Below are 219,750 nucleotides of genomic sequence, written 5' to 3'. Positions count from 1 at the left end.
ACACTACTCACAAGTAGAAATGTTTAAAGCTGCAGTAGGTAACTTTTACAAATATGTTTTTTAATTAAGTTTCAAGTTCAAGTTTATTTCTACAGCATATTTCAACAAGAAGGCAGTTCAAAGTGTCTTACATCATAAAAACAAAGTCGTAGAACACACAGTCAGCAATTGAAGCATTACATTTTGTCAAATGCCGTCGTTACTCATCAGAATAAATGTATGTATTTGACAGAATAAAATGAGACAAATAATCAGTGAAAAAATCCAATTCCTCTTCTTTCTCCATGTAGTCCTACTGCCATCTGCAGAAATACACAGCTTGGTCAGAAACAACCAATCAGAGCCAGGAGGAGGCGGGTCTTGGTACTGTCAGTCATGGCATGGATGCTCAGGCTAGTTAGCATAGTTATCGATGATGGTGGATAAACAGTTTTTATGTAACGGTAAGTTGTTTCCATGCTATTTGGACATTGAGTAGCGCATACCGGAGAAGATTGACAGCACTAAGAACTTCCTCCTGACTCTGATTGGTTATTTTTAACCAGGAGTGATGTATTTCTGCAGATGGCAGTAGGACCACAAGGAGCTTGATTTTTTTTCACAGCAAATTCACCCCCAGATCAGAGTGTGAAATGTTGAAGTTCATATCAGGACAATTAGAAAAAAGACTCAAAAAGTGTGGCTGTTTAGAACAAGAGGGAATATGGTTACGTATGGTTATGTTTTAGGTGTTTGGGCCTACATCTGAATGAAGTTGGTTCATGATGCACTGCACCACATTAGCAAAAAGCAAGCACAGCAGAACAGCACAAACTGCTCACACCAACTTTCAGGCATGGTGGGGGGAGGTGCTGTGCAACCACAAGACCTGGGCACCTCGCAGCCACAGAGGGGACCAGGAACTCCTAGCATACTGAACTGCTGTAAAGACAAATGTGAAAAAATCTGACTAACAGCTACAAGACGGGCCAAACTGGGTCACCAAAGCAAAGAAGCAGCGCTGCAGGTAGCAGAGTGGAGGGAAACTCCAAGTCTGACCGGCATGAACGATTAATTCAAATGACTTGCTACTGAATTATGGGGTGTACTTAGTTTTCACATACATACAGTTTACTTTCTAGTTTGGTTTCATCTTTGTGTAAATATGGGCAGTGTGAAATGTGTTGTGTGTTTTTGCAGCCTTGAGATTAGATTGGAGCAATCTTATAATCCACTAAAGAACAGAGATAAATAAAACCTTAACAGGTGAGTGAACTTTTCTTTTATCACTTCTAGTGGAAGAGATCAATATCCAATAAAATATCATCTATAATAGAATAAACCCACCTTTAGGCAACAGTTAGTTGAGCAAGTCATCAGGAAATGTTAAAATTCAAGAAACTATACATTTTAACAGTATAGCAGATCATTAAGTTACAAGTTTTAATGTATAAAGCGAACCACAGGTTGTTTGAAGGACATGTACTTAGAAACACGAGGCTAGCATAAAGTTTGTTTCGATTTTCTGTTAGATGTGAACTCCCTCAGCAGACTGTGGTTTCTGTTATAGAAGCAACACAATACACAAGCACACACGCACAGAGCGAGAGAGAGGCAGACAAGACATAGTGATGTGACGCAAGACTTTGTGGGAAAGTGTAAGAACTAGAAGATTGCCTCAAACTGCGTGAGGTGGGACCCACTGACTGGCAACGAGAAACGGAGGAAGCTGAAACCGAATTCTGCAACACAATACATGTGAAATATGCGCTGACAGCAGTTTCTTCTTTCACTTCACTCTGTTCAGGCCTGAAGACTGCTCCACAAAATCATTCTTAGACAGTAACATTTTAGTCTGCTCAGTTCTGCCTATTTTGAGCTCCTTTCAGATTGACCTATTTTAGGCCCTTGTCACTTTAAATCCAAATGAGCTGCTGCTGGCCACGCCCCAACACAAAGTTTACACTCGCATATGAAAATGGCTGCAAACAAATGCACAATTATACAACTGTCCATCTTTGAAAAGCATTATTAGAGCCTCCTGCACAACCAACAAAGATGCAGCAAGTGGTTTCTGCATGGTAAGTCAACAACAAAACAACTTGTTTTTTCCAGAAGCCATTGTACAGCACAGTGAATTTGCATAATAGGTTCCCTTTGAGCCTCAATTTTGTTTCACAAAAGCAGTAGCACATACGCTCCAATGGCGATGTAGCCTGTGTAGCTAGCCTACTTCAACAGGCTAACAGCTAGGTCGAGCTAGCCTTACCTGGTCAGTCAACAGTTACAGCTATTAGAAAAGTGTTTTATCAGTAAGTCAGTTTTATATTCTGTCTGTTTTATAAGCCTATACATTAAAATACAACTGATTAATCTTGGCATTCAGACAGGTACAATTATTATTTTAACATAATGATGTTAAATCTTAATTGTTAGTGTTCTGATGTTGTTCTAAGAGTGACTGAAAAGATGCTTGCATGAGTTGAGGGGATTAGAAAACTAACAGACATTTATAAATCCGGTTGGATCTGATCTGAACAGATAATCAAGTGCAGATATTAAAGACAGTTTTCTGTAAGAAACCTGCATTTTCTTTGTTTGACATGAAAGACTCGTCTGACTGAGATTAAGATTTTAATGAACAAATTGTCACATAACACAAAATATTCCATTTTATAATAATGTCAGACTTTGTCAGTGAGGGTAAATGAATCCACCAAACAAAGCGAAAAAGCAGTGGGTTTTTTCTAAGAAAAATTGCTCAGATATTTATCAACACCTACTTGTTCTTTTCTGAGGAAGAGCTCAGAGGCTTTGTGACTATGAAAAACACAGAGTGTAGGGAGAGGACTGACTGAAGGTGTCAGGATGTAATTTACACTCTTCAGTCTGTAGCTTTCAAATACAAACAAGAAGAGAAGGAAAATCACAGGGAGCAAAAGAGGAAGGAAGGGATCGAGACAGATCAAGACAAAAGCAAAAACTTAATTACTTAACCAACAAATCAGAGGAAACTAAACAGAAACAGCCGATGCCAAACCAAATTTATGTTTTTCAAGAGCATTGAATAGGAATCAGCTTACAACCAAACCATGTTGAGGTCTGCCAGCGCTGACAGGAAAGGCTTGTATTTAACCCTCCCATTCATAGTGGTCACTACAGTGGACAGCTTTCTAAAAGCCATTTTCTTGTGCTTCTTGTGGATTTTTATGTTATAAATGCACACAGACCACTGAAGTGGACACTAATGAGTCATAAAATACACTATTAACTACTGGCCATCAGCTGCAAATGCAAGAAATTATTTTTGTTAAATCCAATATGGCCGACAGACAACAAAGCATGCCAGCCGACTCTGTCCCTCCTTCTACTGTAGACAGTAAAAAAAATATTGTGACATCAGATAACCCCTAAAGAAAAATACTTCTGATGTATTTTTCAAATAACCACTTTGTATTTGGAGAAAATTACAATTGATCACATAAAAAAAAAAAATACAAAAAAAAATAATTTTCACAAAAAAAATTTTCCTACCTTTTTTGCCTTAAGAAATGTTTTAAAAATTGCAAAAAAACCCCAAACCTGACACAAAGGATCATAATTCATGCATGAAAGGGTTAAATTTCTGCAATATCAACATAACCTGGAACACCAGAATACAGCACAAAGCAATTCTTTTTCTTTCTTGGCCAGCGTTTCTGTAATATCAGCAGAAAAATCAAGAAAAATTGGTTTGATTGAGCTGTTGATAAAACCACTGAACTGCTCTGTTTGTTCCAGTTTTTATCCACAGCCCATCTCTGCATGTTGTTGTAAAATGAGAGTGCTTCAGCTACATACCAACGCAAATAAACCCATGAAGGAAAGGTGCCTGGTGCCTTTCTTATTGGGTATGGTTCACCCTGGACAGGTCACCAGTCCATTAGGACAAACAACCAGGTATGCACACCTGAGGAGAAACCAGTCATTAGTTATGTGTTTAGACTGAGAAGATGCTGGATATTCTATTCCTGCACAAGGAGAACACAAAGAGCAGAAAACTTTCTTGCTGCAAGGCAACAAGTGCTCCTTTGCTGCTGCTGTGCAGTTTAACAGATGAACAGATTAATGAAATTTGCACACAGCTTTAAAGTCAGGCTGCACACTGCAAAACTAGTTTTGTCTGGTTTGTGGTGAAAATACCTTAGTACACTTGAAATAAGATAAAACTAATTATAAGTAACTTTTTAGTAAGATATAAAAGCTTGTTTTAATAATTCTTTAATATTTATGAAAAAGTAATAGTTGTACTGGCAGATTATTTCACTTTGTATTGTATTGTTGAAAGTAAAATAATCTACCAGAGGAGCTAGTACTTTTTCATTAATATTAGGGAATTATTGACTTAAAACAAGTTCTTGTATCTTGCTGAAGACTTAAAAAAAAGTTACTTTGGCTTATTTCAAGTTAGATTTTTACTGTAGAAACAAAACAAGAAATTCTTGGTAAGATTTTGTGTTTTTGCGCTTGCATAAAGGTACAGTTGCAAGAAATTGTTCTCAGGTAAGAGTAGACGTACATCAAGATAGCATTAAAGTACAAGTTATTGGTATGGTGCAGTAAAACTACTCCTAAATACAAGTAAAGGTAACTAGTTAGTGCCCACACCTGCAAACACTGCTGCTGCAAAAGTGACCAATAGAAAGCGGACAAATAACTATTAACAGAAAACTACTTTTCAGATGTTTATGAGCATCTAAGTGGCTCAAAGAGGCACATTTTACAAGTTGTTTAGCTAAATGGAGGGTATCAGAGTGTAAAATAGAAATGGTACAATTAATTGTTTTAACTTTGACCTATAGGAGTTTGAATTACAGGCATCAGCTTGGGGTTCCTGTTCCTGCATTTTTAAATGTTTAATATCAGGAGTTTTTATTATATCAGGGACATGCATCCATGTTTTGTGAGGCCAGTTTTCAAATTACAATCTGTTTTTCATGTCTGGCTTGCAAAACCGTATTGTACTTTGCGTACATTTGGTTGATGTTTAATCTTAAAATCTCAGTTCTACTGCTTTACAACAATGCTCAAGTCTGAAAGATGCTGCAGTGGCTGCTTGTCTCCCTGAATCATCTGACCTGGTTTGCTTGCTGTACTCTGATATCCTCCAGATCTCAAGGCTGCTGCACAGAGCTCTGCATGCAGCTGTAACATCAGGCATTCATTTTGACTTCCAGAGCAAAACGCTCAGTTTCTAAAGCAAGAGAGCAACTTTTTTTGAGAGTTTGTTCTCTGTAAACTAGACTGGAACCAAACAGAAACATGTTCCTGGTCAAATGATCAATAAGTCTGATCAGAAAAGAGAGCGCTAACAATAACTCAGCAAAATGCAGTGAAATGAGAGTTTATTTAAGACGGTAGAGGAATGTTTAGAAAGAAATGGTAAAGCTGTGCATGTTTTCAGTGGCACACTGCCAGAATATTACCACCGCCCCATCCAAAATATTCAGTGTTGGAAATTTGATCTGTTTCTCATGAGAAGGAAAGTGTAAGTGGCAGCAGGCTTTTTATGGAGCTTAGAAAAGATCAGAGGACCTTAGTTATAATGAATACTTTACATTCCATTTATTCAACTGAATTGGATAGAGCATGAATATGAATGTTATTAATCCAGGGTTAAGAAGGCCAACAAAATATCAAGGGCAGACTAAAATGGGTTTCCCCAAAGAAAACAGCCATCAATCAAAGTATCCTCCAAAACAGCAGCCATTTCTTTTTCTGAGAATCAAGGGACAATTTAGTGATGATCTGTGGATTTTACAACATGATGGAGCAACATGCCACAAGGTCAAAGCAACAACATTGGAAAACACAAAATCTTACCGTTTTTGATCTAACTTCAAGTGCAAACATCTTAGTACAAAAATTAAAATATAGGCGCTTGTCTTTATTTTAAGTGTACAAAGATATTTGCACTAGAAACTAGGTAAAAAAAAATATTTAGTAAAAGTTTGTGTTTTTGAAAGGAACTGAGCGACAGAAATTTCAGAAGATTGAAACTTTGGACTTTTTATCTGGAAACTTCTCAGGTCTGAACCTGAAGTCAGTTCTAGAAAAGCTTGTGAGGATGAAGAACTAGAATCAACTTTAACCTGTAAAACAATTTTAACCTTATGAAAGAAATATGTAAAAAGTAAAATAAGATACATAAAACATATTTTGATTTCATGGAACACATTTGTCACCATCACTAACAAAACAAATTTCTGTCCATTTTTGCAGACATTAAAAGCTGACCTAAGCTTTCCTCCCTTTCAGGCACACAGAAGAAGATAAAATCCATTAAATTAAAAGGTTCAGATGTGATTCCAGTCAGATCCATAAATTCAGTCCTTTTGGAGATTCATTTAGTCTGTTTTTATACTCCCACATCTTAAATAATCATTCTGGCTGATGCTATCACCTAGAGGGAGCTGAATGTTTTTCTTTTTTAAATTATTGTCAGTATTTGTGTAAATTTATATTAATAACTCAATTATCTAACTGGAACGTTGTAATTTAGGATGTTTCTCTAAACATTGAAAAATTATGTTTCATGGATCAGTAATGCAACAAAAAGTGATTACGTTTACAAAACATAAATTGAACTTTTGTCTTATTAAATATTATTTTATCAGTCAAATCAAATCTGTTTTTACTTGTATAGGACCAAACTACACAAATGTGAAAAGATGTTAAAAAAATGTAGAAGTACTATTTAAACATAGAGAAAGTTATAATATGTCTCAGCTTAAGCAGCGAAACAGAAACCAGTTTGACTCTCCTGTTTAACAACATAATATTTTATCTGTTGGAGAACTGATTCTTTTTATTTTATTTCATTTTGGGTGTTTTTAAACCCTGGTCCCAATCTGTGATGTCTCCAAACTGTTGTGCTTCAGACAACATTTCTCTTCACTTCCTCTTTGTCATCAATCACAGTTAGAAATCTTGACTATATGGACGCCTGTGACATCATCGCTCAGGCTGCCTTGTGTGCAGTTGTTTCTTTAATGCTTTATTTTTATTTTGATCCTTTTGTGATGGACAGCTGTCCTTCAGGTTTCCTCGACAACCAGTCATACACCTTCAACAGCAATTAATGAGGAAGAGCATCTTGAACTCTTCCTCTTGTTTATGAAGACTTCAGAATTCATTTCATGTGTTGTTTCTGCTGCTTATTTATTTTGGATATTTAAAGTTTCTTCCAGTTCCAGTGTTAAATGTGTCTCTGCATTATTATACCATTACTGATGCATTACTTGAAAATTGTCTCAAAACAACAATATTATTTATTGCAATAACTTCTGGGACAATTTATTGCGACAGGCCTATGCTTTACGTGAATGTGTGAAAAGAATTGAGTGTCTTTTATTATTTATAAATGACTAACAGGTTGATTTTCACCATTACCTTTTAAAGTTTCTGTTAATCATAAAATATTCTGTCAAAATGTTTTCATTTGAATTGTTTTTTTCCTTTATTAATTCAAATAAATCTTATTTATATAAATAACTCAGCTGAAAGTTCCTTTAAATCTAGACTAAAACCCACTTGTTGCCTTTGAACCACAATGAATGGAACGCTGATCAATATATTTGGTGTGTATTGATGTGTATTGATGATTTTAACAATGGCACCTGACAAAATGAAATATCTGTTACTGGTTTTCACAATTGTTGACTGCATGACGTGTTTATGATGTTTTTATGTTTTCATGCCTTGTTACTGAAATGTACTCCACTCTTGATTGATAGATTGATTGATTGATTGAGGCTAACTGAAGATATATGATGTTCTTATTGCCTCAACCACTGAAACCAGAGAAACTTTTCCTCCTCTACTCGAACATAAATGCTTCCATGTCAGAAAAGCTGTTTTCTGCCAGTAAACAATCAAAGCAAGCTCCGAAGCTCTGACTAATTTGGGGCCAGTGAACTGTGTGGGCCTCCAAACACAAACAGAACACCTACTCCTGCTTCCTGAGTGCTGCCTGGACGTACCGGCGAGCTGCCAGGATATTAGCAACATTTCTTTAAATGTCAGCGCATCAGGTTTTAGCTCTGATGTTTTTATCTGCCGTGCAAACAGCTGTCGTCCCAGTTACTTTGACAATAGTACGCAATAGAGAAATATAGTATTATGCATCTGTATAAGCACTGATCCATCCATCTATCAAAACACACAAACTTAGACTAATCGATTAAGCTAACAGTCAAGTTCCTGTGGGAGGAAACTGGAGTATCTGGAGATGAACCCGTGCATCCACATGGAGAAAGACTCCAGGCTGGGATTCCAACTCAGAAACCTCTCACTGCACTTATTTATGCATTTGTTTATAGTAGTATTCAATTTGTTTGTTTTGCTTATAAAAAGATCTCGTACATTTAGACATTCATAGACAAAAGAAGTTTCCATTTCTAGCCTTAGTTTGGCTTTACACTGATAAAAACATAAATAATACCTAAAAGATGCATAGTGGACCTGCTGGTATTTGCAGTGATTAGGGACAACAAATCCTGTGAATACTTAGAACTCCCTCTAAAGATACTTATAACTGCCTATTTTAATAGTTAAAACAAAAATATATACCTTAATATGCACTAATACACACAAGGAAAACTTTCCTGGTATTTAATGATGCTGAAAGATGCAGTATTATGTACTTTGCAGGCACATAATTCCGCTTTATAGCACAGCAAAGTAACTATGTTAACTTCAATTGTTATAAAAATTTGATAAATATCAAATATCGCTTAAAAGGAATTTTACTTCATGATTTAATATCCATGTCTCTTTAAAACCTCTTGCTCTTTCTGAAACAACACCTGCAGGAAATCCCCACAACATGACTCCTCCATGAAGTAGCTCCTATAATGAGCTCAGCAGGTGCACAGTTCCACCAGGTATTTGCTAATTGCTGCTGGCTAGTCTGAAGGAGCAGAGTGGAGACGGCTGCTCTGAGAGGCGGAAGCTTGGAAACTGGAGCTCCAAAGAGGGACTTTGTCTAGGAGGCGGGGCTAAGTCTAATGAGGCACTTTACACAACTAAATGGTTGCCATGGAGATTAAAGGATTTCTCAAACATGCATGAAATAGCTTGAGAACTATTTCATGCAGGTAGTAGTGTTGCCTACTACCTGTAGTAGATAAAGGAATAATATTGAAACATACTGTATTATTGACATAATACTGCCTCTTTAAACACTCACCTTAAACATCAGCAGATTGTTTGTAGCGTTAGCAGTAAATTATCCTAAATAAATACTTTCTGGGTGTTTGCACAGAAATCATTTAAATGCTTCTCAACACACATGTAGCGTCTTTCCAGGTTCTCCATCTTCCTCCCAGAATCAGAAAACATGACTGTTAGGTGAACTGGAGTGTATGGGGTTTATAATTATATTATAATTTAGTTGTAGAATAACCCACCAAATAATCTTCTTGCAAATAAGAAGCTGGCTCATAAAGATAAAGGTTTTGTAGTGTAAGGAGTAATTTTTAATAACCATGGCTGATTCAGTGACTTGATTTGTGCAGCTCTTCTCTTGGATCTTTACATATCCTGCACAGCTATAAAAAGATATTTTGATGAAATATGCAACAAACCTACAGCGCTCATGCCTCAGTTATCTCCACATCTGCAGTAACAGCGACTAAATCAGCCTCGTTATTCAGAAGAAGTTTATGTTTCAGGCAGCGTTTCTGCAGGACATGATTGATTCAGTGAAGTACAGAATTATTTTTTCCTCAAGAGGCTCTGCTGCAAACAGAACATATTAAAGGGGAAAAAAAATCTTTAGGTATTTTTCAAGACACAATTGACTTTTCATGTAGCCGATATTTGTTTCTCCATTTAGTCTTTGCTGTTGGAGTAAAAGCACCAAAGATTTTTAAAAACTTGTCCACCTCTATTACTGCCACGCTGTGTTAGATAAAGTTCTGGTAGGAGTTCTGACTCCTTGTGTCTGTTTGGACATTCAGTTTGTGATCAATTTTGCAGGAATGTTGTTTCTCCATCTCCTTTATTTCTGCAGCTCTGAGTCCTGTCTGCGATGTAAGTCTGAGTTTGATGCTTTTGAAATGCTTCACCCTGGAGCTCCAGTTCGTCATAAATAAGCCATCTTGATCCGTTGTAGTCTGGTTCTGCTTTGCCTGCAGAGACTAAGTGACACTGCTTAGGTCCGCTTGATGTTTGGGGAAAAAGGACAAAGACATTACTTGTGAGTGCATATTCTCATAGTTTCTCCAGTTTGTGGAATTATTTCTGAGTAAATGTTTTTGCATTAGTGGGATTTTCAGTGATTCAACCGGATACTAATGTTGCATTTTTGCAGCTCTGCTTCATGTGTGAAGGAGTTAGATGTGAAAGTGCCGCTCCAAGCAGTGAGATGAAAACAGAGGAACTCAGGGACAACACAAGCTATTCCAAATAGCACTCATCCTAAATAATGCAGCAATGTGTAGGGGAGGGGCGAGGCGGGCAGGAGAAGAGGAGGAGAGAAAAACAAAGGGAAGAGTTTGAAAAATACTGGCAGTGACAGAAAAAGATACATGTTAATGTAAAAATATTTAGGGCTGCACCTAATGATTAATGTAGTTATAGATTAATTTGATTATTTTAATGATTAATCCGTAACTTGGATAAAAAAATAGGCACATTCTGCAGATTTTTTATCTAAGCCTTTTTTATACAAAATTAGAAATGCATTAAAAGATGCAAGAAAGTAAACATTTTACTGATTAAAATGCAATAACAGCCTTCTCTTGGTGAACGCTTGAACACCTGCAGCTAAAAATAATTTCTAACAATTACTAAATTATTTGATGGTTATTTTAATAATAAACTCACCAAGACTAATAATTTCAGCCCTAAAACTGTCTTGTACAGAAAACTGTTTTGAGAAGAGTATTGGTAGGAAAACCATGCATTTTCAAAATGAAATATGAGCAAAGCAACATTTTCTGACATCACTATAGTAAGAAATTTGGACCAACAACTCTCTCAGGTTGATGGCTGCTTTGAAAGGCAGAAAATCTCATTAGATGGATTCACAAATCGAATATGTGCAACATGATAACTAGAGGAGTGCAGCTTAAAGACAGTGAAAGAGAGAAGCAGAGAAACCAGTGAGCTCAGATGATGGATCATAAATCTATAAATATGAATGCATACATTTTGGCTTCCATACATCTGCTCTGGGCCACTCAAACTATCCCATCACTATTCTCCATTTTCTGCAAAAAAACCCCAATCTATTTAAGATGCAATGACACAGTTTGTGGTTTATCTTAGCTATGTGGTCACAGATGAATATTACAGGAACAAATAATCAAATGCTGGGTTAAATTTTGAAATTTTTATGTTAAATTGCCAAATATGTTCTCACAAACAATTCAAGTACTATTAAAAACAGGTGATTAAGCAGATTGCTTTTAATAGCTTTTATTGAAGTTTACCATTGTTCATATGCAGGTGGAATACATGTTCAGGATTTGTAACAATACACTTTAGTCTTTGCAAAAAGAAGAAGAAAAAAAATCCCTTTAAATTTGTCATATTTTAAGCAAGTTGTGGCCCACTTTCAAAAGCATCTAAGCACTGAGATCATCCTTGTCTTCCACTGACAGTGCGTGTTTGCTTTCTATTATCTTCTGCTAACGCAGCAAGTGCTGTGAATTTGTATGTAGATTTATTCATGAGCGTTCACAGTGCAGAGGTGCTTTTGGGATGCCAGGCTTTGTTAACAGCAGATGTCTTTTCAGTCACCAAAACAAAAATACGTCCTTATCCGTCTGCAGTCCCGACAAGCAGAAATGCCATTTGAACACACATCCATTCTCTGCCAGTGCAAATGATTAAAATTTAAAACAGAATAAATTAGGAACAACAGCAACTCATCATGAATGTACAATTCATCACCCCTTGAAAAATCCATTTACACTCATATGATGAGGAACAAAAACACCTGCTAAGTCTAAGGATATCATTTTTTTTAGTGCAATTTCACTTATTTTACACCACAGGTCACTTTTTCTTTCATTTACTCTAAAGCATTCACAGAGAAGGAGGCTCAACCACAAGCAAAGTTTCCTTGCAGGTCACATTTAGATTTTTATTAGCGAGTTCAGAAAAATGTTTAGGCAAATTAGCCAAATCTCGGCTCAGTTTTTATCTCTGTAAGCTGTTTCTTTTGAGTTTATTTTACTTTACATTGCCCTCAAGTTGCAGCTGTAATTATACCAACAAGTTGCATTAAGTCAAAGATTCAGCAAAGATTTTTTGTGCAACAGAGGAAACTTGAGGAAGAACAGCAACACAAAGTTAAAAGCTAAAGCTAATATGTGCCTTATTTGACTCCTTGCTTGCAGCAAGCTTTTCAGTCAAACTCAGGGCAAAACCTGCTGATATTATGGCCTGAATGGTTTTGGGTTAGGCGGTTATGGAAGCCTGCAGCTTGTGGCCGAGCTGCAGGATGTGATGTCACTCCACCCAAACGTAACAACTGGTCAAAGCTTCTGTGCAGCTCAGCTTTTAGACTCACAGGCCAACTCTCTCCTTCAGCAGTGCATCTCAGTGTAGTCTGCTCAAGTTTACAACTCACATCTACATGTTCATGTCCTACATTCCAATGGTCATCTGTGCATTGCAGTATTCTCACTGTTCTGTACAATATTGCACAATTCATCTTATCTGCAGCTATTTTCTCCTAATCACATAATCACACATAATTGTTGCCTGCAACCAATGCTGAGCACAAACTAAAATTACACAAAAAAAGGAAAAAACTTTTGGAAAATGTTCTCAATCTTATACCGTTTTCAAGCCGGTATGCAAAGTTCTGTTACAGATTAAATTCTAAGATACAATCCCATTCAGCAATATAAACTCCAACATTTTTAAATCATGTATTGGATGATCTCTCAGCGGAAAAACACCTGGATTTATCTGGTTTGTTCCATCTGTCTTTTAAAAGGACTGGATTATGGATTTTTCAGGCATCTAGTGCCATTTTATAGCATAATCAAGTAGCTGTCAACATCAGCTGTTATTAAAAAAAAAACTGTATATGCCAAATATGATTTGATTTTGTAATTTACCACCTTGAAATTGTCTCTTTAAGAAGCTTCTGTTTTTTCTGAAACTCCGCCTTCAGGAAGTCATCACAACATGGCTCCTCTATCAACCCTTCAGCAACATTTTTCCCAGCGTTCACTGAGAAGTAGCTCATATACTGAGCTGACTAGGTGTTTGCTAATTGCAGCTGGCTAGTCTGAAGGATCTGAGTGAGGGAGAACTGCTCTGTGAGGTGGAAGCTTGGAATCTGCAGCCCTGAGGAGGAGCTTTGTCCTTGAAGGCGGAGCTACATCCAACCATTCAGCTGTTTTGCACAGTGGAATGGTTGCCATGGAGATTCAAGGATTCCTTAAACATTCATGAAAGACTCAAGGCAACACTCCAGGTATGTATTTGATGAGGGAATAACATTACGAATATGATGTAAAGTAAAAAAAAAAGAAGTAAATTTTACATAATACTGCTCCACTGATGAACATTGCATCTCAAATAGTTTCCATTTCCTGCAGCGACTCTCACTGAGCTCCAAGTGTCTGCCTTCTAAAAACAGAAAATTAATGGCCTAATCTCAATGTTCTCCCCACGTTGGGATGCAAATTGTGCAAAATGCAGAACTGGTTATGCTTTTTCATTGTTTCACAAGTAAAAACAAAAAAAATATAACTTTTTGGCTACATGTTAAATAATTGCAAGGACATATGAAATAGGTTGGTTAAACTCCCCGGTGTGACGCACTTCAGTCCATCCATCATCATCTGGTTGTCTGGGTTTGGGTTCTGGTTGGAGTGTTGGCAGGATGTAGATGGACAAACACATTTGGGCTTTGTCTGCGTTAAAGTGGGAGCTGTTTGTGTTGGTTTCTCTTTTACCCTCAATAAAACACTAACTCAATATTAATGAGTTAGTTTGGTTTAAATTTACACTTTCGCTTGAAGTATCAACAAGGCTAACACTACAAAAAAAAAAATCTTACCAAGTATTTTTGGTCTACTTTCTATCCAAATATCTTGATACACTTAAAAAATACAATACTGACTTGTAAGATATAAGAAGATGTTTTAAGTCAATAATTCCTTAATGTTAATGAAAATTATTAGCTTCACTGACAGATTTTTTCACTGATAAGACTTTTTACAAGACTTGTTGCAAGTGAAATAATCTCCTCGTTACTTTTTCCCTAATATTAAGACATTATTCAACCAAAACAAGGGCCTATATATTGCTCAAAAGTTACTTGTCAGCTCGTTTGGTCTTATTTCAAGAGCACTAACATATTTGCACTAGAAATTAGAACAAAATATTTTGTAAGATTTTGTGTTTTTGCAGTGAACACTTCTTTAGGAGGAAGAGTTGAGGAGCCTCTAAGCAGACTAAGAAAACTTGCTTGTGAAATATTCTACACTAACCCCCATGATTCTCATGTTAAATAATAGAAAACATTTTTATAGATTATTTATAGGAAGAAAAAAAATTCACATCTACAACCTAGAACTCACACAAAGACTAAAGTGCAGAAGCCAAGAATGCATCCTTCTGGCTGTAAATGAGTCAAATTGAATTTTTACAACATTATTTTGTTTCCTTAACTGCAGATGTGGACATCAAATCCATGGCAGCCAGCTAACCAGGAAGTAGTTAGGAAATTGTCCCATTGTCCCTTTCCTTGCAGATGTCCTTCTGTGAACAGATTGGAAATAAAGCAGCGTGGAAACAGCCTGGCAGGGCCGTGAGTTCAAACTCCTGTGGAGTGGAATAATGAGCGGAACAGCAGCTTCTGTGGCCTGAGGAGAGAAACGAGCCAAGATGTCAGAGTGTTTCCTCAGGAAGAATTCACCTGAGGCCGGGAAGAGTTAGTCTCCGGCTGAGGCTAAACCACAGACATTATAGCAATTCAAATCCTAAGAACACAATCATTCCTTAACAAAGATTAAAACATATATATTTAAGGATACAATTATGTTTGGATTATATTTTCCTGATAAATTCGGGCAGATCTCAAAGCATGTTGGTGAAAGCTTTAATTCTAGTTATTTGATGGAAAACCAGGGTGTTCTCCAGGGTTCAATCCTTTATTTTATTTATAACACTCTTCACATCAGCATTCTTAATGTTCACTTTTATGCAGATGACATAATGATATACATGTTCCCGCAAATGTTAGTACATTTACAGGAACTTTTCTATAAAGTTTGAAATCTGTGTAGCTTACCGTTTGTAATTTAAGTTGATCTGTAGGCTGAAAGAAAACTCACCTGTTACAAAGTGATAAATGAAATGAATTGCAGCGATGTAGAACTTCAGAAAAGTCTCAGGAAGTATTTTTATTTTCTTCTAGTATTTTCCTACGTTTATCTTTTATCATTTCTGTCCCTTGGTCCAGGCTGGCCAGACCACATTCTTCCCATGTTTTCTGTCTTTTCTTTGGTTTTTGTGATGCTGTTTGTTCTCTAATGTTCTTCAACAAAGTTCTGAGGCCACAGCTGCATTAAATTACACACAGCTGAACTCTATTTAATAATTAGGGGACTTTTGATTTAATTTCACTGGATTTTATTTAGGGACATCTGAGTTTACTAAAAAAAACTTTTAAAAATGCATAAACTATTTTGTGTTGATCTTTCATAGAAAACTAAAATAACACGCATTGATGTTTGCAGCTGTAGTGTAACAACATATGAAGCAGTTGAAGGGGTATGAGTATTTTTGCATTTGTTAACTATTATGTCACAAATTCTTACCGTTCAGATAAAATGCAACAGTCCGCGGCTCAGACTCACTAATCCTCACAGCTTGCTGCAGGAAAAGCCTCGGCTTCCTGATTCTGGAACATATACTGAGGAAAAACATGCATTTAGTCAAAGACTTTCTACACACATGGATACAGGAATGACAAAATCTGACATTTTTATTTTATTTAATCATAAGTGATTATGCTGCGACAGACTGGCGACCTGTCCAGGGTGAACCCCGCCTCGCGCCCAGAATGTTAGCTGGAGAGGCACCAGCACCTCCTGACCCCACTAGGGTCAAAGGTGTTAGAAAATGGATGGATGGATATACAGTAAGTGATTATGGTTTAAGAAATGTTTTAATTTTTTGCTTTTGCTAAAATGTCCCTGATGATGCTTTAGTTTCAGTCCTGAGACAAATTAATATGAATTTCACTTTGAAATGACTGAGTTAATGTTTTGCCTCAAGTTGTATTTGATTTTTTATTCCCATTTCTTTTGCTGAGATGTGTTAAAGATAACACACATTCCTGTTTGTGTGTGTTAAAGCCACCTTGCAGTGTCTTTCATCTTCACTGGCTGCTCCATCCTGTAAAGCAGTTACTCAGCGATATAACCAACCTTTCTATGCCCATGCTGTTTGCACTTACCCTCCTGAAAATGGAGCAACATGAATAACACGATGCAAGGTAATTTACTCAAACATGGAGCAGGCAGCCTGGCTGTAAGTGGGGAAACGTTCAGTGCTCTCTAATTACCAGGAGCCATTTGATGACTTTCATCTCCACAAACAAAACCAAACAGATTTGAAGAATGAATCAGCTCTCTTTCAGCGCAGAGTCAGAAAAATCTGCTTTTCACAGGAGGAAAATGGCTCAGGAAGACGGCTGATGACGACTTTCAAAGGTTTCCAAGAGCTGTTGATGTTCGAGGATTAAGGGCTGATTAAGGGCTGTTGGAAATAATGTCAAGCCTTTGACTGTCCTAACCACATGTGTCTCAGGGGTTTGCCAAAGAAAACTATACTAAAATATTCTTTGTCTAGTTTCTAGTGCAAATATCTTAATATGCTAGAAATAAGACAAAATGAAAAGTTGCTTTTCATTTTGCTGAAAAGCAACTTTTCAGCAAAATGAAGGAGCTTTTATTAGCTCAATAATTCCTTAATATTTATTAAAAAGTGGCAGATTTTTTCACTTATAACAAGATATTTTACATGTTACAAGTGAAAATATTTGCCAGTGGAACTATCATTATTTTAAATCAATATGAAGGAATTATTGACCAAAACAAGCTTCTATATCTTGCTGAAGAGGTTTTTTTAAGTTAGGTTTATCTTATTTCAAGTGTCTTTGTGTTTTTGTGGTGCAGCATCTATAAGCACTGGATTTTATCCTAAAAACAATTTGTTTACTTGATGTTAGCTGTGAAAAATCCTTTCTCAGTGCAGTGAAAGCCAGTTTGACCTCAGAGCTGCAGCATCCTGTCTGTGCTCTCCTGGCTGGTGAGAAAAACTGGACCTCAGAGACGTTATTGATTACTCAGTGAGCTCAGGCTTTTAGTGTTTGTGTCTCTGAAGCTGGAAATGAACCAAGCCTCTAAAGGACCTCCTGTTTTAGAGCGCTGAATGATAATAGAAGGATCATACTGTTCAGTCTCATCAGCTTCCTAACTGAGGCTTTCACTATTACAAAACCTTACGAGACACTTTAATGTTTATTACAGAACTTATTGAGTTTAATGATTTAACTTCCTCTCTCCATCCATTACAGTATTGATGAATTTGTGGGATCAGAGCTTAGGTGTGGCTTTCCACTCATAAATTCCTCCCTGACTGCTTTAAGAAAGTAGTTGGTACCTACTTCTATTCCTTTTTGAAAAGTTATTGATTTTTCTTCAAATCTGTTTGCAAAAAGTTCTGTCAAGATAACAAATTTTGCTGGATGATAAATTGTCCCAGAAGGTATTGCAATAAAGGATAATATTGCTGTTTTGAGGCCATTTCAAAGTAATATAATGCTAGAGACATAATTATTCAATAAATTATTATTTAAAAAATCATTGATGAACATTTTACACTGGAATACAAAATGAATAAACAAAACAACAGAAACAACAAATAAGATGAATCATAAAATAAATCTGTTCTTCAAGAAAAAGGTTAGTTGAGACCAAAGCACCAGACTGACGAATTTTAGTTTTTGAGTTTTTGGTAGAAAAAGCGAAAATAGAAAAACAATAAATCATGCAAATGGAAATTATTGAGCTCAGGTTAAATGATCATGCAGTTAATTGATTTATTGTTTCTTGCGACAGGCCTATTTGTAAACTCAAGATCCTCTCCATATTTCAGAGGTTTCATAAAAGACCTCCATTAACCAGAACACATAATTCAAATCACAATCGGGACGTTTCTGTGAAGACATTTTCTTCAAATCTCGTTTTTAGATCAATAGTGATTTTCAACAGCTTTTTAGAATCTGTTGTTCTAATCAGAAGTATTATTTTATGTGAAATGAAGAATAAAATTCACTTTAACAGAAAGATATTGGCATCACAAGTCAAAAATTCTACGTATGATTTCATTTCTCATTTCTACACCTGTTGTTTTCCGCTCATACATTTAGAAAATGTTTCTTATTCATTCATTATATCGCTTTTTATTGTTAAAGATGGTTTGTTCCAGACACAAAATACCATTATTCCCTTCTCATGTTTCTTACCGTGTTCTGTTTCTCTGTTAATTATTTAAAACTCAGTTATTTAGTTTGGTTTGTTTTGCGTTTTCTCCACAGAACCAAGGAAGGTTTCACACCACTCACAGATTTCAGGTTGGATTCCATCTCTGTGAAGTTCCACTCAGTCAGAGGAAGGCTTAAACTGAAAGGCTGTAGAAACACATGAAGAAGAAAAACTTAATGATTCACATCTTCAATATGCAAAAATAACAAGCAGATGCATCTTAATTGAAACCACGGTAACCAGTTCACTGACTTTTAGTTTGTGGTTTAACTGTCAAAGAAAAAAAGGAGAACGTTTTCATAATTGAGAAGTTGAATACCAATCAATATTTAATTAAATGCATTCATTAATTGATTACAATCAATGTGAAAATGTCTGCATTAATGGTTTTCACAGTTTACACTGCAGCATGTACAATGCAGTGGTGAACATATTAGCTTTAAATAGCAGCTTTTACTGCTCATCATTCCTTAATGTTTTGAAGCTAGTTATTCTACAGAGATAAAGATTTTTATCATCTAAGCAGCTTCACTCCAAGCTAACACTGGATTTTCCATCTTAAATGCCAACAATTAGCATGTTAAATGTTAAAATTTGTGACAAGACAAGCAGAAAAAGATCAAACAAACATAACTGGTTTGGAAGTGTGAAGGAAAATAAAATTTTTTTAAAAGATTCATGTTTGGAGAAATTTAAAGACAAGCAACCGTCATACATGGTACTGGAAGGACAATGAGTTAGGATTGTTTTGGACCCACAGGAATTTGCACTTGTTGATTAAAACTAATTTTAATTTAATAAAACAATTTTATTAATAACTGCATCCTTACATCCATTACGGCGCCGGCTCCAGCTTCCATGGCGCTCTGCTGGTGGCTCCTGAGCAGCAGCTGCTGCAGCTCCTCCAGACTCATGTCTATGTTCTCCACCGACTCTGGAAGCTCAGCTCTGCACACACACACACCAATATTCAACACACACATGGGTTTCTGTGAGGACGTCCAGCCGGGATAACGTACCGGTCCAGGGCGGGTCTCCTGTTCCTCCTCTCCACCATGGAGGCTACGGAGCCCCTCCCCTCCAGGACAGACTGCACCATGGCGACCGGGAGGACTGGAGGCTCAGAGGAGCAGACCTGACAGGTGGAGGTCATGGCCGCCGCCTCTCCTCCGTCAGCGGCGTCTCCCTTCCCTCCACCGCGGACTCCTGGGCTCACAGGCTCCTCTTTGATGAGCATCATGCTTTTCTGCCTTAGCGTGGAAGCAGAGACAGTTTCTAACACTAAGGCTGTTTTCACACCAGTAGACTCGGTTAAAGCTGGTTAAATATTTAGGTAACACTTTATTTGATAGGTTGTGAATACGACTGTCATGACAAAGTCATAAACATGACATAACACCTGTCATGAACATGAGTAAGTCTTCATGAACATTTATGACTGTTGTCATGAAGTGTCATTCGGTAAATTATGACAATTTTAAGACAAAGTTGACATTATTCAAAATATCTTCGTTATGACAACTTGATATTAACCAAGAAATCATGATCTGACATAACTTTGTTATAAAAGTATTACTGATTGAACTTTAAAAAGTATGTAGCTTTATGTTATTAAAGCTAAAGTGTAAAGGGTTTGGTTGGTTTGACTCATTGTTGTGTGAAAGCAAACCGCAGCAGCTGAAAATGAACCTTTAACCTTTTGAGACCCTGAAGTTGTCTGGGAGAAGACAGTGGTTCTGGTAAATCAGTGTTTACGGTTCTGACTCACCTGTTGTCAGCAGACTGCATCTGAATGGCCATGCTGGCCTGAGTCATGTCAGTAACATCTGAAATGATCGGTCCTCCTGTCAGTCCATCCGTTGAACAAGATGCAGTATCGCTGGATGGCTGAGAAGGGACAAAACCAACAAAATGGCATTTTGTTTTATAAAACTGAAACTTTTTTTTTCAAAGCTGAGATCTCAGACCCAGTTTTAATGTTGCTGCCTCTTTTTCTGCCCCTCCTTAAGAAGAATCATATTTACCTGTCTATGTGCAGTCAGAAACACCACACCTAAATAGTTGGCCATTGCACTCTGCTTCCCTCTAGTGTTCAGTTAAACTGCTCAAAAAGATTTCTCACCAGATTTCTTTTCTCTGCATGTGAAGGATCAACTATCACGATTTAAGACATTTTGATTAAAATTTTATGACAGCATATTAGGTCTTTGTAGATAGAAAAAGCAAGAATAAAATTCTGCCGAAAAACTCAGAATTTTTTTTTTTTTTTACCCCTTCAGGGGGTCTTTTGTGGGCTCTAGTGTCCCTTATATGATAGTAGGCTGACAGGAAACGGGGAAGGAGAGGGGGGAAGACATGCGGCAAATGTCTTCGGGTCCGGGAGTCGAACCCGCGACGGCCGCGTCGAGGACTCAAGGCCTCCAAATACAGGTCGCGCTAACCGCTGCGCCACCACGGCACGCCCAAAACTCAGAAATTTTGAGATTAATCTCAGAACTTTCTAGAAAAATAAAGGTAATTTTTCAGTTTGAAAAGTCGTACATTTTCTAGAAAAAAACAGGAAAACTTCTGAGTTTTTCTGAGTTTATGAAGTAAAATATTTTGGGCTTTTGGAACTCATAAATTTCCTTGTTTTTTCTAGAAAATGTCTGAGATTTATCTAGGAAAGTTTTGACTTTTCAAACTCTGAAATCTCTGTATTTCTAGAAAATTCTATTTTTTTATATGGAAATTTCCCCTTTTTTTCTATAATGATCATAAAACACTGTTGTAAAATTTGCAACAATGCTGCACAGGATGCCATAAATAAAGCTGCGTCCCTGCATGCATAACCAGTCAGAAACCCCCGGCTGTAACTTGGAAGCTGCAGCTGAGGTTCAGTTCATGTGGCTGTTAGCAACATTTGTTCTGAACATGGAAGGTCATTATTTTAGTGGTTTCATAATTTTAGATCCCAACAGAATAGATCACTGAAAAACATCAGTATAGCATTAATAACTCTAGAGAGACATTCTAGCAAATCTAATACAGCTTATTGACTTTTGGGTTATGTTTCTTCATTACATTTTACTATAACTGGCTGGTTTACTTACTGAGTGGATGTAGTAGGATTCATGCACCGGCTCTATGGGATGGCTGTGGCTGAACTTGGGTGAAGGAGGGCTGGGAGAGCCGTCATCCAACATCAGAGGCCTGATGGGATACAAAAACGTTTCGGTCAGGAGGATTCTCACTTGAAAGAGGAATTAAAAATGTTTTCCTGGTGTGTTGAAGTGACGTATTTTAGTTAAAGCTCGATACTTACTGTTTGAAAAGTCATTTATGTAATTTTTGAACTCAGATGTTTGGCTTCATCAAGCCAAACATCTGTTTTCCGGCATCAAAATCAGACAATGCATGAGTAATTCAATTCAAAAAGGTGTTGTTACTCTTTAAGGGAAATACTTCTTCTGAAAACCTGTATGTTTCTACCAAACAGACCTGGATATCCATAGTTTTTACTTCTTTTTTTTTTGTCACTTTTGTATTTGGCGTGCCTCTCCGTTCTCATCCTGGCCTTGTTCACGCTCAGCAACAACGCTGAACCAGCATTTCACCCACATTGACTACAACAAGGTCACACACCGTGCGGCGCTGCCTTCACTGACTGACTGATTCAGCACTTGTCTCCATTCACAGCGAGCGTTGAGTTAGATGCTTTGGTTTGTCAGCCCTCCCCTCCACCCCTCTGTTTGTCCTGTTTTTGTTGACGGTTGCTCTGTGTGTAGGGGGGGGGGGTGTTCACTCACAGTTTTCTCTTCAGGCCCACAGCGCTGGGTGTGCTGGACTGCATCTGGCTGAACAGAAACCGGATCAGCTGGGGAAGAGGGAGAATGAATCAGCATCCTGGCTTGTCAAAGCTCCACAAGCGTAAAATCTTGCCCTCCATTTAATCTTATTTTCATATTTATTAATACTCTAATGGAACCAGCAGAATGGAAATAGTATAAATAACAATGACAGTTTTTAAGCTTTTCAAACATTTTTAACTGAAGTTTATAGTTTAATCAATAATAGATATTAAGAGCAGGTTTTTACTTATTTATTCTGTGGAATAATTTTGTTGAATTTTCACAACAGAACAACACAAAGTATCCATAATATTTTTTAAATCATTGTTTTTTTATTTGGGTTTTAGTTTTTCACAAATATCGACATCGCAACAGAAAATGTTTCTTCTTTTAGTAAAGGTTTAAGTAAAATAGTGTTTTTTTAAGTAAGCCAACAAATTTTCTATAATATTTATCAGAAATTATACATGATCTTTTTTTTTTGAAAAGCTCATGGCTGCACCTCTGATCCAAGTGTTGAAATAATTTCTGATCTGAAACTAAGGAATAGGATTTTCTCCCTGGACCATGAATTCGTTTTATTTGTTCCCGTTTGAATCACTTTTTGTTTTCAGAAGTGAACTCACCTTGTTCATGATCTTCTGTTGCTGTGTGTGGTTCTGTCTCAGTGAAACCACTTCTCTCCACAGAACCTCATTCTGCCTGCAAGCAGGAGCAAAACCAAAAGCCTGATTAGAAGGTTAAAAGTTTGATCTGGAGTTTAAATGTATTTTCAGCCATTTTCCTGTTGCTGTCAGGACCAAGGCTGCACAACAAACTGAGTCACAATCATCAGTTGTGACTTCGGAGGGTGCAAAATCAATATGATCAATATTGCAAATCAAAACGCTAAAGCAACTGGTGAATCATGGTTATCTTGTTAGTTAGTTTTGTCTTATTTTAAGTGTAGTAAGATATTTGCCCAAGAAGCTAGATGGAAACTGCTCAGTCTCTGATAAAAAATTATTGTGTTCTTGTTAAATTATAGATTGGATTATTTATGTTTCTTCAGATCGTATAAACTTCAACAAAATAAAAATATATTTTTTAAAATGATTAATTCGCCGCCGGAAGGTAGAAACAAATGAGAACGGCTACATTTTAGCTCATCACACAACAAAAACTTGGTTTATGCATTATCATTTAGATGTTTTATAAATCAGGATTTTGAATAAATGGAGGCCGTGTGTGTGTGTGTGTGTGGGCGTGTGGGGTGGATGTGTGTGTGTCAGTCAGGTGATGAGGTGAACATTCTCTCCTCACATCAGTGAACAATGCTGAGCATAAAGCCGCTCCTTCACACAATAGAACCAGAGCAGCTATTTTCAGCAGCTGTGGCCTCCGGAGAAAATGTCAGTTCATCCGCTCACTGATCGGTTCCAACAGGAAGAATAAAATGACAGATCAGAAGCTGCTCTGACACCACAAAGATTCACAGCAGTGGATCCAAAAACCTTTTTATTGAAATCAACTAATTCTGCACAGACACATCAATAAACTACAGATTTGTGTGTAAAATGTTATAAAATGTAACGTTTCCTTTTGCGTTACATGTGTTTTGTAGATTTGTAGAAAAACTGTGGACAAATGCAGGAAAAATGACCCAACTTCAACTACTTACTTATAAAACCTTAGAAGAAATTATAGATCAATTAAGCTCAAGTTCCTGCTGTCTGGATGTCCTACTCACACATTTCTTTAAGAAAGTCCTGCCTGTCATCACAAATGATCTGATCCAAATAGTAAACTCATCATTTTCATCAGACGTTTTCCCTCAGGCTTTAAATACAGCAGTGATCAAACCACTGATAAAAAGAACAACCTGGACAAATCACTACTGCAGAACTACAGGCCGACCTCTGACCTCCCATTCATCAGCAAAATTATTGAAAAAGTTTCAACTGTTAAAAAGCTTCCTAACTATAACCAACCGCTTTGACTCCTTCCAGTCTGGTTTTCGTGCTCACCACAGAGACCGCCCTCGTAAAAGTGTTCAATGACATCCACATAAACATATCATGACATTTTACTGAACCGACTGGAGAGTTGGGTCGGACTCTCCGGTCCAGTACTCTGCTGGCATAAAGAACAGGGATTCCTTTGTTTCAATAGGAAACGTCTCATCAAAGCGGACAGAAGTCACATGTGGGGTTCCCCAAAGCTCAATCCTAGGACCCCTTTTATTCAATATTTATATGCTCCCACTAGCTCAGGTTATAACTACCATAACTATGATACACAGCTCTACATTACAATGTCACCATGTGACTTTTGAATCCATTCAATCACTGATCAGATGCTTAGAACAGATAAATGTGTGGATGAGCCAAAACTTTCTCCAGCTGAACAGAAACAAAACTGAAGTTATTATCTTTGGACCTAAAGAGAAACGATCTAGAGTCAACGCACAGCTTCAGTTATTACAGCTGGAAACCAGAGATCAGGATGACCTCTGACCTGAACCTTCAGAGTCACATAAAGGCAATTACAAAGTCGGCCTTATATCACCTGAAGAACATTTTCAGGGTTAGAGGAATAATGTCTCAGCGAGATCTAGAAACTCATAGATGTGTTTATCTTTAGTTGCATTGATTACTGCAACAGAGTCTTCACAGGTCTGCCTGACAAAATCCTCCAGCTGCAGCTGATCCAGAACGCTGCTGCTGGAGTTCTGACTAAAACCAGGAAGTTAGAGCACATCACCCAGTTCTAAAGTCCCTACACTGGCTCCCTGTAGCTCAGAGAATAGACTTTAAAATACTGCTGTTAGTTTTTAAAGAACTGAACGGCTTAGCACCACAACACATTAAAGATCTGCTGTTGTATCAACCTTCCAGACCTCTCAGGTCTTCTGGTTCTGCTCTGCATCCCCAGAACCAGAACCAAACATGGAGAAGCAGCATTCAGCTTCTATGCACCACAAATCTGGAAAAAACTTCCAGAAAACTGCAAAACAGCTGAAACACTGAGTTCCTTTAAACCAGACTAAAAACCCACCTGCTTAGACTTGCTTTTGAATCATAATCATGAAACATTAATCAATAATCTGATGTGTAAAATGTAATGTTGCTGACTGTGTTTCTATGACTTTGTATTTTTGTGTTTTTATGATGTAAAGCACTTTGAAATGCCTTGGTGCTGAAAGGTGCTATACAAATAAAATTTGATTGATTGATTGATTCACTTTTAAGCAATAAATATAAGCTTGTTTCAAGTCAATAACTAATTAATATTGATTAAAAAAACGTACTGGCGGATTATATGCGGCTGCAAAAAATAGTTGAGGCTGCAAAAAAAGAGCGTGGCAGCAGCCGCTACGACTCAGACCTAAACTGCAAGACTTCCATCTCCTCTGACTGAAAACCACAATAAAAGTTAGATCTAGTTTGATCACAGACATAAAAAAGCTAGGATTCTGTTTTGAGTCAAAACTGAAACTTGCTGATTCTAGAAATGTGTCTGAAAAAAGAAAAACGAAGCATAGAAGAACACAATGCCTACAGTAAGGCATGGTAGTGGCTCCGTGGTGCTCTGATGCTGTTTTGGTTCCTCTGCTATTGAGGAATTGACATGTTTTGATTAGGCCGATTTATTTTCAAAATGTCAAATTGCTCAATTATGTGATCAATGGAAATGCAGATATAGTCTGAATGATTTTGAAAATCTCTGGTGGGATTTGAAAAAGATGGCTGCCATACATAAAAACAAAAATATAAATGAGGAGAGCAGGTTGAAGTTATGCCTGGCTGTAAATCATGTTACCAGCAGGTTAAAACAGGAAGAGAAAGCTCTGCTAAGATCTGAACATGCTAGTCATGATGAGGTGGAATAATTAACAAGAGCTAAGCAAAAATGTAATTTTATATTTAGTTTCAAGAAAAAATTAAACATCAGTTGTATTTAACTTAGTTTATCACCGACCGCAGCTAGTTTGTGTATTTTTCAATAAATCTAATTTGTAGTGAGGTGTTGGATAATGTCAGGTGTAACTGTATTTAAAAAGCAGAGTGAGTTCACTCACTGCTTCATGTCCTGCATCTGACACTCCATGTTGTCCTGCTGCGTCCTCAGAAGCTGAACTTCGTACAGCAGCTTGCTGAGGTCCTCCTGCCGGACTTTAGTCTCCTCGCTTTTCACGATGGACACCTACAAACAAAAACATCAAAAATTTTAAAAGGTAATCTTGATATTTGAAAAGATTTACATGGTGGCTAAAACAAATATACAATAATTTGTTGAGCTCCGATTTTATCTAATCATATTTATATTCCAAACTCCATTATTTGTGAAATTTGGTGTTATATAATAGCATTATGGAGTAAATTCTCAATAATATTTTTGAAAGTATCAAGGTTATGAACAAAGATTAGACTTTCACAAAAAACACTCGATAAAAATCAGTTTTTTAATGTGGATATTTTCTGGCTCTTTAACTGACCACATTAATTTGTTGCAAAAAAGATAGAATATGTAAAAAAAAGAAAAACATTACGCCACACACTTTAGACACTTACAAAAAAAAACTTGGTGACATGTTTAACTAGAGATTCAAATTTAGTTTTTTTAATCTGAAACTGTCTGGCATCAAATTACTTTTCAGAACTTCTTTAACCTTTGACCTCAGACTATTCTTAGAAACTCAGCAAGATTTCTTCACTGACGTAAAAAATGTAAAAAATATTGACAAATTAACTAAGGCGTCAGTTTAAACTGATTTAAATCAAAATCTCACCATTTACACAGAATTGAAGAAGTTTGAACTGAGCTGTTTTGTATATTTTAATAATTTGTAAATTTTGTCACTCATGTTGATTGCTTTTATTATTGACTTGTGCAACATTAAGTTTTTCTAAATGGAGTTTTATTTGGAACATTATACTTATTAGGTTTTCTGTGTGGATTTAAACTTTTTGTTTTAACATGAGGGAGGGACTATGTCTCTCGGCTGGCCTGGGAACGCCTCGGGATTCCCCCGGAAGAGCTGGAAGAAGTGGCCGGGGAGAGGGAAGTCTGGGCCTCCCTTCTGAAGCTGCTACCCCCGCAACCCGACCCCGGATAAGCGGAAGAAGATGGATGGATGGATGGATGGATGGGTTTTAACATGAATTATTTTACCACTATTTATGCCTAAAACCTGTAACCATTTTGTGAGTAAATTTGACTGAACCTAAAACACTTTTCCATCAACTCATCACTCAAAGATCTTCACACTGGAGTCACACTCACAAACACAAAATCTTACCAAGTATTTTCAGTCTAGTTTCTTGTGCTACCAACTTAGTGCACTTTAAATAAGACACAACTAACTTAAAAGTAACTTTTTAGCAATAAACAGAAGCTTGTTTTAGGTAAATTATTTCTTAATATTGATTAAGATGTATTTGTTCCACTGGTAGATTCCATGTTGGAAATGAAATAATCTACCAGTGGAATTGGTAATTTTTCAAGAATATTAAGGAATCACTCACCCAAAACAAGTTGCTATATCTTGCTACAAAGTTACCTGTAACCCAGTTTCATCTTAAGTCAAGTGTACTAAGATATTTGCACAAGAAACTAGACAAAAATACTAATAAACATTTACATTTTTGCAGCATGCAGAGATCAGCTGGCAATTTAGAGCTAAGTGCCCAGACTTGGATCTGACAGGAGGAAGCTGGAATCAAACCTAGAATTTTCCAATTGCAAGAAAACTCCTGACCCCTCTGTGGCTCAGTGGGTAAATGAGAACATAAACTCATTTATCCAACGACTCTAATGAAGTGATGGTGTATTAACAAAGTTTACTGTTTGTTTCCACCAAAAGCTTCTCGTTTCAGAGCAACTAAACAACATTAATTTGTAAGTTTGCATAGTTTAATAATTATTTAAAGTTGCTTTAAAGTACATTTTGCATCAGTTCCTTATAGTTTAAGCCAGGGGTGTCCAACATGTGGCCCTAGGGCCATTTGTGGCCCCTGAATGATACAACTTTGCCCCACTGGAGATGGAGACGTTTCGACCCACAAATTAAAATCGTCTGACAGATATGTCAGGTACTACACAAAGTATTCATCTTTTAATAACAAAGGTTTTTCTTTCCTTTTAGTTTCTTTCCATGGAATTGAAGACCAAAGCAGACCTCGATGAACCCAAACTGGTTTTTATTACATTATTACATTTTTTGTATTTTTGTTGAGGATTTTGGTACATGTTGCAAACAGTTCGGACAAACCTTTTGTAAGCCATTTCCATCAAAGAAAAGACTTTCTCCTGAAGATCAGTTTTCATGTTTGATAGTTTAGTTCCAGATAGAGTTTTATTTGTGTGTGTGTGTATGCATACACACCTTCCTCTTGATGTGCTCCAGCATGTGCTCGTGTCCCTGCAGGAAGTAGAGGTGCTGGAACTCCGTATCGTCTCTTTCAGGCTTCACCAGGCCGCTTTGCTCGATGTTCACCACTTTACGGAAACCGTCTTGATAAAACCCGGCAGAGCGGAGGAGTAAACACACCGACGACATGAAATAAAACAAACAAGAGGGCTATACTCACACATGTTGAGCTGTCGAACGAAGCTCGCCATGTTGTTGTGTTTAAAGTATTTCGGCAGAACCTCTTTGGCAAAGCGGCCCTGGTCAAACACGTGGAAACTCGTTCCTGTCTGTACAACAAAGAAAGTTGTCAGGGCTGAAGTGTTTGTTGAATTATTTAACCATTTCAGGAATTAAAAGCAGAAGTACTGCATAAATCTTCTTAGTCTTTATGTTTCAGAGCCGTCACTGTCTGACCTAAAACATATAAACATACAACTCATCTGGTTAATATTTAATTTATAGAAGGGTTACCTAATCCTAACCTGTCTGCATTCAGAAATACGTTTTTGTAATTCATTGGTTTAAAAATACTGAGCATTTCTAGTTATCAGAACTAAGCAACAGGTTTGCTAAAAACTAAACATTTAAGAAAGCAGGAAGTTTGTGTTTGCCATAATGTGAGAAAATGTATAATGAGATGACAAAACCTCTGTATAAGAAACATTAGCACCATTTTAAGCTTTATTGTAGATTATTGCTTAAACAAGCCTGTGACTGTGGAACTGCAAGCAGCTGCTTGGATTTAATGGCATCGGTATGATTAGTGAGTTACAAATGATGCTAATGATAGCAGGTGTTACACACATTAGCTTAGGATTGGTGAAGCAGCTGGTGTTGACATGTTGCATGTGTCAAACACAAGGCCCGGGGGCCAAATCCGGCCCACCATAGATTTTTATGTGGCCCTCTAGACTCCAGAGGTAACCATAAACAGGACCTTCAAAATAACAGTTGTGTGCTTAAATATTGTTTTATTAATCAAATCAAATAGGTTTGTATCTGTTTATTGCCAAATTATATCAGTCAATTCTTCCAGTTTTACTGCGATTGCGGAAATGAACTCAAATTGAGTTATTTTTTGTGCTAATGCATAATTGTGAGTTTATTGAAAATTTTCCAGAAATATTGTCAAAAACATAATTAACTACTACACTTCTGCCTCAGCCTTACATGATGTCAAGTTATAGTCTGTGATTGATTATTTGCCCGTAATAAAAAGTCACATTTACCGTCATACAGAAGTGCAAATGCAGAGGCAGTTCTAACCGTTTATCGGGTTTGTTGATACATTCTAGCACAACCGGCCCTTTAAGAATATTCATGATCTAAATGTGGCCGGAAATGAAAACGAGTTTGACGCCCCTGACATGTTGGCATTGGGGGCCCCAAATGAAAACATGCACCGGGTCCCAAAAATGCTCGGGCCGGCTCTGGTTGAGCAGAACTCACAGCGCTCCAGCAGATGAGGTGGTTGGTGTCAGGATCCTCCACCAGCGTCCACAGTTTGGTGAGAAACGCCGGCACGTTGCTGCCGTAGCTGCCGTCCACACCGGCAACACCTGGAGACTCCTGCATGTTCAGCCCTCCTGGTCCACTTCACGGCAGGAAAACCAAATGTAAGGAAACGTGTGCCGCTTCCCAGATTAGTCCATGTTAGAGAGTGATCCGTCTCCGATAATCCCAGGTCTCTTTGGTTCCATCTCAGTTAGACTTTCTCTGTTTGTTTTGGTCTTTTTGGGCAGATTATCGTTTTTCACTGTTCTCCCCCTGTCATCATCCAACTGAATGCGCTCACAGAAGGTCCATGTCAGCACACAGAATACAAGCCCACCCACCCACGGCCTCCCAATGACAATCCCAAGAGTCTAACAATACACTGATCACACAAAACGGTTCAACAATGCACCCTGATAGAGCTGCTGGGTGACCCAAACACCACTGAGCTCAGGGTTAAAGTCCTGACAGGCTTCATGACGGGAATGAACTGAAAATTATCAATTGGATTCTATTTTTTCCCTGACTCATTTGTTAATAACTTTTAAGAAATTGCCCAGATAGACGGGGATTAAGCAATGAATCATGATGAATCGATTATTGAAATAATCATCAATTATTTAAGAAATCAATTAATAGTTAACTGGAGTTTACAGACTCAAAAAAGGTCATTTGTAAGAAGAACAAGACAGTCAGAGCAGTAAATAAGCTAAAGCTGTGCAGAAATGTATACATTTTCCATTTAAGATGAAAAAAACATTCTTTGTCTGGAAATATGTTCTATCCAGACCTTCTGCAGTTTTAGTTTCAAATTCTGTAAATAGAGCCTTTTGCTACCCAATTATTAATCGGCTAAACCAAAAGTATCATCAGATTATTGATGTTAGATCAGGCAGAAAAGTTTTTCATATTTCTGAAATTGTTTTTAGCTGCAGGGGCATCTTTGCTACAAATGATCAAGTGTTCACTAAAGGAATGATATAGCACTTTAGGCATTACATGTTTATTACCTAAAAAAAGAACTGAATTATTTGTTTATTGCATCTTTCATATATTTCTAATATTGTATAAATAAAGGCTTTTATTAAGGATCTGAAATCTGAATTTATCCTGGACTGACTTTCTGTAGGGGGTTTTATATTTTTTACTATTTCTGACCACTAGATGGTGCCATTGTGTTTAGAAACTTTCAGTCCCATTTAGCAGTGCAAGTTCGCAATTGATAAGTTTGTTGATTGATCTCATCAATTGACTAACCATTAACTTGTAAGTGGCCATTTTCTTACAAAAAAATGTTGGGCCTCTTTCAACAAGAACGTGGATCGTTTCTCCATAACATAAAGGGCAACATTTTTTAATGAAGGATTATTAAATTTTAACATAATTTTAAGTCAGCTGTACTAAATACTGAGTAAACAAACAGAAAAAAGTTAAAACTTTACTCCGTTAATGGCGTCGTGTTTTCTTGATCATGTTGTAATTTTTTTTATTTGTACATTACCTCCTCGGTTTTTCTCGGTCATCAAATCCACGCCTTCGTAGCAAATCAGTAATTTTTGTTTGAAAAGTTGATGCTGCTCTGTCATGCAACACGGCTGAATGAGCGATATTAAGGAGATTGGTGAGTGTTTATATATAAAAACAGAAGCACATAAAATGCGTACCAGACTCTATGGCTGCGTTCACAAGTGACCCAATTCCGATTTTTTGTGAAATCGGATTTATATCTGATAGATAGATAGATAGATAGATAGATAGATAGATAGATAGATAGATAGATAGATAGATATACTGTATATGCGACCTGTAAGTGTTCTGCAGTGTGAACGGGCAAACCACCTGACGCAGTAGTTCAGCGTTCTCAGTGTCTCCCAAAGGCCATAAAAAAGAAGAAGTGCTCAATATTTGCGGAAGTAAACATGGATGCTAACAGTGGCGCATAGCTTACATATTTGAAGTTGTTGTCCGGTCGGAGCAGCATATTAACAGCTTAATCCTCATTAAGATGTTAATGAGGATTAAGATGGTTGTTGTTTTTCTTCCCACCTGCGCGTTTCAGGACGCAGAATAGTGAGATTTGATGAGTATCAATGATGTTCATATCCGATGCCATCCAATTCAAATGCGACCTGGACTTTAGGTCGCATTTGAATTGGATAGCATCGGATATGGGTCGCATTCGAAAGGAAACCTACCTGTGCTTGTCAGGCTGTTATGAAAATATCAGATACAGGTCGCATTATGTCCAAAAGAAATCGGAATTGGGTCACTTCAGGCTGCAGTGTGAACGCCGTTTCTTTTTCCTTTTCTGTATCAATTGGCTCCGCTTAAGGACGACCAGCGGCGCACTCTACTGGATGGAGGTCAAACTACAACATTTTTAAAAAGTGCAGTCCATTGGAACTAATTTTAATTTAATAACCCATTAATCGACTGTTAATCCTAAATCAATTAATTGTTTGCATTCATAGTCCCATTCAAATAATAGGATTCTTAAATAAAATATACAGACTCTGACACAATTTCTTGTTGTAATAATAACCAAGAGTTCAACCAGAATCTGTTTACTGACTTGCCTGATGATCAGTTTTGTTTGAAGGAAGTCAAACATTGCAATTCACACCAGCAGATTATGCAACATCTTGTCAGGTAGCAATTAAAATAAACAGTGTGGGACTTTGAAGATATTGTTGTTGCATTACTGAATGAGCAAAAAAAATGATGTTTTATCATCAAGTTCTTTCTTCAGTTTATTCAGAAAACCTCATTGATTTTCTCTCAGCTGGATCGTCATAAAATAAGGTTTGGGAGTCAAAGTTGCTCCAAAGACTGGTGTGAAGTCAGGTTCTCCTGCATCCTCCGGCCAGACGAACTTAAACTTCCTCAGCAGAGTCACCGTGATGAGGAAGAGCTCCATGCGGGCCAGACTCTCTCCAAGACAAACTCGAGAACCTGGTTCACAAAACAACCATGTTCAGTTATTTTAACATACCTCAGTGTGTCTGCATGCTTTTTTCTAGTCTCATAGACATTGAATCTACCTGCAGAGAAAGGCATGAAGGCCTCAGGTTTGACAAACTCTCCCTGTTCATTCAGGAAGTTTTCAGGGTTGAACTCATGAATCCAGCTGTTAGCGATAGAATAAAAACGGCATAAACCCGTAAAAGGTGCAAAAAATCTTCCCTGACTGTGAGGCTGGACGCTCAGATCCAGATGAAAAGCAGATGTTAAACATATTTTCTATTGACCCCATATTTTTGTATTAAAAAATCCAAATAAAATATCATAGAATATGTTTTTTTATTGGTCTGATGGAATTTTCAAATCCCAAATGTTACCATCATCTGCAATCGGTGCACCGCTACTTGAAAATACAAGTGTGTATGTAATTAATCAACGCAATGTGTTTTAGAGCATATTATTAAAAATATATTTCAGTAACTATCACAAATTTAAGAAAAATGTCTTTATAACAAGAAGCGTCCCACCTGCATGTAAGGCATGTCGTTCCTGTCCTCAAAAGTGGCATTATTAAAATAATGATAGAAAACAAATACGTTACCTTTGCTATCGGCGATGTCAGTAATTAACATGTTTTGGGGTCGACCAGCGAAATCAGTAGCTTTGATCACCATTGCCTCCTTCATGGCCTCAAACCCATTGATGACCACAGCTGGTCTCTGACCCAAGAACAGACTGTAGACGTTTCCATACGACTGACTCAGCTGGAAAAAAGATTTATTTTTTTTTATTTACTATGTCCTAAATTTGGAGTATATTTAAAATAAAAAAAAACATGGAGAGAAATTTTTTTTAAAAAGTTGATTGTGCTATTTAGCAAATGTTTTTGTTCTTTAAGGAAATTACAGAATATTTTTAAGATTTTAGTGTTTAGTTGTTCTTCGTGGTTGATATGCATTTTTTTTCTTCCATGTAAGCATAATGTAATAACCCACAAAAAAGTGAGCTTGATGCCAAACTATGGAGAAAATACCATATAAATCTGTTGAGGTGAATCAGAAATATGGGTGCTATAAAAGAAAACATTACTTCTGACTTCATAGTCTTTAATGTCATACATTCACCAAACACCTGCAAACATTTACTGAACATTCACGGTGTGTTTTCTGGCTGTTCCTGGTTTTGCTGTGGCCAATCACATTTAGTTTAATATGTTACACTAAGTATTTCTTCCTTGTTTTCTATTTTAATTTCTTCAGCCTTTATTTCCTAATATCCTTGCATCCATTTTTAAAAATGTGAAGGAACTCTGGTGTTAGAAAACCAAAGATTTATGAAAAGGTGGTGCTGTAATCTCACTTTCCCCATCCTGGAATCACCCAACATATTTCCCTATTACATGTGTCACCCTAAAAATGACACTAAATATTAGTGTCATTATACAGTAACCACATGTACTTCTCAACATAGCATATGTTTTATTTCACACTGCTTAGTTTATTTGAGCAAAATGAGAAATAATCTCATGTAGGCTGACTTTAGAAATTCTTTCACATTCACTGAAACATGTCTAGGTTCATTCAGACAGGTTCATCCTGTCTGAACCAGTTGCCATTGAACTGGAGGACCTGGATAAATCACAGCAGACTTCATTGGGAAATGTCTTACATAATCAGCAGCAACCTTTGGATGGCTCGCAAACAATGACTTTGCTAAATGTGTGGAACACTGCAAGACTGAATCTAAATTTAAGAAATTTGGAGGCAGATAAATGTAATAAAAAATAATAGCAAATATCTCCAACTTCACCCCTGTAGAGAAACTTTATTGCAGCTTTTTGATGCTTTCCTGCTCAAACACATTGGAATCAAATGAACCAGACCTTTCCTAATTTTTAATAACATGCTGTTTTGACTAGAATTTTTTAAATTAATTGCAATTTCTGCCAAACCTTCACTGTGTTTCATAGGAGACCATGACTGAGCACGACGTAACTTTGGACCTGTGGGTAATACACCATTTCTGCTCACTGGATCCTGAAAGACACGATCTAAAAGATCAAGTTTCCTAAGTGTTGGTTTAGAAGACCCTATTTAATTTGGTAAATTCAAAAAGTGTTGCTTATAGATGGCAAATATTGTATAATATTCTACAATAATTAAAATATTTGATGACATACATGTCAAATTGTTCTGATTTATGCTTCTTATTTCTCTGGTTGTTTCATATATGCAATTGTAAAGGCTGCCCTTGTCATTTTAATTTCTAGTATAAATAGTTTAGAAAAGTAGCCATCACTGATTCTGGGGAAGTTCAGTTTAATAAAATTAGCATTTCTAAGGGTTTACAGGTCAGTGTTGTTGTGAATGGACTGATAACCAGGAGTTTTTGAAGGTAAAGTTACAGTCAACAAATTCAAAGTAATTCACCTGTTAAGGAACTAAATTCAAAGAGACCAAAAATAACTGCAGACGTCTGTAGCCAGATTGTAAATGAGATTAAAATAGGATTTTACTTTCTTTTTTTTTTTTTTGCAGGACTGTAATCCACCATTTCACATAAATGTGGAAATGAGCTTTTCCTCAATATCAACTGGAGTTTAGGTGTTCTCTTTAACTTAACATTACAGTGTGAACTGTATGTTTTGAATGTTTCAATATAAATTTAGTGCTGTGGGAAACGGAGCCAAAATGTCACAATCCAAATATTTACAAGCCAGGCGGGCTTATGAGTGGACATGATACATTTTACAAATCATACCACGAAATCCTGACTTTTCAAAAAAAAATAATTTCCTCCCCTCCAGGGGGTTTTTGTGGGCTCCAGTGTCCCTTATATGAAAGTATTCTGACAGGAAAGGGGGAAGACAGGGTGCAAATATCGCCAGGTCCGGGAATCGAACCCGCAACGGCTGCGTCGAGGACTCAAGGCCTCCCAATGTGGGTCACGCTATCCCCTACGCCACCACAGCACGCCCAGACTTTTTCAAGCTTTTATTGAAAAATAAATAAAATAAGCATCAGGAATAATCTCTAAAATGTTGAATCTCTTACATAATTTCCTGAATCATGCTGGAGACTACATAAGTTCAGGTAATGTTTGACTTTGCTGCATACAAATGTACAATACAAAATGTTCTAAAACTATCGCCAAATAAGTATTAGCTTATCAACAGCAGAGGTTACAGTTTACTCCTTACCTGCAATTCTGAATAAGTAATGATGAAGTTTGCAAGTTCTGAATTATTTTCTAGCAACATATACAAATTAATATCATATATAAATGGTGATAACATTAAATGTAAAAAGAAAGAAAATAAATAGTAGTATTTATCATAGCTTTTCTTACCCTATCAAAGTCTTTTAAGGGGTTCTTCATGTTCAGGTTCCAGAGGTTCCCCAGTACAGGCAGACTGGGGGGTCCGGGTGGGAAGTTCTTGGGTCTCTGAGGTTTGAGTTGAAAAAGAAGGACGACAACACAGAGCACCAGCAGAAATACTGAAATCATGTTGGCTTGTATTGGATCAAACCGAAGAGATGACCTGCTTAGCTTATTATGAAAGTCTGTATCTCAGCGCTGACTGCTCTGGTTGTGCCCTTTGATTCTTTGTATTTAAAGTGAGAAGCAACATCAGGCATAAATAAGTGATCATAAAAGATGACAGGAAATGACATGTAAGAGGTAGTTCTTTAGTTTTCTTCATGAACTTCAGTTCAACTTGTTATTTTTAACCAGTTTATTTTATAACTATGCTGTTATTAGTGAAAGGACCTACACTACATCTATGAAACTGCTTGGAAATCATTGTCAAGTCTAAATTTGTTAAATATCATGACTTAATAGACTTTAGCTATTAAATAAAAAATAAATGAATAATAGCTCTTTTTACCCTTTCAAAGTCTTCTAAGGGATTCTTTATGTTGAAGTTCCAAAGGTTTCAGGCAGGCTGAAGGATCCTGGGGGGAAATTTTTGGGTCTCTAAGGTTTGAGTTGAAAAAGAAGGAAACAAACAGAGTCCCAGCAGAAATACTGAGACCAACATGTTGGTTTGGATCAGATCGAACTTAAGAGATGATCTGCTTAACCTGAGAGAGAACATGAGGTGGTCAAAAGAAGGACAGGAAGTGATGTGCCAACAAGTTAGAGGGGGTGGATCTTCTTTCTTCTTTCCTTTATCTTCTTGCAAATGAGGTAAGAGCAAAACTACTTAGAGATTTAGATTACAGTTGATGGTTTGTCCTATAGTCAACTACAAATTTGTGAAATATCATAACTTAATACAATTCACCATATATATTTTTATAAGCATAAAATCATTCATTATATGAATGATTACATATGAATGAGTACGTAGAGTACGTACAATATTTTTACAGGAAAAACAAAGGACCAGAGATTAAAAAAAGAACAATAACAAAAACCCCACAGAAAAACATGACAAATAGTCATATAAAACAAGAAAGAAAAAAAACGTTTAAAATTCTTTTTTTATTTAAAGTAACTTTAAAAATCTTAATTGTGTTGTTATTTTTAACATTCAAATTATAATTGGGATTTTTTTTGTTCTGATCAAAAATCACATAAATTAAAGCTATTTATAAATGAATGCACAACTTAATGAGAGTCGCTTCCTTTCTTTTGGAAAACAGCAGTGTACTTGTGATTTTTTAACGTACACGTCGCTCTTCAAACCTGCATATAGAAACTTTCAGAGCTGAAATCTGAATTTATTCTGCAAATGAAAAAGACGTGGTTTCATATCTGTTACCATTTCTGACCACCAGATGGTGCCATCGTACGTCAAAGGTTTATTTGAAAAAATACAATCCCATTCACACAATAAAATGAAATATACATAATTTAATAAAATTACTTATATCTTTTATTTGTAGGAATGTAATTAATGACTGATGTGTTTTACTCGGTTATAGAAACTATACAGTTTTAATAATAAGGAAGAGTTTAATTTAAATTTATTTATTGATTTGCTCAATGAACAATTTTCAAACCAGTTGATTATGGAACAACTGTCAAGCAGAAGTTAAACAGTCTGAATGCACAAACAAAACTGGTATTGATTTATCATTCAGTCCTTTGAAAACCTCATTGATTTTCTCTCAGCTGGATCTTCATAAAATAAGGTTTGGGAGTCAAAGTTGCTCCAAAGACTGGTGTGAAGTCCGGTTCTCCTGCATCCTCCGGCCAGACGAACTTAAACTTCCTCAGCAGAGTCACCGTGATGAGGAAGAGCTCCATGCGGGCCAGACTCTCTCCAAGACAAACTCGAGAACCTGGTTCACAAAACAACAGCTTAAAAATAACATTCAGTTATTTTAATATACTTCAGTGTGCGTGCATGATTTTTTCCAGTTTCAAAATTTCCCACTGCAGCCTGAATGAACTTAAATCTGATTTTTTTTATCTCTTCTGAATTCACTATGTGTTGCATCCTGTATCTGACCTTTTCTTGACAGTCTGAACAACACAGATCAGATTTTTTTTTAAATGCAACCCACTCTACTTGGATATGTGGTTCTAAATCTGATACGTTTCTGATCTTTCTGAGTCTGTACAGGCAGGTCACATTCAAACGACCTGAACATCATCAATCCTCGACAAACATCACCGTTCTGTGTCCTGATATGTGGAACTGGGAGGAAAATCAACAACCATGGTGGACGAAAATGTGGATTAAGTTGTTAATGTGATGGCATTAAAATCATCACAACTTTAAAATCGCAAGATTTTACTTCTGCAAACACCGAGTAACTATGTGTGCTGTTATTGTGTCTTCTACTGTGAATGAGGGACATTTTCATGTTGCTTTTAGTTCACACAGGAGATCACATACAGGTCGCATATATTTGGAAATGTGAACCAACAGGCAAAAGAAAAATAAATTGAATGTCGCAAAATATCAGAATTGCGCATTAAGGCAGGCAGTATGAATGAAGCCTTAGACATTGAATCTACCTGCAGAGAAAGGCATGAAGGCCTCAGGTTTGACAAACTCTCCCTGTTCATTCAGGAAGTTTTCAGGGTTGAACTCATGAGGGAATTTCCACTGTCCCTCTTCTCTCAACACTGAGGTCAGGTTCTGGATGATCATTGTACCCTGAAGGAAATCCAAAAGGGAGAGAAAAGCAGTCAAGTTGTTTATCTTATTTTCAGCAACACATAAAGCCTAATAAAGCAAGATGCTAACAACCTGAGGAATGGAGTATCCCATGAGCTCTGTGTCCTTAGTGGTGCAGTGGAAGACACTGAGAGGAACTGTGTTGGCAATCCGCTGGATTTCATGGATCACAGCCTGGAACAAAGCAGATTTCTTAAAATCTCTCCATCGTGATGTGCGATTACACTTATTGGTAGAGCAAAAACAAGAGCACAGAACCTGAAAAGTTACAGTTTACCAACCAGAAACAGGTCACCAAGCAGAAAAGATCTGACCTGACCGTAAAAACTGAAGTAATTTTCTTTGGACTTAAAGAGGAACAATCTAGAGTTAACACACAGCTACAGTTATTACAACTGGAAACTAGAGATCAGGCCTGAAATCTGGTGATGGACTCTGGCCTGAACCTTCAAAGCAACATAAAAACAGTTACGAAGTCGGCCTTCTATCACCTGAAGAACATCTCCAGGGTCAGAGGAATAATGTCTCAGCAAGAGCTAGAGAAACTCATTCATGAGGTTATCTTTAGTTGCATTGATTACTGCAACAGCGTCTTCACAAGTCTGCCTAAAAAAATCAATCCTCCATCTGCCGCTGATCCAGAACGCTGCTGCTGGTGTTCTGACTAAAACCAGGAAGGTAGAGCACATATTTCTAGTTCTAAAGTCCTTCACTGAGAGAATATAAGTTAAAATACTGTTGTTAGTTTATAAATCACTGAACGGTTTAGCACCACAATACATTAATGATCTCCTGCTGTTGTATCAACCCTCCAGTACTTTCAGGTCTTCTGATTCTGGTTCTGCTCTGCATCCCCAGAACCAGAACCAAACATGGAGAAGCAGCATTCAGCTTCTATGCTCCACAAATCTGGAGCAAACTTCCAGAAAACTGCAAACATGCTGAAACACTGAGTTCCTTTAAAACAGTAATGCACTTCTGTAACCTTCAAGACTCCAGATGGCCACATAAATAGAACTTAAGGATAATATCTTCTCCTGTATGTGGAAAATCATTACGATTCAAAGAAATAAAGGCGTGAAAACATCAGATTGTGTGTGATCAATAATAGAAAGTGCTTGAGCATTATTATTGAAAAACACTGTTTTCAGTAACTCCATCATTAATTTATTAACTATGTCTTTAGGGAGCATTTCACCTGCATGTAAGGCATGTTGTGCCTGTCCTCAAAAGAGACCCTATCATGTCCCTGCAGCACCCGGTCTATCTCCTGCTGACATTGCTCTGAGGGAGGGAAAAAAGGCAATTTACGGTTATCAGTTCAACTAAAATACATTTTCATTTAAAGAAGTTAGTGCTTTTCCATGTCAAAGTGTACCTTGAATGTGAGGGTAAGTCATGAGGTAAAGAAACCCGCTCAGCAGGGTGTTGGAGGTGGTGTCCGTCCCAGCGGCATAGAGGTCAAAAGTCATTCCTGTCAGTTGTTTCTCAGTAAAAGTGGCATCATCACCTCTCTGAACATTGGAAGACAAAGAGACATGAAATTCAAATCAAATAAACTTTGTAAGGAAACAGAGAAACATGAGAAAAACTTCACCAGTCAGATTCTTACTTTTGTAGTATTTAATTATGAATAATTTCAGTTTGTACACAACGTGTGTAAACGTCTTTATGTAGCACTCATTTTTTGTAAAGAAATTTACATCTGAATTTGTACTTTATTTGTATTCATGTTGAGTAGACTGGTTTTTATATGTTGTGCTGGTGATGCAAAATCATTTCTGTATTCTGGGATCAATAAAGTGCATTTTATCTTAATAAGGCAGTTATTTCATTTAGTTATGTTTGGCTATTACTCATTAATGTGGCTCATCTCTTTCTCAAAAAACACATGTATGACGCACCTTATCCAGCTCGTCCAGATAGCAGTCGACAAAATCTCGCGGCTCTCCAGGGACTCTGCTCTTCTTGTGTTCATTCACCAAACGTCGTGCAATGTTCAGAAAAATCTACAACACAGAAATTAGTTGTGCTCATAAGTTTACATTCTTTGGAAGAATTTGTCTATTTTTAGTGTCTCATTGCACATTATATCTTAAAGCCACAGACTGAATATGAAAAAAGCATGCATGTTTAAAGTTTGAGCTTCATGTTGGGGAATGTCATGTTATGTTGGGAAAGTCTATAAATGATTACAGGAATCCTTCTGCCACTGGATTAGATTCCTCCAGACAATCAGAGAAATTTCAATAACATTCCGTTTGATTTGATTATTCTAGCATTAAATATTTAACTTGTTCGTGAAAACTGACACATTTACTTTGCAAGTGAAAGAAATGTGTTGGTGTTTTTTATTCTATGAGTTAAATCTTTGTGTTTGAGCCCCAGCTTGTTCACAAATCTCTTAGGAAAGAGGAGCCAGCTATAGGCTCTTGCTTTTAAGCTAATTGAATGAATCATGGCTTCCTTCCTCCAAATTCCTCTAAATCTGTACTCAAATGTACTTGATGAGAAATCATGGCAGCCAACCTTTATCCATGAGTGACAGAAAAGCAAAAAATGCAAAAAGAAAAATTCAAATGTTGAGTGTGTAAACTTATCAAAATAAGTTTATGTCCTACATTACCTCCATGTTCTGAAAGGATTTGTTGTAGGGCAACCGGAGGGGACGGATCAAAGGAAATGAGTCATAGATCTGAGAAGAAAGAGAAATTTTTACCGTACATGGATTAAATTTAAAAAAAGAAAAACACAGATCCTGTTTGAATAAAACATTCCTCAGGAGGAACATATTCAGATTCATCTTAAGATATTCAACTTTTATTATGAGAGTCAAAATTTAAGAAATACTTTCACAATTTCATTTTTGATTTATTTGTTTAGTAAATAAGTTTTAACTGAGAAAAATAAATCTAGCAAAAAGGTGCTATAGTGTTTGAAAAGACTAATACCAGTGATTTGTTAAAACTTTACAAAGCACCAGCTTAAAGCAAGAATAATATCTGAAAATGTTCAGATTATGATCATTATAATCTGCTTTCTTTACCCACTTGATCCCATCTCGGTCTGATGCTGTGACTCACCATCGCCCATGGTCCATTGGCTATTTTGCTAATCTCAGTGAAGCACCTGACAATAATTTTGATCGTCTCATCTTCGTACTCGTAACGCGTTCCAAACAGAACCTTACAGATTATGTTGGAGGCGGCATTATGAAACAGGAACTGAGGACTCAAAGTTTTACCTGAAAAACATACAAGAGACTAAAATGTGACAGGCTCACATGCAAGTACAACAGAAACCGAATAATGCTTAAAATCACTGAAGACGCACCGATGTTGTCATCTAGAGGTTTAATTATGTGCTGAATCTCTTCATGGATTCTTTCCTCCATTGACTTCTTTCCCAAACCAAAATTCCTCAGAGTCATGAGAGCAAAGCGTCGATGGTCCCTCCACAGCGAGCCATAATCAACCAAAATCACACCTATAAAAGACAAAAAACTAACTTCCAAGGTGACATTTAGCTACGCAGTAACCTCAAGTACTTAGAAACTGTGTGAGTCTGTAAATTAAAAATTGCATTTTGTTTTATTCCAAAGTGTTTTCTTTCTTTGAACAAAAATGAGGAATAATCTTGTGTAGGTTGACCTTTAAAGTTATTTAAATTTGATCAAAGTTGTTTAAAAATGGAATGAACAAACAAGAACTTTACTCTGGAAACTGGAAATCATTTACAAATACCTGCATGAGCATATAGATGCTCATTTTGATGTAAAATAGTTTATCAATGTTATAAAAAAAAAAAAGAAACAAGTCCTGAAACTGTAGTTATAGTGTCTGGTTAATTAACTGAGTGTTTAGAATGATTGAATAATGGCAAAACAACAGAATGCTCATCTTCCAACAAAACAAAGTTAGCATTGTACATTTTATTGATAATTAGAACAGGAGTTTGAAAATTTTCATTTACTTTTATACCTGATTAGTCTTACTAGTGTCTTTTTGTGCATTATGTTACAAAACACATACTGTACATTACCTTTGTTATTGGTGAGGTTAGTAATTAAGATGTTTTGGGGTCGACCAGCAAAATCAGCAGCTTTGATCACCATTGCCTCCTTCATGGCCTTAAACTCACTGATGACCACAGCTGGTTTCAGACCCAAGAACAGACTGTAGACGTTTCCATACGACTGCCTCAGCTGGAAGAAAGAAGGTCTTTTTTCAGTTTTTTCCCCCCTGTTTTTATGTCTTCTACCCCTTTATCCATCCATCTTTAAACATGTGAAAGAAGTCTGGTGAAGAGTCAAAGCAGAAGACCAAAGATTTATGAATTGGAAATGGAGTGATGATGGTGGGGTAATAGAACAAACCTCTAATCCAGAATCCAGTTTTCCCCATCCTGGAATTACCCATCATTTTACCTACTGCAAGTATCAGCATTTCCATTGACTATATAATTGGCAAGGTTGGCATTTCAAAAATAATTATGTGTAGATGGAAACATGGCAATTTATCAAAAATTATCCTTATTTGATCAAAAGTTTTTCACTAGTGACATTGGTTCATTTCACAAAACTGCAAAGGAAACACTTTTTTTTGCATCACAAAAGACATTCATTGTCCTTGTGACAATGACAATAAAGATTCATCTTATTGTCATTGTCACAAATATCCTTTATCTTATCTTAAAAGTTAAAGAATAAACAACTGGGTGCAAACCATGAAGAAGAAGACAGGAAGTAGGTGGAGAATTATGGTGCGGCATGATTTTTAACAACTTATCTTGTGAACAAACTTAATCACAAGTGATTTTAATTGCTTTTTTATTTAATGGAAACAAAGCAATTGTGAAAATGTGTTTTTTGGACATTAGTAGAAGATTGGCAAAGTTTTGTGCACATTTGTAATGGAAATGCAGCTTCTGCCACCTTAAAAAATATTATTCTGATTGAGCTTACACCAGCTGTCATAAAACCACTTTGGTCTGGATGCCAGTGAGCTAAAGGGAACGTTCATGTCAGACATGTATGGAAAACATCTTAAAAAACAGCAGCAACTTATGGATGATTTTGCAAACCAAAGATTAAAACGTAAATGTCATAAAGATTGACTAATAATGACAACAATAATCTTTCTAGAGCAGGGGTCTCCAACTTCAGTCCTTAAGAGATACTGTCCTGTATCGCTGCTCAAACACACCTGAATCAAATAAATGTCTCATTACAGTCCTTTGACACATTTGATGGCATTTTTAATCCATCCCTGAAGCAAAGCATGACTCAAAAGTAAATTTGTCATTAATCATTAGGTCTGGCTTATCAGTTTTCCCAAGCGTGCAAACACCAAACTTTTACTGTTTCATAGGAGACTGTGACTAAGCAAAAGGTAACTTTGGACACAATTTTTGGAGTTTGGACACTAAAAACTGAGGCAGAAGATCAAATGGGCTGAGTCTTGGTTTCGAAGAGCATATTTAACTTGGTGAATTCAAGAGGTGTTGATCTTTGATGCTCAATATTGTATGAAATTCGACATTAATAAAATAATTGATGACATTTACCGGTCATAAAAGACTAAATGTTTCTCATTGTCTATATGCTATATCTTGTCATTTTAATTTCTAGTGTAAATTGTGTAGGACAGTAGCTCTAAATAGTTGAATAATTTTTGCATTTGAAAAGTTTTAGAAGTTTGTGTTATTATGACTGGATTGTTATGAGGGGATATTTAAAGGTACATGCATTAAAAGCATTTATGCATAGACACATAAACACATAGAAAGTGTTAATGCAGTAACTGCTTTCTAATGCAAAAAATTGTTTTCTGCATTAAAAAGCAGGGATACTTTAGGATAATTCATCTAGGAATCTTTTACAGTTTCCTGAATCATGCTGACATCATCACTACTTAAGTTTATGTAATGTTTGACTTTGCTGCAGAGTAACCTTTGCCTTACAAACATACAGTTCAAAGTTTTCTTTAATCCAAACTAATTATTCCACTAAATATTTGATTATCAATAATGGAGTTAAAGTTTGTGCTGTACCTGCAATTCTGAGCAAGTAAAACTGAAGTTCGCAAGCGTTAAATTAAATCCAAGCAAGATATGGAAATGAATCTTATATAAACTGTAAAAACAATAAATAAGAAAGAAAAAAATATTATTTATCATAGCTTTTCTTACCCTTTCAAAGTCTTTTAAGGGGTTCTTCATGTTCAGGTTCCAGAGGTTCCCCAGTAGAGGCAGACTGGGGGGTCCGGGTGGGAAGTTCTTGGGTCTCTGAGGTTTGAGTTGTAAAAGAAGGAAGACAACACAGAGCACCAGCAGAAATACTGAAATCATGTTGGCTTGTTTTGGATCAAACTGAAGAGATGACCTGCTTAGCTTATTATGAAAGTCTGTATCTCAGCGCTGACTGCTCTGGTTGTGCCCTTTGATTCTTTGTATTTAAAGTGAGAAGCAACATCAGGCATAAATAAGTGATCATGAAAGAGGACAGGAAATGAAGTAATAACATAGAGGGGTGGGTCATCAACTCTATTTATGGTCTTTAGTTTAAATTCTTTTTGTAACCAGTTAGGTTTATTTTAAAGCTATATGTATAATTATTAGGAAAAGGACCAAACTTAAATCTTGAAAACTACTTGGAGACATAGCAAATGGTTTATCCTATACTCCAAATTAGTGGAATAACATGATTTAATAGACCAGAAATAAAAGTAGAAAAACTACAGTCAGACTACAGTTCCAAAGCAGTGCAGAAAATAATAATAATAATCATTATTATTATTAAAAACTTCTTCTGTTCGCTGATCCAGATGTGTAATCTATGTGAAAAGTTATTTTCTTTTTCTCTCTCTGACCGACATTAAACAAAACTACATTTTTGTAATGTAATGTTTGATTTTGCTGCAGTTTGTTTCTTTGAATTCAGAAGTTTGCATATATTTCTGTAGCAAATGCAATTTGGGCCGAATGTATACATGCTTCCAGAAAATTTCCACAACAGTTTGCTGAAATTTTGGCCCATTCCTCACAACAGGTCTTTGCTCCTTTGTGAGCGAAAGATCTTGCTCACAAACATCTTTTCAGCTGTATGTGACTGAGATCATGACTCTGGAACATGGATTTTGCTGTTCTTAAATCCATATTTGATGGTTTAGGTCGCCATTGTCCAACACCCATTCAGCTATGTGGCTCATATCTTCAGATGTTGCTTCAATATTTCCATGTTTTTTCCACATGATAAACCAAAATGATCTTGCAAACCAACAGAAAGGTTGTTTTTTTTGTACTTTACTGAGATATTTAACCCACTCATTATTAGCTTATCAAGATTGAGTTGAAGTTTTTTATCTCTGTAATACTCTGTGTTTAGTCCAGGTTAACTAGGTGTGGGTTAGTGGATTTACACCAAACCTTTTCTTACCTTCTCAAAGTTCTATAAGAGGTTCTCTAAGTTCAAATGCAGCAGGTTCCCCAGTAGAGGCAGACTGGGGGGTCCTGGTAGGAAGTTCTTGGGTCTTTGAGGTTTGAGTTTCAGAATGAAGAAAACACAGAGCCCCAACAGAAATAGTGAAACAAACATTGTATTAAACTGAACTGCAAAGCTGCTTGAGTTTTTATGAAAGAGCAGCTCAGCTTTCAGTGCTTTGCTTATGTACTTTGATTATTTGCATTTAGAGCGAAGGAGGAAATCAAATATGAATGGAGAACTGTCTACAGCAACAGGAAGTGAGGTATATGGGCGGTGTTTTCTTTGGGCTAACACAGTCACATTAAAAAACCATTTTGAAAAAACCTTTTAGTATAAGTTATTTTTGATCTTAGTAAGTTAATCTGACATACTGAAAAAACTCCTTTATTTTATATAAACATTTAGCTGCAGCTCAAAGAGAAACAATTGCAGTTGTCTCAATAATTGCAATGCCTTGTGTATGTTTATTTATTTTAAGTTTTATTGTTTTGTTTTAAACATGTTTTTGAGCACAAGTGCCATATGACAATGCAAAAGAAAACCTATAGTGTTTTTGTTTTAAGAGTTTTAAACTGCTGCTTTTCTACATAGCAGTTTGCTGTGCTACAGTGCTAACACTAAGCTGTTCATAAAAGGGAACAAAATTTTTAGGGACAAATTCACAGCTATTTTCTGAATCCATACAAACTACAAATAACATTTTGCATTTTTTATCTCTTAAAACAAAACCAAATCCAAAATGCTGACATCTGCTGGGGCTGATGGGCAAGTTTGTCTCTGTGCAGTTTAGTGGAATCTGCTTTGTGAATCTGGTGCAGAAATGAAGCAAATAGATAAAAACAGTTCAAACAAATCCAAATAAATTCCCTCCAATAATGTCTGCAGACCAATTTTCATAATGACACTATATGTTTAAGGTGACTCTCTGTCAATGGATGCTTTCAATAAAATACCAACTTAAATGTAATTTGTCCCCCATTGTATCTCCAAATGTGTGCTGCAAGTTTTCATACAATAAAACATGTAACATGTAAACTCACAAAGAAACAATTGAATGGAAGAATGAAAACTCTTTGGTCTTGAAAAGATTTTTTTAGGTAAGCTTTTATTCATTAGCAGCAGTACTAAAATACATTAATTATTTTGAATTTTTTTATCCAGTCTTTTATTCCTCATCTGTAACTGCGTTTCCATTGACCTTAAAATTGTGCAAATTGGAATCAAAGATAAATTTGCTTAATGGAAACTCAACAATTTTGAAAAAACTAATTTTTTGTTAAAAGGTTTTAGTGCTAGCAAGAGGTGGTTTTACAGCTGTATAGAAATTTGTGTACTTTGTAAGACTGAAATGGAAACACTTTTTTTGTGATGTCTCGATGTCTTCATCTTTTCCGCCATTACTATAGGCGGAAAAGATGAAGATGACAGGAGGTAGTGGAAGGATGATGGTGTGGCATGCTCTGGAACGAACTTTTTCATCCATGATTTTAATGGCAACATCACAGTTGGAATTTTTTTTCCCCCAACATTAGCGGAAAACTGAAAGTTTTATGTACATTTTTAAAGGAAACACGGTTAGTTTCTGCTCCTCACTGTTTGGACCTCAGTTGGACCTTCATGTAGTAAGGTTTTGGCGTTAGAGTGACTCCATAGACTGGAGTGAAGTCTGGTTCTCCTGCATCCTCTGGCCAGATGAACTTAAACTTCCTTAGCAGAGTCACAGTGATGAGGAAGAGCTCCATGCGGGCCAGACCCTCTCCCATACACATCCGAGGACCTGGAAGAGAGAAACCACAAGATCCAACCCACACTTCAAGGTGGTTACCTCAACCGTGACACATCTCAGTTTACCTGCAGAGAAAGGCATGAAGGCCTCAGGTTTGACAAACTCTCCCTGTTCATTCAGGAAGTTTTCAGGCTTGAACTCATGAGGGAATTTCCACTGTCCCTCTTCTCTCAGGACTGAGGTCAGGTTCTGGATGATCATTGTACCCTGAAGAGAAGCATAAATATCAAATGCCGAAATCACATGGTCTTCGTTTTAGTGTCCCTCTTGCAAAAAAAAAACTTGAAGAAACTTTCCTCACCTACCTTGGGAATGGAGAATCCCATGAGCTCTGTGTCCTTAGTGGTGCAGTGGAAGACACTGAGAGGAACCGTGTTTGCAATCCTCTGGATCTCATGGATCACAGCCTGCATGAAGGAATATTTTTAACACATTTTCTGACTTGAAGCAATAAAATGTGTTTCTAAGTGTAATTGTTTGGCTATTATTGCATTTAATAAATTTGAATTCCATAGAGTAAATGAAGCAACAAGATCAAATAGGAAGTGGCTACAAGAGAAAGAAAAAACTATTTTACAGAGTTACTAAGTTATATTTTGTTGCTATAGTACCTGGACGTAAGGCATGCTGTTTCTGTCCTCAAAACAGACCCGGTCCTTTCCCTCCAGAACCTGGTCAATCTCTTGCTGACATCGTTCTGAGGGAGGAATAAAAATACAGAAGCATCAGTGGTTCCACATCCCACATGTTCCGTTTCTACACTTTTCTGCTCTGGTCCAGTTATTTAATCTGCAGCACCACCGTTATTTCTGTTACTGTTATCCCCAGGACTATCAATTGAAATTACTCCTCCTGGGACACTTGAACCCCTCAACTGTCTCCCTCAAAATGCTGGATCCGCACTGCAAAACCACAGAATCTTACCAAGTTTGGGAAAGTTTCTAGTGCAAATATGTTAGTACACCTGAAATAAGACAAAACAAACTAATATGTAACTTTTCAGCAAGAGCTTGTTGTCCCAGAAGTTCCTGAGATAAACAATAATATTGTTGTTTTGAGATCATTTTCATGCAATATAATGGCAATTAGGGGTGTAGCGATACCATAATCTCATGATACAATACGATATTCTGATCACGATACGATATGTATCACAGTAATTGTCAAACAATACAATTTGATGCACTTTTATGATTTTCTGAAAAATTTTAGAAGCACAGAGTGATTTTAGTGACATTCTGTGTTCCATAGACTTGGATTTTAATGAACTGAAAACTGATTAAAAGCACCAACTACACAATACCTGACTCTGATTGGACAGAGTCTAACAGTCTACAGCTGGACAAAATGAATCAAAGATGCAGTGAGAAAATTGCATCTTTGATTAACCAGACATGTTAAAAAGACGGTATAAGCCGATGGACCGCTATGGTTTAATGTATTGATACTCGCAGATGAAAAATTAATACCTTCCGAGGGTGGAAAAAATTGATAAATATCGTAGAATCGATATAATTATACAGCCCTAATGGTAATGACATAATAATGCAAGAGTACATTCTCAAAGATTAATAAACTTTAAATTCTAATGAACATTTAACACTGGAACTGGAAGACATTTTAAATATCCAAAATACATAAACAAAACAACCGAAACAACAAATGAAATGAGTTATTAAGTGTGTGTAAACAAAATTGACCTTCAAAAAAAAAAGGTTAGTTGAGACCAAATCACCAGACTGGAAATGTTTGTCCTCCAGTTTTTGGTAGAAAGAGAAAAAAAAGAGAAAAACAATAAATAATTAAATTGGAAATTATTTTGCTTCTTCTAAGTTATCATGTGATTAATTGAAAGATTGCTTATTGTGACAGGCCTAGTAAATAATTTCTTAATACTGATGAAAAATATTCATCAATATTTGATGAATAACATGGGTAAAGCATCTTGTAGGTGAAATAATGTGTCAGTGGAACTAACTATGATTTTCATTATAAAGGAAATAGTTGTTTAAAATAAGCTCCTATGTCTTACTAAAAGGTTACTGGTGAATTAGTTTTGTCTTATTTCAAGTGTACAAAGATATTTGAACTACAAACTAGACAAAAATACTTGATTAGATTTTGTGTCTTTCCAGTGACTGAACTTAATTAGTAATAAACAGAATGATGGAGCCTGAATTGAAGCATACCTTGGACATGCGGGTAGTTCATCAGGTAGAGAAATCCTGTCAGCAGGGTGTTGGACGTCGTGTCAGTCCCAGCGAAGTGAAGATCCAGGCTGTAAATCATGAGCTGAGCTTCTGAAAAGGAGGAACCGTCATCGCTTCTCTGAAAAGAGGACAGCTTGTGATTATTATAAACATTATACACTGGAGGTGATAAACTTAGTGAGTTTCTTATGCAGGTCTCACATGTTGGATGACTTACAAACCTTTTCCAGTTCATCCAGGTAACAGTCAACAAAGTGCCGAGGATCCCCAGGAACTCTGGTCTTCTTGTACTCAGTGACCAAGCAGTTAATATAGTTCTGGCAAATCTAAAGAAAATATTTTTTTGTTATGGAAATGGTATACATCATAAAGCTGTTGCTAAAGGTTTTCTCAGTCAGACAAATTTCATGTTTCACAGACTTTATATATTTACTTTCTGAGTTGCCAGTGATTAGAAACAAATTCGTTACAGTTCCTAAATGAAATTTTTTTTAAATTCACAACATGGATGGAAAAACTGAAGCAAAAATAGCTGGAAATGCAGAAATACTTGGTTATTTACTTGGTAGAAAAATATTGTTTTTACCTCTGCATTCTTAAAGGCCTTTCTGAATGGCAGCGGGAGGCTACGACAAATGGGGATAGAATCATATATCTATAAAGAAAAAGAAATTACATTATCTGAAGAGAAATATGGGTATTTATTTCCAACAGCTAAATATTTCACAGTTTCATTTACACACAAATCTACCACAGCATATTTGGGTCATTGTAGACAGAAAAAAAAAAGATAAAATAGAAACAAATAGAGAAATACATTTCCGCCAAAAGACTCAGAAATGTTGAGATTATTTTAGAAATTTTCTATAAAAAAAATACATGGACATTTAAATTTTTGGACGTTTTCAGAGTTTTTCATGGCAAATTTTCAACTTTTCAAATTTAAAAATGTCCATTTATTTTCTACAAAATTTCTGAGATTAATCTAAAAATTTCTCCTCTACGACGGCCCTAATACTGTCATATAAATCACCCAGCTAGTAGAAATTGTTTTAATAGCCAGATATAATGCATTTTATCAATAAGCAACATAACAGCCGGCTGTGACTCAGTGTGAAGAGTAATAGTTTTGCAATCGGAAAGTTGTGGGTTGTACTTCTAACATCTTGCCCCATGTTTATGTACATATTAGCATATTGCATCATAAATATGTCACTACGTTACATGCAAGACTTTGATAGCACTATGAATTAAATTTTCTACTTCAGGGGGAGAAGTGTACGGCCCCTTCTTTAACTCAGACACTCACCATGGCCCAGGGTCCATTGGCTATCTTGGCATTTTCAGTGAAGCACTGAACAATCGTTTTGATCATGTCATCGTCGTACTCGTAGCGCTTTCCGAACAGAACCTGGCAGATGATGTTGGAAGCGGCGTTATGGAACATGACCCGAGGACTCAGAGTTTTACCTGTATGAAAATCAAAACAGACATTTAGAACAGGCTACAGAACAGAGCACAGAGAGTTGCTGCATGGAGTAACCAATGACGTACCGATGCTGCCCTCCAGTGTTTTAATAGTGTGTTGAATCTCATCATGAATTCTGTCCTCCATTGATTTCTTTCCCAGACCGAAATTCCTCAAAGTCATCAGAGCGAAGCGTCGATGCTCCCGCCAGCTTGGGCCATAATCTGCCAGAATCACTCCAACACCACCTGCAGCAACACAGAAACACAAAAACACATTCACATTTATTATTTTAGCCTCTAAACCACAGGTGTCAAACTCCAGTCCTCAAGGGCCACTGACTGCAGTTTATAGATGAGCCACAGGTACAAAACACTGGAATGAAATGGCTTAATTACCTCCTCCTTGTGTAGATCAGTTCTCCAGAGCCTTAATGACCTACTTATTCTATTCAGGTGGTGCAGCAGAGGCACATCTAAAAGTTGCAGGACACTTGAGGACTGGAGTTTGACACCCTGCTCTACACCTTTCTATGACCAGGTTGCATCTGCTTTTATTTTTAGCTCTCTATACTCTTTCATATTTTCAGAATACACAAATCCCACCAGCCTGAACCGAAAGTGATCTGCACCATCTTTGTAGACAAGCGCATGTGCAATGCATAGCGGACCGATTGCTTCTAGACCAACAAAAAGAAAATATGTGGACACTCTTGACCAATGTGCGAGAAAATACATGAACAAAATGGATGCTGCCAGAGTCGACCCGTATGAGACACAGAGGGAAAATATGTCAGACAAGCTGCCTCCCATCTCCTACTAATTAAACTGCCAAGTGAACACAACATAACATAACTGCCTGCAAAGATGGCTGTCAGTTACAAAGTTCACAGAAACATTGCCTCCCATTGTTCTTGCTCTGTTTTTTGTGCATTTCCACTTGATTTTTGCAAAGTTTATGAGAACAATTCAAATCACAAGTCTAACTAAAGGTGGGAGACTTGTCAAATTTTGAAAAAAATATAAAATAGTGAAAGAGATCTTGTTTTGCAGGGACTATACTGAACACCACCGAATGCTGTCTTTTTGAGAACTTTGTGAGAAGATAAATCAAATATTTGAATCAAGTGTGATGAAACAGGGACCAATATAAACAGTAAAAAGCACAAAAATAAGCCCTCAAACATTGGTTATCTAATGTAATGTAATACCTACCATTCTTACAGGAAACATCGTTGACAAACAAGTCTTGGGGTCGTCCAGAAAAATCCGCACCCTTGATCACCATGGCTTCTTTCATGGCCTTCAGCCCGTTCAGAATCACAGCTGGTCTCGGACCGATGTAAATACTGTAGATCTTTCCATAAGATTTGCTCAGCTGGGAGGGAAAAATAAAAATGTCAGTGATTTTTAAACACCTGTCCATCCTTGGTATTATTCTGTAATTTAAGATTTGCATACAAGTGTATTATTCAAAGTTTCAAAATGTTAAAAAGTGAATTCATTTCATTGGTTTATTTCCATAACTGTAACTCTTGTAGATTAGGTACTTATGCTAGCTCTAAAATTGTTTATTTCTGTTCATTTCAGCTTCCAGGTGATAATCAAAATTTTGTTTCTCATAAAATTTGAGTATTTCACTTTTTTTTTTATTATATACTGTACATCATGTTATAATTATTAAAATTTTCTGCGTAACATTAAATTTCTTAATTTAAAAATTAAAACAAATTAGCTCTGATGTCATAATTTATTGAGATGCATATGTAGAGTAATATTCAATAAATGCAATTAATGTTCCGATCAGTCCTGTTAGTCAGATTTGAAAATAATATCGCTTACATTCAGCTCACATTTCTGCATGAAAAATTGTTTCAATTGTGATCTAATATTCTAATCTTGGATGTGATTTTTAGATTAATTTTAATGGAAAATCATCATAATTAGCCAATTAGAAAGAATAAGTCTTAGCATAGTTAATCTGTTTGACTTAGTGAATTGAGTTACTAAAATGAATAACCTTTCAATAATATTCTGATTTACTGAACAATTTGCAGTGAACTGTGTTGTGAACATTTAAGTATATTTGTGTGATTTATTTCATGCTATGATATAAACTTAGACTAGAATATAATAGACTAGAATAAACTAGAATGTGATTTATTGAATAAGAACTATGCACACACTGGCTTATCAAGTCCTCTGGTCATAAACTCTAACACTGGTTGGCATTATTCCAAGTGTGCAGACAGTTTTGCTGATATTATTCAATCACCTGTAGTTCGTAAAAGCAGTTTCCTACAGAGAGATCAACTATCAACACTTCTCAAATGTATTGATTTCACCATTCAGCTTTACTGGAACTCTTGCAATCCTAAATCAAACGTCGCTACTGTCATTTAAGACATTTAAACAACAAACTGCATTAATTTCATACCCTGTCAAAGTCCTTCAGTGGGTTGTCCAGGCTCAGGTTCAAAAGGTTCCCCAGGACAGGCAAGATGGGGGGTCCTGGTGGGAAGTTCTTTGGCCTCTGAGATTTGAACAGGATGATGACGAACCAAACAAAAAGCCATAGCAGAAATATTGATACAAACATGTTTCTATATGAAGAGGAAAAAAGACAGGTCTGACAGGTAGCAACAGAATTAAGCTGCTGCGGTTAGCCCTGCCCAGTTTGCTTAAGGACTTTGTTTCTCTGTATGAACTATTTGGCTCAGATGTAAAGTCCACTGATAAGCTAACGCCGTAGATAAAGAGCGCAGGAACCATCTGTTCTACCAGAGATAAACTTAGGTGACCTTTACTGGGACCAGTCTGGCTCACCTAAAATATCCCCAACATAAAGTGTTGTTGGTTTTTTCCACTACTTTCCACTTAATCCATTCTGAATACTGAGCATTATTGTGCTTTGGTTCATATAAACTCTGGTATTAAATACAATAGTGGCAGGGTGTGGTTTGAGCACAAGTACAAGGGAAAGTACAGCATGTCGGGACAGGGAAGGCTGTCCCGACCAAGCATGCCTCAGCATGCTGAGGCCAAGAACAGAACTCTGCATGCTGAGGCCAAGAACAGAACTCTGCATGCTTCCTGGTATCAGCCACTAAAACCCTCGAAGACAGAGCACATCACCCCGGTTCTGAAGTCCACTGGCTCAGAAAACATACTTTAAAATACTTTTGTTTATAAATCACCGTATTGAGTGGCTTAGCACCAGAATACATTAAAGATCTGTTGTTGTTGTATCAACCTTCAGACCACTCTGACCTTCTGGTTCTGGTCTGATCTGCATCCCCAGAACCAGAACTAAACATGAAGAACCACCATTCAGGTTTTATACTCCTCTAATCAGGGATAAGCATCCAGAAAAGTTTGTATTTGAAGAGGATTCAAATAAAATACATTGGCTGGCCTGATAAACATATTGCAGCTTCTACATTAAACAGATCATGTCTCTATTTGAGGTAAAACATAAAGGGGACATATTATGCAAACTTCACATTTTGTACCTTTTTTGTACTTCCTTGTTGGTTTCTACTACTCCTAAAAACAGTCCAAGTGCACCCCAAAAGTTTTTTGGCAATAAATTCATGTTCTTTGGTGTTTGGAAAATGAGCCGTTTCAAAAACCTCCAATATGTAAAGTCATAAATCAGCACCAGTACCAAGCAACCCAAGCTGAGCTCCAGCATATTTGGTCAGCTGGTTTCAACGCTGTACAATGGCTGCTGGAAAACACAGCAGCCATTGTTCAGATTTTCATTGAGAGGGCCCAAAAAAGAAAAGATCAGAAAGGAGTAAATCAGAAGCTCACTTAGGTTGAGTTTTTCTGATGGACTTAGAAAGGCAATGCTGAGATGTTTTTGATGTGTAAAGGAACAAAGAGGGAAGACAAAAGAAGGAAGACTTCAAAAACATTAATGTATTTAGTGAAACAGAATCTAAAGAGGAGAATGTGAAGGACAGGATGAGGTGGAAACTGATAATTATCCAACGGAAGAGAGGAAGATGAAAGTTAGCATATTATTCAAAATAAATAAATAAATGCTTTGTGGACATTTGTTAATGTATTCTGACCCGGATTGACAAGACATTGGTTAGTTGCCCCTTTCAAAATAATCTGATCACAAACAGATAAAGTGAGAAACTCTTTAATCTTTTTATTTAGTTTCAACAATCAAGGCCAAAATAAAAACTCCTGCATTAGTGCAAGTTTTGGTGCCATTCACTCATGCGAAATACAATGAGAGTTAGGTAAACAGTAGGTTTTTCCTTTCATTTCTAAAATGTTCCCTATATACATAACAAATATTTCTGGAAAGGTCTTTGTTCATTAAGGAAAATGTTGTAGTAACTCATCCATGCCTGTATGTGGAGATGTAGCAGTTACTGTAATACACCATAAAAATGCTCACTCAAATAAAAGTAAGCTTGTTAAACATTAAGAGTTGCTTAGTGGCAATTATTTAGTTTTCAGTTGTAAATTGCTCATTAAACTCAGAATTTCTCTGCCGTCCTCACACTGAAGATCTGAGCTGGACCTTCATGTAGTAAGGTTTTGGCGACTGAGTGACTCCATAGACCGGAGTAAAGTCAGGTTCGCCTGCATCCTCTGGCCAGATGAACTTAAACTTCTTCAGCAGAGTCACAATGAAGAGGAAGAGCTCCATTCGAGCCAGACCCTCTCCCAGACAAACCCGAGGACCTGGAAGACAGAAAAAAAGATTAATTTCACTGACTTATCAACTCAGATGTACAAAGATGTATTGGGGTCATTACCGCAATACATCTTTACAATACAATAGGATTAAATTTCCCATAAAGAATAATCTCAGAAATCTTCTAGGAAAAACAAGAATTTTTCTGAGCTTCAAGTAAAAAATTTGCATGAAAGAAACAGAAATTTTTAGATTAATCTCAGAACATTTCTAGAAAAAATCTTGGAAATTTCTGAACTCCAAAAGTTGAAAATTTGTAAGAAAAACTGAAAAATCCCAGAAGTTCTCTAAAAAAAAAACAACTTGACTTTTTAAACTCAGAATTTTTTTTCTAGAAAATTTCTGAAATTAATCTCAAAATTTCAGTTTATTGGCAGACATTTACTCCTTTTATTTTCTATCTACGACGGCCCTCATTTCATTTTACTTGCAGAGAAAGGCATGAAGGCCTCAGGTTTGACAAACTCTCCCTGTTCATTCAGGAAGTTTTCAGGGTTGAACTCATGAGGGAATTTCCACTGTCCCTCTTCTCTCAGGACTGAGGTCAGGTTCTGGATGATCATTGTACCCTGAAACCAAACAGACAGCATGATGGCATTACTGTTCCTCTTATGAAGTCATTAATGTTTAACTCACTTTGGGAATGGAGTATCCCATGAGCTCTGTGTCCTTAGTGGTGCAGTGGAAGACACTGAGTGGAACTGTGTTGGCAATCCGCTGGATTTCATGGATCACAGCCTGATTTAACACAAATTTTCTATCATTAAATTCAAGCACAGACAAATAAAACCAGAAAAACAAAAAGGCTTAGAGTTACAATTGGAAAACAGTTCAAGCATAAAACATTTTTAAGCTCCGAAAACTGTATTTCTTATGCAAATATTTGTTTAATTTATAAAGTTCTTCTGTTTGTCTCTTTGAGATCATACATCATAATCAGAGTTACAGGGGTAACCTCTGCAGGTGAGTGCAGCATCCCAAAATGTAGGACTGCTTTTAAAAAACTGCTTTCTCTTTTGTTGCTATGAATGATGCCTGACGTTCTGAATAGAAATCAGAAATAAATCATCTGATGTGCTCTACCTGCACATAAGGCATGCTGAGTCTGTCCTCAAAGCTGGCCCGATCCTTCCCCTGCAGCACCTGGTCGATCTCCTGCTGACATCGCTCTGAGGAATCCAGTGTTGCTGCACGTTACTGCACAACTTAAACCGTAATAAAATACACTTATCCCTGGCTCATGTAAGGAGAATACTGAATAGTCAGACGATTAAAGCAAAACTGAAGCAGCAGTGAAAAGAAACGGTCACAAAGATGACAGAAGGAACTGTTTTCTACTTTGATTTTTTTCTTTTTCTCTTTCCTAAGCTTTTCCAACTCTAAAATTTACACTTTGTGGTCAAATAAGACTCTCAGGTACACTAAATTTTTATGACTCAAAAACCAAGCGTCATAGTGCACCTCAGATCTAAATATTTAAATACTAGATCATCATCATCATCATCATCATCATCATCATCATCTACCATAACTCTTAATACAAGTTACAACATTTGATTTCCCTTTGGGATCAGGAAAGTATTTCTGAATTAGAACAAAAATGTTCTGCAGGAACATTTTCATTTTTATGTTATATATCATGCTTAAATTTTATTATTGCTCTTTTAATATATTTATAAGAGAAGTAAATTGCTTGCTCTTAAGCAAGTAAGCAAGTAAGTTAAAAGAAGTAAGTTTATTTACTTCTTTACATAACTTTGCATTACCTTGTATTTGAATTGGCTTCCACATCAAGTCATACTTGGGGAATTTATTAATATTAATGTTAATTGTGGTACCAATTCAGCCCCTTCCTTCCCTCTTGGATGGCAACATTTCTCACTGATTTTTGTGACCATTTGTGTTTGCAATAAACCACAAGAAGTGGAAAGAGAAAGCAGATGTTTATGTAGAAAACAATAAAAAGATTGCTACATTTAACCTGACACAAAAACATTGCATTTATGGGCATGTAAGCGTTGTTGAGGTTACCTTGTATGTGTGGGTAGCTCATCAGGTAAAGAAATCCTGTGAGCAGAGTGTTGGAGGTGGTGTCAGTCCCAGCAAAATGTAGATCCAGAATGTAGTTTATGAGCAGTTCCTCTGAAAATGAAGAACCGTCATCCTTCCTCTGCAGACGGCGACACAGAAAAATGTAAGGCAAACTAAATTAAGATAATTACCCTGACTTATACTTTAAGAAATGCACCAGGAGTACCAGAAAATTAAATCCTTCAGTCATTTCAAATTAAAGTCAACTTACGTTGGATACAATCCGCATGTATTTTTGCATTTCCGTCATGCATACATGTCGGATAACGTTTCTGCACCACTAGCACATTTAGCAGCTCTTACATAAACTGATTGACAGCACTAAGCTCTGATTGGTGCATTTCAGAAGCAGGACGTGGAGGAGATCTGTCTCATATTATACTGCCAGGACACAGTGACAATTTTAACAAATTTGGTAAAAAAAAAAATTAATAAAAGTTACCCCAGATTTTTTTTATCTGTATAAAAGGCTCGTCTCACATTTACCCAAAAATATTCTGATGATTCCAAAGAATTTTTCTAAAATACTCTGCAGACTGATGAGACAGAAGTGGAGTTTTCTGGACCATGTTGGTTCTGTTACATCTGATATAAATCTAATACCACACACCACTTTGGGAAAAGATGATCAATGATGGTCTGGTGGACTTTGAGTTTAGTTTTATGATGTTGTGAAGCCTGACTGAACACAGCTTCTATGTTTTAAATAGAGTTGACTTTTGTTACATACACACCTTATCTAATTCATCCAGGTAGCAGTCTAGGAAGTCCCGAGGCTCACCGGGCACTTTGGTTTTCTTGTGCTCCTTCAGCAGCTCCATTGCAATATCCTGACAAGTCTAAACAGAAAAGCCATTCAAAGCAAAGAAATTTAGAAAATTATGGAGATTTCTATCATGCATTTTTACATTAACACCCGAAGGCAAAAGGCAGGTGAGATCCAGGAAATGTTGTGTTTGTTTGTGTACTTTTTATTTAATGTCTACTGTCCAGCAGTGAATTGTTACCTGAAAGTGACAGATTTACTTTCACAAGTGAAGCATTACGGTTTTGCTATAATGCTCATCTCCCCACCACAAACGTGTATTTAGTTTAGCAGAAGCTTTGTTCCATTACCTTATAGTTTCTAAAGGCAGTTTTGAATGGAAGTGGCAAACTGCGAGTAATGGGAAGAGAATCGTAAAGCTGCAAAGAGAAACAAGACATTAAGTTATATTCCTCATAAATTCTGGTTTGTTTCACACCAACTGGTATGAACAGATTTATTTCATAAGTATGGCATCTGAATTCAAACAGGAGACAGATCTGACTTGACCTGAACTACAACAAGCAAATACTACAATTTTAAACTGAGATGAACACACAGAAAGGCCTTGTTTTAACAGATGAGGTCAAAAGATTTGTTATAATGAATATCTGACAGAAATACTTGAGTTATAACCAAGATTAGGCGCTTTCCATCGTCTCGGCAGGAAAAATGTAAATATATGATTTAGTTCTAGCAACTCAGAGATGGATTTTGACTCACCATTGCCCAGGGTCCGTTGGCAATCTTCGCATTCTCGGTGAAGCACTGAACGATAACTTTAATCAACTCATCATTGTATTCGTAGCGTTTACCAAACAGAACCTGGCAGATGATGTTGGAAGCTGCATTATGGAACATAACCTGTGGACTCAGTGTGCCTGCAAAAATGATCAAAACCAGAAAATAATTTGATTAAATAAAATAAATTATATTAAAATGAGAACATTTTAAGAAACAGATCATTTTTGATCATGTAAATGTTGCAGAAAGTAAAGTATACTCAAACTCAAAGATGAAATACCTGTGCTCTGTTCTAGAGTTTTGATTGTGTATTGAATCTCATCATGAATTCGGTCTTCCATTGACGTTTTGCCGAGACCAAAGTTTCTCAAGGTCATCAGAGCAAAGCGCCGATGCTCTCTCCATCTCAGACCATAGTCTGCCAGAATCACTCCTGAAACAAACGTGGGAACACAACAACAAAGATTTACAATCACAAAATATATTTTATACATATTTAAGTCAGAATAGAGCTGAAATAACTGAATGGAATGAATACAAAGGATTACAATGGCTTTCCATGCATTACTTAGTCACCTTTGGGTAAAAACTCTAAAATATTTAGGTTAATCTCAAATTTCTCAGTTTGAACAGTCAAAAACTCAAGAAATGCTTAGATAAATCTCAGACATTTTCTAGATAAACTTTGAAATTTCTGAGTTTCAAAACTCAAAAATCTTTAATGTTTGAAACTCAAAAATTTTCAAGTTTTTCCTTAAAGATTTCTCAGATTAATCTCAAAATTTCTGAGTTTTTCTTGCAAAAATGTTATGACTTTATTCTTAAATTATTTAGACTTTATTCTCGTAAAAAAACTTAAAAACTTTATTAATATGGCCCCAATACTTCTTGGTACTCTAAGACACTGGGTTTTGTATAAAAATGTGTTTTTCTTATTAAATCTTAAAATTTTAATTAATATTGTCCAAGAAGTTTAGCCTTGAAACAGCAATGGCTTGTTCCCATTTTTACGCCACCCGAAATGAGTTTGAAGTGTCTCATTTCTCTTTATCTCTCTGAAAAATAGGAATTATTGACCATATCTCAGATGTTGGTGGCAAACTCGTTTTCATTTTGGGCCACATGAAAATCACGAATGTTCTTAAAGGGCCGGTTGTGTCAGATTGCATCAATAAACTTGATAAATGAGCTGTTAGAAACGTCTCTGCACTTGATTCTTAAGTTCTTCTTAAAATGAAATAATATTGAACAGTTTCAAATTGATCAGTCCTTCCAGAATTTCATAATTTTTTCAGCGATTTTTTTCCCAAAACTTTTCTGATGCAAATTTAGAAATATTTACAAGAAATGTTGCAATATTTCCGCTTAAGTGTGATGATAAATGTGACTTTTTATTATTTGCAAATAATTGATCACAGACTAGAACTTGACAACAAGTAGGACTGAGGCAGAAGTGCAGAAGTAAAATATACTGCCACCTGCAGGTAGGAGTTTCCATCACTTCCAGCCAATGTTTTTGACCATTTTCCTGGAAATCTTTCAATAAACTCAGTTTGTTGAAAAAAACGTCACAATTTGTTGATTTTTTTTTTTTTTTACCCCTTCAGGGGGTCTTTTGTGGGCTCTAGTGTCCCTTATATGATAGTAGGCTGACAGGAAACAGGGAAGGAGAGGGGGGAAGACATGCGGCAAATGTCGTCGGGTCCGGGAGTCGAACCCGCGACGGCCGCGTCGAGGACTCCAAATACGAGTCGCGCTAACCACTATGCCACCACGGCACGCCCACAATTAGTTGATTTTGTGTGAATTTCCGCGATCGTAGTAAAAGTGGAAGCATTAACTAATGTAATTACTGATTAATAAAATCATATTTAAGCACAGAATTGTATGCATAAATAGGCCTTATTTATGGATACTTTTAGAGTCTAGAGGCCCACATAAAAAGCTATGGCTGGCCGGATTTGGCCCCCAGGCCTTATGTTTGACACATATGGCTCCCTCTTAATCATCTCTTAAATGCTTCGGGATGCTTCTGGGATGTAATACCTACCTCTATTCTGGGTGACATAATTTACAAACATGTCTTGTGGTCTTCCAGCAAAATCAGCACCTTTGGCCACTATGGCCTCCTTCATGGCCTTTCAGCCCGTTGAGGACCACAGCGGGTCTGGGACCCAGGAACAGACTGTATACGTTTCCATACGAGTTTCTGAGCTGTTAGGAAAACACAAAATGTCATTTTAACAGTCAACACCAATATTAGAAACATTATTAAACCAGTACTGTGTCACAGTTGAACCATTTTCAGTGAAAAATCCTAAACCACTGCATTAGAACAATCACATTTCATTGACTTCTATTATGTTATTATATTGTTCTGTTCAGCCATTTTCCTGTATGTGAATGAAAGTCAGAAAATCTGTTGTGCAGGGTCATTAGAAATTACAAAATAGTTTCAAATGTAGAAAAAACATTGTTTTATGAATAGGTTCTCTTAAAAGTCTGTCCAGATGATAGGATGTAAATTATCATCTCTTCACAGATTCACAGATAAAGGAGACAATAACTATTTTGTTCAGAATGCATTAATTTAATATTCAATGTAAAAAGAACAGCATTAACTGGTGCAGCACTTAGCTTACAACAAAAACAACCCTAAGTCTGAAAATATGATGTTCGAAGCTTACACACGTACTTTAAATGAATCAGTATTGAAAGCTGACAAGTGAAATGTCTCAACTTTGTTATCTTTCAGTAAGGTGTCATTAATCAGTCGGATTAGACCCACCCAGTAATTAGTTCACAAAGGATACAAATGACAAAACACTCCCTGATGGAAACATGCCAAATGTGTAAGAAGTCAGCTCTAACTGACTTCTGCACTGATATCATGTTTACACACAAGTAAAACTCCTTTTTCTGAGCAAACTGGACCTTAAAGGCTGGAAATACAGGAAAATGTTGAATTCATTTGAGTTTCATTCTGATTATACCAGTAAAAAGACTGAAGAAAAGCAAAATAGATCAGAAATAAGATAAGGATTTTTACAGTGCATTAAGAATAACGGGAGCTGGCTGCTTTCCAAGAATACAGAGGTTATGCAATAACCTCTGTATTCAGCAGAGGGAACGCTGCTTACATACAGTAGTGGAACATAAAGTGCTTGTATTTTGTTACTGTACTTAAGTATATTTTTCATGTATCTGTACTTTACTTAAGTAAATTTAATTGTGGGTACTGTCGACTTCTACTCCACTACATTTTACATCAAGTATCTGTACTTTCTACTTCACTGCATTTCTATAAAGCATTGCGTTACACATTACATCCAAGACAGATTGGGCTTTTTTGATTCGTTAGTTTGAAAGTAATCCACTGCAAAGTTGGTCCACTGCAAAGCAGGAAAGTACCGTCACCCTCCCTCAAGAAGAGCAAGGCGGGTCCAAAAGGACCTGCAGAATCACTAACACCCAAAATGGAGTCTAGTAAAGGCCGTTATCCAGAAGACCTGTGCCACCCAGGGTATTATTTAAAAGATTCATTCCAGTTAACCGGGTCAAAAAGTGACTCCTGGAGATTCCTGTACCTCCTTTGCCTCCAGTGAAAGCATGAACTTCTAGCATTCAAAAAAAATGTTAATATGGTGTTTTTACTTCTGCTACAGTACATTTTTGTCTGTTTATTTGTACTTTTATTTAAGTACATTGTTTGAATACTTTCTCTACCACTGCCTACATATGTGAAACTTTGGTACATTTCAGAATCATTTCTTTAAATTTGTTACAAAACTAAAGTGTTGTGCCAGCAAAAAAGTCTAATTTCAAAACATTTTACACTTGATTTCTAAGAGCAAAATTAAAAGTTAATTTATGTTTCTTACCCTCTCCAAGTCCTTCAGCGGGTTCTCCTGGCTGAGGTTGAAAAGGTTTCCCAGCAACGGCAGCGTGGGGGGTCCAGAGGGAAAGTTCTTGGGTCTCCGAGGTTTGAGCTGGAATAACAGGAATAAAATGCAGAGGCACAGGAGAAGCACAGAACCCAACATGATGGACGGGAAGCTCTGATGAACTGCAGTAGAAGTGGCTGGGTTCTGCTCTTAGTCCTGCCTCCTGTGGTTGTATTCTTTGTTCCTCTGTCCCAAAGGTGGGGCAAAGACAACCAGGTCACCCACTAGCAAAGGCTTATACTCAAAAAGTAGATGCCAGTCAGGAGGAGGGGCTTAGCGCTGTCAATCAATGTTGCTTAATGTGCCAACAACTTATTGTTACGTTTATTGGTAACACTTTATTTGACGAGTTGTGAATAAAACTGTCATGACAAAGTCATAAACATGACATAACACCTGTCATGAACATGAGTAAGTCTTCATGAATATTTATGACTGTTGTCATAAAGTGTCATTTGGTAAATCATTACACTTTTAATACAAAGTTGACATTATTAAAAATGTCTTCATTATGACAACTTGACATTAACCAAGAAATCATGATCCAAAGTATTACTGATTACACTTTAAAAAGTATGTAGCTTTATGTTATTAAAGCTAAAGTGTCAATGAATTCTGCTTCATGACATTTAGTGTGAACAGGACATTATCCTCAAGCTTTGCAGGCTGAAAAATTCATTAAAATGAACATTTAGCATAATAACACACAAGAGTCATATCAATGTAACGCACTTCCATCTCAAGATACTAAAACATGCTGCTAAGGACACTGCAAATAGTTTATACTCCTGGCTTTTTCTTCTTTCAGTTATTTTAAAGGCTAACTTTAAAACTCTAGTTTATTCAACTCTTGGAGGTTTGACAAAATTGATAAAAAGTTAACGACTTCCTACAGCAAGTTTATCTTTCACAAACTCACATTTCGATTCAAAATCAAAAACTCGCTAAATTTATTTGACTTAAAGAGCAGAAGACAGTAGACACTACTAAATGCGGCCCAAATGTTTTACAGTGTAAAAGATAAATACTGCAGCTTTAACCCGGGTCCAAACTTTTTGCACTGATGGCCAAAATGAAAGCACTCAGGGGCCACAAGTAATTGTTTTTCTTTTCTTTCAGCTAAAGTGCAAAATAGCTCTATGGTGAATTTTTTTTTCTTTCTACCTGCTCTGCTATAACTTTTATTTTAATTTAAAAAGCCAGAAAAGGGTTCTCAAAGTTGTACAGTTTACTAAGTCGTTAAGGTGCCTTTTTTTTGTTACCAGCAACAGAAATGAGAACTGTCTGTGAAAACCCTTAGCTGTATTCAGCCAATTTTATTCATTATTCATTTACAAACAGATTGTCCAGACATTTCAGTTTCTTTGATCACCATCAACTGTTGGCTAAAATGTTACATTAATGTTTCACGTTGTTTAAACTAATACCAAACTTGCAGCATATTTAGAACAGCATACTGTAAATCTAACATTACTTAAATGTTTAAAATTGAGTTAAACAAATTTAATGTAAAAAATACTTTACATGGAGCAGTGTTTCACTGGTAAATGTAGGAAACCATCGCCCTCTGCTGCCAATGGCGAGTATTACCCTGACTGTTAATTGGACTAAATGTAATTGCAGGGCTTTATAAATTCACAATGCACTTCATGACATTTTTCTAAATTGATTTAACGCACAGACACATAATTTATTGGGTTGTTTTGCTCCACAATAATACACAAGTGAACAAAATGGACAAAATGTCCCCTGTTTTCAAAAGAACTCCGATACATGAAACGCTGAAAATTAAACCATAACTCTTCCAGTGGAAGTATCACAACCCTCCATGAACATCTTTCCTTTTCTCTCTTTTTAGAAATAAAAGTTACACCAACTGTATGATCACTACTGCAGTGGAGCTCTGTTTATTTATTGTATTTTAGGTATTTTTATTTTTTAAAAATAGTTTCTAATTGCCGTCATTTTCTGTTGGAATGTTAAATGCTCTGTAAATGTTCTGGGAATGCAGCCAACGTTTTTATCAAGAAAGAATTGAAACCCCCTCTGCTACAGCACAGTGTGATCAGGAAGTTGGGGTCAGCTAAAGAACAGCTTTTCCCGAACATGACCACCACCGAATTCCACAGCTTTGCTTCACATTCACCCAGAACCAAACACATGCACTCCTCCCACACACACACACACACACACACACACACACACACACACACACACACACACACACACACACACACACACACACACACACACATTTACTCTGAAAAATGTCTGCTGTTCAAACACTCTTCAAACCTTCCTTTATCTACATCATTTTTTAGGTTGAGAAAATAATGTTCAGAATTAAGTACGACTTGTGATGCACTTAGATCATCTGCCTCTTCCAGCTGGCTATTGAAATATTTAAAAGTCTCCTTTCAGAATGAGCCATTTTAAATCTAAATAAGCTGCTGCTGGCCACAGCCCCCAACTCAATGTTTACACTCACATGTTAAAATGACAGCAAATTAAACAGTTATACTTCTGTGAAAAGCAGAAGTGGAGCCTTCTGGACAGCCGACAAGAATGCAGCAAGTGATTTCTGGAAGCTAAGTTGACAACAAACCGCTTGTTTTTTCCAGCAGCCGTTACGCAGCGCATACAGCTGAACCAAAGGTGCTGGAGCTTTGCTGGGGTTGCTAGGTAACAGGCAGCACATGCTGATTTGTGATTCTGGAGGTTTTTGAAACCGCTAATTTTCCAGACACCAAAAAATTTAAACTTATAGTGGGCTAGTGTTTTTTAAGTGCTTTTTCTGTTTCTAGAAGCAGTACAGACTCAAATAGAATTAAAAAAAAAAATTTTAATGCGAATTTTGAATAATAAGTCCTATTTAACTTTGGGAATGCAACGTTACAGATATTCACTTTTACAAACCACCGTAGGAGATCTGGACCACATGCAGAAACTTTTAAAGCATTCTGCTATGTTGGAAAGTGCTAATGAGTAGTTTGTTCAGAGTAGAACAAACAAGATGCAAACTGTAGGAAGTGTTGTTGAACTCTAATAACTTTGAAAAAGATGCCCAACTCTTTAAATATGTGATTATATTCTAGTAAAGAAATGCAACATCTATTCTTATGCAACACAGGAGCAACTTTCAGTCTAAGGAAACTGTGCCGGTCAACTCCTCGTCACTCCCACCAACATTACGCACCTCCCTCTAACTGTTCTTAACATGTTTCCAGTGTATGTACATCGTGTGTGTATTGCAAAGAACAAAGGTTGAACGATGTATTTTATTGTTTTAAGGCAGAGTTTATGAACTAAAGCAGCTGGAGAATGGGTTGGATAAGTCATAAGGTCCATGAAAGACTTGGAACTTGATTTCTTAGGATGTAAAAACAGGAATGAGTTTTCCAACTTAAATTAGTTTCCTACATTTGTTTCAACATTCCTTGGAGGAGTTTATCTCGCTGGTCTTAGGGAGGGTTTTTACTACTTTATCATATATGAAACAAGGGGGATGACATTGCAGCAACCAAAGCAACATCTGTGGAGCTCCGTCATGCAATTTAATACTTGTTTAACTCACCTGCAGGGAAAGTTGCTCACCTTTCATTCAAACAGTCGGAGCATTTTTGAAAATTTCAAATGGTGAAAAACAATCTGTTTTGATGACATTTTTTCTCACAGTTTGATTTTTCTTGGTAAAGTTCATTCTTTCTGTGCTGCAGCTGGAGATCTTTTATTCTTTACTGAAGTTCCAAAATGGTTAAGGGCACATTTAGCTTCTGTGTTTGCCAGACTGCCATTTATTTTAGAACAGGAACTGTACCACATTCAATAGTGTTGCAACCTCGAGAAGACGTGTTAATCAGCAGTTTTCTGCAGCAAAATGCTAAAAACAGCCTTCCTGTGGCACAAAAGGTACAAACCCAAACAGAAAAAGGAAACTATAGTATGTCTGGAAGCATCAGCATTTATCCTTCCATTATTTTTATTTTTTGTTTGCAGTCACCTGATATTATCCTGAAAAACTGATGGTAAAAATCAAACCACACTGTATAGTTTCTATTACTTTCTGCCTCTGGAAACAAATTTCAGACAGAGAAATTCATATTTTCAGTAAAATGCTATCCTGTCCTCCTAATGAATAGCTGCACAGAGCCAGAGCTCATAGACAATGAAAACCAAATGTTACTGAATGTAGAGCCTCTGCTTACCGTAACAGAGGACAGGCTGCATTTGCTCTTAACCCTTCAGCCACCTCTAAATTAACAAAACCTATTTTTAGGTCCCAAAATGGTACATCTTATAAAACTATAAGAAAAATTCCCTTCACCTTTATGGCTGTTCAATAGCCATAACGTTTTTCTAATTTTTTAAAACGTTCCTATTTTTAATGCATGTTTTGCCACAAAAATCTTAACTTTTTGAAAGAAACTGACCCAAAATATGCAAGATTTTCACCAAAAGACCAAAACAACAGCAACAACAGCAATGTTAGCTCAAAATTTAATAACATTATGTGTTATTATTTTGGAGCAATTACTGACACTCTTTTCCTAAGGAACCAAAAATATACACTTAATAAAGTGAAATAAATGTTTTTCTTTTTCCATTTTCACAATCTTTTCAAATGGACAAAAAATGAAAAGTGAAATAAATACTTGCCAAGTTTCATAAAATTAACTTTTAATCTGACAGAGATGTTGTATTTGTTGCTGCCACTTGGCAAGGACTCCCTTGGAAAAAAAAGGTTTTTATCCTGGCAAAATAAAGGTTAAAAAAACAAAATTAAATTAAATAACCAAAAGATTATGTTCCATTTTGGGTCACCAAGGTGCCTCAAAGGTTAAACACACTATTGCAACACATCAAAGAGCCGTGTGTGTGTCAGGGGAAGTGAAAGTGAGAAACCGCTGCACACACCCACAGAGGAGCTCAGCTTTTTGAGAAGTGATGTCAGAGGTCAAAGAGGTCAAAGAGGGAAGTGAGGGTGAGTCGATGAGTGCATATGTGTCAGGCAGGAGGGAGAAGGGAGGAGGGAGGGTCGACCCTCCGCTGTATAAATACTGAACCCAGCTGGACCCAGGAGGAGGAAGAGAGGAACAGAGGAGAATACACACGATGGCCGACCCCAGCAGTAAGTGACCACTTTGCTATTATTAATGCTTCTTTTACTGTGCATTAGGATAATTCAGGGGGAGATTGTATTGTGTGTGCAAACAAATGGTCTAATTTATGAGTCAATATGTCGTTGTGACCAAACCCATTCCTGCAATAAAGGCAAAAACAGCTTTTTATTCAGAGAGCAAAGATCTGACTGAGTAAGTTGACCTGAAGGTCACCACGTGTCCCTCAGAGCTACCCTGGCTGTAACTTTCTACTGTTTTTTTTAGATTTGATTTATTTCAAATGAGAAGAATTTGGGTGCAATAGGTACACTCAGAAAACAACATTTAAACACCCCAAAAAAATCCCAACACTACTTCTGCAGATTTCCGTAGATTAACACATAAACAACAGCAAGAACAAGCTCAGTGTTTCTTATAATTTAAAACATTCATAATAAAGCATCACTGGTTCAAAAATGCATTCGTGCCAAGCCTACTTATAATGCAGGTTTAAAAACAGCAGCTGACCAAAGTGTTTGAGAACTCAAGTACTGATAGAATAAGAGTTGATAGAGCACAGCGAGTCTCCTCTGCTCTGCTTTCTAGGCTTTTGGGTAGAAAACAGCTTTGGGTGGAAGAAAAGAACAGGAAGTATAAAAGCTACAATCATTTCCATCCCACAAAATCAAACAACTGATCCATTAGAATCTAGTCATTCCGACTCTAGACCAAACTTATAGTCATCCGACTTTCATCAGGTGTTAACAAGTGATTCTTCACTGCAAAAACACTAAATCTTACCAAGCATTTTGTCTAGATTGTAGTTCAAATATCTTAGAATGCTTGAAATAGGACAAAACTAATATATAAGTAACTTTTTCATCAAGAATTACGAGCTTGTTTTAAGTCAATAATTCCTCAATATTGATTAAAAACTATTTGTTCTGCTGGGAGATTATTCACTTATAACATAGAAAAAATTTAAAAGTGAAATAATCTGCCAGTGGAAAAAGTACATTATCATCAATATTAATGCATTATTTACTTTAAACAAGCTCCTACTTTTTGCTGAAAAGTAACTTTTCAGTTAATTTTGTCTTATTTCAAGTGCACTAATATATTTACACTACTTAAAGATCCTTGGTAAAAAGTTGTGTTTTTGCAGTTTTTATTTTGTCAAAGAAAAAATGCATCTAACTCATCTCTGCTGGTTCTGGTCAGCTTTCATTGTCGACGTGGACCTGAGAAGCCATGAAAACAACTTGGCTCACCGCACCAGGGAGATCGATCGGGAGCGCTTGATTGTCCGCAGAGGGCAGCCCTTCTCCATAACCGTGCAGTGCTCCGACTCTCTGCCCCCCAAACACCAGCTGGAGCTCGTCCTGCACCTGGGTGAGCTGACCAATCAAGAGAGATCTTCAGTCACTACACTGCAAAAACACAAAATCTTACCAAGTATTTTTCTCTAGTTTCTAGTAAAAACTAAAGTACAAGCAACTTTTCAGCAAGATATAGGAGCTCATTGTACGTAGAAAATTCTTGCATACTGATCAAGAATTTTGAACAGTAATTCTGAATTCAGTCACTTAGATTACTGGCGGATTGTTTTTCTCATTTTATATATATATATCCTATCTGTTGCTGAAAAGTTATTTCTACCATAGTTTTCTCTTATTTGTAACTGTACTAAGATATTTGCATTAGAAATTACTTGGCAAGATTTTGTGTTTTAACTGTATTTTAGATGTAGATGAAACGTTTGTCAGTTTGGGTTTGTCATGCTGTAAGACAGTGGAGCTGAATCTTAGAGGAAAACTGGAGATTTGAAGTCATAAAAAGACAAAAACAGAAGCTGTTTCTGTTTCATATGGAAGCTGTTGGATGTTTTCAGGCTGAGAAACAGCGAGGATACTCGCCCTTAAATTCCAGTGTCAGTAAAAAGATAAACATGGGAGGTTTCCCAGATGCCTTGTCTGTCTCTTGTCTTGCCTGAGCTGCATTTTATTTCCTGTGGAACAAGATTGGAAACCCAGCGCCGTTATTTCTGCAAATTTATTCAGACCACCTCAAAGACTGGCAACAAAGATGGAGTCATTTTTATCTGCGCTCACAGGCTCGGTTTGATCATCACGGCAGACCGGCTGACAGAGGGCTGATCAGTTGTTTGGTAGGAGTGAGAAAATGGTCATCTTGATCCAACAGACATCAATGTGTCCAAATTTCTTTTTTCTGCACACAATGTTTGTGGGATTCATTGGCTGTCAAACAAAAAAAAACACAAATTTTTCACAGATTGCCGAGGCCTCATATTTTCTTTAAAGGTGAGAAACTGTTGCATCTTGTTCCTCGATAATAAAAAAAAATCAACATGCACTGACTAAAAACTTTGTGTTTATACAGGTAAAAGAGACGAAGTGGTGGTTAAGGTTCAAAAGCAGCGGGGGGCCGGAGACAGCTGGTGGTTCAGCCAGCAGGAGGCTCAGGGGGAAATATTGCTGACGCTGCAGAGCCCAGCAGACGCCGTCATTGGACAGTACCGTCTGGTCGTGCTGCTGATGTCACCGGATGGACGCATCGTGGAGACAGTGGACGAAGTCAGCTTCCATGTGCTGTTTAACCCTTGGTGCAAAGGTAGAGGATGCTTCCTACAGAACTAATTTAAAAGAAACTATATTTTTGTTCGTCACACATGTTCATAATTAATAATTCTGTCATGTTATGTAGTTTGCTGGTGGGCACAAATGCAGCTGGCGGAGGAGCAGAGTCTATTTTGTGGTATTTAATGAACAAATGAAAAAAAATTACATAGAACACAGGGAGCCAGAGCAGATCAAACACAGAAATCCAAAAATGATGACAGGAAACAGATGGAAAAATAACAGAAGGAAACAGCAAAGAGTGAGAGGAGCAGACGTGTTAAGCACTCTGAGAGTGACTGTGGCACAATCGACAAAAATCTTACCAAGTATTTTTGTCTAGTTTCTAGTGCAAATATCTTGGTTCACTTGAAGCAAGACAAAACTAACTTACAAGTAACTTTTCACCAAGAGATATGAGCTTGTTTTAAGTCAATAACTTCTTAATATTGATGAAATGTACTACAGTGGTTACAAGTAAAATATTTTATACTCATTGACTTAAAACAAGCTCATATATTTTGCTGAAAATTAATTTTTAAGTTAGTACACTTGAAGAAAGACAAAACTAAGATATTTGCACAAGAAACTATACAAACAAATAATACTGTGTAAGATTTTGTGTTTTTATATAACAAAGTATACTTTGTGAAAAAGTATACGTTTTCTGATTTGCTGTTTCTGCAAACATTAGATGTTTAAACTCTTCTTTGTGCTGTATTAAGAACAGAAAACGTTGTGGCTAATTATGCATGTCTGTGTATCAGATGACGTTGTGTACCTGCCTGATGAGAGACTGCTCCAGGAATACATCATGAACGAAGACGGAGTCATATTCATGGACACCTGGGATTACATCAAAAGCATTCCCTGGAGTTACGGACAGGTACCACGCCCACACACAGCCACAGATATTTACTGTGTGGATGGGTTGAAGAAGTACTTGTGTCCGTCTGTCAGGACAGAGTTTGGCATGTGAGACTTTTCACAGCAGCGTGTCAGCGGCGACTCTGGGGTTTCGGCTGGATCACAAAACGTGTTTGTTGGACAGGAGAGACTTCTGGACAAGACGTGTTACAATGTGACCAGACAAACAGGATGACAAACGGACAGGACATGTCCTTTGTTTGCATAATCGGAAAATTGTAAAGCCAAGATGTTCTAAAAGATATATCTGTTTGGTAGGCATTTATTAAAACACCAGCAAGTGGTTTCTGGATGATAAGTCGACAACAAAACATTTGTCTTTTCCAGCAGCCATTGTACAGCATACAGTGGTAAACAGACTAGGCTGGCCTTCACTGGGGTTGCTAGGTGAGTGGAAGTGCCTGCTGATCTGTGACATTACAATCTGGAGGCTCATTTTATAGACACCAATAAACACTAACCTATTGCCAGAAACCACCCGGGTGTTTTTTTTTTTAGTGCTTGAACCGTTTTTAGAATCAGTAGAAACCCAAAAGGAAGTAATAAAACGTGAAAAATTAGAATTTTGTATAATATGTCTCCTTTAAGAAAAAAAAAAAAAAAAAAAACATAAAATGTCTTTGGCCTCATTTACATTGAACCAGAACAACATCTTCAACTGACCCTTTGCAACTAGATCACTTAATCATTCGAGGCGCCATGACGCAAGAAGGACGGGAGCAAATTGTTTTTCCAAGTTGTTTTTGTCCGTTTCTTCATGGCTTCTGCTCGTTGGAGTCGAGCTAATTTGTCTGTGAACGTAACACACCTGGTTGGGGCTCATAGACGGCGGTATTCACTAAAGTTTGAAATAGCTAGCTTAGAAACCGACCCATACGTCCTCCCTCCTGATGATCAAATTACCGACTTTGCCTGGATTCACATTGCATGATTTATATCACTATGACATAAATAGGGTTTCCTTTTACACCGGAGCAGCATCAAAAACCTACAAAAGACGAGATGCTAACCAGTTTTTTTTTTTACATACATGCTAGGCTACATGATGGTAGAGCATTTTCTCCATTATTACTAAGGGTTAGAGGCGAACCTTCTCCATATTTGATATCTTTCTAATAATACTTACTTATAAAGTATATGAACACTAATCTTCTTACCTTGTAAAAAGTGTTCGCTGCAAATCTGCTGCCAGTCATTATTATTGACGGCTGCTATCCATCGCTGCGGTGTCTCTCATTAAACCTTCTACAATAAAATGACAAGTTTGGTTAGATTTGCATCCATTTTTAAAGTGAAATCAACTCAACAAAAGCGACATTAGGCTACCAGAGTTTTTTTTTACAGCAGCGCAGAGGTTGTTTTGACGTCCGTCATGGCGGAGCGAGAAGAGTTCATAAATAGCGTGACGTCACGCGCAAAGGGTCAATAGAGAGGTCATGGTGGTGCATTGCCGATTCTTCCTGCACTGTGAAAAAACCTTTAAGTTAAATCCACTTATTTTATGAGCATCAAGCTAATAGTTTTCATCTCATTTTCCTTCCCTAATGACGTTTCTTGACAAGTTTGAGGACTTTGTGATGGACATTTGTTTTGAAGTCCTGGATAATTCCAAGGAGGCTCTGCACAACTCCAAGATGGACATTGAGAGCAGATCTGATCCGATCTACGTCAGCAGGATGGTCACCGCAATGGTGAGGAACTCTTCTTCTCTGAAAGACACATGATGGATTCATAAAGATTAATACTGCACTGCACACTGCAAAAACACTAAATCTTACCAAGTATTTTTGATCTAGAACACGTGAAATAAGACAAAACTGACTTAAAAAGTAACTTTTCAGTAATATATAGGAGGTTGTTATAAGTCAACAATTCCTTAAAATTGATTTTAAAAAATACAAATTATAAGTGAAATAAAATGCTAGTTGAAACAAGACATTTTGGAATATTAGTTCACTTATAATATGAGAGAAAATTATTTTGCAGACTTAAAGCAGTCTTTTCCACCTGTGCAGGTGAATGCCAATGGTGACAGGGGCGTGCTGATTGGGCGCTGGAGGGCACCGTACCTTGATGGAGTCGCACCAAATCGATGGACGGGCAGCGTGCCCATCCTCAGGCAGTGGAGCAAATCCGGCATCAGAGCAGTCAAATACGGCCAGTGTTGGGTGTTTGCAGGTGTCGCATGTACAGGTAACAGCTTTCACTGTAAATACAGCTGTTCTACTGAACAGGCCCACAGCAATCTACGACAAATACATTACTATTTAAGTTTTCTACATGTTACTTATAATGTAGTTTTCCAAAATCCCTTAGTGAAAAGTGAAAAGTGCCTAAATCCATAGGAAAAAACGACAGGAAGAAAGAGTGACAACAATGTTTCTTTATAGTTCTTCGCTGCCTGGGAATCCCAACGCGACTCATAACCAACTTCTGCTCAGCTCATGATGTGGATGGGAATCTGTCCTTGGACTTTGTGGTGGACTTTGAGAGCAGAGAGGAAAAGACAGACAGCAAATGGTAAGATCAAATCCAAACATTCATGCTACGCAGCCAACACTTTATAATTCCCATTGTTTTATTCATGGACATCAGAAGTTTTTAGAACCAAATTAGTAGCTATGTTTCCATCCACCATTTGTAATTTGACATTTTGAAAATAAATTTGCTTAATGGGGGAGAAGGGTGTTGTAAGTGGATGGATGGATGGATGGATGGATGGAATGAATGAATGAATGAATGAATGAATGAATGAATTTTCCCTGTCTTACAGCAGAGCTAAAGGGGAAAGTGGCTGATTTTCTGACCTTTGATGAGTTAGGTAGGGTCAGTGCTTATGTAAGCATCAACCGATCTCCCAAAATGAAGGATGTCAGGGGTAGTTTATCAGTGCACCGCTACACATAATGCAGTCAAGTTAAGTTTATTATTCCATGTGGTAAAAAGTTTTCTCCCAAGGAAGACCAGCTGATTCTACAGAGTCACTGACATTGCAGCAGAACTTCCTCCATCATCATTGCATGGTGCAGCAATCCCTCACACTAATCATGCATGTGGCATCAGTGCAAAGTCGGTTTCCAAACAATTTCTAGTCATCCAGAGAGAGAAATATCTTTCACAAGAGTATTATGTAAGATTGTTGTCAACCTTTCCATGAGTGGACTTCCAAGCAAATGTTGAAATTATTCATCTGATAGTTCAAGGTTTTTTTTCTCTTTCTTTTGGTTTTAGGAACTTCCACTGTTGGGTCGAGTCCTGGATGAGGAGAGACGATCTCCCTAAAGGAAATGATGGCTGGCAGGTTTTGGACCCCACACCTCAAGAACTGAGTGATGGTACATTTCTGATTTCTTCTCATTTTCCAAATATCCTTTCTTCAACTCATGTGATTTTGAAATGTTTGAATTGAATGGACTAAGTTGTCAATTCACACATTGTTGCAAACTGCAAAATCACAAAATCTTACCAAGTATTTTTGGCCTATTTTCTAGTACAAATAAATATCTTAGTACACTTGAAATAAGATAATACTAACTGGCAAGTAAGGAACTTGTTTTTAAATCAATAATTCTTTAATATTGATGAATAAACTAGTTTCACTGGCAGATTTTTTCACTTGTAACAAGACATTTTCCCAATGCTATAAGTGAACTAATCTGTCTTGTTTCAACTGGCATATTATCTCACTTATAATTATTATTTTTCATCAATTCTGAGACCATAAATACCTGGTAAGGATTTGTGTTTTTGCAGTGCAACAGCTACCTTAAATTAATTATGACCGTATTTTTTAGGGGAGTTTTGCTGCGGTCCGTGTCCGGTGGCAGCTATCAAGGAGGGAAATCTGGGAGTGAAGTACGATGCTCCATTTGTTTTCGCCGAGGTGAACGCTGACATCGTTTACTGGAATGTCCTACCAGACGGCCAGAGGCAACAGATCAGCACGGACCAGAGAAACGTGGGAAGGAACATCAGCACCAAAAGCGTTTATGGCGACTTCAGAGAAGACATCACTCTGCTCTACAAATACCCTGAGGGTCAGAGGCTGAGCAGAGAAAAAATTGTAGAATCTAAAACTGACACAATTATTACAGTTTATCTCAGAACCTCATATTTAGTTTCACAACGAGGCATCAGACTGTTGAGGCTTCTTCTTCCCACTGTGGCATATAATTGTTTTCACCGTAGGATTCTGAGTTTTACTGATACTTTTTGTTTGTTTGTTTTGCAGGCTCTGTGGAAGAGAGAGAGGTTTATAAGAAGGCAAAGCGCAGGGCCACCCTGCAGCCCAATGAGAGCGTAGAGCCGGCACAGCTCAGCCTGACCATCAGACATCCTAACCCCGTGTTTGGAACAGACTTTGACGTGATTGTTGAGGTACACAGTGACAGGATTCTGTTTGTTTTCTTCTTCTGCAGTGTTTTGGTTTGGCTCTCTAAGTCACATGTGTCAAATATGAGGCCTCTAAGATAACAGTTGTGTGGGTCAATATTATTTTATTGATAAAATCCAAGCAGTTTTTATCTGTGTACTGCCAAATTACATAAGCCAGCCCCTCCAGTTTTTCATGGAAATTCATGTAAAATCAACAGATCTCAGCATTTTTTGCAAGAAAAAAATGCAAGACTAATTTTCTGCGAAAATTGTCAAAAATATTGGGTTGAAGTGATGCTAACTTCCACCTGTGAGTGGCAGTATTGGTTTTTATTTCTACACTTCTGCCTCAGACTTACTTCATGTTAAGTTATAGTCTGTAATAGATTATGCGACTAACAAAAAGTCACATTTAACATCACACATAAGTGCAAGTATTGCAACATTTCTAGCAAATATTTATAAATTAGCACCAGAAAATCTTAGATTTTTATTGCAAAAAAAAAAAAAAGCGAAATTCTGGGGGGACTGATTGACATGAATTTTAAGAAGAACTTATCAAATGCAGAGGCAGCTGTTTTTTTTATTGGTTTTATCAATATATTCAGCCGCCCCTGTAAGAACATTCGTGCACAAAATGAAAACAAGTTTGATAACCCTCCTCTAAGTGATGAATGATGTCTGTTCTGGTCATAGGTGAAGAATGAAGGAGGAGATGATGCTAACGTTCATCTGTCGGTGCACGCTATGGCTGTCACTTACAACTCTCTCCACCAGGGGGAGTGCCAGAGGCAGATGAACAACGTGACTGTGTCGGCTCAGAACGGTCAGCAGAGCCCTGATGTAAAAATCAGTGATCTAACTGCAGAGTCTGATTGTTTTCTTCTCTCATGCTCTGTGCGTTTAGCTCATAAAGAAGTGCTGCGTTTCCGCTACGACGACTACGCCAAGTGTGTCTCTGACCATCACCTGATCAGGGTGAAAGCACTGGCTGAAGCTCAGGGGAACAGTTTGCCCATCATGGCTGTGGCGGACATCCCACTGAGCTTACCTGAGCTCCACATACAGGTGAGCAAACAATCTAAGGAACAACACAAAGGCCCAAACACAAGCATATATAATCCAAACATTTTTGGTATAAACAAAATAAAAGTAAAGACTTTCTGTGTTTTCTCCAAGGTTCTTGGGAAGGCTTTTGTTTGGGAACAGCTGACAGCTTCTATCTCCTTCACCAATCCTCTGCCAGTCCCTCTGACTGGTGGTGTGTTCACCCTGGAGGGGGCTGGCCTGCTGTCTGACACTCACATCTACGTCGAGTACGGAATAAATACAGATTAAAACGGAAGCAGAATTAACCCTCTCCTTGCTCACCCTGTTCTCTTTTTTGTTTCCTTTTTCAGCGGTGTTATTTCTCCAGGCCAGAAGGTGTCGGTGAAAATCGTCTTCACCCCGATGAGAACCGGGGTCAGGAAGCTGCTGGTGGACTTCGACTCTGACAGGCTGAAGGACGTCAAGGGAGTCGTCTCTGTGGTTGTTAGAAAGAAATACAGGAATACCTTGTCTGTTTTGAGTGGAAGGTTTTAGGAAATACGTCTAATATAGGGAGACCTATAAAGACTTTACCATCCAACATTTAATGCTTACACCTGGTTTGTATTTTGACTGTTTTTTCAGTTGAACCCAGGATATAAAAGTTATCTGTAATGGGCCATGAAATACATATTCTGACTTTGAAAATTCAATATGGCTGATGTGCTATTATTCACAAAAGGTGTTGCAGTAAAAACTGTTGTATGTACTTTACATGGTTTTTATCCCCTTATATCAGTCATGTGCCTAGAACTATATGATATGTACCTGTGAATGTATTCATTTAGTGTTTGGATACAATAAATGTAGAGAAATGTTTTGTTACTAGTTTGTGTTGCTGAAATGAGTTAGAAACCTTTAGGAAATCCAGCTGGGTTTATGTTTTTCTCTCACCATGCATCTCTTCCCAACCATGTTCCTGAGTTCCATCCATCTCCACTTCTTTTTCAGGCTCCTTATCTGGGTCAGGCAGTCTCTGTCACTCTGCTCCAGTGCTTTTCTTGGCTGCTCAGAAATGTGTCACTTTTTCCAGCCCACTGATGGAGAGATGTCACAGGCTTCACAGGTCTAAAGGACAGGTTTGACTGATGTTCAGCTCGCTTAAATAAATCCTGCTGCTTCATTAAGAGAAATTAAACTCAATTTGAAGTTGTTACAGCAGAATAAATATCTGAAAAGAAGGAGCCGTCATCTCTGCATCTACTTTAATAGCTGCACTTGTCGTTCAGTTATGCAACCACTGGGGGCAGCCCTCCACTTTCACTGGTTTCTTAACATTTTAGCTGCTAAGTAACATAATTTTGCTCACAAATGTTCACAAGTATATAAATTATGTCCAAGTGAGTATCATTAACAGAGAACAATCAAACCATGAGGATTTGGGGGTAATGTATCCCTGCTCTTTAGCATTTGCATAAAAAACTGATTTAAATTAGAAAATCAATTATATTTCACATGCTAAACATGTATGTTACAAAAACATGGTAACAAATGATAAAAAATGCTTTTAGTGTTAAAATAATCTTCTAAAGAATCAGTCAAAACAACAAGACATTTGTTTAGGCTCAAGTATCGTTCAGATACAACAATATTACTCATTGACCTTTGGTAATAGAAACCTTTAAACTGTAACGAAGAACATCAATGCAGCCTGAGGAAGTAGTTCACATTGTGTTGGAAGATCATGATTCAACGTAAATGCAACAATTATGTTATTTCAGTCTGTTATAGTGAAAAATCCCAAAGTGTGGCTTTTTCTAGTTACTCTGGATCCTTGTGTTCTGAAAAATGTTCCGTTGTGGTTTCATTATTATTGTGTTTCTTCTGTTCACCCACAGCCACTCAAAAATCCATCACCTATTCCACATCCATCAGTCAGTTCTCCCAACCCTCAGGTTACATTCAGTCGTGACTTGATTCTCCTACAATTCTGCTCTAATGTTGGGTAGATCAGAGTTGATTGCCATTTTTACTGATCTCAACCGAAGCGTCCCACAACAATAAGCATTAATGCAAGAATCAACAAAGAGCAAAAGACTATCAGACACTTTAAAAACACCTGGCCATTTTTTGGCAATAAGTTAAAGTTTTTTGATGTTTAGAAGATGAGCCGTTTCAAAAAACCTTAATAGTCAGTAAGTGACGACTGAGGAGTCATGTACTGTACCGTTACCAAGCAACCAGAGCTCCAGCATGTTTGGCCACTTGGTTTTACTGCTGTATGAACTGTACAATGGCTGCTGGAAAGACAAGTGTTTTGTTGTTTAGTTATCATCAAGAAACCACTTGTTGCATTTTTGTTGGCAACCAGAATACAACAAGTGGATGATCACATGCAGAAAATACATGTGATCATGTATTTCTGCTTTCCAAAGATGTGTGGTTGTATAGTTGTGCATCTGTTTGCAGCCACTTTCGTGTAAACATTGAGTTTGATTGGTCAAATGTGCAATGTCAGCAGAATTTTACAGCACACTCTGTGGGTAATAAACAATCTAGCAACCAGCATCGGTCTGTCGGTCGAATGGAACTGGGGTTTTTTTCTTAACATTTACAGAAATGAACGTTGAAAGACTGAAGAGATTGTTCTGTAATCACCTACATTCATAAAACAAGACATGTGTCATGGATTGCTCTTCAGCACTAACTCTGTAATCACAACTTTTCTCTCTGTGCTGCACAACAGCAAAGGGCAGAAAGAGCAAAACATAGGTATTAAAGTTAATTTGTGAAATTGGATTGGAAGAGAACTAATTTGTGTAACTGGATTGTGGGATGTGTATCCTGGCCTCATTAGACCTTGGCAGAAGAATCGTGCATCTGGAGTTGAGCTGCGTTGGCTGATTGGGATCGAATGCAGGTTGGCATTGAAGGTGAAGAGATGGTAAAAAACAACCACAACATTTCGGTGTTTGTGATTTATTAAAGTGGATAAAAGCTTGAAGTTGTTGTATTTGGAGATAATTTGATCTCTTGATGTTGAATTTGAAGCTGTTTGTTTTGTCTCATGTCAGCTCTCCGTTATAATGCAGGCAGCCACAGGTTTCTGGGTGTAACCAAGAGATGGAGCGAAAGATCATGTGTTGCTGAGAAGGGAGTTGCTATGACAACAAATAAAATGACGAACATGCACAAAGAATAATGTCAGTGGGGGATTCGGGTTTGGAGGCAAACTAAACAAAGCAGAGCATCTGTCACCAGCAGCCATGTTCTCTGATCTTGGCAGATTCTGCAGTAAAAGTCCAGGCTGGTTTGTGGCTCAAGCAGCAGGTTGCCCACCAGGCTCAAAGAAGACTTTCTTCATGCTCTCGCTGCTGAGATCCTGTCAGAATTATCTTTCTGTACAAATAAAACCTGCAGAAGGAAATCAGAAGGGAGTTGTGTGAATTTCAGGATAGATGTGATCAAAAGGTGAGTCTCACCAGCAGCACAGAATCTGCAAAGTCTCACCTTCTTCACTTAGCAGCAGGTGTGGAAACTTCTAACTGTGAGCAAAGTGGGCGCTCCTCTTTGTGCTTGATTTCCCTCTCTGAAGGTATATGTGTGTGTGTGTGTGTGTGTGTGTGTGTGAGTGTGTGTGTGTGTGTGTGTGTGTGTGTGGGTGTGTGTGTGTGTGTGTGTGTGTGGTAGGTACGAAGCCATCCTAGCACTCCCAATTCAATCTGTAAACAAAATATGTTGTTTAAGGCTTTATAAACATCTCTAAAATGAGTGGAGTAGTTTTTTGTGTGGGAGTTTTGTTAAATTTGTGTTGATTTAAAAGTTTTGTTTTGCATAATTTCTTTAGAGCCTTTGTTGGTTTTTTGAAAGCATTTGGATTGGAGGCTTTTCATTCAAAGTTCCACCAATTCTGCTTTTCCTAAAGTAGTAATTTATTACTTTCCATCTCTTGTTTTTCAAGTGTGTACACATCTTTTGCATTTCTTTCAAGATTAGTGAAGTTTCTTTTGGAGATTTCATTTTGCCCTTTGTTTATAATTATGTTTTGCAGTTTTACTTCTTTATATCATTTTGTGACATTTGCATTAAAGTCGGTTTCCATCCTGGTCCTTTTGCATTCACATTCACTCCTTTTTGAAAATGAGAGCAACACGTTTGCTACAGACTCACAGCGATACACATTGCGGTTTAATTGCACAAGTCAGCACTGCATAAAAATTACATTGAACATGGCAGAAACGTTGGTTCATAATTTCAGAAACAGCATCATAGAAATATACATTCGAAAAGTTCACACAAAAAGTTTCTCTGTACTTTCTGCTCGTTCAAATCTCATAGAATATTATTTCTTTGTCACTAAACGCTTTTCTAAACTTTCATTAAATATTTTCATCTGTTTAAATATTTATATAAAAAAAACATGCATTTGTGATCGTCAGCTTTTGTAAACAATAAGGAAATAGTGGCAACATGCAGGATGAACTCAGGCTATAATAAATACAGAAATTGTGCAAAAGCAAAGAAAATGTCTCCATGTTAAACAGCCTAATGAGTTCCCACATCTACTCTGTGACGTTGCTACAGCAGCCACTGTGGCCTCATTCTGCTCACATTTCATCCCTTCCAGGAATTAATCCTCACCGCTCAGATAAATGTTGATCTCAACTTCCAAATAAAAACCTCTGTTTGTCGTGGCTGAGGAGATTCTTCTCTGTTTGGACTCAGGCTGTGAGTCTGTTGCACATGAGCACAAAATCAAACGGCTTCCATTGCATCCGCTACCTCATATAAAACTTGGAGAGGATTCAAACTGCTAGGCTTCAAGAAAGGATTTAGCACAACGGAGATCCACGGATCACACGGTCCCTGTCACATGACACACTGACATGCAAAATAAATAAAATAAAAAACACATCCTGTTGTGTCAAGATCATTTTTACCTCCCATTTTTGGACACAAACAACATCACTTCTGTTGAACTCACACTTTAAACAGTCTTTAACCATAAAATGTGACGGCGTGGATGTTAGATTGTTTTTTATCTGACATACACACTTTAATTCTGCACTGTTTGCCTGCAACAAGAACATTTTTTAGGATCTGTCAAGCTAATGTACAGCGAGTGGACTCTGGACCTGGGGATGCCTCACTCCGGCGCTGGGTTGATGGGCGGTAGATTTCTCTGTTTGAAATACTGGGTGACCTGCTGAGGGAGCTCAGCCAGGACAGACTTGGCAAGTGTCTCCTTCGGAGCCTAAAAGGAAGAAAAAACGACAAAATAATGTTGCTAAACATTAGATTCAATGACCTCTACTGACTAAAGTCAAGACTGCAGACAAAACTACTTAAGTATTTTTGTCTATAGTTTCTAGAGTAAATATGTTAGTATGCTTGAAATAAGACAAAACTCATTTGAAAGTAGCTTTTCAGTAAGTTATAGAAGCTTGTTTTAAGTCAATATTTCCTTAATATTGATGAAGAAGCACTAGTTCTGCTGACAGACCTTTTCACTAGTAACATGGGAATAATTTCTTGTTATAAGTGAAATAATCTGCCAGTGGAACTAATACCTCATCATCAATATTAAAGAATTATTTACATAAAATAAGCTCCTTCATATTGGTGAAAAGTTACTTTTAAGATAGGTTTGTCTTGTTTTATGTGTACTAATGTATTTGCACTAGAAACTACACAAACATACTTGACAAGATGTTGTGTTTTTACAGTGAAGCTGTGCATTAAGATTAAGATAATTAATCTTTCATTAAGAGAAAGAAAGAGCTATATTTAAGAAAAACAGGGAGAACTTTAGTCCATTTATGTGCAAAACTGCTAGAGATGTTCCCCAAAATACAAGCTACTCTAATGCAACAAAAGGAGACTGTACTTAGTAATGACTCATGAGGGATGAATACAAATGCATGTCACATTTTTTACCTTTATATAAAAACCATGACTTATTTAAGTTGAGCAATCAAGATGGGTGCCTGCATATGCCAGGGAACATCAGCTCTCAAAAGTGGCATCTCACGACAGAATCCTAGTTGTGTTAATAATTTGATTGATTAAAGAAAGCTTCCAGCCAGCAGGGAAAACCCCAGAACTCAAAAAACAGCACAAGGTTGAATAAACTGCTGCACAAAAAGTACAAACAAGGCAAAAATCAAATTAAAAGCAGAATCCTAAACCCTAACAACAACTTTAAATATATATAAACATAATCAGAAATGTTGCTGTGTTTGTTAAAAATAGCAGAAGGCTTTAAATGAAACCATTATACATATTGATTTTAAAAAACATTAGAATATGAGCTCTTTTCTCAAATCTTCATTGTGGTAACATCATGTAAGTTTTCTTAAATCCATGGAAACTCAACATTATGTAAGGTATTCAACTCTGCATGTTCTGCGAATGATTAGTAGTAGGTGTGGGAGTAAAGGACCCTTCTTCAGATTTCTTCATTTCCTCTCCGTCTCAGATTAATTCCTGCCCCTTTCCTTTCACTTCATTTCTGTCTCTCGCTCTCCCACCAACAGCTGGAATGAAGCCAACAAACATCGTCTGTTCCTCCCACTACACTGGAAGTTAGTTTGCTCACCGACAACCCACACACACACACACACACACACCCAGAAACATATGCAGAAAAACTACAAAAAACCCCCACTAATGAGTCCTCCAGTGGACAGCCTGGCAGAGGACGCTCCAGTGTCTCTGCTCACCTGCAGCACACACGTACAAACCTTCATTAACATAAACGCAGCTCAGAAAGCCATCAGCATGGTGCACGCCTGCAGCTCCTCTGCCGAGGGCGAGATAACGGAGCAGGAACCCTCAAACAGCAAACTCTCTGAGCTCTGAGTGTGCTGTGTGTGTGATAAAATACAAAACAAGAAGCAACAGGCTGCTGTTTATACTGCTTCGTTTAGTGAAGAACAGCTAAAACCGAGGCAAAATGAAGCTGCAACACTGAAATATTAGTTGGTAAAAGGGTCATCAAACCCCACTGGAGGTTAGGTTTGAGTTTTAATCTAAATGTTTTTTCTAAAAGATCACGCATGCAAAAAACAATTACAACTTCTGGCCAGCTTAATGGACCAAGTGTTCCCCATTCATTTTGATAGAAGTTGTTCCTCAAACCACATCACATGCAGCAGAGGTTACACTGTAAAAACACAAACCTGTTAGAAAAAACAAAAGATCCAAGTATGGTTTCTTGAAAGCTCAGGTTTTATTAGCTGCTGACTTTTTGAAATAATGAGACTTTTTTAATTATCCACAAAAAATCGTCACAATTTTTCTCCAAACTTTCAACTTTTCAGGGCAGCAGAAACAAACTTTGGTGAGAACAATGTTGTTGTGAGTGGAAATTTGCATTAATGGCTGTTATTCTGAAAAGCTGCTGCTTTAAGATGTGATTCCTTCAGGGTTTTATTAGTTAAAAAGTCAATCAAAGCTCTGTTCCAGGTGAACACCTGAAGGCTGAGAAGAATCAGAAATTGCTATTAATCAATACTTACATTACAGAAATCCCTGAAGGGGACGAACTGCACAATGTCCCGGACCGCCTCCTCCCCCGTGTTGGACCTCAGAACGCTGGCGTCTCCATCCAAGAACTCCATGGCAGCGAAGTCGGCGTTACCGACACCGATGATGATGATGGACATTGGCAACTTGGAGGCCTGAACGATGGCGTCGCGCGTCTCATCCATGTCACTGATGACACCATCTGTTATGATGAGGAGAGTGAAGTACTGCTGCAGACGGAAAACAAGAAAGACGGAGAGGAGGGATGACAGATGGGAAAAGACAGACAACATGTAAGAAATATATTAATTTATTTGCAAAATCCTAAATTTGTACCTCAATCTTCATTCTGTGCAAAGACTGCAGAGCAAATTAGATTCTTGACAGGTTTGGTATGACAGACATGCTTACTTGTGTTCTTTTTGCAGATAAAACCTGAAATTAAAATCTTGCAGGGCTAACTAACATGCAGGCGATGGCGGAAATTCATGCAAACTCAACAGATCATTGCTTTTTTATGTGGCATAAATAAAACCTTCAAGATAACAGTTCTGAACTTAAATATTGTATTAATCAAATCACAGCTATGTATCTGTTTCCTTCCAAATTACCTCAGCCAGTCCCTTTAGTTTTTCGTGAAAATTTACGCAAAATCAAAAGATTACCGCATTTTTTGTGCTTGTGCATAATTGTGTGTTTAATGCAAATTTTCCACGCAAGTGGTCAAAAACAATTGGTTTAAGTGATGCTAACTCCGACCTGTAGGTGGCAGGATTTCTAACTTTTACTCCAGCGCTACCTCAGCCTTACTTGATGTCAAGTTTGATCGAGTAACAAAAGCATCACATTTAACGTTAAATGTAGACTCAAATATTGCAGAACACCTTGCAAATATTTCTAAATTGGTGCCAAAAATCTGTGATTTTGATTGCAAAAAAAAAAAATCACAAAAATAATCCTGGAGGGAATTATCGATATAAAAAGATCAAAGTTCTTGTATTTTTGTTGACTCTGACATAAATATAAACATAAACAGACATCAGCTGGACTTGAGTGGTGTCATGATAAGAACAGACAACGTGAAAACACAAGCTGTCTTAGAAAAAAGTCACTTCTGTGCAAAATACACACAAACGGAAACACACACACACTCTGAAGTCTGTCTCATTAACGTGCTAGCAGCAGCGCTCATTAGAGAATCATTATCACACAAATACACAGGGTCGCTCACACACCAGGACACGCAGAGACCGCATTGGCCCGCAGCCTGGGTGTGTGTGTGTGTGTGTGTGTCGGTAGTGGGAGCATCTCTGTGCGAGCTCACACTGTCTCCAGTCGCAGGTTCTGTCATTATCTGAGGAACAGAAAAGGCGAGGCTGAGCAGCAGAACATTTCTGCAGCCTAAAACCAACTCAACACACGTAGGTCCAAACACAAGCCCAGCAGGACATCCAAACACACACACACCCCGCAGCTGTCCTCACTCACTGTGTGTTACTCATTCTTATGTTTGAACTCACTGTAATATAAAACAAGAAAAGGGTCTCCAATCATTTCCTTACAGAGACAAAAGTGTTCTGGCACACATCACACAAGCAAGTACAATTCTCTCTGCGTCTCTGTTCCCCACAGGGTGACAGGGTGCAATTAGGGACAAAAAGCACCGTGGGAGCATAATGATACCCAGCCACTGCGCTTCTTTCAGATACATTCAGGAGACATGCTGCTTTATGTGTAACCAGAGGGGGGACTTTATGCCATTTGTTCAAAGCTTCTGAGAGAGTGGCATATCTGCAGGAACATCGGACTGATGTCACCGAATCCTGGTCCAGAAGAAAACAGTTAAAGATCTGTTACATGCTGAAAGTTTTGTAATCACCAGCCACTAAGCTGGTGATAACAAAATCACCAGCTTTAATGTCACCTTACTGACACCACCTGTCAGTAAGGTGACACAGGTGGTGACGCTGCTGAGATAAAGTCAGAGATTCATTTAGTCCAGGCGTCTGCAACCTTTACAAACCAAAGAGTCCAGCTAAATAAAACTCACTTAGAGCTCAAGAATCACCATTTTATTTCTGTTTTTCAGGTTTTAAAACAAAGAAAAAAGTAAAACGTTTACGTAAAGAGGGATGTTGATATTTGTGGAAATGGATGAAAACAAAAAAAGTTTTTAGTTTCCAATGATGTCTAATTAAAATATCACTGATAGTTGTGCTGTTCTGTTATGGAAATTCAATGCAAAATTTAATAACCTACTAAATGTGCTAATGGCAGATAAACAACTTTACTGTTACAGAAAAACGGTTTACCTGGCATCATCAGTGGGTATGCTAACTGATGATTAGCATCAGTTAGCTAACAGTTAGCTGTTACAAATGCCAATTAGCTTTGGCATTTGTAACAGACTTTGTAGTGGTGAACCAGCTGAATGGCAGATAACAAGGAGGAGAAACGAGAGTGATTGACAGCACTAAGACCCTCCTCCTGGTTCTGATTGGTTGATTCTGACTGAGTGGTTTATTTATGCATTTCCTACTGGGAGCTCTGGGAGAAGCTTGATTTTTTCACAGATTATTGTCACAAAATTGATAATTTTAACAAACATAAAAGAAACATATTTTTTGTTTATATAAAAGTTACATACTGCACCTTTAAGGACACCAGTCCTTGGAAACTGGACTCTGATCTGCAACATATTTAACCCACCAGCTTCCTGTGTCTCCACTCAGAGAACTGGGCTCAGATTATAAAACTAAATGTGTTCGAATCCATCCTGAGTTGAACCTGAGAGGACGAACCACACCATTAAGTCACATATGCGTTTTCTGATGTCATGGAGTCTTGAGCTGATTGAGACTGACAGATTTAATCATCCCTGGATCCAAGACAATGAATTTAAAGGAGAAAATGAGGCTTCCTAATCCTACTGTCGAGCTAAAAATATATGAAAAGAAAAGCCTAGTCAGAGTCTCAGCTGCAGAGCAGTGTAACAAAGAACAGGATGAGACTCAGTGCCAGCAGCCAGAGATAACAGATGCACTAACTTGTTTGTCCCCACAGCAAAAAGATTGAATAAATAAGGAGTAAAAGCTCCCTGGACAAAAGTGCACCACTGACAGCTTTTGTGTTGCTGGCTAGTAAACAAAACAGTGTCATGTTTGCTTTTCTTTGGTGTGATTTGCCCAGAGATATAACACTCTGGTTATTAAATCAAATAAAAGGAAAAGAGAACAAAGCAAGAAAATCATTGCAGAAGGAGAAAAACCGTAGATGCCTCTCATACGTCTATATTCGGTGGATTTGAGCAGGAAAAGATAATTTCATCTGACATATAAGAGCATGACTCAATGAAACCTGAAGGATGATTAGAAGGAACAAATACACTGTGAAAAGATCAGGAGTGTGTGAACTTCTAATCTTTTGACCACTGCAAAGAAGAGGCAAAAACTTAACGTTGCTTTAAGAAGAGAAACTCTGGTGTCTGTGATGATAAGGGTGCAAACAGTGGAAAAGTGTCTGCAGAGACGTAGAGAGGTTGACTCTTATTGTATATTAATATCTATATTTACATGCTAATTGTCACATGAACTTTCAGTGGACTTTTGAAATGTTGCAAAAAGGAAAAATGCTAATTAAGCGTGCTTAGAGAGAATCAACGAGACTACACAAAGCGTGATGTCATCAGATGTTGACACTACGCATGTAAACAGGAAGTAGGGCTGCAAACTAGCATGAGGCTCACATCTCACAAAGATGGAGAGAACCTTTCCCTCCCAGCTGGAGTTTCGTGCCTCAGAATCCAGAGATACACCCAAACTCAAATTATGATGTGTGACGTTGGCTACGTCATAATTTATTCCATCTCCTCTTTTGCACATGAACTGTTTGACAGAAAAGCCTCAAGCTAGAACATAAACCTTTTATCCGAAACTGAGAAAGTTTTTTCGGATTTCAACGTTTCCATCCGGCGTTCTTAAGTTCAAAATATGCATTAAAAACATTGAGGAAACACGGCTAATGTCAGTCTGTTAACGGTGGTCTGGGACAAACTTAAATTTTTATTAATAAATCTTAAATCTACTAAACACAACTAAACTACATTTAGCTGTGATCATTTCTTACTCTCCCCTCCCATGGGCCCACCACCCGTGGGAGGGGCCAAAGGGGTTGGGTGCACTGTGCGATGGGTGGCGGCCAAGGGAGGGGGCCCTGGCAGTCCGATCCTCGGTTGCAGAAACTGGCTCTTGGGACGTGGAATGTCACCTCTCTGGTGGGGAAGGAGCCGGAGCTAGTGCGTGAGGTCGAGAGGTTCCGGCTAGAAATAGTCGGTCTCACCTCGACGCGTGGCTCTGGTTCTGGAACCAGTCTCCTTGAGAGGGGCTGGACATACTTCCACTCTGGAGTTGCCCAGGGAGAGAGACGTCGGGCAGGAGTGGGCATACTTGTTGCTCCCCATCTCGGCGCCTGTACGTTGGGGTTTACCCCGGTGAACGAGAGGGTAGCATCCCTCCGCCTACGGGTGGGGGGACGGGTTCTGACTGTCGTTTGTGCTTACGGGCCGAACGACAGTTCAGATTACCCACCCTTTTTGGAGTCCTTAGAGGAGGTACTGGAGAGTGCTCCTCCTGGGGACTCCCTTGTTCTGCTGGGGGACTTCAACGCTCACGTGGGCAACGACAGTGAGACCTGGAGGGGCGTGGTTGGGAGGAACGGCCCGCCCGACCTGAACTCGAGCGGTGTTCTGTTGCTGGACTTCTGTGCTCGCCATGGATTGTCCATAACGAACACCATGTTCAAGCATAAGGGTGTCCATATGTGCACTTGGCACCAGGACACCCTAGGCCGCAGTTCGATGATCGACTTTGTCATCGTTTCATCGGATCTGCGGCCGTATGTCTTGGACACTCGGGTGAAGAGAGGTGCGGAGCTGTCCACTGACCACTACCTGGTGGTGAGTTGGCTCCGGTGGTGGGGGCGAAAGCCGGTCAGACCTGGCAGGCCCAAACGTGTTGTGAGGGTCTGCTGGGAACGTCTGGCGGAATCCCCTGTGAGACGGAGCTTTAACTCCCATCTCCGGCAAAACTTCGAACACGTCCCGGGGGAGGTGGGGGACATGGAGTCTGAGTGGACCGTGTTCCGTGCCTCCATTGTCGAGGCGGCCGATCGGAGCTGTGGCCGCAAGGTTGTCGGTGCCAGTCGCGGCGGCAACCCTCGAACCCGTTGGTGGACACCTTCGGTGAGGGATGCCGTCAGGCTGAAGAAGGAGTCCTATCAGGCCTTTTTGGCCTGTGGGACTCCGGAAGCAGCTGATGGGTACCGGCGGGCGAAGCGGCATGCGGCTCGGGCGGTTGCTGAGGCAAAAACTCGGGCGTGGGAGGAGTTTGGAGAGGCCATGGAGAAAGACTTCCGCACGGCTTCGAGGCGATTCTGGTCCACCATCCGGCGTCTCAGGGGGGGGAAGCGGTGCAGCACCAACACTGTTTATAGTGGGGATGGTGTGCTGCTGACCTCTACTCGGGACGTTGTGGGCCGGTGGGCAGAGTACTTCGAAGACCTCCTCAATCCCACCAACATGCCATCCACTGAGGAAGCGGAGCCTGGGGGCTCTGGGTTGGGCTCTCCAATCTCTGGGGGCGAGGTCGCCGAGGTGGTTAAAAAGCTCCTCGGTGGCAGGGCCCCGGGGGTGGATGAGATCCGCCCGGAGTTCCTTAAGGCTCTGGATGTTGTAGGGTTGTGTTGGTTGACGCGACTCTGTAATATCGCATGGACATCGGGGGCAGTTCCCCTGGATTGGCAGACTGGGGTGGTGGTCCCCCTGTTCAAAAAGGGGGACCGGAGGGTGTGCTCCAATTATAGAGGGGTCGCACTCTTAAGCCTCCCTGGCAAGGTCTATTCAGGGGTCCTGGAGAGGAGGGTCCGTCGGATAGTCGAACCTCGGATTCAGGAAGAGCAGTGTGGTTTTCGTCCTGGTCGTGGAACACTGGACCAGCTCTACACCCTCAGCAGGGTCCTGGAGGGTGCATGGGAGTTCGCCCAACCAGTCTACATGTGTTTTGTGGACTTGGAGAAGGCGTTCGACCGTGTCCCTCGGGGAGCCCTGTGGGGGGTTCTCCGGGAGTATGGGGTACCGGGCCCTTTGATACGGGCTGTCAGGTCCCTGTATGACCGGAGTCAGAGTCTGGTCCGCATTGCCGGCAGTAAGTCGGGCTCGTTTCCGGTGAGAGTTGGACTCCGCCAGGGCTGCCCTTTGTCACCGATTCTGTTCATCACTTTCATGGACAGAATTTCTAGGCGCAGCCAAGGTGTTGAGGGGATCCGATTTGGTGGCCTTAGGATCTCATCTCTGCTTTTCGCAGACGATGTGGTCCTTTTGGCTTCATCAGATCGTGATCTGCAGCTCTCGCTGGATCGGTTCGCAGCCGAGTGTGAAGCGGCCGGGATGGGGATCAGTGCCTCCAAATCCGAGGCCATGGTCTTGAGCCGGAAAAGGGTAGAGTGCCTTCTCCGGGTCACGGGGGGTGTCCTGCCCCAAGTGGAGGAGTTTAAGTATCTCGGGATCTTGTTCACGAATGGGGGAAGAAGGGAGCGGGAGGTCGATAGGCGGATTGGTGCAGTGTCTGCCGTTAAGCGGGCGTTGTACCGGTCCGTCGTGGTGAAGAGAGAGCTGAGCCAAAAAGCGAAGCTCTCGATTTACCGGTCGATCTACGTTCCCACCCTCATCTATGGTCATGAGCTTTGGGTCATGACCGAAAGAACGAGATCGCGGATACAAGCGGCCGAAATGGGTTTTCTCCGTAGGGTGGCTGGGCTCTCCCTTAGAGATAGGGTGAGAAGCTCAGTCATCTGGGAGGGACTCAGAGTAGAGCCGCTGCTCCTTCACATCGAGAGGAGCCAGTTGAGGTGGCTTGGGCATCTGGTCAGGATGCCTCCTGGACGCCTCCCTGGTGAGGTGTTCCGGGCACGTCCCACCGGGAGGAGGCCCCGGGGAAGACCCAGGACACGCTGGAGGGACTATGTCTCTCGGCTGGCCTGGGAACGCCTTGGGATTCCCCCGGAGGAGCTAGAAGAAGTGGCTGGGGAGAGGGAAGTCTGGGCCTCCCTTCTGAAGCTGCTACCCCCGCGACCCGACCTCGGATAAGCGGAAGAAGATGGATGGATGGATGGATTTCTTACTCTCTGTCCCATTTCACCACAAAAACCTGTGAAAACTGTTATTTACTCTCTGGCTCTGGTTACGTGGAACATGTAGCAAAAAGACTGGAAATTCATTTAACTTACTTTATTTAGCACTTTTAAGTCCAGAGATGAATTCATTAAATTGTGATTATTTTTAATAATTATTCGTATGGCATTTTAATTGTGTAATTATTTGTAATTGTTGTGTAATCTTTGCTGCCTCTTGGTCAAAACTCCCTCAATAAAGAGGTTCTTAATATCAGTGGGACTTTCCTGGTTAAATAAGGTTAAATAAAATGAAAATGAAAAATAGTTTGAAAGGAAAACAGGATATCATCTGCAAAAAAAAAGAACTTAGTGGAGTAGTGAGTTTCTCCACTAAGACATAAACATAGAAACATGTGTTTCTAAAACAGAAGTGGCTCCATTTATTAAAAATGGATCTAGTCTGAAACTGTTCCTTCCCAAATCATCCCAAAAGTTTTCAAAATAGTTTAGATCAGGATGGTCCAAAAGACGGATCATATTCTCCTAGAAGAAACTAAAACTGCTTTGGTTAAAAAAAAAAACATTGTATTTTCATAAGATCTTTAAAAGAATCTTCTGACAAACATAAAACGTGAATCTAACTTTAAAAATAAACAATCCAATTCTCGGTCAAATAATACAGAAGAAAGTTTGAGAATCACCTGTATGAGCAGAAAAAAATCTCCATTTATAGATAAAGATCCCACCTGGACAGTGGTGATGGAGAGGTGGGTTGACAGAGAAGCAAACTGTCACAGACTGAAGCGATGCCTGGCTGCATTTAGACATTTTTATGGTTCTGGTTTCAGCAGCTGTCTGGGAATACAGCGCTCAGCCAGAGGCAGAGAGCTGATCCCAAAATACAACCCGAGTATTTGTACATCTGTAAATATAAAACAATACAGCTGAGCTGCGGCTACGCACCGCTGCTTTCTCCTGCTGAAGCGCCTGAGCGGCGAAACGTGCGACGTGGCTGATGATCGGAGCAAAGTTTGTCGGCCCGTAGAAACGGATGTGAGGGAGGCAGGCAGAGTACGCCTGGGCGATGCCCTCCACACCTGAGCATGCAGACGGGAAAATTAAACTGTTAGAAATGTGGAAAATACACATAGATGTTAATAATAACTGTTTTCTGTCTCCTGCAGCCACAAGCGTCTACGATTCGGAGGTAAATTTAAAACTTGCACTGCACATTCAGATGTGCAGTGCAAGTTTATTTTTTCATACAGAATTTGATTTTTAAAATATATACAGATTTAACAATTAAGCAGATATTTGAATGCATTAAAATGTACATTTTTAATACAGTAGATTCATCTATTGCATGTTGCATGTGATATTTAAAGTTTAATATACCAGCTGTTGCAGCTTTTTGTGGTGATAATTCAGCAGACTGAACTAAATCCGGATCTGTCTAAAGAAATCTACTGACCCTTCAATCTTTGGAGGCCAAAGATTTTAGAAGCTGTGCAACGATTCTGAAGAAAACCCAAAATAATGCTCCAACATTTAAATATGGATTCATACATTTAAAAAGGACTAATCATCATTTAACCGGAGCATTCCAACTCAAAAAAAGCAATTTGCTGAAAGATCAACAGATAATATAAAAAAACTTCTGTAAATATTTTCTACCCAAAACTCATCAAAAGCCAGTTTTATCTTCACCTGGTTCAAATTTTGTAAAGAAAATCTCCTATTAAGAAACGTTTTTCTATCCAGTTATTTATCAGTTAATCTAAAAAATAATAATCAGATCAGCTCTACACTGTTAAGTAGAGCAGAAAGGGCTTTCTACATTATAGTATTTCTTTAGCTGCAGATGCATCCTTTGCTACAAATGGTCAAACGTACATGAAAGGAATGCTACGTTGCAAAAAAAGTTTATTTTCTTATTTAAAAAATAATTAAATTATTTATTTGTTTGCATATTTCAATGTATTTCTAATATTGTATAAAAGGCCCAAATGAAAACTCTGCAGAATGTGGCCATTTTTATCCAATTAATCCATTAATCAACATAATAATCGATTACAAAAAATTGTTAGTTTCAGCCCTATAATGTATGTGAAAGATAAATCAAGTAGAGCTTTAGTTTTTAAAGCTGCTGTAAGATCTCCAAAAAAAAAGCTCACCGTAACAAAAGGGATTAGTGGGGTTGAAGTTGATGGCAAATTCATGCGAGACCTGCAGAGAAACGAAACAGGAACTGATGGTTTCATCCTCCATCAAACTGGAGAATATTGTTAAGGAATATTGTCAATTTCTCCCACACCTTCCACCTCCCTCCCATCATGTCTCTGTGTAAGGCTTCTTTGTCCTTTTCATCATCTCAGCGCCATGGCAACACAGATAGGTTGACAGTTGCGTAATCATCTGAATATGCATGTACAATGTGTATGATGTTATCTGTGTGTGTGAGGTGAATGTTTATAAGAGGTTGGCTGAAAACCCGCCCTCGCCTCTCTGCTGCACACGTTTTCTGTGTTTAGCACACAAACAGAAAATAAACTCCGTCCCCGTCCACACGTGTTGTACCTTCCAGTCGGGTGGGAGTTGAGCTCCGAATCCCAGCGCAGGAAACATTTTGTCGCTGAGGAGGAAACCATGACAACAGATTGGAACATTAGTTCAATCTTTTTTCTTCGTTTTTTTCATTCAAATGTAACAAATTTAGACAGGAGTGGCAATGAAAAAAGCAATTTGGTAGAAAATTCAAAGTCTGACCAATGATTACATTTCCAAAATAGATTTTTTTTTTCTTGTTAATTGCTGGAATAATAATAATAGTAAAGAACACATATTAGAAGTTGTTTTTATTACAACAAACTCAGAACGGTGTTTACATTAAAATTAAGAATTTGCAAAAGTTTCAGATAATAAATCTGAATTAATTTTCATGCTGGTTAATTGACATCAGAGAAAATGAAATCAAGAAGAGAAGAGTGAGCTTCCACCAGTCTGACTCATCCTCTGTAATATCTAAAGTTAAAAAGTCAATTCTAGCTAAAATGTATTGAAACTTTCAAATTTGGGGAAAGTTAAAAATGTTACTCTTTTCAGCTTTCAGATAATAGAAAATATGTTAGCAGTCCTAAAATATTTACAAACATCACAAAATGTCATTAACACTATAAATATGACTGATAAACCTGTAATTTATCTTCCGAGCTAGAAAATAAAGTTTGGTGTCTTGACCTTTGACACGTTGGTTCAGAGTTTTGCTTTTTTTTTTTTTTTAGGTATTTATGTTTTGCTTCCTGGTTCCTTCCAACTGTTTTTGGGTTCTGCTCTTCATCATGTTGTGACAGTTTTGTATTCCAGTGGAAATTTACCAGGATAATCCACAACATGTAGATGTAAAGCACAGTTTCAGTCAAAGCTTACGTCAACTCATCAAACATGTCATATTAATTTAAATTATCTGAACTGTCCCTTTTCCAGGGTGAATTATGCTAAAAAAAAACAACCAGAATATTTTTTTTAATTCAATCATTTGGAGCACAACTTTGATTTTAGAGAAGTATACATGGTTATCCATACATCCTAACATTTGAACTAATAACTGCAGCCTGAAACAACTTAGCATAGAAGCTGAGCTCCATCCTTACGTGTCGTAATCCTGTATGATTTGGCCAACAGCTAAAATGGCCGACAGATACTCGTTGCTGCCCAGCGGGTTGATGTAGTGGAGAGACGACGGCTCTCTGGGGTTTCCGTTAGACGCTGTGAAGTCTATCCCAACCTGAGGAACACCAAGTAGAGATAATTATCTTAAGATCAGCACAGTTAGTTTAACACAAATAACGTTGATGGAAAATGCTTTGCGAGGTCAAATGTTAAAGTCAGCCTTATTTTAAAAAGCTTCACATGTGGGATAGGGTTAGGGTTAGAGAGGGTGCTGTTGGAGAAAAGTTTTAAAAAGCAGCTTCTGCGTCATGTTCATGTTGATTGCCACCCTGAACTTATTTATTACATTAATATACAGACGTACTGTAAAAAACGGTATTCATTGTTATTTTCTGGTGATTTATGATGCTAAAGATCCCATGTGGCTCAAGAATTGCATGTTGCAAACCCCTGGTCTGAGTAGAGTGCAGCCCTGATTATTATTTGTGCTCTTATGTTTGTTTTTTAGACTCTGTGCTGTAACCTGTAGCTTCTAAGCCTCTTAAATCTCATTTAAACATTAGCCTGCTTTGTTTACTTTAATCTGGAGCCAAAAGGAGTCATTCTGAAGCAACTAAAAAAAGAGCAAAGATGGAACATGTGAAAGTACAAGAGAGAAAGATTGGACTGGAGTCTATGTTACATATTTCCCCAATACTAGTGTATTAACTATCAGTAGAATTGTCTGTTTTTTTTACCAGATTCTAAACTATTTAAATCTAGAACATCTTATTCCATTAAACATGTGATCTAATTTGTTCTACAGAACAATTAAAAAAATAGTGATGTTATTCTTATAAACCAGAACAAAACAAAGAAAAAACAAGGCATGAAATTCGACTCGATTCAAATAGAAATGAGAAGGGACGGGTCAAAATGAGTAATAAATAACAAACACATTCTATAGCGTGATAATGAGCTCAGCCAGGCTCTGAATCGTTAGCAACCCGAGGAAGAGTGAGCTCTGCAGCAGATGGTCTGATCTCTCACACTGAAGTTAAGATCTTGGCGTCTGCAGGAGATTATATGAAGGAACAGGCTAAATCCACGAGTCCATGGACAAACTTTAGAAACTTTTTCATCATAGTCATATTCAATAAATTAGACCAGACACCATGATGAGTCTTGTTAGCTAGATTAAAAGTTTTTTTTTTTTTTTTTAAATAACAACCTTTAAGCAGGACTTACGTAAACATTCATTAAAGCCACATTTCTGTTTTTAAAAATAGCTATTTATTGGTCTGATTTAATATTAAAATTTTAAATGCCACGTTTTGATTTGCTGTTAGCAAAAACTGATTGTGATTAAGAGAAATAAAGATGTTAAGACATCAATATTTATGTAATTAATCTATAAAATGTCCTTCGCTTGGTGATGTAGTTATCAATAATTTGTACTTGTGAATGAGAATAAAAACAAACCAGGTGTGCTGCTGCTACATGTTCAGCACTGAGATGCTATTTTAGCACAACTTCAACACAATAATAGTCTTTTGCAGCATCCAATCAGATCGATTTTTGAAGAAAGCCCCAGTGGGCCCAGAGAGGCGGTTTTGTCACTTGTGCGTCAGATTTACAGTCCTACCAGAAACATATGAATACAAAGGTTCCAGCTCTGGATTTTGTTTTATTTAATAAAAATAATAAAAAATAAAGCAAAATAGGTGAGTTAAAATATTTAACACAATAAAATCTATATAATTAATTAATTGAAATGAATGCATTAAAGTCCTGGCTTTACCTAAAATGTTATAATATTCATGATTATGATCAGTGGATGTAAATTTCTATAAATTACATATGTTGATGGACACAGACTTTCGAAGGTCCTCAAATAAAGAACTGTTAAATACGATGGGGTGTTAGGTAAGATTCCAACAAAAAACTCAGAAATTTTTAGATTAATCTCAGAAATTTTCTATTAAAAAACGTTGAGATTTCTAAGCTCCAGAAATTTTCAAAAGTTTCGACTTGAAAACTTGTTTCTCCCTAAAAGAGAGGTTTCTCTCTTCTAGGTTTCTCAAACTTCTCTAACTTTTTCCATTTTTATTTTTCTATCTATCTTTCTATTTTCTATCTAAAACACAGTTATAGTTTATTCCCAGAAGGCTGGAAAAAATACAAAACTTTCTGTAACATTACACAGAAAGCTGAGTTTAGAAATGCGATATTAGAAATCTGTAGGTAATTTGAATGTTTACAGGAGATATTCCTCCCAGCGTACACTTCAGCGCTGCCTCTCATCATTTTCTGGTGTGCGTCTGTTTGGGTTTACAACGCGCCTGAGCAAACTGACAGCTGATGGATCATCTCCGAACTATTACAGCGCTCGTCCTCCGTTGCCCTCCACTGACAGATGTGACAGCTGTGAATGTGATGAAGGATGAAGCCATCCTGACTTGTTCTGCGCTTCAGGCTGGTTGTAGTTTTTAAACACGTAGAGCTAATAAAACATGACAAACGGTTTCAACAGGAGAGGTTTCACTAAATAAAAGAGACACGTCTGATTACTGTATATTTTACAGCAGGGATTGTTTGAGACTTTGACTACACTGACAGCTCATCCCACTACCACCAACTTCCCGTTGAGCAGCTGACATGCTGACATTCACACTGAAGTTTTATTATTGGCTTCTCTGTTGAATATTCGCCAGAATCTCTGACACATTTGCAGCTGAACAGCCAGAGAGATGATGGAGGGGAGCGAGGATGGACGAAGGTGTCAGAGCGTTTGTGAACGCCTTATTCTTTCCTTCTGAGACGATCAACAACAACATTAAAAACATTTTAATGTTTTTGAGTCATATTGCACTTATCTATTTATAATTATCCGAGACGTATTCTATTTAAATATAAAGTTGCAAAAACTACAACAGAGACAGATTACTTAGAGTTTTAATACAAAGAAAACTAACATGAGGTGAATGTAAAAGCTGTTATTCTCAGTTGGGATTTTATACGCCTACATCATATACACTAAATGGCATAAAGAATTATTAATTAAATATCACTAAAACACAAAATCAATGACTGATCAATGTGAAAAGCTGTTCAATATTACTTAGTTTTACTTGAAAAGGTAGTTAATTATTAATATTTTAACGGTTTGTTAGAGAGTTTTATCAATACTTTCTGGCACAACCGGGTCTTTAAGGACATTTGTGATTTTGATATGGCTCAGGTTTCAGTTTGACAAACCTGACATAGAAAATAAACAGTAAAATAATTTACATTTAGTACTGTTGGTAATGCTAACAACTAAAATTGCTCATAAAATAATCTTAAAACCATTTTTAAAAATATCACCATCATATGACTAAAACAGTGAACTGCTATTGTGCAAATATGGAGAGTACAGTAAATATAGTAGCTATCAATTGATTCATTAATAATTTTATAAATTTGGGAAGTGCTGCATGAAAAGAAATAACATTTTATTCAAAGCCAATCCTGATTGTCTTGTAGCTTTCCTAACAAGAAGGTTTTTTTACACTGCGACGAATCCTCCAAAGTCTCTCTTTACCACCAGTTGACAATAAAACTATGAATGATATGAAGAATTCAAAATGAATAATATCCTGAGTCATTTGAAGTGAGCCTCACCACCAAAGCAGGTTGTTTCTTTGTGTTGTCGCAGAGGAACGATGCGTTCTCCTCTGGCTCCCACAGCGCCGGGCAGGAGAGACGTTCCCCCCCGGCAGATTAGGATTAAAAACCTCGCTAAGATTGACTGAACGCCGCAGAACGGCTCGTCTTTCTTGGCTGGTTTTGTACACAACAACTTCTGTGTGTGGCTGTAAAATGGTAGTACCAAAAAGGATAGACGATGTCACTGGTGACTGGGTGTCTGTGAGAGATTATTCACGGTGAATCAAAATTAGTGTCAGTTTGCATAAGCAGCTAGTGCAGAAAATATGTTTGAAGAAATTCTGTGGACCTCTGCAGCTAAAACTCACCAGAACGTTTGGTTTGTTTCTGAGCAGAAAAACTGTAATTTGGGATTCTGCATATCAACAAAAGACAATGACAACAATCATTCAGAAGAGCATGTGTAAGTATTTATATATAATAGAAATGTGAAATAATAAAATTTACACTTAAAGGATTCAGTCTGCAGTCTGAATACTGCTTGATGTTTCTCCCGACTCCAGCAGGATTTATTCTCGTAATGGCTCTAAACCTCGGAGCTTAAGAAAGCTGCAGGATTCACGGTTCCTCTTTTAGTTTTAATAGGTTATCAAACGCTGAGCAGAGCATAGAGGAGAGAGTTTCCTGCTACTGCAACCATCTCATCAGCGAAAACTGGGAGATCCAATGGAGAAGAGAGAATTAGCAACTGAATAGCAGCAACTGCAGCTGATGTTTAAAGGGCCAGTTGTTGATTTTATAGTATTTCTGGATAGTGTAATGTAAGATTGAAAAAGGTCTTAACTCTTAATTATGTTTATAGATAAGAAATAAAAAGGCCACGGCGGGTGGAGATTTATTACACTGTTCCACAGATCATCTTACAGTACAAAGTCAAATCTCCCCAAAATCTTAGAGTCAGTCTGTTTTATATCATTTTCACTGGTGTAAGTTGGTAAGTTTTGACCAATAACGTTACTGCCTGTGTTTGACTTGTGTCCTTACGTAAGAATTACATCAGCTTTTAAATGAGTGTATATTGGAGTTTCTTGGGAATATTCAGACCTATTGACCCCCAACATCTGCTCCGTTTCAAAAGGGCTAAACAAGCCACTCCATCACTCACATGCTATTCTTATCGGTCTAAACAGCTTTCCTCCCATCACATTTTGGTCCAATTTTATGCTTTGTAAGCAAGAAAAGAGAAGGGAGTTCCAAGTTATTCAGGTCAAACTGACCTTTAACGGCGCCAGATTTCCTCAGTAAAAAGCAACTCATAAAGAGTATTTCTGCTTCTTCAGATTGACCCAGTCCATTTGACACAATACATTTCTTTTAGGTTAAAACATATCTTAGTGTGAACCCACCAAACAGCATCATTTTTAACTATTAATATAATTATATTCCTCTACAGTAACACGTTTAACAGCAGTAGGTTTTACATCTAAATGTCATTTACACTGACTTGTATGAATTAATTGTTTCTAATAATGGAACAAAAGCATTTTCAAAAGTAAATCTGTGATTATAGCTTTAAATATATGTATCTATGTTATGTATGGCTCAGATTTTTAAGTAGTGGAAGTTTGTAAAATGAATAAACATAAAACATTGGATCAGCTCTTATGACTCAGAGCTCGTCTGTTGCTGCATATTTCTCATAAATATCAACGGTGAGCTGAAAACAAGCCACACTCTGGTCACTCTGCTGACATAAAACTCAGTTTGTTTGTTTTTCTGATGATGTAAGTTCATATAAACATTTCTTCTACTTGATATGAAAGCTGAAGAATATGAATCATCTCTAAAATGTCTGAGATATTATGGGAGTCCTTCACTCTTTCATCTTTCCTTCTGATATAACAACAATATGAAAGATGAGCTGCAGAAATCTACAGTCATATTCAATAGATTAAAATATACGCCCTAATGAGTCTTATTTATCAGATTAAAAGCAGATATTAAATACAATTTACATTAAGTCCATATTTCTATTAACTGTTGTATATTTTTAGGTAATATTCAGATTTTAAATGGCATGTTTTAATTAATTGCAAGACAAAAATAATCATGATTAATAGAAATAAAGGCTTTCAAACATCCATCTGTGTGTAAATAAACTTTAGAATCTGTTTTATTTTGTGATAATGTTCCTAAAATAAATGTCCTCTATAATAATATTCTAATTTATTCATTCTATTCAAAGTCCAAGTCACATCAAGTGATTATTCTTAATATCAGAAATCCATTTTTAATGGAGTCACTAAAATAAACAAAAGCTTTAAAATATGCTGGATAAACTTTTCTCTGTAATTTCTGTATCTGCATTTTATTGAGGGGTGTCGGAGTAAATTAGTTTAATACGTAAACACATTCAGAATGGGATTCGGTAATAATAACACTTTTAATGCAAAGTTGGAACTTTTAATGGACTTTTAATGCAACTTTATTTACCGAATTAAACTTCTTGACAACAATCATAAATATTTATGAAAACTCCTTCATGTTCATAACAGATGTTATGTTTATGCCAATGTCATGTCAGTCTCATGCAAACCCCTTCAAATAAAGTGTTATCAATAAAATATAATAAATTTATAGTTGTTAAAACGTTAGAGGGGTATGAATACTTCTGCACTGTACTGTTGTTTTCTCTGAGTCTGTAAATATGACTAAACATCTATTACATCATCTAAATTCACTTCTCTCTCTCTCTTAAAAAAGAAAATGTCCTTAACATTCATCGGCGGCACAGAACGTCACCATAGCAACAACAGCTGCCTTCTCTGCTTTAAGTCTTGCTTCCGACAACAAGGTGGCAAAAACAGGCGGTACCAAAGAGACGCAGCCATTGTCTGAGCTTTAACGCAGCACCAAGCACGCCGCCAGCCCAGAAAATCTGCACAGCGTGTTCTCTGTCAGAGTTCTGCTCAACCGGACCCAGAAGATCCACCAAGGAGCTGCTGCAAAGCGAACGAGATCCAAACACACGAATCCTGCCTCAGAGAATAACAGCTGCACGAAGAGCTGCAGCTCACCATTAACTGATTAATCAGATGATAAAATCGGCGCATTCTGCAGAGTTTTTATTATAATTATAATTCAATAATTATGTTAAGCATGAAAATAAACATTTTATTGCCATAAATGCAATAATAGCATTCCTTTAGTGAAGGCTGGATCATTTGTAGCAAAGGATGCATCAGAAGTTAAAAAGTACAAGATCAACTAAACAAATGGAAAGAAAAAGGTGATAATTGAAGATTTTTTTATATATTTTGAACCAGGTGAAGCTAAAACTGCCACTTGAGAAGTTCTGGGTGGAACATATTTACATTTTCTGTACAGTTTTGGTTTAATTACTGCTATGATTGAGTCTGTGTTACCAATTAATCAATTACTATATTAGTTGACAATTATTAATCAGATTAATCGTTTCAGTCCTACATGCATTTATGAGTTCTATGAATTATTCTGGGGTTTAAAGGTTATTTCTGAATGAAATGTTTGTGGTCAAAAGTCAGAACCAGTTGGTTTATAATGCAACAGGTCCAGGTTTAAACATCACATTCAAAGAAGGCGTCTAAAATTATTTACTGAAATAATTTAAAGTTAGGGTCAATAGATTTAATGTGTTAAGCCCATAAACTGAGAGTTGGATTACAATGTTTACATTTAATGAGTTTAAAGTTAAGAACATTTTAGCAATTATTCCTGGATTTTATTATGTTGTTTCATTTAGAAGATGAATTAAAAACTAAGATTCAGATTTGATAAGAGCAGCATCCTTTCTGTCTATTAACATTTTTTATTTGACAAAGGAAGTCATTAAAATCAAAAGAGTTTCTTCTGAGAGAAAGTTGCTGATCAATGCAACAACTTTTCTCCTTTTACTGTAATCAGCCAAAACATCCAAATATACCCTCAAGTACAGGAAAGGAGGTTTAATCACCTTATGTTCCCTCAGAAAATTAAATGAAAACCATCCCAGCAGCTCTGGATTGCATCGCTGAGTGATTTAAACGAAATGAAACTGTGACTTCACAGCCATGAGGGCCATGCAGACGTTTCTCATGGGAAGCGATTTATTACGCCGCTGTGCTGCGTGTACTCAGTGAACATTACCAGTAAATTAAAGCTTGTGAATTCAGTCTGTGCCTTAAGAAAGAAAAGCTTCATAACTGGATAATAGAACCATGAACGGATTATTAATCTGAACAATAATGTTATTCTGAGGAGCTTTCATCTAAAATGAAATAAAGGACACATTTTCACTTCCAGCACATCCTGCTCCCCCGTTAATTCCTGTTTAACTTTACAAGTTTAAAAAGAAATCATCAGAAAATGACCATGAAATAGTCAATTCCAGTTAGTTTGTGTTGCACATTTCAGCAACAAGGCAATTCAAAGAGTTTTACATGATAAAAACATAACACAGGAAGTACAAAATTAAGAGAAGAAATAAAAACTTGTAATCCAGATTAGAATTAAACATTGTTCCAGTTATTATTAACCAAAGAAAACTTTAAACAGCTGATTTAAAGGAACTCAAGTGTTTCAGTGGTTTTGCAGTTTTTCTGAAGTTTATTCCAGATTAGAGGAGCATAAAAATTTAATGCTACTTCTCCATGTTGGAGAATTAGCTGGTTCTGGGGAGGCGAAGTAGAACCAGAACTCTAGTTGACTCTAGTTCGTTCCTCTTTAGGTCCAAAAATAACAACTTCAGTTTTGTTTCTCTTCAGCTGGAGAAAGTTTTGGCTCATCCACACATTTTCTGTTTTAAGCATCTGATCAGTGATTGAATGGATTCAAAGGTCACATGGTGACATTGTAATGCAGAGCTGTGTATCATCTGCGTAGTTATGGTAGCTAATATTATTTCCTGTTATAACCTGAACTATTGAATAAGAGGGGTCCTAGGATTGAGCCTTGGGGAACATCACATGCGACTTCTGTTCGCTTTGATGACACGTTTCCTATTGAAACAAAGGAATCCCTGTTCTTTATGTAAGATTAGAACCAGACAATACTGAGGTCCAACAGAACCAGCACTGTGGTTCTTCCACAGTCTGTGTTTATGTGGATGTCATTGAACACTTTCAGAAGGGCACTCTCTGTGCTACAGTCACCGTGGAAACCAGACTGAAAGACCAGACTGAACAGAACAGAGATTGTTAGAAAGTTATTTAACTGTTGAAACAAAGTTTTTCAATAACTTTGCTGATGAATGGGAGGTTGGAGATCAGCCAGTAGTTCTGCAGTAGTGATCTGTCCAGATTTTTCTTTTTCTATTGGAGGTTTGATAACTGATGTTTTTAAAGCTTGGAGGAAAACACCTGAAGAGAGCGATGAGTTTACTATTTGGATCAGATCAGATGGACTTTCTGAAGGAAAGCTTAAAGTTTTGAGTAACAGTCATGAATCCTGCACAGGACCGGGTTGTTGGGCATTAAAGCTAATCAAACCCCTTCATGTTTTTGTTTATTTCTGTGTACTGTCAAGGCAATTGCTAATATTATCTCTGTTTAACCATTTAGTCTGTTTTAGTGACATCTGCTGCCATTTTCCTTTATAATGGATCTGGATGGCACCCAAGTGCCAAAAAGGTACTTTGAAAAAATAAAAAATAAAAATCTGAGCAGCAATTTTTGTCCTTGAATGTTACATCAACAAACTTATTTCCCTGGAGCCGTTTTCTCTTAGCTTAACTTTACTTGCATCTCAATCAAAACTCACATTGACACCATTAGTATATTTTAGTAATTCCAGAAAAAATTGTTTCATCATATTTATTCAATTTTTCCCTCTCACTAAAATATAGTTTATTTTTAAAGCTCTTAATACTTTGCCTCCATATTGCTGGTTTATTTTAATTCAGATTTATTTTTTTTATGTTATTTGTAAAGAGCTACAAAGTTTTGTAAAGAGCTACAGTACATAAATCAATAACTGAATGAATGAAATGCGTTTTCAACCAGAAAAAAATTGGCGAACCAAATAATCCATGTTTCCTCTTTATCTGAACGTTGTTTTTCTTTGAAAACTTTAAATGTATTTTGAGGGATGGAGAAGGAAAAGGGGAAGCGAATTTGTGTCTTTGTGTCTGTTTTCATCCAGAATAATAATAAAAAAAAGCTTGGTGTGTTTGAGTGACTTTGGACGGCCGTTATAAAGGAGGGTAACACAAAAAGATGTGACATAATCAGGAAAACAAAAGGTTTCTCCAGACCAGAGTCAGAAATAAACCAGGATGTTTCCTCTCATCCATGTCTGGAATTCACAATGTCTCCCTGATCCCAATGTTAAACACATTGCTCTTTATTTTAAATCACTTTTATTTAAAAATTCACCTATTTTTTGGCAGAATAACTAAATTTCCCCCCTAGTGCACTCATTTTTCCACCACTCAGTGCCTCCTCCCTCTCTGCATGTAAAAGCCTGCAATCCAGCTGCAACCCAGGAGATGAAAATAGAAAATCCAAACGTTTTCCATTCATTTTCAAGAGCAGAGCCAACGGAAACATGTATCTCATCATCACAACACTGCAGATGCTGAAAAGGGAACAAAAGCTAACAGGCATGCTGACATCATACTCACTGTAAACATGAGCTGGCATCCTCCCAGAATGTAATCCAGGAAGGTGTAATCGTGTGCAATCTGAAACAACAAAAAGAGCAGATTTGTGTTTTCGCTCTTTATCTACTTTAAATAAAAATGTGTTGCTTCTTCATGGAAAGCTTGGTTATTTGAAATTTAGATTAAAAAAAACATTTTTGTTTGAGAATAATTCCCTCTCCAGTTGCAACAAATGCTCAGTTTTAATCCCTGCTGCAAGCCAGCAAGTAAAATTTATATATTAGCACTTTTCTTCATTTGTTCGTGCATGAAAACAGCCAGGATGAAGAAAACAATCAATTATGAGAGCCTGTCATGCACACAGCTTTAATGCTGTTTTAATAGGCAGCTAAAGACTCCATGTTTCAGCTTTATGCGTCATCTGTGGCGCTCTGAGCTCCGGCTCTAATTAGTTACTGGCGACCAGGTCTGATCGGATGTGTGTAAAATTCAGACAAGCTAATTCTGTTTCTTTCGGCTTCATTACTCCTGTTTATCTCATCTTAAAGCAGCGATCTCAGCTTCAAAGTAAAATACACAAAAACATTTACATTCGGTTTTATTCATTAAAGGCTAAATATTGTTTGAATCTGTCTAAATCGTTTCTTTGTGCAAACCTGCATTTTGGCCACTGTGGAGGCTCAAAAGTGCAAAAGAAAATCAAATCAAATTTTATTTGTGTAGCACGTTTCAGCAGCAAGGCATTTCAAAGTGCTTTACATCATATCAAACACAGAAACACAATGAAACATAGAATCAATAATCAAAACATGACATTGAGTGAAGTTCCATCATTAAATTTGTAATTGATAAGAATTAAGCAATGTTTTAAATATTGATGGAATCCAGAAAGAAATGAGAGTTTCCATCTGTCCATCTAAATCCACAGAGGGAGATTAATGGATAACTAAAACCACAAATCAATGTTTTTTTATTGATAAATTCTCTAAATAGTTTATTTAGGGTTCTATCTTTATGCTTCTGTGCAAATTTTTACATTTTTGTGTAAATTTGTTTACTTTGCCATATTTTATTAACCGCCTCAGTGCTGCCCTCTGTAGGTTGGCCAGAAGCTACTGCAGTTTAATTTTCCTATTGGTTACACCTGTACAGTGCGGTATAACTACATGAAAGCTCCGCCCACTTTAGGGGATTTTTTGTTTTTATTTGTCAAGGAGCAAAGTTCATGTTTCACAGGTAGATTGTTACACATTGAGCTTCAATACAGCCACAAAAACTAAAGGAAATTAATGTTTATTTATCCAAAAAGCAAGTTATTCATCCATCCATCTTTTCATCCATTCATCTTTTCATCTATCCATCCGTCCGTCTAATCGACCATTAATCCACCCCTAAAGCCATCATCCATCCAGTCATCCATTTTTCATCCATCCATCCATCCTCACCTTACAGGACTTGAGGATGATGACTCCTGAGTTTTTGTAGTTTTTCTTCTTTTTCTGTTTCTTGGGATTGATGCAGTCAAACTCCACCTGAGGAGTGAAAAAATGTGAAAGAAGGTGTCAGGAAAGAAAAAAAGAGGAGGAATGTAAAAAGAGAAAGAGGGTGAGAGCAGAGTTGAGAAGAGGCAACAGGGATCTGACTGCGGCTGTGTCTGGGTCTCCGCCTACGGTAACTCCAACTGGACTGACAAACGTTCAGTGTTAAAACCCAGCTGGGCTTCCTGATGGGACTATGAAGAAAAAAAACATTAGTTAATGTGAAGAAGGTGAGCAGGAAACTGCAGAGACACGTTAAAGTCTTTGATCAAAAAGGACGTTTGAGACGCAAGCACACTTTAAGTCATGATTCATGTGACAGGTAAACGCTAAACGCTGTCACGCTCCTCCGCCTCGGCTAACGGCTGCTTCTCATTTCATCACCCTTCTTTACAGTCTCAAATTTTTCCATCCGCCATCTCTCCATCCGGCCTGTGTCGCTGTTTGCATGTTATTTAGCAAACCCCCCAACACCCCTTTACACACACATCATTATCACACATGAAGGGGAGTCAGTGGGAGGACACACACACAGAAAACACAGGGAGCTGCTAATGAATGAACTGCGCTCTGATCTGGACGTCTTTATATCTTTAGCTGACCAGAAGCAAAAGGGAAAAAAACTCACAGGAGAAAAACTTGCATCTGTGAGCAGGAATATTAGCAAAAGATGTGAATAAATTGATTTTGGTTTCATTTTGACAGTATGATATCAGATAATGACTAAAGCTCACAACATAATCCATGTCAATTAGTTTACCAGGCTGTAATTGCTTGTGTCTGAGTCGCTGAGTTTAATTATTTGTGTGAAAAGCATTGAGTTACAATGGAATGCAAAAGTATTCATACCAGTAAAACGTTTCCAGAGTTACAACCACAAAAGCTTATGTAAGCGCAACTTTTCAACCCTTACAAATCTCTCAATTAAATTTTGCTGTCAACTTTAAAGGTCAAAAACATTAAAGTTTATTTATTTACTCTTAAATTAATCCTGGATATAATCAAACAAACTCCACTTGGTAGAAAAAACTTCTTAACTCTTACTTAACTGAGTCATTGTATGTTTATTTTTACCTGCCTCATAATTTACTGTCTCAATTCATTAACCCAAATCATTGTATATTGTACTGTTGCTATGTGTTTTATACTGTAAAATACAATTAATTTAATTTTAAAAATAAAATAATTAAGAAAACAAGAAAAAATGTGTTAAAGAATGAAATTCTTAGTCGAAAAGGTCGACTTTCACTCTCCATCTGCTAATAATGAAAACAACACACTGGTCCAATGCTTTAGAGTCATTTTATTTCTTTATGCTTGAATAAGTTTTCAGTTCTGACGGATAATTCTCAAGATTTTCTGATCATCTTTGATATTTTTTTGTTTTTAAGCAAAGCAAGCCATCAAAGCGAAGTTTTTGCAGAAAATGTATGAGGATTAGATATGAAAATGTTGTTTTCTTAATTGCTTGGAAACTGAACTAAAAAGTAATAAAATAATTTAAACAATCACTCAGAATTGTAAGCTGTCAGGATCACTAAGGGTTCAGAAAGTCTGAAGTGAAACCAAACACAGATTTTAGAGATACTGAAAAACATGCAACACAAACACACCAACAGTAATGTCAGTGTTTACCTCCACTGAGTTCTGCGCTTCGCTCATCTTGGAAACTGTGGTCTGAAACTCTCCGATGAAGTCATGGCCGCCATCGTTATCGTAATCATAACACAGCACCTGTCAGCGAGCAGAACGCAGCGGATCAGATGGTTTGTCTTTGTTTTCTACTCCACACAAGAACAAACTGCTTCACCAAGCTCCAGGAGTTTCACTACTTCATTCAACGCTTCATTTTTTAATAGCAGAAATGAGGAAAAAGTTGATTTTCAGTGAAAGAAGGACCGACCTTAATGTTCCTCTCCACATCTCCATTGCAGAGAGAAATGAGAGGCACAGTGAAAGGTTTCCACACCGGGTCTAACGTGTTCTTTATCACCTGAAGTCACAGAAACAGCATCGTTAAACCCGACAGCAGCAAATCTACCACAGAGGAACATGAGTTTCTAATAACTGTTATAAGAAATTAAGATCCAAGTCAGGATAAAATTTCTGACTGCCAAGAATGATTCTCTAAAAAAATAAAAAAAATTATGTAGCATTTAGAGGTCAGAGGAAAAGTTTTACAGAAAAAAAAAAGATTTAAAAAAGATTTGTGCAACAACAGAAAAGATGAATGCATCACTGTTTCTAAACAGGCACCCAAATTCATCAGTCAAGTTATTTAAATAAAGAAATCAGAGTTAAGGTTCAGTCCCATCAATGAACTCGTCTGTGCAGCTTTTTCTTTGATTTGAGCACAAAAACGATCAGAAGAGAAGAAGTTCCTCATCTCATTTATGAATCACTAAATCCCAAAATGAGCGTAAAAATGACCAGTAGCCTTTCCCCTCCGTTCCTCATGCTTGATACATGAGCCACTGTGAATGTGTCCCTTTTTAAATTAACATGAAAGTCTAATGATGCTTCATTTAGGAGTCAGTTTGCTGCTAAACTTTGCTCTGTTTCTTGCTCTTACAGAACAAACCCACTTTGCAAATGCATGTGCACAATTTATCTGGCTAAGAGCACTTAGAGCTGGGTCGTCTCATTTTCATAATTCTGTGCACGTTTTGGCAGAACCAAGAGCAGAGTTGACACAGTTTCATCGAGTTCTTTTTATTTTTGCAACTGGCAATAGTTGAGCAGATTAGATGGTTTAATTCAGTGATGACTAACCTCTGTCCTGTGCACCAGCATCCATTTACCATCTTCCCCCTGTTTGTGAAACTCCAGGTAGGGATCTGATTTACCAAAGAAATCCTGCAGAGAGCACAATTTAAAAAGTGATAAACTTTATTTCACTTCATTCTTTCTTACCCTTAATTTCTCATAATAGCCTCAGCTGGAATGTTATGATAATTTAAACATCGCCTTTGCCAAAAAGTCATTTCAGCAGCAGCAATTACTGTTTTTAATGCATCCTGGTGATTTAACAGGAGGGTGCACAGCAGGTACGCGCCCAGATGAGCTGAAAACAGCTCAGCAGCTGCTCCACTCTGTTTAAATTCTGCTCAATTCAAGCAGCTTCAATTTACTGATAGATAGGAGCAAAGAGAGAAGCTGTGAATGCAATCAAATGTGGCAACAAAACAGGAAAAAAACACAATGAATGAGTCATGTTTAACCAGAATGTTTAAATGGTTCTGCTCAGCAGAGCCATTGTTAGACTCTTTTCCATTTTCACATAAGTGGCAAAAACAATGCGTCCTGCATTCTTTACACATTTTTTAAAAACAGTTATTTTTATTCCACCCGCTTTCTCGCAGAAGAAGGTGGTTAAAGCATTTTCTGTGTTGGCTCTGTTTCTGAATTAGTATGCACAGGCTGAGTGTATTCACATGTTTGTGTTTGCATCCTGACTTTCTGCGTGTGCCGGGGTGTGTGTGTGTGTGTGTGTGTGTGTGTGTGTGTGTGTGTGTGTGTGTGTGTGTGTGTGTGTGTGTGTGTGTGTGTGTGTGTGGCTCTGACCGCCTACCTTCTTATCCAGTTTACGCCCACTCAGGGTCAAAGTGATGATTCTGTTGTCAGACAGCTCCTGCGCTGTTATCTGAAGTAAAGGCACAGAATAACACCAGATATAACTCAAACACAAACAGCTGAGAAGAGCCGAGTTACAATCATCCACCATTACAGTAAAACAGCAGCTTTGTCATAAAAAAAACAACCTGACCATATTTGACTCTACGGAAAGACAGAAGTACCAATATTTTTCTCGAGTTAAAAATATTTACGTGAAAAAGTAAACCAAACAACTGTCCTTTAGAATATAAGTTAAAAACTATAAGAAAAAACAAAGTATGAACTGTTTAAAGTTATTTTTCCATATTGGGACTCAAACTTCAATGTATTTTTGCTGCTTTTTATATAATGAACCAACATAAAGACGTGCATAATTGTAAACAAAACTGTTACATGGTTCTCAAAATGCTTAGAACTAAAATTCTGAAAAGTGTGGGGAACAATTGTTTTCAGTCCCTCTTTCACTTCTGAATGAAATTCAGTGGCATTATTTGTAAACATAATTCCATTTTGACACAGTGGATATTTCATTATGTTATTATTCCTTAGAGAAGCAGATAACCCCACAAATATATAAATAAATAAACTAATTTCTTACTTCTTTTTTTTAACTATAGACGTAAAATATATAGACTACATCCCCTGAGGATATGTACATTTCTTATCAGGTCCAATAGACAGAGTCTTAGAATCTGCACATCCATATCTGATTGCAGAAAAGTTTAACTTAGTGGGAACAGAACAGGATGAACTATTGATTTGTTCAGAGCCGATTCTGTTTTTCAGTCTCAGAGTTGAGCTGAGTGTTAATACTTCTCCATTTAGTTTCTTCTTGCATTTTATTTTCAGCAAGAAGAAGCTAAATGTCAATAGAAAAGAGAAAGTTTTCTAGTAGACGTGTTGGAGGATACACACAGTCAGCTAATGCAGCCATGTTTAAATGTGAGCAGCGTGGCTTACAGTCTGACAGGCTTTAATTCAAATGCATCATTTTATTCACCTTAAAGCAGCAAAGGGATTATTTTAAAATGGGAGTATTGAAACACAAAAGCATTTGCTTTTCACACCTGCAGTAGATTAGGAACCAAAATTGCAACATTTGTTACATTTTCAGCTGCTTAGGTTCACTTTCACACTCAACTGTGTCAAACAAACCAAACCCTTAGATCAACCTGTTTCCCTCCTCGCCTGTGGGGAAAACAACAGAAAATCCTCAGAACAAGACACTGAACACAACATATAAACAAAAATGGAGTAGAGTGAAATTTTAACTATTGGAGGATTTCTCATTTCTCCCACCAGTGCAAGTGTTTGTTTTGGTTGTTTACCCAGAATACCCTGCACTGTAGTCCACTTCCTGCTTTTGGAGTGGTCTCCAGTCTGCTTAGCGTTCACATATACATTAAAAACCTCACCAGAGTTCCTTTGAACCGAACACAGGCCGAGGTTTTTAGGTGGGCCAGAGTTCCCTTTTATGGTTTGATTACGCATTCACACTTCCCCAAACAAACCGGACTTTCTGGGCAAATGGACTGGAGTTGGATTAACTGGATTAAACTGTAATCATTCTTACCGTGACAGAACCTTTGCCAGCTGGCTTCCCATTGGCTAATATCAGCGGTCTGTGAAGTTTCTTATTGGACACAATCTAGAAGAGAATTAAAAAAGAAAGCATCATCTACATTTGCTCTCAATAAAACAAACCCAGATTTTAATTTTAGTGTATTTTGTTGAAGTTTCCTTCTTACTCTGTCCTGAAACAAATCACTTGATGCAGTTTCCTACACTAGCTGCTGAATTCAACATTTCCTCCAATAAAATAATCTGTGATGTTGCGAAAGTAGCAGACGGTCATGCTGTACCACTCCCAGTGTGCAGATGAACTCTCCCAGGAAGTCGTGTTCATAAAGCTGTGTGGCACACTTGTCTTCATCGAACATGGCGAAGCGAAGCTTCTGGATCTCTTCGAAGTGATAGTCCACCTGGAACTTCACCCCAAACACCGGGTTCAGGTTGTTCACTGCTGTCTCGGTCCGTCCCAGCTGGAAGAGCAGAAGCAAAGGAATAAAACAAGTTATTTCATCTTTTGTTCAAACTCTGTTGCTTTAAGGATGAGAACAAAAATGTTTCTGTGAGTTTAAGTGTAAGCAAACAGTAGAGAGCAAATAATTCACCTTTTAACATGGGCTGATCTTTGATTTGGCTTTTTTTCTCTTAAAAAGGGTCTGTTATGAAAAATTCATATTTTTATGCTTCCATTTCGGTCTCAACTGCTTCCAAAAAAAAAGTCCAAGCACTTAAAGAAAAACACCCAGCTGTTTTTTTTTTGGCAATAAGTTAATGATTTTTGGTGTCTGGAAATTTTCCAGTGATCTGTTGATTATTTTTTGGATTAACTGATTAATAACCGGACACCAAAAGGTGCTTAATATGAGATTTTATTTTCAACCAGGTGAAGTTAAAACTGCCACTTGAGGATTTCTGTAGAACATTTTTACATTTAGCTTTAAAGATTGGTTTTATCTTTAAAGCTAAATGTTTTTTTGTTTTTTTTTTTACAGTTTTGGCTTAGTTACTGATCTGTTCTTCTTTTAACCAGTGACCTATTTAGACTTTCTATATAAAAATAAAATATATATATATATTATTTGTACTATATATATACAGTAGTTACTCTAGGTATAGAGTAACTATTACTCGATTACTAGATTAATTGACTATTTTAAAAATCTATTCCTCATGATTAATCCAATTAACTGTTTCAGCCAAAAAGGGAGAACATTTGATGATGTAATGAGTTTAAGTCAAGGTCATCAATAAATATTCCTCCTATATTAAACAGACTGTTTTGTGCAGATTCACAGGACTAAATTAAAGAGCTAGCTTTGGATTTAGACTTTACCTTTATTTATATAGTAGATAACAAACTGCCATTTGAACCTTATCTTCTGATGTTAACTGTCAATTAAAAACTGTTAGCTTGGTGGAGTCACTTTTGTCTAATTATAGCAATAAAACCTGCCCAGACGGACGCAGACATCCTAGCGGGTGTGGGAGTCTCTAAAAGGACAACAGGAGTCGTGTTCTTGCTGTGACTCCACTAACCAGCTTCTGACTCACAGCCTGTTTATCCAGAGGAGGTCAGTGCATGTTTAGCCTGTCGCCACTTCTGAACTACAGCAAGCAGAAGCAGCAGTTTGATGCACTGATGCAGCAGAGATGACAACTGTGAAGCACCAGCATCTTGTGAATGAATTACATCTGTGCGTAATGACACACAGATGCAGCCCTGCTGCAGCAAAACGCTTTACATCGTCACATGTCTTACTTCATTAATGTCTCTTTAGTTACAACTGATGCTTATGAAGATTGTGTTAAAAATAAACTGTTTTCTCTCAGGGTTTCGTTTTGTATCATCAAGTTTTAATCAGATTCTAAAGTTATTCAAATCTCACCTCGAGTACAAAAATGCAACAGATTGAAGGTTTTTATTTGTTAAGCAAAAAAAATTTAACGTATAAAACAGGAAAAGCAGTGGTGCTGATCAATACTTCGATTATCAGTTTCTTATCAGTGTGAGAAAATCAATAAAAAAGTGTGTTTTTTAGAATGACAACATGGAAAACATCAACAATCACCTTAGAAAAGAAATCTTCGATCTCATATTACATTTTATACCAGATCTGATTTTAAGCAATATTAATTTGTTTTCTTTTCTAAAAAATAAATCGGAAATGACAGTAAATATTTTCAAAAAATGGTTTTAATTTCAAATATCCCTTCTGAGAGTTGGATGGTGGAGCAGTAGGGCCAGGCTATGAGAATATTTGTTTAACTAAGAGAATAAAGTCACAATATTAACAGAAATTTACAAGAATAAAGTTGTTTTAATGAGAAAAAATCTTGAATAACAATGTTTTTGTTATTTTTCATGTTGTTCTCATTAAATTTCTACTTCATTCTTAAAATATCACAATTTTATTCTGGTCAACTTAAAGCGTTTTCCTATTACTGCGTCCGTATTCTTGTAAAATCATGATTATTTTTATATTAAAGAAAATCTTAGCCTGACCTTTATATTATGTCGTGGAGTTGACATAAATTGTCAAACAAGATGGCCGCCCTGAGCGTGCTGACATCACTCTGAACTACGGAAGCCCAAGAGGAGCAGAGGTGATGAAGAGCGGAGGAGAACGGCTGCGCTTCACAGCTTAAGGAGGTAAATTACCAGGACTTCCTGGACGCCCGGCGGCTCCAGTGAGCATCTTAGATTTGAGTCACGGCAGATTTGAACCCGGCTCACCAGGCTACGGAGCTGAATCAGAACCTCGCAGCATTTTGTCCTCATGTCAACCTCATCTTTCATCTGCCCACGTTTACTATGATATGAGACAACGAAAGACTGGAAAACACATAAACACATGCAGACGCAGGAATTCTGTTCTGGAGCAATAACAACAAAACAAATACGTTGTTGCTACATTACGAGCTACACGGAGACAACAGAGGAGGGATGAGTGTGATTACTTTATTCTGGGCAACAAAAAGCTAAACATGAACATTTGAAATTTTAAAGAAAGCTAAATGTTGGTTGTTAAAGACAAATACCTTGTGTTGAACTGAATATTTTCCATTATAGAAAATTTTAATTTGTAATATTTTTCCTCTAATTAAATTTTAAAAAGTCTCCATTTGTGGGCCAGACAGAATCATCCCAGGGGCCAGATATGGCCCCTAGACCGCACTTTGGACACCTAAAGGCATAACTAAGAAAATAAAATGAGTTAAAATGTAGTCAACTCACATGATGTTTATGGCATCAAATAATGTATTTACTGTTTGATCAACATAATCAATCTGCAGATGCCAGAACTAAAACAAGCATTGCAGGCTGGAAAGTTTAACTCTCATTGCTTAAGAGTCACTATCCTCGTTAGAAACGACTTTTAATACTTCATCTAGCTAAAATTATGCTAATTATTCAAATTTCAACAGCCAACAAACCACTTGACTGGATGTGTGTTCTTCATTCAAAACATCAAATCAAAGACAATCTGTGGAGCAAATTCATATTTTCAGGAAATACATTTAAATGCAGAAGAGTGATTCTTTGTGAATTCCCTCAAATGACAGCATTTTATTAAAATCTACATAATTTCTTTACATTTTACTTAATGAGGTCATGCATTTAAGCAGTTTATATCTGTCTTTTTATTGCACAGCTGAATATTTTTTAGTTTTCTTTCTAATTTATTACTATTATGTGTATTGAAACAAACATTTATTTCAGATCCGTTTCCATTTTTAATCATTTTGATATAAACTCAACTCTCTGGTGCCTCTTTGTAAAATTTTACAATTGTGTTGTTCCTCAGTCACAAATAATTATAAAGGAGTCCCAATATTTTATTTTATTCTCTTAAAAATAGATTCCAAAAATAGAGTTGAACAATATATATGCAATTATCGTTGTGTGGGATATTATGATTGGAAAGGCGGCTACCATAAGCTTTTGCATTTCCTGTGTCATTCTGCTTGTTGAAAAAGTATCTGGTGAATTAAATGTACTTTCAGGTTCAGTAAGAATTAAAACCTGAGGGGAGAGAGGTGGGAGCATCGTGGTCATGGTGCAGAAAGAGAGTAATACAGTACAGTAAATGTTGGTTACTGTATACATACTGTAGATCTATGTATACATAGATACTGCAACATAGATCACTTTGTGTTTGTAAAACAAATGCAATCTAAAAAGGGGGAATTAAGAGCAGGGAAAAACCCATACATGGAGAACATGTAAACTCTACAAATACTCTTATGGAAAAGTTTAATAAATAAGTACAAACCAGAGTTTGTCCTTCCCTTTAATTTTAATGCAAAGTCATTTCTCATTTATGCAAATAAATATTTAATTTTTGCTTAAAATCTCAGAGACACATTGTGTTACGTCCACCAGGCTTGTTTGGTGGGGTAACATTAAAGGAGACCACACAAGGATTTTCTGATTAAATAAAAATTGAATTTATTAAATTATGCCAAAACCAACCAGAAATAAACAAATGCAAGACAAACCTAACAAAACTCAACCATAAGACACAAACCAAACCAAATGGGGTTCTGAGGAGGGAGAGGGGAAAAGCCTCCTGTCTGTTGCAGCATGGCAGCTTTTAAAGTAGCAGAGCACCAATCAGGGAAAAACATAACACCTGCAGAAGGCCTGCCTCCAGAACCCAAGGAAAAAGGGCAGAGACCCACTGCAGCCGTAACAATCGTCATTAAGAATGAAAGAACAGGGTCCACAGCACTCAAAAATATACAGCTATAAAAAGTAAAATCAGAGAAGCTGATCATTTTAAATGGTCTCTTCCGAGCTGTATGACTTATTTTCAAGTTAAAGATCGGAGACACCAGAACCAGTGATGCAGAGGAGCTGAAAGGTGCTAATATTTACTCAAATGCATCATGAATATGGAACAAATAAAGTGTCACCAAAATCTCTTTTTGTTTCCGTTTCATTTCAGTCAGAAGATTTTGATGTAGATCCCTGAACTGTGACCTACTTGCGCTGAGTGGGACATCTTGTACTCTCTGGTGGACAAACCCAATTTGGTTTCAGTCACCGGCTGTGATGTGGAGTAGCATCATTCTGACTCAGACTGATTTATTTCCAACACGGTGGTGGAAGAAGAAGGAAAAAGAAACTTACTTCAATCTGCATCGTGGGGCAGAAAGGTTTATAAAAGTTAATGTTAACAGAACCACCAAATAAAGACTCCAGGCTCCATAAGGTTGCACTTTGCAGTCTGGTGAATGTGTGATTTAAACCTCAGTGACAGAACATCCCACTGCATGCGAGTTCTCACTTGCAGTGTTACAAGCTTATATCTGTGCTCATAACACGTGTGGAGATTAGCATTAGGATTTGGAGTTTGGAGAGCAGAAAAAAGATCACAGGATTTAGGAAATTGCTCGAGCAGACTGCTAACTGGGTGTTTTGTCATTTGCATAACTTAGATGAATATTTCCTCCAAGTTACCATCAAGCTCAGTTCGCTCACTTACTGTCACCTTCATCTTAATTCATGTCGTCACCTCTCCGTCTTTCACCTCCGCTGTCTCCTTCCCCCTTACCCGCCTTGTCGCCCGGTTTTCCCTCCCTCTCTTGTCACACTTTTCCCCCCTCGGTTTACCCAGCTGCTTCTCATGCCTCTATCTCCTAACACAGACGGATATAGACGCAAAACGAAGACAGAATGAGACACGGAGAGGTGACGGGATTTGGGAAGGCGATGGGAGGAAAACAAAGCGAACAGGAGGCAGCAGGAGAAGGTGAGAAAGCTGCGAGTGTGAGAGAAACGGCAAGCTGCGGATAAAACCCGAGAAAAGGCGCGGGCCCAGCTTCGCCTCCTCCATCGCGCCCTCACTACAGGAGCGCTAAGCTTTTTGTTTCCCTCGGCGTTGCCTTGGTAACCATTGGCAATTTCGCTTTGGAGCCACATGCCCCGCTGACCGACAGCGCGCTGCAACCCGAGGCACACGCCTACACACACACACACACACACACACACACGCATGCCTTCCCAAAAATCTGATTGCCTTGTTGACCAGCTGTTTGCTGCAGAGGTGCCTTGAAGTTGCAGCCCACACGCCCACACACACACACACACACACACACACACACACACACACACACACACCCCGTACATAAACTGGTGCAATGTGGTATTCACATTTGGGTTTTTAACAATATAAAAAGAAAAACAGAAGACATTTCTAGCTTGAACAGCTAAAATCTCCATGTCGATCTGCTGACTGGCGCACAGTCAGGCATCGCAGCATCAAGTACAGCTGAAATGATTAATCAGGTTAAATCGCGATTAATCGATTATTGAATAAATCTCCAGCTACTTTATTAATCAATTAATCACTAGCTAAAGTTTGCAGACTTTAAAACATTTGCTGGTTAAACTCAACACGATCAGAGCAGCAATTAAGCCAAAACTCCACCAAAATATTTACATTTTGCATTTAAGTTAAAAACCATTTTTATCTGTAAATATGTTCTACACAGACTCTTCAAGTGGCAGTTTTAGCTTCACCTGGTTAAAATTCAGTAAAGAAAATTAAATTAAGCACCTATTCCTATCCAATTATTAATTAGTTAAATGAAACAATAGCCTGCTGTATTGATGTTAAATGAAGCAGAAAGAGATTATTTAAATATGTGGTATTGTTTTTGCTGCAGATGCATCCTTTGCTACAAATGACCAAGCGTTCGCTAAAGCAATGCTACGTTATTGCATTTTAGCCAATATTATTTATTTTCTTTTTTTGAGCTTTATTTATAGATTTTCAATTTAAAAGGTTTATTTTCTTTGTTTAGAAAATAGAATTGCTTTGTTTATATGCATTTTTAAATAGTTTTTTTCATATTGTATGACATAAGCTTAAGTATTTAACTGAAAAATTGGCAGAATGTGCCATTTTTTAAAATAAAATTACATGACTAATTGTCAAATTAATTGATAGAATAATGGATTAATAAAATAATTGTTGGCTGCATCAAGAACATAAACCACAGATAATAAATAAATGTTAAAATTTATTGTTTTCATCTCAGTATTTATAATTTTATTGATGTTATTGTAGTTTTTTACCTCACTATCCTCACAAACTGTGTAACCATTACTGCAATAATCATAACTTTGCCATATATTGAGTGTTGACTCACTGTATGCTTCAATGTCTATAAATCTTAAATAAACAATAAAAAAAATAATTTAATGCATCAATTGATGCTTCTTCAGCTCAGGATGTATTGACTACAGAAAAAAGTGAGGAAAGAAACAAAAAACCATCAGCTAACAGGTTATTAATAGAAATAACAGCATCTATGAGAGCCTGAGGAGGAGAATGGATCACAGCATCTCTGCAAACAGATTCTCCCTTCAGCATCTTGATTTATAAGAACCGTTTTGTTTCAAGCTGCATTTGTGAAACTTTTCTCAAATCCCAGCTGGTATTTCTGACCTCAGAGAGCAGAACTAATACTTTCCCATTCAGGCTGGATTTATAAGCAAGAGCAGGTGATAAAGAAGGACCATGTTGCTGAAGTGTCTGCAGTCAGCTATAAGCTGCATGAGTGACTGCAGCTCTATGTGGTTCGCTGACCTACATTCACTCCCATGGCAGAGAGACGAGTCACTTTTTACTAATATTGAAACTCTGTGGTTTCACTGTTTGTTACTGGCTTTTGCCAGGAGAAGCTGGTTGGTTTAGTTGACTTTTCCAACCGTGAACTGCAGAAACTCACAGCTGCAAATGGAGCACGTCATGGAACGTTGTCTGATTTTATGCCGTTTAATATAAATAAAGTTTTTTATACATAAGTCACATTGATTGCATCTGTCTGGTGTTTAATCCATCAAACACCAAAAACCTTCACCTTAACCTGTTTCTACGCTTGGAAATTTTAACATCTCTGCTAAAACCATCAGGGTCAGTGTGCTTAAGTCAAGTGTTTCAGTGTAACTAAACCCTACTGTGAAAGCATAGCCCCGCCCACAGACAATTCGTTAAAAACCCCGCGAGTGGGCGGAGCCAATATATGCAAAGGGGCGTGGCCAAGTGTAGGACTAAGCAGAGGGGGACACTGGACCAAATTAGCAACTTTTCTTCTATGTTATTGGAGGTTTATATGGTGACAACATGTGAAGCACCAATCAGCTCATTATTCCAACTCCTGACTGACCAGCAGGGGGCGTGTGTCGGAGTGAAACGGTTTTAAATCTGGACCGAGGCTGCGTGACACGTAGACATTAACCAAGCTGTAAGATTGTAACCAAAGGGTAAATTTAACTGCAGTAGCCACTGTTCAACCCAAAGAGGGCAGAACTGAGATGGTTTTAGGGAAAATATTACAGAATTACACAAATTTAAAAGAAATTTTCACAATTTGAACAGCAACATAAAGACAGAACCTTTTCATATGTTTTATCTTTATAAAAAAAAGTTTGGGGTTCAGTTAATCTTTAACAAGAACATCATATGTAAAATTATGCAGGAATCTGAGTAGTAATTCAGAAATCTCTAGCCAATTTACTATTTTATTATAATTAAGGTCAATTGCAGAATCAAAGGGGAAAGAGTTGAGTAAAAACATATTGATATTACTAATCTAATTACACCTTTAAGCACATCTTCCTCCCTTGTTTTCTATCGTAATACAGCTCAGGAATCTGGCAACATTTCCCTGGGCTCAGCATGCCATGACTGATGCCAGATGGCCAAAACCTCGTGTGTTTGGATCACAACCTATAGGTCAACAAATACAACCTGACTGTTTATTTTCAGAGTCAAATGGTTTAGTAAAATTGATTCAGATCTTTTCAACTTTTTTTGACCTGATCTGAAAATTGTCTATACATTTTGTACAAATTCCTTGCAAAGTAAAACCTTTGATCCGTCAGCCCCTCCCTGGTGACGTACCTCCACCCAGTTTCCATCCACTTCGTGGAAGAGAACGCAAAACGGGTCTGATTTGGAGGCTACATCCCGATCCAGCAGGCTGGACGCAGTGACAGAGAGCTCGACTCGAGTGACGCAGTGCTGCGGTCCGACGGAGCGGGTCCGACCGTCTGGTGCCACGCCCAGTGTGTAGGCCATGATCTGAGGTCACAGGAGGGCAACCTGGATGACATTAGAATGAGTTTATTTGATTTTGATTGAAACATACCAACATAATGAAAAATAAAACTCAAGCACACGTATGATGACTCAGTTCATCTGTGTAAAAATATTTCTGAGTATCCCTGACGTCAATTCACACCTTCAACTAAAAGATGCTGGTCCACTGCAGTAGGCCGGGCTTTTGACCCCATGAGGCCTAAAGGTCATGGAAAGATCCTAAAGAGGAACGACCACATAAACACACACAACCATTCAGTGCCAACCACCAAAACAAAGACGTTTAATGTTAAGACGGAAAAACGCTTTTCTGGCATCTTAAAAAAGTTCCTCTCATCAGAAATAAAAGTGACTGAATTCTGCCGCAGCTTTTTGAACAAACAGCTCCCTCTGTGTCCATGAAGGCGGTTTTGTTCTCACGGCGGCGTGCTGAAAGGATGCGGTCTGTTGCTAAGATACTAATGTGTCACAACCAGCGGTCCTCTGCCTCACTCCTGTGATGTCACACTGGAGGTTGTGATGATGAAGATGAAAATGACAGGGTCTTCACTCGCTCTACTCACTCACTCACTCGTTGTTCAAGGCTTTAGTGGTTTGTGGTTATTCACACCTGCTGGTTCCTTCTTGTGCTTTGACTGAGGAATCTGAACCAAATCTGACTCCGTGCATCACATTGCTGTCAAAAGAAGCTGGAAAATCTGAAAATGTGGAGATTCTCTCCAAGTTTAGAGTCTTCTGAAAACATGAAGCTGTATTGCATCCCTCCAGGGAAGAGACTCTCATCCCAGTCACACGTCCTGACATTCACACAGAAGGGAAACCAGAGAGAGGGCAGGTTGTTGCCCGCTTCCAGCACATTGACCTCTGCACACACTCATCAGGTCTAATTACATGTCCTGCCTGCTGCATTTGGAGGCACAGACGTCAAGCTGAGTTCAGATATAAACAATAATCATCCAAAGATAACTGATGACCTAAACTCACATTAGGTTATAAACGTTGCTCAGAAACGCGTTTTTCCTGTTTCTACATGCAAGATTTCCACCAGAATCTCGCAGCTGCCCCCACATCCTTCCGCCTGTCACCTCTCTAACCCGCAGTCTGAATGCACCTTTAGCTGCAGGTCATTTTGCGCACACATCATGTGCGTTAAAACCAACCCGCTCTCAGATCAACGTAGAGAAGCAAAAACAGGCTCACCTCAGAGAATGATGAGCAACTTCTCAGGCGTTTTCCACTTCACCGCTTTTTTATGACTATTTCTCCCAATAAGGAAGAAAAACAAACATCAAAATCTAAGTCACTTCTTCTTCTTCTTCTTCTTCTTCTTCTTCTTCTTCTTCTTCTTCTTCTTCTTGTCTATAGAAGGGTGAAAACTGGACTTGACATTTTGACCTGCGGTGGATCATCCGGGGAGGCGCAACAGTGTGTGAGCGGAAATCATCCTCGGAGCGCGGCTGACTGTTTCTGGCAGCAGCGACGGACGGAGAATGTTCAAGTTCGCGGCAATAAGGTCTAACCGGATACAGAGTTGTTTCTCTTTCAAAATAAAAGGTCAGAGTCAGGAAATACGCTGGAGGCAATAAAATATTATGTCATTTGCACCCCAACGCAAGTTTAGTATTGCTTTTTTGTATGTGCTGTAACACATACAAATAGTTCCTCTAAAACGGATTCATCCTTTTGGATCCTTTATATTGTTTTTATAAATCAATTGTGATCAACAAAATTTTGCTTTTTTGATTAGAAAAATTACTAAAAAACACTTTCATATTAAGGGGAAAAAATCTTTCTACAAAAGATTGGCAATTAAACAGAAATATAGAACATACATTATAGCATAATTATTCACCCCCTTTAAAGTGACAAACCCAAATCAACAGAGGTCCAGTCAACTGACATTTGTCCAGAAGTGCACCCCCTTTTCTGGAGGAACCGAACCTCCATCAGTATCGCTGGATTCATCATTCCTAACGTGCTACAGTTATAGAGATTTTGAGGAAAATAATAGCAAATCATGGTCCAACGTTGTCAGTCTGGACAGATGGACAACACAGAGTATTTAGAGGACAAAATCCAATTTATTTCCAAAACCCAAAGGAGTCTGGAATAACGCAAGAAATAAATCAAGGAATGCTGCTGACTTAAAGTCCAAGCTACCATTTGTTTGTCTGCATGGTAGCAAACATCTAATTTTTTGTAATAACAACACTTATTGATAGTCAAATCAAAGATCAATAATTGAAGGTAGTCATGCTTGATTTCTGTGTGTAAATAACAAAGGTAGCTGAAAACATGTGCTGCAGTAACTGCAGTATTTATATTTAAGCACCTTTTTATGCTAATGCTTATTTTTAAGCCTTTTCTTGAAGGTAGATTTTTGCAAACTTGCATCATTTAAGTCATTACTCACCCGTTTTGTATGTGCAAAATGCGTCTGACACATTTGTCAGTCATTGTTCATTGGAGGTTTGCTCTACTTCCGCATGGGGGCGGAGCCTGCATCATGTGGTACTAGGCGTCTGCCAATGACAGGAATGGAGTCTCCAGTGATTGTAGCACCTGATTCTATAAGATCTAATCAATTTTCACTTTGTTCTTTTCTTTTAGTCAAAAAGCCATATTTTGTTGATCATGCTTGATTTGTAAAAGTAATAAAAGTGTAAAACATATAAGGGGTGAAAACTTTCTATAAGCACTTTAATACTAATGTCTGATGAAAGGACAATTTCAGGCTTTTCTGAAAGGTGTCTGAACAGCAATTATTTGAAATCATAAATTTTGACACTGAAAAGACATTTTTTAAAACACAATATGAAATCTTTGTTTTTTTTGAAAAAAAAACACTATTTTCAAGGCTTTGACTAATTGAGACAAGAATGAAAACCTCGTTTATGTCTATGCGATTGTTTGGTGCAAAAAAATGGCTGGAAAGTTGATTTGTTTTTTTTTTTTTTACGAAGTATTCATGTTTGCTTGTGTAATATTTTTAGGTGGACAAGTATATAGCAATGGCTGCACAGTGGCGCAGTTGGTAGCACTGTTGCCTTGCAGCAAGAAGGTCCTGGGTTCGATTCCCGGCCGGGGTCTTTCTGCATGGAGTTTGCATGTTCTCCCTGTGCATGCGTGGGTTCTCTCCGGGTACTCCGGCTTCCTCCCACAGTCCAAAAACATGACTGTTAGGTTAATTGGTCTATCTAAATTCTCCCTAGGGGTGTGTGTTGTGTGTGAATGGTTGTTTGTCCTGTATGTCTCTGTGTTGCCCTGCGACAGACTGGCGACCTGTCCAGGGTGTACCCCGCCTCCCGCCTGGAACGTAGCTGGAGATGGGCACCAGCAACCCTCCCGACCCCATTAGGGACAAGGGTGAACAGAAAATGGATGGATGGATGGACTAATACGAAAAAAAGCCTTCACTACCAATACTGTCGGCAGATGGCGGTATTACCCCGTGAAAACGTCTCAAAATGTCCCAAACAGTTTAGATTTCTCTTTACTTTCCTTCTAGCACAAAGTTTCTGTCATGTTTATGTTTAAGAACAGAAATATTGTTTGACTTTATTTGCTTCCGGCATTTTTCGTGCGTTTGGATCCTAAACAAAAATGTTAAACTTCAGATTTCTCATAAACGTACAAGTTAAGGCCTTATTTAAACCTTTAATTTTAGCAGGAAGATTTTCAGTATTCAAACTGCCGCGTGAACTGAAAGCAAAATACATTATTGTTGCGACCGATCGCAACATTGTGAGGAAATGAAATAAATAAGAGAGCTGTAGCACCTTTAATAACCACAAGAGGGAGCCATGTGCTCTTGAAGATGTTTTTCTTCAGCTTCAGCGGTTCTTTTCTGTCATATTTACAAAAATAAAAAGGCTCAACTTTTTACAAGAAACACACAGTAAAAAAAACAACTTTATTTCTATCAAGGATCTTTAGTTAAACTGAAGATGGTGGCAAGGAAAGAGTCATTTTCTACAGGTAGTGTATCAGTACTCCTGTAAACAACAAAAAGCAAATAAAAGTAAAGTACAAGGAAGACATTTAAGAAAATGTTGAGCTTCAGCAAGATATCATCTTTAGTCTTTAAGATGAAAAAAATGGCATCAAACAAAATTAAACCAGCACACAATTTGTAAATTAAACAAACAGGAGAATGACTAACAGTGTTTTCACTGAGAATTTCAAGCACAGAGGAAAGTTTGTGAGAACTTAAATGTCAACCTGAATAGAAATCGTAAAAAGCACTCTTGGTTTTCACAATAAGGTGCATTTATTCCAGAACCGAGTCTGGTGTCTTTTTATCAACAAGTCTTTAAACAGAAAATAGAATAAGATTAAAACTGCTTCAAACATAAATAAACAATTAAAAAAAATAAAGCTGCACTTTTCTTTCCATCAAAGAGCAAAAATAAATACGTATTCTGACAGAGACCACAACCCTTAATGATGACTAGAGGAACAACCTCCTGTTTACTGCAGATTCTTGACTTATTGTGTTTTTTTCACATATGTGGCCTCTGTGTTTGTGCAAAGTGACTCATTAAATCAGAGTCTGCAGAAATACAGCACATAAAAGGTGGCCTTTAGTTTCACAGCAGAAACTTTGTGACAAGGAACAAAAATAATGAGCTCATTAGAGTTTTACTGAACCCTTACTGAGATCGGAAGACACTTCATGTCATCTATGTGATTTCCTAAAGTATATTTACATAAAATTTGGATTTGATGTCATTTTAGTTTAGTTTGGACCCACCTGCAATTTTCTCTTGTGAAACTAAGCTGAAAAACGCAAATGTCTCCTTTTAAACGATGTACGTTTTCGAATAGAACATCTGCAAAACATGATATTGCAAATAAATATATTTGTATGGTAAAACCATTAGGTGGAGGAAAAGTTGAGCCTCCTCTCCATCTGGCTGAACCTCAGAGCTTCACTCCAGGAGACTTTATTCCTCCACAACCTGAAGGAAAGAAAATGCGTTGAAATGAATGTGCAGACATTCTCACATTAAGATGAAATGCTTCCAGGTGAGGTAAAGAAGTAAAGATTTGTCCTGGGAACATTTACCTGATGACCTGCAGAGCAGGGCAGCACCTTAGTGCTCTGACCAGAGCCTCCACGCCGGCAGCGCTCACACTGTTACACTCCAGGCTGAAGGGAACAGGAATAGAAACATTAAAGTCGTCAAAACACATGAACAGTTTTTACTGAACACAAATAAACACTAAACACTGAAAAAACATAAAATCCTACCAAGTATTTTAGGTCCAGTTTCTAACTTGAAATTAGAGATGCAGCGATTCACATTTTTTACTTCTGATATTTGAGGTTTAGTATCGGCTGGAACCAATCCGATACAGAAAAACATCTTCATTGAATTAAAACGTTTCTTCTTTTTTTTTTTAACACAAACAAAAATGTATTAAATTACAAATTTATTTGATAACTCTGCTCCAGTACAGCTCTCTTAAATACACCAGTAGCTTCACATCCTTGGTCAAACATATGAAAACAACTTTAATTTGTTCAGTCAGAGCAATTAGGAATATAACAGCCAATGTCAAATAAATAATAAAGAAACTGTAATAGGTTGACTATCTTGGTCAAACATGTAAAAATGAACTGCAGCAAACTTTCAAAAGGTTCAGAAAGTGAAATTAGGAATTATAAATATAATGTAAAATAAAGAACAGAATTAGACTGAATAGATCTGCCCTCATGGATAAGGTACATTGTCACCAATACTTAATCTTTTTTTTTTTTTTCAATATCTGGACCGATTCAGATTATATCAGATTCAGCATTTCTACGTTTTTCCACGTTTTTCTGGAAATCAGAAAAACTTACTTGCAAGTAACTTTTCATGAAAATATCGAAGCTTGTTTTAGATCAATAATTTCTTAACATTGATTTTAACAACTACTTGTTCCACTGGAAGATTATTTCACTTATAACATGGGAAAATGTCTTGTTTTAAGTGAAATAATTTTCCAGAGAAACTAGAACTTTTATTTATCAATGTTAAGCAATTACCGACCTAAAACAAGCTTCTATATCTTGCTGGAAACTTAGTTGCAAGTTAGTTTTGTCTCATTTCAAGTGTACTAAGATACTTGCACTAGACACTAGACAAAAAATATTGCATATTGCACATTTAATTTTATTTTAGACATAATGTGACACGTGTCTCTACTGTTTTCAAAGTCATATTTGTCAAGAAAACCTGAGAACATCCCACTTGCCCATGCTGGAGATTTTAGTTTAAAAGTAACAATAAATAAAGTTATCTTTAAAATTAGTCACACAAGTGACATCTAAACACTTGTTTGGACAGGGTAAATCCCAGCAGAAATAGGAAACTCAATTCACCTGTTAGACGGAGAGCTGGTAGCACATCTCCCCTCTCAGAAGAGGAAGTAGAGAATAAGAGAGTAGAGAGAGAAGGGGAGGGGTGTTGCACAACTACAGTATGTATTAAATTAAACTCACTCAATGCGAGTCAGATCGTGGCAAACAGGCAGAACGTTGGCCAGCTCCAGCGCCACAGCGTCTTCACAGTTATTCCACCCAAAACTGAAAAAAGCATAAAATAATCTGTGTGTAAAGTTATTGTTAGCCACACAGATAAGTCAGCTTTGTAACGTAAAGAAGAATGAATCAGTTTCACTACAGGTTACATCTTTGGATCCCAGTGAAGAAATTCAGATCAAATCCAAACATTTTTACTGTAAATGTTTCTACTGAGTTAAACAGTTTCCTATTAGTTCAATGTGTTAAATAGTTTCTTCTTTTACCCCACATCCTCTATGAAGGGACAGTGGCTCAAACTGGCAGCGACAGCGCTCAGCTCTGAATTCCCCACAGAGGTCAGGCTGCATTAAAAAAACAAAAAACAGAAAGAAACAGTCAATGCCTCCTTCAACGCAGCCGAAATCAGACTCCTAAACTATCAGGACTTACTGGATCTTCCTGAGGTTCTTCAGGCTCATTATGGCTCTGGACAGACTGAACAAGCCCTCCTTTCCAACACGGTTTTCTGAAATACTAAATCAGAACCAGATTAAACTGATAGGATTGGAAGGAATGAATTTATGTTAATAGGTAGCAAAACAAATCTTACTCTAATACAGAGAGGCGCGACATTGATGGGAGAACAAGAGCCATCCTGGCAGCAGTCAGGTCACCAATATGGTTACTGGACAGACTGGAACAGAAAGACAAGCAGATGGTTTCACCCTCACTTTATGTTATTAATCAGATTAATCACGACCAACTGATTGTTCAAATCAACTAATTTAGTAATCGATTAATCACTATCTGGATTGATCAAAAAAACAACAGTCAGAGCGGTAATTAAGTCAAAACTGTACAAAAATTATTCACATTTTGCCCTCAAGATTTAGACAAACTCTCTTGTCCGTAAATATGTGTAACCCAGAACTCCAGTGGTCGTTTTTATCAGTTTTACCTTCACCTGGTTCAAATTCTGTGTAAAAAAATTATTATCATCTTTTGTTACCCAATTATCAATCAGTTGATACAAAAAATAATCAACATATCAGTCCTACACTGATGTTAAGTCAAGCAGAAAGGCTGAGATTTTCACATGTTAATGTTAGAAGTTAGTTTTGGGGGGTTTTTGCCTAAAATGCAATAAAATGCTGTTCTTTTTGTGAACTCTTGATCATTTGTAGCAAAGGATGAATCTGCAAAAACATGTTTATTTTCACATTTAAATATTATTTATTTGCATTGCTTAATGTATGTCTAATATTGTTTAAAAAAGACTTAATAAAAATCAGCCAAATGTGACATTTTTTAAAAACTGATTAGGAGATTAATCGATAAGATAATCATTAGTTTCACTCATGTAGAAGTTAACTAAGTAATCCAGAAAATGACTTCGTTAAGTGATAGAGAAATCATTTCTAAATAAGAAGCGGATATTATAGAGATTCTGAGATTATTTTCTTACTGCAGCTCCTCCAGGTGCCTGCAGCCACTCAAAGCCTCCAGCAGCTTCTCTCCTGACGGATCGCTCACAAGATTCTTGGAGAGACTGGAGGAGAAAAAACGAGTAAAAACACTAAATCAGTTTATCTGGTTTCAACATTTACAGAGCAAGTGAGACAAAATGCACTTTTTGGTTTAAGCACCAGCTGACATCTGGAAAAAGGCAAACCAGAACTGACGACTTCATCCTCAAAATGAAAATATGCGATTTTTCCTTGAATAATTTGGAGTTTTGCTCCACAAAAACAATCTGTGAATATTGAACCGTGAATAGGCGAGTGGAAAATCACCCACAGGTTTACATTTTCTTCAGTTATTGTAACTGGTCCCTCTCCATCTGTTTATGTGCTATATTGTTTAGTTGTTAGATTAAAATAATGTAGAGTGGATTATATATTTTTTTTCAATGGTTTCAAAATGAACGTCAGAATCGGCTGGTTTAAAGGTTGATATTATGCAAAATTTACTTTTTTGGGATTTATATCATGTTATAATATCATTATAAAGAGAACACTGCAAAACAGAAAATCTTACCAAGTAATTTATTCTAGTTTCTAGTGAATACAGACAAAACTAACTTAAAAACAACTTATCAACAAAAAACAAGAGCAATATTATGAAATCAATATTATTTCATAATATTGATGAAAAAGTTCTAGTTCCACTAGATTATTTCACTTATAAATAATGCTTTTATATCTTATATTAAGGAATATTAGTCATATCTAATTTCAAGTTTACTACAATATTTGCACAAGAAAGTCGACCAAAAATACTTCGTAAGATTTTTGTTTTTGCAGTGTAGGAGGTTCTTAAAGAGACAGAGGCCAATTTCAAAGTGACAGATACAAAGTCAAATTTCTTTTAAGTTGTTTTTGAAATATGCAGCATTTTAAAAACAACTGAAGGTAAGATAGTTACTACAGGCCTGGAAAACTCTCGACCCCCTTTAAGAAGATTTTGCACACTCGACTTTTTGTCAGGACGTAAATATGAGAAAATTTGAGATCTTTATCTGAAACTGACATCCAGAGTCAGAATCTGAGTGAATAGCCCTGTTTCTTTTAATGAATGAACTTTACAAGCTCTCCCAGTGTTAGCTTAAACTGGTGCTTATTGTTGAGAGAGTAGCAATGCTGCATGGATGAGTGTGTGTAGAAGATGGACGGTAGTTTCATTACCTGATCGTCCTCAGATCTTTCCAACCAGGAAGGATTCCCGTTAGCTTCTGTATCCCCCCATCACCCATCCTCCAGCCACTCAACCTGAAAATAAAGATGAATTCAGCTTTTTTCCCTGGAAGGCAGAAACACTTGATTAATCAAAACGAGTTTCTGTGAGGGAAACAAACTCACTGTATCTCCTGAATCAGGTTGAGTTCTTCCATCCCGGCCAGCAGGTCCAGAACAACGTCGGCTTCTGGTTGTCCTGAACTTTTTACGATTTCATCCAGCCTTTTACAAACAGACACACATTTATTTATTTCAGGCCTGAAATTACTTTTCATCATCACAGCCCTTCAAATTACAGTTTCAGGCAGGTGACCCAAACGTTCAGCTGTTAGTTTTTGTGCAGTTTGTTTGTCTTCTAATATAAAATCAAACAGCTGAAACTAAATTATTGCATATTTTTACCTGTTTTTATGTGCTATATTAGGCCTACATAATTTCAGCAAAACATTGATTAGTAATATCATAATTTCAATTATTATTATCCCTACTTTCCCAACTCTTCACCAGTACACTTTTCTCATCATTCACAGTGAGTTTTAGCATCAGCCTCAATGTCTGACCCTTAAAATATAACTTTCTAATAAATGTGATTAGAATAATGCACACATATTTTGATGACTGTAATTTAGTTTTATTGTGCCACTTTATATTCGATGCACAGATCTAGCATTTTTTTGTAACATGGGACACATTTCATATGCTGAGTGTGACAGATGACATTTGGCTAAGTGCTTAGAGGAAAAAGATCCAACAAAAATGTCTGGAGCTGCTGAAAGATTTGTGAACAAGACCAAACTTTGCAGGATGTGATCAATTTTATAACTGAGAGATCAAAGAAGATTTAAAAGTATTTATTGCAGAGTCACATAAATGTTGCTGGTCAGGAAAACTAATCTATTCTGTGATTTGGTGCATTTTATGTTATAGATGTATGTATAGAGATTTGACTCACTTGAGAATCTGTAAAGATCTCATGTTCCTCAGTGTTTGTGCCAAACCTCTGCTGCAGTCTTCATTCATCTGCATCGCTGCATCCAGACTAAGAAACAATGAATCAAAAACACTGATAAATACAAACATTTGACTTTTGAATGGAGTCGAGAACATTTGATCAACTGAGGTTTTACCAAAGTTCTTCCAAAGCGGCGCTCTCCTTCAACGTTTCGATAAGCAGCAGCCGTCCAGCTGCTGACCAAACGCAATGCGATGATCTGCAGAGGAGAAGGAAAACAAAAACGTTGCTGCGTGACAGACCATTAATATAACAATAAACTGCATAGAAGAACAGACTATTTTGAACTCTTCATATTAACCGATGAGCTTACTTGAACGATCGAAGGCGTGGCAACAGTCTGGTCAAAGTCTGAGCCGCTGCGTCACTTATGAAGACGCCAGACAAGCTAGAGGAGACAGAAAATGAGGTTAAAAAAAAAGTTACGGTGAGAATTAAAGGGAAAGTTTTAGAGTTTAATGTGTTAAACGGGACATCTTATGCAAAATGAAAAAAATTTGTGCATTTATTCTTCCATTTGAGTCTCAACTGCTTCAAAGAGCAACCCAAAAGATTTACAGAACGATGTCTGTTGGACAGATGGAAGCAAACTGTCCACGTTCGTAGAGGAAGGTTGAGACATTTATGCAAATAAAAGTCCACAAAGTGCAATATCAATAAACTAAAACAACAATGAAAAGAAGAGATGTGAGGCTAATAAAACAACGAGAAACAAGAAAACTATGTTTTTTAAAGATGTCTTAATCATGCGGTTTACATTCATTTCCACTGTGTTGCTTCATTTATTTTCTCTTTTTTTAAATAATGTGACATGATGAAAATATGTCATGTGTTGCTGGTTTTCCACATTTGCATTTATCTACATTTTCTTTCAGGCACGTGCAGAGGGGGGGGCTGGGGGTCCTTGAGCACCTGCCCTTTTTGCTCCTTGCCCTAAAGTGCCCTTTTGGTCCAATTTTTTTTTTTTTTTTTTTTTTTTTAAAGTTAATTTCCCAAGCCCTCTTCTGATATGTACTAAAATTATTATTTTTTGTTGTTGTTGTTTTTATTTAAAGAAAAACAACATAATAAGCCCTTCGGGTCACCTTGTTACCTTTGACCTTTTGTCCGTGACGCATGACGCAGCTGCCTCCCGCTCAGTCAGTGAGACTGCGCAGTAGCTTACTGCGGAGCTCAACGTGGAGGAGGAAGGAAGGAAAAGTAAGGAAAAACTGTTCTTATCTATCGATTCAGTATTTTATCATACAGACATTAGGCTGTTGTTGTTGTCCTATTAGCTAGCTGTTAGCTAACGAGTTTGGTAGCAAAGCAAGATAACTAAAAAGCTTCTTCCCTGTATCGCTAATGATAGCGGTCATTCTTCGTTATTGCTGATGGGGCCACATCAACGATCCAAAACCGATCATCTCTCTATAATGAATATATGTCCGATTATCTAATTTCCTTTGCTGCATAATGTATATTAATTGCATTTATTCTGGCATTAGGTTAATGTATCTTGAAGGGGAATAGAATTTACAAAACTGCTTGAATTATAATGATTTATTTTTTTTAAACAAAAAGTTTTATTTTAATTTTTTTAATTAAATAACTAAATTTTGTCTTGTTAACTTAAAAAGTTCTTTGCAAAACAAACTTTTATTTGCACACATCAGAATTCTTTTGTTGCAATTTTCGGCCCTGCCCACGACGTCATGTGAGAAGCAAGCAAAACTTTGAATCACAAACAAAAACTTACAATAGCAAGAAAAGATTTATGACATGAGCAAATAAGTTTGTTCACAAATAATTTTTCTCACTTTGAGACATAAATCTCTGATTTTAATTTAAAAAAAATTTTTTTAAGCAAAACTTTTGTTTAAAAATTGTTTCAATTCAAAATGTATTCATCACAATTGTATTTTATTTAATTGAGGTTATTATTATATTTTTAATAGAATAATTGTGAAACATATTGAGCTCCACAGCAGAGGCCTCCTTTTCTCTGAAATTAATATTATGTTGTGCTAAGGACTGAAAACCATATTGGTTTAAACACAAAGGTAAATAATTGGTAGTGCGGTTAATACAGTGTTCTTATCATAATTCATTATGTTTTGCTTTTTTCAGTTCAAAGATGCCACGTAAAGAAAGACGGCAGAAACAAAAAAGAAAAGAATTGATAGATGCAGCAAAAGGTAGTGGATTGTTGACCGACTGGGTCAGAACGAGTACTGCAGGTACGAACAAAAAAAAAAATGTTCTTAACATTATCAACATGTAACTTTTGGTAGTGAACAATATATTTAATATTACAGGGCATCTGTTGTGTTTTTCTTATGCTAAGATGTACTAAATTTAGGTGTAGAATAATGATTAGTTTGTTTCTTGCTCCCAGATGGACAGAAGGAAAGTGATAGATCAGAGGAGGAGACAAAAATGCAGTCAACAACACAGGAAGACAGGCAAGGAGAGGGACAACAGTCAGAAATAAACACTATGGATGAAAATGCAGAGCAACAAGTCTTTTTTTTTTTATAAATTACAGTACACTAAAAGGTTGTATTGTGCCCTTGTTTATATTTTTAATAGTGTAACTCTGTAAAGACAAAATATGTAAATCGGAGCTAAACCATCAGCTCTGATTTACATATTTTGCTAAATTGCGGGTTTGAATATTGCAATACTTTCCTATAACAAAATAGACCTGCAGAAAGAAATTACTAATAAAATATCTAACATATGCATAGTGTTATGCTCCATATAGAGTTTTTCCTTAGCTTATATTGTATGTCTCACAATTTTGTAATTTATCATTTTTATTAAGCTCTGAAAGCTGTGTGGTTTTGTTAATAGTCTTTCCTAGAATGCGGTTAGATGTGCCCTTTTTTTTTTTTTTGAGCACCTGCCCTTTCAGTGGTCTCTGCACGGGCCTGTTTTCTTTTCTTTTTTATTGCAGGAAACATAAAAAACTAAAAAGAAGCTGTATTTTTTTCTTTACGCAATCGGGTGCAATGAGAAAATGTTTAATAAAAAATTGAACTTGTGTTTTGTTGCTCACTTTAAACTCTGAATGGGCGTAGAGCTCAGGATGACGTGTAAGAGCTCCTCAGCCACGGCGCTGTCTTTGATTCCAACACTGCAGAGGAAAACAGGAAATGATCGTCACGCAGGAAAATTAAAATTAATGATGTTCAAGAAAATGGTGAAAATGGTCACCTGAGAGACGTGAGATTTGGCAGCGAGGGTAGAAAAGAGCAGAGTAATTTAGCTCCTTCCACGCTGCTGTTGGAGACACTAAAAAAGAGAACAAATATATCTTTAGGTTAAAAACTAAAGAGAAGATAAAGATTTTAATGCTCTACGGGGGAAAAAGTTCAGAAAAGATGCTTGAATCAAAATGTTAGGGGTCAAAACTATACCGTAAAAAAAAAACGTGTCCAATTTACAGTAAAATACCAGCAGCTGTGGTTGCCAGAATTTTATAAGGTAAAATTAACGGACATTAACGGTCTGCGTTGACCGTTAATGTTAGTTTGTTTTACAGTGCTTACCTCCCCAACAACAGGGTGAATATTGTAGCTTTAACTGATTTTAATTACATGAAAAATGAGATGGTGTTAAATATGTAAGTGTGAAATATGATGGTTGTTATCTTGGTTGGACATTATTTGCAGGAATAATTTGCATTTTCCTCATGTGTCACTTACCTTATATTTTTAATCGCTGACTGAGCTGGAAATGCAACATCACTGGTGGAAAAAAGAGACAACTTAACCTCTCAACGTTTTCATGAGAAATAAAACTTGATCAGAAGAATCAATCAGCATGGCGATAGAAAAAATAAATCGATGTTGGTGTTTATGTGATATAAACTGAGATACATTGTGTTAAAATTTTAGTGAATGTCCAGTGATGACTGGAAATATAAAATCTTACCAAGTCTTTGGTCAACTTTTTCTTGAAATAAGTTAGAAGTGACTTTTTAGCAAAACATATGAGCTTGTTGTAAGTAAATACGTCCTTAATATTGATCATAAAAGTAATAGTTTTTTCAATTATGACGTGGGAAAAATGTTTTGTTATAAGTAAGATAATCTGCCAGTTGAACTAGTACTAGTAGCTTGCAGGTTTATTGAATAAAATGTTTTAACAGTGAAACTGATCTCATTTTGTTAATAAACTCTTGTGTGTTTGAGAAAAGTAACCTGTATTTATTCCATACACATGTGCAGCATGTATTGAACTTATGCCTTCATCTATTACCAGGCAGGTGTTTATAAATAATAACTGAGACTGAACTTTATTGGCTATTTTCTCTACCAAGCCTGATGCACCAACTTGGTACACTGGATCTAAACTGCTAGTTTTATTAATAATTGCCATAACAACCATAATACTTATTCATAGCCAAATTTGACTCTTATTAAAGCACAACAGTGTCATAACATTTAGGAAATAATATTCAGTTTCCTAAAGTTCCCCTAATAATCTGTAAAATTGTTATGTGTGTGAAAGGGGCATAAAGCGAATATGTGTGAACGGGTTTCTCCTGGGTCAGTACCTTTCCATGTTGTCCATCAGAACCAGCTGTAGTGTGGTGTCATCAATCCTAAAAAACAAAGTCAATCACATTCATGACTTCCTTCCTGAACGTCCTGCGGTGAGTTCAGGGTCTGTCTGGAGTCTATGCTCACCTGATGGTTTGGACGGGTTTGTGGAGCTGCAGACAGCGGCGCAGTAAAAGCGCAGCGTCATCGCCGCCGATCCAACGTTCTTCAACACTGATGAAGAAAAGAGAAGAGGAGCAGCAGGTCATCATACAGCGAGTCGGTGGTTTCATTAAACCGTTATTTGTTTAGCACCTCAACCTAACTGAGGAAAAAAGTATTTTATAAAACGGTTGATTTTGGTGAAATAAATAAATAATCTCACCTGATAGTACATCGTCTCAGATTAACGTTTAAAGCTGTCACAAAGTTTTCAATCCACTCAGATTGCAGCATGTTGTTCTTTAATCTGTGCAACAATAAAAACACAAATTATTTGGGGGTTTTTTTTTTCAGATTTTACATCTGAATACTAAATAATTTACATAAATCAGTTTCAGCAATTCAAGGAAATTTCTATGATATGTAAATTTATTTTTTTAGCTCTTGAAAACATGTAGGATGAAATACATTTTCTGGAAATAATTCACAAATTATTTCCAGATAATTAAAATCTCAAATCAGATTTTAATTGATTTTTTTTCTCACGCTTTCTTTTCTTAAAAAGAAATTACAAATGAAAGAAAATACTTTTAAAAAAATGGCTTTTATTTCAGCCGTCTCTTCTATAAACTACGGAAACCAAAGTGAAAAAAAATTCAGATTAAAAAAGTTAAGTCTTCAAAAACACAACATTTTATTAATCAACAAAAACAAAAAAACACTTAAAATTTATTATTAGTCCTCCAAAATGTTTAAGATTGAATCTTACTTACTCCACTTTGGTCAAACTCTGACAGTCTGAGACAATATTTGCTAATGTGAGCAGATGATCGTATTGCAGCTTACTGTCTTTGACACTGGAAGACAGGAAAAAAGAGCAAAAAAACAATACTTAATTTCTAAAAGGTATTTATTTAATTGTATTTACGTTACTTGACAGTGTTAACTGTGTTAACCAGCTCTCTCCAGAAGTCGGGTCAAAATCAGGTCAGAATTTCTTGTTAATGGCAACAAAGAGTTTGTGGTTGAAGAGCAACTTGATAAGAGACATTTAACCAAATGTTAGTGGGTTTATGAGTAGATTTGAAGCTGTATGTTTAATATTAAAATTTTATGAAAAAAGGAAAATCCACAATAAATTCAAACTTCTGCACCTGGGACTTATTATAACAATCATTCATGCTGCATGTTTCATTTATTCCACCTGAAAATGTTTTTAAAAACCACAAAAAACCCAGAAACTGATGCAATTAACACCCAGAATGAGGAGGAATCTCCAGCATTTATAGAAACTCTTTCCTTCTGATCATGCAAAGTTATGTTGGACTTTGAATCTCTTTGTTGCATGAATCCACATGTGAATACAGAATATGATTGAACTGCTGTGAAAGACTCATAATGTAACCTGATATCTCAGAGGTTTCAGACACGTCGATGCAGTTTTACTGCAGGCCGGGTTTTTTAACCAGTAAAAGTTGTGTCTTCATCTTTATCCCAATTCTTAAACAAGCCCTCTAAACTAATGATTATTTTTCTCAACAAATACAACTTGATTCTGTCTGCTATGTCTGCATCTGCTGCTGTTTAACTTTAACCGTTTCCAATCTGTTGTCTGTTGCAATAACAACTGCATGATGAGCTTTTATTTTTACTTTTTTTGTCTCTTTTCTCACCTCAGAGTTTTTTCTCCTCCTCCTTTTTGTGTAAACCAGATCAGACATCTTTCATCTTCTCCCAAACTAGCAGAAAACACAACAGAGTTATGGGGAGAAGGGGCAGGAAACTTTCTTTTCTGCTGTGATTCTTTGGCAGAGATTTACCTGACTTCCACAGCAGAAACATTAGTGCAAGTACAAAGTGTTGTGGCTACATGCAGCGCCCCCTGCTGGCTGAGACTGTTCTTGCTCAGACTGAAAATAAAGGTTAAAGGTCAGAGTTGTATTGAACACAATAGCAATGCTTTAAGTTGCAACAAAAAGACAAATGTTTCTTACTTGATGAAGCTGCTGACTCTGATATTTGGAAGAGACTCCAATAAACATCTCACTCCTTCGTCTTCCAGCTGATTTCCTGACAAACTGCAGCAGAAAAAGCATTAAATAAGTTTATTTAAATAAGTAAGAAGGGTCAAAATTACATTGTAGTTTTGTGGTTGTGGTTTTGAGATGAGTTGTGGTTTGTACTCAAGATAAGACAGCTGCCGGGTCTGCAGCAGGATCTGGTTCAATCTGTCCAATAAAACAAAGTTTTCTTCTTTGAAAGAAAAATCTGTTAATCTGAAAACAGAAACAGATTGATTAGTTTTTATTTTTCATCCAAATAAAATACATTACACCTCATAAGCCCCACAGGGTTTTCTGAACTATATTTAAAATAACAAATCAAATTTATTTTAAACAAAATACACCAATTACAAGCTTTATTTCAATTATCTTGGTATCAAAATAAAGCTAACAATTGGGAGTCTTCATCTGAAATGTAAGTATCACAGCAGCTGCTATAGTTTGAGAAAATTATACTGGAACATGAAATAGTTTGGATTTTTCTTCTCTTCTTTTGTCCCTTGCCAGAATATTTTGCATTATGCAGAATATAAACCTTCTAGAAATATCATAAATGAGGCTACAAGCCTTTGGAAACCATTGGTCCACATTACCTGTGCAAAGATTGATGTAGCTGAGTTTTTAAAACAAGTTTTAAATAAGTAAATTTACAGATGTCTTAGTAAAAAATAGGTGTTTTCTCTTGGCACAGACTGGCATCATTTACAAAACTGGAGATTTGCTGTGTTTTTACTTACTAAACTTACTTTTACATGTCTAAAATTGCTTCTTCTTTTTAAAATTTTTTCAAAATACCCACATACATTTTTTTTTTATCTACGGTAATAAAAAAAAAGATACGGGGGCGTAATAAGGAATATTTGCAGAAAAATACTGATTTGGGAACACGGCAGGAAAGGGGAGTAAAAAACATAGACTTGACAGGTATGAAAGATAAAATAGAATCAAATATATATCAAATATACTATGTCTTTTTGTTTCCTGCCTGGTCACCTACGTCTGTCCTGCAGCCCTACAATGCTTCCTGGTCATCTCATACTTAAACCTTTTATCAGTTTCTAGAGTCTGATGTTTCCATGGATACCAAACATGGACATGTTTAACTGAAGGGAGGTGCAGCAATGAGTGCAGGATATTTAAAATACACTGGCTACTATTTCCTGTTTAAAGCAAGTGAGTGCAGGAAAGTTTCACACACACACACACACACACACACACACACACACACACGCCCACGCACACAGCAGCAGGGAGAACAAAAGTGAAACCAGACCAAGATGAATCTGCAGTAATAATGAGATAATCAGAAAACTGATAGCATTTAGAGAAGTTTATGGTTGTTGTTCACACACCTGCAGTTGACTTGTTCTGCTTTAATTCCAGCAAAACGAATGAAGGATTCGCCCTGTGGACTAAAGAGTCACAGGCAATAATCAAATAACGGCATCAATGTCAAATTTTTTAAAAGTCCTTAAATATTATGCATAAAAATATAAAAACACTTTCATGCATTGTCTCCTTGGAGGCCTGTTGAAGCAATACCTGAGCTCCACGGATGAGACTCGTTGGTTTCCAGGGAAACAGCTGATCAGAGTTAGAGCATCAAAAGTGGACAGGATGCTGTTACTGACACTGAGAACAAAGGAAGAACAATTAATTAGCCCCAAAGCTACATAACAGCTAAAGATACATTGATAAATATGATTATTTAAGCAGGTAAAACCAACAGTGAGTTTACATGTGACTTAAACTAAACAAGTAGAAAAAGCTTAGCATTGTATTCTCTGGTATTTAGTCATATTACACATTAATCTCCACAAACATGCAATTAAAAGAGACAAAGATACAAATACACATGAGAAAGTTTTGGTTTGTTTTCTAATTTTTAACATCATGTCAATAATCTGTTCATTCACATTCAACAACGTTTTTTGCAAATAATAATTATAGTTATTTCTTTTGCAAAATAATAAAAAACTAAAAAAGACACAAATCAGGAGAACCTTTGGACCTTAGTTTGGTGTTTACTGATCCTTTTATGTTTAGGGATTTGGGGGTTTTTATGTGTGCTGCATTGAAGTTGAACTTCCTGTTTTACTTTTTCTACCCAGTGAATCTTGCTCATTCACTTCATTTTTTTGTCTGCCTGTTTCTGAGTTTTCCAGCTTTTTAGTCCTTTGGTTCACTTTTCTGTGGAATACACTTCCTGAAACTACTTTCTTCAAACCTGAAGGAAATTTAAGGGACTGGATTTCATTACGAAGTGATTTGATAAACTCTTGTGTTACTTTCCAGAAGTCAGAGTGCATTTTACTTCACAATAAGAGCGCAGATGTTCCTTTCCAGAAGTTGGAAGTTACTTTTTGTTAATACTCCTCATAGCTTCCAGTTTGCTTTCCTGAAATGTTCTGGATGGTTTGGAAAACATTTACGATATATTCACAGAACTTACAACTTACTTTCCTGGGACATAGAAGGAAATTTTAGCAATGAGGTCGATTGGAATCTGATACTTTCCTAAAATGTTAGTTTTCTGTAACTGTTTCTCTGGAACATTACAAGTTGTTTTCTAGAACTTGGAGGTTCTCTTTCCTGGAAAACACAAATTATTTTTCAAAACATAAACAGTAATTTTCGGGGACTGGGTTTTAATATGAGCTAGATTGTGAAATGATACTTTCCAGATCTTTACTTTATGGGACTTAATGTTCACTTCCTGGAACTTTGACAAACATTTTCAGAACATCGAATATAAATAAATTCTGGGACTTAACTGTTGACTTCATTAACTGTTAATAAGTAAAAGTTTAAACTTTTTGTGAAACATTCAATGAAAAGAAAAACAGTCTCACTTTAGTCTCTGCAGCGTTGACATCTTTGGCAACACTCTCAGCAGATTTTCGATAGATTTCTCAGCAAATGAGCATTGAGTAAACCTAAAACACAGAAGATCATAAATATGCAACTGCACACTCATGTTATGAATAAAAAGCTCATGGATATACAATCATTAAGCTCACTCTAACTCCAAACTGGTGCGACACTGGACCAGTTTCCTGCACACTTTGTTTACATCAGATGCTGTCAGGGATCTTCTGTCAATTCTGAAAAACACAAAACCAAACTCCAGTAATGTTTTCCTTTATAGGGTTGCAAGAATGTGCCTCAGCTGACTGTACCTGAATAACTTTGTCTTTAATTTGCCGTTACTAAAATGAGAGAAAAGCAAGTATAACATATTCATTTTAAACTGTAAACTTTTATGGTAAATCTAAAAGTTTTAACTGGAACCTTTTTTCTACCTTGTGTCAGAGCTGAACTGCAGCATCACCTGGTCTTTTCCTCCATCACTTCAAGAGCAGAAAAACAAATAATGCAGTGATCTTATATTATAAAAAATACTGAACAAGTTATTGAAAACAAATAAAATGGAAACCCATTATGTAAACTTCATGTTTTTGTACTTTTATTTGGGGTTCTACTGCTTCTAAAAACAGATAAAATGCTTTAAATAAAACTTTGCATCTGTATTTTGGCATTGTTTAAAGGCAGGTTGTTGTCATTACACAACAAAAAACATTAAGGTTTGGTGTTTCAGATAAAAATGAAAATTAGACGATACCTGATGTAAACGTGCGTTAATCTGTTGCTGGAGCATAATGCATCCGCCAGCATCACCACTCCGTCCACACCGACATCATTACCGCTGAAACTGAAAAACACACAAGCACAGAAAATATGGTGAATCATGAAACCACAGAGGTCACAACATAAAACCTGTTCAGAACCGGTTCTGTAGGACAACATCAGCCCTGTGTTTCCTTTCCATTGTTTATGCAACAAAACCACAAAGAATGAACATGAAGATTAAATGGGACCTATTATACAAAATCCACATTTTGCACATTTTTGTACTTCCATTTGGGTTTTACTGCTTTTAAAAACAACTCAAGTACTTAAAAAAAGCATCCAGCTGTTTTTGACAATAAGTTAATGCTTTTTGGTGTGTGCAAAATAAACCGTTTCAAAAACTTTCTGAATGTAGTCACTGAGCTGTTACCTAGCAACCCCAGCCATGCCCAGCCCCGTTACCTAGCAACCTATGTGAAACTCCAGCACATTTATTTGGCCAGGTGGTTTTACCGCTGTAAGAGCTGGGGGGGGGAAGTTTTTTGTTGTTGATTCATTTTTTGTAGTTTGTGCTGGAGGCTCCACTTCTGCTTTTCAAAGATGTACAGTTGCATAATTGCACATCTGTTTGCAGTAATTTTCAGCAGCTTAGTTGGATTTAAAGTGACAGAGCGCTAAAACTGTTCATTCTGGAAGGAGCTCAAAATAGCTAGAACTGATCAGACTAAAATCTTATCTAAGAATTTTTAAGATTTTGTGCAAAAAAATGTAATAAACTTGTTTTATATGACTCATAAATCTATCCTAACCTTTTCAAGGAAGCACAGCAGGTCAATCTGAAGCAAAGATTAAACTTCCCTCATACGACAAATTCCTAATATTTATATCCAATTTACAATGAAGCTACCCAGTAGACTTGCAATGTCCTCAGATTAGCTGATAAACTTACTCTACTCGTTGGATTTTGCTTAGACGAGGCAAGAAGTCCAACAACCTCTTCAGTCCTTTGTCGCCTAACTTGTTACAGGACAAGCTGAAAATAATAAACAAGAGGCAGGAGTTATTTATGGTGTGCCGAGTGGAACCTTGTTGGTTTCTCTTTTTATGTGACCATTTTTGTGTTTTTGAGTCTTACTCCAAATCAGAGAGATCAGAGGACGCTCCCAAACTTTTCCAAACTCTTTCCAGGTCGATGGGCTGAAGATTACAGCGGCTGAGGCTGAAACAGGAAACAGATTTAGACTTAAAGTTTTTATTGTCAATAGACAGTCACTACATGCATGCTCAGTATGAGGGATTGCTGCATTCACACCTCCCTAAACGAACCGGACTAGAGTTGGATTACAGCGAACTAAACAGTGATGATGTGAATCCTCCCTAAAAGTTGCAGGATGGTTCAGTGATTTCTCATCTGTGAACTAAAATCACTAAACTTCTATTAGAGGTAAATCCAACTCAAAGTCCAACAGATCGAGACAATTTCCTGATGAAAAGGTGACACAACTATGCCTTTCTAATGTTCAGGTTAAATAGTTAACACTTACATAATAATAAATATTTATTGTTCTGGAATTAAATCTGGAAGGGTGAAAGTATCTCCATACAAACCAGAGTTTTTTAGAGGAAACATTTGCAGTTTTTTCTCTCCCTACAGAAAACACAACAGACATCTGGACTGGATCCTGCAGCCTGAGAAGTAAAGAAAAGTCAAGTTTGAGCAGCAACAACACCGGATTATGTGAAACTACTTCAGTTCTGTGATCTCAGATTACAGTTAGCTGCATCAAAACCTGGTATTGGTTAACTCAAACACGACGTAATGTGATTCCACATTTAGTTGGTGCAACTTGTCAAAAATCTTTTTCTGTACCTGATGTTCATCTCCAGGACAGACGGACAGTCAGAAAGCAAAGCGGTGAGAATCACCACACTCTGAACTGATGAGCAGCTGTCATTCAATCTGACATGACACAAAAAAACAACAAATGCTGCTGTTTATTTCCATAATTAACATGAATATTGTTCTTACTGAATGGAGTTTTGACTTACATGATCCTCTCAGTGATGCTGAAGCTTGGCACAAACTGAATTAGCATTTTCAAAGTCTCCTCATCCCACTCGCCTCCAGACAGACTGAAGAACACAAACAGACAGAAAATCAAACACAACAAGTATGAGCCCTGTAAACAGGACACACAGGGGTGCACTGATTGCAGTTTTCTGGCCACTCGCAGATTACTGGTTTTTAAAAAACCTGAGCTGCCGATTCCAATTCTCTTGACTGAAATGTTGCTAAATATAGCAAGAAAGTTGCTGGGTTGGCAACAGTGGGGTGACTATTGTTAACTGCAAACGTGACCTGGTGGTCCAGTCAATCAGTCAAACCTCTCCAACTGCAGAGCAGAAGAGACAGTGGTTGATTTTTTGCCTTTCTTGAGGTAGATGAAATCGGCTTCATGTGTAAGTATCAGCCAACGACCGATCAACAAAAATTCAAAAAATCAGTGTCAATTAATCGGTGCACCCCTAACCCACAGTGTGTGACAAATGTAAATATCTGACGAAGATAATCTCAGCTGCCACATAATGCATTTAATTTATCAATGAAAAAAAGTCAGCAAAGTCAACCTGGCTAAAAATAACTGGCGTCAAGAATTGTGGCCCAATCTTCTTTGAATAATTTAATCAAATCTGTCACATTAGAGAGTTTTTCATCATTTCAATCATCTAAATCTGATTTAGATCCAGACTTTGAATCAAACCTCCTTAGGTTACATTTTCCTAATAAAAAGATCAGCAGTGTGTCTGATGCTACTCACTCCAGCTCAGACAGAGAGGGACAGCGAGCCAGCGACTTGGCGAGGTTCTGCATGCCAGACTTAGTCCACTTCTGGTTCAGCAATCTGATAAAGAAAAATCTGAGTTTAATACAAATACATTTTTAAGGTTGAACCCAAGTAACTACATTGCATTTTACATCTTTGTGTTGCTGTTTTCATTCACTCAGACTCTCTCTGCTCCAGATTCACAAAGCAAATAGTGACGCGGTATGTAATTAGTATTTTTTATATGAGCAAATATTTATTCAAAGTAAGTTTCAGGTAATAATCTGGATGCAAAGCAACATAAGGTTTTATATTCTAATGACAAACAGCATAAAAGTATTTAAACTTTTGACTTCGTCTTCCAGAGAATAAATTATGCCTTTTGTAGCATCACATCTCATTTTTATGGCTGGAAAAGAGAAGCAGATATTTTAAAACAATATCTCTGCTTCACTGACTTTTAGAAGATAGTTCATATGTAATGCTAAGAGCAATTTCACAAACAGCACTGTTTTTTTTTTTTATCTGATTATTTCATTAATGACTGAAATACAACATAACTTTGAGAAGTTTTCAACCAAATCCATGCACAAAGTCTCATTAAGAGAAAAGTGAAGTGGATGGATGAACAAACTGGTTTGTTCTCGTTTTGCGAGTGTAAAATTTGCACAGCTTCTCACAGTATCAGGCACTGTGTTGTTAGAGTGGTAATATATAAAACACAATTGTAAATGTGATTTGTGAAATTTTTTTTATTGAAATCTGAATTTTAAAATAAAACAGTTTTAGGAACAAAGTTTCATAAGACAACTGGAAAAGCAGAAAAGGCTTATAAAGCAGTAAATATATTAAACTACAGAAACATCATACCTCACTGTCGCTTCAGGCTTAATTTTATGGCTGCAATAGAAAAACATTTTATAAAAGGTTAGTATTTCTTAAAGTTAATGTCATTATTAACTTTGCTGGTTATGAAACTCACCTGTTTGATTCAGATTTTTGAGAAAAAGTCAGTGTCAACTCTTTGATCCCGCTACAAGAACGGAGACAAAAAATTTGTTAAGATCACTAATTGCTTTCTTTGAGGCTTAATGCTGCAGTATGTAACTTTAATAAATATGGTTTTTTTACATATTTGGTTTTTTTTTGTAGATATGTTTATTAATTTTTTTGTTTAATAACAACAACACAACACAGAACAAAAGCTCAGCAGTGCAGTCCAGAGTCAAAAGGAAAGATAAGATAGGGGGAATACATACTTCCATCATCATTCACATCTAAGCATTTATAAATGCTTGAGACAGGATGGTAGACAAGTGTCCTTCACCACAGTCCAAGAAGGGCTTCCAAATGCGTCCAAAAATGTCAGTCTTAGAGTGGACGAGGCATGTTAGAAAGTCGAGAGGGATATATTCCAAAATAAGCCTCTTCCATCCATTAATAGTAGGAGATTTATTAGAGATCCATTGTAACAAAATATTCTTTCGAGCACAGAAAATTAGGACATTATATAACTTACTCTTGTTTTGATTTTTAATATGTTTATTTGGTAAACCAAGGAGGAGAGACACTGGATCGAGATCAATATTAGTTTTGATAATTTTCCTAGTCTCAACCAGAATAGATTCCCAGTACATCTGGACCTTGGGGCATGACCAAAGACAGTGTGTGAGGCTGCCTTCATGTATTTTGCATTTAGGGCACAGTGAAGAGGACCCCGGTTTAAACTTAGACACCCGGTTTGGGGCCAAGTGAGCTCTATGTAGTAATTTAAGTTGCAACGCCCAGGAGCGATTACAAATAGTAATTTTTCTGGCAGAGTTCCAGATACTGCTCCACATTTCATCAGTAATCTCGATATTCAGCTCTCCTCCCCAGGCCTGGGCCAGAGTTGATAAGTGACACTTATGACGTTTTAATATTTTGTAGCACATACTGAGTGACACGTCACGAGTTCCGAAAAACAGTTTTTCAGTGCCCGAAACCTCCGTGTCCCTGAGTAGAGTTGTTTCTTTTTTAATAAAGTCTCTTAGCTGGAAGAAACGGAAGAGGTTATTTTTCTCTACTCCAAAGGCTTCCACAACTTCATTAAAAGACATTAGGATCCCTTCCTTAAAATGACAGCCCAAAGAGGAAACACCCTTAGCCACCCATTCCCCAAAACCTGCATCCAACACACCCGGAAGAAAGTCAGGGTTCTGGACAAAGGGTGTAAATGGGGATGTTTTCCCAGTTCTTCCCTCGATATGTTGAACCGCCCTCCAGGCCTTGACTGTATTCACAGTGATTGGATTGTTACAGCATTTCTTTATTGTTTTCATATTTTTAAGAAAAAGCAGGCTTTTTTTTTTTTTTACATATTTGTTAAAACTGTCATAATATTATGGCAGCATAACAAGAGATAAGCTCCTCTGCCTTGTCCCTGCGGTCCTTCTGCCATCTGCAGAATCCTAATTTGGGTATAAATACAAACTGTGTGTTTTGTGTTTTTTCTTACTCTGCATGAACCTGCTGGATGTTCGAGCAAGAAGAGACGTGTTTAACAAGACACTCTGCTGCTTCCAAAGAAGTGTTGTTTCGTCCCAGCCTGCATACACACACACACACACACACACACACGAATATAACAAAAGACATGGAGTCTGCTACTGCTCCGTTAGAAGGCCTGAACGTTTATGAGCAGAGCCGACTTACTTTACAGATGTCAAGTTTTGTAGTTTGGCAAGAACGTCTGCAATGCGTCGGATTCCTTCGTCTTGCAAATTGTTGTCACTAAAACTGAAGCCAAAAGTAGAGAAACATTCTTCTTATCATCTGTCATCTATGTTTAGCTGTAATATGAGATATTTTATCTTGTAAATTTACTTGAGCTCAGTGACGCTGGAACAGTTCTGCAGACCAGACGCCAAACTTGCAGCTCCTGCAGAACTCAGACTGGCACCACAAAACCTGGTGAAGAAACAAATCAGATTTAAAAAGGAAAAACTACTTTAAATATTCTGAGTAAAGTATGGAGCAAAAACCTACTCTAGTTTTCTCAGCGCTGTGAATCGAGGTAGAACGGAGGAAAGCTTCTCTGCAAACTTATCACCATACTTGCGACTCCGAAAACTGCAATAAAATAAAAAGGAAGTTTGAAAGTGTTAAATGAAAATATATAATAAACGCTGTAATGTATGAAATTTTTGCCTTGAAAATGTAAAGCGCTGGCAGGCCATGAAATTCATTAAATTAAAAAATTAGTTTATTGGGATTTTTAAAAAATTTTGTACAGTTTTACCTCTTTTTTTATCATTATATTATTAAAGAGCCAAAACACAGAAAGGGCTTGACTTATTAAAAGAAAAATAGAGAATTTCCCATTTTTCCCAATTGTTTTCCATTTTTCTGGCCACATTTTTATCATTCTGTACTTATGGTTAGAGCCAAACAAAATCATTTCAAGGGCCGCAAACGGCCCCTGTGCCACACTTTGGTCACCTCTGTGTTAGAGGTTTTAATAACATTTTCATAAGAAGTCAGCCTTGGAGGCTAAACCTGCCTGGAGGAAGCATGGCTGCATTGTTCTCATGTATCTATGATTTACTTCCCTTCATGATAACATCGGCCTGAGCTCGTCTCATTCAGTATCTCAGGTTATTTGAATTTGATTATTTAAATTCAATAAACCTTGTGTGAAACAACATGTTGAAGCAAGTTCTGTAGAAAGCTGTTTTCTCAAAGGACAAAATTACTTCTGTTGGATCCTCATAACTCTAATCTATAAATTTAAACTATTGTTAATGGTTTCCCTCTGCAGGACATTTCCATATGTTGCATTTTATCCGGCTTTTATATCCATGATGTGAGACATGCGTCATAATTCTGCTGCAGAATCATGAGGATGAACTGTGAGCATGAATTAGTTTAGTTTGAATGTGTTTTAATGTGTTTGTACCTGAGGTAATGAATATACTGACACCTGGACAGGGTGTCCAGACACTCCAGTTCCATCGAACAGGCGCCGAAGTCCAAACCGACACCTTTGGTACCGACCGAGTTGACCACAAACGCCAGCGCCTCGATGTCACTGGGTAACAGGCAGAAGTTTCTGAGCTCCAGCGTGGGTCGCACACTCACCACAAGTTGAGCCAGCTGCTGGTTCTGGCTCTCCTGAACACAATGGCAAAGCTGCAAAATCTGTCGCAGCACAAGAGCAGAAAGTCAGGATAAAAAACGGAAATCTGTATTTCATGAATCAGGTTTTGGTTCTTTTAAAAATCACCTTCGGTCCAGTCAGAGTGGCACTTTGGCACAGAGTTTTCAGCAACTTTATGACAAGGGCCTGGCGTTTCTGGACCCAGTTTTGGGCTGCTTTTAACCCCGTTGCCTTGGCGACGACCTCCAGAGCTGGAGTGCAGTCCAACGAAGCCAGACCACAAACGTACAGGTAGAGGGAATCAGTGAACACTGTCTTCTGGTCCGATTTAGTCGTCCAGCGAGTTTTCAGACTGAATCTGAGAGCAAACAGGGAATTTATCGTATATGTTTGTTTGGCTATCCGGGTCAGAATGGCATAAAGTGATAATAAATTAAACTTTTAGGCAATCCTGCAGCTCAAAATTGACATTAGTGGAAAACATTATTCATCTACTTTTTATTATTTTCATTTAATTTATTTTAACAAGCAATGTCTCCTGTCATTATGCCCCCTTTTCACCACAGTCACTGCAAACATTTAGCATGCCAGTTTGCACCTGCTATTCAAAATGTGCAAATTAAAGCCACACAAACAGCACCTGCTACCTAATTCTGGCTTAATAAATCTCATTTCAGGTGATAAGTTATTACATTTGCATATCCTCCTTCAATTATGTTGAACTTTCTGATGATCAACGTATATTTAGCATATTCATGAAGGCAAACATGCTGAATGGATTTGCATTTGCAACCTTAGTTCCACCTGGTGTGCAGATCAGATTTGTGCACGATACCAAATTTGCACCTGTTTTTTTATACACGCAAACAAACTTTTTAAACGTCTTTATGCTCTTTATGTTTAATGTTTGGCTCCAAGTCGTTGCTGTGCCATTCAGAGGGATGTAAGATAGATTTTTTCGTACCTCTTCTTCAGGTCTGCATCACTGACATCAGTGCTTGTCATGATCCTGAGTGCAGCCAGAAACTCCTGCACTGTGAGATGCAGGAAGCAGTAAGCGTTGACGACAATGCCGTCACGACCTCTGACCTCCACCTGACAGGGAGAATCATAAACATGTCAGTTTATGGCCTGAAGCTTTGACACTTGAGTTAAAATGTATTAAAAATGATTTATGACATGCTAAACATAATGTCTGCAACAGTTTGAACAGGAAGTTGTCATTGCTGGTAATTAAAATGTTTTTACCACCAACTCCAGTAACTGTAAATGTCAACATTTAGTTCATCATCCACTTCCTCTAATTATAACCACCAACTGGCAAAGTAGCAACACTGTTCACATGGTGAAAGAACGTGTAACAATGTAACTAACAAAAAGAGTCGTTAAAGTATATGTAAGTCAGAATCATTTAGATTAATAAAATAAATCATATTAAGTTTGATTTGACTTCCTGAAAATTTTAACTTTTTAATGATATTTTAATTAACTGTGATGCACCTGCAACATGGCCTGATATTGATATTCTGCATAGGAAATAAAAAAATAAATAAAAACACACTTTTGCCATTCCTGTGTTTCCATTAAATAAGAAATGCAATTAAGCATGTGAATGAGTGAATAAGGTATTAAAACCCACATCCTCACACTTCCTGTCGTCTTCTTCTTCTTTGTGGTTTTCACCAGTGGAAACATGTGACTCATGTGATGCGAAAAGTGTTTATATTTGTATTTTATTAAATAAACCAATTTTAATACAGCCAATAAAACCACATAAAACTTTTAAGTAAGTCAAGTAAAATTTTATATAAAAACAAAAGTTTTTTGGGGGGGTTTTTTTTTTCAAAATTGGGGTTTTTCCATTAAGCAAATTTATGCTCAGTGAAAATGCTGATAAAGTTTCCACAATAAGGCTCCCCTTATAGAGGACTAATAAATAGTTCACATATGTGTTATTAATTCATCTCGATGCACTTTGTAAATTATTACTAACTGTTTATTATGCATTAATTAAGTGAGAGAAGGAGATTAAATCTACCGGTTTCTTGCTAAATAGTGAGTCTGTTCACCTAGATATTTGATCTAGAGTTTAATTTCAGACTACTTTGTAACCATAATAACCATTTGTAATGTAAAATGTAATTTTTCAACATGCACTCTCCTTCTCCCCTTTAGTTAATGCATAATAAACAGTTATTAATCATTTATAGAGTGTTATAGAGTAATTGATAACATATCTATGAACTATTTATTAGTCTTGTTGTAAAGCGGTGTCATTTTTGTGCACATTTGTAATGGAAAAGCTACAGAAAAGTGAAACCATGTTTGACCTGTGAGAAGAGTCCTGACTTGATTGAAGACTCTAAAGTTTGCAGATGAACATCTTCATCCAAAAAGATAATCCTGCTCTCCTCCAAACCTCTCCATGCCAGCCGACTGAGCTCACAAAGCTCAGCAGCAGGAAGACTCACAGTTTCCCATGCAAACTTGGTACTGGACAACGAAACAAATACAAATTTGTTGACAATATAATACAGACCAAGTGTAGTTTTATAGAGATTTCAACTAAAAACCCAATGTTTTGTTTTAGTTTTTGTGTTGCTGTGTTTTCGAATCCTCACCTTTCAGAAAATCCTGAGGTCTCTGCTGCGTCATTTCCTCCGGTCCGGTCAGGGTGCCGGCTAAGAAATGCAGCAACAGCAGCGAGGTAGATCTGAGTCTGGGTTGCAGGAATTTGTGCTGCTGTGAAAGAAAACGTGGATCTGCTTTTTGCTCCATCCGTTAATGTCTCCTCACTGTTTCCGCCATGTTGTGCTTTTTGGGAGCGACTCTCATTGTCGCCCGTTTCATCAGGAGTTTGTGCGTCTTTTTTCTTCATTTCTAGACATTTTTTCTTTACTCCGACTCCTTTTGCTCCTGGCATCTTTATCTTTTCTGCATGTCGGTGCAGTAAATGCTGCAGAAAGACGCAACAGATGTTGCAGAGGGCTGGGAGGGAAGACATGGCCAGGAGGTGTCGGCTGGAGAAGAGAATTTCTGCTGCATCGGCTGCAAGTCTCCCATCTGAACATTAGAAACGAGAAAATAACCAGTTAAGCAGCAATAATGTTTACTGAATAAAACAGATATTAATGTGCTGGTATTTAAGAACTGATGGGGCATTTCAGATTCAAGGATATATTTGGAAAAATCTTTGTATCATTGGAAAAAGTCTTGAGCAAATTGATTTGCTTTGGAATAAGGTAAAGTCAGGTTTCTGTAAATGACAAATAATTAATAATTAATTTGTGCAACAGAGAACACTTATTTCACTCAGTAATATGCAAAACTATTGTCAACTTTTATCCACAGCATTTTTTCCAATCATTTTCTTCATAATTTGTATCTTTACATTTAAATAAAATGTATACATTTATTTTAAAACTTTGCTGTTGATCAAATAATTAATTCTCTCACAAGGATAAAGAAAATAGAAATTTTAGACAGAACCAGCAGGTAACTCTTATTTTCTGTGTTCATTTCTCAAAATGTCAAGGATATCTAGCTTCTAGTGTAAAAATCTTAGTACACCTTAAGCAAGAGCAACTTAAAAGTAACTTTTAGCCAGAAATAACAGGTTGTGGGGCTGCACAGTGGCGCAGTTGGTAGCACTGTTGCCTTGCAGCAAGAAGGTCCTGGGTTCGATTCCCAGCCGGGGTCTTTTTGCATGGAGTTTGCATTTTCTCCCTGTGCATGCTGGGTTCTCTCCGGGTACTCCGGCTTCCTCCCACAGTCCAAAAACATGACTGTCAGGTTAATTGGTCTCTCTAAATTCTCCCTAGGTGTGAGTGTGTGAATGGTTGTTTGTCCTGTATGTCTCTGTGTTGCCCTGCGACAGACTGGCGACCTGTCCAGGGTGACCCCGCCTCTCGCCCGGAACGTAGCTGGAGAGGCACCGGCAACCCTGCCGACCCCATTAGGGACAAGGGTGAACAGAAAATGGATGGATGGATAACAGATTGTTTTAAGTCAATAATTCCTTAATGTTGATTGTAATTAGTACTATTTCCACTGGCAGATTATTAAACTTATAACAAGACATTTTCCCATATTATAAGTGAAATAATCTGCCAATGGAAATAGAACATTTTCATCAATATTAACATATTATTGACTTAAAACAAACTGCTATCTTGCTGAAAAGGTTTAAAAAGGTTAGTTCTGTAATATGAGAAGGGTGCTAAGATATTTGCACTAGAAACTAGAGGAAACATGGTTGGTAAGAGTTTGTGTTTTTGCAGTGCAGAATTAAATCCCTCATCAGGTTTTCAACTCTAATAGAATAAAATAAATTAATGTTAACCTTTTGCACTAAAGAAGTTGCTGACACACTCTTTGACTTCACGGTGGTCCCACGGCAGCAGCTGCCCCACTTTGTCAGACAAACCGTCCAAATCTACGACGTCGCGTACTCGACTCGTGACCAACACGGTGCTCCCTGCAAGAAGCCGCCGGCTCAGCAGCCCTGAGATGAGCTCTGCCACAGGCAGAGGTTTCTCTGAGTCCAGCCGCGCGTTCTGAACTCTGTGTCTCTTTAGTTTGTTCTGGAACTCATCGTAACCGTCCAGCACCCAGCAGCTCTGCTCTGGATTGGAAAGGAGGTAGTCCACAACGGCCTGCTGCTCCGACAAAGAAAAGACGGTCATTTTTAAAACATTTAATCTGCTGTTTGCTACATTCAAACAGTGTTTGAGTTGCTGTGGCACCTTTGTTTCATTGTCTCCATTAGTTGGGAGGTAGTGGTGAAACAGCAGCTCAGAGAGGGAGAGAGGGTCTGACAGCAGGTTGAGCTGACGAAACTCCAGCAAGACAAACAGATGGGATGAAGGGATGGGGCCCTGGATGACATGAAAATGTAAAAATGTGAAAACTTCCCATTACAGAACAGGAAACAAAAACTGTCATCTTAGTGAAGGAACGCCGCAAAGCAATTCTTAATAAGTGAATTAAATATAAATTTAGAAAACTTCAGCTATTTTTGTGCTTGGATTCTGTTTTATCTTCACAAACCTGAAGCATCGTCTAAACATTTCAGAATGAAAAACACAATGACAATAACAGCAAACCGAGCCGGAGAGAGCAGTTCAGTTTTACTTTCATTTCAGCAAAAGTCTGCAGTATACATGCAAACAAACTGCGGAGAGGCGGTTATAATCAAATGAATGTGTTAGCAGTTTTTATCCGGTACTTTCCACAGCGGCAAGTTGGGCAACTTTTTTAATGTAATTTTATTTTCTGTTCATTCTCCCTGCAGGGCATTTGATCAGATTAATGGCTGGGCTGGTTTCACAAAGAATACACAAATAAAAAGAAAAAATCCTGCTTTTTATTCCAGCAAATCATTTTTATTTAACATTTCTCATGTCTTAATTACTATTATTAAGATTAGCCACTGAAAGAAAAGAATTCTGAGTTTAATCTCAGAATTTCCATTCTGAGATTTAAAAAATGTCAGAATTCAGTATTTGAACTCAGAATTTTGACACTAAACTTAGATTATTTCTACTTTAATCTTAGATTTCTGACATTTCTCATAACTCAGAAGATTCAAGTTAAAATTATGAAGAAAATAAAATCTAAATTAATTTTGTTTTTTCAGTGGCTCTATTCCTCTTCTGTAGTACTGAAATTCCTTCATGGCTTTCATTTTAAATGTACATTAGTCATTTATAGTGAGTAAAATGAGAAAATTGAACTTACTAATCCTTTAGTCCACTGTTCCCCGATGAAAGACATTACCAGCGTTTTTCCTGAGCCAGGTTGGCCGGCCAGAACCGTCACTTTTCCTGTGCATCCCTGAAGAAAACTCTCCAGAGTCAGTCTGGACTCTGGCCACCCGTCGTCACCGTCAGGCTCTAAAGTTGGTGAAAAATGATTGAGGGGTTAATTTCATGTGGACTACTCTCATTGATTAAGAAAGGAAGCAGGAAGTCAGTCCTGACCCGGTGTTCTGCCGCCTCTCTCTGCAGAGCTGGGAGTCTGGTCCGGTCGGTCCCTGACTCTGTTTGCAGTTCTGATGCTGACCCAGATTTTGTCCGGCTGCACATCCTTCAGCAGGCCCTCCGACAGTCGCTTCCACCTCCTCTGCAGGGAACCTGCCGCTTCAGCCTTGTACTGCTCCCAGTAATCTGCAGGTAGATTTAATTTACAAAGCAAACTGATCATTTAATAAACAGCCGGATACAAACATATGACTGCAGTTTCACTTTCAGTTCATTGGCCTTGAGACAGGCTGGATTCTCACACGTCTCTGCTTGAAATCTGAGTTAAAACTGATAACATAATGTTCAATAAAAATAAGCAGAGGTTTCAAAGCATTTTTCTTTAGAATGTTAAGAGCAGCAACTTTATTACTTACTGTTTTAAATTCTTAATATTTTTATGTGAGGATTTGAGTTTTTCTGTATTGAGTCTTCGTGTTGTCCTGTCTAACCCTGGATTGTTCCCAGCTGTGTGTCTTTCCCTGATTACCCTCTGTGTATTTAATCCCAAATTCAAACTATTAGTCACCAATAAAAATCAGACTCAGAAGGAAGGAGTTTGACTTCAGTTAAACTTTGCTCTCATTGAAGACATTTTAACACTGAAAGAACAAAAATTGTGAGAATCAAACAGGATTAAAGGCGGCATCATCCAAGAAAAAGTTGTCCAACTACTGCGTGTTTCTGTTCCCTTTCTATTCTTTCCTGAATTATTCAGAGACCTTAGTAATAACCATTCCTAAAGTTAGTTTCTGAATGTGACAGCAGCGTAACTTTTAAGATCTAGTGTGTGTGTTGTACCAATCCGTGGGCGTTTGGTGAGCTGCTCCTCTGCAGGCGGCGTTAACGGCTGCTGATCCGTCACACTGGAGGCTGCATCTATCATGCAGAAGAATATAGACGATGCATGAAATAAAATACTTCAACACAGACAGTCAGAGATGCTATAACAATAACAACAGGTCTGCAAGCGCCTGCAGAATATGGAACTATATCCCTTAGTTATTAGTTTAAGGTTTTAAATGAGAGGAAATTCCTGACATTAAACAAAAGCCTTCAAACATCCTGAATATGTGCAGCTCTGTCCAAAGACAAATGCTGCTTTCATTTTCAACTTTCATACATTTAATTATGAAGTTCAGTAATATGAAACTTAATCCATTCAACAGAGCTAAATAAGTTCTGTTACCTTTCAAAATATCCACTAAGAATAGTATTAAAAAAGAGCTATGTTTGCAGAAAGATCATAATGTATAGAATGTAGAAATTTAAATAAATAATTCAAGGTTTCTGTCTGATCAAAAATACAGATCAGTTTAATTTCTGTTGCTTTGACATTTGGAAACTTTTGATGTTTGCTGCACCTGTTTTTGTTCCAGTTAAAATTGTTTTTAACTGAAAACTCAATTATGATCATCATTTAGCATTATCAATTACCTTCACTTTCCAAACATGATGTTTCAGTTGATAGATTATTCAAAGCATCGCCTGAACAAGCAGAAAGAGAAAAATTAATGAACAAATAAATAATTCTATAAGAATTAATTATTGGTAAGAATATGTTCATATATGTCTTTACAAAAACAATTCAGCTCTAATTTAGCTCCCAAAAAGAAATGTCAAATTTGGATGTAATTTTGTCTGCAAAGGGAATTGGAGGAAATAAATGTTGGCATTACAAATAGGACAGAACTGGTAGCAGCTGATGAAGTTTAATGGTGATATGTTTACTTAGCAAAATGAGATGGTAAGCAGCTTGTTTTAAAGCAATACAGTGTTAAAATTCACAGTCTTGATCCCAATGCAGATGCACTATTCAGAATGGGAATGTTTTAAAAGTTACTTCAAACATCTGACAGGGCTTAATGTTCCACACAAACCAACTTGATTGTCTTATACTAAGACCAAAATGAGACATTTTTGACTTGCCAACGACTTAATACAACTGTCATGAGATGCGGTAGTAGATGGTGAGGTAGACGCAGTGGACCCAGGTTTGGTGAGAGAAATGATGATGATTTAATGATCAAAAGGCTCAATAATCCAGGCAGCACAGAATGAGGGGAAGGCTAATGCTCATTCTGTGGGCATACCAGTTGGTAGCAACTGGTACAAATAATTGACAGACAAGGCTAGGTGAGGGGAGACAGCAGACAAGACGGCTTGACAAGGACCCAACAAAGAACACAGGGTCCTGTGGGTTTAAATACACAGGGAGACAATCAGGAGAAACAAGGAGCAGGTGTAACTAAACAGGTAGCCGGGATAACACAGAGACTCCGCAGAACACAGAAACTGAAATAAACACACAGAAAAACTCAAATCCTCACAACATGTTTAAGTGTTAAGACTTAAAACAACATGCATTAAATGGCCCAACGTTGGAACCAAACCAAGATGATGTTTTGGTAACATGAAACAACATAATTTTATGTTACCAAACAAAAAATTGATCCTCCACCGGGTTGAGGATACATCACTGGGTTGGTGTATCCTCCATCAACCCGGTGCGGGTGATGTGAGACAGAAGACTTTAGCTAAAATAACATCACTTTTGGACAATGTCTCCCCCCTCATCCATGAAGCTGCTGCACTGTCAGGTAAAAACTGCTTCATCCTTGATGCACAAGCAAGCGTTATTGCAGATCCTTCCTCCCAGCAACTGTTACATTTTATGATCGTCGCTGCTCCCAACAAACTTAAGCTCAACAAATGTTTACATTCCTGATATTATTTGTACAGTTTCTCAAATTTTTCCATATATCTGCACATTTCTACATTGTTTCAATCAGTTGCTCATCTCTTTGAATGTAAGTAAGCAAGTTTTAATCTCTGTACATAATTTGTTTCATGTGCTGTAAATCTGCCCTTTCTGTAGAGTCTCATAATCTTACTTTCTGTTTTTAGATCTTCACCCTAGTGCAAATCTGCATGCTTCAACTTGTCCATCGTGTTTCTGCTGGCACACCTGAACTTCCCCTGTCGAAGGACAATAAAGGCTTTTTCTAGTGTATTCTATTCTGAACTGAGACGTGCAATGGTTTTGGTTTGCTTCTTGAACAATGGCATTAGGTGTTGCTTCAAGAAGGGCAAAAATGGAGCCAAAGATATCATTAACATAATACTACGGTATGACTGGTCTCAGATCCGCCGCTCCAAAAAGCTACAATACGCTCACACAACAATCATCTGCCAAAGGCACAGCTAACGCTAACATGATGCAAAACCACTCGCCATCTTCTTGGTTTACTGGCTTCCTAACATGGTAGTGCAACCAATAATATCAGAGATCAAAATTATCAGAGGCCCACCACACCACAAAAACACAAAATTTGATCAAGTATTTTTGTCTAGTTACCAGTGTAAATATCTTATTACAGTTGAAATAAGATAAAAAATAACTTAAAGGAAATTTTCAGCAAGATATAGAAGCTTTTATAAGTCAATATTTTCTTAATGCTTTTAAAGTACTAGTTCAACTGGCATGTTCCCATGTTATATTCTCCTTATAACATGGGAAAACGTCTTGTTGATTAGTAAAATATTGTTGCCGTGGAACTAGTACTTTTTTTTATCAATATTAAGGTGTTATTTACTTAAAACAAGCTCCCGTCTTGCTAAAAAAAATTACTTGTAAGCGAGAACGCTTGAAATGGGAAAAACTAACATATTTGTATGAGAAACTACTCGCAAATTAAATCTGCCTGTTGACCAAATAATATCCAAATCAGACCACTTCTTCTGAGTGTTCAACTTTCTTATCTGTAAATAAATAATAAAAATATTTATCATTTAATAATAAATGCACTAACATAAATTATGACAATAAAATAGGATCAAACAGTCAATTTCCCTAGATTCCCATGTAGACAAACACAAACCTCCACTTTGTTTTTATAAATAAGTTTTAGAATTTTTTTGAATTTGTTTTTGTAATATTAAGCACAGTTTTTGTGTGGATGAAAGACCAAAGTGCGTAAAAATGTTTTGGTTTTAACAGATATCCTTCTATGTGTGGACTAGGTTGCCACCTTCAGAGGTTTGAACTATGTGAAATCTGGAGAGGAGAATAACATTTGAATCAAAACGAAAGGAAAAACACAGCAAGAACCTCAGTAAATGAGAAGCAAACCGATGGTGATAATCTGTCATTTCAAAAGTGACATAAGTATGTCAAAGATCAGCTTTATAAAAGATTGGCAGCAAAGAGGAATTTCTCTGAGCCAGGCTGAGCCACTCCTTAATCGGTTTGGTTAGAAGAAAAAAACACTTCCGTGTCAAAGAAGCATGAAGCTTTGCAACATATCTTTGACCATGGGGTGGTTTCCTGTAGTTTTTTGCAGGCTGCAAAGCTGAGTTCAGATCTTTTTATTCAGGCAGCAATATTTAAACTAACTACTAATTATGCAAATTTCATACTCACAGAGTATGAAATAGTAGAAAAAAACCAGTCAGAGTAGCACTACTTCAACATATTTTTACTCAACTAAAAGTAAAAAGTAGCCATCCAAGAAATTACTCAAGTAGAAGCAAAACAATATTTGTTAAAAAGTCTCTTCAAGTACTCAGTAACTGATCAAATTATTTATGATTTAATACTTAGAAAATTACATCATCAGACAGACCAAACTATGAAGTTAAGTGGAAATTTTGGTATTTTAAGGATCAACATTACAATAATTCATATAAAATAAAAACCTAACAAAATCAGACAAAATATTTTTTTCCAAGTCAAAAAAACTTTAACAAAAACTGCAGGTGTGTGTCTGTGTTTGGTGAATTTTTGTTTGTTTTTCATTCAGTGTTTAGAAAATCCAGAAATTTCACTCAAATCAGAGTAGAGAAACTTCATAATGAAATTACTCAAGTAAAAGTATAAAGTACAGCATAGTAAAAGTACTCCTAAAAGTGCATTTTAAAAAAAAGTTACTCAAGTAAATGTAACTATTTACTCCCAAACTCTGCATACTCACTGCATGCATATCCAGCCACTGACATGAGCTTGGACTCCAGATGCATGGGGATGCCCTCACACAGAAGGCAAACCGCCTGAAGGAAGTTACTGCATTCTGCAGTGTTGGCGCGTTTGAAGTAGTGCAGCATGGCTTCGATGTGGTCTGATGGTGCAGCAGAGCCGCCGGTTGTTTGCCTGTTCAGCTCCATGGCACCGCCCGGCACCGTTTGGATAAGCTGCATTATGACCGAGTCCAACTGACAGCGAAGGATGGCGACCAGCTCTGAGTATTCCTGAGCCAAGACGGAGTTTGGATTTCCATCGTCAGGGTCGAGCTCATCATCCATGATCAGACTCCATCAGCTGAAGCACAAAATCACACATAAAATAATGATAATAATAAGAAAAGATACAAATCCATGGTTTCCAATCAGTGATTGCACCATACAAACTGTAATTGCAACAAATTTTCCCAAACAGCAACACTCTTCTGTGTGGAAGTTGATACTGTGTGAAGGAGACTCAAAAAAACTGTTTTTAGTATCTCAAATGTACTAAAAATGAGGCCAGAGGAAGAATAAAAGATGTAAAACTATTCCAGAAGGGAAACTGTACTCAAGAGAGAGATGAGGTGACAGGCTGCGAAGGTAAAGTTTTTCTGTTTTATTTTTTTAGAATAATTCAATTCAGTCACAGACTATGCTGGATGAGGAAATGCCAGCAGAAATCTCACTGTTATAGCCGCAATAAGCGATAAGTAAATTTATTGTGTCATAAATTAAAGTTTTTGAGAAATAATTAATAGAATAAGCAACTTTATGTTATGCTAATGTTTTGCTAACGCATCTGACTGGATGATTTTTCTCAGGGAGAACTTGCAAACTGTTTAAATCTGCATCAGCAGGTCAGAAATTAACCACAAAACAATTTGATTACTGCACTTCTAATCGTATTACTATCATAATAATACCCGCTTCAGTTAAAAACAACTAACAACGACATTGTAATATAACCCACTTATTTGTCGAAAACATTTCTTCTGAAGAAAAATTCAAAGTGGTTGTCAGTCCTAATGAAGAAACAGGAAGCAGACCACGTGATCCATATCTTTGTTTGATATAGTAAAATTAATCTGCAGTCAGGAAGTTTTTGGGTCTGTTTTTTGTTTTGTTTTTATTGCTGATTTATAGTAAAACTCGGTTTGGTATTGTAGTCATTAACAGTTTATGCTAATTAAATTCCGATTGATTATATTTATGGGGGTGCGGCGGGTTTGCGCGCTGCGTCATGCGTATTAATGCATGTAGCTCACGTAAAACGCTCTGATATCAATTAGAAATACTTGTGTTTGTCTCTTAAGACATATAATCCAGGGAGTTTTAATTGAGCCGGTCGGATCTCTTCAGGGACGCATGCAGATTCAACATGGCTTTTGTCCGTGTCCTGAAATAACTCTCAGCCGAGGTCGACTGAGGTAAAGATCAGCAAAGTTCTGCGTCATCTCCAAACAGCCCACTGAAACAGCTCGGGCTCAAACTGCCTCGGACTGAAGCTGCTTCTCCACTTTTCACCTACGGGATAAAACTGGGAATCGGGAGAAAACGACTTACCGCCGGCTCGTGTCGCAGACCGCTCTTCGCTGCAGTCGGGCTCTACGTTTTTGGAAAACGAAACCACGCAAAGGCTGAGGATGGCATCATTTTTGGTTTCGTTTCTTTACGGGGGCAGAACTTACACGTCTATCTGTGGGTTTTAAGGAGGCATAAGGGGCATAAAAGGTCTGGAGTGGGATATACTCTTTATGCTCCAGCTGTTCTGATCCAGCTGGGTGGTTCTGGACTTGAATCCAGTCTGGGCCAGGGTTCTAATGGTTCTGTGGTGGTTCCTGAAGACGCAGCTCAGATCTTATCGGCGGTGGATGAGCTTCTTTCTTTCTACATTGAATTTTTGAATAATGATTTTACTTGTATTTTGTGTCATTACGTGTCCAGCAGGGAGAGTGAGTGAATAAAAAGTCAAGTTAATCATTAAAGCTGTGGAAGACGGATTCTATGGAGGAACGATGCTGCCAATATTGGTAATATAGAAATAAATAAATGACTTGATAAAGTAATTAATGTGCCAAATATGGCATACAAAAAATCTGAACTTTCCCAAATTGTTTTTAAAGGTTTTTTGTGGACCTAGATGCTTTTATTTATTAGTTAAGCGGAAGACATGCAGCCGAGAATCAAACCAGTCACCTCCTCCTCTAACACTGAACTGTTATTGGAGGCCCTTTTCCAACTTATTTGACTATGCAGTGGGACATAAATACAGCCTGTCAAAATAAGAAATTAATCAATCATAAATTGAAATGAGCTTGATAATCTCCGTTCTGGTGACTAATATGTTTTGAAGGCCTATTTTGTTTACAGAAACTTCATAATCCAATTAATTTACTGTGTTGGTTGTAAATTGTGGTTTTCTCCGTTTTAATGTTTTTGGTTGTTGTGTTTTACTTTGGATATTAAAAATATCGTCCATTTCAAGTATTGTGGTCTGTATAAAAACATTAAGTTTATTGGTCTTTGACAGGACTGATTTGTATCATGATGTCATTAACAATATATTACTTGATACTTGTATTAGTTGGTATTTTTATTCCACTAAAGGGAAGCTATACAACTGTACAATGAACTTGTCAATGTTTAGCAGGTTAGCATACAGTTCCTACTTGAAAAGTATTTTAATAAACAAAACAGCAGGTGGCAGCAGAGATCACTCATAAGGACAGAGCCTGGCTCTCACATCAAACTGAAGAAAAGTAACTAACTGAATCCAAAAAGTTTTGGATAATTGAATGCCGAGTCATCAGGATCATTTTTATTGTTTTGTTGCATACAAACATTAGGATACTCTAAATAAACATGTTTTTAGTAGTTATAAAGGTACCAGGTAGCAGGCAGGTAATGCATTAATTAATAGAATTGAAACATTTAATTTTAGGGAAAATAAAAAATAACTTTAAAAAACATTTAATGTTTTTTAAATTTCCACATTTGCTAATTTGTCAAATGTGAAAAGTAATAAGATATTCTTCATAGGTTTTAGTAGAAGTAGATTTTCAGATAGCAATAAGACAGTTGTGGTTCCATTAACCATACAATTGCACAAATTGAAAGAACAAAAATACATTTGCTTGATGGAAACATGCCAATTTCAAACAACTCAATTTTTTCTATAAAAAGCTGTGAGAGGATGAGGTGAGTTTTCAGTCGAATCGAAATAGAAACATTTCACAAAACTGCAATGGAAACACTTTTTTCACATCAAACGAGACACATGATCAGCAGGTGGATGTTACTACTGGCAAAACCACAAAGAAGGAGACGACAGGAAGTAGCAGGAGGATAATGGGGTTTTTTGGATAATGTGCAGCTGGCTCCACCAGAGCTCTCACGGCATCGCAGTTCAAAAAAAGTTGTGTCATTTCAACATGTTGACTCCATCGCTCTTCTGTAAACTATTATTTCCCCAAAACATCCCATACGTAGCTGCTCCCAGGAAGGCGGAGCTAGAATGCTAGAATAAGAGGCCAACATCTTCTCTGATTGGCTGAATTCTGAATATTATTTCATGAAACTGTTTACTTCCAACGCTGCTATGATTTTTAGTAACTTATTATGGGACTAGCCTTATTCCCATGTGACTTTAATTTAATTTCTTATTTGATGGAAACACTGTAGTTGCAAAATTGTGTTTTTTCGACATTAGCAGAATATCAACAAAGATTTGCGCACATTTATGATGGAAAGGCAGCTCAATAAAAATGATTGTTCTCATGTTTACATATCTGAGTGTAGCTCCATCACGGTCCCTGCAGGACGAGGTGAACACGGATCGACTCAAACAGCAGGAAACTGCTCCAGATGTTTCTGGGCTGCAGCTTAAAGCAGCAGGCCATGCCACTTTGCTACAGGCTGCCGCACCGAGCGCACCATCAAGGTCCAGTGCTCGTCCTCTGAGCTCCTGTCCTTCCCCACACTCAGCTGTCCCAGCAGACACTTGTTAGACCTCCCAGTCGACTGCATCTCATACACCGAGACTGAGATTTTACACTGCTCCACTGGGACGTCTGGCAGGGAGAACATGAGGACCTCATTGAAGACGGTGATTGGGCAGCGGGGGACAGCAGAGGTCTTCTGGTGCCTCAGCTTGCTCTGGTTGCACTGAATGCTGATCCTGGCATACATGACTGAGTGAAAATAAAGTGAGTCAATGTGGAGATGTGTGAAATCTTTATGTTTGGATTTAGGTTAGGGAATCACCTGCATCAGAGGACAGCTCAGCGATGGCTGTTCTGACCTTCAACAGGCCGACCTCCAGCCTCTGAGAGGTCGGAAGATACTTTAACGTCAGCAGCACTTCTCCAACCAAATCCTGTACACAGGGAGACATAAATATAGATAAATACTTTATTCATAAGAAAAATGTATGTATCCAGAAGTCCAAAACGTGCAACAAAAATAAAATAAATTAAACAATAATTTAAATAAAGAGGTTGCATTGCAATATAAACATCCATCCATCCATCCATCCATCCATCTTCTTCCGCTTATCCGGGGTCGGGTCGCGGGGGTAGCAGCTTCAGAAGGGAGGCCCAGACTTCCCTCTCCCCGGCCACTTCTTCCAGCTCTTCCGGGGGAATCCCGAGGCGTTCCCAGGCCAGCCGAGAGACATAGTCTCTCCAGCGTGTCCTGGGTCTTCCCCGGGGCCTCCTCCCGGTGGGACGTGCCCGGAACACCTCACCAGGGAGGCGTCCAGGAGGCATCCTGACCAGATGCCCAAGCCACCTCAACTGGCTCCTCTCGATGTGAAGGAGCAGCGGCTCTACTCTGAGTCCCTCCCGGATGACTGAGCTTCTCACCCTATCTCTAAGGGAGAGCCCAGCCACCCTACGGAGAAAACCCATTTCGGCCGCTTGTATCCGCGATCTCGTTCTTTCGGTCATGACCCAAAGCTCATGACCATAGATGAGGGTGGGAACGTAGATCGACCGGTAAATCGAGAGCTTCGCTTTTTGGCTCAGCTCTCTCTTCACCACGACGGACCGGTACAGCGCCCGCTTGACAGCAGACGCTGCGCCAATCCGCCTGTCAATCTCCCGCTCCCTTCTTCCCCCATTCGTGAACAAGATCCCGAGATACTTAAACTCCTCCACTTGGGGCAGGACACCCCCCCTGACCCGGAGAAGGCACTCTACCCTTTTCCGGCTCAAGACCATGGCCTCGGATTTGGAGGCACTGATCCCCATCCCGGCCGCTTCACACTCGGCTGCGAACCGCTCCAGCGAGAGCTGCAGATCACGATCTGATGAAGCCAAAAGGACCACATCGTCTGCGAAAAGCAGAGATGAGATCCTAAGGCCACCAAATCGGATCCCCTCAACACCTTGGCTGCGCCTAGAAATTCTGTCCATAAAAGTGATGAACAGAATCGGTGACAAAGGGCAGCCCTGGCGGAGTCCAACTCTCACCGGAAACGAGCCCGACTTACTGCCGGCAATGCGGACCAGACTCTGACACCGGTCATACAGGGACCTGACAGCCCGTATCAAAGGGCCAGGTACCCCATACTCCCGGAGAACCCCCCACAGGGCTCCCCGAGGGACATGGTCGAACGCCTTCTCCAAGTCCACAAAACACATGTAGACTGGTTGGGCGAACTCCCATGCACCCTCCAGGACCCTGCCGAGGGTGTAGAGCTGGTCCAGTGTTCCACGACCAGGACGAAAACCACGCTGCTCTTCCTGAATCCGAGGTTCGACTATCCGACGGACCCTCCTCTCCAGGACCCCTGAATAGACCTTGCCAGGGAGGCTTAAGAGTGTGACCCCTCTATAATTGGAGCACACCCTCCGGTCCCCCTTTTTGAACAGGGGGACCACCACCCCAGTCTGCCAATCCAGGGGAACTGCCCCCGATGTCCATGCGATATTGCAGAGTCGCGTCAACCAACACAACCCTACAACATCCAGAGCCTTAAGGAACTCCGGGTGGATCTCATCCACCCCCGGGGCCCTGCCACCGAGGAGCTTTTTAACCACCTCGGCGACCTCGCCCCCAGAGATTGGAGAGCCCAACCCAGAGTCCCCAGGCTCCGCTTCCTCAGTGGAAGGCATGTTGGTGGGATTGAGGAGGTCTTCGAAGTACTCTGCCCACCGACCCACAACGTCCCGAGTAGAGGTCAGCAGCACACCATCCCCACTATAAACAGTGTTTGTGCTGCACCGCTTCCCCCCCCTGAGACGCCGGATGGTGGACCAGAATCGCCTCGAAGCCGTGCGGAAGTCTTTCTCCATGGCCTCTCCAAACTCCTCCCACGTCCGAGTTTTTGCCTCAGCAACCGCCCGAGCCGCATGTCGCTTCGCCCGCCGGTACCCATCAGCTGCTTCCGGAGTCCCACAGGCCAAAAAGGCCCGATAGGACTCCTTCTTCAGCCTGACGGCATCCCTCACCGAAGGTGTCCACCAACGGGTTCGAGGGTTGCCGCCGCGACAGGCACCAACAACCTTGCGGCCACAGCTCCGATCGGCCGCCTCGACAATGGAGGCACGGAACACGGTCCACTCAGACTCCATGTTCCCCACCTCCCCCGGGACGTGTTCGAAGTTTTGCCGGAGATGGGAGTTAAAGCTCCGTCTCACAGGGGATTCCGCCAGACGTTCCCAGCAGACCCTCACAACACGTTTGGGCCTGCCAGGTCTGACCGGCTTTCTCCCCCACCACCGGAGCCAACTCACCACCAGGTATGGTCAGTGGACAGCTCCGCACCTCTCTTCACCCGAGTGTCCAAGACATACGGCCGCAGATCCGATGAAACGATGACAAAGTCGATCATCGAACTGCGGCCTAGGGTGTCCTGGTGCCAAGTGCACATATGGACACCCTTATGCTTGAACATGATGTTCGTTATGGACAATCCATGGCGAGCACAGAAGTCCAACAACAGAACACCGCTCGAGTTCAGGCCGGGCGGGCAGTTCCTCCCAACCACGCCCCTCCAGGTCTCACTGTCGTTGCCCACGTGAGCGTTGAAGTCCCCCAGCAGAACAAGGGAGTCCCCAGGAGGAGCACTCTCCAGTACCCCCTCTAAGGACTCCAAAAAGGGTGGGTAATCTGAACTGTCGTTCGGCCCGTAAGCACAAACGACAGTCAGAACCCGTCCCCCCACCCGTAGGCGGAGGGATGCTACCCTCTCGCTCACCGGGGTGAACCCCAACGTACAGGCGCCGAGATGGGGAGCAACAAGTATGCCCACTCCTGCCCGACGTCTCTCTCCCTGGGCAACTCCAGAGTGGAAGTATGTCCAGCCCCTCTCAAGGAGACTGGTTCCAGAACCAGAGCCATGCGTCGAGGTGAGACCGACTATTTCTAGCCGGAACCTCTCGACCTCACGCACTAGCTCCGGCTCCTTCCCCACCCGAGAGGTGACATTCCACGTCCCAAGAGCCAGTTTCTGCAACCGAGGATCGGACCGCCAGGGTCCCCTCCCTTGGCCGCCACCCATCACACAGTGCACCCGACCCCTTTGGCCCCTCCCACGGGTGGTGGGCCCATGGGAGGGGGGGCCCATGTTTCCTCTTCGGGCTGAGCCCGGCCGGGCTCCATGGGTAAAAGCCCGGCCACCAGACGCTCGCCATCGTGCCCCCCCTCCAGGCCTGGCTCCAGAGTGGGGCCCCGGTGACCCGCGTCCGGGCGAGGGAACACCAAGTCCAATGTTTTTACTCATCATTGGGGTCTTCAGGCTGCACTTTGTCTGGTCCCTCACCTAGGACCTGTCTGCCTTGGGTGACCCTACCAGGGGCATGAAGCCCCAGACAGCATAGCTCCTAGGATCATTGGGGCACTCAAACCCCTCCACCACGATAAGGTGGCAGCCCATGGAGGAAACGATTGATCAAACTAATTGTGATTAATCCATTTTTGAAACAACAGTCAACTAATTTAGTAATCCATTAATCATTAGCTGGAGTATACAGACTCTAAAAATGTTAATTCACTGGAATAACAACACACTCAAAGCAGTAATTAAGCCAAAACTATTAAAAAATATAAACATTTTACATTTAAGATGAAAAATCTTCTTTGTCTGTAAATATGTTCTGCCCAGAACTCCTCAAGTGGCAGTTTTATTATAAAATTCTGCAAAAATAATCTCATATTAAGTATCTTTTGGTGTCCAATTACTAATTAGAAAAATAAACAGATTAGTAAACAGTATTTTTTCTAGCTTTTTTTTAAGCTCCAGATGCATCCTGTGCTACAAATGATCAAGCGTTCACTAAACGAATACTGTCATTGCATTATAGGCAACAAGATTTTTATATTCGTATCCAAAAAAGTAACTGAATTAAATGTTTATTTAATGTATTAATAAGATCAAAGGCATCTGCAGAATATGCCAATTTGTTTAGGATTAATAGATTATTCGTGGTTTACTAAAGTAAGATATTAGCAAACTAATGATTATTGTAGTACAATAATCATTAGTTTGCTGAAAACATTTCAAAACATTATTGCAGTTCTACTAAAAATAATTTGGCTTTTTTTACTGGCTCTACTTTGACCACTCCGCTCTACTCTGAAGTGATCATGTTTCCACAAATTTAAATCTCAGTTTGCATTCTCAGTAACTCACGCTGTAAAAATACTTTCCATATTTAGAAAAAAAAATAATTTCCTTCCCTAGTGAAACAGGAGTTACAGTTTTTGCTTAACTTGCTCAACTTTAACTTTACCTTCTGTGGAATCTGCAGATCTTCTTGAAGCTCCAGAGGAAAAGAGATGTTCAGCTTCCCCAGAGGAACCCTGACCTCTCCCAGCACCGTGTGTCTGGAGAACTTATCAAAGTCCCTCACCTGATTCACAGAAACCATAAACCATGAAAATTATTCTCTAATCCACCAGTTTAGATTAAATCTACTGCAGTCAGTCTCTCTTCTGTTTGGTAAAATTATAGATTATGTAATGCAAGTCATTTTCGGGTGGAGCAGTACCTCCATCCTCAGAGTGATGCGGTTAATCATGTCCTTGTTGTCTTGCAGAATGCAGCTAAACTGGTCTCCATATAAAGGGTTACAGCTGCCTTTTACGATGCGGGTGCGCCACTCCTGCAGCACCGTCCACACCACAGATGGGGTCGCTTGACCCTAACGGGATCACCGTAGACATAATTAACATGTCAGCATATGTTTACCACGTTTCTTCAACTTACAAGCAAATTTAGATCACAAAAGACATTTAAACTATCTCAAAATTAGGGTGTTTTCACACCTGATAGTTCAGTATGATAGTTCGGTATGATAGTTCGGTAGATTCGGTTTGACTGGGGACAAAAATTGCAACATTTGTTGCATTTTTAGCTGCTCCGGTTCTCTTTCACACTGCACTGTGACAAACGATCCAAACCCTTTGAAAACCCTTTTCCCCTCCTCGCCTGTGGGGGCGCTGCACCAGCAACCACTGAAGGAAACAACGCAAAAACCTCTGAAGAAGATACTGAACACAACTTTGGACTAGCGTCAGATTGCAGAAGTTGTAGGATTTCTCTTTTGTTGTTGGTAAAAGACTACAAGCCATTTCTCCTGCTACCACTAAACTCTTGCGTTTGTTTTGGTTGTATTTACCCAGAATCCCCTGTGTTATAGTTCACTTCCTGCTTTTGGAGCGGTCTACAGTCCACTTGGTATTCACATATGCATTCAAACCGCACCAGAGTTCACTTCAAATGCATATGAAGTGCAAACGCAGTGGAGACGACTCCCAAACCAGGAAGCAGACAACAGCACAGGGCATTCTGGGTAAATATAACCAAAACAAATGCATCACTCTAATGCTAGCACAGCGTTTCTCAATTCCGGTCCTCAGGCCCCCCTGCCCTGCATGTTTTAGGTGTTTCCCTTCTGCTACACACCTGGATTGAATCTATGGGTGATCAACAGGTTTCTGCAGCACTTGACGGTCATGTAATCATTTGAATCAGCTGTTCTGGAATAGAGGCACATCTAAAACATGCAGAGCATGTGCTAGCAGGACAAATGGCTCTTGGTTGTAGCAAGGCCAAAAAAAGAAATCTGACAGCGTTATTTGTTTACATTTTAGGAAGAAAACAGTTTCTATCAGTGTCTTCTTCAGAAGTTTTCATGTTGTTTCCTTCAGTGGTTCTTGGTGCAGCACCCCTATAGGCGAGGAGGGGAACAGGTTCATATCAGAGCTTGTTTTGTTTGACAATGCAGTGTGAAAGCAAACCACAGCACTTGAAAATGAAACAAATGCTGCAATTTTAGTCCCACATCAAACCGAGTCTAACGGACTATCAGGTATGAAAAACACCTTAAGATTTTAGTTGGGCTTTTCTAGTTCACCACTTGAAAGGTCCAGTGTCCCCATCAGTGTCTTCCCCTCAGAGCACAAACATTTCATGCTGGGGTTCAGGAATAAAACAGACACTGTACCAATGAACACATTCACAGCTTTACCTCCTGGCTTTCCAGCTCAGTTCCCTCTGATCCGGCCCACATGAGGCGAATCTTCACAAACGGTTGCAGGCCTGACGTCTGGCTGCTTCCCACCAGCCCCTCCACCTGCAACACGGTCACCACCAGAAACGCCTGCAGCTGGTCGTAGTAGACGGAGAAACGCAGCGAGCCGTGAACCTGATGGAGGAAGTTTAAGGTGAATTTGAGTTACCCGATTGTTTTTTTCTTTATAATCCGTCTTCATGCATCTTCTCCAAGGAAGTGTACTAAGATGTGCTTGAGATCTCCAGAGTAGTAAATTAAAAGTAAAAAATTACAAATTGTTTTTGGATCCGTTCACACTGCTGATTGTAATTTTATCTCTTCATAAAATCTATCAATTATTATGGATTTAGTTTTCCACACAGTGTTACTTCATTTCACTTATTGGTTGCTCAGTAAGTGTAAAACAGTGAAATTGTGAAATATATCTTGTTTATTTGAGGTTTTATTCATATAGTTTTAAGACCTGGTGAGGATCAGGTGATCATTGTGAGCACTACTGACAGCCATTCAACAATCATACAAGTTTGGCCGCCCCGACCTGGTGGTTGACGCAGGTGGAGTTCTGTTTTTTATCAGTTAATTTATTTAATTATTGCAGATAAATTTAAATTTTCTAACATGACAAATCTTATGTATTCATGACTTTTGTGCACCCAAATCTGCTTTAAATTCATTTACTACACTTGATTAAGTACAGAAGACCTGATGTTTTTATTACTCAAAATGAATTACATTTTTTCTTTTTTTTGAAATGAGCTCAAGAGAATTTAAAAACTGGATGCCATTTTTTAAAAGGTAAATGTCCAGTGATTTGCACATCACTTTTCTTTTTTTTACAAAAAACCCCCACAATTTGTTAACTTAAAATATTGCATATTTAGTTGATTGTTGTGTAGGTAACAAAAATAAATAGATAAATAAAATATCTATTTTATTTATTTACTTTTTTCTGTCCAACACCCTTACTGTATGGAATTAAGAAAAACATAATAACTTAAAAAAGATATGAAGCCAACAACCTAACTAAAAAACAGTTTTTACCTGATGGCAATCATGGCACTAAATTCAAAGGCATAAGAACTTCTGCTCTTGACACCACTTTGTTATAAATGTAAATTCTGTTGCGACACCTCCAGGCGCTGCAACCATCTTCTGATGTCTATTTATTTCTCATTTTGTACTATTCATTTCTTTATCTTTGTATATTACGTGTATACACATAACCTGCATCTTAACTCGAGTCGAGCAAATCTCAATCTCGTTGTAATCTGTTGATGACAATGACAATAAATCTGATCTTATCTTATCTTATTTTATCTTATCTTATCTTAACTTGAGGCCATCTGCAAACTGTTAATCCTTATAAAGAAATGTGTTTTATAGCAAAGAGGGGAGTAAAAAAAATTAAGAATGATTGTTATTTTTCAGTATCTGTTACCCTGTTAATGGTTTGGTGATCCCTCATGTCGCTCTCTGCGCAGTTGGACTCTGACGGAAACGAAGCTTGAGACAAACATCGAGTCAGTCGGCGAGCTTCAGAACGCACATCCTCCACCTGCAGACAAGAGTTTAGATTAAAATACTGACTCCAATACTGGTTTGTTTCTCACCAACAATGTCTTACAAAAGTATACTTTCTAATAATTTCTTATGTCAATACTACAATCACTAGGGTATTTTATTGAGGCTTTCAGGTGATATTCCAGTGTTAGACTGACCTAGTCAAAGTCCAGATATAAATCCAATGGAGATTTTTTTTTAATTCTTGAAAACTGATGTTCATAGACTTTCTTCATTCAATCTGGAATGTTTGAGAAGAAGAACGAACTGAAGGAAAATGTGGGGAAAATTGTGAAGACATTCCTTAAAACACTAGTGGCTGATGGGTCTATAAAGTAAGATTAGGGGTTAGAATGAGTCCATCTCGCAAAAAGCCCAGATAAAATACACCAAGGTTTGTGGTTAAAACATGAGAAAATGTGAAAAAGGTCATGAAGTGTGAATGCTTTTCCAGAGCACTTTGATTTCCCTAATACCTGAAATAAATCCATTTTAAATTCTGCATTTTATTAAACTTTCTGTGTTTTACCTTCAGAATTTATATCAATTTAAAAAAATATAACCAGAATCTGACAGCAGGTTTAGTCCTGACCTGTAAAGATATCAGCAGACTATCCAAATAACTGGATGAGTAAAAGTCAAACACATCCGCCATGCAAGAGATCAGAACACAAACACCACACCCATCATGTGCTTTACAGCCCGCTTCTCCTGCAGACATGTCCAACAGAAATGTGTCTGAAAATATTTCTTCAGACATATTACTCTTGACATAAATATGATTTTCTGGTATTTATAATAATTTAGATCTAAATTACTCTTGGGTTGCCAGATTATGCCCTGAATCCTTCAATACAGTCATATTCAATAAATTAATAAATCCTCTGATGAGGTTTGAAAATAACAACTTTTATCCGATCTTAAACGTACTTTTTATTAAATCCAAATTTCAGTTTTTAAAGATAGTTTATTTTAAGGGTCTTGTGTAATAATCTAATATCAAATGTTGAAAATCATAATAATTAACAAAAATAAATGCCTTAAAAACATCAGTGTGTGGAATTCATCTATATAATGTGTTTCACTCAGTTAAACACATTGTAAGCATTATTAAACAAATAAACTGTTACTGATATTAAAACCTTTTTAAATATGACAGTATTTTTATATTTCTGCATGAATTCTGTAAAGCTGTGCAACGAACATACAAAGAACAAATTGTGTATTTATTTATTCTGTTATTAAAATCTCCTTTATGTTCAGGTTCTTATTTAACTTTAATTTTATTTTATCTGTAAATACTTTATTAATATACAGTTGGCTATATTGTTTTAAGATATTTTCATATTCAGTTGGGTATATTTTGTTACTGTGATGCTGAAACAAGGGAAAATTTAATCCAGGATGACATTAACGTTGTATTATTTATACTTAGAGAAGCATTATGTTATATTTACGTTACAAAATACGATTCTGTGCCCTGAGTATTGACTGAAAGGTTGGTTTTTTAATCTCATCATCCAAAACTTAATTTCTCAGTTCTTCCTAAAAGCCCAACTTGATTATAGACAGTTTATAATTACTTTAGTGCTTGGAGGAGAGGCGTAGTTTTCCGCTCCCGATGGTTTTTCTTCTGAATACAGCAGATCGGTGTTCACTACGACAAAAAGCATAAAAATCCATGAATCAATTCATCTGTTTCCTGACTGGACACCAGTTCTCATCAGATTAAGCTGCTCTATGTGGCAGCGTGACCTCTGACCTGTGTCCTGATGCGGGTATGATGTATGCGTCTCAGAGAAGCATCTGAAGATCTGCCAGAATAAGATTGCCAGCGCCACCAGGAGGAGAAGGATGGAAATTCCCAGAATGCAGTACTTGACTGCGTCTGAGAACGGCATCCTCAGCTCTCTGGTGGACAGCAGCTCCACATTGGCTGAAAACTCCACAAAAGTCAGCATGTCTCTCCACATCCATGCAGCCGCCACAAGCTCTGCAATACAATCAGAATGACATGTAAAGTTTTAGAAATACTTAAGTTTGTTTATTTTTAAAAAGAGACACTATTTGGTTTGTAGGCATGTAGAAAGGGAACATGTGACACTTAAATACTTTGTGGAGACTTTTTTATACAGTATTGGTATTTAATAGCCAAAGACATGAGTCAAACTGAAGGCCTGGGTGACAAACCAGGTCCACCATAGCTTTTTATAATTAACTATATTAGAATCTGATTATTTAATGAACTCCCCACACAAAAAAATAAGCTTATTTACACAAACACAACCTGCTTGTCTTGTTTTTTGTATTTTAAAAAATGTCTGTACAGACACATGTATTGTTTTTTGTTTCTTCCCCTTCCTGCTTTCTGTCCCAATCAGATTTAAGTCTTTATCTTATAAGTTCCCAACACATCAATATTCCACTGATTTCCTTTGTATTCAGTCAGACTCTCTTTTTCTCCTTGTTTTGGAGATTTCATCTTTTTAAGTTTGGCTCTGGTTTTTGTTCTCTTCTGAATGTCATTCCAGATTGTACAGACTGTTATTTCAGTCATTAAAAATTAAGTTGCTACATACAGTACCTTCTTATTGATTCACACTCTATGTCTAGTCTCCAACAGTTACAGAAAGAAGATGCTATTTCAAAATGAATGGTTGGTTGACATGGTTTATACTTCACAAGGAAAGGCAACTTTTTAAAAAAGGAATGGACTTACAATATAAGCAATTTACTAAGTAAATGTTATGGCAAATGAATATGTAATCAGTCCAGCTAGCTTAATAGGTTTAATCCTGAAAGACAAAATATCCATTTCTGAAGACAAATTAGGATAAATTTAAGCTTTGGGGAGTTAAAATGCCTTAAACAACTAATTTGCAACACATAATCTGTAAAAGTCATAAATTTTACAGACAATACTGTATTGATACTGTAATTTTGTTTCTTTTACTTAGCATCAGAAGTTAGGAAAATGAGCAAAATGCCTCCTTTAAGATAGAGACATTCAGGATGTTCTTCTGGGATAAAAAGAAAATGATTATGGCTGCTGCTTGGTTGTAGGCAGACAATATTATCTCCTATCAGATTAGCCTTAGTCAAATAACACAGCCTGCTCACTCACCATGCAAATTATGTTGAATGTTAGCAGGAAACTGAACAGGTGGTATTCCCAATTAAATAATATAAAACCTGCATTTTTTCTCACACACTATAAATTCACTATGAGCATTTCCTAAAATCAAGAAAAAAACATTGTGTACCCTTTTCTACACCTAGCAGCTTCCACCTGTAACAACTCAAATCACATAAAAAACACATTACCTGCTGAACTTTATGCAATCTCACTTCTTTTCTTCCAAAAATGTATGTTCCCATGCTGCAGATCCATATTCAGACCCATTCAGTGGTCAGAGAAATAGGAGAAGTTTCCCTCTGAGAGCAATTCATATCATATCTTTGAACTGTTCCTCCTGCTGTGCAAACTCTAGACACTCTATGACACTCTATGACACTCCCACTCCCTGCTTTCTCCCTCTTCACACACTCAACACATGACTTTCTGCAGGGCATTCTGGGGAAACAGGCTGGAGAAGATTTCAGGGATGTTTTAGGAAACTTATTACCTGCGGTACATTCCCCTGCAAAAAAAAAACAGACAAGAAATAGTCATTTGAACCGAAGGATTATTTGGGTAATATTTTTTCAATATTTTGGTATTGAATATCAGTCAGGCTTTGTTCACACTGTAGCCGGAAGTGACCCAATTACGATTTTTTTTTCCCTTAATGTGATCTTTACCTGATCTTTTCATGACAACCGGAAAAACACAGATCAGATTTTTTTTCTAATGCAAAAAAGGCCACTTGGATATCCGATACCTATCTGATATTTTCAAATATGACTTGAATCTGAACAGCCACATCGCATACATAGACCTGAACGTCACTATTCTGAGGCCTGATACGCGAAAGCGGGAAGAAAAACAGCAACCATAATGAGTGTAGAAGCCTAAATTCAGTTTTTGTTCATTCAGACTTTAGGATAAGTTATGTTCATATTTCTTATTATAATTTGTTTATTTGGATAAAAATGATAACTAGTTAAATCTATTGCATAGTAATTTAATATATTTAACTACACTTAAGTCTTGAAAATTTGCATATCTAATTAGAATTAAGGATTTTAGGGTGTGGCTAGCCAGAGTCAGTTGGGCAGTTGGAGTGGAGCCACATAGTTTTTTGACCTCACTCTCTTTCCTTTTAAATTGTCGTTTCTCTTTATTTTTTGTGGAAAGGTAACCTTTGTACCGTTTTTATTATTATTTCTGAAGTAAACCATTTAACTATATTAAGAGGATCCAGTCCCTTTTTTTGGTTTTGTCGTTTTCGTCATCAAGTGGACCGAATGGGAAAGACGGAGAGCGTCAAGCTTATGGCTTCATTATTTAGGAAATTACAATGTGGATTAAGTTGTTCAGCATTGAGCATTCAGCATTCACACTTGCATTTTCATAGGAAATGCACACTTTCTAGTTTGTTTATTTACTTTTGGCTGCAATGGCTTTCCATAGGGGGCTGCACAGTGGCGCAGTTGGTAGCACTGTTGCCTTGCAGCAAGAAGGTCCTGGGTTCGATTCCCGGCCGGGGTCTTTCTGCATGGAGTTTGCATGTTCTCCCTGTGCATGCGTGGGTTCTCTCCGGGTACTCCGGCTTCCTCCCACAGTCCAAAAACATGACTGTTAGGTTAATTGGTCTATCTAAATTCTCCCTAGGTGTGTGTTTGTGTGTGAATGGTTGTTTGTCCTGTATGTCTTTGTGTTGCCCTGCGACAGACTGGCGACCTGTCCAGGGTGTACCCCGCCTCCCGCCCGGAACGTAGCTGGAGATAGGCACCGGCAACCCTCCCGACCCCATTAGGGACAAGGGTGCACAGAAAATGGATGGATGGATGGATGGGCTTTCCATAGGTAACTAGCCACCCACTTATCACAAAATTGCTGGATGAAAACTTGCTACAGTCAAAAAGGGCTGAATAGAAGTGTGGGTAATTGTTCCTCGACCCTTTATTCAACTAAATTAATTGTACACAGTAATTATACATTTAGGAAGACATATTTTTTCTGTGCTGCTGGAAGTGAGTTATCCAACACATTAAAGGAAAAATACATAAAATAGTCCAGCAGCAGTCAGACTAAAAGATGAATAGCATGTATTTTCCTGTCATGAACTTTAACCTTTAAGGATCCATCTCCTGGATTGTTTGTAATTTCTATGAACATTGGGCGCTTTGTCTACTCTTAGTTTAACAGCTGTCTTAAACATGTTAATTATGATAATGTTTCTTATTGTAAAATTATGGACTTTAAAAAGTTCATAAAATATCTGAAAGTTTCATAGGGAGTCATGTTTAATACGTTCATTCAGAAAAATTAGAATCACGAGTCATTAAAAATAATTAGATTGTATTAAAGACTTAATACAATCTAAATTAACCAGCAGTTCCCATTACGAGTATACAATAATATAGGTTAAAATTTGGGATTAGCATTTAGGTTAACAGTGCCGCTTAGTGGGCAGATATGGAATTAGTTTTTAAATTCATTATGCTATTTTGTCCATCCATTTTGAAGAGTCCATTTCTGTCCTTGAAGCAAGCATCAGAAACTATTTGAAATATAAAAAGCCACAAAAAAGTGATCCAGTCAACAAGTTTAAGGCATTTAACATTTTTTATTCAAATAAGTGAATACAAATTAATTAATTTGCCGGTATCTAACTATCATTCAGTTAAAAATTCCTGGAAAATATTTAATAAGCTTTCAGTTTAAGTTTCTCTCTCTCTATTTTATTTTATTTTTTTAACAGTCAAAAACACTAAAAACCTGAAGCCACATAACTGTGACTCGATCACAGATGACACCGGTGTGTTCTTTTCTGAAGCAGAAGTCATACTTGAAAGCTGGCTGGAAAGAATTCATGCATCTTGTGGATATAAAATACCACATCAAATGTGTTTTATAGAAATGGGGGAAGGCTCTAGTGTGAGCCACAATAAATTATTTCATTTTTTCAACTTCTGTTCTGAAGAATATGACTTTTTTTTCTTGCTTTTGTTACACAGCAAGAAAATGTAATTGAAATCGAACTGATTTGAGAATCCAAACGCTCGTTTGGTATTTTTTTACTCTTGTTTTGTTGTTGCTGATGATTTTCTGGGAGTGAGAGGTCCCTTTGTTTTGTAAAAAGCACAAAAAATACTTTTTCGTTTCTTTTTAAAGAACATAGCTGGAAAATAGTCAAATATTGTTGTTTTGTATCACAAATGAATATCACCCCTTCTTAGTGTAATATCGTGGCAGTAATGAACATCTGTTGTTGCAATTTAACCCAAGAAGAAGAATCGAGCCGGCGGTGGGCGGGCCGCTGAAGAACGAGAGTAGCTAGCTGTTAGCCGCTAACCACCCGGTGCTGCTTGCAGAATTTGCTCTTACGTCTGTGCATCATTATGGTCCAACTAGTGGGTTCCCTCCGAAAAGAGCTGGCTGACTCTTTGTCCAGCTGCAAGGTTCTGGTGGTGGGAGCGGGAGGTATCGGCTGTGAGCTGCTGAAAAACCTGGTCCTCACCGGCTTCAAGAACATTGATGTGGTTCGTTCCGTTTCTGCTTGATGCTAGCAGCTAGCTAGGTCTTTGTGTTAGTGGGGGGCGGGTGTGTGGGTTAGGAGTAATTTCAGAGTCGCGAGTTTCAGGGTTGAAATGTTTATAGAGAGTGTTTGCTTTGCTATATGTTAAGACCCAGGGTTGGAGTTTTTTAAAAATATGAGCGGAGTTTCAGTGTTTTATTCAGTATTTGGCGCCATTATTGCTGCTACCTTAGCCTACAGAGCCTCACTGACCGGTGGGTTGGTTTAATTTCAGGAAGGACAAATATGTCCACAACATCAGGGCTCAAACTGTTCTGTTAAAGACTGGCGCTGGCAAAGCTGGTATCTTTATAAACTGTTATTGTAATAATGAAGGAAACCTTGACTAACAGGCAAGCAGCTGAGCCAGAACCATAAACAGAAGCGCAACGAGACTAAACAGCTTAAATAAAGACACAGAAAAAATGGATTTCTTGTTTTAAACGGTTTAATAATTTAGAGGAAAAACTAAAAATTATTCAATATTCATGTCGCTTTTGTAACTGAAATTAATCAGTCCATCAATTCCAGATGAGAGCATCAAGAATAAACTGGAATATCAATGAAAGTTTAAATTATTTCAATAATTGAATTCAAAAGTAAAACATTGATTCATGATGCACAGTGATCAGGGGTGGGTCAAGCAATGTTTCCATCAGGAGAGAAGAAAAACGTGCACCAACAGCAAATCATTAACTGGAGTACACACACTCAAAAAAGAAAGAAAACTTAATTAAGTTTTCTTTTTACCTAAGCAGTAATTAAGTAAAAAAATAAATAAATACAAAAATGTAGACATTTTGTATGAAAGATAAAAAAATTCATATAAATTTTCAATTCAATTCCGGAAAATCCGCAATTGATAGCTTTAGCTTCTGTGGTTCAAATCCTGTAAAAAAAAAAAAGCAAAAACAAATTTCCTAAGCGCCTTTTGCTATCCAATTATTAATTAGTTAATCCCCCCCCCCCCCCCCCCCCCAAAAAAAAAAAAAAAAAAACAGATTAATCCTGCACCGTATTGATGTGAAGTCGAGCTTTTGAGAATTTTTCTTTGAAGGAATGCTATTATTGAATTTTGGGCAATAAAATCTTTATTTTCTTGTTTTAAAAAATGCATTGAACTATTTATTTACACATTTTAATGTATTTCTTATATTGTGGTTAAATAAAACATCTGCAGAGTGTGCTATTTGTTTTTTATCCCATTAATTGATAGAACAATTGATTACTAAAATAATCATTAGTTGCCTTACTACAGTAGTTGACATGTTAGGCAGCATTAGTGGAGCTTGCTGGGGTTGCAGTTTCCAGGTGTTTAGCTTGGTAACAATGAAAATAGCTCATTACAGATTTTGCCAGGTTTTCCTTTAACTCTGGGGTCTCAAACCACATTCTTCAAGGGCTGCTTTTGCAACTTATAGACACTTCCGTGAAATGGCAATTAAATCATTTGATTCAGACATGCTGGTCATGGCTGAAAGTTGCAGGACATCTGCTGTAATGGACGAGAGTTTGCGATGCTGCGGCAGATGCTACAAGGCGAACAAAATGGAGCAAATACCAAGATTTCCACTTTTAGTTTTCTTTCTGGGATGTGTTAAATAAACTTACTGATTTCTGCAGATTGACTTGGACACAATCGATGTGAGCAACCTCAACCGTCAGTTCCTGTTTCAGAAGAAACATGTCGGCAAATCCAAAGCACAGGTGTGCAAACTCCAAACAGCCGAGTTAACGTTTTATTCAGTTGCATTTTTAACACTGATGTCTTTGGTTGGCTTGTTTTTCCAGGTGGCCCAGGAGAGCGCCCTGCAGTTCTGCCCCAGCGCAAACATCACAGCCTACCATGACAGCATCATGAAGTGAGTCTCCCTTTTTGTACAGGAAATAAAGGTGTAATTTATGTTTCCTGGGCTGAAATTAATCATACTGATGATTAATCAGATTGTAGAATTGTCACATTCTGCAGATTTTTTGTTTTGTTTGGCCACTTGAGCTTTTTTTAATACATAATTAAAAATACAATGAGGTGGAAATAAACCACTAAATTACTTTTTAAATGAGAAAATTAAAATGTTATAGCTTAAAACTTAATAACATTCCTTTAGTGAATGCTAGATCATTTGTAGCAAAGGATGCATTTGCAGCTATAAGAAATTCTTTCTAAGAAAAGCTCAGTCCTTTGTGGTTTACTTAACATTTGATTAACAGATTAATAATTATATGCAAAAGGTTCGTAATAGGAGATTTTATTAACAGAATTTGAACCAGGTGAAGCTAAAACTGCCCCTTGAGTAGTTCTGGTAGAACATATTATAGACAAAGATGTTTTTTTACCTATCTTAAATGCAAAGTCTATATATCTTTTGTACAATTTTAACTTGATTACTACTCTATGTGTTGTTCTTTCAGCAAATTTTCTTTTTTAGAATCTATATACTTCTGTTAACTATTAATCAATAACTTAAAGTTAAACTTAAAGATAACGTTTCTGATGAGTTGTGTTTTTCTCAACAGTCCTGATTACAATGTGGAGTTCTTCAGAAAGTTCATGTTGGTGATGAATGCTCTGGACAACAGAGGTAAGCTAACATGGCATTATTTTTCATTTATCCTTCCCTTTGTTCTGAATCCAGATGATGAAAGTAATGGTCTTCTCCCTCTAGCTGCCCGTAACCACGTCAACAGGATGTGCCTGGCAGCTGATATTCCCCTGATAGAGAGCGGCACTGCAGGGTATCTGGGACAGGTCACCGTCATCAAAAAGGTAAACGTCCACACCTTCATTTGGCCAAAAAACCCTCAAAACTTTAATTTTTAGTTCCTCCTGCTCTTTATCTCTGTCCCTGTTGACACCAGGGAATGACGGAGTGCTATGAGTGCCAGCCAAAGCCGGCCCAGAAAACTTTCCCAGGATGCACCATCAGAAACACGCCGTCTGAGCCCATTCACTGCATCGTCTGGGCCAAGTATCTCTTCAAGTAAGACTCGTGTTTTACAACAATGGTCATAAAATTGTTTTCCTTCTATTTTGGAAACACTCTTCTATTATTTGAGGTTTACATGTTCAGTCAGTTAGTTGGTTGTGATTTTAGTGTTTGGTTTCTAGCCAGCTATTTGGAGAAGAAGACGCAGATCAAGAAGTCTCACCAGACACAGCTGACCCAGAAGCTGCATGTGAGTCGGATGCATTTCTCCTCGGCTGTTCAGAGTTTTAAACTAGAACTGCAGCTAACGGCTATTTTAGTAAATGCACAATAAAAAAATTGTTGCAGTAAACTATATTGTTGTTTTGAAAACACTTTGAAGTAATATGTTGATAACGGCTGTTTCAATAATCAATTAAATTTAATTGTGTAAGAATAATTTACACTAAAACAGAAAGATATTTTCAGTGCAAAAAAAAAACCCCAACAAAATTACCAAAAAACGGTAATTTTAGAAATAAATAGAAATAAAACCCCCACCAAACCGAAACCATAAATAAAATGGATTACCTAGTAGGGCAAGGCGATATGTGCTTAAAGTTTTATCACAATATTTGGCACTAATATTGTGATAACGAAAAGTGAATATAAGAACTATCTGTAACATATATTTTAGGTGACTATTTGACGGTAACTTTGTGCAACAGCAGTTATAGCCCCACAAACAGTGACGTACGGTGAGTTGGTGAGGCACTGACTTAATCATAATCAGATTTACAAATCTCCCTGCAAGAAAATTTCGCGCATTCGGAAATAAATTTTCCGGTTCGTCCGTAAAGCTACACTTACGTTAATCATCTAATGCGCAGCCGCTCGCAGTGTTCAGTCTATCTTCTCACCTGTATAAATACACCTGCAGCGCTCTTCCCCGCTGTTAACTCTAAACCGCCACCAGGCAGCAAAAGGAGAAAAGCTGCCTTACTCCAGGCATCGCGTCAGTCATTTTAAGGAGGATTGGTCCTCCGAAAAACGACAGAAACATTGTCATGAATCAATAAAATCTTCAAAGGCCGAACTTGAAAACTGGACGTTATGCTGCTAACAGTTAGCTTTCGTCAACAACTCAGGCGGAAGTGAGAGCGCTGCTCAACGCAAGTATTAACCCGGCCGAAACACGGTGCATTAAATAATAAAACATAACTTAACGAAGCTTCAAGGCAGATAAATTTTCCTCGAGGAATTTTATGAATCGAGGTACTCGAATCACTCAAGGACTCGTTTCAGCCCTACTAAATAGCCTTTTTTTTAGTCTGTATAATGAATAATCAGTTACTGAATTAGTAGACAATTATTTCAATCATCGATTCATCATGATTAATTGTTTCAGTTCTATTTTAAGCAACAGTGATCTGAAAGCATGCAGGTGATTCTCTTTAGTGAACTGAGAGAACTGTTCGTGTGAACAGGGAACCCTGAAGACACGGCTGCCCGCGCCACGGCCTCGGAGCAGGACGGCGACATCAGGCGAGTGTCCACCAAAGAGTGGGCCCGGTCCACTGGTTACGACCCTGTCAAGCTCTTCAACAAGGTGACAGCAGAACTATACCCAGCAGTTTGATGTTGAATCACTTCACTTTGCTTTATTTATCAATGCTGTGGAAAGAAAGAAATTATTTCTTTAAGTATAAGGATTCAAGCTGAAGTGCAGATCTTTGCTCCAGTGTTATTTTGTGTTTTTATTGTTACTTCTTTTCCACTTTTTACTAATCATTTAAACTTTTTTGTCATTAATTTGGCTTTTTTTCTACTATTTTCTCATTTTTCTCTCCAACTGAGCCTCATAACTTCTTGGAGCTTTAATGTTGGGATCACAGTTCAAAGAAACAAATTATTGTCCCGTTATGAACATGATGCTTTTTTGAGTCTGTATAATCCAGTTAGTGATTTATCGATCACTAAATCAGTTGACAATTATTTAAATAATCGATTCATCACGATTAATCGTTTCAGCTCTAGTAAAACTACAGATCAGCTTGGTTTCTGTTCTCACCAGTCAGGCGGAAGTTTGTTTGGTGGTTTAACAAACTTTGGCAGCGTTCAGGTCGCTGTAATCTGAACGCTGTTCTCTGCGACGTCATCGAATCTGACTTGCCGTAACAATCTCTGCTCTGATTGGCTCTCCTCCAAAGCTCTTCAAAGATGACATCATGTACCTGCTGACCATGGACAAGCTGTGGAAAAAGAGGAAAGCTCCTGCTCCTCTGGACTGGCAGCAGCTGGAGAACAGCGGTGAGTTCCTGAGATCGAACATAAGTTAGTTTTCTTGCTGCAGGATGAAGAAAATTTGGGGTTTTATTGGGTTGTTTTTATGAATTCCCTGAGTTTCTGCTGTCTGGGTGATTAATTCATCTGTCATGGTCTCAGCCCATCCTCAGGAGGAGAGTCCAGCAACGTCCGGGCTGAAGGACCAGCAGGTTCTGGATGTCTGGGGCTACTGCCGGCTGTTCCGGCACAGCGTGGAAACGCTGCGCGCACAGCTGCAGGAGAAGGGCGAGGGCGCCGAGCTCGTCTGGGACAAGGTTCGCTCCAGAGGAAACACAACAACAATCGTTGATAGTATCAAGAATATTGCTTAGTTCTTACAACCATGCATAGACGCCATCCAAGTTGGTTTTTATGGCGTCTATTAGCTACTGTAGCTAGCAACGCGCTACTGCAGGCGCCGTTACTATTCATTGTATCATATCCACAAAATCATACTGTTCCAAGGCAGGAATCTGTGACAGAAGTATTCATAGCGCCCTTATTTCTTATCTCATTTCTATGAAATATGGTTTAGATTAAACCTGAGAAATTTTAAAACATAAAATTTGTATTCTCCCTACACATAAATCTGTAAACAGTTTGGTTTCTACGGAGGACTAAATGAATTTATCTTTAATATTGAACAATTAACTTAATTTGACATAAATCCTGTTGTAGGAGACATTGTTTGTTACATACTTTATGAAATATTTATTCCTATTTGATGACTGTTGTGAATGTCACCATTTTCTACAAAAAATGAGGCAATTAGTCAAATTATTGTCATCAAACTTTTAGAAATTACAGCAACTGCAGTGCGCCACAACACAGAGAAAATAATGCCGAAAAACAACTCAAAATCACTTTTATATTGCTTGTTTTTTACTCTCTGTTTCGGCTTTATGCTACACACAAAGACCTATTGCTATGGCAACTAAGGGACAACTGCTCCACCAGCCCGTAGAGCAGAAATTAAGTTCAAGTGTATCAGAAATCAACTCCAAAAAACACGCAAACATTTCCCAACCCAAAAAAAACTACATAAAAAACCCAAAACGAAGCATTCAGTTTATCACAGTTTTATGTTTTCAGGGTTAATGTTTAACGATTATTAGTAAGTGGTAATTTAAACATATTCTACTGACTGATCTGTCAGAGTGGATGTGTGTGTTGCCTTTTAATCTTTTAGCTGAACCTAAACACACTAAACACATCTACATGTTAAGGTTGTCAAAGTCAAACTAGTATAACTGACCCATTTATTATATATATATGGATACAGCTAGCCACTTGACTTGTTTACAGCTTTGTTTTAAATCATTTCCATCTTCTTGCTGTCAGGATGACCCTCCAGCAATGGACTTTGTTACTGCAGCAGCAAACCTGCGTATGAACATCTTCAGCATGAACATGAAGAGTCGCTTTGATGTAAAATGTAAGTTTTTATTTCTGGATGCTAGAAACAGCTTCTAGAAATCTTTTTGAAAGATTCGTGAGGCGGATCTCAGCTTGAAGACAAGCAGCACTGGTTCGGAGTTTCAGTAAAACGTTTTTGTTTATTTGTTTTTTTTCTAGCTATGGCAGGAAACATCATCCCCGCCATCGCCACAACCAACGCTGTCATTGCTGGACTCATTGTGCTGAAAGGACTGAAGATCCTGTCTGGAGAGCTGGAATCCTGCCGCACGGTTAGTCCAGCAGGCCTCTGTTGTCCACAGACATGATGATATGTTAACACAAGGTTTGTTGGGAACTCAGGATAATTTTGGATTTCAGTTTTCTCAGTGTGTTGAGCTTTTAGAGATCACCTCTTCACCCTCTGCTCAGTCACATTGATCCAGCTTGGCTCAAAACATTTTTGGCTTCAAGCTTTTTTTAACATTAATGTAGAAGAGATTTCTTTCAAAATGTTGCAAAGATTTCATCCCACTAACTTCGGACTTTCAGAGACATGAAGACGATATTAAAGTGAACTTTCTGTGAAAACCATTGTTAAATATTGGTGCATTTATACTAATTATAAAATTTGCTTCACATTAAGTGAATAAGATGGCGTAGAAAAATTAGAATTATTTCAGTTACGAGGATAAAGTCATACCACAGCAGAAAAAGCTGAAATCTTAGCATAAAAAAATGTCAAGGTTACGAGAAGTCGTTTTATCGAGAAAAAGGTTTGATTTATGAAGGTCTGACGTGACTAACTGAGCAGGTCTTATGATTCTTTCTTTGAAATAGACTCAGCAGTCCTGCTACCGATAATAATTTGATGCTGATGTCTAAAAGACTAAATATTTCCCTAAATGTAAAATCGATTTCAAAGTATAACTTCAGATGATGCTCAACATTATTCATTTAAAATTTTTAAAATGTTTTTCATGTAGGAGTTTTCATAAAATTACTACTTCATTCTTGTTATATTATGACTTTTTGTCTTATAATTACATTTCTAAGCCTGGCCCTAATATTCTGTCATTGGTGCAACCAAAAAAATAGTTTGGTTGCATCAATAATGACAGCAAATTAAATTATAGCCTATTTGTATTTTAGTTTTGCTATCGGAATGTTTTATTAACAAACTATAATATTCAACCATAAGTTAAATTTCACTGAATATATTCTTTCTGCTAAAGACATAAAAAGAAGTCGCTTCACTTTACTGCATTCATTCCTCCTGTTGGTTTTGTTTGCTTGATTTAAAATCCAAAGTTTGTTTATGTTATTTATCAATATTAATGTTTTGTTTTTGTTCATCTTCCTAATGAAACTTAATTTAAAAATGGTGTCACTCTAACTCTGGCTTGATTTCAGCTGCTAAAACCTGCAGGAAAACTTTGTTCCTTTGTTCCAGAACCAAAACGCGTTCTTTTCTATCTCTCACAAACTCAATATGTTTGTTGACCTGCTGTTTCTCCTCTGATAAGGAAGTTTTAAAGCGTTGGTTGGGTTGGGTGGTAGAGTTCAAGGACAAAAACTCTGACTTCTCCTTTGTGATCCCTGGTGTCCATTCGTTTCAGATCTTCCTGAATAAATGTCCAAACCTCAGAAAGAAGCTGCTGGTGCCCTGTATTCTGGACAAACCCAGTCCAAACTGTTACGTTTGCGCCAGCAAACCAGAAGTCACGGTTAAGGTCAACGTGCAGAAAACGACGGTTCTGTGTCTGCAGGACAAGGTAAACCCAAACTGGAGCCAGTTGTCACTGAGCAGACACCATGGAGCGAAATGATGCAGCGTTGCTCTGATTTCTGTTCAGATCCTGAAGGAACGGTTCGGCATGGTCGCTCCGGATGTTCAGATAGAAGATGGCAAAGGAACTATCCTCATTTCCTCAGAGGAAGGAGAGACGGAAAGTAATTTAAGCCATTTCTTCTGACTCTTATATATTTGAGGCAGATTTTTGTTTGAGGTTTATTCTGAAGACGGCTAAGTAACAGGGGCTGACTATTGGTTTCCTAAAGTTTGTTAAAAACAGAGTTAGGTAGTAACTAACTCAATTACATTTACAATTGCATTTACAATTGCATTTACTTGAGTGCCTTTTTGAAAAAATATACTTTTAGGAATATTTTTACTATGCTGTACTTTTTATTTTTATTGAGTAATTTTATTCTGAAGTATCGTTACTCCGATTGGAGAAAAGATTTTGTATTTTCTACCCTCTGAATGAAAAACAAACATGTTTTAACCAAAAATTCACCAGACACAGACACACACCTGTTTTTGTTAGTTTCATACATTTTTTTATTAAATGAAAATTGTACTTTTTGTTATATGAATTATCATTTTTGTCCTTAAAATACCAAAATTTTTACTCTGCTTTATATTTTAGTCCATCTGATGATGTAATTTTTAAATATGAATGGTTGATCATTTGATCAGGTACTCAGTTATTGTATAGTAAACGTCTCACTAGATTCGTTTTTACTCTTGAGTAATTTCTTATATGAATATTTTTACTTGAGTAAAAATATGTTGAAGTAAAACTACTTGAGTAAAATATTTACTTGAGTACAATTTTGGGTACTCTGCCCATCTCTGATTAAAAGTAATTTGTTTTGAACAAACTGTTAATTTAACTTCATACGACTTAGTTTGGTGCATCTTGAACAAGCTTTCTTTGGTGCATATTTGGTTTAAAACAATGATTTGAGAAAAAGAAACATTTCATATTCTGAGAATAGAAAAGGTGGCAAATGTAGGAGAGCACAGTTGAGATAGCGCATCGTCCCAGACTTAGCCACGCCCCTCTATCTTTTGGCTCCACCCACTTTTTTGTTTGTTTGTTTTTTTGTTTTTTAGAACTTGTCTATGGGGGATTAGTTCCATTTTAAGGCCCACAACAAGCCTCATTCACTGAGTCCCAGTCCGCTGAACACAGTTTTGGATCAGTTGGATCTGTGATTTCTAATCTGCATTTTTTTTTCTTCACAGCCAACAACAACAAATTCCTCTCTGACTTTGGGATTCGTAACGGCAGCCGTCTCCAGTCTGACGACTTCCTTCAGGACTACACGCTCCTCATCAACGTCCTGCACACGTGTGTGGCCGACAGATCGAACTTTTACTTTTCTTCTAAGCAAATATAGATATAATGTATAATATCATTTGTTTTTGTTGGCAGTGAGGAGCTTGAGCGAGATGTGGAGTTTGAGGTGGTGGGCGAGGCTCCGGACAAAGCTCCGCCCCCTCAGACCAACCAGGAGGAAGTCAACAGCATCACCAATGGCAACAAAGACTCCGCCCAGCCATCCACGTCTTCTAAAGGTCGGCATCAAAACATCATTTACATTTTTTATCTTATTTTAAAGATGGAAATGTCTTCATTGTGTTTTTGGCCTGATGATTTTGCATGTTTTTATGCTTCCATATGGGTTTCAACTGCTTCTAAAAACAGACCAAGCCCTTAAAAATAAACAGAGCTGTGTTGTTTTTGTTTTGTTTTGTTTTTTTTACTAATCTGAAATGTTGATATCAAAAATTAGAATTCTGAGTTTAAAGTCAGAATTCAAATAATTCAGAATTGTTTCAGAACTCTGACTTTTGATCTCAAAAGATTAAAGTCAGAATTTTGATTCTGATTTTTGTCAAAACATATGGAAAAAAGAAAATAAAAAAAGACTTACTTTCCTGGAAAAATTTCTCCAGATCCCAACTTAATTTTGTGAGATCTAATGGGACATAATGAAATAATCACATAACATTTATGTGAAGCTGAAAAATGTGTGTGAAAGTAAATCTGCTTTATTTTTTATTTTTTTGGTGTCTGGAAACTAGCAACCCACGTTAAGCACCAGCACATTTGGTCAGCTGGTTTTACTTCTGTATGCGCTATACAATGGCTGTTGGAAAAGGCAAGTGTTTTGTTGTTGACTTACCATCCAGAAACACTTGCTGCAATGTTGCTGGTTGTGCAGGAGGCTCTACTAGTGCCTTTCAAAGATGGACGGTTGAGTAGTTGTACATCTGTTTGCAGCCATTTTTATGTGAGTGTAAACGTTGAGTTGGGGGCGTGACCAGCAGCAGTTTGTTTGGATTTAAAGTGACGGGAGCCCCTAAATCAGCTCAACGCAGGCAGAACTGAGTAGGCTGAGGTCTCATTATCTGAGAATGATTTTGTGCAAAAAATGTTATGAAGATATTTTGTTTAGGCCATAGATCCATCCTAACCTGTTCAAAGAAGTATAATAAGTCACCTTTAATTGTCTTGGATTTCAGCTGCAGCAGACGATGATGACATCATGATAGTGGACTCTGATGAGGAAGTGGGAGCACCGTCCAGCTCTGCGGCGCCGCCGTCCGCCACCAAAAGGAAGCACCAAGAGGACTCAGAGACCGGCGAAACCTCCACCAAACGCCCACGAACGGACCAATCAGCTGCAGCCACTGCGGCAGACAATGACGACGACGATGACATCATCGCTTTGGACTAAAGCTCTGAAGGACTCTGATGAAATCATTATGTTTTCAAAAAGACAGTAGGCTGAAATCAATAAAACCACCAGTTCAATGAAGAACACTTTCATCTTTTAGTCCCCGCTCCTTTTTCTGCTTTCATGCCGACTTTCAGACATGACTCTGTAAATAGATTCAATATTTTAAACAAACTTTTGAAAATGCAGTAAAGTTTGCATATTTTTATTCATTTAAGGTCTTGAACTGCTTCTCTTGATGGTTTCAAAAAGGCTTTTTTTGTACTTTTTTTTTAATAAATGTACTGTACTACTCATGCAACACGAGTCAGGATGTCAGTGGAGGTTTTTGTAAAAAAAAAAAAAAAAACAGTAAAAGATGTCAACAGTCGTTGATGTCTTACGGGTCCAGTCATGCACACACACTCAGAGATTCTGGCCTTAAGAGTGTTAGTTTGCTACCTCTTTTCCACGATTAAATATGTTTTTCTGTAAACATGTACTAAAATCTTGTTTAGTTTGGCCACACTAAGGCCTCTGGTCTTAGAATCCTCATAAGTTATACAGAGAGGAGCCAACATGGCCGCCAGGGAAATTAGAGCTGCTTCAGTTTCCTGAAGCCTACGGTTGCTGTCAGGGTCGAAGGTTAATTTGACAGCCGGCCTTCAGAACCACGAGTGCGGTTATTTACTGTTAAAAGCTGAATATCTCCGGTTGCTGTGTGTCCATTATTTCATATTGGTTTTCTGTTTATGAAGCGTTTGGACCAATTTAATGAAGATAATAAATACAACAGTTTTTGACCTTTTTCTGTCGAGTTTCTTTTTGGTTTTTGTGGTTCTGTTTACCTGAAATGGTCTAACAAAATCTCAGACTCAATTTTAATGTTTTACTGAAATTATAAATCAGAATAATCAAAATTAGTAGAAATTAATACTTAGAATATACAACTCTCTGCAAAATTAATCTACAGGAGTTTGTTTGTAAAGCACATTTCAAAAACAAGGCAGCTCATAGTGCTTAAAAAAACATTTTAATGTTTATGTTAAAATGATGTTTTGATCTGTAAGCATGAAACAAATCAACTGCACTGAACTTAGTTTAACATATTCCTGTTTCATCACTATTGGCTGCGTTGACACTTTGCTTTGGTACTGGCAGTGTCGTTATGGTAACCATCATAGTGTAAACACTGCCTGCTGAGCATAACTCAAAGGATTACTAAACTAAAAATAAAGGTTAAAGGTCACAATGTTTGTTTGTAAAATGTTCTTATCTAAAGAAACATACAGTTCTGGAACATTTATTAGCACACTGCTAAGAAAGAAGTTTAGAAAAGGCTGTGAAAGGAAATATTTGTATTACAGCAACATAATCGTGCACTGAGGTATGTTTATTCACTGACAGTTATTATACAGCAACTTGGTTCAGTTACAATACAAAACATTAAATCTCACCAAGTTTTTCTAGTGCAAATATCCCAGTACTCTTGAAATGCAACAAAACTAGCTCACAAGTAACTTCAACAAAATATATGAGCTTGTTTTAAGTCAATTTTTGAATATTGATTTAAAAAAGTACTAGTTCTTTTTCACTTATGGCAAAAATGTCTTGTTATTAGTAAAAATAAAGGCAGTGGTGCGACCAACTGCTCCACAAGAACAAAATGGACCAAAATTATTCTCAGTAAAACAGTTTTCTGAGTAACAGAGCAGAATATAATGTGAAATATCAGAGCCAGAGGTCTAAATATTTGTTATTGAAGTATTTGCTGTTCATCAGCTTGTCTGAAAACAGGTAACAACTGATTCATTAAGGTGTTTGCAAAGAATGTCAAAAGGAGCTGGGAACAGACTGGTTCACCTGGGACGTGTGATGAAATCAAATCTGAGAGAAGCCACAGATTCATGTTTACCTTCAGTTTCCACAGCTGAGTAAAGTACACACCTTATGAGTTTTTGTAAACAAAGTTACTGGCCTTCGTCACTCAGAGGTGACGTTGATGATAAGCAGTGATGCAACGCTGAGGTTCGTAAACAAGCTGAAGAAAACAGTTTAATTGGACCAAAAGTCACTGGGTCTGAGAGATGATATTCCTGGAGTCTTTTATAACCAGTTTCAATAAGATTAATACAAATACAACTTTCCTTATCATAAATTAGGAAAGTGAAACCAAATGACAACATCACAGACAGATAGAAAGTTATGATTTCATCCTGCAGGGTGATTTAGTTTATCATCTAATGAATATTTTATTTTATTGCGTAAAGTTTCTTTCTTTTGACTTACTTTTTATTTTTTTTAAAAACTGTGAAATCAAGTTCAGTTGCCTCTTCAAGCACACGGATTCTGACATTGTGTGTAAATATGGTAAAAACCGGAATGAAACCTTTAATAACACAAATTTCTGGGTATGCCATGAGCTTGTTATTAGTGAAAATAAAGGCAGTGATGCGACCAACTGCTCCACAAGAACCAAATGGACCGAAATTATGAATTCGGTCCATTTGGTTGTGTCTGGGCTGGACTGACTTGTGAAAGACAGCTCAATGCAAAAATAGTTACAAAATGGTCATGTTTAAATAATTTGTTAGATGTTTTAGAGTGAATTAATATGTGATTAAACAGTGTTTTATGTGCAAGGACTTTGAGAAACACATTGGTTGAGTGATTATTTTTATATACAATAAATAAACAGAATAAAATCTGGAAACAATTTTCTTTTCTTCACTCTGATTTGTTCTTTCTATATGCATCAACACATGGAAAACATAGACAAAGCTATGTCCATAATTTCCAACATTGTGTGTAAAATATGTATGAAATGTTAGAAAAAATGCAGTCAGTATAGTGGGTAAAGGTAAAATGTTAACAATTAGCAGCAGATACTTTTATTCTTTCCACTCAGCTGCCTCCTATTGAGTACTGTTGTTCCTGCTGATGAAATGCACCTTTAGTCTACTTTGCTTAGAAATCCTAATATTTTCTAATTACATGACTGTTATATGTTAAAAACACACAATTTTAATGTAAAATATTTATTATTTTGATATGTGATCCTTGCAGAAATTATGTTAATTTAAACATAATTTAAATGCACTATCACAAGTCCTTCCTCCCGTCTGTTATCAACAAGCCCAATAACTGCCTACATCTCTGTTGTTATTTGTACATTTCTGTTGTGTAAATTTTTTTAAAACTTGATAATTGTCTGTTGATGTTTTTAAAGTATAAATATTCATGCAGGTTTTGCACATTTCTTAACTAAACACCTTGCTTACCGGTATGTTAGATTTAATAACTGAATTACTTTTTTATACTATAAATTTACCCTTGTTGACATTATTTTATTTTATTGCGTGTACAATCTAGCTGCTTCAACTTGCATGTCACTTTGCTGCTGGAACACCAACTGACCTGCAATAAGATTATTTCTATTCTATTATCAATCAATCAATCAAGTTTATTTGGCAGTTTCAAATGCTTTGCGCCATAAAAACACAAAAATAAAAAGTCATAAAACAAACAGTAGCAAACATTACATTTTGTCGATTGCTATGATCAAAATCATCAATACACATCAAATCTGGTGGTCAATGTTCCACTTATTATGGTGAAATAGTCTTAACAGGTGTTTTTATTTTAGCTTTGATCTAAAGAACTCAGTGTTTCAGCTGTTTTGCAGTTTTCTGGAAGTTTGTTCCATATTTTCCAATTATACACTTTAACAGCCGTCCCAATATTACGCTACTGTTGGAACAAATGTTGGGATAATGATGTTTTAAGCCTTTTTAAAGTTTATTAACGGTATTTAATAATTACAGTGACACCTCGCGGCAGTGTTGATGGTTTCCTTTCCGTTGTTATGGCTGTTGCTAACGCCCCTCACAGGAGTTCTCTGATTGGTCAAAACCGCAGCCCCTCCCCCTTGCATCGATCGTTTTAGTGAACCGCCGAGGGTCTTTTTCAACTGTTCACGGCCCCAGCAGCGCATTTAAACGGGTTAAAGGAATGTAGACAGTCGCTGTAGCTTCGCTGTAAGCGGTGGTTTCCCTCTGCGGTGAAAGTCTTAAGGTTTTTCCTCCGCCTCCAGATGAGCAGGAGAAGGATACAGAGGAAGACGTAGCAGCCAGCCGATACATTGTTTTGAACAGGCGGCTAACTTCAGTTCAGTGTGGAGTTTTTACAGCTAGCTGCGCGCGCCTCTAACCGAGAAGCAGGGTAGTGTCACAGGGTGGCCGTTTTAGGCGAATCAGGTGTAGTCAGTTGGAGGAAAATGGTGACTTTCTCTGCAGCGGTTAGACCTTTGGTCTCTCACCTTCGGCGACAACTCGTCAGACACGCCACGAGTCCCAGGATAACGCCTGTCCGACGGTGCAACCTGACGGCGTGTTCCAGCAAATCTGTCCTGTCTCAGAGTGAGTACAGATGATGCTAGCTGCATGTTTTCATGCTTTCTGAAACATGAAAAGCTAATGTCATCAGCTGTGACATTAGAACATTTTATTGTGAGGCAGCGAAGGAGGAAATGGGTGCATGTCTCCTTTAAAAAAAAGCAGCAGATCAATAACAATTCACGCTTTGTCAAATAATAACTCCTGACGATGCTGTCCAGTTAAAGCCCTTTGCCCCACACAACTGCCTGCTGGGGCTATTGTAATCCAACAAAAGAGTTTACATAACTTCCATTTATCTCTTTTACCCTTTACTATCAGATTTCAGCACCAGAAAGAACTCTATGTCCGTAAACTACTTTAATTTGATCTAGTTTGATTGTGGATTTAGTTTCTATTTTCCCTAATCCACCTCTAAGAGTCATCACATGTCACATGTATTTTTAATTACCAAAATGGTTTAAACACACCCATTCTGGTCTGTCAACTCCTTGTTGCATAAAGTCTCTCTGTCCCGCTTTAATCCACAGATAAAACATGCAAAAAACATGTAGAAATGGAAAACAATAACAAAGTTGCGTTTTTTCTGAATCAATTAAAAGGAGAATAAGTTTATATTTGGTTTGTTTTTATGTTAATTTGGAGATGTTTATCTGAAACATCACCCTTTATAATGATCGCTTTTAAATCATGTGTCAAACTCGAGGCTCAGGGGCCTAATGTGGCCCGCCATAAGTTTTTATGTGGCCCTCTATTTAATTTAATCAGTTGTGTGATTAAATATTGTTTTACCAATCAAATCAAAGCAGTTTTATCAGTATACTGCCAAATTACATCAATGTATAAAGATGTTTCACATTATTGAATTTCAAGAAATGCATCAAATTAAGACAACAAATTATTATTAACAGCTTATTAATAATAATTGTTAATGGGTAGTTTTATCAGTGCAATTAGCCACATCCTGCCCTCTGACAACATTTGTGATCATGATATGGCCCAAAATGAAATAGTTTGACACCAGTGCTTTAAATTTTCCAATAAAGACAGACATTTTTTCTTTTCATTTGATTCAGGTCAGAGGTGCTCAATACATTGATCGGGAAGGTTTCGAGTCGATCTCGGCAGTAGGTGACAAACTGAACGCCGCCGGGACGATGAGACCAGCACTTCCTCTTCTGACGCGCTTATCAAAATATTCACTAAGATCCTAAATGTTTGTAGCTTCATTAAAGAATGGTAATTTAAAAAAATAAATCAACAAAATGTGTTAAAATTAATATTCTCAGTAATTATTGTTTCAACAAGGTGTTGCGCAATTCAGTGCGTTTCCGTTCCATTAACAAAAAAAAGGCGACTCAAAGACCGACTAGCTAATTTAAACTCTTGCTCTGCTAGTCAATCAACCGTAGCTGTGTTCAGGGAAACACTTATTAATGATCGAGAAATAAATATCAAGCCTGGAAACTTGATATCGTAACGGACTGAATGTTATGTTTTTAACGTAATCTTGTAAACTTGTCTTGCGGGCGAAGGCGGTTGCCACGGTAACAGGTGTGCTTAAACTACAAAGAGAGAGAGAGAGTAAAAAGGTAGGAGTGGTTTTGAGTTGATCACCTGTTCGGGTTATTTTATCTTTGTTTACCTTTGCTGTGGCGCATTACAGCCGCTGTAGTTTGTAAACGTTGGACTAATGTATACGTCATTCACAACAAACATCAAATAGAACAAATATATTTCATAAAATTTTAACAAACAAATGGCTTCTACCACGGTAATTATGTGAAATTAAATTAATTATATCCCAACTTAAGAAGATTTGCCTTTACCTTTACAGAGCTCTTTGGTTCCTCCCATCAGTCTGCAGCTTCTCATATTGACGTCATCAAACCAAAGTTCAGATCTACCATAACTGACTGACACCTGTTGGCCTCAGGTTTGCAACCAGCTTGTGACTGAGAAACCAGTAACCTCCTCCCAGTGTCAGAATCTCACTGAGGAAGGAACTGCATTAGTTTTCTATCACTTTATTATTTCTGCTATAACTGATGTATATTCGCATATAACATAAGTCAATAGAGTTTAATTTACTATTTTTATGTCTTCGAGTCATGAGGAAGATCTCAGCCGGCTGGCGAGAGAAAAAGTAGATCTTGGTCTCAAAAAGTTTGGGCGCCCCTGATTTAGGTTGTAATGATGATCAAAACTTCTAAAGCTTGTATGGAAACATTTTCATTTCTTTTGTCTTCTTTGGTGGCATCTTGTGGCCAAAAGGATGAAGTGCAGCTCAAATCTACTTTAAATTAACTGCTCTACTATATCTGGTCATTAATGTACAGATTCTGTAGGATTATCTTTTGACAATTATGTCTGATATCGGACTGTCATTTAATATTTTTTTTTGTGGGCGGAAAAATATTAATATGTGTGCAGTAGTTTCCCTCTGACGTCTTGACATTTTTAAACAGACAAACAAAAGATAATGAGAGTCAGGAGGTTTCACCTGGACAACACACACACACACACACACGCACACACACACACGCACACACACACACTTAAGGGAAATTTAGAAAGACCATTAACCCAAAGATCATGCTTGTGGACAGTAGGAAGCCAGAATTTTTCAATTCCAATAAAATTTGATATACTCAATCCATAAGGGGCTATAAAATCGAGATTATGACACTATATTGCCATTTCCAGCTTGATTTAATGCAAACTAGAAGGTTGTGTCTTTGCTTTCAAGCTGTGGTTCATCCAACCATACAACTCCAGATGCAGTTACATTCATAATGTCTAATGGCTATTAAACCAGCAGCTTTACACGTCTTACTCTTCTAATTCTCCGCCAGTGATCCAGTTCCTCATGAAATATTAAAGTCGGTGCCAAACAACTAAAGTGGTGACTGAATTGTGATCATGGAAATCTGGTCCTACTGCCTCTGAAGCACTTTGTTATTGTTTTCTGGGACACATGGCAGATCTTTAGCTTCATACTGCAAAATAGTCTCTTCTTGTAACAAGTAAAAAAAAAAATATATATATATAGAAATGTGTACTAGATATTTTTCAATTGTTGCTTATAAAATATAACAAAACAGAAATCTCTCAGGATGCAGAACAGTAAAAAAAAAAAAGATGAACAGAATAAAATGTGATACACTTATTTCCCCGTTAACAGAGACGTTCATACAGAAATACGGTCTGTGGTTGGTCTTAAAGGAATTTAAAAACTTTGCTCTGTAAAGTGCATTAATTCACGCCCTTAAAATCAACCCTGCTTATTGCCACCATGTTTTTTTCGATCATGTTACAATTTTTCTGCGTTATCTCCTCTGCCTTTCTGTCATCCTAGACTTTGTAGCAAATCAGTCATTTTTTAATGAGAAGTTGACTCGACTCCACCATTCAACTCAGCTGAATGAGCAACATTAATGAGAAACTTAAGGATTCTGTTTAGAGAGCATTTTGCATCCCAGACTGGACTCTGTTTGGGCTGTTTCTCTTTTCTGTCCTGGCATGGCCCTGCCATCTTTATTTCAGCTTAAGAATGGGCATTGGCGCCCTCTGCTGGATAGAGGTCAAACTACAAGACTACAAACGTCCAATCAGACGTTATTTAATCTATTGGTACTAATTTTAATCTAATAAACTTTATTTATTGATTGGCAACCAATTTTCATTATTTTAATTACTTCAATGCATTTGTGGTATTTGGAGTAGAAGTTGAAATACAATATTTAAACAGTAGCAACATCTGTTGTTGGCTGTTTGTGCTCACCTTCATCCTGTGCTGTGGTTTTGCTCTGTGAATTGTCAGTTCAGCTGATTTATAAATATTGTCTAATTAACACAAGAGCCAAAAGGTGGATTGCGCTCAGAGTAGCGCAGTGTGCTACAGCTTGGTAAGCAGTTATTGTGTGAACAGGTAATGGCTTATCTTAATGAACATAATATATTAGAGTATATAGAGTATATATTAGTTTTTTTCAGTCTGGTTTCAAGCCATTTCATAGCACAGAGTCAGCTCTTTTAAAAGTTTTGAATTATATACTTTTAGCAACTGATTCTGGTGACTGTGTTGTTTTGGTGCTGTTGGATTTATCAGCTGCTTTTGATACAGTTGATCATGGCATTTTACTTTCCCGTGTGGAACAGTGGGTGGGCATCGGTCACGTAGCTCTGGATTGGTTTAAATCTTATTTGGCCAAGCGTACTTTTTGTGTCTGTCTTGATGCCTGTGGGTCCCCCTCTGCTCCACTGTTGTGTTGTGTCCCACAGGGCTCCGTTCTACGCCCGCTTCTTTTCTTGTTGTACCTCCTTTCTCTTGGTTCTATTTTTTAGAAAATATGGGATTGCTTTTCATTGTTATGCAGATGACACACAAATATATTTACCACTAAAGAACGCAGACTCCACCTCTCTTCGGTCTCTGTTTTTATGTCTGGAAGATTTGAAGCCCTGGGTGGCCCTAAATTTCTTGAAACGTAATGAAGATAAGACACAGGTAGTGATTTTAGATCCACTGTAGATTCCCTGACCAATCTTGGCTCTTTGGCCCAGTATGTCAAGCCGGTTATTACAAATTTAGGGGTCAAGATGGATGCTGGTCTAAAGCTGGAAGCACACATTAGAGCCGTTGTAAAATCCAGCTTTTTCCACTTAAGGCAGCTAGCCAAAGTAAAACCAATTCTTTCCAGACAGCACTTTGGAACCGTGATCCATGCATTTGTGACCACACGGCTGGATTACTGTAATGCACTTTATATAAGAGTCAATGATTTATATATTTCCCAGCTTCAGAAGGTACAAAATGCTGCTACACATCTTTTAACAGGTACACGAAAATGTCACCATATTTCCCCTATTTTAGCTTCCTTACACTGGTTGCCTGTACATTTTGGGATTCATTTCAAAATCCTTTTATTTGTTTTTAAAGCTCTTAATAGCCTTGCCCCTCCCTATCTGTCTGAGCTGTTACATTTGTACACACCCGCCCGTTCCCTCAGGTCAGATGATCAGTTGCTTCTGAAGGTGCCAAAGACAAAATGCAGCTCAGAGGGAACCAGGCTTTTTCTGTGGCTGCCCCCAAGCTATGGAATGATCTTCCTTTGGCCTCTTCACTCACTGTTTTTAAGTCCCTTCTTAAGACCCTATTTTATTTCTTTGACTTTTGGCACAATCTGAGAGGTTTCACTTTGTTTTATTGTGTCTGTATATTAAATTGTATTTTATATTCGATCTTTTCTATTTTATAATTGCATTGTATTTTATGATTGTGTATAGCACTTTGGTCCTGTCGGTGTATAAAGTGCTTCATAAATAAAGTTGGTATGGTAACAGGCAACCACAGGAGGAGGAGCTACTGCAGTCTGATGAAGATGAAGGTCAGCTCCCAGTCAGACCTGCTCAGGAACCAGAAGAGGAGCAAACGGTTCTGCCTTTCTGTTTGTATCCTGTTGGTTTGTATTAAGAAGGACGTAGTAGATTTTTATAATTTTTGGACAGTTTTTCTGGAGATTCTCTGGACGCCTCGCGGAGTTCGGGGTAATTAAAAGTCAGAAGAGCGCAAGCCGGCGTTCTGACCCGCCAGAGGTCCCGGTCTGCTGCTCCTGCTGTGGAGCGGAGCTGGGGGAATGCCAGGACATTCCGAGTGTCACTCTGTACAGCCGGCCCACTTCTCTCTTTTTTAGCTGTTTCCTTTAAAGAAAAAAAAAAACTTCCTCCTGCTCTTCTCTGACTCAATTTCTCCCTTTAGTTCGTCCTCAGTGGACAGAGGAGTTTGTGTCCCTGTAAGACTGAGTGTAGTTGATAGATGTTTTAAAATGGACTCTTTGGAAAAGCTGGAGGAAGCTGAGCACAATGGGGAAAGTAGGTGTCAGCATTTGTGTTTTTGTTGTTTTTATTTATTGAAACAGCAGCAGCTTAATGAAATCTGATGTTCCTTTTTCATTTCCCCCCCTCTGCTTCTTCTTCTCTTCTTTCTGTCCTGGTCTCCAGTGCACCCCATGTGGCTGGGGCCCCTGGAGGTGCCAGGAGGGGATCATCAGTCTCCTATCGACATTGCCGTGAAAAAAGCCGTGTTCGACTCGGATCTGAAGCCGCTGGAGTCCAGCTACGACCCGCAGACCTGCCAGCAGATCTGGAACAACGGTTACTCCTTTCTGGTCGAGTATGACGACACTACTGACAAGAACAGTGAGTAACATTTTAAACTTTTAATGAAAACTCCTTCAGAAATGAACCCAAAGAAACCTGTTTTATACAAAGTGGATCTATTGTTTATTCAGCTTCCTTCTCTTACAGTTCCTTGTGTAATATCCCCTTGAATCTTGAGAAATCGCAGCAGGGTGAATGCATGTTTTGATCTACATAAGAGGATTATCTCCGCCCCTGTTTGTTCTTAAAGAACCCCCTCTATATATGTCTGAAAGGCCAGAAATCAGTTGAAACCCCACTTGCAGCTGCTGACCTTCATGTGACTTGTGTGTTCATGTTGAGCTCAGTCGCTCTTAGAATTGCTAGCTTTTCCATTTTAACTACCAGGCTTTTCCCAACATGCAATAACTCAAAATGCATGAGGCTGATTTCAGAAGAATTAAAAATTTTCAGAAGAGATGTAAGAAAGTGTTTTCTTTCTTAGCAACATAAACGGTAGAGGAGGTATTTTAAATAATTTCTAATGTTTAACTTTCTGTGATGACAAGTTTATGACCGTTTATGACAAGTTTAATCCCTTTTAAAGTAACAACTTTAAAAGGGATTGTAGTCTCTGCCTTTAGGTTTCCTGGAAGGTTCGTGGTCAGTGTTTTGCCTCAACAACCTGTTCTTCAACGGCCTTATAAGGGAAATGAAATCAGCATTTTCCACAAAAGGCTGAATCACACTAAGAAGTAACGCTTCATTGTTTCCACTTTGTTGCAATGTTTCAGGCTGGGCAATTAAACTATAGAGACATGATCAATATATGTAGAAAAAAAATCTGATAGAATTTTGATAATTTCACTGAGATCTAATCCTGAACTGCACGGCATTCTGGGAAATGCTTTTAGCTGCTCATTCTTTCAGGTCCAACAAAGAAACGTTGATACCCGAGTGAAGTCGTCGCTCCATCTTCTTTAAATCTAATGAAATTGGTGTCAAACGTTTGTGCTACGTTTTATTTTTAAAGATTTTAATAAATGTTTCCATAGGTCATGGAAGGTCAGTCAGCCCCGTCACCATCTCTAAATCAGAGAAAAGTGGAGTCAATCAAGTCGCCTATGTTTGTGTAGCAAAATCTTTTTTTGTACTTTTGCTTTGATGATATTAATTAAAATTTAAAGGTCAAAAAGTCAACCAGCTTTTCCCTCCCACTCCATTTTACCCAAATCTAGCAAAATTTGTCTCAATCCACTGCAATGTTTGTGCAGCAAAGATTTTTTTGTTTTTGCCACCATCATTTTAAAGATATTAATAAAAATATCTGACCTCTGACACAAAATTATTTGCTGCACAAACATAGCACAGTTGATTGACACCAAATTTGTTCAATTTTGGAAATGTAAGCGGGGCCATCTTTAATCGTTATGTTAATATCTTTAAAATCATAGCGGCACAAACTAAAATCTTTACTGCACAAACATTTGACACCAATTTTGTTTGATTTTGAAGAAGGTGGGGGGCAAACTTCACTCAGGTAAGGTTGATGACGTCGACTCACTCACTCACTCTTTGGTTACCTAGCGACAACCTGTTGAGTAGCATGCGCAGCAGCAGTTTCATGTTGCCCCCAACATAATCTGGCAAGTGTGTGGAGGCTGTCCTTCTAGAGAAAAACGGGGCTAGCTAGCAAACTTGCTAGTATCCATTAGGATTGTGGGAAATGAGGGAATTTATCATGACAAATGTAGGCAGTCAGTATTCTTCACTATGAAATCTGATCCGTCCGTGAACAGAATGCACACAATGAGGATGTAGGAGGAGTTTAAAGTTGTCGCAATCCCTCTGTTCAGGAGTGAGCAGGAATGAGACCGTTTCTTTTATTTCAGACAACATACAACTGAGTCATTGTTTTCAAGTGGATCAAGTTCCTGATCTCAGGGAAATCTGAGAGTAGAGCTGAACAAGTGTGAGCAAGGAGGCGTACAAACCTGACCCAGTTCTTCCACTTCTGTTAGACTGAATGGGCCAAAATCCCAGAACACTAACTGAAGTTAAATCAGATCAAACTTCTCATTTTAGATCAGTTAGAATTACTAAAATAATTTATATTTGTAAATATCAGAAAACGTAGCGAGAACAATTTTTAGAGATTTTTCTTTTTCAGACCAGCCAGATGTGAGAAACATTTTAAAAATAAAACAACCTTTTCCATGCTGTAGAAGGTAGGATACTATTACAAGTTGTTATTATTAATAACAGTAATAAGTGATATCATATAATTGTGGATTGCAGCTGTCTCTTTTAGTTTCATTAGTATTGTTTTTATCTCCAATGTTTGAAAACCTACCTTGAAAGTATTTAAATTTTACTGTGAGAAAAGTGTACAAACCCTGCAGTTAGAAACTAATTAAGAAATTTAATTTAAACTATTCAGTGATAACTCACCATTATCATTGCCTGTAGCCTGTTTTAATATCCTGATATCTTCTGTACATTTCTTGTGCAGCACTAAAGGGAGGCCCCCTACAGGACAAATACAGGCTTTGTCAGTTCCACTTCCACTGGGGTGAGAGCAACGACTGGGGCTCAGAGCACACTGTGGACCGAAGGCTGTTTCCTGCAGAGGTACTGTGTCAGCACTGAACCTTCTCCACTAACACAGACATAAAGAGCAGTGAAGTTCATCTGCTTTCAGCAGAATGTGGCAAAAGTTTCATTCAAATACAAACACGACATTAGAACTTCATCCTTAATAGGTTTTTAATATCATGGTTTGAATATTGTTTGATTAAAGTCTAAACAAATGACCAGTCAATCGTGATTAATTGCATGTGTCCTTTGTTAAATTGCGATCAATAGCATATTAAGAGCATGTAATAAAGTCTCTACTCATGCAAACATGACTTCAACTGTAGGGTGAGACTGAAAAATATCAGACAAAAGCAAAAAAGAAATGGTTTTTTAAATGTTTTAGACTGAATTTGTCATATTTTACATAAATTGAAACTATAACTCTTGGCTAAAAATAGTTACAAAAATTGTGGAGGTCAGTTTTTGTTACAAACACAGAAAAAACACATTATAGACATGAAAAACATGAATTTTCTTTTGCTTGTGAAACATACTGCAAGCAGAAAATATACCAAAAACATCAGAATTGGTCCCTTACTATCAACTACTCTGGCTTTAATGTATACCTGAATTATTTTAGGACTCCTGAAATAAAAACATTTTCAGGATCCAGTCATGGTTTTACTTTAAGACTGGAAAAAGGCAGTCCCAATCTAAACAGAGCCTTGATTTATTTAGCTCTGCTGCTTCTCCTACATCAACTTGGAATTTTTTAAATTTGCATTAAATAAACATTTGTTTTTTCCCTCTAAGTTTGGTTTCAGTGCCCAGTTTCATGTCCCTAGACTCAAACATTTTTTTTGTTTTTATGTTGTTCCATTTCAATTTCATGTAACAAGATGTTCCAGTGACTCTGTGTATGTTGTCCTTTGACCTCTGGTGCCCACAGCACAGTTCTCAGAAGTTTGGGTTTGTGTGAAAACACGCAGGGCATCAGGTTTCAGTTTACAGAAACTCTTTGTGGTGCGTTTGTGTGTGTGTGTTTTCAGCTCCACTTGGTCCACTGGAACTCTGACAGGTACACTCTGTTCGAGGAGGCGGTGATGGAGGAAAACGGACTCGCCGTCATTGGAATTTTTCTGAAGGTACACACCAAGTGTAGGGGTGTACATACACACATACACTCAGCACCTTTGGTCATGAAGACATGAACTGTGACTTTAATCCAGATTAATGTCTAATCCGATGCAGGTGGGAAAGAGACACGAGGGGCTGCAGAAGCTGGTTGACGCTCTGCCTGCTATTAGACACAAGGTCAGTCACACGTTTTGGAAAATGTGTCCAAGCTTCATGTTTGGACACCTGAGTGAAGTTGGTCCCCCCACCTTCTTCAAATTAGACAAAATTGGTGTCAATCAACTCGGCTACGTTTGTGCTGGTTTGTGCAGCAAAAATTTTCGTTTGTGCCGCTATCATTTTAAAGATATAAAGAAATGTTTTTAGAGGTCATCAAAGGTCAACCAGCCCCCCACCTTCTTCAAATCAGACGAAATCACCAAACCTTCCGACTAAAATCTGTTTAAGTGGCGCCCTCTACTGGCGTTACATCCCAGCTACACTGAACATCTCAGGAAGCCATTTTTAGGTCTTCTTTCTGTCTCTGTTTGTCTTCAGGACAGCGTGGTGGAGTTCACCCGCTTTGATCCAGCTAGTCTGCTTCCCTCCAACATCGATGACTACTGGACGTACCACGGCTCTCTGACCACGCCCCCTCTCACAGAGTCCGTCACCTGGATCGTTATGAAGCAGCATATTGAAGTCAGCCATGACCAGGTATGTATCTGACTCAAACCTGACGATTATTTTAATACAGAATGCTGATTCTTGTCCCTTTATCATAGATGGTGTGCTGCATGTTTGAAAAAGTTGCTAGATGCCTTTTCTAGTGTTTATAAAAATGTTTAGTCTCCTCTGCTGAAGGAAAATAATGAAGCTGTTAATTTTCGCCTGATTTTTGGGAAAGTTTAGATACTTCAGGGTCACTCAGTAGGGAATCAAAGCTCCTCTACTGCCACCAAGTGGCTAAATATAGTCGGTGCTTTCAGTTTTAACTAAACAGAAGGAAGAAAAACTCTCTTCTATTCAGAACTCGGTTTCAGTGCATCAACTTGTAATTTTAACCCATAAATATGCCACAACAGTAAAAAAAAAAAAAAATTATCTTCTGCTTTAGAGCTCATGTTTAACTGAGACTGAAAAAAATATTTTAGAATTTGGCTCCTCAAGTGGAAGCAAATGCCCCCATCAAACTCTAATTCACAGACTAATAACACTGTTTTTAGTTTGCTTTTTAAAATGCTGTTTATATCTTTTCACCTGCTGGTTCAGTGGAGCTATGTCAGATGTGTTGTTTGAAGTTTATTATGCTTGCAACTGATTATTATTTTAGTTACTGATTATTCAGACAATAAAAGTCTCATTCTCAAGATTTTTATGTTTTATTATGCAATATTAGAAATGTATGAAAACATGGAACTAAGCAATTATTAGTTTGTTTTTTTACTTTTTCAAGTAAGAAAATTTTATTGTCTAAAATTCAATAACATTCCTTTGGTTACAAACGATGAATCTGGAGCTGAAAAATACTTCTAACATAAAAAAAAGCTTTCTGATTCATTTCTCATCAGTATATTGAAGGCTGATCTGTTATTATTATTATTATTATTATTAATATCATTATTAACTGATTTAATAATTAGATGGCAAAAGGTGCTTAAAACGAGATTTGTTTTACAGAATTTCAACCCGGTGAAGCTCAAACTGAAGGTAGAACATATTTACAAATTGTATTTTATCTTAAATGCAATATATTTTTAATTAGTTGACAATTATTTCAATAATGGATTCATCACGAATAATTTGAACTAATAATTTCAGCCCTAATTTACTCCGAGCTCCAGCCAGATGGTGGCGCTCCACTTCATCTCTCTAAGCCAGATTTGGTTGCAGTTCGTAACGCTAAACTGTAGATAAAAAATGTTAGTGGACCAGTAAATCCAGAACATTTACCAAAATTAAAGTTTTTACATGTTTGACCAAGATTGTGAAGCTTTTGGTCAGCTGTACTGGTCCAGAGTTACCAAATAAATGTATAATTCAGTACATTTATGTTTGTTTAAAAAAAAATCACTTTAAGGCAATTCAGCTGTTTATCTGTATCGAATCGGTATTGGCCGATACTAAACCTAAAATATTGTTATCAGAAGTGAACATAGTGGATCGGTGCATCCCTAACAACAACCAAGGTAAAAAAACAAATCAATTAATTAAGTTTATTTGCATTGCACATTTCAGCAACAAGGCAGTTCAAAGTGCTTTACACCATAAAACCCCAAAAATACAAAGTCATAGAACACAGTCAATGATTGAAGCAACACATTTTATCAAGTCGTTACACGTCAGAAAGTTGATTGTTTGTTTCTAAAGCAGCTCTAACCTGGTGAGGTTTTAGTCTAGATTTAAAATAACTCTGTGTTTTGACTGTTTTGCAGTTTTCTGGAAGTTTGTTAAAGATTTGTGGTGCATAGAAGCTGAACACGTCTATGAAATAATAAAGTGAGAATGACAAAAACAATAGGTTGACTATCTTGGTCAAAACGTAAAATCCAAACGCAACAAACCTTCTTTCAAATGGTTCAGAAAGTGCAATTAGGAATTCTTAATATATCGCTAAACAAATGATAAAGCAAGACGTCATTCAGAGCACATTGTCACCGAGACCCGATCTAGAATTTTTATCAATATCGGGACCAATACAGAAATCATCGGATTGTAAAATCTGAACGTTTTTATCAGTGCTTCACGCCTTTCCTTCCAGCTGGCGGTCTTCCGGAGCCTCCTGTTCACCTCTGCCGAGGAGGAAGTCCAGAAGAGCATGGTGAACAACTTCCGGGTGCAGCAGCCTCTGCGGGGTCGCACCGTCCGCTCCTCTTTCACTCCCTTCCTGGCGGAGGCGCCGTAGAGGTGACAAGCAAGGCAGCATAGGCTGCTGGACTCTATAACAACACAACACTGCTTGTCGAAGCAGAACCAGTGTTTATATGACCGGTTTCTTCTGGGGAGCTTCATCCAATACAATCACTTCCTCTTTAATTTTAATGAACAGTTTGACAGAGGATGGAAGAAAACTTGTATTTTTACTCAGAATTTGGTTTGACTGTTTCAGACCAGTTATCAATAAGGGAATAAGGGTAACTGAGGGGGATTTTATTTGATTTTAATGATTACATTATCATAAATCATATTTAGTCTACATTATGGAAGAATCACATTGAGCTTCAGGTTCAGTAAAAACCCAACAAGTCAGATTTCTATCTAATGTCTATTTAAAGCAAAATTCTCCTTTAAATTTTCATAAAAATTCCCGCAAAATCACACATAATTTTTCAGTCGCTCTTCTCAGGCTGCTGTTTGTTTTACTGAATATTTTCTTCATCTGTTACAAAGAGATTCCTCTGAATATGTCTGATATTCAGAGCCGTGTTTCACTCATTTTTTAACTTAAGTTCTGAGTTGTTTTTTTTAACTCGGCCTTTGTTACTAAGACGCACAGACATGCAATGTTAGAGCAGCACACTCGTAGCGACACAGAGCGTGGGAATGAAAGTACAAGATTCAATGAACCTTAGTGCCTTTAAATCTTCCGATTTCTCTTTTGTGTTAGTTTAATTCTCACCTGATTTGTCTTTTCTTCTACTTCACAGAATTAAAAGAAATGGCAGTCATTTGAGACTTTCAGTCAATCTTGTCAGGATTATATCATCTCATTGAATCAGGTTGATCTCATCAGTCTTCTTTAATCAGACTGATTCAGTTAGCTAAAACTAATCAGATTGTACCTCTTAAAGCTGGGAAAATGCAGTCTTCTAAGCTACTGTTGTGCCTTTGTGGCTCTCACCCAGGGTGATATAGCCTAGGGGCAGCACAAAAACTGAATCGATTTTTCTCAATGTGCATAATGTAAGCGCTGTAGGATAATATTGCTGTACACTTGCTAATAAACACTTCCTGATCCTGAACAGATGATTGAAAGTGAGAACTTGTTCTCAACCAGCTTACCTGGTAAAATAAAGCAAAAAAAAAGTAAATTTATGTTTAAGTTGCTTCATAATCATTGTCTTTTTCTTAACGGACTCTAGATTACATCTAATTACATCAAATCCTAAATACTTAGACTGGTGGAACTGTGTGAGTGACAAAAATGCACTAAAATCAGAGTATAAAATAAATAATAATGTAAATAAATATAGACTGGGTGAACCAGGGTGACATTCACTGCAAGCTGTTTAATTTTAAATTAAAGTAAAAGAGCACTAAAAGTGCCTACATTGAGCGTCGTTTCAGCAGATATTAAGCTTGTTTCTTCTTCTACACCCAGTTCATTTTGCAACAGATTCTATTGAGAGGAGGATTGTGCAATCTGCTCAGGTTTAAGCAATATTCAGTTATCTGAAGAAGTCCAGCCTCCTTCGTTCTTTGCGTCACGCCCGTCTGTTGTCGTTACGCCCGCCTGTGCTGCTCTGCCAGAAAGATAAACTTGAAGCTCGAGGTGAAGAGACGCATCACGTTTGTTCTCGGCGCGTGAAGTTTTTTTTATTTCTGATTTACGGTCCAGTTGAGGCGAGAGGCCACTGTCCCTGTAATCCCTCTTTCACAATGCAGCTATCCAAACTCGCAGCGGTGACCCCGGGAGTCGTGAACTCCCCGCGCCGGAGCAGACGGAGCGGGACGCTGCACGATGAAAAGCACCGAGTGATGGCGACTTGTTCTGAAAGCTTCAGAATAGTTAGATAAACACCACAGGGGCCACAGCAGGCGCGAAACATTGCTGTTTGGTTTGGGTTTTCTTTGGGTGTCAAACTCATGTTCAGTTTTGGGCCACATAAATGTTCATAAAGGGCCAGTTGTGTCAGAATGTATGATATCTGTTATCAAACTGTCAAAATATTAATAAATGGCTGTTCTTAAAAGACACTGTCTTACAAAAGTATTCACACCGTTGACCTACAATCAAAAACATTGGAATTTAATGTGAAAGACCAACACAAAGTCCATCCATCCATCCATTTTCTGTTCACCCTTGTCCCTAGTGGGGTCGGGAGGGTTGCTGGTGCCCATCTCCAGCTACGTTCCGGGCGAGAGGCGGGGTACACCCTGGACAGGTCGCCAGTCTGTCGCAGGGCAACACAGAGACATACAGGACAAACAACCATGCACACACACACTCACACCTAGGGAGAATTTAGAGAAACCAATTGACCTGACAGTCATGTTTCTGGACTGTGGGAGGAAGCCGGAGTACCCGGAGAGAACCCACGCATGCACAGGGAGAACATGCAAACTCCATGCAGAAAGACCCCGGCCGGGAATCGAACCCAGGACCTTCTTGCTGCAAGGCAACAGTGCTATCAACTGCGCCACTGTGCAGCCCCCCAACACAAAGTGGTATACAAATATGAAATGGAAAGAAAATATTTTTACATTAATTAGTCCTCCCAGGATTTTGCGATTGTTTTTCAGATTCCAGATTTTGTGGTGCAAATTTTGAAATATTTACAAGAAATTTTGCAAACTTGAGATGTGACTGTTTGTTACTCGTCGTATCGATCACAAACTATAACTTCACATCAGGTAAGGCTGAGGCAGCAAGCAAGTTATTAGTTGTTTTCTATTTCGTAGGTCAAATTTTTTATGTTCTTGACTTGTTGTCAGGGGGCCAATCAAAGTCACTTTGAGGGCCACAAATGGCCCCCAAGCCACACTTTGGACACCCCTAACTTGAACCTAATGTTTTTTTAATATTTTTGCCGAAAATTTGTAAGAAACTCACAATTGTGTTTTAGGATTTTTTGATTTTGCAATCGTGAAAAACTGTAGGGACTGATTTATGTAACTTGGAGCATGGAGGACACATAAAAAGCTACAGTGGGCTGGATTTGGCCCCTTGGCCTTGAGTTTGACACAGGTGGTGTAAAACATTAAGTATGGGCAACAACAGAATGAAGAGACACAGAGCTGCTTTTATGCTCCAACTGTGCATTAAGTTACTTTTTTTTGCCTTTTTTTGTTGCAATGTTACTTAAAAATATTTTAATGCCTTTTTCTGTCTGTAGAAATTTGTTTACTTCACAATATCTTCATTACTGTAATTTATGAAGATGTTTTAAATATGCCCCTGATTTTTGATCTGAGGTACAACTGAATGTGCAACATCACCTGCAGCTCAGTGGGATGTTTAAGGAGCTGAATGTTGTTTTTATTGTAACTGTAAGAAGTGCATATTGTCACTGCTTATTTGTCCAGTGTTCGGCCTACATTCCTTCCCCCTACCCCCTCCAGTCTCATGCTGGGCTACTCCCAGCATGCTTTGCTCCAACTGCGTGGCTTCGTAAAGATTGCCATCCAGCTGAGAGCGACTCCTGCTCCTCAAGGAGAGAGGGAAACTGTAAACCACTGATGTATGTTTGGAACTGGCTGTAATGTTTAACAATAAAGTAATATATCAAAATGTTTGAGATCAATTCTGTAATTTTCTTTGCCACAAGCTTTGGTTAAAATGTCAGTTTTTATATGTAAACTCTAGCTACACACTAACGGTCAAACACGGTGGTGGTGGAGTGATGATCTGAGGTTGAAAATATTCAAGTTGGCCATAAATACATTAATGACAGGTCTTAAATGTTGTTGTGGCAGGACTGTTTAATCTCATTCTACCTAGTTTATTTTTCTTGTGGGACTTTTCTGAGTTGCACACAGACAGTTGAGGCTCCTGCTAACTAGCTGCTAATAAACTCTGGCTTGGGAGCTAGCTAGGTTTTTTTTCGCATCTGCCTGGTAAATGCAAATTATTGCCAGTTGGCTGCATGGCATCAAGTCTTTCCAACCGGTTCAGTTCTGTTGCCAACCCATACATGGTTGTGTGTATTCTGGGCAAAAAATCTTGGCGCTACAAAAAATTTTATTTTTATTTTTGTACATCTCTATTGTGATGCAGATCTTAAATTGTATTCATTATGGTTTTGAAAAGTCTTAATTTTAGTTGTGACCTTAGATATTGAACCGTGTTGTATAAGTTTGAAATTCAGGGCATTAACTGTATAATTGCGCAAATTTGAATTATGAAAATAAATATACTTAATGAAGACGTACCAATGTTGAAAATAAAACACGTCTTTTGATAAGATGAGGTGTATTTTCGACTGCATCGAAATTTGAGTATTTTAAAAATGGCGTCACATGATCAACAACGGGATGTTACTACGAGTGGAAAACACGAAGAAGACAGGAAGTGGTTGGACAAGGCATGTTTTTAATGACTTATTACGCATGTATATTTATGTGATTTTTTTTATTGCGTTTTTTATTTAATGGAAACACCGCAATGTATTCAACATTAGCAGAATATTGACAAAGTTTTGCGCACATTTCTAAAGGAAACACAGTTACTGTGAAGTTTTTTCACCTGGTGGTTGTCAAATTAAAACCCATTCTGTTCCCAGCTGAGCCAAATCCTCCCATAAACCCGATCCGGCTCGTTTTCCTAAATAAAAACCGCTTCTAGCTGCCTCAGTCTGACTCGGTCCTGTGCTTTGAATCACTGCAGGCTCTATGAGGTGATGTTCAGCACAAACAAGCCGCCCAGGCACCTCCGGGTGAGCTGGGTGTGACCCACATTTCCACCCAACTCCAGCCACAGAGCAGGCGATTGAAGCCGACCTTCAGTGGGGTGTTTGTTGTGTTTGGCTGCAGGAGACTGAAAGCTCAGGTTCTGCTCAGATGCTCCGGTACCGGGTTTCCCCTGATTGTATGGACGAGGACAAACGATTGTTTCAAACAAAATCATGGCTGAAATTATTGATCACAGGTGGGCAGAGTAGCCAAAAATTGTACTCCAGTAAGAGTAGTGACACTTCAACATATTTTTACTCAAACTAAAGTAAAAAGCAGCCAACCAAGAAATGCTCAAGTAAGAGCAAAAAAAAAGTATTTGGTATAAACAGCAATTCAAGGAGTAACTGATCAAATAATCAGTCATTTAATATTTAAAAATCACATAATCAGAAAGACCAAAATATAAATCTAAGTTTAAATTTTGGTATTTTAAGGACCAACATGATAATAATATATATAAATAATAAAAAAATAAAATCAGGCTAATGAAATTTTTCCAAATTGGTTTCTTTCAATAAAAAGCAGATTAATCTTTAACAAAAACTGCAGGTCTGGTGGATTTTTGTTTAAAACATTTTTGTTTTTCATTCAGTGGGTGAAGAATCCAGAAATCTTTCTCTTAATAAGAGTAGTGGTACTTCAGAATAAAATTACTCAGGTAAAAGTAAAAAGTAAAGCATAGTAAAAATATTCCTGAAAGTATTTTTTTTCAAAAAAGTTACTCAAGTAAATGTAATTGAGAAAATGTAACTAGTTACGTAACTCTGCTCTCAATCCACTTGAAAGTTGATATAGTTGAAGCTTTATTGTTATTATTGTTCATGCAATTTTGAAAAGAAAACCCTTGCTTGTTGATAAAAAGTTTTGGTATTTTTAATTGGACATATAGAAATTGGTTTATTTTGCAATGGAAACCCTTTTTTGCATCACACGAGTCACATGATCAGATGTTGCCATTGGCTACAAAGAAAACGACAGAAAGTAGTTGGAGGATCATGGTGCAGAATGTTTTTTATGTGAGCAAACTTATTCATGTGTGATTTTATTCATGTTTCTTATTTAACGGAAATACTGCAACTACAAAATAGTTTTTTTTGACATTAGCGGAATATTGACAAAGTTTTGCACACGCTCGTAATGGAAACACAGCTAGAATTAAAACTATTCTGCAAAGCAGAGTGGGTTAAAATTCTTCCAGGTTAATGAAATAGACGCTTGATTGGCTGTTGGTGCTAAGAGTGGAAAAACCAGTTATTAGCTGGAAGGAGCACATAAATCAAAATGTGCCAAAGTGCCTTTGTATTCATCTTTGTGACAAAAGAAGAAATCTGATAGAGAGAAAATGTTTTTTCATGGCTCTGTATCAATAAGTTACATGTATATTTTATGATTTTACGTTTGGTTTGCACCATAGAGACTCTGTCCAGCTGCCATCATCAATGAAGAGAGATGAAAAGCAGAAAACAATCCAGATTCTGCTCAGTATAAACAGGAACATGAACGGAGAGGCCCTTCACCCTCTGAACTCCAGGCCAGCTGCTCTTCCTCCTCGTCTTCCTCCTGCTGCTGCAGCAGCTCCTCTGATCTGATTGTTTGGTGTTTCAGAGATTTGAGACAAAAGCTTTTCCTTCGTGGGATTCCCGTTTGAATTTGAAAGCAGCCTTAACTGGTTTGTTGGGGATGAAATGCTCAAGTCTCATTCTGATGCTCCTGTGTCAGGAAAGTTGATTTTCTGTGGTGATTTGGTCAAATGTTTTAGGCTAGGCAATTTTATTATATAGCACCTTTCAGCCAAAGACAATTCAAAGTGCTTGTACAAGAAAGTTAAAAACAACATACAACAAGAAGATAGTAATAATAATAAAAAAAATCAAGTGGATTAAATTTAGACAAAGTAAACATACAAAAATTAAATATAGTGGAATAGAATTAAAAAAATTAAGAATAGGCAACTTCAAATAAGAAAGTTTTTAACCTTGTTTTAAATAAACTCACGGTAGGGGCAGGAAGCTTATTCCTGAACACTGGAGTCTAAAAACTAAAAGCTGCTTCACCGTGTTTAGTCCTGACTCATGGAATAGTTAGTAGGTTTGATTCTGATGATTTTAAAGGTCTGAGTGGCATAAAGGGTTGAAGAAGATCAGAAATGTAGTCTGGGTTTCTATTATGAAGTGCTTTGTAAAGTATTAAGGAGATTTTAAATTCTATTCTTTGATCAACAGGCAGCCAGTGCAGGAATCTTGGAACTGGACTGATATGTTGATCTCTTTGTGTTTTAGTCAGGACTCTTGCAGCAGCATTCTGGAGAAGCTGGAGCTGTCTTATTGCTTTTCTAGCCAGTAATCGAGTCTACTAAAAACAAAGGCATGAACTAATTTTTCAGAATCTTGTGGGGACATAAGTCATCTAATTTTAGCAATATTTTTTAGATGGTAGTATGAAGTTTTCACGATAGATTTGATGTGGTTATCAAAGTTCAGATCAGGATCCATCATCACCCCCATGATCAAATGTTTTACCTCATTATCTTTCTGAAAGACATAATAATCATTGTTTAAAATATTTTTTCTTACAGAAACCAGCAGATTTTTCATCCAAAACCTTCTGTATCAGGAGAGGTGCAGGCCCGCAGCATAAAGTGCTTTCCCACAATTCATCCTTTGCTTTACACCAAACACACCTGGAGTGTTTGTTTCATAAAAGATCGAAACTCACAGTTTCAGTTAGAGATCAAGAAGAGTTGAAGAAACAGCAGGACAGAAAAGGATTTTTTCTCCTAAATAACCAGTGGAGATTCAATTCAGTTCAAAAATACTTTATTGATCCTCAAAGGAAATTCAATTTTGAACTCATAATATACTTTTTTGTTGTAGATACTGATGGATGTGTGGAGGGAGGATATCCTGTAGCAGTCTGTACTACAACGGTATGTATAACAACCTCTGACTGAAGATATTCTGTTGTTCTATAACAGTCCAATGGAGAGCATGCTTGGAGTTGTCTTTAGAAGGTGTTTAATGAATATGAGTTATGATTAGAAGGTGTTTAATTTCTTTTTTATGGTAAAATATGAATAAATGGCTGTCAAAAAGTATGATGTATGGAAGCTGTACTTTTGCATAAACCTTTTGTAAAATGTGTTTATATCAGCTCCAAAAAGAAATAAAAGCCTGCAGAGTTACTGAAACTCCTATTTTCTAGCTTTAATGTGGTGCTAACAGTAGGAATAATCATATTTACGTTGCAGTTAATCATCTGATTGTTTTTCCGCAAATCTGAGTCAAAGGTTTTAGTGGAGAAGAAATTAGTCTGTTTACACATCAAATCTTGATGCTCAATTTTATGAAAAATGCTACTAACTAAATAGAATCAGACTTCTATGTGAACAGTTTATAAGCCCTTGCACAGAAGAAGAACGACACACAGCAGCGCACTGTTTATGGAAGCAATAATGGCCACCGTCATCTGTGAATTCATTTTAAATTTATTGAGCAACAGGCGCCGAACGTGTCGTCATAAGATCATAACAAGACAAAGGAAGATAAAAACAAGAAAGCTTCAGACATTGTTTGCGTTCAGATTTATCACATCTGGCTTCTTACGATGCGTCTCACGTCAATGATGTAAAAGTTGGATAAAATCCGACTCGACCATTCAGACTGCAGACACTTTGAAAACTATTGGATACGTATCTGATTTAGTTCCACATATGGAAGTGACAAAATTAGATATTTGAGGGGTAAAAAGATTTGAAATGGACCGTTCAGATTTCCATAAAAATATCAGACCTGGGATACTTAATGGGCAAAAAAATAAATAAATTGGATTTGGTTTGTATTTATCTGCAAGAGATCATAGACTAAAAAAACTCTAGAAGTTGGAAAATAAAACTTAATGTGACTGAAAGGCCCATTTTTGTTTCCTCCATAAAAATCATAACCTGCAGCAGACACTGTGCCACCATAAACTTTCTATAAACTCTATTTCCTTTAAAAAGTTCTGGAAAAAGTTGTTCTCTTTCATACATACCTGCAACAAAACATTTAAATCTGGTTTCAGGACAAATGAAGAGGTTTGCCTTAATTCAGACAGAAAGAACAGTTGTTTACACCATGGCTCCACATTTTTGATTATGCAACAGTTTTTAGTATTTGCTGCTGTTTCAGTGACACCACAGTTATGTAAAATATAGCCGGAAACCATGGGGAGGCTTCCTTCCTGACAGATGGTATTTGAGTATTTTAAAAATGGAAACACGTCTTGCAGATTTTTGCAACTTGATTTAGTAGATGACTAATCTGAATAAAGATCTGCTGTTCAGGTTCAGGCAAAGAAGAGAGATAAAATGATCCAGACTTAATGCCAAAGCTGCCAGATGCCTCCACAGTGACTCTGCCCATGTGACGACTCAGACAGCAGAGAGCTTTCTTGGAAAGATGTTGTCATGCAGAGTTTTAATCTGTCAAGCACAGACTTGGAGTTTTGTGAGGATTGTCACATGAGGATTCAGAGACTCGAAGCAACATGAAAGAAATATGGAGACCACGAGGTAAAGCAGTCGGAGCTCTCTGGAGGCTGCAGACAGATAATTTCCTGCGTTCAGAGGAGGTCAAAATGTTCAACATTTATTGGACTTGTATATCTCTGAATACCTGAGGGACGTTCATTCAGGTCAGACATCAGGATTCCACCTTAATCCATGTCTGCAGTTCAATCCCAACTTGTCTGTCTGTCTGAGTGCAGCAGTTCCCTCAGGCCCAAAACATTTTTCTGTCCTGGTTGGACTGGACAGTAGCCGTGTTTCCATTCACCATATAAATGCTCGATTTGACATTTTGAAAATAAATTTGCTTAATGGAGACACAGCAATTTAGAAAAAGCTCCTATTGCTTGATAAAAGGCTTTGGTGCTATGATGAGGTGAACTTTTTTCTTGGTTGTATCAAAGCTGGTTTATTTCCCAAAACTGCAATGGAAATACTTTTTTGCATCGTATGATCAATAACCGTATGTTACTACTGGCAGAAACGAAGAAGAAGAAAAAGATGACAGGAAGTAGTTGGAGGATGATGGTGCAGCATGATTTTAATGACTCATCATGTGAACAAACTTATTCACACATGATTTTAATTGTGTTTCTCATTTAATGGCAATTGTGAAACTATTATTTTTTCAACATTAGTGCAATATTGGCAAAGTTTGCGCTAATTTGTAACAGAAAAGCAGCTTATAACATTCTACTGTAAGACCACTGACATGAAATGATTCAACACAGGAATAAAATGAAGCTTTGAATCAAATTTAATCCACAGGAGGATCTCCTCAGTATTTGGGGAGTTTTGTGAGGACATTCGCCAGCGAACAGCAAAAGTCTGCGAAAAACTAAGACTCCCTCTTTTTAACTGCTTATTTCAATAGTTCAAACATCAAATATATATAAATATATAAGTGTTGGAGCTTATTAAGAAGTAGGTTAATTTATGTTTTGCTAAATTATTAATGTTACAGATCTAAGGTTATGTGAATGGTAGATCTATTGTTTATTTATTTGTTTGTTTTGCTTAGCCCCTCCTCCTAGTCAGTCAGCCTCCTGCTGTGATTGATCTGATTGTTTGGTGAAGGAGTGAAACAATTTTTCTACCACCAGTTAACGTTTATATTTAAATTTTATGAAAGTCAACTTGGAGAATATTTCTGTTATGTTTATTAGTAACGAAAACACACATTTTGAAACCAGAAAACTCTCTGCAAGTGCTTTTTATTTTTGAGTGAGTCGAAAATCTCCTCCTAAAAACTACTCTGGCATTTTTTTATTTTTGGGAACTTATTATGTTGCAAGAGTAGCCTTAACAATAAGTGTCTGAAATATTGAAACCAAATAGTTGAGACACCGCTGAACCAAAGAAACACCAAATAGTGGTGATATTTGCACTACAAACTGTGTCTTAGCACTGTTTCCAGAAAGTAGACACTGGAAACCAGTCTCAGCACTGTTTCCAGTGCTAAGACTCCAGTCCTAGTCAGACTGCAGAAGTTTGCATCCCTGGTTTCCCTTATTTCTGCTCTTGGGGATTTCAGCCAATCAGTGCCAAGGAAAAAGAAGGGTGCTCCTGGATTCCTCTACTCCAGTTAAATAAATTCATTTAGATTTTGTTCAGGGTAAAACTCGGCATGTTTATGGATTTCTGTGGCCGTTGAAAGGATAACTGTTTAAGTGTTAACCTCTCAGAGATGGGAGTTGGTTGGGTTAGAACTTCGGACAATGA

At 37.7% G+C, this 219,750-nt stretch overlaps 9 protein-coding genes, 3 long non-coding RNA genes and 1 pseudogene across 18 annotated transcripts; 6 read left to right on the top strand and 7 right to left on the bottom strand.

Moving 5' to 3' along the window:
- Window positions 1-13,428: 13,428 nt before the first annotated feature.
- hsf4 (heat shock transcription factor 4) lies at window positions 13,429-31,987 on the bottom strand. Its single transcript, XM_028028557.1, has 13 exons — window positions 30,219-31,987; window positions 28,948-29,056; window positions 28,743-28,870; window positions 26,436-26,560; window positions 23,002-23,077; window positions 22,334-22,401; window positions 21,638-21,737; window positions 20,314-20,432; window positions 19,565-19,795; window positions 19,376-19,493; window positions 18,626-18,691; window positions 15,813-15,907; window positions 13,429-14,855 (listed from the first exon to the last, which is right to left on the bottom strand). The coding sequence occupies exons 1-12, from the start codon at window positions 30,342-30,344 to the stop codon at window positions 15,851-15,853; spliced, it is 1,323 nt and encodes a 440-aa protein (XP_027884358.1). The 5' UTR covers window positions 30,345-31,987; the 3' UTR covers window positions 13,429-14,855; window positions 15,813-15,850.
- An 824-nt stretch (window positions 31,988-32,811) lies between these two features.
- On the bottom strand, window positions 32,812-45,828 carry LOC114155582 (cytochrome P450 2J6-like). 2 transcript variants are annotated; one of them, XM_028035556.1, is made up of 11 exons: window positions 45,550-45,828; window positions 43,402-43,564; window positions 42,694-42,846; window positions 42,444-42,604; window positions 41,987-42,055; window positions 41,265-41,369; window positions 40,739-40,874; window positions 40,559-40,644; window positions 39,433-39,534; window positions 39,198-39,339; window positions 32,812-33,215 (listed from the first exon to the last, which is right to left on the bottom strand). In XM_028035556.1, exons 1-11 carry the CDS (start codon window positions 45,706-45,708, stop codon window positions 33,028-33,030), a joined length of 1,464 nt encoding a protein of 487 aa, XP_027891357.1. In that variant the 5' UTR covers window positions 45,709-45,828; the 3' UTR covers window positions 32,812-33,027. The 2 variants fall into 2 exon arrangements, with proteins under 2 accessions (XP_027891357.1, XP_027891349.1); XM_028035548.1 differs by lacking the exon at window positions 32,812-33,215 and adding an exon at window positions 37,989-38,515 and having other exon boundaries at window positions 45,550-45,824.
- Window positions 35,816-40,852, top strand: LOC114155597 (uncharacterized). Its single transcript, XR_003597791.1, has 3 exons — window positions 35,816-35,827; window positions 37,972-37,976; window positions 40,716-40,852. It is a non-coding gene; the product is annotated as an uncharacterized LOC114155597 (long non-coding RNA).
- A 2,101-nt stretch (window positions 45,829-47,929) lies between the features above and the next one.
- On the bottom strand, window positions 47,930-54,986 carry LOC114155571 (cytochrome P450 2F2-like). The gene is made up of 11 exons (XM_028035520.1): window positions 54,744-54,986; window positions 53,522-53,684; window positions 52,394-52,555; window positions 52,149-52,309; window positions 51,426-51,494; window positions 51,061-51,165; window positions 50,819-50,957; window positions 49,241-49,326; window positions 48,935-49,036; window positions 48,695-48,836; window positions 47,930-48,620 (listed from the first exon to the last, which is right to left on the bottom strand). Exons 1-11 carry the CDS (start codon window positions 54,903-54,905, stop codon window positions 48,433-48,435), a joined length of 1,479 nt encoding a protein of 492 aa, XP_027891321.1. The 5' UTR covers window positions 54,906-54,986; the 3' UTR covers window positions 47,930-48,432.
- A 1,457-nt stretch (window positions 54,987-56,443) lies between these two features.
- On the bottom strand, window positions 56,444-90,933 carry LOC114155577 (cytochrome P450 2F2-like; annotated as a pseudogene).
- tgm2l (transglutaminase 2, like) lies at window positions 69,616-79,563 on the top strand. Its single transcript, XM_028035492.1, has 14 exons — window positions 69,616-69,738; window positions 70,931-71,101; window positions 72,110-72,340; window positions 73,113-73,231; window positions 74,835-74,963; window positions 75,288-75,465; window positions 75,663-75,792; window positions 76,504-76,607; window positions 77,067-77,309; window positions 77,504-77,649; window positions 78,343-78,472; window positions 78,554-78,714; window positions 78,826-78,962; window positions 79,047-79,563. Exons 1-14 carry the CDS (start codon window positions 69,723-69,725, stop codon window positions 79,228-79,230), a joined length of 2,079 nt encoding a protein of 692 aa, XP_027891293.1. The 5' UTR covers window positions 69,616-69,722; the 3' UTR covers window positions 79,231-79,563.
- On the bottom strand, window positions 82,842-125,553 carry cpne2 (copine II). Of its 2 annotated transcripts, none has more exons than XM_028035509.1 (16): window positions 125,530-125,553; window positions 122,919-123,119; window positions 114,297-114,476; window positions 114,008-114,082; window positions 112,391-112,462; window positions 111,592-111,675; window positions 110,723-110,812; window positions 110,455-110,553; window positions 108,727-108,813; window positions 107,303-107,362; window positions 97,020-97,153; window positions 95,947-96,001; window positions 95,544-95,595; window positions 94,333-94,466; window positions 86,196-86,432; window positions 82,842-83,929 (listed from the first exon to the last, which is right to left on the bottom strand). In XM_028035509.1, exons 2-16 carry the CDS (start codon window positions 123,093-123,095, stop codon window positions 83,822-83,824), a joined length of 1,644 nt encoding a protein of 547 aa, XP_027891310.1. In that variant the 5' UTR covers window positions 123,096-123,119; window positions 125,530-125,553; the 3' UTR covers window positions 82,842-83,821. The 2 variants fall into 2 exon arrangements, with proteins under 2 accessions (XP_027891310.1, XP_027891301.1); XM_028035500.1 differs by lacking the exon at window positions 125,530-125,553 and adding an exon at window positions 124,317-124,605.
- Window positions 125,554-126,995: 1,442 nt separating this feature from the next.
- nlrc5 (NLR family, CARD domain containing 5) lies at window positions 126,996-164,183 on the bottom strand. 3 transcript variants are annotated; one of them, XM_028043037.1, is made up of 55 exons: window positions 163,306-164,183; window positions 161,715-162,058; window positions 158,179-158,229; window positions 157,543-157,620; window positions 156,703-156,888; window positions 156,461-156,615; window positions 155,467-155,598; window positions 155,064-155,379; window positions 153,343-153,784; window positions 153,052-153,214; window positions 151,686-151,816; window positions 150,848-151,079; window positions 150,521-150,762; window positions 149,611-149,694; window positions 149,449-149,532; window positions 149,278-149,361; window positions 149,081-149,170; window positions 147,566-147,616; window positions 147,454-147,483; window positions 146,578-146,661; window positions 145,808-145,891; window positions 145,629-145,718; window positions 145,367-145,447; window positions 144,894-144,977; window positions 144,708-144,791; window positions 143,751-143,840; window positions 143,431-143,478; window positions 143,308-143,337; window positions 143,149-143,232; window positions 142,981-143,064; window positions 141,671-141,760; window positions 141,481-141,540; window positions 140,249-140,341; window positions 140,060-140,143; window positions 139,886-139,975; window positions 139,739-139,804; window positions 138,839-138,922; window positions 138,289-138,372; window positions 138,051-138,137; window positions 137,918-137,965; window positions 137,064-137,105; window positions 136,573-136,650; window positions 136,415-136,492; window positions 133,688-133,762; window positions 133,490-133,573; window positions 133,315-133,401; window positions 132,486-132,584; window positions 132,312-132,395; window positions 131,093-131,176; window positions 130,238-130,321; window positions 130,078-130,161; window positions 129,912-129,989; window positions 129,607-129,690; window positions 128,185-128,268; window positions 126,996-128,077 (listed from the first exon to the last, which is right to left on the bottom strand). In XM_028043037.1, exons 2-55 carry the CDS (start codon window positions 162,040-162,042, stop codon window positions 127,996-127,998), a joined length of 5,715 nt encoding a protein of 1,904 aa, XP_027898838.1. In that variant the 5' UTR covers window positions 162,043-162,058; window positions 163,306-164,183; the 3' UTR covers window positions 126,996-127,995. The 3 variants fall into 3 exon arrangements, with proteins under 3 accessions (XP_027898838.1, XP_027898846.1, XP_027898852.1); XM_028043045.1 differs by having other exon boundaries at window positions 155,064-155,376; XM_028043051.1 differs by lacking the exon at window positions 158,179-158,229.
- Window positions 134,257-136,096, top strand: LOC114160475 (uncharacterized). Its single transcript, XR_003598771.1, has 3 exons — window positions 134,257-134,574; window positions 135,484-135,593; window positions 135,752-136,096. It is a non-coding gene; the product is annotated as an uncharacterized LOC114160475 (long non-coding RNA).
- Window positions 159,163-159,766, top strand: LOC114160468 (uncharacterized). Its single transcript, XR_003598770.1, has 2 exons — window positions 159,163-159,341; window positions 159,649-159,766. It is a non-coding gene; the product is annotated as an uncharacterized LOC114160468 (long non-coding RNA).
- Window positions 164,184-164,538: 355 nt separating the features above from the next.
- On the bottom strand, window positions 164,539-177,324 carry syt19 (synaptotagmin XIX). The gene is made up of 9 exons (XM_028043063.1): window positions 177,147-177,324; window positions 175,585-175,815; window positions 175,406-175,479; window positions 173,701-173,817; window positions 172,218-172,394; window positions 170,736-170,888; window positions 170,478-170,597; window positions 166,006-166,117; window positions 164,539-165,932 (listed from the first exon to the last, which is right to left on the bottom strand). The coding sequence occupies exons 2-9, from the start codon at window positions 175,793-175,795 to the stop codon at window positions 165,625-165,627; spliced, it is 1,272 nt and encodes a 423-aa protein (XP_027898864.1). The 5' UTR covers window positions 175,796-175,815; window positions 177,147-177,324; the 3' UTR covers window positions 164,539-165,624.
- Window positions 177,325-180,329: 3,005 nt separating this feature from the next.
- On the top strand, window positions 180,330-192,451 carry uba2 (ubiquitin-like modifier activating enzyme 2). The gene is made up of 17 exons (XM_028030625.1): window positions 180,330-180,470; window positions 182,129-182,212; window positions 182,297-182,367; window positions 183,023-183,087; window positions 183,172-183,272; window positions 183,365-183,486; window positions 183,615-183,682; window positions 184,899-185,020; window positions 185,622-185,721; window positions 185,857-186,011; window positions 187,078-187,171; window positions 187,312-187,424; window positions 188,751-188,906; window positions 188,988-189,084; window positions 190,166-190,271; window positions 190,356-190,498; window positions 191,450-192,451. Exons 1-17 carry the CDS (start codon window positions 180,330-180,332, stop codon window positions 191,662-191,664), a joined length of 1,953 nt encoding a protein of 650 aa, XP_027886426.1. The 3' UTR covers window positions 191,665-192,451.
- Window positions 192,452-195,566: 3,115 nt separating this feature from the next.
- On the top strand, window positions 195,567-210,059 carry ca5a (carbonic anhydrase Va). 3 transcript variants are annotated; one of them, XM_028030646.1, is made up of 7 exons: window positions 195,567-196,061; window positions 202,041-202,238; window positions 204,691-204,809; window positions 205,805-205,900; window positions 206,007-206,069; window positions 206,430-206,588; window positions 207,552-207,647. In XM_028030646.1, the coding sequence occupies exons 1-7, from the start codon at window positions 195,920-195,922 to the stop codon at window positions 207,630-207,632; spliced, it is 858 nt and encodes a 285-aa protein (XP_027886447.1). In that variant the 5' UTR covers window positions 195,567-195,919; the 3' UTR covers window positions 207,633-207,647. The 3 variants fall into 3 exon arrangements, with proteins under 3 accessions (XP_027886447.1, XP_027886438.1, XP_027886455.1); XM_028030637.1 differs by lacking the exon at window positions 207,552-207,647 and adding an exon at window positions 208,633-210,059 and having other exon boundaries at window positions 195,570-196,061; XM_028030654.1 differs by lacking the exons at window positions 195,567-196,061; window positions 207,552-207,647 and adding exons at window positions 201,384-201,911; window positions 208,633-210,059.
- The last annotated feature ends 9,691 nt before the right edge of the window (window positions 210,060-219,750 follow it).

The sequence above is a fragment of the Xiphophorus couchianus genome, chromosome 2, assembly GCF_001444195.1.
Source record: "Xiphophorus couchianus chromosome 2, X_couchianus-1.0, whole genome shotgun sequence".
Classification (NCBI taxonomy): Eukaryota; Metazoa; Chordata; class Actinopteri; order Cyprinodontiformes; family Poeciliidae; genus Xiphophorus; species Xiphophorus couchianus.
This window is presented reverse-complemented; position numbering and strand designations above follow the sequence as displayed.

What these genes read in the sequence shown, in the direction of transcription:
- hsf4 (XM_028028557.1), bottom strand. Translation starts at nt 30,344, where the DNA reads ATGCAGGAGTCTCCAGGTGTTGCCGGTGTGGACGGCAGCTACGGCAGC. An exon ending in AACAGAAGATCATGAACAAG is followed by an intron (nt 22,402 to 23,001) that starts GTGAGTTCACTT and finishes CCTCTTCCCCAG; the next exon opens with CTGATCCGGTTTCTGTTCAG. An exon ending in GAGCCGGCGCCGTAATGGAT is followed by an intron (nt 18,692 to 19,375) that starts GTAAGGATGCAG and finishes GTGTTTCTACAG; the next exon opens with CCTTTCAGTTTAAGCCTTCC.
- LOC114155582 (XM_028035556.1), bottom strand. Translation starts at nt 45,708, where the DNA reads ATGATTTCAGTATTTCTGCTGGTGCTCTGTGTTGTCTTCCTTCTTTTA. An exon ending in ACAACATGCCTTACATGCAG is followed by an intron (nt 39,535 to 40,558) that starts GTGAAATGCTCC and finishes GCTTTGTTCCAG; the next exon opens with GCTGTGATCCATGAAATCCA. An exon ending in TGGGATACTCCATTCCTCAG is followed by an intron (nt 39,340 to 39,432) that starts GTTGTTAGCATC and finishes GATTTCCTTCAG; the next exon opens with GGTACAATGATCATCCAGAA.
- LOC114155571 (XM_028035520.1), bottom strand. Translation starts at nt 54,905, where the DNA reads ATGTTTGTATCAATATTTCTGCTATGGCTTTTTGTTTGGTTCGTCATC. An exon ending in CACTGAAGGACTTTGACAGG is followed by an intron (nt 53,685 to 54,743) that starts GTATGAAATTAA and finishes TTTCCCTCCCAG; the next exon opens with CTGAGCAAATCTTATGGAAA. An exon ending in GAACTACCCGCATGTCCAAG is followed by an intron (nt 49,327 to 50,818) that starts GTATGCTTCAAT and finishes TTCCTCCCTCAG; the next exon opens with AACGATGTCAGCAAGAGATT.
- tgm2l (XM_028035492.1), top strand. An exon ending in GACTGTGTCGGCTCAGAACG is followed by an intron (nt 78,473 to 78,553) that starts GTCAGCAGAGCC and finishes CTGTGCGTTTAG; the next exon opens with CTCATAAAGAAGTGCTGCGT. An exon ending in GACACTCACATCTACGTCGA is followed by an intron (nt 78,963 to 79,046) that starts GTACGGAATAAA and finishes TTCCTTTTTCAG; the next exon opens with CGGTGTTATTTCTCCAGGCC.
- cpne2 (XM_028035509.1), bottom strand. Translation starts at nt 123,095, where the DNA reads ATGGCCTACACACTGGGCGTGGCACCAGACGGTCGGACCCGCTCCGTC. An exon ending in TGGATGGAAACTGGGTGGAG is followed by an intron (nt 114,477 to 122,918) that starts GTACGTCACCAG and finishes CTGCTCTTCCAG; the next exon opens with CTGGGACGGACCGAGACAGC. An exon ending in ATCATACAGGATTACGACAC is followed by an intron (nt 96,002 to 97,019) that starts GTAAGGATGGAG and finishes TTTCCTCCTCAG; the next exon opens with CGACAAAATGTTTCCTGCGC.
- nlrc5 (XM_028043037.1), bottom strand. Translation starts at nt 162,042, where the DNA reads ATGGATGATGAGCTCGACCCTGACGATGGAAATCCAAACTCCGTCTTG. An exon ending in GAGAGGCGGCAGAACACCGG is followed by an intron (nt 156,616 to 156,702) that starts GTCAGGACTGAC and finishes CACCAACTTTAG; the next exon opens with AGCCTGACGGTGACGACGGG. An exon ending in AACAGTGGACTAAAGGATTA is followed by an intron (nt 155,599 to 156,460) that starts GTAAGTTCAATT and finishes CATGTCATCCAG; the next exon opens with GGCCCCATCCCTTCATCCCA.
- syt19 (XM_028043063.1), bottom strand. Translation starts at nt 175,795, where the DNA reads ATGTGGAGAGACATGCTGACTTTTGTGGAGTTTTCAGCCAATGTGGAG. An exon ending in ATCACCAAACCATTAACAGG is followed by an intron (nt 172,395 to 173,700) that starts GTAACAGATACT and finishes TTCCTCCATCAG; the next exon opens with GTTCACGGCTCGCTGCGTTT. An exon ending in ATCTGCAGATTCCACAGAAG is followed by an intron (nt 166,118 to 170,477) that starts GTAAAGTTAAAG and finishes CCCTGTGTACAG; the next exon opens with GATTTGGTTGGAGAAGTGCT.
- uba2 (XM_028030625.1), top strand. Translation starts at nt 180,330, where the DNA reads ATGGTCCAACTAGTGGGTTCCCTCCGAAAAGAGCTGGCTGACTCTTTG. An exon ending in GCAGCAGCTGGAGAACAGCG is followed by an intron (nt 185,722 to 185,856) that starts GTGAGTTCCTGA and finishes TCATGGTCTCAG; the next exon opens with CCCATCCTCAGGAGGAGAGT. An exon ending in CCGAGCTCGTCTGGGACAAG is followed by an intron (nt 186,012 to 187,077) that starts GTTCGCTCCAGA and finishes TCTTGCTGTCAG; the next exon opens with GATGACCCTCCAGCAATGGA.
- ca5a (XM_028030637.1), top strand. Translation starts at nt 195,920, where the DNA reads ATGGTGACTTTCTCTGCAGCGGTTAGACCTTTGGTCTCTCACCTTCGG. An exon ending in CGACACTACTGACAAGAACA is followed by an intron (nt 202,239 to 204,690) that starts GTGAGTAACATT and finishes TTTCTTGTGCAG; the next exon opens with CACTAAAGGGAGGCCCCCTA. An exon ending in TCATTGGAATTTTTCTGAAG is followed by an intron (nt 205,901 to 206,006) that starts GTACACACCAAG and finishes AATCCGATGCAG; the next exon opens with GTGGGAAAGAGACACGAGGG.